The sequence below is a fragment of the Myripristis murdjan genome, chromosome 14, assembly GCF_902150065.1.
Source record: "Myripristis murdjan chromosome 14, fMyrMur1.1, whole genome shotgun sequence".
Lineage (NCBI taxonomy): Eukaryota > Metazoa > Chordata > Actinopteri > Holocentriformes > Holocentridae > Myripristis > Myripristis murdjan.
The window spans coordinates 9489205-9718840 of record NC_043993.1 but is presented as its reverse complement, the minus strand read 5'-3'; the positions used below and the strand labels follow the sequence as shown (position 1 = coordinate 9718840).

General features: G+C 40.9%; 6 protein-coding genes across 9 annotated transcripts; 4 read left to right on the top strand and 2 right to left on the bottom strand.

The window, feature by feature from the left end:
• Positions 1-6506: 6506 nt before the first annotated feature.
• zcchc10 (zinc finger, CCHC domain containing 10) lies at positions 6507-12189 on the top strand. Its single transcript, XM_030069634.1, has 4 exons — positions 6507-6602; positions 7150-7311; positions 9700-9741; positions 11389-12189. The coding sequence occupies exons 1-4, from the start codon at positions 6562-6564 to the stop codon at positions 11627-11629; spliced, it is 486 nt and encodes a 161-aa protein (XP_029925494.1). The 5' UTR covers positions 6507-6561; the 3' UTR covers positions 11630-12189.
• Positions 12190-17236: 5047 nt separating this feature from the next.
• Positions 17237-52946, top strand: aff4 (AF4/FMR2 family, member 4). 2 transcript variants are annotated; one of them, XM_030069611.1, is made up of 21 exons: positions 17237-17515; positions 32251-32380; positions 35123-35938; positions 36750-36788; positions 36947-37033; positions 37592-37625; positions 37738-37801; positions 37977-38069; positions 38697-38850; positions 39119-39875; positions 40079-40230; positions 41330-41415; positions 41850-42084; positions 43227-43324; positions 43773-43836; positions 44902-45038; positions 45243-45314; positions 45565-45658; positions 45826-45869; positions 46916-47133; positions 48849-52946. In XM_030069611.1, the coding sequence occupies exons 2-21, from the start codon at positions 32255-32257 to the stop codon at positions 48974-48976; spliced, it is 3498 nt and encodes a 1165-aa protein (XP_029925471.1). In that variant the 5' UTR covers positions 17237-17515; positions 32251-32254; the 3' UTR covers positions 48977-52946. The 2 variants fall into 2 exon arrangements, with proteins under 2 accessions (XP_029925471.1, XP_029925470.1); XM_030069610.1 differs by lacking the exon at positions 17237-17515 and adding an exon at positions 27272-27521.
• Positions 52947-55124: 2178 nt separating this feature from the next.
• shroom1 (shroom family member 1) lies at positions 55125-97685 on the top strand. Of its 3 annotated transcripts, none has more exons than XM_030069609.1 (10): positions 55125-55299; positions 65920-66003; positions 84395-87339; positions 87457-87643; positions 88112-88164; positions 88632-89327; positions 89586-90182; positions 90833-90938; positions 92095-92367; positions 94457-97685. In XM_030069609.1, the coding sequence occupies exons 3-10, from the start codon at positions 84629-84631 to the stop codon at positions 94709-94711; spliced, it is 4878 nt and encodes a 1625-aa protein (XP_029925469.1). In that variant the 5' UTR covers positions 55125-55299; positions 65920-66003; positions 84395-84628; the 3' UTR covers positions 94712-97685. The 3 variants fall into 3 exon arrangements, with proteins under 3 accessions (XP_029925469.1, XP_029925467.1, XP_029925468.1); XM_030069607.1 differs by having other exon boundaries at positions 89583-90182; XM_030069608.1 differs by lacking the exons at positions 55125-55299; positions 65920-66003 and adding an exon at positions 80591-80747 and having other exon boundaries at positions 89583-90182.
• Positions 97686-101901: 4216 nt separating this feature from the next.
• On the bottom strand, positions 101902-104427 carry sowahaa (sosondowah ankyrin repeat domain family member Aa). Its single transcript, XM_030069616.1, has one exon. The coding sequence runs from the start codon at positions 104313-104315 to the stop codon at positions 102879-102881; it is 1437 nt and encodes a 478-aa protein (XP_029925476.1). The 5' UTR covers positions 104316-104427; the 3' UTR covers positions 101902-102878.
• A 1655-nt stretch (positions 104428-106082) lies between these two features.
• septin8a (septin 8a) lies at positions 106083-144924 on the top strand. Its single transcript, XM_030069628.1, has 10 exons — positions 106083-106287; positions 117642-117756; positions 118123-118318; positions 124840-125026; positions 132048-132209; positions 133761-133857; positions 140210-140378; positions 140584-140716; positions 141939-142108; positions 143672-144924. The coding sequence occupies exons 1-10, from the start codon at positions 106258-106260 to the stop codon at positions 143673-143675; spliced, it is 1263 nt and encodes a 420-aa protein (XP_029925488.1). The 5' UTR covers positions 106083-106257; the 3' UTR covers positions 143676-144924.
• Positions 144925-147903: 2979 nt separating this feature from the next.
• ccni2 (cyclin I family, member 2) lies at positions 147904-161296 on the bottom strand. The gene is made up of 7 exons (XM_030069629.1): positions 161000-161296; positions 160084-160240; positions 159270-159404; positions 158020-158094; positions 157704-157844; positions 151804-152103; positions 147904-150469 (listed from the first exon to the last, which is right to left on the bottom strand). The coding sequence occupies exons 2-7, from the start codon at positions 160195-160197 to the stop codon at positions 150149-150151; spliced, it is 1086 nt and encodes a 361-aa protein (XP_029925489.1). The 5' UTR covers positions 160198-160240; positions 161000-161296; the 3' UTR covers positions 147904-150148.
• Between the last annotated feature and the right edge of the window lie 68340 nt (positions 161297-229636).

Genomic DNA, 229636 nt, shown 5'->3' with positions numbered 1-229636 from the left:
TATAAGTGCACAAAGGAGAGCTAAAAACAGAAACTAAACTATCTACGAAGCACTAAAATAGAAATGTAAAATAGAATGTAAAATATCAGATTTCTTAATGCACTGTAAACTGCTGCCAAAGTCAAAAGCACGTAGGCTGTCAGAGCTGAAAATATGGGGGAGAAGCATGGATTACTAGCATGTAAACCTACACATTCATTTTTAAATCCATGCCAATGAGAAATTAACACTGCAAACGGCCCAAATCATGTTTTGCCATCCTTGCTGTAAATGCACTGAGAACGTTAGTGACCTGTGCTTGGGGCCCATTGTTGTGAATGACACCAAAGTGCTGCAACTGATGCTTGCACCCAAAGTAATGCAAATAATAATAAAAAACCAATGGTAATTCATCTTTAGTATACTGGCAAACGATGATCCCATCACATTGCAGCAATATGGTGATGAATTCGGCCCAGGAAATCTGATTTTCCTGGACAGTCTTAAAATAAAGCCCATCCACTTTGTAGGTAGTTTGATAGTGGGTAACACTTTAATTATTGCGATCAGGTATCTGAATTGCTTTTGCAGCATCTGTCACTCTGTACCATTTGATTTAGAGGTCAGTATTGTGGCTGTTATACATAGGAGAATTTATTTATTTCTCTACACTCGTCTCTACACCAAAACACACCCAAAAGTAATTTGAAAAACATAATTAAGAACATAATTCCTATTCTGAGATAGTCATGAAATTCCTACTACTTCTGTTTGCGCCTCTTGTGAGCGTATTAAGATCGAAGTCATTTGTTTTCAAAACCAGAGGTTGAAGTTAGTATTAAAACCGTGTTATAGAGCACATGAGGCAGAAATCAGAGCTCAGTGATGACATGTGGCTCTGATGTGCAATGAATATAGGTGGGAGGTTTGACAGTCTGAATGGTGGGAGGGCACAGTGCGTTGGTGATTGTTAGTCAAGCGCTCAACCTCATGCAACTGATTACGCAGGATCTGAAATGAAAAGAAAACATACAGGTTTAGCGTAAATTTAGATGTTTTCTTCACCATACTGTACATAGGCCGAATGTGAATTACGGTAATCGTTTGATAGCATACCAATACTGTGCCATTCGAGATCACATCCACTTAGCAGGTCTTATTTGGAGAAAAATCACAAAAAAAGAATGGATAAGTTTAATAACTATAACAAGTACAACTAATAATTCTAATAAGTATAATAACTGTAGTTGCTGAGCATATCTCAGATTGTTAATGAGCTTTCTTTACACAGGCTTGATTAAATATCTTTATTCTGTGAACATTTACATTCTTGTAAGATGAGAGATTCTGCATTCTTCCTCAGTAGCTTCTGGTATTGAAATTGGTATGACATAATTTAACATCTTAAAGGAATGCACAGATTAATAAAAACTGACTCATATTCGGCCGAAGGTTGATTGTGGCATAATGTGGAAGAGTTTCAGTCTGTACATCGTGCAATCCCCATGTACACCGGCAGTCTGGAGGTATTTTCTTGAGGCAGTTAAACCCCCTTTTTTTGGTATGCACAGTATGAACCATCGTCTAATAGAGCAGATGGAGCCTCAGTTCACCAGGACCTGATCACCTGGGGCCCCTTTCTCAAAACTTATCCTCCAGGATAAAAGTGATCCAGGTGGATTAAATCTGAAAACTGGGTTTCTTACAACAGAGTACAACATCGCTGACCTGGAAGATCAGGACTTGGATTTAGTAATCCAACCCAGACTTTAATGGGGCTTAAAGGTTTTCTTTGGGTTTTTCAAAACTCAGTGTAAGGTAATCTGGATAAAATTACACTTTTAAAAAATCTGGATAATTTTGATTCCATTTCAAGGGCTAGATTTAGAGTGGATTGACGAAATAGTTTCATAAACCTTACAGAAATTACTTGGAACATCATAAAATACAGGGGTGATACACCTGTGATCACTTAAACTAAAGTATTTGAACTAAAAATATTTTTTTCTTTTTTCTTCATGTTTCTTGAAGCTAATAAACACTTTACCAGATCGCATAAGAGTAAGGCCCTGCCATACTGCAGCCTGACCTTTATTTCTAACCTTTATTTCTCAAATGACGACAGATGATGAAATGAAAAAGGTCTGTTGTCAAAAAAAATAAATAAATAAACATACCTGTTGTTATTATGTCCAAAATGAACTGTACTTCATATGTCCGCAGGTGGAGAAAAGGTAGATCATTGATGATTTCGCTGTTATTACCAGATCAGCTGTTCTTTGTCCAGCAGATGGCCACATGGGGTATTAAAACCACTCCAGATCCTGATCTGGAAATCCAGATCCTGTGTTATCTCAATCAGCATAATCAAATCTGACATTGTTTTTAAAAATCAATGAGATCGTTTTGATCCTGGATAGGAAAAAGCGGGATCTGGTCATCCAGACCATTCTGATCCAGATTACAAGTTTGGAGATAGATAGAATGATAAAAATGTTATTTACATGGAGAGGTGGAAGTTGTCATTCATGGCTTGAAAGCTGTAAAGCAAGGAGGTTCAATTCAGTTAAATTCCATCTGTTTTGATGAATTTGTTTTTTTTTATTTGATTATCTTTGACTAGTGTCAGTACTTTTATTTAAACTGATTTCTGATGATATTTGTCCACTCAGCACCTGTTGCACTCCTGGCCAGGGCTGGCTGGGGGATTTTTACATATATTTGTCACATATTGTTTTCTATTGACTAAAGACTCTACATGAATATGAACTTAAACTTGAACTTGAACTTGAATTCAGTTCAATTCAAAGAACTTTATTTTTCCATTATGAATGGCATGTGTGAATAAATTGTCAGTGCATACACATGCAGTAATATGACAGACATTAATAACAGTAAATAAAGGCTGCTGTATGGAGAAGAATCTGTGACACATTAAAACATAGTCATTACAGTGGCACAGTTCAAAGTGCAACACACATAACATTACTTTTCACTAGTGAGCATCAGAAAATGTGTAAAAATCAAAAGTAAAATTTTCACTGTTTTGCATGTCATTTCATCTCAAAAAAGAATGAGTATGAATTCGCTTTTAAACAATGAAACGCTGACATTTTATCAGAAATGGATGCAAACCAGCCTGAACTAAAGCACCAAGTATGTAACTGAAGTAAACAGTCAGTACATCATTGCATTTCTCCAAATACTGTGTAGTGTTTTCACCGCATTTCAATCGAAACAATGCAGCAGTCAAGCCAAAATGGAATACAACTAGCCCAGTCAAAGCCCTGGCGCAAATTAGGGGCATATTTGATGTTACAGGTCTTATAGCCAGACTCTTTACATCAAACATCAATAGCCACCCAAGCTTTAAAACCTGCGCAAATGGAATACATTTCTGGGTACAATCAATCCAAGTCAAGCTTATTAATAAAGAACATTTTAAAACAACCAAGGATGACCACAATGTTATAAAAGTCCTAATCCAAGGTCCATAATTCAAGGATAATAATGTATACATCCTCCATGCATACACACACACACACACACACACACACACACACACACACATTGAGAGACATGTCATGAAGAAACTGTTTTTACACAGATGGGATTTTGAGCTGATGCTGTTCCATAGTTTAATGGCTGCAACCTCAAACAGCTGATCTCCCTTACACTTTCACTGTAGACTATGTGGCTAAGAGGCCTCTGTCTGATGACCTAAGGGGCCCACGGGTCGAGGGGCGGTGTGGGAGGTTGGATATTTACGCAAGAATCAGTCCTTTCAAAGCCTTAAGGATAAAGAGAGGCTTAACGTCACATCTGAAGCATAGTGGGAGCCGGGGAAGAAAAGCAAGTACACGAGTGATGCGGTCTCTTTTCCCGGAGCCAGTCAAAAGCACAGCGGCAGTGTTTTGTGTTGGTAGTGGGCTGGACAAGGACGGCTGACTAATGACAGAGTACAAGGAGCTACAATGACTGATAACTGGCAACATGCTATTATCTGGCCAAAGTGATAATTATTAGGCACACTGTAGGTCATCATCCACAGGCACACACAGCTCAGTGAACATGAGCTGAGAGATGATCTTTATTTATTCTTGGAGGGAAATTAGATAGAGACAAAATGACACAGGATTCACCAGGGAAAATGAAATAGAATGTAATAAAGCAGAGAGAGCAAGAAAATTTAATTTAAACAATTGCAGACATGTATAAATGTATGCTGCTAATGACTTCATCACATTAGGTAGACTTAATAAAGAAAATAAGGGAAAATTATAGGTTACTAATATATATGCATTTACTCATCGTTTGCAAGGTGGTTGCTATTTTGTCTGGGGGTTTTGCCATTTGGTTGCAATGGTGTTCTGGAGGGTTGCTAGGGCATTGCTAGGCAGTTGCTATGGTGTTCTAGATGGTTGCTTGGGCATTGCTAGGCAGTTGCTATGGTGTTCCTTTTGGTTGCTAAGATGTTGGTGGGTGGTTGCTATACTGTCTTAAGGTGTTGCTGTACGGTTGCTATGGCGTTCTGGGTGGTTGCTAGGGCATTGCTAGGCAGTTGCTATGGTGTTTCTTTTGGTTGCTAAGATGTTGGTGGGCGGTTGCTATAGTGTCTTAAGATGTTGCTATGCGATTGCTATGGTGTTCTGGAGGGTTGCTAGGGCATTGCTAGGCAGTTGCTATGGTGTTCCTGATGGTTGCTAAGCTGTTGGTGGGCGGATGCTACAGTGTCTGGAGGTGTTGGTGTTCTGGGTGGTTGCTAGGGCATTGCTAGGCAGTTGCTATGGTGTTTCTTTTGGTTGCTAAGCTGTTGGTGGGCGGATGCTATGGTGTCTGGAGGTGTTGCTATGCAGTTGCTATGGTGTTCTGGGTGGTTGCTAGGGTGTTCTGGGTGGTTGCTAGGGTGTTCCTTTTGGTTGCTAAGATGTTGGTGGGCGGTTGCTATGGTGTCTTAAGGTGTTGCTATGCAGTTGCTATGGTGTTCTGGGTGGTTGCTAGGTTGTTGCTAGGCAGTTGCTATGGTGTTCCTGATGGTTGCTAAGGCATTGCTATTCATATTGACTGAATTGTTTCCTTCCATTATGTCCTTTATAATGAGAAGAAAGTACGACCTGTAATTTGAACTGATTTAACCTGAGGTGTGGCCAGAGCCATGCCTTGATGCATCCACTTGACAACCATGGCATTTGGCGTGGAGACCGCCCTGTTGACCAAGCTGAGTCTGAGCCAGCATGTGGATCCAGTCGAGTGGCTGGATCCCCCTGCATGTGAAGCCTGTTTGTGTAGCCGGCAGGATAGTGTTGCTGCTCCTCTCTGTGCTGTTCTGAGAGGGGGCGTGAACCTCCATCTCTGTCTGTCAATACTGTCTGTCTGTCTTTACTGCAGCCACTCCTAAGAAAGACATTTAAAAAAAAAAAAAAAAACTACAAACAGCCTACCTCATTATGGAGTTGTTGGAACTGAAACATGTAGCTGACAACATAACACTGACTGTATTTTCCAAGCACATGTTTTCATTATGTCAGTTCTTCAAGTTGAAGAACTGACATAATGAAATCCAATGCATGTATGCAAACATAAACGGATAGTGAAAATGCTGGCACTCACAAAGAAACAACGCTTAAATGGAAAACAAGGTGGACACAAGGTGAACAAGGTGGAAAACAAGTACTGGGTATACCAAGGTAAACCCAGATACAGCTATGTTATAGAAATTAGATACAATGCATTATAGTTGAATTAATATAATATATATATATATATATATATATATATAAATACAATATATATATATATTATTATGTTTTTGAACTCATAGCTATAGGCCTACCCACTCACTACCAAAACAAAGCTCATGTTAACAAACGACTGACAGATTTTATTTAGTTATTTAGATGTCTTCAAAAAAAAATAAATAAAATAGATATATATTCAAACAAAATCCCTATTCTGCAGTGATTTCAGTATGAACAGATTTCAGTGTTTTCAGTGTTAACCCAGATTACTGGATGTGATTTTTTTTTTTTTTTTTTTTTTTTTTTTTTTTTTTTTTTTCAATTTTGGTATGAACATTTGGATCTAGTTTCAGGTTTTTTTGTCTTTTCCAATTTTATTTTTTCAGTTTCAAGTTTTAATTTAAGATGCTCCACTTCACGATTCCTTTAGAGCGCTCTATATATTGTCCAAAGCTAAAAATAAATAAATAAATGTATATGTAACCCCCCACCCATGTGAGAAAAAGCAAAGTGCCCTCCACAATGTCACAAACCAACAGTACCTGCAGGAGGTGCCCTCTTTGTTTTTTTCCTGCCCTTCACACAGCCGCCACTGTCCACACGTGTAAATTTATTGCACAGTTATGGTGACCTTCGATACTGAATTTATGACTTCATTTCAAAATTATGCTAAACAATGAAAACATACGATTTTTCTTTTTTTTTTTTTCCAGTTTGAAGCGCCTGAATGATAACCTCCTTTTCAATAGGGGGCGCTGAAGGCTTAAATACTGCACAGTTCCGGCGGACTCCCGGAAATACACACTTATTCGACACCAGTGAAGAAGAAAAAGTAAATTGCAACATGGCGACTCCCATGCACAGAATAATAGCCCGGAGGCAGGCGTGAGTAAAAACGATTTTGCCTAAATGAAATGTCATCATTTCGGTGTTATATTGTGGCTGAGGTATTAGCTCATGAACACACCGCTCCGTGAACAGCTTTAATGTGAATAAACCCAGTTCACCGGGCCTCACATGATGTGCTGCTAATCACAACAACGGCTTCACATCTGCCTGTCGTTTTCTCTCATCCTTCACACAATGAACACCACAACGGACCAATTTGTCTCGTTAAACTTCACGAGTAATTTGTGGATTCGTGTTTCATGTGTTTAAAAATCCAAATAATTGATTATTTATCAGGAAGCGGCTTCATTTTGTTACAGCAATGAATGGTAATTTCAAATGCAAAGTGGTCGATACAAAACAATCCGGCTTGGTATCATTGTTACAGACAATACTGCAATGATTGTTCAATGCCAAGACCAGTTTAAGCCAACAAATTTAATCGATTATTGAAGCGGCTAATCGTGTAATGGTAACTAGTCGTCATGTTTGTCGACGTTCAAATTTGGTTTACCAGATTTCTTCTTTGCTGTGTTGAATTCAGGGAGGCCAACAAGCAAAATGTGCGCTGCCAGAAGTGTTTGGAGATGGGACACTGGACGTACGAGTGCACGGGGAAGAGGAAGTATCTGCACAGGCCTTCAAGAACAGTGGAGATGAAAAAGAAACTGAAGGAGAACGAGATGAAACAGAACAGCATCACCGGGTAAGATGTCTGAACACACCGCCTCTGAAAAAAAGACAATATCCAAGGCTTTAACAGGCTGTGACAGCAGAGATCGTCACTGTTATTGAGCCTGCTTTGGGGATCAGGGGTGTGATGTAGCATGAGCAGACTGGAGAGGCTGAGTGGTGCCTGTGACCCTGTTCCCACCTGGTTTTAACATCCATCCTGAGAAATCTGAACACAGGATGGCACCTATAAGTACAGGTGTAAACAGCAGCAGTGTGTCCTCAATGTCTCTTGAGTGATCGGACATCAGGACACAGTCGGAGGTGGCCTGGGACGCTTTTGTCCACGTGGAATTTGAAGTTTAACATACATTGAAGGGCCACTTACTAACTTGACATCCTCTGGACTCTCAGCTGATGGATCAAATGCAAACTGAGGTGCAGGTCGGCTATAAAGCAGCTGCTTAATGAATAAAAACACAAACTGTCTAGTTTGTGGAGTGGAGCCAGGAGGAGCTCAGCTCCCTTTAGTAAGACATGAGCTCCACTAAAAACATGATGCAATAAATTTTAAATAACTAAAATATCTAAAATATCTATTGACAACATGCAGGTTTTTTTTTCTTCAATATAAAATTTGGAAGCGGTGGCTGTTCTTCTAACCCTAGATGTAATAGTTACTATAGGAATACTACAGAAAAATTACAGGCAGCAGTATGAATCTGTGCATTGCAGTTATTTCAAGAATACCACAGAAATATTACAGGTCATTTTATCCACTTAATCAGAGAACCCTCTCAAACCCGCTGGAATAATTCAGTAATCTGAGCCTGAACGTGATTGGGTGGAGCTTATAACAGATGTGAAGTGCGTCTTCAGTGATTGACAGCACATCAGAACAAGGCTGGAGTTAGCGAGGATGTCTCTTTTTCTTAAATACCTGCTGAAATGCCATTTTATTTTTATTTTTTGCGTGGAACTCTCTCTCTCGATCACTCTTAAATGAACCTGCATCTGGCAGGTTAAGGCCAATAAGAAATACAAAAAAACTCAAAAATAGCAAAATATAAATCGTGATAGAATGAGTAAGGTATGAAAAATGAGAAATTAGCCTAAATGAATAAATGACTAAATTAAAAACTCAAAACAGTAGACTAAAAGTAAATAACTGGTTACAAGTGCAAGATAAAATAATAAAAGGAACTAAAAGAGAGGAGATGTATAGAAGTGAGTAACACCGGAAAATAAAAGGCAGGGTATTAAAAGGAAAACATTTCAGAACAGCATAGGAATGATATGAATAGTTAATGGAATATTTCACTCTAAATGAAAATGTATTCATTATCTGCTCACTCCCCTCTCCACTGAAGGAAACAAAATGTGCAGTATAATAATGTTTTTTTAGCCAGACAGTTGCAGTGCACGGTGGGTGCAAAAATCCACATTATTGCCTCATTATCGCCTACATTTTCCTCACGGACAAAGCTCTGGTTGCTGCACTCCTTAGTGGAAGAAACAGGAAAAAAACAGGAGCTGGCAAGGGGTTTTGTGCAGTTCTTCTGATAATTTGGGAGAAAGCTGAGATGAAACCAAGTGGGCTAACTCCCTCTCTGCATTTGCTTGAGCTCCGAGCTTTTGAATTTGAGTTTTGCTGATATGGGGCTGGTGAGTAGATAATGATAATGAATTTTCATTTTGGGACGAACCGTTCCTTCAAGTACTACGTGGCTCTCATCTGAACTTTGATGATAGATGCCGTGGGAGATAAGAATTTCTCTCTTTCATTTTAAAGCCCAGATTTTCTCGGTGGGTCTGACTGTATGGATCAACAGGCTTTGCAGTCACAAGCCTGAGGCCTCTGGTGAAGGAGGAGAGCTGCTCGACATGTGTGGGCTCTGCAGTTTTCTTCTCTGTTTGTCTAATTTGTGTTCTCTCAAAGATGCTCTGGATTGTAGGGCTGCTGCCAGGCTAAAATGATTAATGATCATCTCAACAAGTTTGATGGATTTGGCTGTTGAGTTGGACAAGGTGTTTGCCAAACTAAGCTGAGATGCCAGATTGCGAGAGGCTGTCGGCAGTGGAATGGTAAAAGGAAGCACAGCAGCTTCTGACTTTCATCAAAGACCCTGAGTCTACAGAGAAAATGGAGACAATGTTCTACCAGACACCAAAACCTTGAATATGAGCCTTCTCTGTGTTCTACATGATCTGTAAATTCATAGGAAAGTCTATGAAATTGCCATTGTAGAACATTGAGGCACTGGCAGTGGAAAATGTTATTGTGCATTATCGCCATCTAGTGGTGGACAGTATAGACGCAGCATATTGTGCTGTTGAACTTTTTTTTTTTTTTTTTTTTTTTTTTTTTAACCTCTAATGTCAAGTTATTGCTGTTAAAGCTGTTAATTTTTCCTGTTCGCAGGCCAGGAAGAGAAGGCTCCAATGAGAAGAAAGTAAAGAAGAAGTAAGTGACGCTTATTGTGATTTGACACTGTTTGATTGTTTGGATGAACATGAGTTATCATTTTTGATGTCGCACAAATCAGTGACCAGTTCAGTCAGCTGTTCAGTAATAATTAGTTACAATTCAGTTATTCTGTTCATAATTAGACATTTTAATTCATAGAAAAAAAAGTAATCTACACAGAATTTGTACATGTATGGGACAAATAAACATTTGACCCTTTTCTTTGTGTTACTTTGAGATTCCTCACAGCCTTATTCCTTCAAATTAAAACTCGCAGTTAGCACTTTGAATTAATAATCCACAATGCTTTCACAGACTCAAATGTGTGTTGTGCTTCACTCTGTTGACAGTTGATATAACACAATCGTGATTCAGCCTAAACCCACTTTCCAAAAGCTTTCAGTTTTGTTGTTCTAAACACTTTGCAGTGAGTAGCACTTCCCTGGGAAAAATCCTCTTGTGCACAGGAAGTGATACATTTTATGGCTGGGTTTGAAATAAACAGAAGAAGCCTGAGCAGTGAGGGCCACAATGACTGTCAAACAGTCAAAAAAAAAACCCTGAATAGGTATAGGTATATGCATTTTGTATAATGAATTTATGGGCTCTGCTGTTTACCATTAATATTCTTGAAATACTTCTAAATGCTACATTTATTTAAGGAAGAAAAGATGAAATAAGTGTGAAATTTGTGTAAATGTATGATCTCTGCTGTCTTACAACTTGAATGTTATGCATACATTTAAAATTTTACAACAGTGATGAGTCTACTTTCTATATATTCCCTCTGCAACCGGTGGCAACGGAGGGAAAAAATCAATTAAAAATTTGTTTGGAAAATGAAAGAGATCAGGCAGAGGGTAGACTCAGATGCAGCTTTTTTTTTTTGTTTTTTTCTCCACGCGAGGCGGTGGTGCTGTTACTCATTAGCTCAAGTCTACATTCAGTATTTTTATGTGATCAGGCCAGTGTAGAACTTGAGCTGCAGCTTGGTAGGTCTGTTGCAAAGTTCATATCTCAGTTGTCTTTTGTCAGGGTGTTATCACAGGTTGATGATTGACTTGAGGCTGTTGGCTAAAATCCAACTGCAGCTATTATGTAACTCCTTTATCACAGTTTGTAAAACATGTCCGATGTCGTGCAGACGTTACTGTCTTTGTAGACATTTTCGGGAGCCGGCGTAAAGCCCTGCTGATGTGTGTTTCATAGTTGTCGTATAGCTGCCCATGCATGTTTGTTTTTGAGGTGTGGCGTGTGCTGACGGGCAATGACGTCAAAGCGCTGGCGACTGGTGGGAAGTGAACTGCAAAACATCAAAGTGCAGGAGATGTCTCTAGGGGCCCCAAAAATGACAGGAACCTCACGGGTTATCACTTCCTAACCTCAAAGTCATTGTGTTATTTAATTTCCAAGGCAGTAGCTGTAGAGACCCTTCCTCCTTTTGTGAGAGGGAGAGTGTCAGACTGTCAGAACGGCATGAGGCAACTTAAAATCAGCGCAGACATCGTCCCTACTTGTCTAGCCTTCTTGGAAAGTTGCACCAGCTCCTGTTTTCCTGCCCACAGCCCACGCAGCGTTTCATTCACTGTACAAGACTTAAGTAACATGTGATGATGCTCTGTGTTTTCGGCCTCTTGCTCCCAGGTCTAAAGACTCCAGCGACAGCAGCAGTGATTCAGACAGCTCGTCCGCTGACTCATCGTCCGACAGCAGTGACTCCTCCAGCTCCTCGTCAGATGACAGCGACAGCAGCAGTGACAGTGACGATGACAGCTCTTCCTCCTCCTCCTCTTCCTCCTCCTCTTCATCTTCAGACAGCTCAGACTCAGGAAGTAGCAGTGATTCAGATCAAGGGCCACCAAAGAAGAAGAAAAAGAAGAAATGAGCAAGTTGTTGCAATAAATGTTTTTTTTTTTTTCTGTTTTATGCTTTTTTTTTTATTTGGCCAAGTTCAATTTTAGATGTACACTTGGTTATGATTTTTTTTTTTTTTTTTTTTTTGAGGTTACTGTACTTAAATCCATCACAGTGGGATGGATCTGAATTTCTGATTTCAGCTTGTGAGTCATTCAGGTGTTTACTACTCCTACCAATAGTGGATTATGGACTAGAATTGGTTTTGAGTCATGCAGATATTTTTGCTGTCTTGTTTTGTTATCAAAGCATCTTTTTTTTTCCTGTCACTTGTGTTAATGTGATATATCCTCAACTTCACTGTTCTGTCAAGATGTCTGTTTTAAATAGTTCGGATGGAATTTCATGTTGAATCTTGTGAATTTGTACTAAAGTATATTTTTAGTCAAAGCTTAAATCTGTACAGCTCACAGTCTTTTAAATCTTATCAAAAAAAAATCCTCATAAGCCAATACAATACCTAGAACTGAAAAGGCATTAAAGGGAAACCTTTTAATGGAAACTGAATAAAAATCGTCTTCGTGGTCTGTTTCAATGTGTTTCCAGTCAGGGTGAAGTGTTGCTGTCATTGTGCACTCACTTATTCAACAGCAAAACAAACTTGCTTCGTTATTTGCACTGACAAGTAAAGGTTTTCGCTGCAGTGGAACACATCAACTCAGTTTTTAATATTTAATGCGAGAATAAAATGGCAGCACATTTTGTTCTTCATAATGACAGTTCAAAAGGTCATCGCCGCACTGTGGCAGGAACAGCGGTTACTAACATACATTATTTTATTCAAAAGTTTCCCACTTGGCCTATCAAAGTCTGGATGATGACCAGGGATGGATTTTGAGTGAAAATTCAATAACAATTACAATTCACAGTTGGCAGATGCTGTTATCCAAAGTGATGTACATGTGAGATTTTTATCCACCACAAACACAAGATTGAAAGGGACTCTGTGGATTGAATGGAACTTGGTAGCTTGTGCCAGCGCTGAGGAAGAGAAGAAGGCTTTTTATTCTTTTATTTACTCTGGCCCATTACTGTCACAATCTGTTTATAGCTTGATCAAACCCATAAAGCAGGGGTTTTCAACTGGTTTTGTCCCAGGGACCACCATTGTAACCAAGAAGCAACTCGGGGACCACTGCTTTGGGGGACGTTTGTTTTATTTTGCACCATGCTTAAAATAAAAGAGTAGCTTATATAGGCCTATATATGTAAAGAAGGCTATTTATTTGCATCAGTCTATTTATTTGCATCTTGTTATAAAAAGAAGAAGAAGAAGTCAATTAATAATGAACAACAATAGGATGTGGGAAGCCAAGAGGGCTTGTGCTGAACAGTTAGCCTACTTTACGTTAGGCAGGGCTCGGATCGAAGTCATGCAAAGAGACAGTCCATTTTTTTCCGTTTTTTTTTTTTTTTTTTTTTTTTTTTGCTTCTGGGGTCCGTTTCACGAAGCGGGTTCAACAAACTCCGAGTCTTAACCCAAACTCTGAGTTGATTTACACGGAGTTTGGAAACTCTGAGTTTTCGGTTCCAGAACAGCTGATTTGAGTTAGTTTGATCAACTCGGTGTAGTTTCACCTGGAGTTAGGCGCGTGCACCACAGCTATAAAAAGACAGCCCCGATTTGACGAGTCACCATGGCAACGGGGAAGCGTCGGGCTGCGTTTTTCACCGCATTCATTTTTTTTTTTTTTTTTAAGTGCAACATCGCTGCAGCGGCAAAGGAGAGGGAGACAGCGTTGGAGAACACTGCTGCTCGGGTCAATGCGTAAGTTTAAATGTAGTCCGTTGTAATAATATTACAGGGGAAAACTGCTTGAATGGTAGCCTATTAATTTATTTCATTTAGGTGTAATCCCGCGGGGGAGAAGCGCACTTGGCAGCAGCTTAAGATGAAATATAAAAACATTGTTCAGACATCTATGCGCGGTCTTATAACCATCTCCCGACAAATATTTAATTCTCTGCGCAGTAACACTGCACCTTCATCCACGGCATCATTGTCGAAAGGACATGCCATGTTCGTTTGAGTTACATCCTTTTGTGAAACGGAAAACTCAGTTTCCCTCATTTCAGGGTTAACAAACTTAGAGTTTTCACTAAACCCGCTTTGTGAAACGGACATGAGGCTTGGGAGAGTCTCGATCAACTCCAGTTGACATAATCTGGATGGGTAAGTTATTCACAGAAATGAATTGTGAATGGAAAATAAATTAAGTCTAAATAATAAATCATTTTAAAAATTATTATTATTATTTTCCATTTACAATTTCACGGACCACCTGCAATACCGCCGCGGACCACCGGTTGACAATCCCTGCCATAAAGCATCTCCGTCTGATCAACAGTACAGCGAGGGCCTATGTGTACATTTTAAAAGTGGCCTCTCACAAAATCAGACATGGCAGTTCCCTGTTTTCTATGAGCCGTTTGGACTTTTGCATTTTCAAGGCTACCACTAGGGGCACCGCTGACAACGGCAGAAATTGATATCTCAGTGTTCTTGACCAAGCACTACTCTGATTTTCTCATAGTAATTGATCTGCTTAGGGAAATTCTTGTCTTGTTCCTGTCTTAAAGGAAAGAGTTGTCTGGTTTAAGGATGATCTGTAAAAAGAAAAACAAAAGCAACACTGATTTAAAACAGCTTTTGTGTGTGTTTGGTGCCATTTTGTTGTGTGGTGGCTTATTTTTTTCTCATTCCCACTGGATAACTTGTCAAACATGGACATTATGACATCATGGCTCAGTTCTTGGCATGCGGTGACAATATAATATGATATGGGAAAAATTTCAACCCTAAAATAGGCTATTATCAGCAAATGTCAGGTTTTGGTGTCTGTTCCCCAGAATCAAAACAGATGTCTTCTTTCTAGACTCAGCACAGCGCATCAGCGAGCAACCGAGCAACGATCACACAAGAAGAAATCCATTACAGAGCAAACAGCAGTTTCTACAATGACAGCAGTCACAGTGCACCAGCATATAATGCAGAATATGCTTTGCAACTCTAAGTTCTTGCCACAAAAATGCTGTCTCACTACTGCTGCTTCTCTCTCCACTTACACAAAAAAGTGGAACACAGCTAAATGGAGCAAGGCTTGCTCTGGGAGTTGTTGAGAGGCATTCTGGGAAATGTAGTTAAATAGTGACAAGTAGAAGTAGACAGCCTGCAAGTTAAGAGAGGAAGGGGTGCACCAAAAAAGTAAACTACAACTCCTCATCCCATTACAGGCATGCACTGGTCATCACTAACTGATGATGCTTAAATGCAAACTTCTGTTTTGTGTGGTAAAAATGGTTTTTCCTTACTTACAATTTACAGTGGGTCCACACAATCACTTTGAGCATTGAGCAGTCGAGACCTGCATTAACAAAAATAGTTATAAATTTTGAAAAACTGGCCGTTAGAGAGGGCACGTGGAAAGTGTGAATGGTCACACGGCGAGGGTTAAGACACGTATGGAAACGATGCAACGATGGGCGCATAGAGGTCAAACCTGATTCACTCTGATCAAACTCAGATGCCATCTCATACTGTGAGTGTGACCACACTGCTACGTTTCCATTCAGCCGCTGACCTTTGAGAGTGTCAAAACCTCCACAGCACTGCATCGGCTTGAACTGCAGCCAGCACTCCAGCAAGTGGCACTTTATTTCCTTCTCAGGTTGCAGTATAGTGATACTTTTTAGACATGACTGCAGATGCAAAGTTACCATTCCTCCCTGTTTTCTTCTTTGTACCTCACAGCCTCCCTCGAAATAGTAAAATTTCATCAACATTGAACATTTTTTTTTAACTGTGTCTGATGTCTTCATTTGAGCGCACTTCCTGTGTCTGTGAAAATGTGACCACGTGTGTGTAAAAACAACCCCACACTATACTGCAACTGCAGTGTCCTTTTCTTTTTTAAGCTCTGAGAGGCCACAGGAATAACACATGCAAATTCTTATTAACAGATGCAAACCCTAAATTTTACATGAAACCTTATTCCAACAAGCTCAAAATAATGTCTGGCATCATGCGCAGACAATCCTTGAAGGTCTCAGGGGTCATTTAAGGATTTGGAATATGAATGCAGGCAAGTTTTCAACTCCTGTTGTTTAAAGTTTTGTCCTCAGAGATAACCCAAATCACCTTATACTGAATCCAGTGTCCCATGTGAGGCAGAACCATAACCACAAATAGCCTATCTGAACTGAATCGCTTATCTAAAGATGACAACATTAAAGAAGGACTTCCTTTAAAAACTCTCAAACTACAAAAAAGTCCTTCTCACTAAATGCTGTGTATTTATTTAACAAAAAGGAAGAAAAAAAAAAACACATTGTGAACAAAATGTCTACCACCATGTGACATTTGTTCATAGCAGCTACAAAACGAGAGGCCCGTTACCTGCAGTCAGAGCAGACAGAAAAGCCTCACTGACGAGCTACCGGCGGTCACATGACGCTACATGCACCGCCGCCCGTGCTGCCTTCACGTACTCCTCGTGCTGCCTTCACGTCCTCCTCCAGTCGTTTGAAGTCCTAACTTGTTGCATGCCCTTGGTTAAACATAATAATTTCGTTTTAGTGGCAACCTACCTTGAATGAAGGGGGTGGGGGGGACTCAGTTTGGGAAATGCAATAGCCTACATTTATTTACCAAAAGGCGTGTGACAAGTGAAAAGCAAACAAAGAGCTTGAAAAAAATAATGGAGAATTTCATTAATTGTTTACATATAACGTCAAAAAAGAAAACAAAAGAACAGGCAAACCAAACAATGCTGCATGCAAGTCATATGTAAATAAGCGTCATGATTCCTTCATAGATGGAGGCAGGGATTTGGAAATACATTTTAAATTATCCGAAGTCTTGTATGTATTCTGTGGAATTGAACTGCTCCTGATCAAGTTTTCCCCATTTATTTATGCATTTATTTATTTATTGTTAGAGACAGACACATTATGCATTGATAAACTAAAAAACAGTTATCCAACATGGCAGTGTTTTTAGCTTAGTGTGCTAATTTACAACACATGCCATGTACCCATAAAGTGGGGAAAAATAACAGAAAAAAAAATGTATGTATGAGTTCAGATTTAGGTCTAGTTTAATTCACTAAAAAAGACATGATCACACGTTTGAAACCGCATACCGGCGTGTAAAGATCAATTTACTGAGTGGTACAGTGAAGTTGGTGTTACAGAGCAAACAAGACACTGCAGTGCCAACCACAGAATAAAATATCGTGTCCTGATATGGCATTCTGAGTTGCGATCGCAAAAATTGCTCGTTTATTTGAAATCCATAAATGGCTCCCCACATTTGACTGCAGCTCCTTATTGGTCCTTATCGAAATTTGACAAGCTGGAGAAACTGATGTACGTTTTCAAGAGTCCAGGTTGTATTTACCACCTGAAAACCGAGGTAAGCGGTGTTTTCAAGTAGGAAGTCAGTGTCGCTTGTTGTGGTTCGGTTTTAATAAACAACAAGAAACCTCATCCTCAGCAGTGGCTGGGTCGTTAATTGCGTATTTTCCGACAGCACCTGAACACAACACGCTTGCTGCCATCCATGCATCCAATACTGTTGTACCTGCTGGCTAGTTAACTTAGCTAGCAACCTTACCTAACAGTCACTACTGTTGAAGAATAATGAAATGAATGAGAGACAAAATGATATTACGTTGTCTTCCGCTAAATTTTCTGTTATATTTGAGAGGGAAGATGACGTCCGTCCGTTTGTTTTTGGTATTATAGCTGTTATAACGTTTCGCTGAGTCCATTTTGCGTGTATCTGGAAGTGGAAAAGACAAAGAGAAAAGAGCTTTCCAGTAGCTAGAATGGTTTGGGCCTAAATAGAAGATAAGAGGTAAGGATGTTCGCCGGTGTGTGAAACGTTACATGGCAGCCGACTCAAATAAGTGGTTTTCTGACATTTTGTATGAGTGTTCACTTTAATTTTCACTGTGTATTTCCCAGGCTCGGGGCCAGCTAACTGTTAGCCTAGCCGCATACTAGCAGAGCAGGCTAGCTAACGTTAACGTAATGCTAAAGCAAATTGGCAGAGTAGTGGATATCATGTTAGCTTTGTGCTAACTGGTCAAACTTGCTGGTTGGATTTTTTTTTTTTTTTTTTTTTTTTTTTAGTTAGTAATGTCGGCAAACACCGAATACAAGATTACCTCGCAATGTGCATCTGTGTTTGCTTTTCATTATGTTTTTTTTTTTTCTTTTTTTTTCTCCCAAACAAAGCACAATGTTTGTGTTAGTGGGTCGTATTTTGTCTGTGTAGCTACTAGTTCATGACGTCTTATGTTTTTGTACTATCGTTATGTGATATGCACACTCTGGTAGGTAAAAGTTAACTTGCATGTACAAACAATGTGATAAATTCAATTCAAGCAATTCTCCATCCAATAGAGACATTGCACAGAGATTTATTATATAATTGTGCTTGGTGAATTAAACTGTAGCGCACTCCACTCAGCTTAGAAAACGACAACAACCAAGCCGCCTGTCATTTTAGTTTTGCCTGCGCATATATTGACTTTTTTCCACAGTAAATGGAGAACCTAACCTGGAATAGGTCTATAGCAATAGTCAAATATTTGCAGTGACCAGTTAAAAAAAAAAAAACAACTCTTCTGGCTTCTTGAACTGGAGCATCATTATAACCTATACTTCATTTATTCTATCAGATTACTATCAAGGCTACATCCAGCCTGCTTAGAGCTAGATCTGCACTTACTGTAGCTAAAGGAAACTTCTATTTTAAAGGAAAGAAATGTGATAGCTTATGTGTCTAGCAAAAAGGACAGCTGATATGCTTTTCTAGGAAGCCATTTTACATGCCACTGTTGGGGGGAAGGGCTGGCAAATGTATCATAAGTCCAGTGTAAGTCATATAACTTAGGATGTACATGTCTCCTTAACAAAAAAAAAAAAAAAAAAAACCTTGTATATGGAAACTGAGTCAGATTATCAAACTTGTTTTTCTTGTCTGACAGATGGTGTGTGTGTGTGTGTATCTGTGTGTGTGTACATGTGTGGGGGTGCTCTGAGTGCTTAAGGTCATGAACTCGTTTATGGCATGTAGCTGTGAACTCACACAACAGTTGTAGTCAGGTGTGGGACGTTTGAGGTGATGATGGAGTTGTTGTTTTTTAAACAAGGTGAAGAACAGTTACATTAGTTTTAAGAAACATGGACATATTTATGCTATTGTTTGCATATGCTGTTAAAGAGACGGGACAAAAGAAGCTCCCTTTCCATGTAGAAAATGTTATGGCAGGTCAAGGTTTGTTCTGTGTAGTGCTTGTGACGCAGCTTACTGTGAAATCCTCCACACTTCCTGTTTAGATTTTGCTGGATGGTTCCGGTTTAACCATTTCCTTCATAGCTCAGTGCAGGTCACATACAAATATTCTCTTGAGGTGTTATGGTGACATGTGTGTCCTCCCTGGACTGTGCGTATTTTCTTTGGCTTTGGCAGCTCTATTGTAAGTTGAGGCAGTGCTACAGTTTGTTTTTGCAGGCTGGATGTTTGGGAAATGAACAACACCTATCTTGCTCTAGGCTATTCGAGAATACATGAGTATACAAAATTATAGGACCGCCCTCCTTAAATTTATTTGCAACCCTTTTTGGCACAGTCCATGTCTGAACTCTCCCAAGGCTTAACAATCCCTCTTTATCCTGCTTCATCCACTTCGTCATCATCTCCTTTTCATGATTGAAGAGGATTTAATAAGTCAAAAAGCAATCATAGCATTATCCTGGGTTGCCTTTTTTATGGAAGGCACAGGTGGCCTTAATAATTTTTACAGGGTTGTTTTACAGTTACCTAGGTTTTTAGCAATCACATTCTTCTTTTAAACCTCGCCTTAGAGCTAATGGTCTCTTCAGCTATGACCAATAAGCCAGGTTAAGTTCATAATCAAATCTTGCGACTCTTATAATAAAGGGGTTTGTTGAGAGCCAGTTGTCTGAGGACTCTTCCAGAGTCAGCCAGTTTAATTAGCTCAAATCTAATCAGACATCAGCGGCTTTTTTTTTTCTGTCAGTGCTGTTGCTCACACAGCAGAAAAATATGCTGCTCGCTGTGTCCTGACCTCACGCATCTGTTCTTCAGCTTTTGTTTCTCTAGGACCAGAGTTTAGCTTTCATGTGGGCATATAAGCTTGTGTGAGGTGAAGCTCTTTAGGCTTATTTTATTTCACAGCTGTAGCATAGATTGTATTGTTAGATGTTGCTCTATCATATTGTTTTTGAAATAGTTCAGTTATGACATCTAGCAACACCAGTACTAGCACATGAATAATAAGGAAAATAATAATGAGCCTCATTGGCAGATCACTTTTGGGAACAGTTTAAGTGCTTTGCAGGCAATAAAATTAAACCAAAAACACAAAATAATACAAATGACAAACAGGAAGTAAAAGGAGAGTCAAGCAGACAAATGCAGCAAAAATACAGTCTAAACTATTAACAATATTTTGATTAAAATAATTAGTGATTTAAAAGACTCTTATCATGGCAATACACAATTCTTAGGTTTTGGGTTGCAAAGTGAAAGAACCAGGATGTGAATCATGCTGTTGCATCTTTTCATCAGCTAGTGTTTTTATACAGGAATTACGAGTTTGTTCAAGGCTTGTGTGTGAGTGTCTTGTCTGGAGTGTGTGGAGCATGTTGACGACAAAATCAGTAACAGTAATTATCTCAATATATTTTTCCTCACTATCAGTACAAAAAATTTTCAATAATGTCTTGATAAATTGCAACCTCGTTATGGTCCATTATTGATGCACAGAATAACCAGTCATGTGGCAATTCACAATAATAGACAGTATGCACACAAATGACACAAACAGCCAATCATGTGGCAGGAATAGAGAAATTTCCAGTTGCACGCCCAATTATAAGTGAGGAGACACAAACCCTACACAGGAACTGCAGGCTGCGTGGTTAGATGGTCTAAAGGAGATTAGTATAATGAGCCAGAAGATTGTGGTTTCCTGATGTTCCTGTTGTTACTCAAGTAAAAAGTAGCCTTTAAATGTGACATAATAATTACTTAATGTATTTAAACAATGAGAAGGAGTGCCCTAATCAGCACGTGTATCAGCATGGCTGTGATTTGGCCGAAGATAACAACTACATGACCTTGAGTGTGATATTGCTTTCATACAACAGTTCTACAAGCAGTGCCATTTATCAAATAATGGTAATAAGCAACAACAGATCACGAGTTATTTAATCACTGTTTTGGCTCCACCAGCACAAATATTTCCATCAGTGTTCAAGCAACTCAACTGAACATGGCTGAAAACAGTTTCCTGACTAGGGATAGCAGGACAGCGGATTTTGGATCGTGATTAAAACAACAACAACAACAACAACAAAACACACACACACACACACAAACAGTTGATGGTGGTGAATTTCCAGTATCAGGATAAATTGGGATAATCGTGAATATCCTCATGAATGACTTGAAAAGACTGTCTAGTTTGCTATCGAACAGTCCTATATTAGTTGTGTTGGTGAGAGTGTGAATCTGTCCTTGTTTGTTTTTAAAAAGGACATTGAGTAAACAATGTGTTCCCCATCTCTGATACAATAAAAATATTTGTTTCTTAACATATCTTTATCTTATACACAAGTATAAGATAAAGGGATCCCAGTATGTTTTTGTGCCATTTGAAGCATATTTTGATGATTATTTGGGTAATATTGTGAATTGCAATTGTTTTCGCCAGGATAATTGTTATATAAAATCCAATTGCTATTCCTGACCACTGCAGGTTTCCACCCCTTTATTTTTGTTGCCCAGAAAGTTGGCTGTTAGGCAGCGCTTACTAACCCTCATCCCACCAACCGTAGCCCCAACCACAGCTAAAGCAATGGGAGGTAGACCTACCTTACAGTCAACAGGTGGGGCAACAAACGCAGAGAGCAGCCGCCCCTTTTGTCTTCTTTTAATGACCATTCATTATTTAATTCTGGTGTTACTTTTTAGGAATGTGTACATCTTTGTGCTGTCGTGATGCAAAATCACTTATGCAGATCATGGCCATGAGTACAATTTACTTTATATATAATCGTAAAATGTCAGTAGTGCTGTTATACTCTATATCAGCACTTGTGGAATGCCTGTTGTCCAATGTGATCGCTCCACCAGAACTAGGCTACCTGTTGGGTAAATTGAGATAATTATTGGTATTGACCAATGATAAATTTGATCTTCATAACAGTTTTGGCCATATCACCCAGCCCTAATTCAGATGTCCAGAGTAGTAAGCAATAATTTAGTATATTTCTGTTTCTGGTTTCTGTTAGCAGATATTCCAGTGTCAAATTTAGCTTCAACTGTTTGCTGAGTAATTAGCTTGTGACTGATAGATGGAAAAACACCACACAGCACCAATAGAGAACTTCTGTGACACCACAAACAGGGTGGGAATAATGTGCTTAACTTTATCTGTTGCCATCACGCATGTGATAAGTCCCAGGGTGTAGGCATTAATTCTCACGACGCATCCAATTAGAATGGCTAAGGTCATGTTTGAACATGACCAAAGTGTGTTGTCCTTTTTAGCAGGAAAAATTACCCTGATAGTGTTGTCCTTTTTAGCAGGAAAAATTACCCTGATTGAGGAACAGTTAATAAATGGTTTAGGTTAGTAATAGACTGTAAGTAAGCATTTTGGCTCAGGCTAAATGCAGGCCTGATGCACCATAAAACAAAGCCCGAGTTGGATCTGTACAGCAGTGCCAAGATGTGTTTCACATTACCTAGATTTTCATTGTTTTTCCACGTATGCTAGGCTTTTTGCCAGTGAAGAGATTCCTTTGGGTCAGCTACAGGACCAGTAATTATTTTTCTTTTGTTTCCACATTTCATGCTGTAAAAGGTGTGTTTATTCAATCAAGACAGAGTTTTGATGACTACAGAGTCACTAAAGATTGTTAAACCCCACTTATCCAGAGTGTACTGTACATGTAGAAACAATGGTGCTGCACAGGTTGAAATTTTAGTTGGGTCATAGACAAATACCATAGTGTTATACTGTCTGAAGGGGGGAAAAAACCTTTCGAGGTACCTTGTTGACTCAAGAACTAGAGAAAAGGTGCAAATTGCTGAACATTTTGCATTTTCAAGGTTCAGTACAATATTATCACAGTTCACTGTGACTGGCCAAAATTCCTTTTGACAGGCTTGGTTTGCACAATGAAGAGAAGAGCTTTAGTGTAGCAAAGCTTAAACATTTATTTGTTTGAAATACTGCCAAGATACCAGAGTGTTGTGTGCTATGTCCCACGAATAACTGAAAAACAAAAATGCCCCACACATTGTGCTATTGCTGTGTAAAAACTGTATGGGAGAAACACTCACCTCACAGTGTAATTATTACATTTAAACCCTAACCCAGATAAAGCTTGTCTGCCATTCCCTCTATTATTACTTAGACTGTTTGGCTCTTTTGTAAGGTGCAAAGCCAAAGCAGGCAGAATTTATTAATGGAAAGAGATGTATCTAAACGTGTAAAACTCAGGGGATCCACTAACTTTATCTCACTTCAAAGCAGGGCATAAGAAATAAATACTAGCCCATGATCTTGCGCAAATGATAAAAGTGTAGAGATGTTACTGCATTTATACATGTTTAGAGGAATATGTAGTCTAATCTGTGAATCTAAAAGCTTGTTTTTTTTTTTTTTTTGCAATCTTCAGAGCTCTAGAACTATACAAGGCCAGGGTAGTTTTAAAAGTACAAAAATGAAGGCCAGAGTAGTTTTAAAGGTACAAAAATGAATGCCAGAGTAGTTTTAAAGGTTCAAGGCCAGCATTTATTTTGTATTCATTCTGCATGAATTATGAGCCCTGCTGCTAAAATTTCACACAGCCATTAATATCAATGGGCTGCTTCTGATTTTCAGTCACACACTGTGCGAGTGTCTATGTTTTGCTGTGATGTACTGTCGCACTAGTTTTCCCTCCTCTGCTCTCTGTGTTTCACCGGGGGCGGGGCTTAGCCACACACACAGAGCAGAGCCGAGGAGATACAGGTGAAGTGAGGATAACGTTACCCAAGTTGACAATGACGACAACTCGTTACGTCACTGTAAGTGCAATAAAAGCTCCCCAACAAGATTAATTTATTAATGTAATTCGCCCTGAAACCACAGCTGTCGACACCAAACATCAGACATTCAGGCCAAAATATCTGCGTTTTTCTGGTCTCTCCTTAAAAAAGAACAGCAGGGAACTGATTGACAAGAAGGACGAGATCACACTGTGTTCTGTGAAAAACTGGCAGGCCACACACTGTCACACACACTATTTCTGTACATTCTGTACATTTGTTTTCACATGCAAGTTGTCTTGATGTACTTTTTTTAAAATAATGTTTCAATTACCAGTAGTTAATAAGTTAATGAAACTGACAAATTAGTTCTCAAATGCAGACCAGTCACAATACTAGGCCCTGATCATACACTGATTCAGATAATATACACCTGCTGAGTGGAGGCATTCCAGGCAGTGAGTTAGGATGTAAGCAGTTATTAGAGAAGAGGACCAAGTCCAATTTTGATAAGTTAATTCTTTCTGAGCTACAATGAAAATGCATAGAGGTTTTTTTTTTTCCGTCCAGTTACTACAAATCCTCTAAAATAATCACTTTTTGACATTTTTTCCATAAACATCCCACCATTACCTTAATTTTTTTTTTTTTTTACATGAATGAGATGTTATTTTTTACTGTAAACACAACTTTTAGATAAGGTCTATGTTTTATTCATGTTTACTGAACAAATTTTACATTGTTTTGAGAGGATGATATACAGTTTTAATGGCTGGACTACACCTATGGCACAGTTTAGTCTTGATTGGCAACAGCTGCTTGAATCAGGCAGGTTTGCAGCATTTGAATTGACGCACCGTCTGGAATGCCTCCAGTCAGCAGTTTTGAATCAAGTGAATCATGGGTGGTGGCACTGTCTGCCAATCAGTACCCAGCATTGTCACCATTCTGCGTGTGAGAACTTATTCTTCAAATACATTTTAAAAATATCCTGTTAGGTAAACTTCCTTCATGGGGGAAAAAAATCAAATGGCAGATTCTTGTTGTCCTGAGGCAGAGTATGTTTAATAAAAGAAAAAAAAGGTTGAAAAGTGTCTTCTGTGGTACCTGAGTAAATTAGATGATTCAGCCTATTACATTAGCTTGTGACGTAAAGGCGGAAATGAGGAATTTTTGATGTTGCCGATGTAAGTCATGTCCTCATTTTAACTGTGATCCGTGTAAGAGTTGTTCGCAGGACTTGACTTAAATTTGTGATGATTATAGTTAGAGCTTGGTATTGAAAAGCCATTTCTGTTTGTGCTGTAGATATTTGTGGAATTAATATCCATTTCAAAGGTATCAACTACTTTAAAAAAGCTTTTAAATATTAAGAAGTCATCATGCTAAATTTTAGAGATGTTGTTCAGTAAAAATTTAGTGTAGTATGCATGTACTTAAAAAATGGAGATGTCACGCACGTTGTATCATGTTGTGCTGAAAATAACTGACTATACAGGCTGTAGATGAATTTTATGTATGAATTTTACTTTGAAAGAGAAATTGGAAAAGGCAGTTTTTTCAGAGTGTTGAGTTTGAAGTTGGGGAACTGGTATTTCTAAAAACGCGCAGGCAGCTCTGATCACCTAACCGTTCATCCCTTCCAGGCTCTTGACAGAAGCAGAGCTGTTATGTGAGGACTTTGTTTTTTGACATCGTTTCCCCCATGTTCACTTTGTAACAGGCCTTAAATCACACCATAAAGCACAATGTAAAGATCAAAACACTTTGACACTTTGCACACTTAAGCAAATATTTTCTGTGAATTCCTCAAAATAAACACAAGCAGCGTATAAAAAAATCTTTTATTAGAAACTTTTTTTTTGCTACACCGTGCTTTAGCAATCAAATTGAAGCAAATACACTGATTCAAAGCACATATAACAGAGAACACATCACAAAATAAATTTAATGCATAATAAACGAATATAATGGCTAGAAAAAAGAAGATAAGACATGTCATGTAAAAGTGTGTACAAAGTTTTTAGACGTGGTTTATAAGATGTTGCTCAATAAACCAGCCCACGCTCCTCGGTCAAGTTGTTCCAAAGTCTAAAGGCCCTGATAGGAGAAGTCCAGTTACTTTAGTCATAAAACTGTTTCAGCACGGTCTTTTTGTGTAATATAGCTTGCAGACAGACCTGACTATGTTTTCAAAAAGTGTTTTAATCGTCAATCCCAAACCTGGCAGGTAACTAGTAGCAGAAAGATAAGACCATTGGAGTGACATGATTTTTTTTTTTTTTTTATCTGTGTGTGTCATCATCACATAGCTGATGAAAATGTCTCCCGTTTGTTACAACCCGCCTCCCTCATGTTCCTCCCTGCGCTGTCACAAACTGTGCGCTGTCTCTTTAACGGGCTGTGCTGATGCTTTGCCCTGTGCTCGGGGCATAGTGGGGGAGGGAAGTTGTTGACGGAAAGGCTCTCTGTGGTTGGCTGGGCCGTCCTGAGGGCAGTGACATCACACGGAGGAGAGGCTTCGTGGTATAAAATAACATCTCCTTTTATGGAACGAGGTGGATCGTTCCATTCCAGGAGAGAGGTGAGATTTGTTCCTCCCCTCTCTCCAGGTTCACTCATTGTTTTTTTTTCTTTCCTCCCTGTGGATATTCTCCCTAATTGGCCTATAAGGTTCTTGTGCAAATTAATTCGCTATAAGGCTGTCACATAGGGTAGAGTAATTTATTTGTGTAGTCTTTGTCTTTCTAAAGCTATTTCTACTCTAATTGCCTCTCTTTTAGTCCTTCGATTTTAAACTTAAAGGCTGTCACATATTTCAATTTTAAATTTTTCCCTTCACCCTGTATTAGGTCTCTCAAGTTTTTCTCTCCTTTCTCATCGCTTCTTCCTCACTCCTTTGATTTGGTTTTATTAAGGAATAATTAGGCAGATGGATTATTTTAGACTAAGAGATGCTTTGCCGTGTTAATGCAGTCTTTACAAATGACTCATCGTGATCAGTCTTCTCCAGCGTAGTGATGAGCATTGTGCTTAATTGTGCCCTGAAAAATACCTCTGCTTAGGTAATTCATATCCTTTTCATAGCCTTAATTAACCACAATGAAGAGATTTGTATGCTTCCCTCTGAGCCATTTTGCCTTACAGCTGAACATCTAATTTGGCCCAGACTGTAGTTACCATTAAAGATATCAAGCACCACCAGGACTGTCTAGTACTGAGTGTTCATGTGGACAGGAGACATGCCAAATCTCTCTCTCTCTCTCTCTCCCTCTCTCTCTCTCTCTCCCTTTTTCCATCCTCTATGTCCTGTCTCTTGCTCATTCACCCACAAACACTCATCCACACACTTGTTCACCACCGCTCTTTCTACCCATGTTGAACCCCACACATACTTACCCTCAAACACACACAAACAGAAACAAAAGCAGCGGCTCCCTTAGACTTCACCTATTGTCCCCTGCTTGCTGCCACCCCCGTTGTTTGCCGACATGGTATCTCCCGCGAACGAGCAGTCACCTCCCCTCCCTAAGTCAGATTTGTCTCTACTCCAAGGAAATACACTGTACCTTCGAATCGAGTAAAGAAAGTATAGTCACACTCTTCCAGCTGGACACCCACGTATAGAAAAAAAGGACCTGTTTGTCTTCACGGAAGGAGGTCTACGTGCTAATGCGGGCTGACAGACCATGACGAGAGTACTTCTGAATCCCAGGGAGCTTCTCTGAACCCCCCTCCCTCCTCCTTCCAATGTTTCAGTGGTTGGGGCCATGGCCTCTCAGTCAGGGTAAGAAACGCACAACTAGTTGGCTGCTTTAGCTCCTACTCTTGGTGTCCGGTAGTATTCAGTATCGTAATTGCTCACTATTTGTGGTTTTGTGCTAGTCGTACTAAAAAAATGATAGGCTAGTTATGGTTATGACGTGTTTGTAAATGTGTCACAGAGGCTCAGGCCTGTTTTCATGGTGCTCAGATAACCATCAGTACTTTCTCTCTTTTTTTTTTTTGCTTTTGTTGGAGACGTGGCTTTTCTGCTATTGTTTTGTAGAAAGAGACAGATGAGCTGATTAATTCAGATACAGAGTTTCTCTGTCTCTTCAACTCTGCAGACTTTGACCTTTTCAGTCTCTGATGGGCTGTAGTTAAAAAATCATTACTACAAACTTGGCTTGGCATCACACACATTGGAAATAATGGATGTCATGTAACATAGCGCTAGCAAAATCAGTGTAGGCTCATGCATAAAAGGATTTGCTTAGGCTAGCTAGCCTATTTTGAAACATTCATATCACCCACCTTTGTTTACCGTGTTGGCAATGTATCAGCTCTGATTTTGAAAGTGATGGGGCCTTGGATCAAGGCAAGGCCAAAAATCCAGATTGGGGCCTGTTTTACATTTGTGCCTGTACTGTTGGCACTGTAAATGAATAAAATTGGAATGTAGGCTTTCTGCTTATGCGTCCCTGGCCAGGTGTAGTTTTATTCTGTATTTGCCTGCTTGTTTTAGCAGTATGCAGACACTGTTATTGTCCTGATGCTACACTAATGTGCTTGCACATAGTTTTCATGAAGGCTACACACCCACAGTTGCTGAAATGGTGGTTGTTAACAATTGAGGCAAATTTCAGTTGAATTGGAGAGATTATTTGATTGGATTGTTGTGTAGTTGGCTTGATGCCAAAAATATATTCAATTTGGAGGACAAAAGCTTTCTGATGTTTATTAGCCACTATTTAAAAATAGTTGTTTACCTCCTTTAAAATGTCACTGGTTGGTAGTCGAAAGGCTAATGCTAGCTATTAATGTCAGTAAGGTTCAGTTGTGAGTTTTACTTTTATTCCCAACATTTCTGCACATTGCCTAATCAACTAACTTTTACTACCTACAGTAGTAATTGGTATTTACATGCCCTCAAAATCACATGCTCTCATCCATTTAATCAACAAAGCATGTTGTTAGAGCACCTTTGTTTTCTTGCCTCATTGTGGTTAGCCAGCAGGTAGACCCATCAGCTGTTAAGGTACATATGACACTATAATGGTAGTTTGTTTCTAAGGTAAAAAAGTGGTACAAGTTTTTTTTTTCTTTTTATTCAAAATGTCCTGTAGACATGGGGGTTGATGAGACACACAAGGTGCTATTTAAATGTTTTATTATTCGTATAAAAGCTAAGGTTGCCCACTGAAAGTTGAGTTGAATCATCAGTCATAGGCCTCCACAGTTGACTCAGAAGGTGGAGTTGAAGAGTTGTACTGAAAAGCCAGCTCTTTGTCAACTCTGGAAATTGTGAGTTGGGTACAGCCCTAATAAAGGCATTTTTAAAATTGGATTTTGGATTGCTTTGAATTTGTCTTTTTTCTCCCTGTGACCCAGTTTATGAGTTTCAAAGTTGGTGTAAGGCCAACTTAGAAACAAGCTTAGCTCAGAAGCCTGTTCCATATTCACGCACCCCCATGTGTTCAGCGTGAGTGTTTCCCATGCTCCCTTCCAGTTGGTTACTTGGTGCTTTTCCCTGTTGATTCAAAGCCATTTTATTTAGCAGATTGTTTATACCTAGAGTCTACAAATCAGTATGGGAGGGAACTGCAAGTTTAACCTCACATTCACACCAATTGAGTTTCACCAAGATATATTACTGAACATTTATTGCAGTTGGTGATAAGGAAGTAATTGTGTTTTTTGTAGAAAGCACAAACATTGAGTAAAACAATGGCTGTTCAGGGCCTATTTATTAACATTATATGCTCCAGTATCACTGAAACCAGTGATGCCCGATTTAACCTGTCTGTCTGACGATTGTCTTGGCACTTAACTACAGTATGACAAAGCAAACTCCCCTGTTCAACTAATAAAACACAACTGGTTAGGACAATTAAGTCAGCTTAATGGGCAGGAGCAGTGTTTACTAAGGAGTCTGTGCCCAGGGCATTTGATCATTCAACAAAGTGCTAACAGCAGCCCATTAACACATTCAGCCCCACTCCATGACTTCCATTACTGGGTTTGTTTGCATCAACAAATAGGCTAGTAGTGTTATAGTAGGCCACCCCTGGTTCATCATCATTTAGTTTCATTGTTGTCTCTAGAGGAAATGTAGAGATAGCCTTACTCTGTTAGCCCACTGACCAGAGTATAAAAAAACACTTCTTAAACCACATGGCATGTTTTTAGCATGAAACAGGCCTTCCAGATGATGGTCAGTGGTTGTCAAAGTAGGTGGTAGAATAGATAAAATTACTTACCACAAGCAGAATTTGCTGGCTAGTGCTGGATTAATCTTCTACACTGTAAGTTGGAGTAAATGCTTGTCCATATGAAATAGTAAGTGGTAAGTCCAGTTGTAGCAGACCTTCTTTTGCTCTTGACACATCTATTCCCTTGTTTATGTTTTATAACTATATAGCTTAAGCCTGGGGCTTTGCTCTACTGTAAGGTCAAATAAAGAAAGCCCAGAGATGATAAGAGGCAGGTGTGAATGGATATTTTGGTGATGGATTGCCTAAACAATGTGTTTTTCTTCCTTTCTTTACACCTCCCCTGATAAAATGGTGTTAATGGTGGGTCCCAGATGCCTTACAGCAGTCATAGCCTTGGTCACTTCCTGAGGTTTGGGTCTTAATGGAACCTAGCTATAGATTGCAGAATCATGCTGCCTGTAAGAGTAATGACTCATACCAGGGATTTGTTGCTAATGTAAAATGGGCAAAGGCCTGCTGAAGAGGTTGGTTTGGAAATTACTATTTGGACTTCCTGATAAGCTTGCAGGTAGTCAGCCAAAAATTGTAAAAAATAACTGTCTGTGCTTCAGTGCCAGCAATGTTTAGCCAAGAGTAACTGGTTTAACTTAAATTGAGTCTGATATTCTCATATTTTAGGTACCATTGGTCAGTTCACACATGAGTTCAGCGCAACGTCTGTGCAGATCTTTGTGCAGTATAATGTCATAGTTTGAAGGATGTTGTAAAATTGTCTGCTTTTCATATCTATAGGCTAGTTTTCCCCCACGCCCTTAGCCTCAAATTGTGAGCACAAACATGCAGTGTTATTTTTTAACTATAGGAGGAGGCTGGGTGGGTGCTGCATAATCTTACAATATCAACAGCTTTAAAATCATTGTTGTGTTACTGGCCATGCTTGAAGACTTCAGACTAAGCTGCGAGGTAGCACGCATGACTGATAATTTGCTTTGTGGTTTGTTTCTGTTACAATCAAGGTGCACAGAGGGGAAAAGTTAGTTTTGTGAGTCATTGTCGCTGTTCTTTGCATACTTGTCCAACTGCCTTTGATGGTGAACAGAATTTTTCTTTTGAATTTTGGCAACTGCTAAAATGACTAATAAACTTGCACATTTATCCCCTGGTAGCAGAGCCCATTTTATTAAATGCATCTGGCAGTTTGCTTTCTGGTGTGAATCCACATATCCATTTACATGTACTGAACTAAAATCAAGACGGCCTTAAATACCCTTTATTATTTTTTTTTGGCCACTCACATTGCACTCAAAAAGACATGAAGAGTTGAGAGGTTTGTTTATTAGGCCTCTTGCCATGCCAGGTTTTTTACTGCCTGTCACCATTTTGTGGTTATGCAATCAATGACTATAAAGAAACCTACAGCTAATTTGATAGCAGTATGTTATTAATTAGGCCTAATTACACCCTCTGTTTGCCTTCATCCTATTCTGAGTGAGTTCCATATCCATTCCTCCTCGTGTGGTGTTGGTGAATGTCCAGCACGCTTTTACGGTTTAACCCGTCTTGTAGCCAATTTTTTCAAAAAGATAGGCTTTTCTGTTGGATCAAGTAATAGCAGTAGTAACAGTCGTAGCTCATTAAACTATTCCATCTGTGAAAATACTAAAATGGTAGTCAGAGTTGGGGTACAAATTTGACCATCTGCACAAGGAGGTGATATGTGGTACAAGTAGGCTACTGTACAGTGTCTAGACTGGCCTAAGCCTATTAGAGGCGACTTTCTCCACCGGTCATCACCGTGATCCTTTCAGTTTATGATGTATGGAGTTTCACTAATGATGTTGATGTTTCTGTTGGTTGCTCACCTCGAGAAAAAGTGGGACACATTGGCGGCTGCACCTGAAAACTCTGACTGTTACATGTAGAAGCCGCAGCTGTTTCAGCAAGATGTTTGTGACTGATAAGATGAAACGAGAAGCTTACCTGACTGTATGATCTGTTTTAGGTAGTCGTAAACTTGTCGTAGAAGTTGGTATCCCTTTGAGAATTGGGACATCACAGCAGGAATTGAAACAAAATGATGAGTTATTGTTTTGTTTCGCTGTGTTACCCTACTTCTGATCAAGACTGAGTCTTAGATAAATACATAACTTACAGACTTGTCAAAGGTGTTTTTAAGACAGGAGGATAACTGCAGTTTGAAACATTGCTGTTTTTTAGTCTTCCTTGGTGATTTTTCAGGCAGTTGAGAAGTCGTTGCTCTCTATACTGTCATGTCTCATCTTTCCATGTTGTCTTGTTCTCATGTCTCTCTGTTGTTAGCAACATGAACCGTGAGGACCGGAATGTGCTCCGAATGAAAGAAAGAGAAAGGCGAAATCAAGAAATCCAACAGGGAGGAGGAGAGGCCTTTCCAGCAAATTCCCCTCTCTTTCCTGAGCCCTACAAAGTTGTAAGTTTGTTTTGCTGACATAAATTTGACGATTTTTTATTTATTGTTTCTTGTTATTTCTTTAACATTTTTTGTGGGCTTAAAGGAATGACAAGCTGTTAATTTAGACTAACAACAGAAGAAGTGATAGCAGTGATAGGAAGAGGTAAGTGTACACACAAGTGTTTGGAAAGACGCTTAGGACCTTTTCCTGATTTAAATTTCTGCCAAGGAGGAGTCTTTCACTTTAGATCATCCATAGCAAAGGTGGCATCCTCTACACTTTTAGTCTCGTTCTTTCTCTGCAGACTCAGCTTCTGCAGAATGAAATAACAATCCTTTGCTCTTGCTGCCACAGATATGTCTGTGGATGTGAGACCTTGAGATGCTTGATGTAACCAAGAAGATCAAAAAAGGTGGTCAGTATGTAAACAACAGAAAGTATTATGAAAGACATAAAAATAAAGAAAGCAGCAGATTTACTGGGAGACAAATCAATAGAAATCGCTACACTGTGTGTCTCCCAGAAGAACTCCACAGGTCTCAGCTCTGATTTTCTTTGCTGTTTACCATGTTATAGATTTCTCGATAAGCAGGCCAGACTTTGCACCACATTGTTTATGTAAAGCAAATCTTAGAGTTAAGGTGAGGGAGTTTGTGTTTGGATAGAGCATTTGTCCTGCCCTTGTCTCTCTGTAGCCATATCTCGCATCTCAACATGTGGAAAATAGGATTCATTATCGCTTTGGGTTTTTGTTTGTTTATCATTGACATGTGTGAAATAGGTTATTTTCACCTGTCTCTTTTCATTATTAACAGCACATAGCACAGATATAAAGAGCAGAGGTGCCTGTAGAGTGTCAGCTTGATCTTAACATACATCTGTACCCTTTTTTGTGATGTTTGGCTTCATCTTTATAGCCCCGCAGTGATAAAATCCCACTAGTTGTTTCGTATGCTTCCTCCACAACCCACTTAACAGTCTGTTGACTTGACACCACCTGACCTTGTTTACCTGTCTTGTAGTACAACTGTAGACAGTAAACATTGGAGCTTGCCAGCCTCCCTTCCTTCCCCCTTCTTCTTTGTAGTCCTCCATTCCTCCCTCACTTACAGACCCACATAGATGTGGGCCAGCCGGCTCCCGCCCGGCCAGTGTAATTGTAAAGAGGATTTGCGTCCTCTGTACTGGTCTAATCTTTGCCACTAACCAGATTTGAGCAGAGGTAAGTGGCTCCTCTCCTTTAGCTAGAGCCAGCCATCAAAGAGGCAGTGTGGAATGTGTCCTGACAGGTTGGGAATAGAAAGGGATCAGAGGTGAGTGTTGAGTGCTGGTCTGTGTGTTTTGGCCTACAACAAAGTGAAAGGTAAAAACTTTGAAGAGGAGAAGTTGAAAAGGCCACAAGTGTGTCTGTGTGTGTATGTGTGCTTGGGGGAAAAAAGGTTTTCACAACAAATAATCAGTGTTATGGTCTTTAATTCTTTCTCAAAATTCATTTTATTGCGTCTGAGCAGCTGTAGATTGAAAGAAACAAAGTCACACTGTGTTGCAATACAGAAAACGTAAGAAAAAAACATCCATGTGCTATCTCACATCTCCTGCTAGTTTCCAGAGTCTTACGTAAGCTTCAGGGCTTTTTTTTTTCTCTGTCATGCTCCAGTAAATGGAAGTTTACTGTGTTCTGCATTAAAGGCCATGTGTGCACACAGCTGCAGCTGTAGCTTCACAGATGTAGACCAGCAGAGCAGTAACATTTTTATAGAGCAGGATTACCACAGATGTACCTCAGCTGCACGGGATGAAGAACACAAATTTATCTGTTGCAAAGTATCTGAGTTCATTTGTTGTCCGTTTCCAGAAAATACAAATCCTGTAGCAATCACATATTCAATGCATATACTATGAAGTGAAATCAAGCCCTTCGCTGTCCCTAACCTAAACAGGTGAGACCACACTTCAGTACCCACTTTGCACATGTCGGCCAGACCAGCTAATACAAGCAGGAGGGAGGTGAGCATGTTATGGCCAAGCTAGTTACATTTCCTGCTACAGATAACGGCTTGTGTTTCCTCACCCTCTCACTGTGAATCTGTCAAACAGAATGGGGTCTGAGGCCCCATGTGAAACTGGATACTCTCCACAGATTGTGGTTTACCTCCTGTCATGGGCTAGTGGCTTGCAGGTCAGATGGAACCTGCAGCCTCAAAGTGATTGATTAACCTCTGTAGTGGAGCTATGGACAAACCCTTATCTCTTCTAACAGATGGGTGGGGAGCAGCCCATGCCGAGTCTGAATAAGCCAATCATCTCTATGATTAGGTCCCTTCCTATGCTCAGTAGATTGTTTTAGTAATGAACCTTGTGACACAAGGAGATAATTTTCCCTGGCAAATCTTTTGTTTAATGTAATGGGAATTTGAGTACTCATTTTGCTTGTTTTCATTGATTTCAGTGATTCCTCTGCAGAAGGAGGAATAAATTTGCTCTCCATCTTTCATGCATGTTTTTGATGGAAAGCAATTAACCTGAGTGTTGAACTTTTGCTCGCAGTGACCCTGTGTTTTCTCTCCCTCTCTTCTCTCCTCTCTGCTTTCTTTCTGTGAAACCTCCCCACCCCCTCTTTTCTTTTTCTTTCTCTTCCTCCACCAATTTGCCTCCTTCTCTCTCTTCCTTTCTCCTTTCTTTTTTCCTTCTTTTTTTTTTATCACCCCACTCTCATGTGCCCCACGTCTCCCTCTCCCGTTTTCTGCTTCTCTCTCCAGTCCAGCAAGGAAGATAAACTGTCCAGCCGTATTCAAAGCATGCTGGGCAATTACGACGAGATGAAAGAGCCAATTGGAGGTGACACCATCCCAAAACTTAGTTGTAAACCCTCCAGTAGTTCATCTTCTTCTGAGGACAAATCAGGCCAGTCCTTGTTCGGCGGGGACCAGCGTGGCGTAGGTAGCGGTGGCAGCAGCCAGAGCAGTAAGTGGACGCCTGTTGGCACCCCAGCAGGGACCTCTTCATCTCAGTCCCAGAAACGCTCAGGCCTCCAGGGCGGGCACGGCAGCCAGAGGGGCAACGGAGGCAGCAGTAGCGGCAGCAGCAGCAGTAGCCAAAGACACGGAGGAGAGGCGCGGGAAAAGAAGTCAAGCAAGCACAGCGTGGGGTCAGAGCACTCAAAGTCCCACACCTCCAGCCCAGCCAAAGGCTCGCTGAACTCCTCCAGCAGCAGTAGCCACTCTCGGGGCTCCTTGTCTGCCGAGCAGCATCACGGCAAGGAGCAGCGCTACCGCTCCAAGTCCCCCCGAGATAGAGAGGCCAATTGGGACTCGCCCTCGCGGGTTCACACCTCCTTCCCCAGTGGACAGCACTCCAGTCAGGCCTTCCCCCCGTCTCTCATGTCCAAGCCCGGCTCCATGCTGCAGAAGCCAACTGCCTACGTTCGGCCTATGGACGGCCAAGAAACGGCAGAGCCCAAGAGCTCGCAAGCAGAAAGTTATAGCGGACAGTCTCACAGCAGCACCATGGGAGAGATGAAGTCCAATGGCAAGGCTTCGCTCTCCAAGCTCAAGATACCCTCACAGCCAGTAGAGGTGAGGCTTTGTCTACACAGTGTCCTTTGGTGTCATTTCTCTCCATTTTCATTTTTTTTTTCTGAACTGGGCAGGACTAGTGGACTACATGATTAAATATTACTGTCCCTGGTACCTGTTTATGTATGTATGTATGTATGTATGTATGTATTAGGAAAAAGATTTATTGATTTTTCTCCCCTCTCATTTACACATAATAAAACATGGCCTTGATATAGCCAACTTCTTCCCCGACTGTCAGTGTGGGGCACCACAGTGACATTGTACTCATATCCACAAATGCAACACTTTCGCTGGCATTTCACATGAATTTGCTTATTGGCATATTTGACCAAATCTTTCAAATGGCTGTTCCTAAATTCCTAATTCTAGACTACTTGTATAGTAGTTCCCAGAAAGTTACAAAGCTTTTGTTTAAATTTCAGTAGAATTAGTTGAAATGAACATCCACTGTTCTGAACACATCTACTGTTCAGAGAAAAAGAAGTAAAACGCCATTTATGTGTTTTATTTACTGTGTTGAATATAAATGTTGGGTAGTGGGAGTCGCATGAAGGATTTTGTGATTTACAGTAGTGGAGAAGGGTTTATGGGTTGAGCATGTCTTGATAATGATGTCATTGTTGTTATATCATTGCCATGTTAAATGACCGCACAGCAGTGAGTTACACACAATGTTCTGAACTGGTAGTCCCATAAAGTACTTGTAGCATGACTCATGATACTCAAAATGGAACCCACCACTCACCTGCCACACTGGCATCATGTTGCTTATGAATGTATGTGTTAAGCATGATGTTTCTGTCTTTAGGGCTCCGGTGATGCCAACTGTGTAGATGAGATTTTAAAGGTATGTACATAATTTTGTTGCATAAACTCCCTCTCTCAGGCCAGCAGTTCCTCATGAATATTCAGGATGAAATCTATGGGCAGGAAAGCATTTCTCATTGCTCACTCCCAACTGCTCATTTTCATGGCTTTTTGCGGTGTGGTTTTGCCCTCTTGCAGGAAATGACTCAGTCATGGCCCCCTCCGTTGACAGCCATTCACACCCCCTGCAAGACAGAGCCCTCCAAGTTTCCATTCCCCACTAAGGTCAGCATTCCTCAGTCCTCAGTGGTTTTGTTTACAGTTTATTTCATAATTCATATTAATATGGCTTAATTACTTTTGTTTTGTGTGAGTAGACCTCACCTAGACTTGTAACCAAACCAGTAAAACCTTTTTGGTGGCACTCCTTTCACAGTGAAAGTTTGTATTGTCTGTGTTGTGTGTGATGTTGGCCAGGGATGTTGATGTTTTTATGTTGTTTTTAGACTGATTGAGCCTTTGACCAAAAAGCAATTTTCTATCACAGTGTGATAGACAATAAAGTTTTTCTTGAATTTTGAATGTTGAAAGTGATTTTGTTGCCTTTTAAATATTTAATCATCACAGACAGTTCAGGTACTTTTCTGTCAGTCTTGGTGCGTTTTTCAGTTAGTGCTTGCATGTAAACATAATCAGACACAAACTCAATAAAAAGAGGATCAGCTAAGGATGGAAACTAAATCGTCTCTTATCATTATAGGATTTGACTGGCAAATTATGTAGTAAAGTGTCATGAAAAGATGGAACGAGTATATGAAAATCATTGAATATTATTTCCCTCAGGATTCTCAGCACTCAGGTTTTCCAAGTGGTCACAGTAAGTACCACACACATTTCACACAGAGATATAAACGCAACACTACACAACAAGTTAATACATATAATAACAAGATAGCAAGATAACAGTAGTTTTATTCGGTTATTTTTAGAGAGATGCAGCTCATCCAAGAGCTCCAGCAGCCACCAGTCCAAGGCCTGTGATGACCAGCCCAAGTAAGTGCTCCATCCATCCCTCTACTCATTCTTAACAGTCCATTGATGTGATCCTTTTTGGATAGCATCACTGGGTTATATAGGCACAGCAAATGCTGCCAAACTGGAATAGTTACAATGTTGTGATAAAATGCAAAGTACTAAGATTTAATTATGTGTAATTACGGTATTTTAGTATGCTGGAGGATGACTTGAAACTAAGCAGCAGTGAAGACAGTGACGGAGAACAGGACCAAGCCAAGAACCCCTCCAGGAACGCATCAGCAAGGTACAAATGGACTTTATAATTACTGATTGCAGCATAAGGCATAGAGAATTCATCTGGCACCTCCAATATATATGAAATATGCAGTATCAGCTTATTTAGCCTAGTAGTGCTGGTATGGTATTTTTTTTAGTCCCTAAAAAATATTGAAAGCATAAAAGAAATGTCCTTCTTTTCTGCTTTCCACGTTTCACACTACTTCAGTCACTCCTGCCGCTCATTTAACTATACACTACTCTTATCAGGTATCCAGTGTATAGGCATCCTGCAATTTAATAATGTCTAATTTCTGTGAGCACTCATGGTCTGCAAAGTCTTGAAGTATGGAAAATAAAGTTAATAATGTCCACATTTTCACAAGTTTGCGAATTTCACTGATGTTAGATGAAAAATATATTGTTGTGAAGATTAATCCTCAGCTACAGAGTGGTATGGCCTAGTTAATAGTCATTGCCCGGAGATCAGCACACATCATATTAAACATTGACAAAAATCTTCACATGGAGTTGAGAAAAAAAAGTTTGGAGAAAGTGTGGAATTTGAGAACTAAGGTGAAAGAATCTTGAATGTAGACTAGTAGATTTGAAGGACTGTACTGACAAGCTATATGTTTTGCATCCATCTCTCCAGTAACAATAGTAATAACAGCGAGGGTGCTGACCATTCAAGAGATGACTCCAGCAGCCGCAGTGGCTCAGAGAGCAGCTCAGGCTCCGACAGTGAGAGCGAAAGCAGTTCGACAGACAGTGAGGCCAACGAGCACCCACGGCCTGCCTCTCCTGAAGTAAGGATTCAACCGTAACTTCATATATGGCTACACCTGCTAAAAATGTCTTTGTTGTAATGACACCCGTTGATGACACACTTTGAAGCCATGTATGTTATTGGTTGACACTCTTTGCCACCCTTGTCTGCAGTTGGAATGGTTCTAACAGTTTTTTAAATTTATCAATAATCTGTCTTTTCTTTTAATCTGTGTCTCGCCTCATAAAATCTTTATTTTTTCACAGGAAAACAAGTTCTTATCTCTGATGTATTCTCCTCCTCCACAGCCTGAGCAGCCCATGGCCAACAAGTGGCAGCTGGATAACTGGTTCAAGAAGGCCAAGCAGTTCTCTCCAGCGTCCCCAGTGGACAACAACAATGTTCCGCCCAAATACAAGAAGGAGGGCCGAGATAACAGCTCAGGACGGGGCTACAGTGGCCAGGGAGGGGGGCTGAAAGACTCTGGGGCACCTACACCAAGCAGAGACCTACGGGCAGCGCAAAAGGGTGCAGAGAGTGGCCGTGGTCGGCAGAAATCCCCAGCCCAGAGTGAGGGTGGCACAGGCCAGAGAAGGACTGTGGGCAAAAAACAGCCTAAAAAGTCTGAGAAGCCTCCAGTGGTGGAGGAGCCCAAAGGAGGTCTGAGAGTAGAGAGTGAACCAGCTCCAGAGATAACACCCCACCGGCCCAAAGCTGCTACAAAGGGTTCACGCAAACCAAGCATAAAAAAAGAGCCCAAGTCCTCTCCAAGGCCCACTGCTGCTGCCACCACTGCCGCTGCAGACAAGCGCAAGGCCAAGGCACCCACTAAGACTTCCCAGAAGTCTCGTGAGTTTGTTGAAACGGACTCCTCTTCATCAGAGTCTGAGGAGAATGACAGCATTCCTTCCTCGTCGCAGACACCTAAGTACACAGAGAGCATCAGGACTCCTGTATGTGTGTTCTCTCCAATGGAAGAGAAGGAGCTGCTGTCTCCGCTTAGTGACCCTGAAGAGCGCTACCCTGCCAGGCAGGCACAGCAGCAGGTTTTGCTGGTGAAGATAGGTTAGTTAAGATTTTACACAAGCCAAAGAAGTCCTCTTAAGGCTGAAAAAAAGTGCTATTTTTGTGTTCTGTGTATTTGTTGTACACTTGTCTGGCTTTATCACACAAACTAGTGAACATTGTCTTTTATTTACATCAAATTAATCTCCTTCTTAACCCTACCCTTCCCTTTTCTTCCCCTGCCATTTCCCTCTTTCCTGTAGACCTTAGTCTGCTGTCTAGGATCCCAGGACGGCCCTACAAGGACCCTGTAGAGATCAAAGTGGAGAGGGACGACTCCCTAGACAGGGACAGCAAAGACTTCAGCAAGCAGAGCTCCGAGAAGAGCTCTAGCAAGGGAAAGAGGAAACACAAGGTATAGAACCTAATACCACAGATTTCAGTCATTTTTTTGTGTTATGTTGCTAAAGAGATTCTCCTGTTGATTTCTTTTCATTGAAGTTTAGTCTTCTGTTCAAGACCAGTCTGACACAGTACATGGAAACACGTATTGCGTACTTGAGTGATATAACTTAAGGTTTTTTGGATTTGAATTTGAATTAATGTATCAGACTTCATATGGACAGACTGCATATTAGTTCTCTGAAGTTTGTGCCTTTTGAATAACTTTTCAGTTAGTGGTCATCCTGTGAAATACTCCTTTTCACTTGTAAATTAAACTTAAATCAGGAATTTGAACTTTGAAAGAACATTCTCCCTTTGCAGCATGCACACCTCCATGAAAGTCTAGGATCAGTCAACCACAGTCATCAAATTCCTCTAGAATCCACCATTTCAAGCCATCAAAATGACTTCTTTAAATAAAAACTTAACTTTTAACTAAGTTTTATCCAGTGCACTGAATGACATTTTACCTGGGTCTTTTACTTTGTTACCTTCACTAAGGGGATTATATTTCTGCGCCTGTTAGTCAGTTTGTCTGTCAACAGGATACATCAAAAAGTTATGTTTTTTGCATTTGGTGGACACAATGGTTTGGCCAAGAAATATTTGATTAATTAATTTTGTTTCAGTGATTGACTTTAGTGACCACTTGTATCTGGGATAATAGATCAGACAGTTCTATGTTTTTAGTCCTAACTATAAAACTATCAGAGATAGAGACTCTTCTAAATCCTAAGGGTGCATTTGCAGCGTCAAGAGACCAGTTGTCTAATTAATTGTCAAATTCAAGTGACAGTGATAGGAATGAATGGTGTAATGGCAAGGTTTGAGAATTGTTAAGCACTGATGGAGGTTTCTACTCACTGAATACCCCCTAATTTTTATTTGTGTTAGAAGTATAAGTTTTAAGCTAAAATTTAGACAATTCTGTTGACTGTAGGTCTTCAGATTGGACAGTTTTTGTGGTTGGTAATTCATGAATTGCTTTAGAGCTATGCGCACAAAGAAATCTACTGGAGTTTCACTTTAAATGACCGGCTTTCTCTTCTGTTTTATCCCTTTACTTTTAGAATGATGATGAGAGCACCAAGTCTGACAGTAAGCGGTCCAAGCTAGAGGATAAGTCCTTATCTCATCACAAAAACAGCAGTAAAGAGTGAGTATTCTTTATTTCCCATCTGCTTTACCACTCACAACAAACCTTCTGTGCACCTGGAAAGTTTTATGTGAGGTGCACAGGCAAAGCAAAGCTTGTCACATTATGGTCATGTTTTTTTTGAAAATTATTCTTCATTCCCTTCGAAATAACACCTTTAAAACTAGAGCGACAGAAAGTCAAAATGTTAAATAAACCTAGAAATGTGGCTTGCTTATTGCATTCCAACTTCCGCATACAATTAAAGCAGTTCGCCTTTCTCTAATAATATCTCTCTTGTGTACTTACACTCATGTTCACCCTGAATGTTAACATTCAGCCCTTGTATGTTAATATTTTGTGATGGGAGGTAATACTCCTACAAAACAGTCCCATTTACAATTACCCCAGCCTCTCCAAAAATTTGATTTTAATGGGGATTCATATCACAATAGGTCTAAGAGATCTTTGGAGAAGAAAGAGGAGCCAGTCCCTTCTCCTTCCATGTCAGGTCTTCAACGGACGCCCAAGGCAGAGCATCAGAGCCGAAAGCGGACAGTCAGCCAGTCGTCCACCTCTCTGTCCAGTGGGGCCGGCAGTGGTAAGGAGGGAGGCCACAGCACCAAGGGCAACTCCACCTCCAAACACAGGAAAGGAGAGGACAAGGGACGTAGCACCCGTGATGGCAAGGTGGGTCTTTGGGAGAATGACCTTGTTATGAAGCGTTTACCTGCTAGGTGTATGAAGACCTGGTAAGCTCTGTGGGTGCTGCAAACTGTTAGCGCAATTTTTCATCATGTTTGCCAATTTTGCATCGTGTTTCCCCGGGGGGCTTAAATAACAAAGCAAGCAAAACAACAGGGACAGGCAAGGGGAAAATTTGTTGCTTTGCAGCTATGCCCCAGACTTGTTATTGGTTGAAGCCATTAAAAAAGGCTCGTTTCGACCAGTGCATCGCTGTAAAAGCAACCACAGGCAGCAAGCCTAGCTGACACAGTATGGATGATTGTCTTTTCAGCTCCCATGTTAATGAACATGCTCGTTCAAACCTCCTGCAACCCGCAGAGGCTCATGGATGTGAAGTTTCAGGAGGAAACACAGAAACATGACAAAGCACCATACAATACACCATATATTGCATTTGAACAACAGTGTAGGTCATGTAGCCCTTTTAATAGTTTATCCTACTACATTTGTGGCTTTACTCCACATGTTCATTCAAAACCACATTTAAATAAATAAAAAATTAAAAACTCTTGGTACCTAAAATGAAATGTAAAATTATTACAAACGCCCTAAATTTTAATCAGTGCTGTCTGCAGTATACCCTCAGGCACTAAAACATAGCCCAACTAGTGATATTTCTGGGTAGCTCAAGATTGTTCAAAATGCTGCTTATATGAATATATGTGTTTCCGTGGCACAAGGGCGACGACTAACCTTCTGCTGCCCCTGTGTTCCTGACTAAATTATGGAAGCATGAGGGAGTTCAGTGGTGGAGAACTTGGCTTGATGCTTGCAGTTTTATTTATGTGTGCACACAGCAGTTGGATATGCAGATTTTGAATGTGAATGATTTTGGATGTGATGTGATGCCGTTTTTTATCAACAGTTACTCCACACTCTTGCTAACTAATCCTCCAGTGAATGATTTGCCTTTTTGTCCTGTACTTGTACCCAATAGCCACAGAACATAAGCCAGACAATTTCCCCCCAGTCTCCTTCACTCTCACCTTCTTCACGGTTTCCTCATCTCTATTTCATCCATCACTTCAAACGCCAGGGCTCCTTTTTCCTGAAACTTTATTCCCTTTCGCTTACTCTCACTGCAGGAGAAATCCTCAAAGGGCTGTGATAACCAGCTGGCCGTGCCTCCACTCTCCACAGACGGCTCCAAGTCTCAGAGATCCAAGCTGGTGTTTGAGGACAGGTAAGAGGAGCCTGTTTCACTGTGGATAACCCCTCAGCAGGGTACGCAGAGAGAGCTGCTGCGGGGATCTAGGGTTGCCTTTGATGCACAAAGCTCCAGGAGGTTTAGGAGGTCATGAATGGATGTGCTAGCGTGCAGGAGAGATGACTTAAATTTCCATTTTAAAAGCGCTTCTGTTGTCGAGTCCTTGGCCTTGTCATGCTACATCATAGCCTTTCTAGTTATGTGTCATTGTTTTAAAAGACAATTTAATGGAAGGATAGATAGGTGGAAGGGGAAGTATTTGCACACAGGAAATGTGTGTAGTAACTGTACCATGACATAGACATGTTGTAAAACTCTAAATGAAATGATGGGCCTGTTGGACCTATTTTACATTTAACTGTGGAAAACTGCAATTTGGTTAACCAATAATTGTTTTGTTTTGTTTTGTTTTGTTTTCTATCAGGGTCCATTCAGCAGATCATTACTTACAAGAGGCCAAGAAACTCAAACACAATGCTGATGCACTGGTAAGAGCCTGTGGCTTTGTACATGTCTAACTGAGGGTAGACTGCACCAGTTGTTGCATGCAAAGCAGAGGGAGACAACTGAAAGGATTGTTTCTTAAAATACCAATAAGTTGATCCCTTGATGTAAAACGATAGCCTGGTGAGGTTTTTCATGGATATTAAAGCTACGTGCCAGTCAGAGTTGTTTGAGCCTGGCTGTGTTTGATACCATCTGGTTTCAGAGTCTTTGTTATAAAATACTACTACTACTACTACTACTACTACTTTATTATCAGTAGTAGTAGTAGTAGTAGTACTAGTACTAGTAGTACTACTACTGATAATAGTAATGATAATAATAATGATAAATCATAAATAAATAGATAAATAAATAAAAAGGAATTAATTTGTTCAAGAATCTTTACGGCAGAGATTGTATTACACTGATGACCTATCTGGATAACACTCTGGGGCAGCTCAGATATGTACTCTTAAACTTATTAAAAGTGAAATGAAAACACCTTGTTGCCCACATTAGTTCTATAGTACATTTTTTCCTCCTCTTCCTGTTACCAGGACATTCCCCTGCTGTATTGACCAGAAAAGTTACTTGGCCTATCTTAAAGTTTTCAAAAGGCTCATTTTTCATTAAGCCCCACAGTGGCAGTTGTTGTATTTCAACATACTCTAAAAAAAAAAAAAAAAAGAAAATACCAAATTCCTTTTCAGCCTGTTCCTTAAGTTACTGTAAGGTAAGAAGGGGCTATATTTTTCTACGGGTCTGCTATCAATTATTTACCCGGGGATTATCAGGTACCAGCTCTACTGCCTCGTATTTCCACTCTTACAGGGAATGGAAATAATTAGCCTGTATGCCTTCAACATTAACCTTTTTAACCCTTTCTAATTTTGTATTATAGTTGTTATTGGGGAAAAAGAGGCTTTGTATAATCTACAACATGATGAGTACAAAATAATTTTGTTTTGCAACAGGGTGCTGTTGTAACAGTTGACGAAGGCATTGCATTATTTGATCAAAATTATTGTTGATAATCACTTTGTATTTGTTTGTTTCTTCCTCTACAGTTGGACCGTTTTGAGAAGGCGGTATACTACTTGGATGCTGTGTTGTCTTTTATTGAATGTGGTAATGCCCTGGAAAAGAGTGCCCAAGAGGCCAAGTCTCCTTTCCCTATGTACGCCGAGACTGTGGAGCTCATCAAGTAAGGATAACCACATACATCAGTGACATACACTCTGTTGACTTTGCAGTATTGTAATTTAAATGTAAAGTCCTTTTAAATATATAGGCAGTCTGTTAGCCTGCTTAAAGTATGATTGTAATAAGCGTTCCTAAAAAAAAAAAAAAAAAAAAGTAGAGACTGATCTTGTATGTAGCTAAATATTTATTTCACCTTTACTTTTAGATACACTATGAAGTTAAAAAGCTACATGGCCCCTGATGCTACTTCAGCAGACAAGAGGCTAGCTGTCCTGTGGTAAGTCTGCAGACGGATATCAGCCGATGGATTTTCATTTCATGTGCCAGAGGTGTCATTCTATCCTTAGCCTTCAACTTGCAGTACAGACATAGCCTGAAGGGAAGAAAATTATGGCTGTTTGTCTACATGGCTGCCGGTTCAGAGTGTTCTGTATTGAAACAGTTCACATCTTTGTGGCTGTTGCTGTCTGCACTTCAAAATGTAGTTAAGCATTTCTCCTTTTCCTGTAACTTATTTCTCCCTCCAGCCTGCGATGCCAGTCCCTCCTTTACCTACGATTGTTCAAGCTGAGGAAAGAGAGTGCCCTGAAGTACTCGAAAACACTCACTGAACATTTAAAGGTACTTTGAATCTTTGTTCCCTAGAAGTGCAAATTTGGTTGTCACTCCTTCAAAACATAAGAATCACTCCCTGAAATTTTCATTAATGTGGTTTTGTATGAGTGAATATACGGACACTTTGTGCTTTCCTGTGTTCGTGACGCTCTTCCCCCTTTCTGTTTTGGCAGAATTCTCTGAGTAACACCCAGGCTCCCTCTCCTGGAATGGGAAAGTAAGTCGCTTTTGTTTGTTTTTGTGTTTTATTTATTTATTTATTTTTATTTTTTATTTTTTTCATGCTTGGAGATTAAGTAAATTATTGTTAAATGTACACAGCTGGATTTCACAGGTCTGAAAAAGTCTAGAAAATGACTGAAAATGCTATTTTACTGCCAGTACCCTTGTGCAGTGGAGCATGCCTTCTGTCACGTTTTCTTTTCTTGTTTTTGGTTTTTGCTTTTTGTTTTTTTTTTTTCATTGATTTTTTTTTTTTATTTATTCATCCATTTAGTTATTTGGGGTTTTGTTTTCTTTTGTTCTTCAGTTTTTTTAATTTTTTCCCCATGTTTGTGTGGAACTATTTGGTGTCTGTTTTTGGCTAACTAGTTCACTGGTACGTTACTGCCTGTGGCCAGGAGAGTAGCTTTATTTATGTATTTATTTATTTAATTGTTCCCATCCTGCAGGCTCCTGTTGATTTTTTTTTTTTCCCCTCCCCTTCCCATCCGACTAATGGAATTGATTGTGAAATTGGCCGCTGTCCCACAGGAATCCTATGACCCATGGGAATCCCAACAAGATGTCAGACTCTTAAAATATCATTGCTGTAGTTGTCAACCCGCTGTCATTTCACCTAGTGTACTTGTCGCGAAGAGTTGTCTGATAGTCCGATGGATAGCTTATGGCTCTCAGGTCATATTGGCCTGCAGGTATCCTCATGTTATTAAATGGAAAATATGTCGTAAGCTTGTACAACCAGATGAGTAAACCTGAGCCGTAAGAGGTCATGGTTAAGACCCAGTGTGAGTCGGGATGTGAAGCTAAGCGACACGTTCATATTAGTATGAACAGTGATTTTCCAGTGTTGCAGCATATTTAAATGCACTGTCATATATTCAACATTGTGTTTCCATCTGTGGTATTACAGAAACTTTGAATTTGCCTCAGCCACTCAGTTAATTGAAGTTATCCTTTGTCCAAAAGTAGTAATTTTCTTCTTATTGCACATTTTATAAACAACTGCCAGTGTTAATAATTTGTTTCTGTTTCCTAACACAGCAAGGCAGCCGGTATGCCCTCTCCGGTGTCTCCCAAACTGTCGCCGGGCACGGCTGGTGGCTACTCATCAGGCAGCAGCAGCAGCAGCGGCAGTTCATCTGTGACCATACCTCAGCGTATCCACCAGATGGCGGCCAGCTACGTCCAGGTCACCTCCAACTTCCTGTACGCCAACGAGGTCTGGGACCAGGCTGAGCAACTATCCAAGGAACAGAAAGGTAAACAACTGAAAACAATGTTTCTTTATTGATTTAGCTTCAAACGTTTCCTCAAGCGCCTTCTGAGGACATAGCAAAATCAATCAGTTTGTTGCAAAATGCAAAATAAACAAACGCAAAAAAAAAAAAAAAAAAAAAAAAAAAAAAACAACAATCTACAGCTTTGTGGTGAGTTAATGAGAAAATTACCCACCAACCTCCTTTGCTTCAACATACTCCCTTCCTATAGACTTCTAAAAGTTTTTTATAATTTTTTTTTTTTTTTTAGTTTCAGACTAGGTACCACCTACTAGAAATGTAGAAATGTATCTCCCGTCACATGCAATAAATTAGCTGTATAGGGCTGCTGTAATTAAAGGTCATAGTTGAAAAGCAAATGTGTCTATGATTGCTTGACAAATATAGCTCTTGGACCCTCAGCATCTACCATTATGGCTTTACAGAAATGTTTTAACAACTGTGACAGCTGTAGCATTCCCACATGGGCTTGAACCCTGAAGTCATGGTGTGCAGTTATACATTAACCAGTAAATGGTAAAACAGCCAAGCCATATTTTGACAGAAATCAATACGTGTTTTAAATATGGCAGCAGGGTGATTTACATGGAGACCATCTGCTCTGACCATTCTGCGGGGGCAGGAGGAGTTTCTGTTCATATTTTAGTCCGTACACTGCACACATACCTTACATTATTGACTTTCATGACTTGTCTTTGAAACTGGCCTGCATTCACTGTTAGATGTGCATTATTGACAGGTTTCTGGCACAACTTTTGGTGACCTGTGACTGACAAAAATAATTAGTTCATATTCTCACGATAGAGACAAGTTAGCAAATGAATCGGAGCAAAGACGGACAGAAACATTGAATCAAGAGGAAATACATCACATAGTGAAATACTGTAATTGTGAGCTTTTTTAATTTTTTTTATTTTATTTTATTGCTTTACTGTCTTGTGCCCTCAACTGCACACTTATTCCTTCGTTGTTGTGCTGTTGAAAATAAGAGCAGTGGAGAGAGAAGATTGAATGTGTTTAAATTCACATGGGGTGATGTTTTTTTGTTTGTTTGTTTTTTGTTTGTTTGTTTGTTTGTTTCAAAACATACTATTGGGTGGAAAGTGACTTTTTGAAATCTCGGCACCCGGTGAAGTAAGCAGAGTCAGTAGTACACAGATCTGTTAACCCTCCATGGAGAAATTGTCATCATTTTGCGCTATGGGACAGTAGAAGGTCTTAGTTATTGTACCTTTAGGTTGACTCACAGTGGGTCTGGCTCATTTGCAAAGAAGCTTCTTAGTTCAGCAGCATTTTTAGAAAAATGGCATCTTAGGAATAGTCGTAATAGGGATCACATGAGATATCATAGTTAGGGTCCTTGATGTTGCAAAATTTTTAGGTAACATCAAGTGGTTCCATCACTGTGTTGAAAACTCAGCGTCAGCTAGCTAGTTGTAAGGTAGTTAATGTTACCTTTTCTCCATTCTTTTCATGGAAGGCTTGATTATCATGGAAATCAGCGATACTGCGCTGTGTGGATTTCCATGTTGGTCATGTGGCAGTTATGTTGTTTAAATTCTACACTTTTAGACAAAATAAGTTTCTAATAAGGAGCACTGCTAACGAGGCACCAAGGTGATATTAGTATTGAGACTGACCCAGTGACTTGTTTTTGCAGAGCTGATCCCTCTCTCTCTGTGTTTTTGTTTTCTCAGAGTTCTTTTTGGAGTTGGACAAGGTGATGGGTCCTCTGATCTTCAACACCAGCAGCATGACAGAACTGGTGCGCTACACACGGCAGGGCCTCCACTGGCTGCGCCTGGACGCAAAGCCTATTCCCTAGCGAGGGCTCGTTCCCTGCAGGCTGCTTCCACATACACTCACACCTCAGCCACTTGCATTCAGCAACATGTGCTCAGAGACACACGTGCATGCCAGGGTGCATGCACTCACATACAGACACGTGCGCTCAAACACACACACACACACACACACACACACACACACACACACACACACACACATACATACATATGTACTGTATGCACACACAGTTCACCTCTGGTCCTCCACGTACACACTTGTGATGAACTTCTCAGACATATCTCCAACACTGTGTCCATTTTTCTACACCAGCTTGCCAAAAACACTGAGCAATTTGGAACATCTTACACCTGCAGCAAGACCACACAGGGGAAGCATCCTATAACTGCAGCCCAGGATAATAATAATAATAAAAAAGCTTATTTCCATGCTACATATACTGGCATTCTTACACATATCTTTGGCTTGTGACAGAAGGCCATGTTTCTATCTATTTGGCATTGAAGCATTTTGCGAATTATTTTCGAATACACTAAAAATGTGGTTTGGTTTATAGGCTACTTTGGCTTCTAACTTTTGTTCTCATTTGTTTTACCAAAGTACCTCCCTTAAACACCAAAGGTGCTTTAAAATGAAGGTTTCTCTTTATCTTTTTTGTGCCTTGTATGTGAGCTACAGGAAAAATGAATGATCATCCATCATGTCTGAATGATTTTTGTCATCTTTCTTTTCCATCTCTCTCTTTTTTTTGTTAGGGCTACAATCATTGTTTTATGCATTTAAACACCATTTTGAATAGCTAAAGGAAGCTGGCAACAATTATGTTCATACAGCAGTCCTATTTCACACACGTTGGACATTTTGTGTATAATTGCAACAAAGATGGTGTTAGCGCAGTCTTGGCCTCCACTAAGCTGGCTCGCTCACACCATCTTGTTTTATCTTTCCTTCAAAGTCTCTAGGAACTGGAGTTTGATCATGGAACAGGCCAAGGATTGTAGGAAGGGCTAGTGTGCGCACCTGATAGATACTTCTGACACACACGTGTTTGTAAATGTTCATCTTGGCTGGTATATCAATCAAAATCTTAGTTGTAACAGTGTCTGTTTGTAGAAAACAGGCACTTTGAGAGATTTGCTTTTTCTCTGAGGCTCGAGACATTTGAGTTTCTTCCTTTGAGATGTTATTACTAGCTACATTGTTGTCCATTGAGAAATTTCCTTGAGGAAAGGTAACTTCCAAACACGGTGTTATTGTTCTGTTGATCTGTCCTTGATGTGTGCACAAGGGTTGCTCATAGTGTATTTTTCTAAGGAACAGCAGGGTGTGTCTAAGTATTGAAAATCGTACCCATGTATACAATGCAGTTATTTACAGTGCAGTTTATAACAACTGGGCCTGTGTGACAACAAAACGGGAAGGCTGGCCCCCAAAAACGCAAATCCAACCAAGCGGAAAGATGTAGGTAAATATGTTCTGTAGAGTAGCAAACTCATCAGTGATACAGATTAGCAGTGTTGCATTTATAGATCAAAGAACTTTAAATCTATGATTATATATTCCAAATAAGAATTAAAACGGCCAATATAGATTTTATTTATGTACCAAGCAGTTTTCTTTTTCTTCTGGCAAAAGTTATAACTTTTCAAATGCATAGGTTTAAAACAGGGTTGAACAGGGATAAGATGCAAAGTATTTGTATATGTATTTGTTCTTATTTAAATGTTAAAAAAAAAAAAAAGTAGCTCCTTGATTCTCTACCTAGTGTAGTCATACTTGTATTACAAGAAGTATATAACAAATACATCAACTAGTCGTCTATATTTATATGGCACAGCAGGCCGGGTAGAGACAACAGAGTAACTGTGTATGCCAGCTGTCCAGATGTGAACCGTTTCAATTGGTTGTTCTGAATTATTGTTTTGTCATCAAGACAAACGTGGACAGCAGTGCTTTTGAACCAAGAAGTTAACATTTCGCAAGGGAGTTAGAAGTTTAGGTGTTTGGCCGATGGTCAGCGATGTGAAGGACTGTCCTGTTTTTTTAGCCCAATTCCTATAAAATCATGCTGGAAACATATAAGCCAGGCCTGGGCCAAATATTAATTGACACTATTTTTATTTTATTTCGTTGGCAGATGCCTGTGGGTTCGGTTTGCCAAATATGACGAGAAAAAAGTGCCGGGAAGTTTAGACAATCACAGGGAAGTATTTTAAACTCAGTTTGGCGTACTTTTCTCGGTCGACACTTTACCCAGTACTTTTTTCACTGCAAGGTAAAAACAGCTTTTTTCGGAAATACTATTTGACCCAGGTTTGTTTATTATTTTTTTCCTCATCGGCTCCCTGGCCTTTTTGTAGGAGGGGATACTGTTATTTCCTCTTGCACTTGAAAGACTGACAGTCAGAAGAGGTATTATTTTAATCTATGCAGGATTTTTACAAAAAAAAAAAGGATCTGTTTCTGAAAAATCCATATTTAATTTTTACGCTCGGGATTTTTCCCCCACTTTTGTTTCCGTCTCAGAAAGAAACCTGTTCGACTCAAGTGTCCAATGCCTTTAGCTTTTGCAATTTTGTGTACTGGTTTAGTATATATGTATATATAGGTCTGTTTTTATAACTAAACACGGATGGCTTGAGCCATTTTGTACTTAAAAGCTGGAGGCCACTTTTCTCATAGGAATTCCTCTGGGTTTTGCCAGCCCACTCAATGTCTTCATACACTGGTACACTTTGTAAGTACAGGTCTGCGCCTCGTGTTCCCTACGCTATCTAAAAGTCAAATGTGCAAATTTAGCATTAGGGTAATTTGTAACAGTTTGCTACTCACATTTATTTATTTTTCTGCCCCTTTGCTTAATGTTTTTTTTTTTTTTCCTCTTCTGTTTTGCCTTTCTATGGAACACCATTTTCTGAAATAGGAAGATGTTAATGTATTGGGGTTGTTCACGATGAGATTTCATTGTAAGTAGTGATTAATATTAATTCTAACTTGAAAGAATCCAGGGTAAGATGATTTTTTTTTTTTTTTTTGGACATTCAGTAGAAAGATGTTAACACTTGCATGTTTCTATTTAAAAGCAAATGTATAAATTGTAAATAGAACATTTCTTTAAGGGTGAATTTCTACTACAGTTTGACATTTTTATTGAAATTTAAAAATGTTGTAAATACATTTGTGAGATACTTTATGCACATTTTTTTTTCTTTCTTTCTCTGTGAGCTTTTGCGTTCTCCTCTTCTCTTCCAGGCTGTTACGGATGACACCCTAGTCTCTTAACACTGTATATCAAATTGTTTCATCACTCATTTTGTTTCCGTGCTCGTATGCTTTTGTCTTCTGCTCCACTGTCTGTCAATATCATGGTCGCCACATAATCATGTCTCTTGATCCAAGTGCGAATATTTTGTCTTCTCTGTATTTAATATGGAGACGTGTAAATTCATGAAATGTATATTGTTGATCTCATGGGATGGATGGATGGATGGATGGATGGATGGATGGGTGGGTGGATGGATGGATGCGTGGGGCAAAGTGTGTACAGTCAGTTGTGTAAAATCCCATCTGTCTCTACCTGGCGAGAAAGACGTATTTACTATGTGTCCCTTTTGAACAATTGGTCCAACATGTCTTTTGAAACAGAGGTATTTCTCTAAGCGTCAAAACAGTTGTAGGAGTTTATACAGTATGTTGTACCACATCTTTTTCTAAAAAGTCGTCTCAAAAGCGAGACCAGCAGCATACACTAAGTACAATAGTCTAAATTGGGTTAGTTTTAAGAGAACCGATGATAGAGATACTATATATGATGGATGCAATATGATTAAGTAAAGGTACTCATTGAGTTTGGTCTTCAAACTTAGGTTATCATGTAATTTAAAAGCATTCTTGTGAAGTGAGTATTAATTGTTACTAATGGGAGTCTGTCCTGAATATTCTTTGTATTTTGCCGTATTGAGAATAAAATATATATGGTTATGTTTAAAGGAGTTGTGCTGTCTTCATTTTTCGCTTGATAATGAATACCATTTGAGGAGATTATCCGGTGCACTCAGAGGGCGAGGCGGGGGCATGGAGCAACAGAGACACGAGAATGACTGTCATTCTTTTCCTTATAAATATGCTTTTGGCTCTTGAATGCCTCAAACTGTCTCAAAAGCTTGGTTGTTATGATTTTATTTTCAGTTCTAAGGTGAGGAGGGGTAAAAGCCAAGATAAAATGATCCAGAGAGGTTAAAAGAAGACATGTAGGTCCCTGGATGGACCTGTTGATGATCTCTCTGATGTGCAAAAGAACAGGTGGAAAACCATATAATACAGCAGAGAACAACACAAATCACTCACTACCAACAGTGCAATAAGTAACAAGCACTTTGAAGCACACACAAAAGTAGCCACAGCAAACATTTCTTGTTTTTGCGCAATTTACAGTTTGCCACCCATTCTCTTTTGTGTCCTCTAATCACAGGGAATCAAGTGTACCACGGTCTGTGTGTGACCTCTGAGGTTCGTCTGAAGGTCTGACTGAGTGACGGTACAGTGAGGCTGCTGAAGGTCATAGCTCAGCATTATTGCACTTAACAGGCAGCCCTGCACACCAGTTGTTCCCCAGGCCTCAATTGCCACCATGTGGTCATGGGCTGTAATGTCACTGGTTGTCCTCCCATCCATCTGTCTTATTGCTTTGTCTCATAAGTGGCAATAATACTTAATAATAATAATGATAGCAATCGTATTATTACTAGCAGCAGCACCTCAGTATAAGTAATGCATATTGTTCTGGCCTTCACAATGCAACAACAATCATTTAAATAAGAAGAGTGACTTTGGAAGAGATTATTACTTCCATAGCGAATAGATGCTCACAAATGATCCAGCTTGTGCTTTGAGGGCTTTCCTGATTTGACCTGTTCAACATGAGCTTGATTTTCCATCTTAGAAAGCTGATTACGTCGATGATTATCATATTTTGTTGGACACGGCGGTACAATCAACTGCATCTTCAGCCGTCCTAACAAACGGAGCACCCTCAGCTGTTTGTCTCTGTTTCAACAAGGTGCTTATTCTCCATAAGCACCATCCTTGCTTAATCTTTCTGTGCATGAAACAAAAGTATTCAAAGTAGTTTATATAGCTCCGCATTGCAGAGCCTCTTAGAAATGATTAGCTCGTTTCAATCCACATTTCACTGCCCTGAGAACTTTAACTCTTCCTTACCAAAGCAGAGTGGACTGTGATGTTACCTGAGCAGCTTGTTTTTTTTTTTTTTTTTTTTTTTTTCCAGCAAGCAGTGTTTTCCCCCCTGACTGTTTATAAAGCCTGCCCACTTATATCAGCCTCATGGGCATTAATTCATCCACTCATCCATTCATTTAGCCCAGCATTCTGCTTGGTTATATGCAAGGTTAAGTTTGAGACCCAGGAGTTAAAACTTTTATTTCACCATCTGAGCAAAGGTCACTTTTCTTTTTCTTTCTTTCTATCTTTCTTTCTGTCTTTGATTTTATGGCAGTTCTCTTGCAATTTTTAAACAAACCTTTGGGCAAGTTTATGGTAATTTGCTTGTAATTTAATTTCAAATATGTATTTGTAATACTTATGTAGTTTACTTGTATTTTTTAAAGAACGGTTTGCTAATTTTCCAGTGATATTTTCTAATTTATGCCAACCTTTTTACAGTGTTCTGGTAAATTTGCACAGTTTTCAAAACATTAATTTCTTAAAGTTTTCTTTTGTTTAATTTATTATTATTATTATTATTATTATTATTATTATTGTTAATGGTAGTAGTGGTAGTAGTGGCAGTAGTAGGATTGTGATTTCGTTATTTCTTTATTTATCTATTATTTCTTTATTTAATTTTGTTGAATTTACTAAGTTGCAGTAGTTGTGTGTTCGGTTAGCGCAGGACAAACACTGTCACAGCTTGAGCGTCAACCCCTGCGGCTCTTGAATGAATTGAGGCGCATGAAAACGCTGGAAATCCTCTTGGGCTGGCAGCTGCTTATTGAAATTCCTGCTTCACTTCCGCCATTAAAGGCGACCGACCAATGATTTGACACGTCTTCCCAAAGACCCGCCTTCCGTCGCAGCTCATTGGTCGAGACCGCGTTCCATTAACTTTCATCCGCTTCTCCCGGAGCCAAGGTAGCTGCGAGGGAAGCGAAGGGAAAGCTCATTAGCAGAAGACTTTCTACTACAGGACAGCGCTGCCCGTTAAAGCGGTAAAAAGTGAGAGGTAGCAGCAGTTTTTTTCGTCGTGGTGTCCAGTCGAGAAGAGGAAACACACCTGAGAGACGGACAGAGTGAAACCACCGGGGAACCACCGGGGAACAGCAGGTATGTGACGGCAAGTTTGGCAGCGGCAGGTGCATTAGTATCGCTGTGACGGTACAGTTTCGGTCAGCAACGGTCCTAGTTTTTTTCCCAGGCAGGATGAACTCACCACAGGACAGGTGTAGCTTATTGATTTTTGTCATGTTGGATTTGTAATGAGTTTTAGTCAAAAACCCAGCCGTTCTCCAGCAGGCTCTGTTTGCCATTAGTTGACTCCTATCAATTAAGTACAGCAGGCCACCATATTTGTATCCCTTGAAACTATAACAATATTCTTACAGGTGTGTATTTGTGTGTGTCTGTGGGTGTGTGTAGCACATACTTTATAGAGCCCTTACAGTGCCTTATTTTTGTATCACCTATGTTATTACAGTGATTGTTTCGTTTCCTTTTGTGGCATAATATTCTGACCTATAATGGTTGTGTAACATATTTTATTTCTCTAATATCTATTTAGCATAGATTGCTCTTTGTTTTTTATCATGGAGTGTTCAGTTTCTCTTCATTTTTTAAAAAATGTTCTTACAGTGTCTAGTGTCTTAATATTTTAGGATTTGAGTTTGCCTTTCTCCTCTGTGTTGTTTTATTGCTTGTTTATCATTGAGAACTGATTGTGATGCATGGTGTTAAAGAATTTCTTGCCACTTGAAGTTTTTGCAAGTAAGCAACAGGTGGGCACTGAATGTCTCCTATCATGGATTTGGAAGAAGCTGTAAGAACAAAACAAAAAAAGCAGAAACACATTTGCTTTATATTTGTGCATCATGTTACCGATGCAGTTCCTGTTGTTTTGTCAGTGATGTGCAAACAAGCTAGTATTGTACATCCATAACCTTATCCTCTTGCCTCAAATGGATACCTATCCCTGAATAATGCAGAGGACGGCCTTTCTAGCTAATGACTTAACTATGTTTTATTTAAAGTGGGAACAAAAGGCGCCACCATTGCAGCGGGGTTGTTTTGGGGGAAACCAGACACTGGTGTTTTGTGCCGTGGCTCAGGCTGAAGCACTCATGCGGTGTGTTGGTCAGATGGTGGGAGCAGGAGGAGCACACTGGCCTCTCTTTGTGCTGCTGCCGGGTGACTGGCAGCTTCAACAGCACCCTGCACAGGCCGCTGACTCTGCTCCGCTGCACCCACACAGTCTGACCTGCAGGGACCCGTGCATAGAAGGGAGCGCAAACACACGCAAATGCATGCAGGCACCCACACACCCACACCCACAGACGAAGACGAGAACTGCACAAAGACACGCAACAGGATCTGACAGCCTTCCTGACCGAAGATGGAGAGACAGAAGTGGAGGCATGCAGACAGAGTAAACTGTGTGTGAAACATCCCCTACAGGTGCATACCGACTTGTTGATCCTCACCACATCTAAGGTTGTTCCAGCCCTTGGATTGTTATACAACATTAGCACTGGGTTGTTGGACTTGTCAGACAAAATACTTTAAATGACGCAGTGACACACAGGATGTTAATGGCTTGGTTTGAAGCTGAAACATGCAAGAAAGCAACAAGGGACAAGCAAAGAGACACCCAGTTCATCATCAGAATACCTTTGTGTGTGTGTGTGTGTGTGTGTGTGTGTGTGTGTGTGTGTGTGTGTGTGTGTGTGTGTGTTTTCTTTAATCTTCTCCCACAGACACAAAAGAGGATGGTAAATAGAAGGGCAGGGTTATAAAATAGACTGGAGCCAGTAAGGTCACAAAGCCCATGGGCCATACATGTAAACTTACCTGAGGTGATGAAACATGATCTCTGTCTCGCTCTATAAGTCTCTCTCTCTCTCTTGCATTTGTTTCTTCCTGTCGTATTGTCTCATTCCTTCTGCTTCCCTCTAAGGAAACAAGAATGTGTATGTGCTTTATGATAGTGGAATACCAACAGAGTAAAATGGAATAAATAGGAACAGCAGGGTATTTTTTTTATTTTTTTATTTTTTATCTTTTTGGATGAATTTGGATATTTGTCACGATGCTGGCTGTCACTATATCCAATGTGCACAACCTGCAAACATTGTGTCTGTACACGCACAGGAACACCACAAAGCTGGAGGTCTAGACTAAATGTTTTGTTGTTTGACTTGGTGGGGCAGGGCCTATTTTAAGCAGTGGAAAAACTTGTTTCATGGATGTGGTCATTACTTGGATGTTTGTAACTTTTTACTTCCAAAGTCCGCCTTTACCTGGATGGACTTAGTGGTTTTGGCTGCATGCTTAGATTGAATTCAGATTGTTTCTTTAGTAATATGTTACAGAGAACTTGATAGTGTCATCACCGAACATGCAGAGACACAAAGCCCAGTGTGTACAAAATGTTGTGGTGGCTAGTGGTGCAAATGAAATGGTAGGATTTTGGATGTTATTTAGGCAGATGTGCACCGATTTGGAGTGAAAATGTCAAACGACAAATTTTAAGATATGAAACTGTCAATACTCCAGGTGAATACTACTGTAAGGAAAGGGATATCCTCCTGAGTAATATTTCTCTGCTTGTGTTGAGAGAACAAAATAATGGTCAAGGAAGTAGTAAGCATGTGTCAAGATCATAAATCAATTAACAGTTATTCTTGACCACATTGTTTACGTTTCACCATAATGGAAGCACTAGGCTAATCTTGTTATCGTTCCGCCTGTTCTTTTGTACCTGCCTACTGGCTTTAGTTGGTTTCAGGAGGAAAAGAATTACCTCACACCTTCAAGGAAATGGCCGACTTAATGAATGACTTGCTCAGCAAATGGGGAATTCAGGAGGCTTTTTTTTTCCCGGAACGGTCAAAGGACGTGATTGACTGAGATTGGTTTTTGTAACAGGGCTACAAAGAAAAGGCTCGTGATTGTATATGTAAATCACAGGCATGTGAGTCAACTTCATTTGAAATGCTTCGATCAAGTTCGAGCAGGTTTCAGGATGCAGTGCTTTACAAAAAATGGCGGAGTTAAATGACTACTTGGCTGGTCAGAGTCCATCAGTCACAATATTATCAGTATTTAATAGGTCAAGAGTGAGATTATTCAGAATAGGTTATGTTGAATATCAGAGATAAGAGAGAAAGGGGAACATTGCATCGTGCAGAAGGAAATGGATGTTTCGGAGCTGTGGTGCTTTAGAGAAGTAGGCCAGTATGGAGATACGACATGCAGCAAATAGAATGAATACGAGGGGAATATAATCACTTGGGGTTAAATTATAAACCTAACACAAGCATTAAAGAGTGTACAGTATAGCAGTCTGGTTCCTGGACAATGTTCAGCATGATGTCACCTGTCCCATGCAGCAAGAATGACCTGGAATGGTTGATAAGGTGATGAATATGCGTTTAAGAGCACACACACACACACACGCACACGTACACATGTTAGTGTCAAGATGTTATTCATGTACTCTAAGTTGCATAACGTCATCGCAGGAATAACCGGGAAAGGCCACAAAAAATACCCATGAGATCTTCAGGTTGTTGGACAAAATGATCGATAAGAATAAGAAATAATTTTTAAAAGTATATATTTATGGCACCCAGATTATGCGTATCTATGACTGAAACACAAAGCAGAGAGGAAACACTGTACTATGCTGTATTCAGGTTCAGTAGCGTAGTAGGGAATTTTAATTGGGGCTTTGTGGTTAATAGTCATTATGTAAGAATCAGTAAATAAATATTACTTCCCACATGTGCTGCACGTTATCACGGTATGACCTGCAGCATGATACTGGGATGATGACAGTAGAATTTATGAGTGTACATTTTGCAGTGTCTTATTATAGTAATAACACCTGAGTGCGTGTCGAGTGCTATGATTATGGGCATGACAGTGATATATCTTGCTCAGAGGCCCAGCCGACAACCACGGAGCATCACCGTCACACCCATCATCACAGTAAAGAGCACACTGTTGGGTCTTACTGTTTTTAATGGAACAGTTACTGATCCATGTGCATTGTCTGAAACCTTTCCCTGAATTTGCATCCATGCTGAGTAAAAGAATTAAGAGAAAGGAGATATCGCTGGTTATCACAAGAATTGGCATAACAACCAGGAAGGAACAGCGAGCCAGACATAATAGTTTGGGGAATTTTTTGTGGAAATGGTTAGCATGGTGGGAATGGATTATTGACCAGGTTGCTTGGCTGAAAACTGCCTGTTGCGTAACGCTCTGTTCTCGTCAAGGTATCAGCTTCTGTTTGCATGAAACGATACACCATGTGTAATTTCTTTGCAACTTGGAGTAATTTGCTAGTAATGAAAGTTCTTGTAAGTGTCCAGAGGGAATGGTTTGAAAAGTTAATTTGAAATTGGGATTCAAGAATATTAGATGTTGAATTTTTGGAATAGCATGGTCCTATTTAAGATGCACATATATATATATAAGAGCATCCATGACTGTAAAAGCGGTCTCATTTACCAGTCAGTTTCTTACTGTAACTTACCCACTATACTTTAAGAGATCAATTAACTTGCGGTCATTTTTGCTGTCAGTTATTGATGCACGAGGATCGTTCATGGATGATTCAGTGTTATTGTTTATGGTCTTTTAGTAGAAGCATGCCATGATAATATGGTGTTTTTTTGGGTTTTTTGGGGGGATATTGTGTCACACAGCTCCACTGTCTAAAGTAATGGTACCAATAATTGCTTTATTTTAAAACTAACAAAATCAGGCATGTATCAATTTAAGTTATATGATTCCAAATATTAGTTGTATTTGATATCACACTTGACACAAGCATGATGTGTCATATTATGATATATACTGCATATCATATGTTCTTGTATTCATATATCACAAAAGCCCTAATGAGCATTGTGATGTTAACTTCAACCATACTGCCCTTCCCCACAATGGACCAAAATTGTCAATACTTATACTGTAACACGTGTACAACAAAACCCTCAGTGAAGTATTTTATTAGCTGCTTGTCCTTATCTTTTACTCGGCACCTGGATGAAACAGGTCGGACGTGCTCACTGTTCTTCCTCCTCGTACATGTCTGACATTCCAGACATGGCGGGGGTCCTCCGTGGAAGGAGAGTGAAGCCAGGAAACACACGGCTAGACGCCAAAAGGCTCTGTGTTTGAGGAACATATACATCGCAGTGTGCAGGACTATACACACACACACACACACACACACACATATATGCACATACACAGGCACAGGCAGTCATCCTCCTCACTGACATGCTCACAATCCCCTTTATCCCACACAGCCTCCACCATATAAACACACACACTCTCCACCTTTACTCCAGTTTCCTCCCTGGAGCAGCACTTTATGGGGCCCAAGGTCCTCATTTAGGTGGGTGGGGGGGTTAGAGGAGTGTGGGTGTGGACGGGGGTTAGGGTGGACTTTTTGTACCTGGGCTCCCCACTCGTCAGTGGTTGTGAGTTATTGTCAGATTTTGTCAGTTCCTCCTCCTTTGTGATAGCAACAGAAAGGCCTGTTCAGGTCCTATAGAGCAGATGGACATGGAGGAGATGAATAGCTGCCAGAGGTTATCGCTCGCTAATATGAGACCTGGGAGGGGAGGCTAGCAGTGTGTGTGTGTGTGTATGTGTGTGTCTGTCTGTCTGCCTGTTCTGGTTATCTGGCATGACCACACCTACGCTATTGTATGGCCCTATAGGACCGTCAATGTGATATGCCAGTGTCATGTGTCAGGGGTTTGTGGATGGTGATGGTGTGTGTGTGTGTCTAATGCCAGAATCAGATTACACAAAATCAGCCTGATTCTGACATGATGTTTTTGTGGCTGACAAATTTCCAGCATTGTGCCTAAATATAAAACTTGTAAACGCTGGTTGTGCAGCCTTAAACCACATAGTAGGTTTCATGTTCCATGAATTGAGATTGTGCCGTGCTGGACGGCCCAAAACATCCCAAGGTAAAGCCTGCACCAGTTGGAGTTGCAAAGTGATGGTGAGAGATGAGTTTTAAACAATTCTTCTTGCATTTCATGAGCGAAGGTGATGTTTGCCTCTCTGGGTCTTGTTGAAATAACCCAGTTCACCAAAGTATTCACATTTGCTGCTCTAAGCGCTCAGTGTCAGACAAGTTTTTCCCTCTCAAACACTAGAAGCCATGTATTTTAAACGGAAGGAGCTGGGTAATGACTGCTTCGCAACAAAAATGTCACAAATTTCTTGCAGATGACTTTTCTTTAAGGTTCAAAATTTTAATGTTCTTTCACAAGCATTATTTAAATGCTTGTGAAAGGCCGTTCAGATGCCTTTCACAAGCATTTAAACACAAGGAATCTGATGTCGATCCAGGTTTCAAAGGGTTATGGCAAAAAAAAGCACTATCATTCTACAGCTGTATGCCCCAGCAAGGACAACTAGGCCTTTGCTTGCATCAAAGTCTGAACAACAGGGCTCAAACTGTAGCACAGAGGCTCAGACAAAAGGGGAGGAGGGGGTGGAGGACCGGACGTGGCTGCTTGCTTGGACCACAGAGCACCTTTCAGCCTTTTGTGTGAGGGAGAGACAGAGAGAGACTTAGAGTGGGGTTGTGTGCACTGTACCTCCACAATACAGCTTGCCAACAGGTCTGCCAGAGGGCGGTCTAAGGTTTCATAGCCCCTGATGAAAAGGTGTGGGTGAGGGGCTGTCACCAGGACTTGAGCTGGCCAGAGTAGCAGTAATATGGCTGTGATATTGACTAATAAAAGAGGCATTTACAGCTGTCTGACATGGGAGGAGAGCTGGAAGTAGAGGCTTGATGTCTTTGTGTGTGTGTGTGTGTGTGTGTGTGTGTGTGTGTGTGTGTCTCTGACTGTGTTTGTCTTTGCAGCTATCTGGTAGGACCTGCAATTGCCACAACACCTGGGTCTCTGCTCACTTATTTTATGGTTCTTAATTTTTATTGGGATATAAGCTAGATAAATAGTAATTTACTGTTCTGTGCTTCCCTCTTTTATTTCTTTTTTGTAAGAAGAGAAATATCTAAAGGAGCTTAAAAAAATCAGTCAATTGCTAGCTAGATAGAGTGATAGATAGATGCACTTTATTGATCCCAAGTTGGGAAATTCTTGAATTGTGCTCAAACATAAAAAGAAATGAACCAGTTATAAGAGTAAATGTTTTGTGTGTGTGTGTGTGTTTTCATTTTGTCATCCATTTATAGCTGAGTCCAAGAATCTCTTCAAGGGATAAATAGCTCAGCATCAATAATGTAAAAAGCAAAATAGACCACAGAAACATTACTCTTACTGTTTTTTTTTTTTTTTTCATCTATAAATTTTCCAATAGGCAACTGTTCAAAATCAGTGCAAATAAAAACCTTTTTTTTTTTTTTTCATTTCCAATGTCAGGTAAATATTGATGGCTTGGGTCATGTATTAGATTGTAAGACAAGTATATCTTTAAGTGTAGCTGTTTTCCCTGAATAATAATGACAGCTTGTAATGCTTGACTCGTCTGGCATGTAGCTGCTCGGGTCACAACAACCACACTCTTCAGTAGCTGGTACACTCTCCATTTTCTCCCCCTTTCCCAAGTTACAAAGTCCAGAGAGTGTTGCACTGTGTTCTGGTGAAGTTTAATCTCTGCGTGATTTGTTTTACAGCTCTACCCCGTCCTCCCATACCCCCTTCCCCCACCCTGAGGTAGAAAACCCGCAAGCAGCAAAAGGTTCCCATTGTGATCTCCTCCCTAAAATTGCCCACACTAGCAGACTCAGTGCAAGCAAACACAATGGAGCTCACTTGACTCCTGAACATGATGATTAGTACTTTTAGGCGACTGTACAGGTTTCAGAAGCATGATAATTGAAAGTGCATTTCATCTCAGCTGTGTGACAGTGACTTGACAATGAAAGCGATGATACAATGGAAGATGATAATTACTCTGCAGTAATGCAGAATAATTGGGTGGCGTAGGTGGGACTCTGCAATTATAAATACATTATACATTCTGAGTTCATTCAGTAGAGCTGTAAAATGTGCTTTGTCAGCGTCGTCAACAGCATAGAGGTTAGATGAGTTCAAAAATGTGATCCAGTTAGCTAGTGCTGTCAGCTCATAAAGAACTGTGCCAGATACTTTTTTTTAAATCATTTCATCATTTTCATCATTTAGCCTTTGGAACCTCAAGCAAACTTCTCAAAGAAAAAAGCAATTATCTACTTGGTTTGAGAAAGTTATCAGCTCCTGAGGGGGGAGAAAAAAACTGGCCATGTTACAGAACTAACCTTAGATCTTAGCTCCTACTCAGAGACACTTGATAAACTCCAACTTTTATTCCCATGGAACAGTCTCACTTCTAGTCTACAGCTGCCAGTGCAGATTGCAGATGTTGGAAAAGCTATCAGTGGATATTTCAGAAGCTGAGATATGTAAAGTCTTGCATTCCCAACGACCGCCACTTGACAGAATCACAGAATCAAACCTGGGTTTGTACAGAAAAGTGTCCCAAGACATTAGACATGGATATTGAGAAGCAGGAAGTAGACTCTTGGCTTGAAAACAGCTTGCTTACTCAATCTGTTCCCTTGGCTTTATTGGGCTCCAATTAAGACCTTGTTCATAGTTATGAGGGGTAATACAATGGTTCTATGGTAATACAGAATCGCATAGTATTAATATCTGGTCAGGGGTCATCTAGACTAATTGGGGATTCTGTTTCTCTAAACCTGCTTTGCTTTCTTGCTAGCTTTTGGACAACATTTGCTAATATTTATTACTACACATAATCAGAAATCGGCTTTTCCAATGTTTTCAAAAATGCACTAAAGAATCAGATGTTCGTTTATGCCTGAGCATAATTTTCAACTTCTCTGACTAAAACTCAAGAAGTAATGTTGCTTTTTTCCAAAACCCAAACCAAATTTAGACTTGAAATGATGTGAGATATTAAATTGCTAATAATCATTTTGTTTTTAACTTGAGCTTGACTGAAACTCAAACAATTTAAGTGAGAAATTCAGCCTGACCCAAGGTGAGCCCAGATATTTCACTTTCTGTGTTTAGGCATGCATCGGCATACACTCTGTTCAGAGGTTAGAGATTTGTCAACCAGGTGTTTGGTGCACTCTTCATTTAAATGCTTAATCTACACTTTGATTTGGCGAGCATTAGAATTTCATGTCAAATTTTGTCTCAGAGGATTGGAAACAAAGTCTTTGCTCTAGCCAGTCAAAGCTGACTCTAAAATTTTGCACTATCATTGAGATTTTTCCTCTTGTTTTCTTTTTTTACCAGCTAAAATGTCTGTTTGAGTAGAGAAGATACTCCACAGACTTTTAAACCAGCTGCGAAGTCATTGATCTAACTTACAAACTTTATCAGCATCTGTCTGATGGCTGATATTTATTTTCCTCCCTGATGCTTTGACACCAAAAGGCCATATGAAGAACCACTAGTTTAGATCAGTAGAGATTCGGAGGTCAGACTTGAAATCTTGACATCTTCTGCCACAATTCGGGCCCGACTACTGATACTGTGAAACCAATCGGTTGATTGCCCTAGTTCTTTTCGTGTGTTTAACACTGATGTTTCTCAGATGGGTAAACAAGTTCCAACAAATGAAATGTTTCCACCATATATTTCATTTGAGTCTGTAAAGTAGGAAAGACCTGGCTGATGTTTCTCTAAAGGAAAGCAGACACTACTCCCCTCGCCTATTTTTAATATTTCGCCTGTCTAGTAGGAATGAGTGGGAGTCAGAAGTATAAATAGAGCAGAAAGAGGTTGAGTGGAGTTTGATCCAAGGCAAGGGCAAAAAAAAAAAAAAAATCTAACTCAACTTGGGTGAGGCGTCAAAGTAAGATATAAGACATCTGTTACCCACTAGACATCCTTATCTTCACATTGCTCACCTGGTGTCCTTAAATAAAACCCTGGGGCCACAAAAAATTACAGCATCTTATTGCTTATATTGAGATGTACCCATTATTATTGAATGAAAGTCACAGTTGCTTGAAGGCTTCAAATATAAGCTGTTTAATCTGTCATCTCCCTTCCATTATTGAGGTAGATTTAATCAGTAAAGTCAATTAGGCAACATATCTTGCACCACATTATCTGGTTGATCTGTTTTTGTGGTTATGGGAAGTGTGGGTGGTTGTAATAATTTGTACTCTGTGTGTTTCAATAATTTAGAAAAACAAAAATGCGCCGAATGTTAACTGTTTCATTTTGCTCAGTTTTACCTGGCATGTGGTACCTCTCTGAGTGCCTGAGATGGTAACGGTGGCAAGCTGTCCTCAAGTACAAAAACATGTTTTGGCTGCTCAGATCTATCGGTACTTTCAGTGGCCGCCATTTTGGGGTCAGGAGGGAAGTGAATGTGGACCGCTCTACCACACAGTGTCTCTGTCTACCTGGCGGGCTCTTTTGCAATTCAAATCTCTCTGGCGCAACACTAAGCAAATGTTTTCCTGTTGCCCTGCCACTGCTGCTGCTCACAGGGACAGTATTGGGTATCGGGACTGTTCTTTTCATGTTTTTTCAAAGCATCCTATCAGGTATAAAAGGAGAGATTACAGACATTCTGTGGATATCCTCTGGCCTCTGTCATCATAGCATATTAGGTAGTGGATAGTGACCCAGTTTCTTTCACTTTTTTGTCCTTTTTGTTCTCACATTTCTCTTTGTTTTTTGCTTTTTCTCCTCTGACCAGACATGATGTCATGGGCACAGCCATGTAACAGCAGGAGCTGCATGCGTGAATAACTCCTGCCGTCATTCATCCATTTCCTCTGAGGTCAGTGACTAAGTAGAATTTTGTGTGTCTGAGTGTGTGTGTGTAGTTATTCACAAGCAGGGCAAGCAGATCTGTTGGTCTGCAGGTGATCCATGATAATGACCACATTGATGCATGCATGGGCGCACACACCAGATTAGAAATATTTGCACTTATTAGTCTCATATTTTCAGCATCGGTGTGAAAAGCGATCACACAGTGCATTAAGTATTAAATTGTTTTTGCCAAGTGTACTTGGGTGTGTGCTGATTAGACGGTATGTTCTCATAAAACATGCCCTTGATATGACCACAAGTCCTGTGGTTTGCATAGGTGTACTTTCACCTTACCTGAGGCCTGAATCTCAGTTCATTGTTTCCTCTGCAGTTTTTGGTAGGTCTAGGAGAGTGGATCTAAATTTGAGGCTGGAATTGAGTTTTTCCTCCAGCTCCATTCCCAGTATAACCTAAATCAGCCTTGACAAAGCATTGGGCTTCCAGATTTACAGGGCAGAGAGAATTTGGGGGTTTTCTTCTCTGCGTCCCCTGCAGAGTACACTCATGATCAAAGTTTTAAGACCAGTTGAGAAATTGCAAGAATTTACATTTTGCACTGTTGGATCTTAAAAAGGTTCTAAGTAGAGCTTCAAAATGCAAAAAGAAGAAATGGGAGTGAGACAAAAAAAAAAAATTGAGTAAGCAATTTATTGCAAACAACCATTAAACTGAAATAGGCTGTTCATCAGCTGATCAAAAGTTGAAGACCACGGCCTTTAAAAGCCCAAATCTTGGCAAAAATGTGGATTCAGTGTCATTTTCTGTCAGGTATCCACACTGTCATGACCTCCTGATGGCAAAGGCAAAAAAGCTTTCTTGGTAATCACCTCAAAAATTCGTTTCGGCATGCTTGATGCTAGTGTTTCCAGGAGGCTAGTGGGAATGTTGCTCCAAGTGGTGAAGATGGCTTCACGGAGGGCATCCACTGTCTGGAACTGGTGTCCATTTTTGTAAACTTCCCTTGCAGTCACTTGTCAAAAAAGTAACACCAACTACCAAAATACACTTTACAAATAAATGAAAAAAAGAATAAATATGTATGCACATAAGGCCCACCCATATCATCACTAAATACATTTCCATCATGTATCACACGTCATTTTATTAAATAGAGATGCCACCCAGACAGTAAATATAGCACTGGGTATAGCAGGTGTATACTTTTGATACCAGCGGCACTATTTTACGATCTGCCATTAATTAACTTCCAGAGCATACGTATTATATCTGCTTAAGCTAAGCTATGTCTGACTGCTGAACTGTCATTGACCTTTTCAGGTGGCTTCAGGTGAGCTGTAAGATCAGATGAATGCTGATGCAGTGGAGCTCAGCACGTTGTTTAGGACTGACTTTGGCCCCTGTTTCCAGGAGGCAAAATGATTGCAAGACGTGTCAAGGGAAAGGGGAACACCCAGTCATAATTATGTTGATCTGAGTGTGTCAAAGAGAACGGGAGTGTGTGCTAATGTGCAGACTGAGGGTTTGTGTGGTGCAGAGGAATGATGGTAAGGTTTTATATGTTTTCTGTGATGGCGTTGTGGTGTGATGTCTGAGCAACCCTAAGCTGTTGCTGTAGTCAGATCAGAGTGAAGTCAGATCAAGAAGAGCTAAATCTGAGGTGTGTCATGCAGAGCTACTGTATGACTAAATGCCTTTAGCAATGCCCTCAGTTTCGGTGCTCAGGCGTATCTGCAAAATCACATATTGGCAGCTCATTAACTTGGCACTTCTTCTCTTGCATTTTCTTATTTACTGTGGGAATAAAAATCTAATGTTATTTTGTAATGGGGTTTTTAGACTGAAACCTTGTCCTTACAGTATGATATAACAAAACCTCATGGTATGAAATAAACAGGATATTGTTTTTTATTGGACATTATGCCCAAGCCAGCTCTTTTGTCTGTAAGTGTAAAGTGAGCATCTGAAAGAAAGCTGTATTGTACTGCTAAGCTTTGATCAGGTATAAAAGTCTCCAAAAGAATGATTGTGATTCATTTTCACACTCAATTGTTGATGCCTTGGTTAAATCTGAAATACAGTGCATACAGTGTATCCTGTTTGGCATAATATTCAATTAATATGGCAGTTTACCTTTTATAGATTAAGCCACGTTGGCATGGAATGGTATACGTCTCTTTATATCAATCTGTCTATACATCTATCATTTTTTGACCTATTATCAATTTGCAACATTCCAACACTATGCCACAGGTTGCATACTTCAGCTTATAGGCTATGACATTATTTGTATTCCTGTGGGTTTGCTGTATGACTCTAATTCACATATGATAAAATTATAAAATTATGATTTAAAAAAAAAAAAAAAAAAAAGAGATGACATTCTGTAGATGTAGTTTACAGTTACTGTAGAATGATGTCAGTGATTTTTATGACAAAATAGTAAATTCCTGTGAAAGAGCAGGCTGCCTTACATTTTACACAAAGCCTGGTATGAAATTAGCGAGACTGGCAAGCATCTGGCAGCAGGTATAGTCACCTCCTGTTCACACAGAGCTGTAATTACCTGCTTAGATGTAATAGATCATTGCATAACAGTTACATAACTGACATTTGAACACCTTATTGTTGTCACAAAATTTGAATAATAATACAGTATTTGAATACTGTGAATACGTGAGTGTTATTATATAAAATTTGTATTTACATAGCCATAGTATATTGTGCAGACATTGTCTTCCACTATTGGCACGAAAGGGCAGAAGTTGATCACAGATTACAGGTTTTAATAGTCACATGTTAAATTTGAATACATATATTTTTAATGAAGCAACACTGTGACATACCTGAAAAGTAGCTGATATTTGCATACTGTAGATGAAGACGTACAGCATGTACAGCTAGGTCCAAGCATTCGGACAGTGACGCAATACTTATAATTTTGCCCTTGTACACCACCACGGTGGATTTGAAATAGAGTAGAGATGTGATTTTAAATGCTGACTTTATTTCAGGGGATGAACAAAAAAAATGGCATTAACTCTTTAGGAATTACAGAAGAATTGTCTTCTGTGGTCTTCCAGGTCTTTTTATGTTGCTGAGCTTTCCAGTGCAGTCCCTCTTTTTCAGGATATACCAAACTGGCTACTCCTTAAGTTTTTGCTCTCTGTCTGATAGATGTTTTTTGCTTTTTGAGCCTAATGGTGACCTCCTTCACTTGCGTTGACACCTCTTTGGATCGCATGTTGAGGGTTCTGATAAACAGCTACCAAATGCAAATACAAACACTTGGAATGAACTCCAGGCCTTTTATTGTCTTAACTTGTCACGGAATAACGAGGGAAAAGGCCACACCTGGCCAAAAAACTGCTCTTTAGTCAAGTGTCTGATTAGTTCTGAGCCTCTGAAAATGGGGTGACAATGTTTAAAACTGGTTGTAATTCTTAATCAGTTAATGCCATATTTTTGTTCAACTCTTTTAATTAATGCTGAAGGTCTGCGCTTCAATCACATCTTTCTCCATTTCAAATCCACTGCGGTGGTGTACAAGGCCAAAAATATGAATATTGTGTCACCGTCCAAATACTTAAGGACCTATCTGTATGTACTGTGTATACCAGGACACATTTGCTTTACCTGCCCTAGCCGCTTATCAAGCACATTCCTCTCCCTGTCTCACTGCCAGCACCCAAACTATCTGTGATAAGGCACTGAGGGTCAGAGTGCCATGCTGGCATAAAGCGCCAGATGATACAGTGCTGGGTGTTTGTTTGCCCTGCTGAGAGAGATATGCTCACCATGCTTACCTTCTGGAGAGAAGGGATGGTTTTGTTTAATGGCTTTTATGTTATAACTAGGGGGAATATTTCTGGCAAGCAAACTCTTAAGTGTGCAATATTTATTTCCTTTTCATGTCTTTCTCTCTGTCTCACTCTCTCTTTCTTGGTCTCTCTGGAAGACCAGAAATTTTGTGAAGATAAAGTGAACTACTTTTGTGTGTTCTCCTCCACAATCCCAAAAGTATGTTGTTATACATTAGTGGTGCAACGATTAGTCGACATTATCAACAAAAATTGATGACAAAATTAGTTGCAGACGAATTTAATTGTTAATTAGCCGGTTACATCATCGCGTGTTTTTTTTTTTTTTTCATGCTGTACATTATGTTTATTATTGAGGTTGTAGTTTATAAAGGTCTTGTACTGGACTACATTATAATGACAGGTGTTTCTATTTTTTGTCCTCCCTATTTACATACATGAGGGGGACAGTTGGAAACACCTCAACAAAATGCCATCCAGTACAACAGCACCACTGTGAGCTCAATGCCAAACATAGAACTGAATGAACACCTTTATTACTGTGACAAAAAGAAAACCTGAGCATTATTGGCATTGTAAAAGTAAACTTTATGGCAGAACAGTTTTATTGTACTTTATTAGATTGTACAGGTGGACCCAATAAAGTGAACACTGAGTGTATATTGTCTTTATTGTTAGCTCACACATGCTTAACAGAACCTCCAAGTAAATGTAAAAGCTTGATAGCAAATAAGAGACATTTAATAATTGTGCATTTAAATATACGATTAGTTGACTAATTATTTCAAAACAGTCGTTAGTTGCAGCCCTATTATACATCACTTTTCTTTGCATCTGAAAAATCATTATCCCAAGTTGCATAGACATTATTATTAATATTATGCCCTTAATTCAAAAGGTGTCCCATCACCATACCAACTACATTCATGAATAGCAGAGCCCCCCCCCCCCCCCCCCCCCCCCCCCCCCCCCCCACCCCCCCCCCCCCCCCCACCCACAAAAAAAACAACAAAAAAACAAAAACCCAACCAAGCTGTAATCTGCTGTTCTTACTGCTGTAAGTTGTGAAACAATGCCTGTTGGAATTAGAGGAATGTATGGCTCTCTAAAATTAAGCAGAGAAGATACAGTGTTTATTAAAGGGCCTACCTCCTTAATAATTGTTCATTGTTTTAATGGAAAAATCCACTCTAAAGCACAAATTTGTTGGAAGACATCCTAATTAAATTTAGACATAGGAGTGCAGTAGAGCGACAGCAGTGATTTTTCATGATACACAAAAGGTTCCTCCAAAGGAGCACACGAGCATATATTTTTCACAAATTGTGAAACATATAACAAAAGAATCAGGTCATATTTAAAGGCTTGTTGCTATGCCACTCTGTATAAAGTGTGATAAGTCCTTTAATAGCCTTTACCAAGGATTTTACCAGCATTGCGTGTCTTAATACATTCCATGAATAGTCCAATTCACTAAATACTTGTATAGAGCAAATGTATATTGGCTTGCCATGGGACAAAGACTGCATTGTTCTCTGCTCTTATCAGTTTACAGTAGTACTTTTCTTAATGAGTCATTTTTCTTGTCAAACTCACATTTAATGAAACACACTAATATTCATGCTGTTATTTACATTTGAAATGAATTCTGTTGATTAATCCTCCTCTGAACCATTGTTGTGGTTGGATTAAGACCATTAGTTCAGACAGTACCTTACTTTGGCTTAGTTACTGAAGAACCTTGGTTATGAGATAGAGATTACTATATTAACTAAGTTTTATTTATTTATTTTATTTAACCAGGTGAATCTCAATAAGATTAACAGTCTCTTTTCCAAGAGAAACCCGGCCAGGACAGCATAAACATTTGGACAGTTAAAAACTACATGGACAATATTCAGAGGCTGACAAATACAAAACATCCGGGGCAAATTTGTACAAATGACCAAACAATGTACTGTAATGTGCATTGTTTTGTAGAGTTGTACTGTCAGTCTCTCTCAGGGAAGCACTTGTTCCATGTGAGGAAAAACCCCCCAGAAACCTCAGGGCTGCAGCTGAAGTCCGACTGAGTCATGGCCGGCAAAGTACCAGCCCTGGGGCCACCATGGGTGAACTGCTGTGTCTGTTGTGTGTCTGTGGTCAGATGGTCGGCTTATGTAACAAGACAAAGATGGTCACTGCAGCCTGGCAGCGCAGAAACAACTGCAGGCCACAGATGACGCAGGCGGCTGGGTGAGCTAACTGGTGCAGTCAATCAGCTGATGAAGTGGCCGAGTGTTATCTGGTGCAGAGGCGTGAGAGGTGCTGAAACAATTAGTCCATCAGTCAAACACCAGAAAATGAATTGATTATAATTTTGATAATATGTTCATTTATAAAGCTGAAATCCCAAACAGTTTCTCTTTAACTAACTTTGCTAACTTTTCTCCATTCATATCATTATAAAATTAAATGCTTTAGTTTTATTTGTTTTTTTTGTTTGTTTTTTTTTTTTTTGCCTTCTTTTTTGGCCACTGATTTGGCTAATGAAGAAATTAACGACATCACTTTGGGCTCTGGTAACTTCCCATGAGCATTTGCCATTACTTTTGACACTTTGAGACAAAATGATGAATCAGTAAAGTAAAAAAGAAAAAACAATAGATTATTTGACCGTTTAACATACATTGCAATATCCTTTCTTAAGGGTACACTAAAACATTTTCAGCCATGTTCAAAGCTCTGGCCCTCATCTCCATCTCCAAATTGCTGGTTTGTGTACCTGCACTTTTCCCGCTGGGTAACACATTTTAGTAAAAGTATTTGCCTTTGAGTTTTGACTGACTTGAGCTGCCTCCCCAAATACCAGCCAAACTGGCTATTTTGCATTCTTTCACTTGTTTCCATTTTTGAGGTTCTGGCACCAATCACACATGCTTCCAGTTCTAGATATGTACAGAACCATTTTCCCCCCCATAGTTTTTTAACTACCTTAACAAAACACAAAGACAGCAGGAGTCATAACTTCACAAACTTGTTTTGAAAAAACAAACAAAAAGAAAACATCAGGCTTACATGACATAATTTGATTCACATTACTGGGGTATGCTGTCTTCAGTTCCAGTATTGTTGAGTATTCTCAGCACCTCCTTTCACTTGTTGTCTACCATGCTAATGTGCTGGCTCAGTGGAGCTGCCATTGGCATCACATTTATGACAGCTGTTTTAGGTAAATGACCCAAGACTTTTTTTTTCTATTTATTTATTTATTTTGGTCTTCCTTTTGAGTGTTCAAATGATAGATAGATAGATACTTTATTCATCCCGCAGGAAATTCGTAAATGCATATCATGCAGGTCAGGTTTACCACAGAACCCAACTTTGTACTCCATATCCATGCAGTCCAAATATGGCTCACACCAAGTAGAAAACATCAGATCTGTCATGTGAGGGGAGAAAAAAAAAATCAGAATTGGGACGTGTGCAGCTGCAGTGTGAATGTAGTCAATAGGTTGTGTAGATGGTCATAATAAATTATTGCCATAATGATTTTACTGATTTCTATTTTGCTTTTGGCATAACTGTCTCCACCAACTGCATGCTATAAAAGGACAAAAAGTAGGATATTAGTTTTGTAATAAGGAACTGATTGTGGTAGAGCTGCACCCCACTGGCATCTTGATGATATGTGTCTGTTCCCCAAGGTTGTTGAAGAAATTGAGTGACAGAAGTTACCTAAGGAAAAAAAAAACAAGGGAAGACACTGTAGCTGTAGATCCAAGCTGAGCTCCACATCAACTGTCTCCCACACAATGCTGACACTCTGTTTTTTTAGGGAATGAGGAATAACAAGGGGTGCCAAGTTATAGGATACGTTGGGAGGCCAAGAACAATAGGAGCATTTTTTTTTTTAGAGAAATGTTTGCTCGATGACGGAGTTGCGGAGCCCCGAGATCAGATCTGCATCAACCAGTCTACCTTTGAACAGGAAGGGGAAGTGGGTCATTTGTTGTTGGCTTTTTTTTTTCTGTTGTTTGTCCTCAATATCCTGCCGGGCTGTCTCGTCTTTCTCACATTCCACGTCTTTTCTCCTTTTCTCTCCTTTCACACATTCCCCTGCCCTGGACCTCTTTTGTCACCGTGGCTCCCTTGTTGTCAGTTGTATCACACATTTGTTCTGAATACAGTAATCTCCCGCTTTGTGGTGATCTTGTAAGATGCTGTCAGATGAAAGATATGATCCTTTAAGCGCCGGGGTTCAGTGTGTCTCAGCCCGGGGTCAGTAGTTACTTTATGTATTCAGCTTTCACTTGCCTGGAGTGCAAGGTGTGCGTGCTTGTGTGGGGAAAAAAAAAAGATTGCGAAATTGCATTTAGTATTGCGTTCAGTTTAGTACAATCCAGTTCTTTCCATAATAAATTCATTACAGTCATTTGAAATGTGACTTTGACCCAGGTGAGGTATTTTCTCAGACTTGTTTATGTACAGACTGAAGACGATATGCTGAGGTATGGCTGGGTGATGGATCAATATTTTAATATAAGACTAGATATTGTAGGATGAGTCTGGTACTTTGGCTATTGTGATATTATGACATGGCATAAGAGTTGTTTTTTCTTGGTTTTAAAGGCTGAATTTCTGGAAAAGGCAACAAATAAACTCTCCTCTTGCAGCTCTCCCTTCTTCCCACAAGACGAGCACGAGCATATGCCAGGAAATGTCAAAGCAAGACTTGTAAACGTTTATAGTAATAATCTTGATATTCTATCTAATATTGTTAATGTGGAGCAGCCATTTTGAGTTGGTCTTGTTAATTTTTTTTTTTTTTTTTTTTTTTTTTAAACAAACAAACAAAAAAACACTCATGTGGGACAGCTCTGTGCAGCGTTACAACCAGGAAATGCCGAAGGGTCACTTCTGAAACTTGTCTCCCTTGCTGATCACGTACATGTGCATGTGTATTTGTAGAACAGCCAATAGGAACACCCTCTTTCTGAAATGACCCATGATTGGGTAGTCTCCTGTCACGGGCTGTATTTTCTAAGGCCTGAATACAGATCCAAGAGGAACTGCACAAGTCTAGTTTTGTCTCAGACCACTTGGATTACAATTTACTGAAAGGGTATTGCGTAATTTTTGCTCAGTAACCCCCAAAAACAAAACAAAACAAAAAAAAAACTTCCAATACCAGCTATTCTAGCTGTTCTATTAATTGTCTCTAATTACATGGTCATCACATCCACGTTATTTATTACACATTTGGAGTGTAAATATCGCAAGAAAACACCAATAGTAACCCCTTCAATAAATATTTTGAGATATTTGGTCGAAGATATTGTGATATTTGATTCTTTCGATATTGGCCAGCTCTTTGCAGTGGTTCTGATAAATTTGCAGCACTCATTTTTAGGCTAAATAAACACATGTCAACACAAAAAAACATCACACATGCACACACTCTCTCTCACACACACACACACACACACACACACACACACACACACACACACACACACACTAACACTGCCTTGAGCCTTGTACTATTCTTGTACAGAGGAATTCCAACAATATCTAGTTTAAGTCACCATGACTAGATCATATTGCAAGACCCCAGGGGTTTCTTAATACAAAAGTAATTGTCTTCTCAGAAGCAACTTGAAAGTAATAAGGAGTTCATCGTGTGCAGAGGCCTTTGTTCTCTGCCTAAGCCTTACGCTGCCAGGCATGATGCAGTTCCTGGTTAATAGTTGACCTGGGAGGATACAGAATGCCTAACTGGGATGTTTTTGTAATGGAGAACGTTCCAAATATTCTCTCATTGACCTGTGTGTACAGGTTATTTTATAAGGGTTAAATTTCAACTAAAAGCCTGACACCGGTGGTAGGTCTATTAGCAGGTTGTGTCCCGGCCAATGTAAAAGAACTAGTGCTGTACTTATGATCTCACATCCACACACACACACTCACACTCACACTCACAAAGACCAAAATCCATCTATTTAACCCATTGAAATTCTTCTCTTAGACTGAACTTCCCTGATATAATTCAGGTCCCAAATGCCTCAGATCGGAAAGCCTAAATACTAGTAAAGTTAGCTGTGGTTAGATGTGGTGGTGTCACTCACTTAGTCTTGAAAACATTTCAATTCCTTTGTGGTGTATACTCACAACTGTGTCACAATTAAAACATCACATCACAAGATCATCAAGTAGGCTACTGTCTTAAAGTATTGATAAGTATGTGTTGCACAAAATCACGCCAGGAATGCGGAGCTTGTTAGAGTGTGACAGCTTGTCTTGGTCACCTAGAGATTTTAGACACATGTTTGATCACTGCCCAGCAACACTGTCTCCTGCTCACTCTGTATCCCTGTCTACGTCTCACACTCACATTTAGGTTTTGCAGACATTGGTATTAACACTGCGTGGCAACACAGTTTTCCCCTTCTCGCTACTGGACGCTTTTCTCTGAAAGTGCAAACACTCAGCCCCTTCCACCTTTTCAAAAAGCACTTCCTCTCTGTTTTCTGTTTGATCAGGGACAATAGGGGATGATGGTTTCTGGTCTGTCGGAAGATATGATTCCAGAAGTGAAGTCATTGCCGAGCATTTGTGCATTTCACTTGGCATGACCTCACTTTCCCTCCTTTCGTACTTTTCTAGTCAGACCAGATTTCCTTGACAACACCAAGTCGGGACCAGAGATTAGTGTGTGATGGCATGCATGCTATCATAATAACTAAGGATGCATTGATACCAATGCTGGTACCAGTGTCTGTGCCTGTATTTGGCTAAAATGAATTGGAAATTTTACCCAAGACTAATATCCAATAACAAAAGCCCTGAGTAACATGTCAGAAATAACGGCCAACTGTCTTGATTTTGTTACATTTTTGGCATACAGAAGCCTGTATTCTCAAACTGTAGGGAAAAAAGAAGGATTTTATATCAGTTATTTTGTCCAGTGACCTAAAGCCTGCACTAAAAGTAATGGATCAGATCGGTACTCAGCATCGGTTGATACTTAAAGTGCATCCCTAACAACAAGTATCGTTAATATACTGGTCTTCTCATGAATATAACCATCATAAATATGCAGAGGAAAAGCATATATGTTGGCTGAGGAGTTTATGTAACAAAGGCTTGAAGAAGCACAGTCCTCCACAGGCGCTTGATTGTCATCAGCTCTCTCCTTTATGGATGGTGCCAAAGTGGTGCCCGCCCTGCCTGTGCTTTTTCTTTTTCTTTCTTTTTTTTCTTTTCCTGGGAATAGTTTGTGCTTTTCTGGAGATCCTGGGCTCTGTTTGTATTTTGAATCAGAATGATAGATAAATGTCACAATCATGTGCTCCTCATTCCTAAGGGCTTGAAAATTTTACATGGCTTACTTAAATTGGCAGCTGAAATATATATCTGAGTAATTGTCACAAGTAGTGAAAGTTAGACAGGCAGCATTAGTTGATTCATAGTTTGGGTGAGAATCTGTCATTCCTACATACATCATACTTTAAATAATAACCTGCAGTATTTTGTATGAATAAATAAGTAGGCCTTTTGCTGTTCTTCATAGTTGATTGATAGCACACATCAGTAACCTATACCCAGTTCATTAAATCATTTTCATTGTTGTTCTTAATATCTGATGCCTGATAGGAGTTTCCGTGGGGAAATCCTCTTGCGCACAGGAAGTGATGTGTTTTACATTTCAAGCAAGAGCAACAGCAATGTGTTAGAATAAATAAAAACTGGGTGGTTAGCATCAACAGTGATAACAAAGAAAATAACCCGCAGAAACTCAAATTTCACCAGCAGAAAACCCAAAGAAACAGTCGTAACAGACACACCCAAGTGATCTCTGAGAAATTAAGTGTAAAAACACCACAGCAATGGTCATTTGGCGCCAGAAATGTACACCGTTTCTGGGTACAAGAGTAGTTTATTTTTATAGGGAAAACAGACAATAAAAGCCAGTACAGATTATTATTGGCACCGCTGAGCAGATTTGAGGGCTTGTTCAGTCCTACTGGCCCTCTGGCCTCCTGCTCTTTGAGGACACCACCAATCCATTTAGCTCCTTGGTCAGAGGTCTGGACGTCCATCCACCTACCATCTTTTATCAGTCGATGTGGCCTGAGCCAGCAAAGCTAATAAGCTTATTGCTCTGTGCTGGCTTGTTGGCTGGTCATGATGACATCAGCCTCTGTGGATCCTGAAATGCCTGCTAGCCTCTCTTTTTCCCTTCCTGTCTTTTGGTCCCTTGCTCTTTTCTTCCTCTACCCTCTGCGTCGCTTCACCCCTCCTCACTCTTCCAATATTGTCACTGTCTTCTCTTTTTCTGCCTCTCCTACTTAGAGGTGCCGGTGGTCTGGTCTCGTGGCTACAGAATGAAGGTCACGCTGGAACACATAAGCACCAATGAAAGCCTGCAAAAATTCAGAAGGAATTCATCCCTCCCTCCCTGCTTCCCTCCCACCTCCCTCCATCCTTCATGTTCTCCCTCTCTCCCTTTGTCTCTCCCTGGGCTGCAGCCCGTCTTCCGGGACAGAGAGACAGAGCCCTCTCCTCTCTCTCTACCTCATTCTCTCACTCATTGCTTTTATAAATCCAATCTTCTTAAAGAGGTTTTCAATCCTTGCCTGGCATCTCCCTTGACTGTGCATGACTTTTTTTTTTTTTTTTTTTTTTTTTAAACATTCTTATGCCTCTTTAGTCTTTTTCTGTCCTCCTTCAACCGTGATGGGCTACTTGAGGTTGGTTGCCAGTCAAAGTGGTCATGAACCTTCTGTCTACTATCCCCGTTTGTGTGTTTTTACTTAAGCATTGACCCCTCTTATAGGGCACCATTATGATCGACTCACCATTGTAATTTGTTAAATAATTTAAATGTTGCTTCAGAGGTAGATTTGAATAAGCTTTTGCGCTCCCAAGCTCGACTACAGTCATCAGGTGTCAGCCGATCATGGCCATCAGCCATCGAGGGAATGCTGCCATAGAAATCATTGAAAGCCACATTGCGATCTCATTGCGGTGACATTCCATTCGTGTTACGTTGTGTTTGTGTTGCATCATGTCCAGTGGAAGTGTCCAAGCCAACAAATTCTTTAGAATTAATTGTCGATGGCCTCAGGAGCGTGACATTTAGTGATATTGAAATGGTGAGAGATAAAGTTGATGTTTTTTGGTGTGAATCCCTATGAATGATGTAGTGTCCTGTAAGAACTACATAGTGAATGGCAATGCCTTACACGTTTTGCAAAGTGACACACACTCCAAAAAGCAGATAATTGCAGTCATATCCTAATATACTAGAGTTTATGGCTGTATTTTAGTTATTTATTTATTTATGCTTCCTTTTTTAAAAAATTGCCCCTAGAAGAGAAAATACCCAAGCTACAGTTTACAGCATTTTTGATGAAAATTGTACAGATGCACATTTTCTCTCTGTCTCACACACTGGCACTCTGCATCCTCCCCCTTCTGCCTCTGTCTTTTCCCTTTTGGTCAGAAGATTTGTGCATCAGAAAGAGGCGGCTGCGTTGTCTGTCAGGTGGAGATGGCAGCCAGTCACAAAGGTGACAGCCACAGCGGTGATGACACGACGAACGGCAGGATGTGAATGCAACTCAACAACTAGCACTTTGTCTGACACAGTGCTGCTAGCAACAAAACTCCATATAACCGAGCACGAGCGCTGCCAGTCACAAAAGTAAACAATAGAAAAGGGAACAAGGGTCTTTGTCTGACGCCAGATTGTTCCACAGGACTTTAGAAAGCTGAGAGAATGGCTGAAAGTGAGTTTGACCCATGTAGCAGTCAGATCTGGGTCAAGCAGTATATTTGCTAATGCTTTTCATTGGTTTGTTTTAGCATGCTTTAATGGTACCAGGCACTGAAGTCAATTTACTGTCAGTGTTTCTGTGATGGATCATATACTTGAAGCCTGAATTTTCCCAATGCTTTATTCTCACCTGTTTGTTACTGCAAAAGTATTGAAAAACAGCATAATAATTATTTTCAAAATAATTTGACCCCAGCTGTGCATCAGTATGGACTATGGCTTTTCTTAATTATGTTTGTCAGTAAAATTGAAAAGAGGCCACTCAACACTGGTCTGGCAATTATGGTTTGATGAAAAACAGTCCTAAAAATAGATGACGGTAATAATGGCCTTATCAGTGGAATGACGTTTGTAGGAGTAATTACTGCAGGTTTGTGCAATCTCTGATTCAGGTAATGGCTAGCTAGGTAACTTCGCCATATAACTGTCCATCACTGAGAGGGCTTTTTGAAGTTTAGGAGCTGGAGGGGAGGCTATAGGTGTGAGGAATAGCAGAGAGAGGGAAAATGAAGGTGGTGGGGGTGGGGGGTAGTTTGTCTTTGTCAGTGTTTTTGGGTGGAGGGTGGGAGGTCACCCATCCACCCACCCACCCTACCACCACCACCCCCCCCCCCCCACCCTCCCTCCTGCCTTGGCCGGTCTCCATGTGCCGATCCCAGGGCCTTGGGAATGAATGGCGCCTGGGCTCTGCTCCGTCTTTGAAGCCAGCCAGGAATGCGAGGCCCTCTTTTTTTTTTTTTCCTTTTTTTTCTTTCTCTGTTGTTCAGGCGGCCGGCAGTGCTAGCAGCTATCTGCGGCAGTGAAATATTCCCTCCGCTGCGCTCATTGTGCATCGCAGAGCCGGACGTCACCAGCTGGCCAATCAGTGGCTCTCGCTAGGCAGTCTGGGGTCTCGGTGGGGGGAGAAGGGACTCACTAGAAGTCTTCCCTCTAATCTCTAGCTTCTCCTGGTTACTTGGTCCGGTCCCTCTTCAGAAAAGGGAAGATGTTCTGAATGAGAAACAAGGCCTTAAATCATGTGGTGTAGCCTTGTTTAAATTGGAACCTGGGACACATATTTCTTTCTCGGATGGAAAATTGGAAGGTTAGCAACTTATGCTGCAGGACTAGGTGAGTTTTCTTTTTTTTTTCTTGGTAATGATGCTCTTAAAAGTTTAGAGAATTTAATTCAAGCCCGTCCTCTATAATCTAAACACGGAGTAGTTCCCTTTCTCCTTTACTGAGTGTGACTGTTGGTCCATTTGTCCAACTTGTGTTCAGTTTTCCTGCTGTCATTGTTCACTTCTCTTGTCACTTGTTGTTGTGGTTTGCGTGTGAGGGTATTTGTCTGGGCTGCTCACCCTCTCTTCTCCCTGTCCCTCCCTCCCTCTCTCCTCTGTACATTTTGTCACTGCCTGTCCCCTCCATCACTTCCACTTGAGCGCTCCCCTGTTTGGGAGCCCCACTCTGTTCACACAGGCAAGAGGAGAGCTGGAAACCACACACACACACACACACACACACACACACACACACACACACACCACAGATCAGAAATCCCTTCATAAAATACATGGAGTCCCCCTCAATACTGTAGTCTGAAAGGCTCTTGGGAGGTGGGTTTTGTGTGTATTCAAAACGACCACCTGTGTGCACATAACACACAGTACTGAAATTTAGGTTCATCATCTGTTACATTTTTTTTTTCAGCCAGACCAGCTTGGCAATTCAGGGGAAATGTTTGTTTGTTGGATTTTGTTATTGGACTTTTCGACATTTTTTGAGTCACCTGACAATTACAGGCCTAAGTAGGCCTAAGTTTTATATTTTTGACGATTTAATTGCTCTCTTCATTCTGATGGTTATTGTAGCTTTTGGTTATTTAAAAACAAAGCAACAAACAAAAGGCAAAAATCCACAAATCCACTTTTATAACGTACAACGCCAACAAAAACCTGGTGATTTTTGAAGTCCTCATCAACAAAGAACTTTATTTGTTAAGAGCAATAGTAGATGAACTGTTTAACTCGCCTTTATGTTGTGGGCGACATTGACCTTTCTGGATGCATGACGGGTGTGTAGCTTCCACCTGATGGCAAAACCATGGACAGACTTGGTAATGAGAGACAGAGAGAGAGAGCGGCCACTGTTATTAGGATCCACTGTAACCTATCATTAACTCCCAGGAGTCAGTTTCTGTCGTGAAGTTCACTTGTGCTCGCACAGTTTGCAGGATATCTGATGAGAGAAATGTTTCTGTGTTGGAGAACCTTGAAAGAGTTTTATTCCTGTAAATGATGAGAAGTTTTGTAATTTCTTTTCTTTATCGTAAATATGGGAGAACTTGTAAAGGATGCCATACTGTAATTCATAGGACAATCTAATGAGTGCAATCCACAGTTAGTCTTTCATAACTGTGCATCTGATGATCTAAGCTGCAGTTGCTCCGAATAGAAGACAACAGATTTGATTCGCAGCCTGCAGGGTATCTGGTATTGTGCTAAGATAAATGCTTTCTGGGATGATGGTGTTTTTTTTAATCTTTTCATTATGCATGTCTCACATTTGGCTCTGGATTATTGCTCCAAACCAGCCTCCAGTGTTTCAAAAGATTGAAAATTGTCTGTCGCCACGTTTTGGTTGTCCTCTACTTTTCCTGTTTTAGTTCTATCACTAAAACTATTCTTTTTTTGAACATGATATTATGGGGGGAAATTCTGGCTTGTCTAAACATTGGGTGTGCTTATGCTTTTTATGGGAAATAGAGTAAAAACAAACGTTTCACACTTTTCTTGCAGTGATGGTAGTTTTCTTCTGTGGTGTTGCACTAATGCTGAATGAATGTAGATGAAACACTGCAGCTTCTGTCAGTAACATGATGCAAAGGTTTCCTGATGAGCTGTGCCTGGTCTCAGTCAGACATAGTGCTTGTCTAATCAAGTGGAAGTCTGATCTCACCCCAGTTGTTACACTTTACATGTTCATTATATTGCCACAACAGATGCAGCAATTATGCCAGCGACCAGGGAATTGTTATTTATAATAAAGGCATTTTAGGTAAAGAAATAAGAGCCAAGGAGGAAAAGGTAGAATAGCCTTAACTTGCCACAGTGCTGCATGACACGTTAAACATCTGTCACATGACTAATCCCCCAATATTTCTGCAGGTCGATATGAAATTCCTGGCATATTTTCATGTGTGTGCTGCAACGTGCACCGCCATCCTAAAGGCCCCTAATTAGAGGCCTTGTCCGTGCAAAGCGGCAGACAGACTCCTTCAACAGGTGGTTAACTTTACTGCCCTACAAAGCCAAGCCACATTAGCTGTATGAGCAGTGAAACAAGAAAATGTGTGATGTTGTACTTCTTGCACCAAGTATTGGCGGTATAGAAGTGGATAGTTTAATAGCATTTGACACTTTTATTTTTGTTTATATGAAGTCTGAACATTAGTAACACCTTCAAAACAACAGGTTACTGCTGTAGTATAATGCAAACCACAGACCTACATCGGTATAAAACACTGTATCTATTCTGATATATCCTTGTGATATTATCTTTACTTTGTGGAATTACATATAAATATATAGACTGCTGTAACTTGTGCCACTTCAAACTGACCTAAAACTATGAAATTATTGTTCCATTCATTAGGGAATTTGTAATTAAGTGAATAATTTTTTTATATTTGTTTGAAATTTTTTAAACTGAAGCTTTTTGGTAAAACCTCTTTTGCAAGTGACACCTTGTCAAGATACGGCCAAAGCAGTTAGGAACATTATAATAAAGACAACAGGAGCAAATGTTGAAAATGATTAGCAGTAAACAACAAAATTTACAATACAAAACAAGGTTTAAAACAAGAGCAGGTTGTACTTCATTGCTCCTGCTTTTCAAATCTGGTAATGGAAAAAAATCCAAAATAATAGTTTTGTAAAATAGGTATCTGTCAAATGACCCAGTGACCATGGGTTGAGCATCAAGGAGAAATCCTACATGAATGAAGAATGAGGGGTCAAATGAGATTGGAGTCTTAATAAGCAGAGTTAAAGGATTTCCCCTGGTGCTGCCGTGTACTAAGACCTCTGCTGTGCTGGCTAGGCAGAAACTCGTTTAAACCTGTGAAGGACTTTGGTGGACAAAGACAAAAGACAAAAGAGGCACCAGCTGTAGATGGACAGAAACAACTTTCAACAGAACATGGTGTTTACCATTTGTCTCTTAAAACTTAAAACCCAGGGAGCAACATTTTGTCTGAAAAGTAAGTCTTCCAATTACACCATAGGAAATTGACCTAGAAATGTGGGAAAAACCTTTTTTTGTTGGTGACGTGCTCTTTTCTGCAAGCCTTGCTAAAACCTTGCTAAAATCGCAACCTTATTTCCACAGACAAGCTTTTCCAAACATGTTGCCAAGACTTCCTTGGAGATTTTTATAAAATATAAACACTATAGATGAGCCTTGAAGGTGTTTTGCTTTGATGTGGCTGTGCAGCTGTGGTGCTTTTAACCCAGTGGACATGCCAGACAAACATTAGACAAACATTTGATTTGCATTTAAAATGATGACACAGTATAATGTTTGTGAGAACTACACACACACATACACACAAAAATAGAGTGTTGGTCATTTCCTTAGAGTTACAGAACCCACAGATTTTGAGAAACCCTTTCCCTGTTCTGCTGCCATTTGTTGCAGGTGTAACTGGAGCATGAGTCCTGGCTTATGATTTCCGCCCTGATAACCAGTCTGTGTTGTGTTTGTGTTTTGTCCCCTAGGAGCTACTGAGCAGACCATTTGTGGATGCTTTCAGTCCATGATCAGGAGACAAGAAAATGACCTGAATTGCACTGGAGAGTGACGGACAACCTGGTGCAAATGTGCTGTCGATAATTTCCAGATTTCACCTACATGGCATACACATATGCATCAACACAAACAGATATACACAGATAGAGTCAAGTTATTCACACTCCCTGCCCCTCCCTTCCTGCCATCCACCCCAGTCCTCCATGGATTCCTACAACTTCCACTTTGAGAGAATGAGCAACGTGGACCTGCATCCTTTGAGCCTGCCTGTCAGCCGGCTCTCCCCAGCCAAGTCCAACAGCAGCATCGTTGACCAGCTCACCCACCACCAACACGGCAAAGGAGACTCTGCCTACAGCTCCTTCTCTGGTGGATCCACTGCCCCGGACTACCCCTCTCCCTTCCTCCCGGACGATCTGCAGCCCAGCTCCTTCAACCACTATGCTGATCTCAAGTATGTGAAGGCCATTTACCACCCTAGCCAGGTTCTGCAGTCCAATTCAAAGACCATGGACCAGCTGTATCGCTCTATGGAGGTTATCTCACAACAGTATCGCCAAACTAACAATGCTGACCACAATAGCCACAATGGCAATGCTGGCCATACTAACAACAACACATTCTGTAACCAAGAGGCCACCTTAGTGGCTCCCTCCCAAAACCCTTATGCTGCTCTTCGTCCTCCTCCACCCCCAGCACGCCTTGATAGTTTCATAGCCACAAGGAACCTGGAGAACAGCTGGGCCCACCACCACGGTACTGACTCACAACCCCAGCAACCCCAGCAACAACAGCAGCCAAGGTCTCATTCTCAGCCCAATCCACAGTCTCAGCCTCTGAATGCCCCAAGACCTCAGATGGCTAAACCAGATTCAGGCAGCTCTGGTCTGAGAACTGACCCAGTCTACGGTAGTTGGTTGGGGTCCCAACAACAACAGCAACAGCCTCAGCAGTCACCTACCTACCACCCCCACCTCCAGCCTCATGATCAGACCAAGGAGCCGTTGAACCCAGAACACCTTTTTATCACGGATAACAAAGCTGCCTGTGAGCAGCAGAAGTCAACAAACATTTTAAGCCGATCACCTCCTCGAGGCATGAGCCAGACTGAGCACCCGAAATCCAGACAGCCTGCAAACAGCTGCGGGCATAGTGGAGACCACTATACCAACAACAGAGTCAGTGGCAATCATTTTGAGGGTCAGCGTAAAAGGGCACACTCTGCCCACAATTGTCTTGGTCCAGAGCCAATCCGGGCTGCTAGCACCTGGAATGTTGGTCAGAACTTTATCAACAGCAGCATCCAGCACAAGGGTCAGTTCTATTTTGTCACTGGTGTGTGTAAACGGTCCGAAACTGGAGTGAGGACACAATCTGCATCTCCATGTGTGTCTGAGGCTGAGAGTGAGAGCTCCACTGTGGTGGAGACACATCTGCCAAGGGAGAAAGAGAGAGGGAAAGCGAGATGTCACAGTACAATGGATAATCTTTTTAGGCCTCTCCAAGAAAGGCCTCACACCTACAGTGATATAATTCCAAATGATACCCAGTGCCAGGACCCTGTCTCTGGTTGCCAGGATGTGGAGAACCAGAGACCCTCTTCTATCTTGACACAGTCATCCCGCAGTTTCGATGCCTTAGAACAACTCCACATGACCCAGAATCGAGAGATAGGCCGCCACACTGCCAACAACCCTATATTTTACTGTGGACCAGAGAAAAACTGCCATCAATCATCAACCCCACAAGCTGAGGAGGTCATATCACTGATCAGCAACGAACAGCCCAATAATCACAAGAGAGAAGATCAGGTGAAGAGAGGGAGAAGGCAGCCCTTGGGGGATGTACCCAGCGAGAGGATAAATAAGGAAACAACCCCACTTCTGTACCACCTCACTGGAGCTAGCAGAGTGGCACTGAAGCCTAAAAAAGATGATTTCAGTATGAAAGGCAAAGAAGCAATCCTAAATAAAACTGGTTATGTAGCAGTCACTGTTAATGGAAATGAGAGATCTCCACAGGGTGAAATGGACAAAGAAGATAGAGGGGAGGTTATCTCACATGTTTGTAACACCATTGATGACTCATTCAAAAAGTACTACAAGGAGAGGCTGAAGGATGCTCAATCTAAAGTCTTAAGGGAGACGTCTTTTAAACGGCGGGATCTGCAGCTCTCATGGCCACACAGGGTCAGACAAAAACCTGAGCTGAGACCTATGGTGATTCATGCTTTCTCCTCATCGCAAGACTCTGAAACTTCAACAGATACACTCACCGCCTCTGTGACCTCTGAGGAAACAGAGAGAGAGAGTGTGAAGGAAGAAGTAAGAGATAAAGACAGGGAGAAAGAGAGCGAAAAGGTAAATGGGAGGCCAGTAAATGTAGCACAGCCCCAGGTGGCACGCATTGGAGGCAGAAGGCGCTTGACTCCAGAGCAGAAGAAGATGTGCTACTCTGAACCAGAGAAGCTCAACCAGCTTGGCGGTACCCCTAACCACTCATCTTGTCGTTCCCTTGGTAATGACACTGAGAACTTCTTTGCAGAACAGTATGAGGGGAAGGAACCCATGCAGGAAGGAGAACAGGGATTGGTTGCTGCAAGGAGGAAGATGTTTGAGACCAGAGGCCGGGCTCTCTCAGCTTCAAGCCTATCTAAGACAAACCTAAAACACCTACAACACAAGGCCCTGGTGGAGTACATGGAGCGGAAGACAGGCCAGAAAGTGGCTGAACCCCAGCAGCCAGGGTCTCAGCTACCACCACCGCCTAGACAGAGGCACTCCCTGGGGGAGAAGCCATTTGATTGGGTCCCTAGGCCTCTGTCGGGATGTCCTGAAAATAAAAGCCCCAAGAAGAAACTCCACAGGCCTCACTCTGCAGGCCGCATCCTTGACTCCTCTACCAGCTCCATCAGGTAGGAAGGCAAATGAAAGAGCGAGGGGGAGCATCTCATTTGATTTGATTTTTTTGTGTGTATTGGTGAAATATGATTGGTTGCTCTAAGTCTCCCATTTTAATTTTCACAAAACAGGTATGCCCAGTTCCTCTCAGCACACTCTGGTTCAGTCAAATCTGGTGACCAGTCCCATCAACCCAACTGGAGGGAGAACAAGCATCCATCTCAGGGGAAGTCTGCCTCAGTGGAGAGTCTGGTGGACCAGCCAGAACCACCTAGTTTCTTCAGGAACAGATCCACATCCACACCACATGCATTTCAGGTAAGGTTGAGCCCATTTTCAAATTTCTGTGGAAAAAAATGGGCAGTAAGGCTTTATCCAGTACTTAATCATGTCCCTCCTGTCCATGAGAAAATGTATTTACCCTCAGGCATCAAATATTTGTCCAAAGCCTGTAAAGTAAATTTTCTTGAATACCATATTTGTGATGTTGGCTGCATCAAGTCAGGTCAGATTCAGATAAGTTTACACAGAAGATTGCTAAATTTACTTTCAGATACTTTTCTGTGATCACTCAAACTTTCCAATATATCAAACTCCTGATACTCAATGGTAATTTGAAAAAAAAAACAAAACAAAAAACAAACAAACAAACAAACAAAAAAACAAGTAGTATAGGATTTTACACTACTTTTTCATACACGCCAATAAGATTCAACACCAAGATTTAGAGGCTGGTCCTGATAATCATATAATTAGCCTCTTTTTATTTCTTTTTTGCTTCTGCAGGCCCATGGCTGTGAGAAGGATCCATCACCAGTGAATACTATGGAAACATCCTGGTATGTACCAGTGCTGTAGACAAATTAGAATGTTTTATTAGTTGTAGGTCAGAAAGGTATTAGGTCAGCGATGTGTGCTGTGGCCCAGACAATAAATCTCAGCTTTATTCATTGTGGCATTGAAAGTCAACACCCACGTGCTCTAGCAGGCCCACATTCCTTTCACCAGATTTATGTACTGTAAAAGAAGAATCATTGACTGAAACCATTTTTTGAAGGAATTGGCACATTTTGGTTATAGTTTACAGCAGGGTCAAATTGTCAATCTTTAAATAGGTAATAACATTTCCAGAGCCCGTCCACAGTGCATCAGTCATCACCCAAATAAATTTCCTGTCCTCATGGGAAAAGTTGACTGTGTTTTTTTGTTTTTACATTAGAAGACCAAACCATTGAGCCCTTTAAATCAGTCATGGTTTAAATGAATTTCATAGCTTCAGCTATTAAATATTTCACATCAATTGCAGTCTCCAGAAAAACACTAATGAGGACACCTTGGTGAGGCCAGCGCCTGAGGGGCAGCAGCGTGTCCGTGTGGTTGCTCAGAGGGGCAAGTCCATGGAAGAACTTGGAACATCAAAGCACACAAGACCTTTGGCTCTGAGTAAGAGCACTGAGCAGTTGGACCAGCTGTCGAGTCGTTCAGCCCGGCCAGGAGGGATGCTTGGACTGGACAGAGAGAAAAGGAGCATGTCATTGTTTAGGGAGAGCTTAGGAGGGAAAGCTCAGGGGCAGGAAGGGGAGAGAGGAAAGCAGTTGTGGTCAGAGGCAGAGCGAGCAAGACAGGGACAAGAGAACATTGACCAGAATAACGCTCAGGGACAGACCCAAAACCAAACCCAGAACAACCTCCTATTGAAGCAGGATTCAACACCGCTGCATAGCAGTGAGGAGGATGCTGGGCCTCTCACAACTGCAGGAACCAAGAACTTGAGCAGGTCCTCCTCCCCAGTTTCCACCTCCGTTTCTCGAGCCAGAGTCCATTCTGGATCTCCTGGATCCCAAAGGGCTGCCACAGATGAGCTCAGGCTCAGCAGACCATGCAGCGAGGCCTCTAACCCACCGTCCCCCAGAAGTCAAGAGACCAGTGAGAGACGGGTTAAATCCACTTCTGCCAAGCCCAACCAAACAAAGCTTTCTCATGAAAACAGGACTAGCACCAGGTAAGATTAGATACCATGACAGTAGAGTGCTTTTGTAGTTATACAGTTGCTGGTTAAAAATGTTAGTCAGAAAAACATGCAGAATTGACTTTCACTGCTCTCCTGTGACTGACCAAACTTTTTGGCACTTATTACTGGTTTGACCTAGAGCCCACCCATCCAGCAGCAAAGCAGGCTAAAATAAACTAACACAAATATTTACTAATACTATTTATCTCAGGTCTCATTCTTACTTAAAATCTGTTTTTCTTTTAGCAGAGTGAGAACATCCCCCTCGGTGACTGCATCAGAGCGAGAGCAGTCAGTGGATGAACCCAGCATTGTCACCACACCCTGTGATTCAAATCAGGAAGTGTCTCTGAGCTGCGGCGTCACAACAGATCCCTCATTGTGGATACTTCCTCCTGAAGAAGGAATCAAAGAGGATATCCAGAACACACCATTAACAGATGATGTGTTTGCAGATGAGTCCACAAGTTCAGCCCCTCCAGCACCAAAAAGTGAAATCTCTGTGTCTCCCTCCACCTCAGTCTCTGATGCAGACACTTGTCAGCATGTGGAGGGAGAGAAAGATCCAGAAACAGAGGAGGAGAGAGCAGGAGAAAGCCAGGGGATAGAAGAGAGGGGGACTCCAGAGGGAGAGATGGAGAGCCCAGAAAAGCCTGCTGAGAAGCCTCAGTGGGAAGAGCTCGTAGAAGCAGTGGTCAAGGCCGACCAATCACTGACCAGAGTTCTCTACCCACTGGCCAATCGTAAGACAGCGTTAATGCTGATGGAGCAGCTGTTGTCAGAAGACACACTGCTGATGGAGGAGCATTACAAAAAGAAACAGGAGCAGAGAGGAGGTGTCGAAAGGTAAATTGTTCATGTATTGGGTTATTATTATGCTTCTTTTTCAAACCCAACTCTGGTAGTCACTAAACATATTCTACCAGATTCCATTTACACAGGAGAAAGTAAGGCATACTATATAGCCAAGGATGGAAACTTTACTGGCCTGTGGGGTCATTTTACTGTCTCGGCTAACAGACTCAGCCAACCTCTGAGGAAGACAGTTCTTCCCTTGTGTACTCTATACATTCAAAAAACTTGTCTTGCATAAAATTGCCGTCAAAAGCCTTCATTTTAGTTGTAGATACTGGAAAAAGGTACAGAAATGAAAGCCAACGAGACTTGCTGGCCAAAAGCCCCAAATCCATAACTTCCATCCCTTTATATAATGACACCATACTTGTACTCGTACTAGGCATCTTGCTCATGGTTTCCACGCCCTTTTGCATGCAGTGCATCTTAAGAATGGGTAATTGTATCTCGGTGTTTTATAATCTCTAATTAATAGTGACATTTTATTCTCAGATAATACTGCATTTGAAAAGAAATAGCACAACTGGATAAGGGAATGAAATTTGAGTGTTTATGTTGTATTGTGTTAACAGAAATTGTACTGGTCTAATGAAGGGCTCTAAGAAAAGCTGCATGACCCAAAGATGTCTCTCTGTTTCAAGTGCCGAGATGGTCGAAGATGCTGAACCATGTACCTGCCCTGCTCCTGACAGCCAGAAACCTCAGAGTCCAGAGCTGCAGAGCAAAGCTGATATCACAGAGAAGAAGGTGCGCAATTTCTGAAAATTAGTGGACACTTACTATTCACAGTGCCTTACAGTACCATGAATGCATACAGTTTAAACATGTCCAATCCCAGTGGGACTTGAATCCCTAACTCTCACAGTGGTTGTGCAGTGTTCATAGCAAGCGGTGTTACACTTCTGAGCAATTTTTAATTTTCTCGACCCCATAATGCTTCATGTTTGGGCCTTCAGTTTTGCATCATATGTATCTAAAACAGGAAAATGGAGGAATTGTTGTTTGCTGATGTTTTCAAAATGGAAATCCAAGTAAAACATTGTCTAGATGGTGTTAGAAAGTACCATGAGGCCAAGGCCCAGCCAGAAATAACATTTTTATTGCCAAAAAAGCTTCATATCAAACCACAGCTGCTTTGGTGCATGTGCAGATGGCAAGAAACAAGAGATGACAGAGCAAAAGAACCAAGTTGTCTTTTTAGCCTTACGCTGATCTCTTTTTTTTGTAATGGATATGGAAGAAGCAAACTGATTTTATATTGATACCATCTGGATGCTATTTGGCCTTAACTGGATTCATGTCAGAGTGAGATAGTTATGTCTCCCCTATCACAAGATATACTGCCTGCCGCTTATCTCTGTCTCCTGCTTGTCTGATGCTTGGCATGGTAAAAAGCCTCCCCTTCCTCTCGACTGCACTCCACATTTGCCTTAATACTGTCATAATTTCTCATTTAGAATTGCACCATGAGTTCATAAGTCTAGTATTCACTCATTTACTCACTCAATCCAGCTCAGTAGGCTAATGCTACACATACAATAATACACTGCATGTACACTGTATGTGGAAGTACAGTTGCACTTGTGGGGTGCAGCTAATTCACTAACATTGCTACCAGCATGCACTTATTCCTGTTAATATTGCAAAGATATCAGTTATTGATTTATTTATATTAGAGGATTACTCAATTCAACTCAAGAACACATTGAGACATCATGGTCAGCTTGGGCCATTATTGTATTCTTCTATACAAAATAAATACTTGTGTTTGGTTGAGTGTATCCCGTGCAAGTGTGTGTGTTTTTCCCACTATTAGTATTACTGTCTATATTCTCTACATTAAGTATTACTGCCTAACTTTCTCTTACATATTCTGTTGTCCTTTCTTGTCTTGAATCAACAGCATCTATTAGTATCCTGTATTGAGGAGCGCCTGCGTGCGCTAGAAGAGACCCGAGCTGCCCTCCAGGTAGAGATTCGGGAGAACATGGCCCGTGGTGAGGTGTTGGAGGTGCTGGTCAGGGAGCATTGCCTGCCTGTGGAGCTGGAGAGGTACAACCTGTTCATCGGAGACCTGGAGAGAGTGGTCAGCCTCCTGCTGTGCCTTTCTGCTCGCCTGGCCAGGGTACAGAATGCACTGAGCACCGTGGACCAGCACACAGACGCTGAGGAGAAGGTGAGGGAACACATCCAATAAATAACTTAACTGTTTTTTTCCTCCATAATTTTCCAATGGGGTTCAATGCATGATCAAGCATTGAGGAAGAAAACTTGGATGCCGACTTTTATGCTGACAATGCCAGTCTTTCTACCCAGCTGCCTGTATATTTGTCTCCATTTATCTTTTTCAATCAGTATTTAACTTAACTGATGTCCTCAGTCCATTTATCCAATATTGCTAAAAAATTTTCCAAGGTACTGACAGTATGCTTTGCAACCTCATAACTGTGGTGTCATCTCACATATAAAGGAATTAAGAGCATACAGCCAAAGTTTCAAACTACAAATCATCATCCAAACTAGTGTGTCTTTAATCATTTATTTTCTGTATCGTTTGGCCCCACTGTAATTTTTTCCTCTCAGTGTCGTGATACTGAGAAACTAAGGCACATCTTGGCTCTTGTATTTAAAGGGTTACAGGTCAAGTAAAAGTGTTAGATGAGATACGATAAGGATCTACTAATGTACTCTAATGCATTACCATGTGGTCAGTAGGTTTATGATCCCACACTCCTATGTTTTAGCCTGAAGTTGTTTACACACACACGCACACACACGCACACACGCACACAAAAAGTGCGTGTGTAAAAGCATCCCACAGGCACGTGTTCCTCAGGGAATTTTGTGTCATGTTAAGTTACAGATATCATGAGTCACCGCAGTTCATTCAGACCTCTCGGCGAAAAGAGGACCATCACTATTAGAAGTGCATGGCTGCTCCCAGGCCCTTAGCTATACTCTCATTCTGTTTACTCTAGAACAGCAAACACACCGCTTGGGAAAAGTTGAAGGGCAACTTTTAGTGGAGTCAAGGTTTCCCACTGTTTGGAATTCAAAAAATGCCAGTGGGTTTATCTGTGGGCAGTTGGCAATATATGGCTTATCTCTATTTTAGCCAAATGATTTAATGGATGTTTCAAGATTATTTTTTAACATATTACGAGTTGATAGCAGTCCAAGTGAAGATTGTTTCCAAACTGCTGCATGCATATATGCATCAAGAAGTTAATCATTCAGTATCTTTAAAATATACAACAGCTATCAGTAAAGGTGGTCGGCACCTAAGTTTTGTACTGTCTGTGTATTTCAGTTGTTTATACTCTCAATCATTTTGCAATAATGATTGACAGTATACACATAATAATGCATGATGCGATTTTGAAATAAAGTCATAAATTTGGTATTGTCTGCAGTAATCTCATAAATTCAGTATCAAAGGTCTCCATGAACAAACTCTGTGTCAGAGGCTCTCAGTGCCCGGGCTTTCCACCACTTTGTTTTCCATTTGGGCATTGTTTCTTTATGAGTCCAAGCATGTTCAGCATCAATTTATGTTTGCATGGATGCATTAGATTTTTTAGATTTTTCACTGAAAGGGCTTATTGTTAGTTTGTCCATCTATGAATGCCTGGTTGAACATGTTGCATACTGAGGGCTTGTTAGAGCCTCATTTGTTTTCTTGCTGTTATCAGCAACACTGGTATTTACACTGACTCACCGAAACTGCTGCCTGGTTTCGATGACATTTGTATCTACCCTGCCCTCTGTTGACATTATGAAATACTGCACCTTCTTTCCTGTGGGCATTAGACCTGTAATATGATCACACAACTTGGACTTGCTTTGCTCTCCATTACAGCTCACAACAAAATACTTGTAATTGAAACAACAGAATAATCAAACAAAAGCTATTACTTTTGAACACTTGTTAAAAATTTTCATCCATCATTAATGATTAATCTTGAGTGCTCTTACCAGGAAGCTCATTCTTATTCTTGTTTATTTCTATGAATAAATGTGTGCACATACAGCAGTATATTTAAATGCACATTATACCTTTTAGGAATTTGGCTAAAGCTCTATACTGAGCATCTTGCAATGACTAAGTAACACAAGAATGGGCTAAAACCCTGGTAACAGGTGGTACAAATATGCCTTTGTCCTGAACATGATTATATGTGGAGAGAAAACACAATCCATTATCTATATTAGGTGTCATACATCTTTTTCTCTCCTCTCCTTCTCTCTCTCTCTCCGCTGCTCAGCAATCTCTGGACAACCGCCACCGCCTGCTGTGCAAACAGAGGGAGGACGCCAAAGATCTGAAGGATAACCTGGACCGCAGAGAGAGCCTGGTTTCCACCTTCCTGTCACGTCAGCTCTCAGCCGAGCAGCTGCAGGACTACCGGCGCTTCGTCCAGACCAAGGCCTCGCTGCTCATCCGTCAGAAGGACCTGGAGGAGAAGCAGAGGCTGGGCGAGGAGCAGCTGGAGGCCCTCCACGGCAGCCCGAATCTATAAAGGAGACAGGAGAGGAGCAAAAAACAAACAAAACAAACAAAAAAAACTATTGACTTGTGGGACTCACAGCTTGTTCAAAAACTTCCCCTGCCTGTCCCTCTCTTTTTTTTTTGTCTTTTTCCACACTATAGTGCCAGGGTTTAAGCGTACTTTCCTGGCTCAGTTTGCCTCCTAGAGACACAGGACACGGTGGAGCGGATTGTAACTCGTCCAGCTATTTTCATACCAATATCTCAGACCCTTTTGCACACAATAGGGAAGAACCTTCTTAATGCCGTGCATGCTCAGGAGTCGACCCCCAGGAGGAAAACGCAACTCAGAGGGCAGTGAAGGCGGTGAATGCCTAAGTCTACATCCTGCTCTGTTTTAAGCCTAATCCCGCCATGAGATTCTTTGTTCTTAAACAGAGTTGCGTATGGTACTGTAGGTGCGCCTTCCCGTCATGCCGTTCTGCTCTGCTTTCATTATGACTATAAGTGGTACATGAGGTGAACTATCAAAACTGCTCTACTTCTGATTAATTAGGACCACCCTTCAGTTTATAAAGCTCGATGCCTCTCTGTGATCTACTCAGCAGTTCTTGTGTTGGACACTCGGCCTCCTTCCCTCCGCCCACGCCTGTTCTCAGTCAGTGCAGTCTCTGCAGAAATGTATTTGAAGAGGTGTACTCGTCTATATAAGTCTACATGTGTCCTTTTTACTTTGAAGAGAGGACTAAACTTTGTTTCTGTGTGCCTTGATATTGCTGTGGAATGTTGCAAGTTAGAGCTGCTGTGTGGAAATTTCGTGTCCCCTTGTGTAGCAACTCGGCAAACTGTCCTGTACTTTTCATGAAGATCGTAGCGCTACAGTCCCATGTCTGCAACTATGGAAACCTATCATAAGCTTTAAGATTGTATTTTGACCAGTAAGATGTTGGTGAATGAGGCTAGCCTGGAAGAGGGTGGTGTACTGTATAATCTCAGTAAAAATGTACAATAGATATAGAATTTTTAATGTTCTTGTTCTTAAATGTTTCAAATTAAGGCACTAAAAACCAAAAAAGGTGAATGAAAAAAAGCACTTTGTAATGATACATAAATGCACATTTCCTCAAATCAGATTTGTTTTCAAAAACACTTTTTTAATTTCAAAGTCAAAGCCTTAACTCCATCCAGTTACCCAAGGTTTTTCTTTTACTATGTTTTTGTTTGTTTTTTATTCATTGTGAATAGGAACGTTGTAATGATGGGTGTTAAATGGTACATAAGCACATTCAGCAACATTAAGGATTATGTACTTCTGGCTGTTTTCATGCTTCAAGTTATTAAGTCTTGATGATTTCATGCTGAAATAGTTTCACATACAGAGGTGCTAAACCTCTTAAAACCAGATTATAAGTAAGTATATCACAGAGTATTTTGTCCCATTGCCCCATTGTCACAAATACTTGAAACACTTTTTTCTTGTTGTTGAGAATTAAGAAAGTCCACAATCTTCATTTCAGGTGTCTTAAACTATTTTTTACTCTCTACCTCCACAATGTAGGCCCTTTTGAGTTTCTCTAAGTCCAATAATTTATTGGAATTGACACAGTAGCCTTTAGTTAAAAAAGCTCTTCTTGGTAACCCTGCATTGAATAACCCACGGTCTTGAATGAACAGACATTCCCCCAATATTTTTTTTAAGAATTTCACTCACGTGTGATAAATGCCTCTGTTTGTGCATTATTACTTTTGATTAGTTTTTCTAGTTGTATTAATGTCAAATTCCTTTTTCTTTTTATTCAATATTCAACCAGGCACAAAGGAGAGATCGTTTTAGGGTGATGTGTGTGTTTGCTCTACATCACAGTTTGTGCATATGTGTGTTTGAGATGATGAATGAATGTGTATTAATTATGTGTGTGCGGAAACCCGTTGTGGAACAAAGACAGGACTCTTGGTGTTTGCTGTGTTAGTTTTCAATAAAGAAAAATCCCATTAATTTACATAATGATCAAATTGTTATCGTCCCTCAGGAAACTGCAATTAGAGAGTTGCATCCAACTTGTGGGTTATCTGGTGTGTGTATAAATATATTTATGTGATAACGTGTCGACAGAGTGGCAGAGCGGCTTCTGCCCACCCTTACTGAAGTAAAGAATTCACTCACCAACAAAATGCTGAAATTAATCTCCCTGCAAAATGTCAAATAAGTGGACCGGCTCTAAAAATTGGTGTCCCCTGAGAACCTAAGAGCCTCCTACCCTGAAAATACATCGTCGTGTTTTCTGCTAAACAGTTTCACCACCACCACCACCAGCCCTAAACATTTCTCCGGAGAATTCAGACTCCGTCCATTTCAGTTTGCTAAACAAATGTGTGTTTGTTTTGGCCTTTGTACAGACGCAGGGCCGCAGGGTTCGAAATGGTGCGACTATCATGTTGTTCCCCGTAGCCGGCAGGAATTCCTTAGGCATGAAAAAGACCAACACTTTGGAGAGTGGGAGAGAGAGAGAGAGAACGCTTGGGGGCAGAAAAACAAGGAGAGAAAGTGAGAAAAACGCTCCCACAAAGGAGCAGCTCATTGTTACTTTCATAAATGCTCATTTTAGGTCTGTCATGTACGCATACAAAAACATAAAATCTGGCAACTTCTCATCATTTGGTTGAAACACTGTTTTGTTAAGGTCACAGGGACAGGGCCTCATGTTTATTTGGTTTGGTGTTTGGTTTCAAACAGTGGAGGAGAGCGACACTGATATGAATACAAACTGTCTTACAGCCAAGGAGGACAGATGTATTTTGAATTTCACTCAGTCAGTCCCAGCTGTTGAGATGGCAGCACAGACATTTATACATAAACTTCATGTGCTACACTTTTAAAATCCGTTTCTTTGTTTGGAGCTTTTTCTGTGGAGAGTTTGAGTTAAAATTGTTGTTTTTTGTGCCTGTTTGGAGTTGTGAATTCCACGATGTTTGTAATATTGTGAATAAATTAAGCTCTCTCCTCACTCCTGTGTATCACATTTTACCTTTTTTTTTCTCTCTCTGACCTTTTTGTTTAAAGAATGTTTGCCAAAACCAGAATAACTATTCAGTGGGCATAATTAATGCACAAATGTATCTGACAACTGTTGCAGGGACAGAAGGACCTCACATTAAGTCTAAATGTGAGGTCTGTCAGTGCAAGATAAACAACAGACACTAGACTAAACATATAACTGCTTACATTAAACATTTACAGTCAAAGTGATTTGTCTTTTCCTGCTACTGCTGTGATATTCAAGCTGCCACTACTAGGAGAAAGTTTGGATTTTAATCTTTCTGAATGGACGCACTCTCACCCAGTGCCATCATTATGCCCTCTCTTGCTAAAACTCTGAAGTTTCCTCTTACAGTAAACATGGTTTTATAGTTTGTCTTTGAGAGCTCTTCTCTGCCCTCTGCAGGAACACTGATGCTCCTTTTAGAACAGAGTAATTTACCACTGTCACTGAAGCACCCTTCAGCAGGAGCTACTGTAGGAATGTGAAAGAGCAGCAGCCATCACAGGAGAGGTTGTTGGTGTGTATGTCTGTTTACAGGGTGTCTGAAGGGCCTTAAAAAGTCTGAAAATATCTTAAATACAGTTTTACTAAATATCAGGTCTTATAAATTCATGAAATAATCTTAAATTTGAATTTTTGAGCTTCCATCTATACTTTTTTGTCAAAATTAGGCAACTTCTGCTACATCAGAGTTACCGTGACAAAATCCTAAAAGGTCTAACACTTCCCTTTGAACTTACCTGAGAGAAATCCAAGAGAATCCATGTACTTACCCGCCCCAGATTCTGTGGGGAAAATAGTTATGGTTTGATTTATTTACAGAAGCACCTTGCCATCTAACCTGGAAACTGCTATTAAAGGCATTTTAATGAATAATCTATGTAGAAATCAACCATATTCCTACTTAAAAGTGGCTTCTGCACTGGACCAAATGTATAATATAGTACTTACTTTAATACTTACCTGCTACACTTAGTTGACTAAGATGATCTGTCCAAAAATCACTCTTAACTTTAGTTCATATTTGTCTTAAAAGGTCTTAAAAAGCATTGAAAAGCATTTAACATCATTGGAAACTCGTAGACACCATGATAAAATGTAAAACTCCAACCATTCCGCACTGCCCTATTTTCTTTTTTAAAGAAGAAAACTGTTGCAATCATGTTCTTTACTCTTCATATTTGAAACCCCGTACAGAGTTTAAATCTGTGCTATACCAACTGGAGGAAGGGATTGTCCCCAGTGTATTAAGGAATGTGCTGCATGAAGAGAAGCTGGAGCATCTGTGATGAGTCACACTGTCACTCTGCACAAAAAAACAGCCCATCTGTCTGAATGGAGGAAGAGAGGAGAAGTTTTTGAGAACTTTCTGAGAAACATGTATTTGAAATGTGGCATAATTATGAATCTCCCAGATACTGGCTGTATTTTTCCTCCCCAAATTGTGTTGTTATTGTGGAAAACTGGCAACATGCAGTGATTAATTCCTGCACAGAAAAACATGTCGGTCTTAATCAGTCTCATATTCAGTTCTCAAACCTGAAAGAGGAGAAAAATACTGTCACCTGTGCTGAGATAAAGTTTGTTTACACTGGACACAAGTGAGATTGTTTTCTATCATTGACAGAATTATTCACTTGTTTTGAGAAAAATCAGACTCAGATCTGGATGAGTGAGTATTTGGAGGATGTTGCTCTGCAGCCAGCCTCTCTCCTCTCCTCTTCCTTCTCTTTCATGCCTCTCTGCTCTTGTTTGCTCAGCCTGGCGGTGGAATGCCGCCCAGTTTGTTTGTGAGCAACAACAAATGCCTATTATAAGGCACAGAAAGGGAGACTGAAAAAAAGCAGTGGATTCCATGTTGGCAAGTGGTGGAGGGAACCCCAGAAGGAAAGCGAGAGACACTAGAAAGCACTTTACGCTGCTTCACAAAGTAAAGCACTTTTAATCTGATTCCCATTGAACGCAGCGGGGACGTAAAACACAATGGCATTTCTGCCCAGGGAGTTCTGAACAAGTGAGATCTTTGTCAAACACAGTGCAGACTAATTGCATGGTAATTAGGTTTGGTGTTAATTCAAAGGAAATGTAACTGATGGGAGCCTGAGCTGCACACACACAAACAGGAGGGAACAGGACGGCCCGTTTCCCTGAAGAGGAGAACCAGCAGCAGTGGTTCTGTTAACACCGTTGGAAATGACAACCAGTGTTGTTATGATGACGTGGTGACGCATCAAATAGTGCCTGAACCACAAACTCCATGACAATAACACCTACACTCACAACTCAATGCACCGTGTAAGCGTTTCTGCCCCGGACCACAAAGTAACCACAGCAGCGTCCTGACCTGTTCGCAGCTGATAGGCTTGTTGATCAAAACTCATGACTCAGCACTGACTTGGAGGAACGCTGAGATGCCTGGCCTGCAAAACTCATCTTTTTCTTTTCTTTCTTTTTTTTTTTTTTTTTGGCTTTTATTCTCAGTTTTGGAGCAAAACTGTCTCTGCCCTTTGGAATTTCAAGACTCCAGGCTGCTCCCTCCACCTACGTGCACTGTCCATGGAGGACTGTGTGATGAGGGACTGGCATCACATCAGTGTTCAGCCAAAAACCTAAAGACCTCCATCTCGAACAGAAAAAAAACAAAAACAAAAAAACAAGAACAAAAACCATTGCGGTATTTTGAATTGTGACATTGAATTGTGGATCTCTGCTCTAAGCTTCAACCCCATTCACAGCTATGACTATATGTTTGAGCCTTATGTGATTAATTAATCACCCACCATCTTCTGTGATTCGGATGTGACAGTGACATTAGCTGTGCTGTACAAAGTCAATAATTTACAATGTCTCACTTAGCAAAGCTTGACGTGATTCAGAATCCTCCTCTCTAGTTTCCACCATTGCTGACATATTTCATGCCACGATGTAAACATTGTGCAAAAAGAGGAGGAAACCATGCACAAAAACAAGCATGATGTGCTATGAGCTGACATCATGCGACTCTCTATGTCCCTTACCTGGTTCAACAGTTTGGCCAACTAATAGGGGACAGTATTCAGTATGGCTGCCCCCAGTGATGACATCATTCAGTCCTCCTGCATCATTACGCTCACTGAAAGTTGGTCTGGTGAAGGTCATGAGGTCACCAAAATCAGCAGGGTTCTTCCTTTTTTGGCCCCCACAATGAAACCAACAAAACAATATTTTTAATGTTTCCACTGAACTCATCATTCTTTTTTTCCCTCAGAAACCCCTTTTAATTTATATCAATGTGATATTACCTGTTATCCTGTATGCTATGAATTTGCATCACATCACGTTTACATCACATCTTTGTGCTGCTGCCAAAGGAGCGTTTGCTTCATGAAGCCCTGAGGCCTGGAGATGAAACACTGTCTGATGTCAAGGCACTGTATGCTGCTGGGGGGATGACATCATGAGAAATGACTGAGACAGACAGACAGACAGACAGACAGACAGACAGACAGACAGAGAGAAAGCGAAAAAAAGACACATTACATTCCCAAAAAGCTACAGTGTTTCTTTTCCTTCTTATTGCCGTTATCTCCCAGAGCTTTTGCAACCAAACATGTCAGCCTGAAGCACTCCAAAGCTTCCTGTTTTTTCTGCACTTGTCAGCAGTTTGTTGATAATCCACACGGTCTGCTGTGTTAAGGAGAATGAACAAGGACACACAGGAAACAAGCGAGAGAGGGAGCTGATGGAGACGAATGAAGTCTTGCTCTATTCCACCCCTTCTTCCCTTCATGTGCTCGGCCTGCCGGGGCCGGTGATGACATTAGCACACGTTTCCAGCCAGAAACACACGCACACACATGCATTCCTAGTCGGCCTGTCAGCCAGTTATCTATGTGAATCACTGTCTTCCAGCTGCCTGAACGAGCCACTAAGTCAGAAGATGGATCGGAGCCACATTTCAGAGCTGTTTTGGCACGCACAGCGACGGTGACGATTTGTAGAGCACCTGCATATGTCTGGTGAACGGCTGGTGAATGACACACCGACTTTCTTTTAGAGATAATTTTATTGTTATTCAGTCACATGCAGCATTGCTTTTTCCAGGACTCTTGCTTATACAGTATGTTAACAGGATATCCTCGAGTGTGTGATCTTCCCCTTAACGCTCTATTGCATTTAATATTTAATCAGAGATAATGTGTGGCAATGAAGATGCAAGTCCTCTAAATCACCCTCAGAGGAAAAAACATTACAGTTTGTTCTTTTTTTTTTTTTTTTTTTTTTTTTTGCTGGGAGCTGTTTGATTCACCCATTAGTCAGTAAATCTTTGTTTCTTTTTGTAAACCTCTAGAAATGTGGGGCTATAACACTGTGCTCTCTGTACTTCATCTCAGCAGTTTAGTCCAGAAATGAAAACACAAAGGAAAATCATTTGCTGTTAAATCATTGTTGACCCAGATTTGCTAAAGTGGGAATATAACTTCATAGACACTATTGATTCACTCATTAGACAAATATGAAAATTTAACACAGAACGAGCATCTAAACTTACAGTGTAATTATGAATGGATGTAAACAGTGAAAATAAATAGTATGTGTACTTGTTTCTAAAGTGTTTCTAACAAATTATGGAGGACGATGCCATTTGAAATCACAATACACAATGAAAATGAATACATGGTACAGCAGTGGAAGATAGGTAATGAAATAATTTCATTTTTGCAGCTACATTTCCAGTTTAAGTGCTGAGTGCAGTTGATTTTGAACTGAAATGATACAACTAAAATGACAAAATAACTGACATGACAAATGACAATAATAAAAAAATAACTCATGAGAACATACATTATCTACCCCATTACCAACTTTAGCACATAATTTCCAGTATAAATGTTGTGCCACTTCAATATCAGCAAGTCACAACATGAAAACAAATAAGTAATTATTGATATTTAAATCACAAGCACAACCCTCCTGACACATGATAGAATTTGATTTCACATCTTCACTTTTGAAGTAACTTTCTGAGGCAGATCAGACCAACACTTGTTGAGAAATAAAACCAAAGTTCACTCCTCACTCAGTCAGCATGGAGTGTAAACGGAGTGTAAAAACTATTTGAGGCGTTGTTAAACTCAGAGCCTGTTCTCTCATGGGAATAAAACGAGTGAAAGGGCTCTACATAAAAACATCTGACAGGACTCTGTGCTTGGAGCCGCCGTTGCTGTCCTCTCTTCCTTCCCTGGGATCATCGCTCACTGAGTAAAAAGCTGGCCTCTGCTTGTGCTTCTTCTTGTGCCCGGTCACATGGGGCTGGAAGAGACGACTTATTGTATGCAGGCCTTTGGAGAGATCCGGGAACAGATCCAGCTCCTCCTTGTCATGCTGGGCACTCTCCTGCGCCGGCTGGACTTTGGGCTCGCCTAGCATCTCCCTCACCGTCTCTGAAACCCCTTTGTGCAGATAGTGATGGGCCCTCTTCCCACAGTTGTCCCTGATGCTGGCGTCAGCCCCGTACTCGCCCACCAGCATGGCCAAGATGAACTCCTGGTCGTGCAAGGCGGCAATGTGTAAGGGAGTGTACCCCCCGTATGCTTTTGCGTTGATGTCGATGTCCACGCCTCCTTGCTTGGACACGTCGATGATCTTCCCCAGCATCTCACTGTTTCCACACTTGGCTGCCCAGTGAAGGGCGGTGAACCCTGACATGAAATCCCTCTTCTCAGCGAGCTGGTTGTCCATCAGCAAAAGGCCGTAAGCTTGGCTCCAGTGGCCGGCGGCGCATTTCACCAGCCACTCATGCTCGGCCTGCTCCAGTGGGACCGTGGAGGGGAACCTGGGTTCCTCGGACGCCTTGGTGCTCTTCACCGCCCTCCTTGGCTGGGGCGAGCTGAGGCCGCCGCCACCATCCATCCAGGGCTTCCTCTTGTTTCTGAAGGCGTCTGCGTCCAGCGGGCTGTCGGGAGGATCATCCGAGTCACCTTTCAGCTTGTGGATCTCCACTCTGGTGGCGCTCGGTGGCATCCTCAGAGGCAGGGCGTAAGGTTTGCTGTGGACACTTTGGGGTTTGGTTTCATTTGCATGCACCACTGCCTCCTCTGAACTTTGTGCTATATCAAAATTCAAGGCTCTTTTCAGTCTAAAGTCTATTGATTTGCTCCTCTGTAGTGCCAGCTGTATGGGGGACAGTGATTCAGTCAGATTGTCATGGCAGTCACTGGGACCTTCCCTGTGGTCTTGATCAGGGGCCGAGCTCTGCCCCCCTCCTCCATCCTCACAGGTTTCCTCCTCCTCAGGTGGGCGCTCACCTGGCCGCAGATCTGCCTCTTCATGTTCACTCTTTGCAGCGCGATGCTCCTCGCCTCGGCCGCCCGGCAGTAAATGGAGATATTTTTTCTTGACCACGATGTACCTGACGCCGTCGATCTCCTTGACGAAGGCGACGCTGTTGACGCAGCTCTTGAAAAGCTCCCTGTTCTGCTTCTTCTCCGCGGGATCGGCGCAGTTTAAGGAACCTTTGAACCGAGCCAGCAAGTCGGCGTTCTTCATTTTGCCTCCGTCTGCGATCAGCAAGGACAGGATGGCTTCTTGTGTCACCTCCATTATAAGCGACATACACGAATAATAATAACAACAATAATAAATAGTTTCAGTCTGAGCAGCCCTGTTATTTGCGTGTGTCTCCGTGTGCGAGGCGCAGTCTTCACCTGGACACCTCTCTGTCCTACCTGTGGTTTCCGGGGAAAGTGCAGACGTGGTGTTGATTTGAATAATATATGCAGACGTCTCTCTAATGGACTAAATGACGCAGATCTGTGTTTACTACAGCCTGTGGGATAAACTCAAGTATTTGGAGTGAGGAAAAAAAACAAAACAAAACAAAACACAAGGAGTACCACTTACTCTTTTATCTCATTCCTATATTTTTAATGTCACGATGACCAGGGTCATTTGACAAACTTTGGTAAATCACAATTCAGTTTAACAGTAAACAATAAAATAAGCCCATGAGAAAAAAAAAAAACGAAAAAAAAAACAAAAAAACAAAAAACAAAAAACGATTAACTATATTCCCAGCAGCACATAAACCTATAAACAAGATGATTTAGAAATATTTAATACCCTGTAAATGCACAAAAATGCTTGACAATGCTGTAGATACTAATACTCCTGTAAATGCTTGTAATAGCCCTGCTCTAACAGAACATAATTAAGGTAATTACCACCACCACTACAACTACTACTATTAGCAGGCCTACTACTACTACTACTACTATTACTACTACTGCTGCTGCTGCTGCTGCCACATTTCTTTTGGTGTTTCCCCAGACACTCTTCATATGCACCATGAGTGACAATAATGCCAAAGTTACTATGTAAATTTTAGACATGTTTTCACTGGGATCAAATGTTTCAAAACTGAAAGTTCTGATTGGCTGAGTCATATGAGGTAGCTTATGATCTCATTAAGTTTATTTAAATAGAGGCCTAATGCACTGACCTCAAACAACCTTTATATAGGCCAAATGCTGTTAAGCTGCCAAAAGCTGGAGGAATGAACTTTGACTGTTAGACTAGTTGTCATTGTTCTGTTAATATTATTAAAATTAAAACATAAGTGATATGTTTATTCTCATGGTGTGTTGCTGCTGCTTTATAAAACAAACAAACCATGCGACGCAGTGCTTTGCAGTGATAGCCAATTTATTAGTCATCATCTGTCCGCGGAGGTGGTAATGACATGTCTTTTACAAAGGCGTCAGCTTTGACATATTTGACATATTTCTCCCCTCTCCCTGTCGCTCTTGTCCCAGCTTGCAGCATATGCAGCATGACATTCCTAAACTAAATGGGAGTTTCCAGGAAGTGGCCATATTGAAGAATATAGGGCTAGCCCAAAGATTGTTAAATGTCAAGATAAATCACACTCTATTTGTAAAGCGTAGGGGGAAAGCTTTGCCCGCTGGACCGGAACAACGCAGGGGCCGTGGTAGCCTACACCTGTCCGAAAATAAGACTATTGATTACTCAGCTAGCAGGTTAGCTAGTCAATACAGCTAGCAGCAAATTTACGCGAGAAACTTCATAAATATGATACGTGTCATATTCAACCGTCGAAGTACTGCGCGTGCGCGAGACGCAAACAAAACGAAACATGACAATTTAATTTGAAACCATAAAAACATTAATGTAAAACGTGTTGAGTCGTTTTTAATAATCTTACTTACTATTTGCGCTGTCATACTTTTGGAATAAACCAGCTTCGTGCATCCTCCAAGCCAGAGAAGAAAAGAAGATGACGGTTGACCTGCCCAACGGATTTTTTTTTTTATAGCGAAGACGGAAGTGCTCAGGAGTGAAGCCTCTTACTTTTCGCCTCGGTAGTTTCAGCCCTGCCTGCCCATCTCCTCTGTGCCTGTGTCTCTCCCCCCTCTCTCCCTCTCTCTTCCTATCTCTGTCAGTTCGGCTCAGTAGTAGGCTACGGAGAGAGTGAGACGAGGGCTGCTCCCTTTCGCCCCTACTCAGCTCGGCACACAAACACCATACATTCCGCACCATGGCTGCCACGGACGTTGACATATTTTCAGTAAGTGAACACGACGGCATGGCTTTGCTCGTTTTTTTTTTTTTTTTGGTGGGGCGGCGTACTGAGAAATTGCAACAGCGGACACGAAAGACTGGTTTTGCGGATTGGTAAAAGTGTGGGAAGCCTCCTCCGTTTGCTTTGGCCGAGCCGAGATGGTGGAAGTGATTCGTGCGATGGTGATGGTGATTGGGGTTCGTTGTCGTAGCAGACGCAGCTGTCGTCGATTGATTGTTTTGATGTATGCTAACGTTATTGCCTTTTTCTGCACGAATGCTGGTTCACCCATACGCTGTGGATGCGCTGGTGAGCATATGGGTGCAGCGTATGGCACCGTTAAACTGTTTACAGTTGACGCTGCCCTCACCAGAAAATAACCATATTAACCATACCATAAATATTAGTAGGGCTATCATCATCATATCACCGCTATAGGAGTATTACATGTGATAAAACTGTCTTAAGATAGGATGGGGTCATGCTAAACTCACTATGGACCAGCACAGGCACACTTTCTCTGTAGATATATAGGTTTGGGTCGTGTGCAGTTCTCTAATATTAAGCTACAATGTTGTGATGAATTAGCAGGTAGCAGCAACGTCATGGGCTGCACTAAACTGCGACGAGTTTCAATTCAAACAGTGATGATGACATGTGGTTTGGTGGTAACTTCCTGTTCAGAGGTGCAAATATAAGCTTAAAACTTCTGCTTCCTCGCTGATGATTTCCAGTCAAAACCATGACATATCTTTCAGAATAAATGAACTTTGCCACGCAGTTCCATAGCAACACTTGGCCACATTGCTGATAGACTGTAGTCTCTCTGCTTGCCGTTGTAGATCACAGTGTTAGGCCTGAGAGTGGGATGCGTGCAATGTTACTTTCATAGTAGAAAGACCTGCTATCAATAAAATGAAACCCTCAGGGTATGGTGATGCAACATGGAGCCAAGAAACGGCACAATTCTAATAATAATAATAATAATAATAATAATAATAATAATAATATAGAGTAGTCAGTCCTATATGTCAACATTTAATGCACAGAATTCACAGATTGCACCATGCGGCAGTGAGTACACAGTTAATATGGAGGAATAATACTATAGGGCTGATGCAAATCCACAGGAAGGGATTCAAATAGCAGGGTGATTAACTTATAAGCAGATCCTTGAGTTGTTGAATTGGACAGTGAGCAGCACTGAGTTGCAGGGATAAAGAGATTAAGAGCACACTCCTGGCCACTCCTACCACTTAGTGGTGCAACACATGTCTGTGGAGAAAGGACAGGATCCAGAAGGAGGGGTGCAGGAGATATTGCACACGGGGCATTAGTTAAATTAGGAAGGTATCCAAGAGAGGGGGGTGCAGATTGCAGAAGATATTGCAAAGTCGCGATTTCTGAAATGTCTCTTTTGGAATACAAAATTAGGGAATTAACTGGTCAGAAGAATGCTGAGAATGCACTGAAGCAAGCTAGTGGAAAGACAATATTAGCAGCAGCAGTAGTAGTCAGTGCCTGCCTGACTGACTGTCTAACTTTCAGAACTAAGTGAGACTTTATTGAACAAACTGATCTGTTCGCCTGGCAGTTTGCTCTAAGGGCACCCTGTTAATTATGTGTAGTTATCGATAGGGATGTGTGGTTGGTTGACTTGTTAGCCCACATCAAGTAGTTGGCCTAGCTCGGGGATGAGTTTTTGGGCCGCACAGAGTGCACTGCCACATGGGGTGATCAATACAGGCAGCTACCCAACAACTTTTATTGTTATCCCTCATTGATTGCACTGTAGTGTGTAGCCCAGAGAGAGCAGTGCTCTTTGTGTTAATGGTTATATAATGAAATAGCCCCGGCTGTGTCATATTTAGCATGAAGAATGCTTACTGACCCTTCAGATCATTGTCTTTCCCATGAGGCCATGCATGCAAGAAATGAAGTTAGCTTCATAAAATACTGGCAGGCAAGAGATGCTAAATGAGAGCCTATGGGATAATTTGTTTGCGCGTGGAAAGAGCTTTTTTGCATGCAGAATTTTACAATGACGTCTTTGTGAATAGCCTGTGTATGCATTTCCTCATGCTGCAGACAGAGCAAATTAATTCACATTTATTGATGTATTTAAAGGTGATTTTTTTTTTTTTAAACTCTGCTTTGGCTAGAACTATTTTAAGTGTCAGCCAGTGCTTTTCCATATTGTTCAGTTGTTTGTTGGTGAGGTCAGATTGCACATCAAGCACACTAGGCCTAAGTGTTGTGGCATCAGTCTTGTTAACTGTATCCAGAAACATGCAGGGCAGATCTGTCGAGAGAGGAGTTTGTCTAATCCAGTAGTGAGGAAGAATAAAGGCTGAGCTACAGTCTATATGTGGTGATGAGTCAATATCCATCTATAGAATAGGTCAGGGTTTTTTAAAAGCTGGTTGTCAATGCACTATTTTCAGTCTTTTGTTGTTGGTGCATTATATTGGATAGATCAGCTCCCACTCAACAGACATGGGCTATGAAGGATGTCAAGCCCAGTGTTTGTGTCCTGTTTTATAACAGCGTGATCCACACAGTCCATCAGCAGTTTTGTGTCTTGTTAAATACTACATTCACCCTGAGCTGAAAGTATTCAAATTCTTTTTTTTTTATTTTTTTTATAATTATTTTTATTGCTTTCATCGAGAGATAATACAAATACCAGCATACTATATACATTTGTACTCAGAACACAGTGAAATTCCTACCAGTAACAGTATTCCTCTACTTCACAGGATCAAATTCTGTTTTTATTTCCCTTCACATGTGACACAAATCTGGTGTTTGTTCTTTTTTCTCACCACAAAGAGCAAAATGTTGCATGGAGTTGCAATTTGCACTTCCTGTCTGGACTACATCATGGATGTGTGGTACAAGATCTGATCCTGTGGCATGCGATGTGCGCGTGACATTGGAATTTGTCATCGTTGACATGACAAGTACTTGTGTAGGAAACGATTCTTTATAATTATTACTTGGTGCCCTTGGTGTTTCAGCATCACTTTCAGTTCATATTGTCTATGGATGTAGATGACATTTTAAAATATAAATATGCAATAATCTAAAAACATCATATGTAAACTGATTCAGAAATGAGTACGTCATTGAGTATGTCTGCCCTGCACTTTGAACAAGGGATGTTGTGCACCATAAATATGGTAGTTGATACGGTGCCAATGAAATACCATGATCCTCAATACCTGATTGGACACCACAGCAAAAAAAAAAGAAAAAAAAAAAAAAAAGGGAAATCAGCATACAAACTTTTATTTCAAAACTTTATACACACATTAACAAGTAAGCAGAAACTTTATGTGTTGAGATTTTAAGCATAAATCCAACAGTAGAATAACAACATTGAGTTACAAGTGCAACACTGGACTAAAAATACTAGTTTAAACATTATTTTACAGTATTGTTACAGCAAGACATTTCATACAGTTCCTCCAATATTGGCTGTTGTAATTGGTTGTAATTGTTAGTGTTTTAAATATTAAGCATATAGGTTAGGGTATATTAGAGCACTGAGCTATAGAGAGAAGTATCAAGTTATGTACTAAAGGCATTAGTATTGGTCTTGTTTTCAAAATTTTGGCATTGATTTGTTACCTAATTATTGATTCTTGTGTGAATAAAGCCAAACTGTGTTTGAGTGAGACACTGAACCTCTTGTAAGCCACTCTTGATTTGGGCATTTAGCCGAAGGTTGAGGATGGACTGCTCGGCTGAATGCCTAAAATGCAACATCCATCTTGCACGAAAAGGAACAGTGATTTATCTGCCAGTCTGTTCCTGAAACAGTTTGGCCTCTTTCTCTCTCTCCTGTAGCTGCACATGGCAGTGTTGATGAGAAAGCCAGAGAAATGTAGGGATCCTGTTCTTTTTTTTTTTTTTCTCTCACAGGTATTCACTTGTGTGCATTCTGTTATTATGCTCTCAAAACACAAGTACCTCTGTGCATGCTGCAAGAAACCTGCCCAATTATTTTCTCTGACTCATCTATCTTATCACCATGTGCAATAATAAATCACCATGTAAGCAGTGTTGACTGCAATAAAATAAAAAACAATTAAAGGACACAATTTCTTTTAGTTGCCCACTGCAGTCTTAGGAATGTTTGTCACGAGGCAGCTTGTAATAATTACAGGCAAAATAATAAATTTCACTTCACTTCCAGGAGTCTGACGCAGATATCGAACAGTATCCATAGCTGTATCACATTCGATATTTGATACTCTGCATTAACACAAATAAGTGTATCACTTTTTATTAATTAATTTATCCACTGCATACTGGGATAGATTCATTTTTTTATGTGTGGAGTTTGTGATCGAGTTTTTTTTTTTTTTTTTTTTTTTTTTTTTTTTTTTTTTTAAATTTGATGCAGTCATCATTCATCACATCCGCTAACTTATGCAACATCATGATCTAGGACTCTCTACAGGTATAAAACACATAAGGGCGTATTAAAACAATTGTACATAGTCTTCCAGCTAAAGACATGAACTGACTGGCATAGAGAGATTTGTTGCATTATTGTGCATAGATGGGTAAGATAATAAACACACATACAGACCAGACCAGTTTTATCTCTCCAAGTCACAACACAGGTCCAGACTAGTTTCATTTCCAATCATAATTTAAGGTAACCCATAAAGACAACACAACAAGGTTGGGCCTTTGGCTGATAACATAATAGTTAGGGCTATGTTGTATGATATGACTCAGCTCAGTTATGGTAAGGAAATGGTGCATTTTTGATAGGTCTGTAAAGATCAGCATGCTGTACATCTGTCTCGTAAAATAGTTCCTGTCTCCTGTCTGTCTTTTTTTGTCTTTCCTGTTGGCTGTAGATGAGTGATGAGGCTGAGCAGCAATGCAACCATATCACATTTGTGCGTTTGTTTTTTACAAGTTGTTTGTCTGTGAGCGGAGAGTGAGTGCATTGGTAAGATAATAAACAGACAGACTAGTTTTTATCTCTCCTCCCACAAATGACTGATGACATACACATGACCAAATCTTAGCCATCTGCATATTTTTCTACCATGAAGTGTTGAACCACTACAATATCACCATCAGTAGGAGTAGCAGCAGCAGGAGCAGCCTAGGGAAAATCTGTAGGCCTTATTTTAGGGCTGGCAGTAATGCCAAAATATCATACTGCAGTGTTTTCATTGTTTGATTATATAAAATTTACAAATAAACAGGAAGAGAGGTAAAAATCTGTTGTGCAGTAATGCAGAGTAAGCACTTATGAGAAAGCCCAATTCAGATGTCAAAAGAGTGATGCACAAACCAACAAATGAGGGCTGCAGAGGACAAAGGCCAAGCTGTCATAAATCTACAGAGCCATCAGCCAGCCAGCACCCCAGGGTGTCGATGTCTGGTGTACTTTTTTAGATTATAAGTTAGCATTTCCACCATGCTGGAATATACAACTGTTTCATGAAATAACTTATATCATCTTTGTGAATATTTGTTCTTCAGTTAGTTTTTATAGTGATTGTTGCCAGTAAAATGTTTTGAGTTTAGGAAAGAGGACTACAGCAGACATAGCTACTATATGGTTTGCCATTGCTGGTGGTTGTATTTTAACCTCTGAAACAACATGCAGTGTATAGTTTTCCATAGGAATTTTGACATGTATACCAAATGCTAATCAATGGTACAAAAAAAAAAAAAAAAAAATCACAACCTCCACTTTGGTTCTTTTTTGAGCCACCACCTCAAGTAAATGTTGGTGCACATTTGAGTGCAGGTATGTCACTGAGGTTATCAGGTGGTCTCCTCCCATCACAAATGTTTTGGTCCAACAGTGGTTTCTGCTGTCCCAGAACCAGCCCCTTGACACCAAATACAGCTAATGTTTTCAGTACCTGCATCAGATTTATCCTGAGTTCCCAAGATTACACAATGATTTCAAAACTCAATATTGATTAATCCCAACAGGCTAATTGGTTGACTGAGCAGCCCACTCAGTAGTTCAGTTCCAAATCAACAGTGTATGGCTGTACATATGATAATAATGATATATGATAATATATATACATCCTAACATCTGCTGCCATATTTTCAAGAGATTTTCATACATTGGACCTCAGCTGATAACCCTTCTTTTTAGGCAGAAGAGCAATACTGCAACAGTTTAGTTTTTTTTTTTTTTTTTCCCAAAAATCCAGCATATTAGCATGCTGTCAAATTAGCAAACAGAGCAAAAGCTGGTGTCTTTTCAGTCAAAGCAATGACTAACTATATTTGACTCATGGAGTTTCCTGATACAAATCACACAATCGTCTGACATGTTTCTGATGAACTTTTATTGTGAAATTGACAAGATTTGGGTTTTATTCACAGGGGTGTATTCTCATTCAGTTTATAATGAATTTCAATCAATATATAATTCTCTGTTAGGAAGTGCCAGCAGTTAAGTAAAAAGATGTACCTTTGGGTGGATCCATACAGGAATACCCCCGGATTTTTGCTCAGCCTTTTGAAAATTGAATGTCAGTCGCAACATTTAAGGCAAACCAGTTCGAAACAAAGTGCTCCTCAAGTTTTAGTAAATATTTGAAGCCTTTTCCAAAGGGCCTCGGCATGTCTCCCACATGAGCATCAGCTCCGGCAGCGAGTCTTGGGCTGTCAGGTTGCTGCTCTCTGTCTGGTGGATGTCCTGTCTGCTCACTGAGGCAGACTCATGCTATTCAGGTGGGGAAGGAGGCAAGGAGGAGAGAGGGGAAGGTGAAGAGTGGATGTTAGGGGGAGGGGCACATCTGGAGGAGAGAGGAGAATGATGGATAGCAAAATTTCAGGTCATATTAGGGTTGGAGTGCTGGTGGTAGACCAAAAATGTCTGTCAGTGGAGAGGTGATGGGCAGGAGAGTGACAGTGCTTAACACAGATCTTGGTTTTTGCCTCCGGGTTGTGTCAGGTTGGGCTCACGTCACATATGTAGTCTTTTTGAAATTTGTTTGGACTTCGGTTAGCAGTTACAATTGATGGAAAAGGGCCTGTGGAACGGACCACGCTACTACCTGGGTCATTTTATTTTTGTAATACACCTCAGAAGTCGGACAAAATGTTGACTTCAAATCTTTGCTCAAATATGGAATTTCAGATCAAACGTTTTTTCTTGGTTGGGAAATTACACAGGGGTTTCACATAATAATCCCTGTCACAGTCTGTGATTTAAGTTAACATTTAAAACTGTTTTTATCTGCACATTTCTCTTAAAAGGGACTGCACCAAATAAAGTCTGCTTTCCAACCAAAACAATTATTTTGTCAAGAAAAGGCTAGCACTGAGATTATTATACATATTTAAATACCTAGCTGGCCGTTTTGTGGTTGGCTTTGATTGATAAATTTACAACCAGAATCAGCCTAACTCACGTCTAAACCAATAAAAATACCTGGTTCGAAGCTGCCGTGCCTGTTTCTTTTGCTGATCTGGTATCTTTGTTAAAGGACAACAAAAGTATTAAGAGGCGTGAGAACCACTGCAACTCTGGTTGTGTGGGATGGGTCATCATGGATGGCTGACCACTTCGCCTTTAGCACCTTTTAATAATTACACTGATTGTTTCCAGGTTATAAAAATGTGTTGAAATATGTCTTTTTTCATATGCAAACGTCCAGTGATGTCAAAATATTTTGAACACAGCCCATTCATTTCTGCTATGGAAGACTGATATTTTTTTTATCCCAAAATCTCAAAAATGCTAACACGTGACACACATGTCTTGTTAGGCTTATGTTTGAGATGCGTGTGTGAGGAATTGAGCGGTATTACAGCTTTAATGTAAAACATATTATTACAGTAATAATTTGTGTGATAACATTGTTAACATATATAATAGAGGTTCACGTGCGGCAGCTTCAAACAAATGACATTGTGCCTGTATGTTTTGTGGCTCAGTTCACTTTGGTCCGCCAGGGGCCCCTTCATGCAGCCTCTTCCTTTTGGTCTGGAGATATGCTGGCCTGGGAACTGTGTTGTTTCCTCACCGCGGGACGATTAACCAGAAGCATTTCATTCCTTTCATACTACACTCTGCTGCTCTGCTCTTCCCTAAACTTGCATGGTTGGGTGGACAGATGGACACATACCTCGCAGTTTTGCTACAGATGAAGCCCTCTTGATTATTTGCCATGTGGTAGCCCTCATGTGCCACTACAGCATTGCATACCATCATTGTCCGGTATTTCAAAAATGTCAACCTTTTTCCAAAATACCGGACACACACACACACACACACATGCATGCACACACATGCACACACACAGAGTCAGCCAGTTGAATGTGAGCTTGGGGAGTTTGTGTCCACGTCTGCAGTTCTGTCTGATCCTTTAAGATAACACAGTCAGGCAGGTTTTGGTCTGCATGCCCTTTTGTGGCCCACACTCACAGGCCTGACTGCTTGCTCCAGCTCTTAAATTCATCTCTCACACACACACAACACACATACATACACACACACGCACACGCAGAGGCTGTGTGGTTCTGACAACTTTAGTCCCATTCAGCCCAACTGGGTGGTTCTCACTTTAGTTTGACCTTGCTATGGAGGAGTATAGTTTAATCTCAAATCTGCTGTAATTTCTTCGGTCTGTTCAGCAGACTTCAGTTCAGCCACTCTAGCTCCGTGCAGTTAAGTTAGAGGAAGGTCAGTCCAAAATTATCTTATGACGTACGATCTATTGGTTGGTTTGGAGCAGTTTCTGCAGACAGGGTTTAAGAATCAAGCAACTCCTTTGACTCCTGTAAATGTGCTGATGACACAAGTCTGCCCTTTGACTTTGGCCAAGGTTCCTGTAAAGCCCCAGGCATCTATTGAATTGGCGCAGTGGGGGCCTAAAGCTTAGAGAAGCAGGTTTATGACTAGACAGTTGTTACCAGAAGGTTGAATTCCCAGACATGGGGGACAGAGGATGGAAAAATTCTCTTACTCTCACAAAAAATGCTGTCAAGGTGCCCTTAAGCAAGGCGCCTTACACCCAACTTCTCCAGCAGAGCTGCTCAACAGTAGGAAACTGCAGTTTTGCTGGGCAGCTGCCAGCAGTGAAACCATATGAATATGAAACAGGGCGTTGATGGAAAGAGCATGCATGCTCAGCAGACCTCCCCTGGATAAATAAAGGCTAATAAAAAATAGTTGACTTCTCTTCCAAAAACAGCTTGGAGGAATCGAATAGTCACTGCACCAGTTTGCTTCCACGCTCGATACCCGAGACCACACCCTCAGCCTCCAGCAGTGTGTCACTATTGAGTTTCTCTTCAAAGTTCATCCAGCAAGCTGGATACCACAGGGCAGCGTTATGTCATTCAGCAAGCTTTGATAATACTCTTCTGTTAACTGGAGTATTATGGCTGCCTCTTCCTCATATTTCTGCTGCTGTTATGTTAAAAAGTGTCACAGCAACTTTTATTTTATCATTTTTATGAATCTCAGGTGGCCATGCTTACATCTTGACATCTGATTGATACAGCTCTGATTTTTTCCATATTGTTCCATAAGGAGATGACAGCAGTTAAAGTGAGAGGTTCTACTTTGCCTTTGTGTTCGACTGAACAATTGATAGAATTTTTTATCGAAATTGTAATATGGCAAAATGCAATATCTGAGTCACAGGAGCTGCAGTTTTTTGATAAAGGCTAAATGTGTGGCCAAATGCTATTATAAATTAAGTACTGTGGAGATACACTGGCCTCAAAATCGTAATCTCCACATGTAGAAGAAAACTTGTTTGTTTGGCACATTTTTTATTTAACCTTATCGTTAAGCCCTGTTTGGTGTGACAAAACAAAGTCCCCTATGCTAGACAATTCTTCAGTTTTGCAGGACATGTGAGCTGATAACAGTTAAAACACATTTACTCCTTGCCTTATTTTTTTAATTAATTTATTTTTTTTCCTTGAACACAAGTGTTGATGTAATCATCTCACTGTCTGCCACTGTTCAGCCCAGTGTTGCTTTGCTCAGCTCAAGTCAGATCACTCCGGCAGTGTGGCTTGACATTAAGCCCTGCTTTGCACCGTTTGGCTCAGTTCCCTCTTTCTTTGCTGCTCTCTCTCTCTCTCTCTCTCTCTCTCTCTCTCTCTCACACACACTCACACACACACACACACACACACACACACACACCCCCACACAGAGAGAGATCTGTCATCACGACTCTCCTCATCTTGTACTGTGCAGCTCAGTTGTGTTTATAAGCGATCTAGTGTGCATGTCGTGCCTGCCTCCTCTCCTCAGTTCAGTATCGTCGGGTTCCATTCAGCTGAGCTCTGCTCTCAGGCTTTTCTGTGTCCAGTGACATCAGCCTCTAAATATGCAGTCCTTCTTGGCTCAGCCAGACATGCTAGGGTGGCCCCATTCATCTTAAGGTGCTGCCTGTTCCCCTCCCTCTCTATAGCTCTAACATGCCCTCTCTCTCTCTTTCTCTCTCATTCTCATTGACTGTCTCTCCCACAGGCGAGATGGGTTAGATAAGTGAGATCAAAGGTGAAAACTTTTACAGCCCATTAATCTGTCTGCCCATCGGTCTGTTGTGTAGCAGACCGATGGGCAGACAGTAGGAAAAGCAAATCTTTTTGCACCTTTGTTTCAGGATGCTTGCCCCTCAAAATGGGCTATTGTAAAAAATATACTTATTATATTAAAGGTGCATCATTCAAAACTGTCACAGGTTAATTTCAATGAGAACCTTCAGACTGAGCTGAAAAGAAAAGAAGAAACATGGAGGAAGCACACAATTTATCAGTGGGCTGACGATGAGAGCCATGTACACTCAGCCATCAAATGATGTGCTTTTCCTCATTTTTTGTCAGTTGTATCTAAAGGGTTCTTGCAGAGATCAACCCACAAAGGTGCACAGTGCACCTTTACATAGGATGTTCCCATGAGTAGTTGCTTACGGGAAAGAGCCAATAAATCACTTACCCTGAAGTCTTTAGAGTGTGGCGATGAATGCATGTTGTAGCAGCGGGAGCATTTTGATTTTGGTCTGCAGGTTGTAGCTTGAAAATCAGTGGAATTGGGATTGTGAATGCCATTGTGTTTGTTAAGGATTATTTTTAAAGCTTGTTTTCACTTCAGGCTCTGATTGTTGACGTTAATGTTATCATAAGTTTAAATATGCTTATACGTTTTACATCTGCAGAATGTTGTGAGGCCTTTGATATTCATTTGCATTGGGAGTGTGAAGGCTTTAGACTCTCATTTTCTCATTCTGTACATCTCTAAAACTTTATCTGTCTGCCATCTTCTCTGTGTTTTCTTCACATGAAACCAGACTTATAATATTTTGTCCTTTTTTTCTGTTTCTTTCCTTCAGAACGAAGAGAAGCGCAACCTGAGTTTGGGCGGCCATGTTGGATTTGACAGCCTGCCTGATCAGCTGGTCAGTAAATCGGTCACACAGGGTTTCTGCTTTAACATCCTCTGCGTCGGTGAGTACTAAACCACAGCGTTTGTATGTGTGTGCCAGTCTTTTCTCCAGTAATTGTGCAGCTTGTAGCGACTCATGAAAAAATCATGCTGTAATTACTGCACATTTCTGTACATTACTTTCCTCTCAATCTCTTGACGATTCTCTAGTCGAGTCCTCGTCACAACATACTTTACTGCTACAAAACAGCAATGTTGTCTTGTTTTTTCCTGACATGAAAGAAATGCACAGAACTCCCAGTTGTGTTGCTGCAATAAAAACCCTGCCTAACAGCTGATGAATTACTCCCCTGTGATGTTGAGGTAGTTACTCCTTTCTCCCTCTCTCCCTCTCTCCCTCTCTCTCTCTTCCCTCAACTGCCTCACAGGGGAGACGGGTATCGGCAAATCAACATTAATGAACACACTCTTCAACACCATGTTTGAGAATGAAGAGGCCAGTCACTACCAGAATGGCGTCTACTTGCGGCCGCGGACCTACGACCTGCAGGAGAGCAATGTCCATCTCAAACTGACCATTGTAGACACAGTGGGCTTTGGAGACCAGATCAACAAAGAGGATAGGTGAGCATGGTGAACTGATCAACAATAATATCATAATCATGTTGTGATGTTGACATGGTTCAACCAGTGGAGCAGGTCATAGATTAAGATGCTTGTTATAACCTATGTGAGAACTAAAAGGGTGATGATTTCTGTTTCAGGACAGTTGATTTCAATTCAGTTCAAATTGGGCAGATGCTTTTATCCAAAGCGACATACATAAGAGATTTATGAATTCACATACTGTCTGATAGAGTGGTGTGAATCTTTGGGTTAATTTAGATTGAGTTTGATTTATGATTCATCAGTTAGTTGGTGATTTGTAAAACAATTTGAGTCAACAGTCTGATTCGTTTGTAGATAAAATTTTATTTCCATTCAATAAATGTGTGCCATAATGCAATAGTGTCTTTTTTTCCCTCTGAAATGTGAAATGACCAGACATTAGAATTATTTAAACATGATTTATTCTTAAAAAATAATTATATTGAGAAAAAAGCCCAGGTGAATTATGAATAAATGATTTAAAGTGGGGGTGGAACAATATGTTTTTTTTTTTTTTTTAACACAGATATCAATATTAAATTTTTCTATCAACACAGATTTGAATTTTTGTAAGAATTGCAATACAAATCGAGGCGTAAAACCGCTCGGCTTTTCAGACAGGCCTGTCTGAAAATAACTGTTGTAAACAAAAGACCATGCTAGTTTAGGTCTGTTGCTAACTCGACAGTTGTATTAATGACACAGTCCTAGAATCCAAGAAACACCCCAAGTTTGATAAATTCTGCTTTATTGTCAAATTTTCGGAACTTTTTGACACACATTGTGTTATCTCATGGCAGATCTTGTTCATCTGGTACTTGGAGCAGATGGGCAGAAGAAAGAATAAAAGTTGTTTATTATGTGACTCATGTCTGGTATCACAACAGATGTTATAGGTTAGTCTTTCTGTTCACAAGACAACATGGCCATAATTTTGCCTAGATTAAGTCCATGTTGGCCAACAATACAGATGACAGAAACAGACACAAAATCAGTCCAGACTTCAATACTTTTCCCCTTCTCAGTGGGAGAGAAGGGGGATGAGGTGGGATAGTGATACAACGGAAATACTCAAATACTTTTTTTTTTTTTTAAGCATTCAGCTGTGGGACAGACTGTTCTTGTTGTGGTCTGGCTTGTGAGTAGCTCTCACACGCCCTCTGATAGTTGCTCCTCTGTGGGAGCCAGGCCAGCCAGACCATATAACCCATCATGTTGAAGGACGGACCCTGTTGCCTGGTGTAGATGCAGCCCGAACTGGCTTCAGAAGGTCAGAGGAGATGCATTCCACAGTGAAGATTGCAGATGGATGTTAAGGGAAAGGGCAGATAACTGTAAACATGGTGTTGGCCAAGAGGCTGCTCAATAGATTGTTTCATTTATGTCCCTCTCTGAGCTGTAAGACTGAATGAGTGTGGGGCTGCATGCACTGAAGATGTGATGAATACCTGTATGTATCAAAGTATATCCGATTCCAGACCCTGGAACTTTAACTAAACATGATAAAGTAGTCTGCACCCTGGTTCAAGTTTACCCTCTCTGGTGTCCGTACCAGTTGGAAACACAAAATGATAGGGCTGACTGTAATTCCTTCTTGGTATCTTGGATTTGCTTGTCACTGCAAAGGAACGAGTTAACTTGAAGTAGGACTGACACTTTAAGTCTATTTTGCCTGCAGGAACTTGCCCAGGGGACAGGGAACCTTTTGAGGAACTAGCTCTGTTTCAGCTGCAGTGACCAGGGTCAAAATGTAGTGTGGGGGACTTTTGAATCGCCCAGAAATTTTGGGGGATGGAGCTTGCAGCGCAACATTTCTGATTGGTCAAACACTCAGCGGCAGCTGCTTCAACTTTTGTACTGCATCATTCATAAAATAAGGAGGCACTCTAATATCGATTCAGGACCTGTTTAGGCCCATAGGAGGACATTTCTCATTGTTGAGAAAGATGGTTGATGAGAAAAATAAACATTACTTTGTGATTGTTAACAGCGATTACATTCTAAAGCTCAAATAAATAACCATCAAACACTCAATAGGTCATTTACTGTGGAGACAGGCACTCTTAGTTTCCTCCTCTGCATCTCTCTCAGGCACACACACCCAGCTGGAGGACTCCACTTTTCTCCCAAGGCAGGAGAAAGCAGTGCTGCTCACCAGAGAAAAACTCTGTAAAAAGTGTCAGTAATCGGTCAACAAGGGGGTTAAAATAGCATAAGCAGCCCGATGCTTCATGACTGTAAAAAAAAAACCAGCTTTATGTTTTCAATCTTCTCAGTGTGCAGATTTAGACCCGAAGTTGAATCATATTATTCTCACTTGACCAAATGAACCAAAGTGAAGTTGTAAATGCTCCAGAGTTAGGAAAAACTCCCCCTAACACACTTGCTGTGAACATGCCCTAAAACAAGTTGGAAACTTTGTCTTGTGATGACCAAGCAGAAGCAGGTCTGTGAATCTTGTTGCATCCAAAATGATGACACGCAATCAGAGCAAACTCCTCGCACAGCCACAGGTAGTCAGGTGCTGGAATGCAGCAGGAACTTGCGACAAACTAAGACAACGCATTGTTCCCTCAAAATAAAATGATTTAGTAAAAGTCTGCGTCAGTGTGCGGAGGATCTGTTTGTCTTAGTTCATGACACCAGAGTACGTGAGCGGTTCGGAGCGGAAGAAATAGTCGCACCAAACTAACGCAGTAACGGCAATTCGCTCGCACCGCCCCGCTCCAACCACCCCTGCGGCCCGCACCTCGCACCGAATCGCTCACCCCAGTTCCTCTAAATACCGCTCCACTCCGCTCCGCAATCGCTCCGCGCATATTACTATTAATGATGATTCTGGGTTACAGTACAATAGGTGAACCATAGATATAGAAACGTTTCTATATCTATGAGGTGAACAGGCAGTCAACAATAGGCTAACCCATAGCTAACTTAGCCCGCCCACACAAGCTGCACAACAACATAAAACAAGTGACGTTTCCGTTAACGTTAGCTAACGTTACCATGGTTACAATAAGGCTAACAGTTACCGGTATTCCAACAAGACCATCAGATAACGTTAGCATGACAACACATAACTTACCTGTTCCGCAGGCGAATCTGTGATGTGTCTGTGCTCTGTGCTCTGCGAGGTCCCCGCCTCGGTGCCAACAAACAAAAGTCTAACTAATAATCCGGGATTGCTGTGTCCAGTCCAGTCCACTACTAATAAAACAAACCTTGACTCAGTCATCGAGCTCCAGCGCTTATGAGAGAAGTCCTGAATCACCCAGTACAGCTGATGCCTGTATCATGAAGCAAGCTCAGTTTTCCCTGGATCTCTCAGACCTAACCGGCTACACTAATGGAGATCATGGTGATCGGGGATAACCGGTATCACGACGCTGGTTATCAACTCGCTATATTTATATATATATATATATATATATATATATATATATATACACTATATTACCAAAAGTATTCACTCACCCATTCAAATGATCAGAATCAGGTGTCCTAATCACTTGGCCTGGCCACAGGTGTATAAAATCAAGCACTCAGGCATGCAGACTGTGAAACAAGACATTTGTGAAAGAATGGGCCGCTCTCAGGAGCTCAGTGAATTCCAGCGTGGAACTGTCATAGGATGCCACCTGTGCAACAAATCCAGTCGTGAAATTTCCTCGCTCCTAAATATTCCCACAGTCAACTGTCAGCTCTATTATAACAAAATGGAAGCGTTTGGGAACAACAGCAACTCAGCCACGAAGTGGTAGGCCACGTAAAGTGACGGAGAGGGGTCAGCGGATGCTGAAGCGCATAGTGCAAAGAGGTCGCCGACTTTCTGCACAGTCAATTGCTACAGAGCTACAAACTTCATGTGACCTTCAGATTAGCCCAAGTACAGTACGCAGAGAGCTTCATGGAATGGGTTTCCATGGCCGAGCAGCTGCAGCCAAGCCACACATCACCAAGTGCAATGCAAAGCATCGGATGCAATGGTGTAAAGCACGCCGCCACTGGCCTCTAGAGCAGTGGAGACGCGTTCTCTGGAGTGATGAATCACGCTTTTCCATCTGGCAATCTGATGGATGAGTCTGGGTTTGGAGGTTGCCAGGAGAACGGTACATTTCAGACTGCATTGTGCCGACTGTGAAATTTGGTGGAGGAGGAATTATGGTGTGGGGTTGTTTTTCAGGAGCTGGGCTTGGCCCCTTAGTTCCAGTGAAAGGAACTTTGAATGCTTCAGGATACCAAAACATTTTGGACAATTCCATGCTCCCAACCTTGTGGGAACAGTTTGGAGCGGGCCCCTTCCTCTTCCAACATGACTGTGCACCAGTGCACAAAGCAAGGTCCATAAAGACATGGATGACAGAGTCTGGTGTGGATGAACTTGACTGGCCTGCACAGAGTCCTGACCTGAACCCGATAGAACACCTTTGGGATGAATTAGAGCGGAGACTGAGAGCCAGGCCTTCTCGACCAACATCAGTGTGTGACCTCACCAATGCGCTTTTGGAAGAATGGTCAAAAATTCCTATAAACACTCTCCTCAACCTTGTGGACAGTCTTCCCAGAAGAGTTGAAGCTGTAATAGCTGCAAAAGGTGGACCGACATCATATTGAACTCTATGGGTTAGGAATGGGATGGCACTTCAGTTCATAGTATGAGTAAAGGCAGGTGAGCGAATACTTTTGGTAATATAGTGTATATATATATATATATATATATATATAAAAGCAGGGAGCAGGGGTAATTCACCACTCGCTCCGCACAGGAGCGATGGAACGGCAATAAAGAAACCCGCACCACCGCACTGCGTTAAATAACGACGCACCCTCCTCGCTCGCTCCAGCTCCGCACCGCTCATGTACTCTGCATGACACGCAATGTTTGAGTTTCTTAATGCCATAAAAAGTTGGTTCAAGCCAGAATCTGTCTTCCCTTGGAATGCAGGTCGCAGACACAGTGTTGAGGAATGTCTTGACCCCTCTGGGTAACACACTTCAACACGACTAAGCGTCTGACCGCCTTGCTAGTGGTCTGTAAAAGAGACCAAAGTGGCTGCATGAACTGTCTGAGTAAATGAACGTGTTTGTGCGATTTTCATTTTTGGAGACCTGTGTTGTTGGTAATAGGGCTTAAAATCTTAGTTTGTAGGTGGGAAGATATTCACACCAGAGTAAATTCTTCCAAGAACAATGAAATCAGAAAAATGCCATGTGTGCCTTACTTTACAGTGAAGACCGAGAAAAACTGGGTTGGCTTTACAAGAGTGATACATAACTAACACTTTAGTAAAGCGATCTTGTTGTTAAAACCCTTCTTTGCTTTTTTTTCTCCTGCTGGGGCTTGTTGCTCCCACACAGTTCATACTTCTGCAGCTCTTCAGCAAGTTACATGTGTAATAAATATGTTCTGTAAACTAAATAAAGGCTCAGCAGATGAAAGCAAATGTCTCTATCCAAACTGCATAGAATACTATAGTAAATATATGTCTCTGGCCCCATGGCTATATGATAGTTTAATTATGGCAAAAAATCATAATCATGACTATTTTGGTCACCATTGAGATCATGATTATTTAAAATGTTTACTCACCAACTTTGGAAACATCATACATTTATTGAACTTTTTTTTTTTTTTTTTTTTTTAATTGCCTTTTTAACAGTGGATTTCCTTGAATTTTGAATATAAACATGCCACAGTGTTGCTGATTGTGAATTTGGACTGTTAGAAGGGAGCGAGAGCCTCACTGCGAAATGGAATGCGGCAGAGATTATCTTGTTTTCATAATCGTCGAAAGCCAGAATCGTAATCAAAAATAAAATTTGATTAATCACCCAGCACTACTATTTACTATTTTTTTTCCTTGCTGTTTGTCACTTTGATCATGAAGTTGTGTGTTGGCAGAAATAGGCTACATTTAATTTGATATATCTTATTATTTAATACCTTATCCTGTCTGATTGCCATCACCATCTACAGAGCCCTGTGTTACTGCTAGTAGGGCTGAAAATAACATGAGAGCATGTCTGGATAACTTTGAACACGAAGAGCGAGAGTTGGGGCCAAATTTCTACGTGTATACTTATCGCACTGGCTATGCATGCAAAGAGTTAAAGGAAAACTGTTATAAAAACTTTGATGTTTTCATACATTCCCAATTTTCTGAGATTTTTGCCGGTGACACTGTAGGCTATAAGGCCACCACAGTATAATACCAGAGGACAGGATGTTTGGCAGACACTGGGTTTTGTTTCAACCAAACCTCCAATAACTGAGCACAAATTTCACGCTCCTTTAAGCAGTACAGTTCAGACTTTGGCATGGAATCAAATCACACAGTTACTTAAAACATAACTCTATCTCAGTTAATTTCCCTAGTGACATATTTCCTTTTATTATCCTTTCCATTGCATGGATAAGAAGATAAATATATGTGCCTTTACCACAGACAGAAATCCTAACCATTACAATGTTTTTTTTTTTTTGGTTCTCTCCACAGCTACAAGCCCATCGTTGACTATATTGATACTCAGTTTGAAAACTATCTTCAGGAGGAGCTGAAGATCAAGCGCTCGCTGTTTAACTACCATGACACCAGGATCCACATCTGCCTTTATTTCATAGCCCCCACAGGACACTCGCTCAAATCCTTGGATCTGGTTACAATGAAAAAACTGGATAGTAAGGTACACGCATGCACACACACACACACACACACACACAGTCAACTCCCCCTTGGGAAGAAACCACACACTCTTAGTCCTTTCCCATTGTCTGTGAATGACCATTAATGTCTCTGAAATTCAACCTCCCTTTCACTGTGACTGGTGCACATTTCACCAGGACATGGAGATCCCTGATCTTTTGCCCTTTATTTTATTGTTATTTTTTTCCCGGGTGTGGACTCTGTCTCAATGCCCTTCAAGAATAAAGCTACAAGAAAAATGTCAGAGCCTGCCTGGTTCCATTTCATTGTATAGGTTTTCAAGAAAAGTTCACATAACTTTCTTTGCCCTGAATTTTACTGGCTTTTTTCCTGGAAAGGGATTAAGGTTCAGACATCAAAACTGAAAAGTTTTGGGACATTGGCACTGTATGAGCAGTTACATACCAAAAGTGTATTGGCATGTGAAACTTTTGATTTTCTCTCTGTAAGGATCCATCCACTTTTATAGACCTGTATCCAAACAAATGTAATACTGTCCTGGGACTTAGCTGAATAAAAACATACTAATATTCAGGTTTTTTCAGGGTGTCCCAGCAGCAATAAGCTGGGTCTTTGTCCATAATTTAAGAAGCACAAATGAGATTAAATGAAGTTAATTAAGCCCTGTGGGGTAAAACTGGGTGATTGCAACAACAAAGATTTGCGTACAGAGAGGGATGCAATAAAATGAAAATGGTTGATGATTAAAGATACAGCATCCTCTCAATGATGAGTTCCTGTTGGTTTCACTGGATATGGGACATTCATAAGCAGATTGATTTGTGGTTCATTCATTACTGTGTCTCGTAGTACTATACTGCCTGTTGGTCAGTGGATCCATATTTTGCCACGCATGTGATGATTGCAGCCTGCTGAGCACACAGTCACTGGCTTGGCCTCAATTAGACAACTGGTGGAAAAAAAAATCTCATCACAACAGCACTTGGAGCGTGAAAGAGGGGGAGGGGAAAAGCGAGTGTGAGAGTCGGAGGGGGAAGGAAAGTGAATCAGAAAGGGCAAGTCAGTGAATTACATGCATTTTGATTTTGGTGACATCTTTGGTGAGAAGGGGTCACAGCTGCACTTCCCAGAGACCACTTGGCAGTGAAACCCTGTCTTTTTTCTTGGATTTTCTGTTGATGACGTTCCTCATAGATTTATTCCAAATAGAAGCTGTTACTTATGAATTCCAGTACAGTTATGCTCAAGATTTAAAGGTTAAGGGTTTGGGTTTAGAGTTTTATGGCTGTCATGTCAGGGCTGTTTGAGCAAATGGGCAACAGGCAAAATGAAGTTTCTGACTAGTCACAGCATGTGTGGGTATATATTGCCCAGAGCTGTACTGCTGCATCATATCTGTTTTGTGATAGATGGAGAATAACAAAAGTTTGTGTATTACTACTGTAAGGGGCTAGCTTTGGATTTAAAACTTTTTGAAAAGGAGTGGAAAGTCTTTATGAAAATATAATATTCGATGTATTGTTAGCCTCCTGAGATCAACAAAAAAAAACCTTTGCTGGTTATTTGTTGTGATAGACAAGGGTTTTATCATGAGTTCCTCACTTGACAAGGTCCTGATTAATAAGTGAGGCTGCCATGTTACATCTGTTCCATAAACATGCCAGCTCTGAGTAAGTGAATATTACTAAACAAGACCTTGAGAGTCATTGAAAAATCCTTGAGGTTGAACAGCTGAGTGTGGGAACCGTGTGAATAAACTAAATCTGCTAGTTTATTTATTCTCTGCGCAAAAACAATTTTATCTAAACTTATCGCCCAGTGTGCACACCATACCTAAAACCTTTTTCTGGTTTTTGAATCTGGTCAGAGGAAACTGTTGCTACTCTGGCAAGTGAGAAATTTCTTCTGTCATACAATTTGAACTGAAGTGTTCTTCAAAACATTTTAAAGCATGCATGTTCAGAAAGTCTAAAGGCGAGGCAGCAACAGAGAAAGATGCTGCTAAAATACACAAGTGAGAGCTTGTGTGGCCCCAAGTGTTAGGGCAGAGGGAGAGAAAATGTCACTACGAGGTTGGTGTTTTACTGACCGTTGAATGTGGGGAAGGTGTGAAATGTGTTCATCACGTCACACCCTCTAGCCTGAGAAAACTGCATTTAGATTACAGTCAAAATAACAGCCTTCATTCAGTCTTATGCATGCACATACAGTATGTATGCTTGTGAAACATGAAAGTACTTTGCTAGTTAGAGTTATAGTTACATTAAGGTTCACTTTTTCAATTTTGCTGTGCCAACAGTTTTTTAATTGATTCACCGTACCCTGACTGCTATTATCTTGTTTACTTCCACTGCTGAGCATTTGTTTTTCCAGTACTGACTGAACTGCTGTAGGAGTGATAAAAGTGACAGCTTCAGGCCTGCTTGTGTCTGGTGATCCAGTGATGACACATCTAGAGCAAAGCAGATGGTCAGGTTGTGGCCAAAACCTGCTGGCTTACCTCAGCCAACAATCAACGCATGACTGCCAACTGTCTGCTGATACCATCCAAAGCGATCGTAGGACACCTCAGCCAACTGTCACTACTGTGGGACAAAAGTCGCACATCTCCTAAAAGTCAGTTTCATAGTATTGGAGGAAAAAAAAAAGAGTATTTATTGTCTCTTTTACACCCATAAAAATAAAATCTCACAACTGGTTTTAAACAGGTTTCATGTTTCCGAAGGGTGTTTAAAACTCAGTCAACACCCACATATCGATTTATCATAAGAAAATCTCAGCAATGCGTGTTAAGAGGTTTTTACCTGGTAACATTACGATCAAAACTTGGCACCTTACCTTTGCCAGCTGTCACCTGATAACATCCTAAATCATGGCAGCACACAGAGCTGGCTCTCTCTATCCCCTGCTTTGAGTCAAAACATGGTAGCTTACCTGAGCTAAATATCTTTATCTCTGAGTTTGAACCTCGGCAGAGCGGGTAACCTGAGCTCAGTGTCTCTTTCCCACAGTATAGCAGCTTACCTGAGCTAACACTCTATCCCGTAGTGTGAGCCAAAGCACAGCAGCTTACCTCAGCTAAATCTCTTCACCCCCCCACTCCTCCTGCCCCCCCATAAACCAAATCATCTCTCTCTCTCTGTCTCTCTCTCTCCCTCTCCCTCTCTCTCCATCACGGTGTCTGTCTCCATCTCTATCTCATGGACCCAAACTGTGGTATCTGGCAAAATGGGAACTTACATGAAAAGTATATATTGTATATATTATTAAATTTATTGACTGGTAATCTGCCGGCTGTAAAAACCATATAGTGCTCATAACTGTTGTTTTCACATTATTACTACTGAAAATGCAGCTACTGCAGTATATTTAGTTTCTTCTTATTTAAATGTAAATCTGAATACAGGGTGCCCATGGACCTTGAAAATCCTTGATTTTATTTGTGGATTTAGACCCATTTAAAAAAAAAAAAAAAAACACGCTGAAAGATTTTGAATACAAGAGGATGACATTGAAAGTATATATACAGCATGTATATTTTTTAAGATATTGCACCAATTGAAATGATTTGTTGATAAAACAATTACTTATAATTTATATAACTTTCATTGTTGTAATCATTTAGCAAGTAAAAATTCCATATATCTGCTGGTTCTAAGAAGCTAAGATTTTCTTACTTTTCTCCTTTCATGTCATTATAAAATTAACCTCTTTTACCCTGCCACGTCCATTGGTGGGTTTGTCATTGCTATGCAAACTTGGCGAGCTCTCAAACCCACGTCGTCTTTTTTTAAATACTACTGAAGATCCCAAGGTTTCCAAATACACCAACTATGTAATCCTGAATTACAGGGAGATGTATATGAAATCATTCACAAGACATCTAGATATTTTCTGTTTGATGCAGCCATTAAGGAATGATGAACTGTGTTTGAGTATTTCACTCAATATAAGTGAGATTTAGCTTCAATGAGGTATTGAAACCAGCAGATACAGAATACAAAAATGTTTACTTCTGGTAAGCATTTGACAAAATAGTCATTAGTTGTAGCTCTGTGTAGTCTCACAGTGCCACAGAGTGTTGCAGATGGAAATATTATCAACAGAGTTGACACGATGCTGTCCTTCTCTGCAGGCTTGAAAGCTGTAAACGACAGTTATGCTGACAAACGCTTTTATCCGAAATGATTTACAGCATTGTGAACACAATAATACATTTGGGTTTAGCTTGAGTGGGTGGCCGAAGTGAAAATCGAACTCCAGCCTAAACTCAGCGGTGCTATCGCAATGATCTGTCCTCTATGTGGAACATGAGCAGTGTTTTATCTGAAAGCAGGCCAATGTTGAGTGACCACAGTGTGGATGTGACACCGTTTTGTTTTACAGGCTTGACAGCCGTGTTGAGTCAATGCTCTGCTTTTAGATAGGATGTCTGTCTGGGAGGTATTATATGCAGCAGCTATTTGCAGCATAAAGATGATGTCCTTTATATACTTAGTAGTTTTATTGCCATAGTTTTCTGCACTGTTCTCTGCATGACTGCAGGCTGTATTGTGCGAGCAAAGAAGGCACTTTTCTTGTCCACAAACCCAAATCGACACACTGTTGTGCTTCTGTTGCTGTTAATACATTTCAGTGCTGCAAAGTGAAGTTTCAAGGGTGGCTCTTAATCCACAGAATCCATAGTCAATTCTCTTTTGGCACAGAATTAAACACATGGCAATGGCAGTGTAATGGTATGTGGATTTACTTTTATCTGGAAGCCAAAGATGTCTGAACACAGCCCCGACCTATCTGCCAGACGGTCTTGTCACAGGAAAAGCAGGGAAGTAGACCAGAAACATCATTTCCCTCTGTAGATTTTTGCTGTCAAGTCTAGACAATGGTGTTTTTCTTGTAAATGGAGTGTGGACCACTCCTCCCTACAAAGGATGGGAGGTTTTAGATAGCTGAAAAGTCCAACAGAGTGAGAGAAGTCAAAAAAACAAAAAACGAAAAAAAAAAAAAAAACAACAGTAATTAGAGTGTGGTTTGTGGCTGGAGGCAGGAAGAGAGATAAGAGTGTGAAGGAGGTGTCTTTTGTTATAAATGAGTGAATTCCTCTTGAAATGGGAGAAGGAAGTCATTGTAGACGATACAGTCTGTAAAAGTGTTATCATTTGGCAACCAAGGATTTATGTTAGCTACTAACCTGGTTTAGGTAGACTACCATAATTTGTTTTGTACAGTCATTTAACATTTTGGAGTAGGTGTACAAGGATGAAGACTGGGCCAAATAATATTTTCAGTTTTTGTATTTGCTTATTTGAGACACCAGATGAGTAGGGTTTGTTGCGTAGGACATTGCCGAGTGTGGAAACTTTAGACTATTTAAAAGTCAGTTAATTTGTATTCTCTCCTTAGATCTGGGGGAGGAGGTGTTTCACAAAGCAGCATTTAGCCAGATAAATGTGAAAAAAGATAACATTATATCCTGGTGGTAGTAATATGAATCTGTGAAACAAAACTATAATGTTAGATGATTCAGTCATGTATGTTGATGGTGGCCAAAAAAATTTCAGAAGGTATTTTATAACACTTTTTAAAGATATCTGGATAATTTGCTATTCCTGCTTTATGAAATACCCCTGTGCACCCTTACCCTCCCTAAAAAGCTTCCCTACACTGCAATGAGTTGCTCTCAAGATTAAAGAAAATGGCTTGTGAGTGTAAAATCGCTGGTTTGAGCCCCCAGGCTAACTGAGAAAATGCGGGTGTGGGATGTGAATGGGTAAGGCTCCTCCCTCCGCATCTCCAGACTGCCTTAGTGGCCATACAAGGCTGTTGTCAGCACTGGGTAACTCCCAGGTGTAAACAAGAATGTGCTATTAGTCCAGCTTCCTGGCTATATAAGGGTTAAAACTTTATCAGCTGCCCTGCTGTAAAATAATGGTCCGATAAAGTATGATGAGCCTGTAATTGGACCCCCGACATGCTCTGCGCTTCCTCAGAGGCACAGTATGGAATTGATGACTGAATCTGTGGGAATCCTCGCCCTACAAGTTGGTGATTTGCGTAATACAGTCATCCATAGGAATGCAGACAAACAGTGTGTTTATTTCTCCACATCTGCTGCTGATTGGAGACAGAACCTAGTTTGTTTTCATAATCATTGTTTGTTTTATGTATCCATCATGGCCCTGACTGAGCCAGTTCACCATATTCATTGCATATGGCCTTGTGTGCGACCTCAGCAGTATTTAGCAGTCTGCTTAGTTATGTTTATGAGTTTCATTTGGTCGTCAATATGCTTAATTTTACTTCATTTATGGTGTTTGTTTATGTCCGGAGAGAAGCCAGAGAGAAGTTGATTGCCTTAATCTCTAATTAATCGTCAGTGGTTGGTTGGCTCCATATGTATCTTCTCTAATCATATCAAACTCAGTGTTTCATTTAAATCCAGTCAGCGGTGATCATCAGCAGGCATGGAGATGCATGCCAGACCAGACCAAACCATTACATAACAGATGCCAGGTGGTGAGCACTTCTGTCCAACTCACCTTCCAGTAAATCAGGATTCATACGGTTGTGAAAACCTGGAGAAGTCAATAAATTTGAAAGTACAATTTCCAGGCCTTGGAAAGGCTATGGAACCATTTTGGAAAAGTCATAAAAATCTAACCAAAACAGCATCAGCTCTAACCAATGAAATAAAAAAAAAATTAATAAAAAAAAAAGAGAGAGAGAGAGAGGGTGGACGCGAATGTGGTGGTGCACATTAGGATTTTTATTCTGTGTGTTCATCAGGTTGTCTCAGACTTGGGGCAAGACAGCTGAAAATGGCAGCTCTAAAAAGTAGTTTCTTTCAGTCATGGAAATTTATCTAAAATTAATTGAGAAGTCATGGAAAAAACATGAAAACCATCAGTACACAAGTGTATAATCCCTCATGCGTATACATTTAATGTCTGTGTGGGCCAGATGGGAATCAGTATGCTCTGTATATTGGACGTAAGCTGTTCTTTCTACAACCTTCAATCCCTTTCTCTCTCCTTCCTCAGGTCAACATAATCCCTATCATCGCCAAAGCTGACACAATTTCTAAAAGTGAGCTCCATAAGTTCAAGATAAAGATTATGAGCGAGCTTGTGAGCAACGGCGTCCAGATATATCAGTTTCCAACTGACGATGAAGCCGTCACTGAGATCAATGCCTCCATGAACGTAAGTAATCCTGTTTACACACTCACTGAAAAGGTTTTGACAATTTTAAAGATGTGTTTATAGCAGCGCACATGTTGAAAAATGTTCCTTTTTCTACACGCGCTGAAGTGTTGACAAAGCTTTACTCAGACAATTTATACATACACTTGCAAAGGATGTGTTGAAGACATCTGTGTATCTACTGAGGGATAACATGCTATTTTTCAGCACCACATGTGCTAAACATCTGGTAATGGTAACACATGTTGATACTACCTCCACTGCTATTAATATACATGCATACTCTTTCTGGGATATAACCTTTGCTTAAAAAAAAAAAAAAGTTACAAATGCTATCTGACTGAGTGTATGGGTCCATGTATATAGACACGTAAAAATATAATTACCCATTCTCTCATTCTCTCCATACTGAAGGAATTTACAGGCTTGATGGCAGCACATATTTTCCTCCAGCTTGCCTTATAAATATCTCCATTTGTACATATTTTCCACCGTCAATATAAACCACTCATTGAGAGATACTGAAAATAGACTCCATGTGGCCATTTTCATGATAGAATAGAAACATCATTATTCAGAGTTTATAATGGAAATGATAGATAATCACAATCTTTCTCGCTGTGTGTATCTGTCTCTCTCTTTCTCTGACACACATAAAAATACACTCATGGTAAATTTTGTAATGGATGAGCCTGCATTAGATTGAGCCAGGCAGAGTCCTTGTACATTAGCCTGGTCTATTGATAGGTGGTTGCATCAGCGCCCACGCTTACCAGCCTGTTCCCTGCACTGTAACCAGCCAGCTGGTTTCAACTCGCCACCTAATTCTTGAGGTTTGCATGTCGGGCGTGTTTTCCTCATGACGCCTCGCTCTCTGGGCCAGCGACGCATAGTGACTCTGGGAGCAATAAGGAAGCTTGTGTTTAATCACGTCAACAAAACAGGCCTCTCTGCCCAACTGCGCCACATGTTAAACTTAAACAAAGTGCTCTGGTGCAGCTAATATGTCAGCATGGTTTAGCTTCACTGTGGTGTGGTCTGCTAGTGAAAGATAAGAGAGTCAAAAGCCCTGACAGTGAAACAGGTTTTATTTGAAATGAAACATGCAGTTTCCTTTTATCCCTTCTGTTGTCAGGTTATTTTTTTCCACTAACAAAGTGTTAAGCTAGTTAAACTGAAATTGTGAAATGGTTGCTATGCTGTAAAGACTGTTGCCTTGTGGGAAGCACAATGGAACTTGGATGCAGAAATCCAGGAATCAGCTCCTGGTTCTGGTTAAAGGTTTACAAGTTTATTTATTTACAAAGGGGATGAAGCACAGAAATAAATGTAACAAAATGTAAATGTGCCAGATTTTGCTGTTTGGGCTCATTTTTAATCTGTGGTCCACCGGGCTGATGGTATACATATCCCAGTTGGGTAAACAGAGACGTGGAACACAAATACAGGAAATGCCTTGGAGTTTGGGCGGGCTCATTTCTGACCTGGTGTCTCTGGTGACACCTGTAAGCTCTCGACCTTTTTGACACTTTGACCTTTGACTCTGTACAGGCCCATCTGCCGTTTGCTGTGGTGGGCAGCGTGGAGGAGGTCAAAGTGGGGAACAAAACAGTGCGGGCCAGGCAGTATCCCTGGGGCGTTGTGCAAGGTGAGTACCCTCCGTGAGCAGCTGGTGTGTGTGTCAGAGAGAGAAAGAGAGAGGGAAATTGTGGCATCTTCATGTACACACTGGCAAGGTGTGTTATAGTCAGCGTTGTTTTGGAAGAGCCGTGTGTGTGTGTGTGTGTGTGTGTGTGTTTCTCCCAACGGTGAGTGCCTGGGGGTCAATTGACGGTTAACCCCTCTCTCTGGACCATTACAGGAGCAACATATTGTTTATTATGCTGTTATGAGTTTGGCAAAGATTTATGTAGGCTGTATGAAAGGGGACTCTTCGGGGGTTATTGCATTGTGGGTATTTTTCTCAGGGTGCACGTGTGTCCCCTGTTTGGGAAAGTGTGTGTGTGTGTGTGTGTGGTTGTGCATGTGCTTCTGCCCATAGGGACACCCTACCGTATCAGCTTGAAACCTTTGCTTCCCATAGCTTATTCCTGAGTGCTTGTCAGCCAGGCTAAACAGTGTAATTTAATAATGTCACACAGAGAAGTGCTGTGAGAATATTAAAGCTCAGATGGGAGTAACACTCTCAGGCAAGGTCTCTCAATCTGGTCTCTCCCCTCCCTCCCGTTCTTTCTCTCTTTCTCTCCCTCCCTCCCAATCTCTCTCTCTCCCTCTCTCCCCCTCTCCTGTTTCCCTCACTGTCCCGCTCTCCTCTGTCCTCCCTCCCCTTCCTCTCTCCATTATCCACTGACCACTCTCATTCCCCAACTCTCAGAGGACACTCGACAGTTATTTATAAACGCTGATGTGTCTCCTAGGGGACGGTTTCAGTCAGACTCCATCAGTCGGCATGGATTTGTCGTCCGGTTACAGACAGATCATCGCAGACTCCAAAAAGTCCTCTTGGCTGCAAGCTTATGTCTTTCCAGTTTGCTCTAACAGAAAAATTTGATTCCCAATTTTACCATCAGAGGTTTCCCAGTACATAGTGAAGGATACCAGAAACATGTCAAAAATATATGGATGTCCAGTGGAAAATTCAGCAGAAATGCTTAAAAGTTCAAGAAAATTAATGGAGAAACACTTTCTTTGGAAGACACTTGGAAGTTTACATGAGCAGCTTAATAAATCAGTTTTATTGCTAAAAATAAATTGATGTCTTTGAGGTAAACAGCTCAAGGTCCAACATGGAATATGTGTTTATTCAACTCTGCTTTCCCAAAAAGAAATATGGTTCCTGGGTAGTGTGTGTTCACATTGTTTTCAAGGAATGTTTGCTGTTTTGTTGTTGTCTAGAGCTAATAATGTTATTTATGTTGTCTGGTTCACTCTGGCAGCCTTTGCCTCACAACAGCAATTTGGATTGATGGCATCTCTAAACAGGAAAAAAAATGTTGTCTTTGTGTTTTGGTTTACGAGCACACTGGTAGCTCTCCATTCACACAGGACACTTTGTCATACTGTCTGAAGAGAAAAAAGTCTGCATGTTAAACTACAGTCAGCCTATTGATAGCAGGGTCTGTCTTAATGGAAACGGTTTGTAGATTCCAGATGTCATATGGATGGGTTATGGTAACCCTTTAAAGAGCCATGGGAAATTTCCATCAACTCGGAAGAAGACAGAGGGAAGACTGTCTGCAGACAAAGAGTATTTGAAAGAGTGTGTGTGTGTGTGTGTGTGTGTGTGTGTGTGTGTGTGTGTGTGTGTGTGTGTGTGTGCGCGCGCGTGCATGCGTGTGTGTTAGAGGGGGGAGACAGCAAGTGAGTGAGTGTGTTTTATCTCCCTTTAGTATCATGACACTTTATCTCTGAACCCCAGACATCTGTGACAAATAGCAGACCTCTGGTTTTCTCTGATTTCCAAGGTACTGGTGTGTGCGCTTAACTGTGTGCACGACTGTGTGCTTATATGTGAACATGGCTATCACTCATTTCTGTTCATGTTTGATTCTCAAACAGGTAATTATTTTCTTTTGGACTCAAAACAATGCACCAAGTTTTTGGGGGATTGGTCAACTTAGCTGGAAAGTGATGACAGCATAACCTGAAATTATTGATTTGTCCCCCGCAGATTATTCAGAATAATGCTTCCTGATAACTTTTTAACATACTAACACACTGTGTCGAGATAATAGGTGACTGGCATTATCCAGTGTAAGAATGCTTACGTTAAAGTAATAAAAATTGTTAGATTAATACATTTTAAAAATTAAGTATGAGCACAATATACATAATGTAGCTATGCTTAACTTGGGTGCTATTTCAGGGGATCTGTGCTGCACTGATTTTTAGGTCTAACATTTTCAAGTGCCCACCACATTCACATTCAATTTAAACAGGCCCTTTGTGATTAAAAGTAATACAAGTAATGTTTAACTTATATATTTGATTCCATGCAGACTTAGCTGCATGTCATTCCATAGCCAAGGGACTTTTCAGGACCCGTGAAGTTCTGGGTTTTGTCTTTTGTTTCCGTGGCTGTGTTCACCTTATTTTTGAAGGAAATACAGACACAGCCACGTGTTTTTTGTGTGATACTTACAGTGAGGCATTTACGGTCATTGTCTAGCTAACTCACTTTTCACAGCAGCATCTAAGACAAACACTTTATTTTTGGAGGTGCTCCCACAACATCATCAAACAAGTTAGTCAAGCTAGTTAGCAGGGAAGCGATCAAATGGAAATTTGGCCAACTGTGTACTTCTGCATTCCAAAACAAGGCGGATAAAGGATTAAAATCCCCATTAACAGAGTATCTCAAAAAGTAACATCATCCTGCACTAGTGTTTGTAAATTCACATTTCAACCAGTCAAACCCTCTTAAATCTTAAAACATCCTCTCATCCATCTATCCCATCAAAGAAAACTGATATCCTATTGGTTTGCACTTATGAATGATCCTTCCTTCTCCTTGTCCCGCCCAAACTACATACAATACTACATACTACATACAATCAAGAAAGTAAGAGTCCCATGATGATAGCATATGTCGTGACGTAAATGCTCAAACAGTCAAGATCGGGGGTGACCTGGTAGCTCACTGGTTAAGAGCACGTACCACGTGTTAAGGCTGAGTCCTGATCACAGCGCCCCGGGTTCCAATCTGACCTCAGGCCATTTGCCGCATGTCATCCCCTCTCTCTCCCCTGCCTTTCCTGTGCCTCTCTACTGTCAAATAAATAATGCCAAAAAAAAAAAAAATGTAAAAACAGTCAAGATTGACAGCAATGCTAGTATCACCCTCTGACCAGGGCCCAAAATAGTTTCCGGGAACTTCATTCAGCAATAGTGTTGTAGCCAATGGAAACAACTCTGGAACCTGTGAAATAGCGTTCATGGCACGCCTCACTAAGTTTTTTTTTTTTTTTTTTATAGCTGAGAAGGCCTATTTTCAGCTGAAGACCTACTACATGTTTGCATTTCTCACTTTTGAGATAACGCCAGTCACCCACAATCATTCAAAATAGCTTATGCTAAAGTGTTAGCATGGAGCACCGGACCAAATGATCTGCTGGGGACACATGGATGCATTTAGTGTTTCTGTTCTCATGAGCTAATGGGTAAGTTGACCAGGGAGCCAATCTCTAATGCACATAGTGTTTGTCTCTATTTTATTTTGCACCTGTCTCTTTCATTAATACTTGATTAATTTGTTGCACTTGCACCAGTATCTGTCTGTTCTCATTTATTTGTATGTTTCTATTCTTACGATTGTGTGTGTGTGTGCATAACTGCCTGGCCATGTGCAAAGCTATCTTAGGGGCTCAGTACTGCAGTCAGTCAGTAGATTGGCCCTCAGTCAGCCCTCAGCGGGGGGCAGTGCCGGCATACTACTGGATGCCAAATGAGCTGTCCATTTCTATAGCCTGGATCCAAGCGCTGCAAATAGCTCATTTCCCTTTTTTACTCATATTCTCTCACTAATGATGTGGTTAACCAGCAAATTAGAGTAAAAATGAGTGATTCATGGAGCTGGATCCACACCACTATTTCTCATTTTTTTCAGGTCCACACACTTTAAAGGACCTAGGTTCAGTTAGTCTGTTCATGAGGAGCATTTCACAGCCTCTTGTGCTGTTTTTACTCACTTGTCCTGGTGTGTGTTTTTAGCATGTTGTGGGACCCTGTGGCTGCGTCGTCTTAAATTTTGTGATGCTGTATGTGGTGGGCTGTCATGCACCACAGGCTGTGCTCGTCATCACCTATCTGGAGAGCTAAATGCCACCTTAATTAGATTTTTTCTTTCGTTGGATTCATTATCATCATCTTCACATCCCTGGGGCTCACTGTTGGTGGTGGTATTTAAACAGAATATATATATCCCATACTCCACTGCTGTTCCCCTGGAGTCCTTGGCATACGATTCAGCCCATGAAGAACGCCACGTGCCATTATTCCGCACGTGCCCTCGGCCACAAGATAGAACAGAGAATGGCTCTTAATGTCGTCTTTAGTTGTAGTCTCATGTTGATTGCATCAGATCTCTGAAAGGGGAAATATATTTTTCCGCTTGCACCATTCAAATTTTCACAAGTGATTCTTTTTTGTGTTTCAAGATTAGCAGGGATGTATGAAGCTCCACATTGGACCACAGCTGCTCTAGTGCTCTCCAGGTTTTTTGGTACTTGGCAGAAATTTTGGCTCTCTGATCTGCCTTCATTTTAAGATTTGAGATGACTAAGGAAGAACCAGTCTTTTTCCAAGTTTCCACTCGGACAATTGAATCATTATCATATCTGTAAATGGGGAAACAATTAAGTGCAGGAAGGAACAACTTTGTTTTTAAAAGGAGAAGTAACTAGTGTTTTTTTTCCCCTTGATGAGAGATTTGCAGTGCAAGAGAGCCAGCAGAGAAAGTTCTGGGTGACAAGGAGTGGCAAATGTTTGAAAGTATAAAGTAGAATTAGACTGATTTATGGGTTTACCGATACGTCAGGCTGATATCTGTCATTTTCTGGTTATTGGATCTTGGCATATCCATGTCTTCCTTCTCCACTATGAAAGAGGTTATTCTCTAGCTCTTATCATGAGAGATTTTAAATACTGTTTGACGGTATCTGTCTCACCTTTTCATTTTGCATTTGCAACAGGCTATTGTCTTTGTTCATTTAGTTTATTCTGATTTCTCAAATGAAGAGATTTATTCCAGTAGCAGTTTTCTTGTTTATTTTTCGGACATAGTACAAAGTATATTATGTTTTTTTTTTTGGTTTATTTTTAATAATCTCAGTGTTGTTTTATTTTCTTTACACAGTGCATTACAGTATAAATGTCAGTCCATACCAGGGTCCAAAATTACCTTCTTGGCTCAGTTGCCAATGGCAGGTAAACTGAGCAAGTTTCAGGCCAAAAATAACAGCCAAAAAACAGCATCATGCATGATTTGACTAAAAATAATTACCTCCAGTAACTTAAGGTGCTTCACTAAGTTTAATGTGTTAGTCCTCTTTTTCTGCACCATTTTGTAGCGTTGTTTGCATGTTGCTGGGGTTGCATTTGCTCAGAAAAAAAAATGCTTGTGACCCCAAATTTATTTTTCTACCCAACCCCAAATTGACTCTCCTTAATGGCCTATGAGAAAGTTCACACATTTTTAAATTGGAGGACAGGCCATATCTTTGAAACAGAGTAAATGAGGTGACCTGTGAGTGAAAGCTTCAACAGCATGGAAATGACACCCGGGGTACGTTCTCCCCCTCTGCTGTCAGTCTGCGAGGCAGGAAGCGTTTGCTGCGCTTTCCCCATGATGAGCCCATTTAACTGTGAGAATCACTCGGACATAAAGCTAAAGCAAGGAAAAGAAAAGAACATAGAAATGCAGATTTTTCCCCATTTATCAGCGCCTGTGTGTTCCTAAGATGTAATAAATTGAATCTAATTTAATTCCACACAATGCCAAATGTGATTTATCTCAGTGCATTTTGTGCACATTAGCTCACGTTCCTCTGGGGATGTGTTATGATTTCCTGCTTGGGGGAGAAAGATGGGAAGGGAGGATAACAGGGAGACAGATGGGGTGTTAAAATGAGCTAGAAGCAGCGACAGAGACCACAAAGCAGAGAGAAGAGAGAGAAGACTCGGAGAGAGATTTTGGACTTAAAATAATATATTTGGTGCAACACAACCATGAATGTACAGCCATGGAAATTTAAAATAATACAAAAATGTGTCACAAGCAATGCAGACTTGTTGGGGTTAATCAAAGGCGGCTTGCACAGTGTATTCAGAATGAAAGCCGCCCGCGATGTGAGCAATCATCTGTGATGAGACAAAATCTGGTGTGACAGAGGCATTTTTATGATACATTTTTTTTTTTTTTAAACATTTCCTGTGATGTTTTTTTCATATGTCTGTAGTGCTGCTGTAGTACTAATGTGCCTGTGTGTCTGTGCTCCCTGTAGTTGAAAACGAAAGTCACTGCGACTTCGTAAAACTCCGAGAGATGCTGATCAGGGTGAACATGGAGGATCTGAGGGAGCAGACCCACGCCCGCCACTATGAGCTCTACCGACGCTGCAAACTTGAGGAGATGGGCTTCAAAGACACAGACCCTGACAGCCAGCCGTTCAGGTAGAGAGTCAGACAATGCATACTGACAAAATACACAGTGTGTGCACGTACAGTGAAGACACACACTCACACAAAACCCCAAACTGCAGAGATACTCAAGTGTCAAAGGCAGGGAGGCTCTCCATTGTTTAGACACAATGTGTAATCTCTTCCTAATCTTTTTCCTCGCTTTCTCCTCTTCCTCTCCTTCTCTTTCTCTCTCCAGTCTTCAGGAGACGTATGAGGCCAAAAGGAAAGAGTTCCTGGGCGATCTGCAGCGCAAAGAAGAGGAGATGAGGCAGATGTTCGTTAACAAAGTGAAGGAGACGGAAGCAGAACTGAAAGAGAAAGAGAGAGAGGTCAGTATTTGCGAGCAGAGGAGGATGTCTCGCAGGTGGAAGTTAAACAGTTTTTCCACTGCTCTTGGGATAAAAAAAAAAACATCCTCTGTCATGACCTGTTAATCTGTTAATAGAAAGCCTCCATTCTATTCGTTCAGTCATACCTGTGACTTAAAAAGCACAGCTGTCTACACCCTGATGAATAGTGTGGGAGCCAAACACTTAGGTGCAGTTTTTACACATTTACCACCAGCCAAATAAAAGAAAGGCTTTGGAAAAGGATTTGTAGTGCAACTGTCCTGAAATAGCACACTGGTGGGATTTGCCATGTCTGGGATGAGTATGTAGATACAGGGAAAACATTTAAATCAGTTCACATTGAATTTATGCAGCACATTCAATATAACAGGTTAACCTAGAGTACTTTACAAAAATCTGTTTTGAGTCAAATGCAATGGAAACAAAAGCAGATAACAAACAAGATAACCACCGTTCTAAAGGGACACAAAATTAAAATGCATAAAAACTATATCTAAAATATTTCTATAAAAATGGTATACAAAGGTGATAACTTGTAGATCTTTGAGTAAGGCGCTTGATGCCAGACTGAAAGGAAACAGCATTTCAGTGGCATCTTGCTGCTGTAGTTCGGTGTATTTTCAGTCAAAACTTGTTATTTGCGAATATTATGTGACATAATGCTTCGAGTATAAAATACCAAGACTCTTAAAAATGCAGTAATTCCAGCCAGTGCAATGCAACCATGTAAAACTAACAGAGGGAAACAGGATCTGGGGGGTGCACTGAAGTGCACCTTGTGCTACTTTGAAAACTGAAATTAAAGTTTTATATGAGTGGATAGCAGGATTGTTTAAAAAAAATGGTATAATGGTTGGAATTTACTGATACACCATGAAATAAACTCTTCAAACTGTTTTCCACATAGTAAAAAAAAAGTATTTTGTTGGGTTTACTTTGTGTAATATGATATGCAGAATTAGCTAACAAGGTCAAGAGGTAATGTTTCATGTCATGCTGATGAGAGCATGTCGCATTGCATTTGAATAGTCACAGACCCACCCACATGCCACTGCTTTTTAGCTTGGTTCATCTGATGACTGGAATTTAGAAAGATTAGTGCTGCTCCAACTTTTGGCTGTCTCATATCTTTACATCTCTGTCTCTTATCTTTTGTCTCTCTTCCCCTCGTCTTTGTCCCTCGTCCCCTCCTCCCTCTCAGCTGCACGACAAGTTTGAGCAGCTGAAACGAATGCACCAGGAGGAGAAGAGGAAGGTGGAGGAGAAGAGGAGAGACCTGGAGGAGGAGATGAACGCCTTCAACAGGAGGAAGGTGGCAGCCGAGACCCTCTCCTTATCCCAGCCGCTCAAGAAAGACAAGGACAAGAAAAAGTAAGCTTATCCCTCCTTATTTTTTTTTATTTTTTTATAATTTTTTCAAAGCAGGAAGCTACTTTCTCTGGCAGACTAGTCACAGCAGAACTGTGCCAGCATTTTGTCGGTGGCTGTTGTTTTTTCCCCACCTCCTATTATTTTACATTATTTGGTGTTTGCCTCTCCATCTCCTCTCTTTTTACTCTCTTTCCCTCCTCTGAGGTCTTAGGGCTAGAAGTTTTCTGGGTGCCTTTAAGTTCTCAAGTGGAATCTCACACTCATGTGCTCCTAATCAGATGTGCTGTTGTTAGGTTATCTCTAATAAACATGCATCTGATTGATTCTAAAGGCTTAGTGTGTGTTTAGGAAACCCCCTCTTCCGTCTTTTTTTCCCCTCTCTATCCAAGGTTGACATTTCCTGTCCGTTCACTTTTTCCTTTGCCTCGCTCTAATTATTCAGAGCACTCAGAAGGAGGAAGGAGGCAGGAACTCAGCAGCAGAGGTGATATAAAGCACAGCTTACAAGCAGACAATGCAGAATGCCTAGCTCATGTAGTATGAGCTGGTTTTAAATAACCATATGATGATCTATGATGCACACCATGTGCTTCAGACGGCATAAGGTTAAGTCTTGGCTCCTGTCAATTGCTATAAAAAGTGACATTTAAAATTGGAAAAACTGGACAACTTATTAGCAAATGTTCTCAATCTATAAAGAAACTGAGGGTGAAAGTCCCTGTCGTCACGATATGAAACAGAGTGAATTGAGTCCAACTCTGCATCTCATATAGCCTGCAAGTCAAGCTCTAATGCTTGGAAAGTAGTGAGAGTTTATTCGAGGCTCACTTGCTCCATCTTGTGGTTGTGCGTGCGCTCTGTCTGGCAGGGCCGCTCTGGGAAACTGATCATCCATTTTGTGGTTTTGTGAGGGAAACTCCACAGATTCCTAGAGTTCATGTTTTGTGTGAGTTTAACATACTCCAGACTGCACTGCTATTATAGTTGAAGCAAATGGACTGATATCAAAAAACATTCCAGTGTACAGGAGAGATTTTGAAATGTGATCTTTGATAAAGAACTAGAGTTCTGCTAACAGATTAAAGGAATACTTCACCCAAAAGCTATACATTTTGTCTGGTGTGCTCAACTCAAGTTGTCTTGAATGTTTGATGAAAACAGCTTTCATCGCATTCCTCACAGAGAATGAAGGTGACAGACAGAAAAGGTCTTTGTAACCTGCATTCTTTGAGACTCGCCATTAAAACCTGTTTTTTTTTGTGTGTGTGAAGTATACCTTTAAACTGCATCATTATCTTCATGTACTTTGTGTAATGATTCACCTTGTGACCCTCTGTTTCAAACCTCGCTGTATTTCTACTGCAGCACCACTTTGCTTCAGGCTACTATTGACTTATCAAAATGTCCATTTCCATAACTCCAGTACTGGAACTTGCATGTATATTGTCTTATTTGTTAGTTGTTCATGTTCATATTAGTTGTTGTTTTTTTTTTCATTTATTCATTCCACGTAGTTGTTTCTTTATTTGATTTATTTTGCTATTGTTTGTCATTGTTTTTCAGTTAATTTATGGGCGCTGTAAACCCCCCCACACACATGACCATGGATTTGTCGTCCATCACCATAGCAACAACAACGCCTGTTTTATTATTTTTGCTGACATTCCACCGTGACATTGTGCACATGGACCAAAGACACTGAGGATGATGAGGATGATGAAGCCACAGGAGAAACAAAACACAGTGAAAGAGGAGAAAGCGCTCGCTCGCCAACAGTGGCCATCTCATTTATTCAGGATCACTCATTCTATGATTTGGGACACTTTATATATGCATTTTGTTTTCTGTTTTTCTGTAGTTGTGACTTTGATTTTTCTGTTGTTTTTTTTTTTTGCGTTCACCATCAACTATTCCCAGTAGAGACAGAGGATTTAAACCCAGTGTTGGACATTGACAAGTCATGACCCGTCAGTTACTGCAGTGTATCACACCCGCGTACAACATTTCAAACAGTTCAGTATATGTTTCAAAAATGGAGGCGTGCTTGATTTTTCAGACCTGGCATTTAAATAACTTCAAAAGTTATTCAAGAAATCAAGGAAAATCATGCCCCTGCTTCATGTTTTTCAAACACTTGAACTGTTTGAAATGTATACTGTTGTGTGGTTTGTCTGTTAGCCATAGTTTTGTAATCAGACCATTTAGATAAATTAGCATCTCACCGTAGAATAGAGTCATTCATACCCACCATAAACCAGGGTCTGTACTGAATGAGCCCCCATAAGGCATTTATAGCAATACGACAAGCAGTAAAGCAGAGTACCTGTATACTGTATATAATTTTTTTTTTTTTTGCATATACATAGGTACTGATGAGCTAAAACATAGTTCTAAGTCTTAAAAAAATGAAACTTATGCAATAATATGCTGGTGCTGTTTCATATTAATTCAAAAAATAAACGCGTTATGTGAATATTTTTAGAGCTTACCTGGCTTTATTATGATGCCAATATGCAAAATGTACTAGTTTTGTGAGTATGATAATTATGCAAGAAGCACATATGATGCTGTATGTTTCCCATGAGTAATGTTAACTGTTGGTGCAAACCATGAATGATCGTGTTGATTGGATACAAGTGTTGTGTGACAGTTTACACACACACACACACACACACACAAGCCCGTTTATACATATGTGTAAGATTCAGGAAAACTAAAAAGCCTCAGGTGGCTGTAGATGTGTTTACATCCAGAGATTGAGAAGAGAGCAGCTGTATTTACTGTCGTTTGAAATAAATGCAAACCCCTCCATCGCCTTTGATGTGTTTCTATGCCATGATTTGTTTGATGATATTCAAAATGGAGATAGATGAAGACACTCACCACCCACTCATTCACACACATACACACACACACACAGTTTGCAGAGGCTCTGCCAGCCTTAGCTGTAACTCTTAACAGCTGTTGGCTCGGGAGGCAGTATTTCCTCCTGTCTGAGGAGATGAGCGATGTTTACTCAGTCTGCCAATCATCCTCCCTGCTTTCACCATGCAGCTGACCTCAGCTCTATTTGTGTGTGTGTGTGTGTGTGTGTGTGAGAGAGAGAGAGAGAGAGAAAGAGAGAGAGAAATACAGCAGGTTTACAGTGTGTACATTTGTCAAGGGTGGAGAGGAAGCATGCACGCAGAAAAGAGAAATACTGCATGTTTACTGTACAAATGTCTGTGCAAGGACAAAAAGGAAGCGTGCGAAAGAGAGATGAAGTTCGTTGCCCATATGCTTGTTTGTGGAAGGTGGAGCGGAAGTGTGTGTGTGTGTGTGTGTGCGTGTGAGCGCAACCCACACAGACAGCAGCTGGTTGACGTTGCTCTATTTAAGTATCAGCCACAGACAGAAGCTGACAAGGGTGCAACAGTTTCCTCACCTCATCTCTTAACACATGGACCCAGGTTTTACTTACCACACACAAGTTAAATAGTTTGCAGCAGACCGACGCATCATTCAGGTTTCCTGAAACTTCTTCAGCCAAGGATCCAAACAGAACAGAGAAGAAGAGGGGAAAAATAGAAAGAGAGAAATAGTTTCATCCGGTCACCCTGGTGCATTTCAACATTAGGACTCTAGTCAGCATCAAAAACAAGATGGGTTAAGAAACTAATTGCGCGTAATTTGTGCTTTTATGTGTTGTATACGTGAAACTGGGCAGGCGTAGCATTAATTCCCCCCTAAAAAAAAAAAAAAAGTACAAATTCAGTTTGGGTTAAAAAAAAAAAAAATACCTGAAGCCTATGTGTATTCTAAAGAAGCAATATGCAAAATAATCGAGGGTCAGTTTAAGAGAGGACCCTTTAGACTCAATTGACAAAACGTAGAATAAATGCCTAATTTGATGGTTGAGTTTCACTTAAATCAGCTCCTGGCAATGTTGCATGGCGCACCCTCAAAACATGAACGATTGGAGACTGTAAAATGTATTTTTCCATCCAGGACAATATGAGAAATGGTGAATATGTGTACATGTCTAACAAGATAGCTACTTTTAAGTTTTGGAAACTCTACCGTTGAGCAGAGAGGAAGTGGCTGCACAGTATTGAGATCATCCCTCAGTAATGGTTCTATATTTACTGTATGGGCCCTGCCAAGACTATTATTATTCTGTCCACCGCACGCAGCGGACTCTGGATCACATCCAGCGGTACAATCTGTTCAGCGCTGTGACTTCTCTCCAACATACTTCTTACACTAACACAACCTGCTGACAGGGCTGAGCAGGTTTGAGATTTGAGCGACATCGTCATAATGTGAGGGAACAGCTGGAAACAACACACCTGGGTCACGCAGAATTTGCAAGTTCTGATGTGTTATTTGTTCTAATTAAAACCAATGGTGCCCTCTGAGTAAAGCACACTACACTGATTAAATAAGAACATCCAATTATGTTGAATATTTTAGGTTTGATATCACACCCTCGTTAACATTTGGTTCAGTGGTATGCACATTACATTATTTAACATGATTTTACATGATTCATATTGTGACTGCATGATTATTATCATCCTGTTTTCAGCCATATCACCCAGCCCTATATTTGATACAGGTCTGCTGATCATTAATCATCCTTTGCTGCACTCATTTAATCTTTATATGAAGGGCTGAGCGATATATCAATTTTACATGGACTCTGATATGAGGCTATTTATGGTCTAGGATTTTGGATATGGTAATATGAAATGGCTGAAACGTTGTCTTTTCCTGGTTTTAAAGGCTGCATTACAGAAAAGGGGTGCAATTTTCTTAATTTATTACACTGATCTAGCTGTTCTATTATTTGCCTGCTTAGTCATCATATCCACATCACTAATGATAATTTATGAAAACTCAGGTGTGAATACCTGAAGAAAAAGCACCAACAGTCATCCCTACAGCATCATCACAGTATCAGTAGAGATATTCAGTTAAAGACACTGTGATATTTGATTTTGCCCCAGTTACATGCAGCACATCACAGAGTTTGGTTCACAGTGAAGACCAGAGGCCTGTAAGCAAGCTGTCTGGATTTAATTCTGCTGCTGTCATGAGTCTTAAACCTGTTTTCACCAGAGGAAACCTGCCAGGCACTTTGCTTCACTCTGTTACAAATTTACCAGAGAGCGCAAAGTCTTCCTCTGGAGTTGGACATGGAGCAGCTTTGCTGGAGCAGGGAGTGCTGCGAGTTGCTCAAGGGCACTTTGTCTAGTTGGTGAAGGACTGGAAACTCTTTGGCTCAACAGCTATTCAGTTGGAATCATGATTAAATTTAATTAGTTTGTAACCTGAGCAGTCAAGGATTTAGTTCTGTACTCTTAGCCAAGTTTTTATTTTCATTAATAAACACGTGCAACATTGAAAGACTGTCCTATAAAGACTTGGACCAAAAATAAATAAATAAATAAATAATCAATCAAAAAAGCAATTTATAATGTTAGATTTTTTTTTTTTTTTTTTTTAAAGAATCATGGATTAATTGATTGAATCTATAAAGCATTTCGTATTGATTCAGGTCAAAGTCAGAGTGATTAAAATTTTTTTGATTTATCTTAGCATTATTTATTTTATCAGATCAATTCAGTTGAACTGGCAGAATTTTTAATCAATGCAAAAAAAATAATCGTCACACCCCTATTTCTGGCCAACAGTGCCCCGCTTAAGATTGTCCCATCTGGTCCAGGACTCAAACCAGCAGCCTTCCAGTCTCAAGCTGACTTGTGATCTGCTGCTGCTGCGTGCAAGGGACAAACCACAAAATTCAACTTTTGACAATTGTCATAGCTTTATTTCTGTGATCAACAGAACAGTAAGATATAGCTGCCTTATCTTAAATAATCCATGGAAATAAAAAAAAAAAAGAAAAAAAAAAAAAAAAAAAACTTCTCTACATTGGCTGTTGTGGTGTAACATCCAGTATGAACATCTGAATATCAACAGGAGTTAAGAGTTGACAAGGAACCAGATATACAGTAACTAATTCACATTAAAGACAACATGACTGAAGTCGAGACTGCAGACTCAGATGCTCCCACAGTTTTTGTCTGTGCAATGTCTCTAAAAAAATTTTTTTTTAGCATGTCAGAGGGATTTTGCCTGCATTGCCAGGATCCATAAATGTACCAAGCCAACATTAGCTGATTGTTTTGGTTCCTTTTTCTCAGTAAAATGTGCTCTGAATGAAAACACAGAATATCAGTATCTCATATACTACCTATGAACCAGGGCTTCTACCGATAAAATATTCTGAAGACCATTGATGCTGGATCGCTGGTCAGGTAATCTCCCCTCCGAATAGCTTCACACATCACTGCCTCTATTCAGTCATACTGCACGTCGTTGCATGCTCAAGTGTTGTACTTGAACGCATCTTTTAAGTTGCACTTATGTAAGAGTGATAAAACAGAAATACACGCTTCCACCCCTCTGCTTCTGATATGTTACAACCGTTGCACAAAGTAATCGACACAGGCTGAAGTGTTAATGAAATAAAAACCTTTGCAGCATATAGTCATAGGAAATTAAAGCGTTTTTCTTATCAAAGTAGCTGCTGTAAATAACTAAATTTTAGGAATACACACAGCACAAAGATGTTTAGTAAAAGTAAGTAGGAGATTAAAATAATAATAAAACAAGTCTGGAAAAATATAATTAAAAATTATATGCATAAAAAAAGGAGCTTGTCTTAATATCAAAGTGCTGAGTGGCTCTGGTGGGAACCCGAGCACCGAGATAACTCATAGCAAACGAAACGAGGATCAAATCTCCACAAACAGGCATTCTCGGCCTGAACCGTACAGTCGAAACAACACGCATCACACAAACTCTAATCCACTACCTTGATCTCGCTAACAGAAACGTGTGGTTGATATAAAGGAAAGGTCAGTTACAACAAGAGGAAAATGTCATTGACAGGTCGAGAACTTACATGAACCAGTAATCTGCCACACGGCGACTCACTGGCTACGATCAGCATTGCCTCAGTCAGGCTTCAAGGAGCAGTACAATACAAAAGGCATTTCCCTACTTATTCCTGGTGTAGTCAGATTGTGTGATTTGGTGAAGTTTCCGGTCTCCCAGGTCAAACACAGGGACTGGTTGCGTGTTCTTTTGTGGAGCTGAAACTGCCAAAAAATTACACTCAACTGCAAGACCTTTACAAAAACAATTATAAACCAGAGTTTAGTTGGGAACGATTCCCTGTCCAGGAATGCTGGCAAACTGTATCAATCCGCCTCTTCTTCGTATTTGTTCAGAGGCAGATACATATATTTTGCTGGTGCTCTTTGCGAGGAAATAGTTCCCAACAAACTTGTTCACCCCTGAGGGCTGTGGATTATTCCAGGTGTTTGTCTTTGTTTTCAGAGAAATTATTGCCTTGGAGTTTTCCACAAAAAATACCCATCCAGCACCACCGTATTGGGGTGCTGGGAGACTGTGACGGACTAGAAACGTCACCAAATCACACAAACCATCCGGCTGGATAGACTGCACTCGGGGGTAAATGGGAAAGCATCTTAGATTTGTGTTTTGGGTGAAGTGTACCCTCAGCCTTCCTCGCCTGCCTGTGCCGCCAGCTCACCCACACAAAGTAAAAAATAATAGCTTCAGAGTTAGAGGTTAATTCTTACATTGATCCCTACACCTCCAGATTCACATTTAAGCAGGGTCAAGCACGCTGAAGTGACTAATAAAAATAATAACTCAACTTGACCTCAACCAAGCTATGGAGAAACCTTATCACTGAAGTGGACTCCTAAACATTAGGAATGAGGAACATTTGGATTAGAGGTTAATGGAGTCGGGCGATCCAATCGAACAAATGTTAATGTAAATAAATAATATTGGCTACAATTGCCCCTCCAGGCTGCTTCAGTGTCACTGAAATGGTACCACTGTGGCTATAAAATAAGTCTAATATGCCCTAAGCACACTGGACTCTGCAACACCTTTTTATCTAAAATGGGGGCGCTCACAAAACACCTCAAGAGATGGACGGTGTCAATAAACGCGCTGCTAGTTGACAGCGGGGTGGAGCGGCGGGCAGGGGGACACATCTTTCTGGGCGTCAAATGCACCCTCGCCGTCGCATTCGCCTGCCTCCGGGCTCATCTCCTCCTTGTACAAACACCTGAAGCCATCGTAATACTCATCCGAGTCCCCCTCCCCCTCGCGGCCTCTCTGCCTGAGGCGGCGTGCGGGACTCCACGCTCGCTCCTCCTCCTGGATCTGGGCGCCGTCGACGATGTAGACTGCGTTGGCCGGTAGGGAGAACTCCAGGCTCGTCAGGTATTTGTCCACCATCTCCTTGCAGTGGATGAACTCGGTGCTCTCAACCTAAGAGAGGGGAGGGGGGGAAAGAGTGGAAACAAGGACAACATCAAATTTAGGTATCTGTTCCATACCAAAATGCTCCGAGCTACAGCTTTGCTGCGACCAGAGTTTACTTCTCAGATGAAGCATTTCTTTGTGAGATGGTAAACATGTGGTGGTTCCAAACAGAGACACAGAAATTGGCCACAGACAAATGTGGCCAATTTCCTCTTTCTTTTTTTGTTTGGTTTACAGTTTCAGTATAGTGGCGTTAGGTGATGGATACAGGCAGACATGTCACATCTCCCCCATTTGTTTACTGCAGATTCCATACACTGAGGCCATTCTTCAACTGAAAACGCCATAGCAAAGGTTTATTAGAGCTTATTCTCTCGAGCCTTTGTTTATGAACATATTAACTGGGCCCAGCAGGGGCTAAATAAATATTTGATCTGGACAAAAATGATCTTATTGTATGTTCATAGGTCAAGAATGAACAATAAAAAAAAAATTGACCACCACAGACATACAGGCCAAGACAAAGCTGACCCTGTGTCCTCTCAATTACAATGAAGTCTATACAGGATTTTTGGATACTTACTGATAAATATTCTGGGGGGAAAAATACTTGGCAGCACAATTTTAGCAAGGAATAATCACACTGGGTAATAAAATAGCTGCAATAAAGATGTGTTCTTGATATTTTACAGTTAAACGTCTTAACCCAGTCTGTATCTTAGAGTATCTTAAAGAATGGAGTCTGCTGGACAAACTACATTTATGACAACACTTGCAAAAGTTGTCACTGCAACATGTCTTTTTTGCATACTAGCCTATATACACAGTGTTACTGGTAGGTCTGTGATAAATAAATGGCTCTGTGCATCCTTGTAAAATTGGAAACTTCTGCTGTATTATATCAAAAATGCTTGACTTTAGTCTTTAGTGATGGAATAATATGGTTAGGAATCATAATACAAATGCAGGTGGAAAACAGATTCAGTGGCTTTTAAGATATATATTTTTTTAAACAAATGACCATGTTAGTGTTGAACTGTTGCTAATTTCACAGTTATGATAATGCCATACTCAAACTCATATATGGGTCCAGCCCTTCTTAGTGTTCCTCAGTGTGCTTTGACCAAACTTTCTGATGCCCTGACTGTGCCAATACTGCCATTAGGTGAACACTTATCTAAGTTAAAGTGCCACAGTATCACAAAAATACACTTGGCCATGGGTGTAATCAGAGACCACGTCTGAGAGAGTTAGTGCTGTGCTCTACTACCTGAGCTCGGGCTGAGCAGCAGTGTTTTAGACGGGGCAGCATGATCAGTGGGCCTATGTGTTTCTCTCACCTGCGCCTTCTTCAGCAGGTCGGTGAAGACGGAGAACCAGTCGGGAGTGAGCGCCTCCAGCTCCAAGGTGATGATGGCCAAAGCCAACGTGGAGCCCTTGAACTGCCACAGCTGGTGGCAGGCCATACAGTGCTGCACCTGCCTGGTCCACAGCGCCACCTGGAGGCCCGGCGGCCTGTTCTGATGGCCCGGGCAGCCGGGGAGGAAACCCGGGCCCGCTGCCGAGCCCCAGCCGACACCGGAGCCGAGGCCGATGGATGGAATGAGATGGGGGTGGCCAGAGACGAGCAGGGCGTGGAACTAGGACGGGAGGGAGAGATGAACACAAACATACAGAGAACAGAGACCAAAACGTTAACGTAATGATGTCATGATGTCTCATTGTCCGTCTGTCGTCATCCGTCACTCACCCCTCACCTCTCCTACTTCATACTTCACCTCAACATCAAACACACCAGTGTATCTAGAATCATGCACATCCGACACAAAGTTAACCCCCAGCCTTCCCCTCTTACCCCTCCAGGACCTGAGCACTCACAAATCATTCATTTCTCCCATGTCGTAACGCGTTGCTCTCACTTTTCATTCTGTGATTCTCTACTCGTCTCTACTCATCAGCTCAGTGCAGATGGATGTTGTGAGCGACACATAGAGAACAGGTATCCCCCCCTCTCCTTATCATGGTAACCTCTTGTGCCAAACGTGCAGTGCTCTTCTGTATCTCCATTTGTACGCAGTTACTATCAAACCTAAGCCAAGGGAGGGGACGGCAAACAACACGAGGAAACACTGACATTTAGGATTTTAGCTGGTCGTTTTTCTTCAGACTCCTGTCACAAGACATTTTCTGTCGCTGAACACAGCTTGTTAGTGTTGTTTTTGAAACCAAGGGGAATGGCTAGGTCAAGTTAGGCACGGCTAGTGGCCGTCTTTTTGGTTCTGAAGAAAAAACCCCAACGCCGGGTTCACCTCATACGGGAAAGGAAGGTCGAGATCGGAAAGATTTCGACAGATATGATCTGCAAGTGTTTCATGTCAGCAGGAAAGTAAACGAGCAAACATGAAAGTAAAGTAAACTAACATTACATAAGTTTAAACTATGACACCGCCAGTCTAACACGTGTTCAGTGTTATGAGCGGAACTAGTTTGTTGGTTAAAAAATAACATATCATAAAAGTAGTATTCAGTTGGGGTTTACCTAAATTTAATGTTTAATGCCATTTTCCAGACACTGCCATGGTTTTTTGTTGGACATTTTGCAGCTTCCTTGTGATAATTACAACTTGGATGGCACACAAGATGGCACTAAATACCAGATGATGTGAACCCGGCACAACAATGATAAGGTTTGTTTGTGTTTTTTTTTTTTTTTTTTGCCAAAATACTGGTCAGCTAACTAACAAGTCAAGTGAAAATGTGACGGGTGGCTGGTGAAGAAAAACGACTTTCTTGTTTTATTGGACTCAAAATGTTCCCTGCATCTCTTATTTTTTTATCCATTTTGAAATTGCATTGAGCCCATTTTGGTCGAGCTAGTCTCTCACTCTGTAGCAAAGATAAGCCATGGTTTTTGAGCAAAGAGGACTGGAATTTACTGGAAGGTCGACTCAGACTTGTGGTGTAAGTGCCCCAAAAACGCTCCATGAACTTGATTTTCCCATCCGAGTTTTGTAAAAACCCCCTTCTTCTCTCTAGATAAACCCAAATCTACTCTCCCTCACTTCACTGACGTCACTGGAAAAATCGGGAGGTCAGTGAAACGTAGCAAACAAAAAGGCATGAGGGCATTTTCATTTGACAAAGCGGCACGTGGTACGAGCTTCTTACACCGCATGACTGATTCTGCCTTTCAGAAACTCCACTCTGAAGCATGAAGCATATTGAGTGGAAAAAGGATGACAAGGCATCTCTGTAAATCCACTTATTTATTCATATCAGTGTGTCATGGTGGAGAGTCTGTGACAAAATATTGCTAGATTTTATTGATTGCTGTTTTATAGACAATGGAGAGTAAGACTTTATTTAGGGAAGTTAATGCAAAGTTATTTCTTCAGGGGGAATGTAATTGTGAGATACAGTATAGCTGAAAAGTATTTATTTGAGAAGTATTAAGAGAAAAATTACCTTTATTTTGTTAGAATTTTTTAAATTAAGTTCCTTTATTTTAAGAGTCTTGGATTTTGTAATACCTAGAGTGAAGTGCTAGGAAAACATGGGATACTTCTGAATGGTTTCACAACAATAATGCCGCACGCTGGAAACCTTAGCCACATGTATCAGTTCAACCCACTAACCATAACACAACAGCAGGCCAAGGTGTCGATGGAATAACTGCAGGAGATACCGAGAGATGCCAAGTTCAGCATCTCAAACCTCCTCAGTGTCCAACTGTTGCTCTGGCTGTGCCGAGCTGCTGCTGGCCGGCTGGCTGATTATGGTTTGTGGTTTTTGCAAAAACGTCTCGGTTGTCTACCAGAACAACATTCACCAATCTCAATATCACACACAATCCTCTGCTGTTCTCTGTTGAGGGGAATGTACATTGTCTTTTGTTGGGGAAAGTCGGCTTTGATGAGATTACTGACTCACAGAATGCATGGTAAGATGTCACAAACTTAGTAGGTTTATTTTCTGGACAGACAGTAAGCCCGGTCTTCTAAAACCACCATCAGGTCTCTTGTACGTGACATGTGCACATGGAACGATGGTGATCGTTGATCTGAAGAGGTCTCTCAGTGCTGAATCTTTGCTGGAAAGTGGGGATCAATAAGACTGGCAGGCTTAATCTCTGTCCAGGAAATTGGAGGCTGTATTCATGTGTATACCTGTTAGCACGCTGGCCTAGATCCTGCTATGCATCCTCAATCAAAGTAAAATTTATGTCTTAAATGGTAATTCAAGGTTTTGATCCGCACAACAAAATGTTAGGATAGTAATTATTTAAACAGATACTGCTTTGCAATATGAGCTACTGCATTAATATTTCTCTGCTTTTAAAATCTGCTACCGTTTGTTGTGCTTTGAAATCTGCTACCGTTTGTCGTTGCACACTGTCATGTTGCCATAGCAATGTGATGCACTGTCCGGCCTCATGCTGCGTTTACATGTTGGCGATGAAGGGTTATTCAATGTGACAGCAATGAAAACATATCACATTGCTGTACAAAGAGGTAATTTTCCCAACGTTTGTCATCATGCTGTTGTGGAATGAAAAAACGATTCGACAACAAAGAGAAAAGACGAGAAAAGCGGAAAAATGGCTGGGCCTTGTGACTTGATATTGATTTATATAGTCAGACACAGGGATGTCAAGAGAACTGATACTTCAGTACCAAGTCGATGCCAATAGTCCAAAAATATGACAGTACCTGTTTTTCTGTGGCACCATAGGTACCGGATGTATTTATTTTGATTTAGCCTTGAGCCTTACATATTACTCCAGAACTGAAGGGGCCAGTATACATACGATTTATGCTTATTCAGGTGTGCACTCGAGAAGAAACAAACACACGTGAAAGACGGAGCCACCGCTCCGCCTTGGCTTATCCAAAAGAAACACAGCGAGAGTTGTGTATGGAAGGATTTTGCGTTTGAGGCAGATGCTCAGGGGATAATCCTAAATTTGCAAAATGCAAAGAGTGCCATCGAAGTTTCCTGTTAAATAGTTGCTTCCTTTTCTAGTTAAGTATAAGCTTACTTATTATTTCCATACTTTTCTCATATCACTGCTGGATGCTGCAATTGAAATTCTGTGCAATCTAAAAAGTTTCTATTTAAGCACAGTTGAAATATTGTTTGTTTTGAATACTTCTAGGCATAAACACTTGACTGTTCAACAGATTTTAATAAAGGAATGTATGTTGAGGTAAAGGGGATTTTTTCTTCTTTTTTTTTTTAAACCACGGTATTGAAAGGTTTATCAAGAATCATGGAAATTAACATATTGTTTTTGGTATCGACTTTTGACTTTCTGGCATTGAGACAACTCTAATTACAGATACAAAAGTCTCCATAAAGCACAGGTTAGTTTCAGGACTGTCAATCAGATTAAAATTACGTTATTATGCATGGTATAATGCTTTTTCTATGCCAACATGTAAACGCTCCATTACTCTGGATCACTACTCTCATTTGGAAAAACACTATGAATACAGCCTCGGGCCGAATAGCATTTAAGAATCTGAATGATGTTATAAGTGTTGTTGATTGTGAAGTCACTGTCTGGTGGTTAATTGCTTGGGCAATAACTTGTGAGGGTTTACCAAATTACCCGAATATGTATAGATCTACACTGTCAAAAACTACTGTGCCATAAACTGAATCAAATAACACAGCATGGGATTTTTAAAACAAAGTTATACTTGCTTTGACAATACAAATTGCTACAAGAAGCGACTTGACAACACAGCATGATATTAATATGCTGACAACCCAAATCATCGATGCTTTTTTTGTTGAGTCTCTTGAGGTTTGACACAGCCTAAATGATCTTTTTTCCCCTGACGGCAGCAGGGTTAGGGCTAGGATGAGAGTTAGTCAGAAGTGCCTTGGCCTGACATGCAATGCGCTTTTTTTGTTGTTGTAGTTTCATTTCATTTTGTTTTCTGGTGACAGCTTGCAAATGCAGTCTTATGTAGTCTCCTAAGGTTTTATTCAGATCTGGTACTGAAATGTGTCTCGTATGTGATTCACACACTCAAGATTCTGCTTGGCTTGTAATTATGGATTGTGGATTATAAAAGGATTAACCCGATATGAGTTTTCGAAGTCCTGACTCATACTTGGAGACTGGGGTTGCAGATAGCAGATATCTTTAAATTTGAGCTTTTTGCGTATCAAAATATAAGTCAGCATTTCTCTTTTATTCTTGTCAATTTGGAAAATCCCCTTGAACAACATTTACATCACAAGGTGACACCAAAACTGTTAAACCCAGACCTAATGAAATAATTTTGGGTGGGCTGCCAGACTCTGCCAACTTAACAGGAACCCTGGTATATGATCTTTAGATAAATTAGGAATTAATATACAATAAAGTCATGAAACACACAAGTAGATGAATCAATAAAATTAAGTCATGACTTCCCCTGCAGGTTTTATAGACTGTTTTTATGAAGCTGTGGTTAGGGAGGAACCTCCATTATATCTACTGCTGATGACACTGTCTGGCCAATATCCAATCGTTAATTAAATATCAGCCAAGCCTTTCTTATAAAATCAGTTTCTTTGTGCTGAATTATTTCAATCACTGGCACAGTTTTATTTTGACTCTTGGCTCGAGTGTGCACGTGGAGTTGAGAGCAAGACACGCTTCCAGACCAGGACAGAATGGTGTTTATAAGGGGCACAATGAGTCAAATCAATAAAATGCACAATCTCTACTAGGACCAATCCTGTGTTGTGGGCTGGGTGTAAGGGTTTGTAAAGGCCGTCTTGATGCAAACAAGTTGCAGGCATGATGTTTTAACGTGTGCTTTTGTACTGCTGTGTTTTTAGGCAAGATCGGGGCCTGTAGTCCCAAAGCACCTCATGGTTTTGTACTCAGGGGACAGACCTGGGTCAAACTCTGGACAAATAATTATTAACCTACCTGCAGGGTCATGGTAACACCACTATTTAATTTGCATAAGGTTAGGTTGTGGCATATGAGAGAACGGGGTAGGAAATCAACATTCAAAAACCTGACTTTGGTTATCTAAACTTCCTGGTATGAACTGGAGTAAACTGCCCATCTGGAACGACCAACACCAAAACAAACCTTGACAAAAGTTATTTGAAAATACGATTTGACCCTGGTCTGACCGAAGCCAGCAGGCTTACTATGAGGTGCTTTGGCACCTTGGGTCCGGTTCAAAAAAGAAACGTGTTTGCCTGTCGTTTCTGCTGAATCCCAACTTACTATGTGAATGAAGTCAACTGGTGTTGCGGTGTACAAGTCCCAGTGCAGCTTGTCTAGAATGATCCTCTCCATACGAAGAATCTCTGCTGTTGAAAAGTTGCATCCGCTCTGCACAACCAGGTCTTTAACAGAGCCTATCACCTGTTTAAACAGACACCAATAAAGGGAAGCAAATAAACATAATGTTTTGAAATAGCATCGAAGCTGGATTTTTTGTTGGTCTTATTTTATATCACATTTGTGTTATCTGACATTATGTTATACTGTGTCTCAATGCTCAGCTGTGTTTAGCATTAAAAGAGGAGTGAAATCCTACCTCATCTTCCTCATTGATCTTGGCAGCCAAGATGAGAGAGGTAAAAGCAATGCATTTAAGGTATTTTAGCTGGGCCTGAAAGAGACAGACTTCATTTAGTACCATCCTAAGATGTACACAGAGCTAGAGATGAGATGTGCAGATTCACAATGGCACACGTCAGAATAACAATGTGGGTGCTTTTTCGCCAGATTTACAGATATCAGCTAGAGCACCATTATTAAAAACGAGGGATGTGTGCGATGACAGTTAAATGGGAATTTTTGTACCCGACTACACAACTACTCTAAATTGAGACATCATTCAGAAAAAAAATGAGCATATTTCAGTCTGTAAGAACAAATGTGGTCGGGGAAAAAAAAACTGTAGACATGAAAGCCACCAGTCCTCACCCGAACATAACCCTGAATTGTAGCTAAAGTTTCTATCCAAAATATTTCCAAGTATAAATGAGAATGACCTTTACAACCAAATTTTGAATTCACACTGGGCAGATCTGCCTCTGTCCTCTCAGACAATCTTGTTAAAAACTTGAACTGACCAAATTCAGTTATTCAATTTAGCAAGTTCACTGCTTGTACTTGCTGCTCCCTGCAGTAAACAGTGCAGCGTGATTGTTTCCACTGCGCCTGTCCTTGCTCAAGTCACATGGCATATCAGACACGGGCAGAGACAAATAAGCTGTATGTTGTGCATTGCTGGCTGTGAATGATCAGTGTGCATCATAAAAAGCCATGGAACATTGATTTGATTGTACGCTCACTGGGTGTTCCAGGTGAAATGACGTTCAGATATGTTTAAATGTCATCAAATACGATTATTAATCAAGAAAATAAATCAACTAAGCTCCAGATATAATATGATACAGTCCTCATTATGTGCACCTATGCTGAGCACAAATTTAATGTATTTTCTGTTGAATGTCAAACAGACCTACTGATCAAATGTGTTACTTTTGCAGAATACAGACTTGGAGAATTAGATGTGAGATTAGATGTGGGCCATTACACACATGAGCACACACGCACGCAAAATGAGTAAAATCCAACATTTTTCTGTGTGAACAGAACAGAAAAATTTTTTTGAGCAGAGGAAATTCTCTAGCCCTCCTTATTTTGGCCTGGCGTAGCGTCCTGAAATTAGACCCGACCTTAAATGTGTCAACAGACAAACTCTGACACACATGTAGAGCTTTGGATGACAGGGCCAAAATGCACTTCTCACTACTGCCATGTCTTACAGCCCGATACCTTGACAGCTGACAGCAGTCTGTTGAGGATGCAGACTCCCAGCGCAAAAGTCTCCGGACAGAAGTGGAAGAGCCTGCTCATCTCTCCAAGCCACAGGATCACATCTTGGTGTTGGGACGGAGAGATGTCAGCGCCCTGAAGGGATTGAAGAGACAACCACTGGTTAATTTGTGAAAAGAAACTTATCGCTGTGTTTTGCTCAGAAAATGATCCTTCTCTGAGTTGGATATGAGGACTAGATGTTAGGCATCCCTGTGGTTCAAGCTACATTTGCCGCTCCAAGGCAGGCAGTTTATCATGTTTACACTTAGACTTTGTGGCATCTTTTCATAACGTTGATCTGAGGATTTAAAAAAGCTTGTTCTGATTGAGATTTGACAAAGGCTGCTTCATGTGGCATTTTCAAACATCAGTATATCACTGAAAAACCAACCTGAAGACCCTTGGCATCATTACCCTGAATAAATAAGACTTTGGCTGAGACAAATGACAGCACCAATTTCATGTCAGTGATTTCATTAGTGTTTCTCAAAATTAAGACCCAGCTTCTCAGAAATACTATTGCCTCTGATCAGATAGGGGAGCTTTGCTTCCTCTGAGTGTTTTTCCTCAACTTCACTGAGAGTTTATCATGTTGCAAATGTCCCCCCCCCCTCCACCCACACACTCATTTCCCCATATACCACTGCAAGAACACTCTTGAGAGCCTTCAGTCGTTTGCACTGCAAGAACTGCACTCTCTTTCTGATCTGTCATGTAAAGCAGAGCGATTTTTCCCCTCAAAGCCAACACGAACATGCACTGCTCATTTCACCTGGGTACACCCAGTCTTGAAGACAGGGACCTTCCAGAGGCGAGCCTCCCTGACCAGAGCGTCCTCCAACAGGCCGACCAGCCGGCGGCTCTCCGCTGCTCCTGGGTTCTTCATCGCCTCCAGAGCGCAGGCCAGGCTTCACCCAGGGCACACACACCTGAGGGAGGAGGAGGGGGACAGGGAGGTGGATGGACAGAGGAGGGAGGGGGAGGTAAGAGATAACACATCACAGTAGGTCACTGGGTTAGTGATATAACAATGAGCACAGTGTACACACACACACACACACACACACACACACACACACACACACACACAGGGTCAATGGCTTTCACAAAAAGAAAAAAAAAAAAACACAAAGGAAAATTAATTAAAATCTAATCTAATCTAATCTAATCTAATCTAATCTAATCAAATCACGGGCAAGACAACAAATTGGACTGTATGAATTCGGGACTCCGGGAGCTTTATGCAGCCTGTCTGTTGACCTGGATTTAGAGAAGTGCCATCAGAATAAAGCAGGGCTCTTTACAGTTTGACACAGTTCATTTCAGTCGCCAGCTATTAAACCTGGGTAAACACTTGGTGCTTGGAGGGCTCTGTCTGAAGGGCCAAAGTGTGCAGCAGGAAATACGCGTTCAGCTTGGTAAACAACTTCGCCATTTTCCACACTTTGCAAGCTGCGCAGAGTTCAGCAGACTTGCACGCCGAAAAGTTACAACTGGGAGTTATAATTAAAATAAACCACATTGTATTCATCTGCTGTGTGTGTCCTTTTTAGAGTGCCGTGCATGAGACAGTACACAGGCTCTGGGCGGGATAATGGGCTGCAGCTGCTGCAGCCTCCACAACAGTTGCTGCTGCAGACTGAAACGCAAACATTTCCGTCGCCTTTTCTTTGCTGAAGCACTCTTACCTCTTCGATTTCAGAAGCGGGATATTTCCTCGACGGAAGGCGCATTTATACAGCTTTTATTATTCGTCCATGTTCACAAAAAAAGGCAACAAACAGACACTAGTAGGATGCTGCCAGGGAGACAATGTAGACAAAAAATGCGTTTCGCGGAGAATGCATTGAGAGTCGCGGCATTACGCACAAAAAAAGCAAATTAAATCGAGTATAAAAACGCGAAATGTCGCGAAATAACGAGAGGTGCGACGAAAAACAGGCGCAAAACAAGGCAGGAAGCCAAATCTGAGTCAGTTGAAGGGGAAGACAGGATTCAGGCTGTGTTTTGAACGCCCCTGACTCCGCCCAGGCTCCTCGTCACTTTGCCTATTAGAGAGAAATGTGTTAGTGGGTCAAACATACGGGACCCATCATACAAAATGGTCGAGCTTACGCTGAAAATGGCAGGATAATTTGTTATGTGTGTGAACTGTGTCATTCTCCTCACAGTGAAATACAGGAGGACTGATTTAATCCAGCAGAGAGTGCAATGTTTCCAGGCCGCCCCAGTCTCCCCATCAGGAGCATTATCTGGCGCAGGCCTGGTGCAAGCTGATTATTTGTCCATCTGTCTCAAAATGGACACAAAAGCCCACCAAGCAGGGCAGGTTTCTGTGCTACCCCGATGAATGCGGAAGGCTTTTTCCTCCTGTTGTGTCCTTTAACTAGATTGCATATTTGGATAATGCCGATTTATATCATCACAGATCACAAACAGGACAGGAAAATGTATTTTTAACTCCTTGAACAGAAATGGCATGCTTGTCAACTCAAAAATGTGGTTGCCTGTTAGGCTTCGAACCTCCATTTGATATTCCTGATTATATTCTGTTTGACTGTCTTGCTCAGCCGCTAATAACCCAGTTTCACCATGGGGGTCATTCAAGTTTGATCTTTTTCTTATCTGTCTCATGTTGTGCCCTTGTAGCATACAGAAACCTTTTGACTGGTTTTATCGCTGGTTTGAAAAGACGGGGCACAACAGATCAAGGCACTCAGAGGCTTTTATTTCCTCCAAGTGTACAAAAGACCAGGCTCACTCTTGTTAGGGCAATTCACAAGATCCTGGGGCCTAATTTCTGCAGATCCGGATTCCCTTAGATGATCAAAGAGTGTGATTTAAAAAAGAAAGAAAGAAAAGAAAAAGAAAGACAGGCAGAAAATCAAGGTTACATATTGATTGCTTCATCACGGTACATTTTTATTAACAGTCACAGGGCTGTGGTTTGTTTGTCAGCTGATTATGGGCATTAAAATGTTTCACAAAACTTATTATTGGGCCCTCCGACAAGCAGTCTTTTGGAGCTGTTTTACTGCAGTTTCTCCTTTACTCTGGTGTGTTTGGGCATGTGAGAACAGCGCGATGCAAACTGGGCTGCACACCAAGCTGGCCAACCACACCGAGCCTGCATGAAAACACAGGTCCCGTCCCTCTTTCCAAGCGGTTTGACAGGAACGAGGACGCACTGTGATTTGAATCAAGTACAGGAAGCGACCCAAATAGACACTGTTTTATGCGTTATATAAGGAGATGGATATTGACACAAGATATCCATGCTTGGAAAGTGTAGCACAGAGCACAAAAGAGAAGTGAGGGCAAACTGCTGTCTGGCAAAGAGTGCACATAATGTAGTTAAAGTTGCAGGGAGTGGAATCGGATATGTTTTAGGATTTACAGTTTATCAAAGCTGCTTGTGTGTCTCTTATGTGACTTTTTGTACAAGTCCCAGTTCTCTTGTAGTTGTGCAGAATCAACTTGCAAGAATCAAACACAGTAAAGGAAGCTTTTCCACTCTGGTTCAGGCCAAAGAAAATGAATGCATGATTGGTGCAACTTGGTGCATTTTCATTTCTGCTCTTGGTGCTTTGGTTTTTCAGACTCCAGACAGTTCAGGTGAGGAGGGTTTGGATGTCACGGTGAGCGTATTCATTGGCACCAACCTGGAGAACGTCAGATCTGACTGCACTGAGGGTGAGCGTGACGCCCGTGGATCACACCAACTAAATGTGACAGCCATGCCAAGACTCACACCACTAAATGTGACGATGCATGTAAATGTCCCGCCATAATTACCATGACATATTAAACATAATCACTTATGTTAATGAGGCCATTCATTAAAGTGATTAATACATTAATTAGCAATTAATTCTATGCCAGCATACTTGTCTTCACATAATTCAGAGTGTTGATATGATCTCCCTATTTTAAAGCATTTAGCGGACAACTCCAGTGTGATTTTAGTTTTTGCTAATTTTTATTTCAGATTTTATTCTATAAATGTTAATTGTGCCAATTTTTTTTGCAGGTGCACTTTATGAATAAGGATATAATTACTATTTCAAAATAAGCTGGCAGTTTTCTGTGGTCATAGTAGGTGTGGTTAGGTTCAGCTGTCAAGTGTATTTCAGTAAAAACAACATGCAAACCAAAGCAACACGCCTCTGCCATCTTCTATCCATAAAATGAAAATGAAAATGAAAATAGAGCGTGACTTTACACCATTATGACATAAAATTTCAAAACATTTACTTCAAAGTAACCAAACTATTATGCAGGCAAAATAACAGTGACTTGCAAATTTATGTTGTAAGATACTGCAACATAAAATCTGTCTGATAGAGGGAACCTGTACTGCAAGTATGACGTTTGTTGTGTGTATGGTTTTTGAGTTGGCTGTGCTCACAAGAATGTGTTTATACATAGACGGGCAAATGCTACAATGACAAGCATGCAGTGTGGTGGAGAGACAGAGAAATAACTTTCAGTTCTGTCCTCGACTCTTGTTTGTCCTGCGTGATTTCAGTCAAGGTTTATTCTGCTGTGTCACTCGTTAAGTTATTCTGAGCAGGGGTGTCAGGAAAATGTTTAAAATCTAAATCAAATTACAGAGCATTTCACCTGACAATGACACCAAGCCTCAGATTTTCACAACCCTCACAATAACAACAAGGCTCAGATTGCCACAGCAGGAGATGTTGCAATCCCTGGTATCATTGCTCCACACCAGCTCTGGGAGTGTTTTTAAATAGCTGATTCCTTTTGTTATTTTTTTTCACCTAGTGGCACCAAACATGGGTAGTTGCATTGCAGTTGCATTGAAATACATCAATGGATTACATACTGCCCCAGTTGGAATAAGACACACGTTTTATAATCAATGAAATGGCAAAAAATTATCTATTTGTCAGGTTACCGGACAGATCTAGCCTCCTTGGATACTTTATGCTTATAAAAAGAGAAAGTCATCCCACATTCAAGAAACGAAAATAGAGCTTTAAACAGAGCTTCAAAGTCCTTGTCCTTTCTGTTGTGCTAATGAAAACTACATTCATCATTATCCTGTTGATTGAATGCATTGATGAAATGTAATCTGAGGACTTCACATGGATCCTGGTGGAGAGCGTTATTCCATGTCTGTTTGCGTTAGTGAATCTGTGGATCCCCACTGAGACCAGTCATTAATATCAGCCCTGGTACAAAGGTCTGTCAGGACAAGAGTCATCCTAGTTTTGTAGTTGGTCTTTCAGGATGTCTGCCCTTAAACTGGAGACACTAATTATCGGCCTGTTTGACTGACAAAGACTGTGAATCCTTATCAGTCCCAGGGATGTTGTTGAGCAGCGGACCCTGACCTCTGACCTCCCTGTGGAAGTGACCAAGAAAACATAAAGGTCCCCCTACTGGGATTAAAGAACTCTCTGTTAAAAAAAAAAAAAAAAAGCTTTTTATTGTTTTATAGAACGCATGGATCATAATCTGTGTGGGTTTGATAGAGCTGTTGCTCAGTACAAATAAGTGAGTGATTACTCCGCAAAGTGCTGAAATTTCAGGTCAAAGTGCTCCCATTCTTGCCTATGCACTTGTTTTCAAACAAAACTTTGTTTCCCCACCTACTTGCATTTTCAGTTGCTCAGTAGTGAAAGATAGTGTCACAAGCCAGTGGCCAGCACTACAACACACTATTTTTTTAAGTGATATACCTAGCTTCTATTGTAAAAATATGACGTTAATGTAATATATATATAACTATAATTTTTTTTTTTTTTTTTTTTTTTACATTTCTGCCACCTTCAGCTGTGCCAGCGGACCTGTCAGTGTTGTATTGATTTCTTGGTTGTAAATGGGTGTTGATGAAAGTAATGGATTACATCACTATCAAATGAAATTCTATATACTTTTCCTTTGTGGAACGCAGTCTGTCTATAATAGTGACCTCATGCTGCACCACAAGGCATAAATTAAAATTTGAACCAATATAGTCTTTACACAACTTATATCCTATTGGTTCACATTTTTGAATGATCCCACCCCAACATCCTGTAATACCAGGAGTTAATGCCCTGTTCATGTGGAGTCAGATTTGTGCAGGACGTGGACATAAACCCCCTACCTAGTCACACAATCAAATCTGGTAAATCAGGATTCTAGATGTGACATGAAAAGGCCTTGTTCTGATGTTTCAGAATGATTCAAAATGTCGTGTGAATAGCATACAGTTCCTGTGATTTGGTGTGACGTTCATGCACTGATGACGGTCCTACGACTGGGATGTTTGCACTGCACCTGAGCACTTTTTGAGCATTCCTCACTTTTTTATTGAACATGAAAAGCAAAATCTTACTTCAAGCTTGCCTCAATGCCTCTGTCAACAGTGTGCAGACTTTTGGTTACTGTATCAAAGTGGCCGACCACAGCTCAGTTCCCTGTGAATGATAACACAGGGTGTCCACAAAGTCAACAATTTAAAAAATCTGTGTTAATCAGATTTGTTCCATGTGCTCAGTGGTTATCAAAGTTTTTAATCACATTGGACATCAACGACCTGAAGCAAAAGATCACTGATGCCACTGCCACCATTGATGATATCTCAGTGGTCATAACTAAAGTTTTAAGATGTAAAATTATGTTTCTGACAGATGCTTTGCTTTCTGATATGGTTGCTTCCGAACCATCGCATGAGTCCGATGAGGACATGAACGTGGAATAAAGTCCAGTCCCACTGTCTGCAGCTCCAGACTCAAAGACATTGACACATTTTCCTCATAAGTCTGCGAGGCTTTAGGGTCTGTCTCACTGTGAAGTCAGCCAGGCTCTTTCACTGACTTTCTGAGCCCTTCGTGAACACTCTTGGTAAGTCCGCAATCCTGCAGACTTTGCTTCAGGGAATTTCCCACAACCCATTGCATTGTGATGTTAAAGACGGGGATGAGCGAGGACGGGAAGCCTCTGCACAGAAAAAAGCTCTTGCAACTCACACCTCACACATTCACGCTGATCCTGCATGTGATGTCCGATAAAGTCTGTGTGTGTTCAGCGTTCACGGCTTCGGGTGGACAGTGTGATTGTGTGGGTCTTCAATTCAATTTTTTTTTTGAGTTAATCATTTTTACTGCACTTTGCATTTAAAGTGGTTTATCCTAACCTTATTTCAAACCATTTGTAAAGTGTGTTCTGTCATTTTTAATTTTTGATGTAAAAACACAGATTTTGATTCAACTAAGTCAGATCCATAGATGAGGGCTCTTCAGTGTAGGTGTAGACCTTAAACTAAACATTTCCCCAGAAGCAAAAGTATACTTGCAGTTTAAATAATTCCCAGCAACCACAACAGCAGTTGCAATTTAAAAGGGAGTTGTCATTAATCAAAGGTCAAGTGTTCCTTTAGCTGGCCGGTGGGATGCTTGGGGAAAGGTAGCAGGAAAAGTCTTTGGGAAGCAGAGAGTTAGCAGCTGGGTGAATCCCCTTGTATATTAATGCATCGAAGTACATTAACGATATTCCAAATACCTTACAGACCACTTTATCAGCAACAGATCAAGCAGCGTAGTCACAAAAAAGCATCCTGCACAGTGTTTCACAGTTTTCTTCCTGTATGTGTGCCTGATAGGTTCCTGAAAGGAGACCTCTAAACAGCTGTTTTCAGAAGTGCAATGCTCTGTTCTTCTTACATACAACCAACAAACATTACCTAACTAACAAACTCCAAACTGCAGACAAGGGAGTGTACTTTCACCTCTGAGTTTCCTCATACAGGGCTACAGCTGACTGATAAAAAACAAAGCTGACCGCTCTGAGCTGAGGTCAAAACTGGAATGTTGATAACCGACAGTCACGGCGAGCAGCATATCTACATGTTGACAGAGTGTCGCACACAGTGGGAACAGAGTTTGTGTGGACTGTGCCAGGTCAGGCTGTGTTTGACTAGAATATCATGTTTGTTCTGCAGTCTTTGAGTGCTTGAGTTGAGAAGGATGAGTTTGTCCCTTCTAATAACAAAGGTTAGTCACACAGAGTCTGGGCCAACACGTGCTTCCTCTCTCTCTCTCTCTCTCTCTCTCTCTCTCTCTCTCTCTCTCTGTCTCTGTCTCTCTCTCTCCCCAAGTCATTTTCTATTTCTCACTTTTATCTCTGTCCTCCTCTTTATCTCTCTCCTCACTCGTCTGCATTCCCCATAATCTGCATCTCGTCCCATGCAGAATGTCATGCTTGCTTACTGGTTCTGCTGATCAGACACTTTGCGTGTTTGCACAGTAGTTTGTGTGTTTACATTCCATCAGTCTGAAATCCCTGGAGGGAGTAAGACTGTGCAGAAAACTACAGAGGATATTCAAGGTTTTGAGTGTTAAAAAAACAAAAAAAACAAAACCTATGTGCTGTAGCAACTCCCTCTGGGTGCACAGTTGCAGAATGAGCATCATTATCAGTGGAAGGTGTTTTATAGGTTGGTCCTGCATACTTCTTTGAGTCATGAATGGCATTAACATTGCTGATTCCCACTGGGGCCTCCCACACTAAAAAAACAAACACATTCATATGGAGGGCTCACTCACTCTGAGTGCTTTGGATAAAAGCATCAATAATGCCACGTGTTGTTAATTTTGCTGTAGACAAATTTTAAGCCTCCCACTCAGGTTGGTCATCAGAAGAAACACAAATAAGATTCACTAATCCTCAGATGTTTGTAATTAGATTTTTTTTTTCCCTAGGAGACTTTGCAGGAAGTCTGTAAGATTTGTAGAATTTAATTAAAACATAGCTGAATAACTGGTTGTCAGTCAAAGAACGAATGACGCTCACCCTACACAGCTGAACGGAGATGGGACTCGTCGGTGTGCAATGACCTTTCACCAAAAAGAGACCATTCTGTATGCTGCGCACATTTCCTTTTGCATGAATATAAATATTGCAAGAAAGTCCAATAAGAAATTCTATACATATTTAAATACCCATGAATTTTTCTGACCAGATGCCTACATGATCGTGTACAGTATATGTGCACAAGGGAAAAACAACACTGCCTTGACAAAAGAAATCAAAAACACTTACAGAGTTTCACAGGGACACTGGCTTGAACTTCAGGAATCCTAAGTATAAAAAAACAAGAGCCTACCTACTTAACATGTCTCAATAATGGTTCCAGCAGAATCTGCTCTCATCAGTTTAACAGGAATTTACAATGTGCCTGCAGACCCCCTATGTCTCCCCTCCACCCTGGTAGCCAAAGAATGCTCAGCACCACACCGTAAATCAATGTCAGCCGTGAACCAACTTGGTCCTGTCAGGAAAGCTTTGTGCACTTGGGTGAGCACATTATGTTTCTAAAGTCACATTTGATCTCTTACTTTGATCACTGCCTGTCGGGCTACACTGAGATGTTTTTCTTTTCATCTTTTTTTTTTCTTTTTCATCTTTTGAGGCCCCTAGCAAGCTTACTGTTCGGGCACTGGCTTGGCCAAACTTGCACATTTGTCCCTGCAATTCGACGACAGCTGTTCGGATTTTCAGAAAATCATTTTGTGCTCAAACAGAATGTACAGAACATACAACAGATGGTGTATTTGTTGTAAGCATACATAGAGATGTATAGGACTAAAAGGAGTAAAAAATGACAAGAAAACCAAGATACATATTAACTTTGTGTACATAGATCCCATTCAAACCACAGATTTTCAGATCAGTGATGAACCAAACCAAATTTAGTCTCTTTTTGTTTTTGTTTGCCTTTTAGCCATGTTGACTTTTGCTTGTCGGTCTCTGATGTCAATAGACTGAAACACTTTGGTAAATTACACTGGAAGCAACAGTCTCTCTTTGCCAAATGGTAATCAAAAATAAACAACTGCAAAAACCTCATTATTGATAATTAGATGAAAGCCATTTGTACAAACACCTTTTGAATCCCACTTAATAATAAACTGATAAAAGTACGACTGTTCAAGTTCAAGCTACAGAGCTACACTTGCATTTTATGATGTGTTATTCAGTGCTCATATAGCGAGATTAAAAAAAAAAAAAAAATCAAAAACAGGTGTCACTCAGTGTTTTGACAGCAAGAGGTGAGTTATGTAAGCACCACTTCAGTCAGTGCATAAACACAAAACCATATCATTTGCAACAGAATAGATTATGGTTTTAAAAACTAATTCGAGAGACTCTTCATCATCTACAAGACCTGCTGAGCATCATGTGGCCTCAATGCAACATTACACCACAAAATCTCATTTTATTACGAAAATGAGGGAATGCGAAGGAAAATAGAAATGCACTGAACACAACGTTTCAAACTGTTCAGGCTCGAGGGACACAGTGAGATATAAATGCAAGATCAGAGGATGATCTCACCCTATCACCCTTTAATCTGTGCTTGTGTATAAATGTTATAAATTATAAATTATAATGTGAACACTCTAGCGGAGTAATGATTTGAATATGTAGTTTCCCTGGTCAGCTGTAAGCATCTGGTGAATAGATTAAAAAAAACAACATTTGATCAGATTAGCAGATGTTTGCTGGCCAGCCGACTCGTCTGTGTATTCTTCATTTATCTGTCTGCATCTAGTGCAGAGGCAGGAAGAGTGACAGGAACCATGCCATTAAAATGCTGTGGGAATTATTAGAGGCAGATAGGCTTACTTCCTGCCAGCTGACGTGACTGAAATACAATGTGCAAGGGTGTTATGTCTGTTGCTCACCAGTGGAGGGCGACACAGGCCAGATTACTGTTCAGCAATATCCTTTAAACCCAGTCATGTTTTGTTCATTTTCATCATCACCCCTGTGATATGAAGATGAGATCAAACCATTTCCCTGTTCATTTTTTAAATTTTTATTATGTTCTGTTTCTCCCCCTCCTCCTCCCCTAAAGCACCCGCACACGGTTGGCCCTCAGATGTCAGATTTCACCCCCGCCTGCCCTGAAAAGCTTAAGAGGAAAATTTCCAAATGGAGGAGCTTCAGATCTTTTAAGGGTGAGACAAAAAAGGAGGCAGAGAAGAGGTGGGATCAGGGAAAATGCCTTTGAAGAGCAGCTCATGCCCTGACCATCATCAATAAGTGGGTTTGGGTAATACAAAAATACAGTCTTCCTTTCTGCTTGCCTTCAAGTCATTATAATGTGCACACTGACGGTGGAAAACACAGGGAGAATCTTAATAAAGCTGAGAAGCTCCCTCCTCTTTTGCACATTTTATGCCTCAACTCTCTCAAGACATATAAATCCCTCTTTCACCTAGCTCTTCATCATTGGGTGAGATGGATCTAGTAAGGAATCATGATTTACACCTCGATTTATGTGGTCAGTCTATTTCATAAAGAGGCAGCGCGTGGTCCTATTATTTTGTGTACTAAGTGTGTTTGACGTGACATGAATTATGAAAGTAAGACAGATGGACATGAAATACGTAGAAATATGAGTAGAAAACAGGGCCAGTCAAGTGAAAGTCCTTTTTGTGATCAAGATAAGAACTGATAAGTTTGCCAACTATTTTGATAATAGATTCATCGTTTTGAGTCATTTTTAACAGGAAAATTTCCAAATTCTGATTCCAGCTCCTGAAATGTGAATTTTTTTTTTCCCTTCATGACAGTAAACTAACTATCTTTGGGTTTTCGACTGTTGGTTTGGACAAGACAAGACATTTGATGACATCTCCTTGGGCTTTGGGAAATTCTGATCTACATATTTCACCGTTTTCTGACCAAACAATTAACCAATTAATTGAGGAAATAACTGACAGATTAACTGATAATGAATATAATGATAAGTTGCAGCTCTAATGATGATTTTTTTTAAATTGCCTTTCACATGAAAACCACATGAGCAATTTACAGACAGGAGAGAGAAGGAACAGAAGGTGATCATATTAGTGTTGCATGAAGGTTTTTTTTTTGTTTAATAAAGCCTATAATTTATCACTCACAGTGGTGTCTGGACCTGGTTTCTTGCACTCATTGCCATAGCAGTGCAGTTTTCCTTTGTGTTTTTTTTTTTTTTTTCTGAATATTTTTTCCCCTACCCATGAGCACCTGTGTAGCTTTACTGAAATCCTGACACACTCCCAATGCTGGTTTTTGCTTTGGATCACAGAAATCAGTGTTGACACAACACCCCAAAATAGGATATAACAAAACGTTCACAGAACATATGGGGGAGAGTGCCAGGTGTGTTGATATTATAGATATTTTAAAAACAAAACAAAACCAAAAACCAGTCTGGTTGTAATTTCATCTGATACACCATATGGACAAAAGGACCACCTACACGTTACACCTACAGGAGCTTTTATAATATCCCATTCTAAATCCATAGGCATTAATATGGAGTTTGTCCCTCCTTTGCAGCTAGAACAGCTTCTTCTGTGATGGCGTTCTACTAGATTTTGGAGTGTTTCTGTGGGAATTTTTGCCCGTTCATCCAGAAGAGCATTTGTGAGGTCAGACGCTGATGTTGGACCAGAGGGCCCGGCTCACAATCTCTGTTCTATTTCATCCCAAAGGTGTTGGATGGGGTTGAGGTCAGGGCTCTGTGTGGGCCAGTCAAGTTCTTCCACAGCAAACTCACCCAACATGCCTTTATGGAGCTGCTTTGTGCACTGGGGCTCAGTCACGCTGGGACAGAAAAGGACCTTTCCCCAAACTGTTGCCACAAAGTTGGAAGCAGAAAATTGTCCAAAATGTCTTGGTAAGCTGAAGCATTAAGATTTCCCTTCACTGGAACTGAGGGGTCAAGGCCGAGCCCAGAAAAACAAACCCATAGCGTTATCCCTCCTCCACCAAACTTTATAGTCGGCACAGTGCAGTCAGGCAGGGAAAGTTCTCCTGGCGTTCACCAAACCCAGATTCGTCCATCAGACCAGACCAGATAGAGAAGTGTGATTCATCACTCCACAGAACATCTTTCCACCGCTCCAGGGTCCAGTGGCAGTGTGATTTACACCACTCTATTTGACACTTGCCATTGTGCTTGGTAATGTAAGGCTTTCATGCGGTTGCTCCGCCATGGAAACCCATGCCATGAAGCTCCTGGCTCGGTTTTTGTGCTAATGTTGATGCCAGAGGAGGTTTGGAGCTCTGCAGTTACTGAGTCAGCAGAGCGTCGGCCACTTTTATGCACTATGAGCCTCAGCGCTCAGCGACCCCGCTCTGTAACTTTATGTGGTCTGCCCCCTGGTGGCTGAGTTGCTGTGGTTCCTAAAAGCTTCCACTTCACAATAATACAACTTACAGCTGATGGTGGAATATCTAGGAGGGAAGAAATTTCACAAACTGACCTGTAATGACGGTGGCATCCTATTAAGTTGCTATTACAGCAGCACATTGGAATTCAGTGAGCTCTTTAGAACAAGCTGTTCTTTCACAAATGTTTGTAAAGGCTGACTGCATGGCTGGCTGCTTGATTTTATACACATGTGACAATGGGACTGAATGAAACACCTGAAGTCCATGATTAAGAGCTGTGTCCCAATACTTTTGTCCCTATAGTGTATGTTCAATAGAGTGTAGTCTAAGCCCTATGCATGACCTTGAAGAACAGATTTTCAGCTCCATACTTTCCTGTAGCATTCTTCTCTCTAATCAGCTCTCATTCTCTCCTTTCATCAGGGCTGTACTGTAAAGTTTCACATTGTCTTTGTCGCTTACAGAAACAGATCCATAACAGGAAATGGAAGGAAAATGAATCACGAGGCTGAAGAGAAACAGCTGTATCAAACAGTGTTTCTGCAGGCACTTGTGCACAAAAGAAGCGAAGAAAAGAAGAAAGAAAAGACAGAAAAGAAAAGAAGCGCCTCTCTAATATAAAACTGCATGGATCAGGAGTTTTTTCATCCCCTGTCTACAATCAGTTCTTATGCCTGTGACAGCACCATAGCATTACGTTTAGACTGATACTGAGCTCTATATACTGACAGGTCTTTTGAGACTAGTTGTATCAAATCAGCTTATACTACAAAGTTCAGTTTTTAGCAGTGTTTTTTTTTTTTTTTTTTTTTTTTTTTTTTTGAGAGCATTAGGAAAGGAGCATCTTCACGAGTTAGTAGGCAATGGAAACAGCTTGTTCAGGCATTGTTGCTTGGTCATCTGTTGACAGCTGGCACCCGGCAAGATGCTGTGGCAGCTTTAATCAGTAGGTGGCAGTATGGTAACACAGGAGCAGCATGGCATTCGGTGTTCTCTGTAAAAAAAGACCTGTGAGTATAAAGAGAAGGAAAATATAAAATAAAATCATTTTGGAAGCAGAGGAGAAGACACCAAGGAATTTGTGTAAACTCAAACAATATCTTTAGTCGTCTGAATTGCTGTGTTTTTACTTCGCTGTCTTATTTCTTGCCTTTCATGTACAAGTTCATATTAAAACTGTCTTGGTGCCATGAAATAAAAAAAAACATTAAAGTTTTTGTTTTACAATAGATAGTTTATGCTTGCAATCTCTTGGCATTTGATGCTGAAATTGGAGAAACAGCCACTGGATACTGAGTTTTATGTTTTGAGTGACCTTATCAGGTACTCACAAAGTGCATTATGAAAAAAGCACTTCAGTCCAAACTCTGACTTTAACTTCTGCTTTTCTGTCAAATACGAACTTTAAACACTCAAGATTCAACACTTAATTCTTGACCGACTTGACTTGAATTTCGCCTCGGTTCATCTCAGGTCAAAAACACAACAAACAGAAAACATTTGCCCTGCATAAAACTCTAATCATTAGTCTTCACCACAGGATCTCACTTGAAAACATCATCAAAAACATTGTTAAATATTAAACATTAACCACTCATATCCATGCTTAAAGTAATGGCTTTGCAATAAATTTGAACTTCAAGCCATTGTTTGTTGCATGTTGTATAGCACATCATTAGACTTAATTATTATTGATTGTGGGCTAATATCTAGCATTACAGGAAATATATGGCCACTTTGTTTCTTTACTGTTCAAAAATGATATTTGTATAATTACTGTTAATGCTGTATGCTAATGATTTATTGAACATATTGCCAAACAGTGCCTCTTAGCTGTTGTAAAATAACTGTAAAGCCTGGCCTCTCCTAGCCTGAACCTTGCTTCATTTGATTTATCAGCACAATTGAATCACATCTTGAACCAATCAGATTGCTCGGCTGAACTACCTACAGTATTACAGTTATTACTGCATAGCTAATTGTCCACCATTATACATATCATTATGGTAGCAGTACCTGAGAGGGCATTCTTTACTGTTGTTATGGATTAAATGGTGATGAGGGAGGAATTTGTGTTCTTTATGGGAACTATCAGCTGGGTTGTAATATCTACTGGCCAGTTATTGCTTGGTCAAAACTACCCATCACTCTATAAAGTGCATTAATGCCCCCTTGAATCCAATTGCAGCATATTGGACTCTCCCAGTAGATAATAAAACACCAAAGTGCTTGTTCCTCCCAGTATCTCCTGATCTAACGTCAGCAAGGTTCAAGTGGCTGATAACCTCTGGATGGGCGCTGTTGCAGAGCAGATCTGCGCTTGATGCTCTGACGGCTCCTTGGCGACGGAAGAAGTTGGGAGTGCGTGGATGCTCTGCTGCCCGGGTGTATTCAGCTGTTACAGATGAAGGGATTCCAGCTGATAAATTTAGATGCTGCAGTTGTTTTCCATCGTGAGCGGCTGCTGGCTTTGCCACATTGTTTTGGCTGAAAGTGACCACGCTCTTGCTCATGGCCCTGTAAATGTGACCCATGGCCTCTCAGCTGAATTCACTTAATTTGGCTCTCTCAGGAACATAATGATCATGTTATTTATTTAATTTTTCAGTTTCAAGAGTTTTTCAGTTTTTACCTGGTGCTGCATGGTTCAGTGGGTGATGTTTTTTTTTCATAAAGTACTCTGATGAGGTGCATCCAGCCATTATCATTTACTGACTCCCCTTATTAAATCGTACTAAAAATGCCACTGGTAAAACGGTACTGGTAAATTGTTTTCACGAAGAACTCCCACCAAACAGCATATGTTATGTTATGCTGAGAAGCTTGAGAGAGTTCACTTGACACCCAGTAGCGAAAAAAAAAGAAGTATGAAACTTTATGTAATTTTCTACACTAAACTATGCAATTTATAAATATGGAAACATCCTCCCACATGCATTTTCTACAGAATAGATTGAACATCAACTCGGAGCTGCTTCGCTACAGTCCAATAACCATGACAACTGAGCTTTCCATTGGTGATGTCATCACTTCTTGGAGAAAAAAAAGAAAGTCACTGGAGGAGTAACAGCAGTGAAGAAGAGAGCAGCTCGTGTGTGGGAGGAGGAGGCACAATAGAAAGTAGCCGTCACCGTTCCTGGGAGCGCAAAACACATGAAATATCAATAAATAAATATATTACATGAAAATCCAGGCGCCTTTTTTTTTTTTTTTTTTTTTTTTTTTGCCAAAGAGGTATAAATCTGTGAGAGACATATGAACGCCTGGTTTGTTAGTCCCGCTTTATAATTAGACTTTGGGCTGCCACCATCATTTCTCATCTCCGAGGAAAGGAGAGCACTAGTCCTCATCACAGCAACCTGCCTGCAAGGTGCTCATTAATGAACTGATGGACACACAAACACACACCAACACACACACACACACACACACACACACACACACAAACTAACACTCACACCTACTCCTACTACCTAGGAGCCCTTTCTACTTTATTTACTCCAACAGCTCAAATAATTGTTTTTCATCCCATTTTAAATGAGGACAGGTTTTTAACAGCTGTGAGATACTGCTCGCCCCAGCAGCCTGAGTGTGACGGGACCCAGACACAAATGTGTGAGTTAACCGTACAGCCCGACGTCTTAATTACCGAGTGGGAACAACCACGTGACTTCCTGCACCTTTCACTCAGTCATTCTCAAAGTCCTCCAGAGGAAGAGCAGTCACTGCAAATGACGATATGCACTGCAAACAAATCCCCATCCTGAGAAGTCATTTAGTGTCATTTTCAGACTTAAAAAAATTGTTTTTCATAAGACGGATGAACCAATCTGCCAGTGTGATGAGATAGCCTAATAACTTGCTTCCAGTGCTAATCTTTTTTTTTCCCCTCCAGAATTTTCTTGAATGAAGTGTCATTTTTTGATAGCAGTGAGCTGATTTGCCTTATTCGTGCTTGTTTCAACATATTTATGCTTGCTGCTGGAAAAGAAATCCATGCAGAAGTAAAAGAAGTAAAACTGCACTGGAAACAAATTGTGATTACCTCTTCCCACTGGCAGATTTTTCCACTTTTTTTTTTTTTTTTAAGAAAAACTCACTATGAGACCAAATGACATGTTAAGATGGAGATTTTTTTTTTTTTTTTTTTTTTTTTTTTTTGCAGTGCGCAAATTATCTTCCAGTAATAATTTGATACACTGTCAGAATAAAGCTGTAAGGTGGACACACTTGCATGCTGAAGAGACAGCAGTGTACCATAGCTGTCAGGATATAACCTCCATAATGGAATACGCTGACGTTCTGAATTTTGGCCCGTTATATTTTTCACTGAGTAGCTGTCATGTCGCAGGGAAAAGTTTCACAATTTTCCCTCGATATTATTAGCTTTCCTCATGGAAAGCGAGGAGCACAACGAGCTTCAGCCTTGGCTGAAATAGCACCCTTGGGTTCAACAGGGAATAGTAACATGGACTTCCACATACATGCAAACACACACACATGCACAAGTATTCATGCACTTGGGTAAATAAACACACACATGCCGCGGTGTGATACAGTGCCGGCCTTGCAGTGTCCTGTGGCTGCATTCATCCATGCTAATGCGATTCACTCCTGTTTGTCTCAGCTGTGAGAGTGACAACCTCCTCTCTAGTGACTGCTTCAGGCTATGTATGTTAGAGAGAGAGAGAGAGAGAGAGAGAGAGAGTGAGGGCAGGCCTAACAAGGGTGTTATCATACGTGTGTTTGATGCGGTCACATGTGTTGGGGAGTTATATTTGCTAATGGGGGAAAAGGGAATAGAGAGGGCTTTTTTAAGACCCTTTAATCTGAAGGGCACACATACACACACAGCCACAAGACATGCCCAAGTCAGGCCACAGCAAACTAGACCTGCAAGTCAGGCGGTTTTATGTCAAATAATAAAACTGTGAAGGTTGATATGCCTGCTTCCATTCAAATTTGTCACATCTGTTCTATCAGAAGTGACGGCCAGATCACATGTGCAGGGGACACTGTTTTTTCATGAAGCGCTCTGCCAAAAATCAATGTAGCCATTATTACTTCATTCATTCATTCATTTTCCAAGCCGCTTATCCTGATTAGGGTCACAGGGGGTGCTGGAGCCTGTCCCAGTGCTCACTGGGCAGAAGACGGGGAAACACCATGAACAGGTCGCCAGTCCATTGCCAGTCCATTATCACCTCATGATTCCCCTATTAAATCTATACCAACCACAAAGTGAAGAGATGCAAATGAACAGGAGCAGACAAGAAGACAAAGAGGTTTTAAAGCTAAAAGCTGAGCGACAGTTTGTGCAAAAAGGGCTGCAAATCAGTATCAGCAACATGTCCTTTATAGTTATAGTACATTTGGTGCATTATTATGATGAGTACATTTGTAAACAATGCAGTGCCTTTGTGGAGAGGTTTGTAAGCTTGATGCACAAGGCTACCGCTTGCAGGTTGTTTGGGTTGGAGGGAGGTTGTGAGGATGGAGAGGAACCAACTCCATATGCAGCTTTGACTGGAGTCCAGACATTTTATAACACATTATACAACCGATGTTCCTGTTTAAGCAGTCTGACTGGTCAAGAGCTGTGCATTACTTACTATGTCATCACAGGAGCCGAGCCGCATCTCTGTCAACCTAACAGCTGACTGTCATTAACAGGTGCTTCTGCTGACAACAGCTAGTGTTTACTGAAACAACAGTCTCCATGTGGCCATTGGCTAACGACAGATGCGTGTCCAAATAGAACTTTTGGTTTGGATTATGAGTCTAAAGATAAAACAAAAAGTAAGACAAATGTTCATAAGATCATCGATTCAAGTCCTCGTCACGTAACAGGCGCAAAACATGAACAAACTGGAGAAGAAACGAGGCACTACAAGACAGACTGTGTGGATCCTCAACTGTGTTAACATTTGGCTAGAAAGTACCATTGTAACAGATGTAATACTGCATGTAAACAGTCTACCCTTTAGACTGATTTATATTGCAAGACAAGTTTTAGTTTGGAGAAGTATACTTTTTGGCAGATCATTAAAAACAGTGATCAAAACATTATTTCAGTGTTTTATTTGAGATGTAAACAATCAGTACAACACTCAAGGCCTGCATGTTATAGTGAACAGTGGTGATGTTACACGCGGCTGCACAGACTCCATAGGTTAAATTAATTTCTCCAAAACCATATTGGCTGCTGTAAGGATTTTGTATCACACTTACCCCCATTTGAAATACTTCACTCATTTAATAGTTTGCAGGTTTGGGCAGGGTGCAGATCGCTGTTTTGTGTGTGTCATTGGAGCTTTGGTGGACTGGATGCTTCTTGCAACAAAGCATGCAGACGACTTCAGGCGTTTTTTCCAGTGCTACCTGTCTATTGAATGCACCTTGTTAAAGAAGGAGGTTGTGCCATGATTGCACTGCAATTGTGGCTATAGAAATCAGTCTGGCAGGCATGTAACCCCTCCCCACACTCCCCGCCTCCCATACTCAACACACCCTCAGTTTGAAAGAGTAGAAGAAAGTGGGAAAAAGATGGATTTTGGGGAGAGAGAGAAAAATAATACTGACCCCGAGAGCAGGCCATGGTGGTGCATAGAGGACACAGGTCGCTCCCATACACACTGCGTTCAGGATGTGCCATAATGTATACACTGAAATTAAGGGACTCCACCATTACTGTTTAATGGCTCTGAACCAAATTAAACATTTAAAGGGCTCCACCACCAAAGTGATGTGAAATGACATTAATATTAATGAATGAGCCAATACTTGGTTCAAAGCTTGGGGAGCTGGGAAAATGAAAGGGAAGGGAACATGGGTCTCCATAAGGGGACATGCTCAGTGGGTAGAGCGGAGCACCGAAGGGGTTTGGGGATTTGATTCCCCTGAGGTCACATATATATATAAAAAAAAAATGATGAAGTCATTGCTCTGTGGGGCGAGTTGCTTAAACATACATCTGTTACATTCCTTCAAATGGAACACAGTGTAAATGTTCACTATGTGTTGACATCAGCGAGACCGAGCCGTGCACTCATCTTGTTTTACATATGTGGTAACCTTTCACAGTTGGCCTTTTCATTGCAAAAATGCTCAACAAATACAAATCATACCAGCATACTTGCTGCAGGCAAGTATACCCCTATTGATTTAGACTTATACAGTGACCTTCTTGCCTGTGAACTTGCAGTGAACTCCTACTACATTTGTTCTCTTGCTGATGCGGACATAGAAGCCAATTCAGTTTTATTATCTGTGACCAGCAGCTCTAAAGCTCACGCTGTCAGTCAGTCGCTTGGTTGGTGGGTTGGTTCCCCACCCTTTGGCGGCCACAATTTTCACCCTAAGAGGCTGAAATTTAGCATGGAGGTCAAATGTGTGTATGTGTGTGTGTGTGTGTGTAGGTGAAGGTGTGTGTGTTCATGCCAATTGGCTAAAAGGAGGTGTGGCAGCAGGAGTGGCCTATCGCAAAAAGGCACATAACTTCTAAATGGATTCATATAATAGAAGACACACACACACACACACACACACAGACACACACACACACACACACACACACACACACACACACAGTCCAGGCAGGGTTAAACTGACAATATGACGTTTCAGGGTTGATGGAGATATATTTTCAGTGTGGGTCTTGCTTAGCTGTGGCTGTGAACGGCCAGATGTTTTAAAAAGTTGCTTCCTGACTGTTACAGATTTTAGACTACGCTCACAGTGCTGTAGCTACACAATAACATCGCTACTGACAAAATATTTTTGTAAAATAATATAACAATTAAAATATTAAAATTGCTATTAAAATATTCAATTTAATTTAAGCTCACTGGGCCACTTGGAAATTGCTTCGGGGCCGGATGTGTCCCACGGGCTACTAGTTGAACAGGCCAGATGTAGACTATTTTTGGAGGCATCACTGGACTCAGCAGAGGTTCCTTGTTCAGTGATGTTGCTCTCTTGGCCCATCACTTCATTGCTCCACAAAAATGTGTCTGTTCATTGGTCAACAAAGCTGTGCCCCCCATATAACAACTGCAACTTTCTACCTGTAAGGCTGAAATATGCCATGGAGGTCAAGTGTTTGTGAGTTTGTGTGTGTGTGTGAGTGCACTCATTGGATGTATGTGTCTGGTCGCAGCTATTGTGAAGTTGTGCTTGTGTTATGTTGACATTTTTCCTTGCTTTGTGATACTCTTTGCCTGAATCCTTTGTTTTGTATGCATTAAAGTTGGATTGGGCAAAAAACCCTGGAAGCTGCAATAATAATAACATGATATTTTATTGATTGCTGTTAGAAAATTCTTTTTTCTCTTGCCTCCATCACACAGAAAGGTCACAGGTCTTGGGCAGCCACAGTGCAGCACCGGCTGATTGTCTTGCTCCAGGACACTTCAGCAGGGAAGATTCTTGTGGATACAGCTGCAACAGTAAGGAGGGCATAGCTGTGGGGGATGGTGGACCATGGACCTCTGGCTGAAGAGCAGTCTTTCCATTCACTGTGCGCCATGCATAACAATATCATCTTGATTCTTCTAAGACCAATCACCTGCCCAGCAAAGCAGAAAAATGTTGGAAATGTAATAACTACAGGTTTTACTAGTGCTGCAACAATAGCAAATCATTTTAGAGTTCACTTGATAAAAAATGTGCAGTTTGGAGGCTGATGCCATCACTATCTAAAGAGGGCTCAGCTTTGCTAACCCTCACCTCACCTCACCTCAGCTCTGATCTAACATTAAAATGGTAAAATAATCCTCACTAAAATCATGGATTTATATCCAGGAACAAATCGGCATGATGTGCTAATAACCTAACAGTTACTGTTAGTTTATTAGCTCGGGGTTGAGAGGAATAAAAACTGAAGTCATACTCTGACTGGATTGCCCCACGCTGTGCAAGTAATTTTTAATTCTCAGCAAAGCTACTCTTTTGACTCAGGAAAAATCAACCTCACAGTTTCATGATGTTTTTTTTTTTACACCCAGTGATGAAAGCAAGACATTTTAACAAGAAATTACATATTTTAGTTTCGTATCCCTTTAACAGAGACATGGATTTTTTTTTTTATTCCTCCCACAAAGCCTGCGTGTGTGGACTCTTTATGGCCACACTCATCACAAAGGTCCCGCTAAAAGCTGTTGTAAACCCTAACGTTCAATGCTTACCTTCAATATAAAGTCAGTGTTCTAACCATTTCCCTCTTAAAGCTGCAAAAGTCAATATTTTTCCACATGAAAAAACAAAAAGTAAATAGCACATACTTAACATTATTGGTCTGTTTGCCTGTGACCCTGTGTTTACAAGTGTAAATCTCCCTGTTTAATTGAAACTGGCTTTTCAGTGATATTCGGCACATTTTGGGTTGCTGTGTGTGTGTGTGTGCGTGTGTGTGTGGCCAACAGTGAGCTGGGCTCTGGCTATCAAGGTTGAGGGTAGTGACCACCATGCAGGACATATATAACAGCTGTAACAAGGACAAAAAAGAGAAAGAAAATAAAGTACACTCAGGTTAAACATGTCAGAAAAGGGCAGATCCAAAACATGGATGAACGATGACAGTGCTTTCTTGCTTTCATCTTCTTGTCCTCTTTCTCCTCTTCTTTTTTTTCTTAAATTGCAGATACCCTTGCTCAGTGCCCGTGGTTCTCTATAGATGCTGGTTACCTCAGACAAGGCAGACAGCTCATCAAGATACATGACCAGTGCTGGGTGTGAACTTGCCTGGCTTGAGGGGGAGGAGGTCAGGGCTGGTGATTCACTTATTGGCTGATTCACTTACTCATGGTGAAAAGTTGGATATTTTACCTTTAAGCCTTGCATGCATGTTTTCACCTAGAATGCTTCACACAGTCAAAAATAGCAGCACTTCGCCATAAGACATCCACTGAGTCAGGTAAGAGCTGAAGCATGGAGTTTGCACTGAGCATGATGCCAAGGTGTCAAACCAAACTGAACAAAAACTTGATGTCTATATCTGAAAAACACCAGTATATTCTAGTTTTCAGCAGTGTGGAGAGCCAGACCTCCATTATTTCACATCTGTCATGTCAGCCAGCTGTATTTTGCTCAAAACTTAAGCTTTATGAAGAAATCATCTAAATGCATATATGAGCAGCTTTTTCCAATCCTTATCTCAGCAGATTGACATTGCCCATTACTGTAACCAAATCCATGATTGCTGGTTCAAAGGAATGGACACTTCAGTCATTATAAGCTATCCCGCACATTAAAGTGGCCTCCCAGACTCCACTGATGTATGTCCCAGTTGTAGATAATTTATGCAATGTTATATGACTTTTCTGCATGGGGATACATTTCTATGCATTTAATCCGATTTACGCCTTCAAATCCATTTTACTATAGATAAATTCAGCACTTGCTTCAAAGTATCAGGCCCGCATGGTTTAAATATGTGCATATGAACCTAGGATGACCTCCCTGCCCATGAACTCAAAGTGCCTTGCTGCTGAATTTGTCCTCAGCCTGACCTCGTGTAAGGGGAAAGGGGCAATAAGCTTCTCACACTGTATCTTCCATGAACCTGCAGCATTACTGCCATCTTAGCTTGAGCTGAAGCAGCTCATGTCTCTCTGTGTTGGTAGAGCTATAGAGAAAGATATGTCTGACTCTTTAGGTATAGCTACACTATACCTGTGTGATAGTTTTTGTTTTGTACAGTCTATTATCTAAGCACACCGTATTTTATATTGAATGCAAATGCGTATCAGAATGCTAATTCTTGGGAGTTAAGAAGTAATTTTTTTTCAATCAGAGTTGTAGCTTGCCATAAAAAGATGACTCAGTGGCTCAGCAGAGTTTGTGCTTTCATTGATTATTTTGTGAACTGATGCAAAACATGTACCATTTATGCAAGATCCTGTCTTCCAGGTTTGAGTGCTGCAGTTCTTGTCACCCATCGTGTGCTGTGCAGTTTAGGCATACTGAAATTTATGTAATTTTTTGCGAGGTGAAAATTATGGGGAGTCTCACCATAAACAAACAAGGTCTGAGTCTTTTCTAGTGCTGAGAAAGATAAAGGATGTCGGTCAAAGTTCACTTGTTTGTGGCCACAAAACAGCCTGCAATGACGTCAAAAGCAGAGCTCGTAATGTTTCTGAGAAGGCCTGCAGTAGTGAAAATTCCCTGGTGAAAACTTGACCCGTGCACAGCATAGCAAATAGGGACTGTAACTTCACGAGGCAGAATGCATTATTCAGCGGCACTGGCTAAGCTGCATTTAATGTCAGTGTAAAACTCACTCGTCCTGTGTACGCTTGTTTGATGATTTATTCACTTGTAGGCCTGTCAGCTATGAATATTTTCAACAGCCTATGCATGAAATGCTGGAATAACTAGGCTATGTGGAGGCTGTAGGAACCAAGGACGATGGAGAACTGTGTAGGTTTCACTGTGACCTTTTGCACAGGCCACGCATTTGCTATTTGAGCCACAACGGCAGTAAATGGAACTCCAGGTTGAGGGCCATTTGATCCACAAAATGTAAATATTGCATGAGCCCTCGAACATAATGAAGGCCCCACTGAGTCTTTGCAGGCTCTCAGCGATCAAATCGATCTGTGGATTTGGTGAAAAGAGGCTTTTCTGTGTCGTTTGTCATTCCAAGAAAACTGTAAGGATTTTCTTTTACAGTGGAGAATTTGCATCTGAGAGTTTAGTCATAATTTCCAAATCCAAGATCTTGCTTGCCATAATAAAATGACTGGGAAGCTCAGCTGTCCTTTGAAACTTGAGATATGGGGCTTTAAAACAAGTTATTACATTGCACATTACCCATATCACATTTGGCATGATAAAATAAATTAAATTTCTTAATTACAAGCATACTCTGCATGTTTTTAGCTGGCTGGCATAATCATCATCAACATCAGTATGCATACACACTCGCTTTAACACACATACACAACACATTCATTCTCTTTTTTTATCCCCTCTCTCTCCCTCTGCGTCGCTCTCCAAACTAACAGTTGCATTGCTTAAGATTGAACAAATCTCTGCCAGCCATCCATCTAGTCAGCTTCCTATGTGCCTGTATTTTAAACAGAGATGGTTCACAGCATAAACTGCTGCTTCCTCTGTTTCTGTGCTCCCAAGAAGTAGCTCTAAAGATGCAAAGTTATTTTGAAAAGCAGCTGGGGAACATTTGTGTTGGAGGAATTCTCTACCAGCATTTAATAAAGTCCTTAACCACGATCCATACCGGTTTGTCTACAGAGCAAATAGGTCCACAGAGGATGCCTTCACTACTGCCCTTCACATTGCACTGACCCACCTTGAACACCAGGGGAGCTATGTGAGGATGCTTTTCATTGACTTCAGCTCTGCCTTTTACACCATCATCCCGAGCAGACTGGTAAACAAACTTAATGACTAAGGACTCTAACCCTAACCCTAACCCAGCCCACCTGCCAATGGATTAAGGACTGTCTGCAACCGCCCACAGACAGTTAGACCAGGCCCTCACCTCTACTCCACTCTTATACTCAGCACTGGCTCCCAACAGAGCTGTGTGTTGAACCCCCCTCTCTATGCCTCCTACACTCATGACTGTGTCCCCACCCATTCCACCAACACATCATCAAGTTTGGGGATGACACGACTGTGGTTGGACTTATCTCGGGAGGAGACAAGACAGCCTACAGGGGTGAAGTCTAAAGACTAGCAACGCGATGTTCAGAGAGCAATCACGTCCTGAACTCATCCAAAACAAAAGAACTCATGATAGACTTTTGGAAGAACAGAGTGGACCCTGATCCACTACACATCAACAGGGACTGTGTGGAAAGAGTTTCTGGGTACACACATCTCTGAAGATCTCTCTTGGACTAGCAACACCACAGCAGTAGCCAAGAAGGTTCCTGAGGACCCTGAGGAAAAACAACCTGCACATGAAGTTGCTGGTGTTCTTCTACTGCTGCTCCATCTGGAGTGTGCTGGTGTACAGCATCTCCACGTGGTGTGCCAGCTGCTCTGCAGAGGACAGGAGAGCCATTCAGAGGGTCATCAAAACTGCCCAGAAGTTCGCTGTCTGATCACTGCCCTCTTTGGACTGCAGTAGAGCAGCCAACATACGGAAAGACCCATCTGACCCTGGACATCATGTGTTTGACTTGCTGCCCTCTGGCTGACATTTCAGCTCCATCACATCACAGACAAACAGACATAAGACCAGCTTCTACCCCAGAGACGCACGAGAGCTGACCACAGCCCAACACCGACACTGATTGTTTGGGATCCTCATGAATATCTGCACTACATTAATACAGTAATATTTATACTGTTACAGGAATATCTATAAAACAGGAATATTTATAAAATTTATAAACTGAAAAAAAGTATTTTCTCTCATAACTGGCCATATCGTATTGTTAGCATTTGTATGATTATATTCCTAACTGCGCTATTGTTCATAGGACCTGTACTGCTGTACACAGGGCCATTGCACCTCCCCATTTGCTGCTAATAACTTGTGCCATTTTTTTGTTATATTGTTTATGTCTTGTTTATGTCTTATTTGTAATATTCTATATAACTGACTTATATATTTGGCACCTCAAATAGTTCCCTTGTTTAACACTTGGTTTTTAGTTTTTTACTCTATTCTGTTTTAGTTAGTTTGAACTCTTTCTAAATTTAATGGCAGTCATGTGTGAATGCACTGTCAGGAGGATTGCTAGTTTTGTTTGCCTTGTTCAATGACAACAAAGGAATCTTGAATCTTTACTACAGTCACAAAACAAACGTGTTTTTCTTGTTTTGTTGTGATCTTGTTTTCTTGCATAGAACGTCATGTAGGGGCTGTATTACTCATCACATGTATTTTTTTTAAATGATATTTTAATACAGAATGTTTTTTTTTTTTGTTTTTTTTTGCATTGTTTGTAGAAGCATTCTGTACCATTTATGCACTTTGAATTATGATCAGCATTTGACAGACATTTTTCGGTTTGTCAACAGTTGGAATAACATTCAATATTGTGTTCATGAATGTATGTCATAGCAACAGATTTTCCAATTATCTGATAGAACGGTTGAATACAGAGAAATATGGAAAATGACTTGCCTGAGATACATGCATGGATGCCAGATGAAAGAAAAAAAGTAATCATATTTTGTGTTGAAATCATTAGCTGCCAATATTAGTGCTATAAATAAAGACGAAGGAAGAAAGGAACCAGTAATTTAGTGCCATACTCAGTGCTGAAATCTTAATTTTCTCTAAAAAAAAAAAAAAAAAAAAAAAAAAGAATGAAAAAGAATCTGCCCGTGAGATGAGAATATCCCACTTGTTTTCTTTTCAGGAATTTTTCTGGGAAAAAAAAAGAACAGGATTTTTTAGGGCCTGCAATAGAGCTCAGCTGCAACCACAGCAGCACAAATAAATCTTGAAAAACTGCTGTTCAGTAGGAAGTAATGTAGGAAAAATCTTTCATATTTTTAACCTCAGCAGCCAAGTTTGTTTGCAGTGACCAAGGAGTAAGCATCTCTTTGGCACAAAGTGTGACCAGTCAACTTAGATGAAAACCAGGCATGTCCGGGGCCATGTGGGTGGCGAACATCATTTGAATCAACGCAGCCACGAGAGCTCCTTCATCATACTGTCATCTCCCAGCAAAAAAAAAAAAAAAAAAAAAAAAAAACATATTAGGCTGATGGGCCCAGTGTTTCCAGGATTAGCTATGGACAGACGGTTGTACACATGAATAGATACACAACACTGAGCCCATGATTCCCTCCAGACTGCTGCCTGGAGGAGATAATAAGGGACAGGGGAAAGTCTAGCTTTTTTCAGAATATGAAAGAAAGATGATGATGGCAAATATAAACAGACAAATGCCATGGGAAAAAGTTTATGCATATCTTAAATGTAAACAGAGCAGTTTGTGGAGTGGATGTATTAGAGTTGTTGCATTATTTCATTTGCTGTCGTATGATGGGCAATCTATTTTGCACACCTTAGAGTACAAAATCAATATGTTGAAAAGAAGAGTGGTTCTAGCCTTAAAGCTACAGACAATCCAGCGCACACCTGCTAACTTGAACCCCCCTGCCCACGAAGTGTGCGCTCTCCCCGTTCCCAGTAACTACTCCTGACAAGCCTTGAAAACTGCACTGAATATCTGTTCACAGAGGGAAAACTGCTCCAACGGGCTGCTTAATAGACGTAATAAATTTATTTATAAATGTAATGTTGCGTAGCCATACCTTCGGCTCAAACGACAGACGTCTGGAGAAATTTAAAAACAAGAGTTGGCTGGAGACTCAGCAAAGCTGTGGGCTGTTGTCATAATTCAAGCCAGTACCATTTTGCTTGGGGTAACATGGCACTCACATTGACTTGTTTAAAGTCATAGGAACAGCCAGGCAGGTGGTACACAGATAGCTAGCCCATGAAACACAGCTGACTGATACCAGGGAGGGCCCTGACTGTGCCTGTTTTGCATCTAAATGAAAACTATTGCCTTTATTAATCTCAGGTGTGCACTGTTAAACCTCTTTAGAGAGAAAGCCAAACCACAACCAGTGTGGTGAGATGGGAAAAAAGTGCAGTACAGTGTTATGGGCATCAGGGGGCAGTGCTGTGCATTTGCCAAACAGAGAAGAATATATGGCGCTTGGCGGGGTTAAATGATCATCACAGTTTATATCAAATGTTTACAAGCAACTTGCCTATTACTGTCATTGTTACTCAGCCCAGTGTTTATAGTGAAGATATAACTAAGCCAATAGCATTATTATTATTATTATTATTATTATTATTATTATTATTATTATTAATTAGCACATTTTCAAAAGATTTGTATGATGTTTTGGTTATAGGATGAAAATGGGTTATTTCATGATTTCCTCCCTCTAAGAAAAGAAAGCAGAAATGTATACACTACTCACAAAAAGTTAGGGATATTTGGCTTTTGGGTGAAATTTATGGAAAATATAAAAAGTTCACGCTACAGTGATATTATATCATGAAAGTAGGGCATTTAAGTAGAAGCATACACTGGTGATTTCCTCATCTCAAACAATTTCTTGAAACAAAAGCCAACAACAGTGGTGGATATACCACAACAAAAAATGTCAGTGTCAATAACTTGTCATGTGGCCTTGAGCATCAATTACAGCTTGACAACGACGTCTCATGCTGTTCACAAGTCGACTTATTGTCTGCTGAGGCATGGCATCCCACTCTTCTTGAAGGGTGGCCCTCAGGACATTGAGGTTCTGGGGTACAGAGCTCCGAGCCTCTACACGGCGACTCAGCTGATCCCATAGGTTTTCTATGGGATTCAGGTCTGGAGAAAGTGCAGGCCACTCCATTTGAGGTACCCCAGTCTCCAGCAGCCATTCCCTAATGATACGACCTCGATGAGCTGGAGCATCAAACACCTGATGTGAATTTTGCTGTTAAACTCCTTGTTAGAGAACAGCAACTTGTGCAAAAAGTACTGAAACATTGAACAGTTGGACATGTGCATTCAAAAGTTTACAGAAGGTCACATTAAGTTCACCTGTAAAGGTTATAATGCGTTTTAGGTTCATCCTGAAATTTCACCCGAAAGCTGAATATCCCTAACTTTTTGTGAGTAGTGTATGTTCTTAACCACTGTAAGAAAATTTTCAGCAATACACACACACACACGCACACACACACACAGACACACAGACACACACACACACACACACACACACACACACACACACACACATATTTAAAACAAACAAAAACCAAACAAACAAGTAAGCAAAAGAACTCATTTAGGGTTGATTTCCTGGTAAGGTGTGATGGCGTGTGCCTCGGCCCCTGTCTGACCTGTCTCTCTCTCGGTGTTTCTCGCTGTGTGTGTCTGAGTGTGTTCAGGTGCTGGAGTCAGGCCCCGGCGCTGCACAGCTGCTCTGCATCTAATCAGCGCTCCACACACGCCAAGCTCTCCCTGCACTCCCCGCTCGATCGTAGACTCTGCTACAGTGAGTAACCTCTGCCTAAAGCCATTCGCCTGCTTTCTGGTCTTGCTGTTTCTTGCGCTGCGTCCCCAGTGTCTAATCCTGCTCTGTTTTCCTTCGGCCCGCCAGCCTGACTGCAGCCCCCGGACCTCTCCTCGTGTCTCTCTGCGGCTCATCTCATGTGCTACACTCCTCAGCCATGAGCCTGCCTCGCTCGCAAGCCACGCTGCTCCCCGTGCTCTGCTGCCAGCCAGCCTGTCCATCTCCCACCACCTCCACCACCCTCAGTAAACAGCCTTCACCTTTAAACATTGCCTCCTTTGTTCTGTGCCTGCATTCGGGTTCACAACAAACAAACAGACAAAGTCCCACAAACCACTACACATTTTACTTTCCCACTTTTAGTGCTGAAAATCATCTCCTGGAGGTGACCCTAGGTATTCTTGTGGGTGGAATACCCTTTTTAGTCTGGTTACCTCTATAGCAGTTAAGTTGCTGCACTAATAATACAATAACTCAAATTTAGTCAGCAAAGTAGCTAGTGTTGCAGCTATGTGGAAACTTAGAAAAACAAAACTAACCAGATGTGCCATTTCTGGGGCTTCGTGTGGGTGGATCCTCCTCCAAACTGTGATCCAATAATTTCTGCTTTTCGCTCAGTGAGCTCTCTTTGATTGTAATGAGAGCTTCTTCAAACCTCTGTCATTGGAGCCACAGGTATGAGATTATGTTGGCTGAGGCAATGGTAGCTTAGTGCCACTGTTGGCATCACACGTATCAATTTACTTTTGCTGAAAAAACAAAAACAAAATGCTTTGCAAGTGCACTATGTATGCCAATGGGAAATTTTGTAACCTATGAGTTTTTTTTTTTTTTTTTTTTAATATTATTATTTCTGACTTCTCTCCATCCTAGGTGGTAAGTGGTCATTACTGTACTTGGCGATAAATCGGTGTCACCAGTCGCCTTTACTTTGCTGTGTACTAAGGAAAGCAGTTAGTGAGGTTCCCTACGAGGATCAAACAAGTTTCAATATTACCTTATTGTCTTTGTTCTTTTGTAGTGTGTGCTGTGTATGGAAAGACGGCAGAGACGGAGGCAGCAGCGAGACAAAGGTTGTTAACCAAACCCAAACCTTTGGGTATACATTTTTTGTTCTTTTCATGACATTTCCAGTTACAATGGAGCTTGACAGCATCCCCACAGACAATGATAGAACTCGTACATCGTGGCTCAGCAGCGCACATTTTAAGTGAGGATTTTGTTCCCCATATAGACCAGAATACAATTACCTCTCCTGTCCCCACTGCTCCCATATAAAGTCCTTTGTTTTTAGTTAGGCTTATGTGCATAGATTCGTATTTAGTTTAATCTGTTGTCCTCAAGAGGTAATACTTTTTTTTTTTTTTTTTTTTTTTTTTTTTAACAGCCAGTAATCTCAAAATACTAAAGTAAAAATAAAATAAAACTGTGGCACACTCACTAACAAAACAGTTACAGCAGCCATTCACACAAAAAACGGGAAGTTTGACAGTCATTACGGTAGAACAGCATCAACAGAAAAACAAGATCAACACAAGAACAAATCAATTCTGTCAACAATGGAACAAGCTCAAGAGGCGTAAACGTCGTTTCCTCTGTGATTGTAGGTAAAGGGTCTGCTGATCGGCAGTTTTAATTTCGGTTCCACATCCATCCCAGTTTTGGTCCAAATTATAGTGCTGCTGCAGGTTGTACTGCCAAAAACACTTTCTCTGGAACGCTTCATCAAAACAAACACATCATTTTCTATACAGCAGGACTACACCTCTGCATTTTGGAGGCATGTTTGCAAATTTGGGCTGCTGTCATTTTAACTTGACTTTTTATCTGAACTGCTGGTGGAGTTTTTAGTGAGCAAAAGTAATGACAACACACAACTTTTTTTTTTTTTTTTTTTTTTTGCAGTTAATTAATTTTCACGATTTCATTGTACGATTAGTATTATTAGAACACACACTGCAGAAATCTCATTTCTCATTTAATTTAAAATTGACAGCACAGACACGTACACACACACACACACACAAATGTACACAAGCACACACAGGAGTTATTCAGTGTTCCTTTAGCCACCTTCCCCGTCTCCATTGATCATATCCATACTGTGATAACAGGGAGAAGATTCAGCTGCAAACAGCATAAGTGGATCTCATGTGGTGTCTGGTGGAAAGGCTTGCAGCTGACTTCCCCTCAGAGGGCAAAAATGACAAGAAAAAAGAGAATTTCTTTGTAGGTGATCAATAGAGTATCACACAAAACTGACAAGGTTTAAATTATTGAAGAGTAGCTCAATGGAGGGGAGATGCTGAGGATTTTAAAGTACAAATCCAAAAAATAATAGGCAAGGTTTGACTCTTGACTCTTTGCTGGGGGTGGTAGAGACAGCAGTAGTAGTCGTGCTTTTTTTTTTTTTTTGTTTTGTTTTGTTTTGTTTTGTTTTGTTTTTTCTGTGTGTGTGTCTAGAAGTTGGAATGAGTGAGTCGACGCTGAAGAGAACAGGATTCCCAGCAAAAGTAATGTAATTAAAGGAAATAGTCCTGCCATTTCAATTATCTCACGCTCTGCGAGGGGAGGAAAACTGCCAGTTGTCTTCCTCCATTAATTTTATCAGACAGTTTTGTCTCTCATTAGTCTGTTCATTTGTTATTCACAGGGAATCTCACATAAAACAGCCATATAAAATATGTTTCCCATAACTTTTCTGTGCAGAGAATATTTCATACTCCTGGCACAATTTATCCTTAAGTCCTCCAAATGTCCCTGCATAATGTTAAACTGTGTTTTAAGGATTATTAATGCAGTGAAGTGCCATGCAGTAGAAACCTTTCAGTTAGACATGAATTCCAAAATTCCTATAACAATTCTATAACAAGAAACTGTATCCTTATCCTCAACTCTGAAACCTACCTTCAAAATACCAACCACCAAGGTATTTGGTCCAACCCTGTAGTATGGCCAGCAGGAGTGTTTCCTACATTAGTGGCACCTACAACTCACAGGAGCGTCTCTAATACGACCCCAAAGACTGTTTCCCCAGTGAACTAGTCAGCCAGTGTACTTAGCTGGCTAACTAAAATACTTGGTTTAGGTTAGAAAAAAGCTTATTGTCAAATTTAGGGAAAGGTTTGCTGTAATGGTTGAGGTTATATAACCAGGCTGGAGACGGCTCAGCTCAATTTTTGCATTATTCTAAAAGATAACAACGCCACCTTGGGACTCTGACCCAAAGAATACAGCTACTGAGCTAATAGAGATTCAGCCGATAACTTTAACTTATATTTAGAGGACTTTCCACCGTCACGGGTAAATCCACAAATAGATTCACAGACGTGTTTGTATCAAAGGGGAGGATTTATTTTCTAGCAAGAGACATTATAAAAAAAAAAAAAGTTCCACAAGAACAGAATACAATAAACAATTACAACCAAATCCACTTATGCCCGATGGTTATTAACAGCCAGAGCCAAATAAAACAATCCTTTACACTAAAAGTATTGTTTAACCTGAAAGGGGGTCAGTCGACACAGGAAGCGGGAGGCACGTGGGGACAATGGCAAGAATATACTCTCTACAAACCAATAATAATAATAATAAAAGGCTTAAACACCCCAAAACTTTAAGGCACACATCAAGGCATGCACGCCAAATGTGAAAGTCTGTTTAAAACCAAAAGATAGAAACAAATAAATAAACCATAATAAAATATGCCTGTAGTTTGCAATTTCTAAAAAGGCAAAGGTCTATTAAAACCAAGTGATAAGAACAAATAATAAACCACAATAAAATGTAAGGCAGTAGTTTTCTCAAGTTCTAAAAAGGAAGGTAGGCAAAGCAGCAGTGGCAGTCTCTTGGCTTGGCTGTAGCAACTCTCTTCAGATATTACAGCGGGTCATTCCACGTACAGAACGTCAGTCTCAACCAGTGAATCAGGACGCAGTGCAGCAGCGAGGCACACCAGAGAGCAGCGGAAGAGGAAGATTACACCATAGCTGCAGGTGTTTATTTCCTGGGGACTGATCTGACACCCCATTGGTGTAGCTGGCTGCACTGGGCGGGACAGCAGCCGGATTAACCCACTGGTTACAGTGAGGAAAAGGTCAGGGTCAGGGTTAAAGTTACAAAATGTGACCTTACGTTAGCTACCTAAAAACCTATATTGCTCCAGCTTGGATTTGAACTCATGTACAATGAACACATGCACGATGAACATGAACAGGTGCTGAAATGGCGTGTATCCCAAGCATTTTGTTTTTGTCTTTCAAATCACTTTGTACAGTACTTTTGTTCATCGCTTTAATTTAAAACTGTTAAAATATGTATTAGCTTCCTGGATAGGGTTGAATGGGCACTGATGACCAGCCTGGCTGAGCTGAAAATTTGGGATTTAGCTCTTGCTGTTTGCAGTGGGACAGAAATGATAAATTGCATTAAGTTACATATCTTGATAATCAACCACTGACTCTACGGTTGGTCCTTGCCATCACAAAAAAACTTCTTGACATAAAAGCCAATATAAGACAAATGACTATTGGTCGTATGTTTTAAACTGGTCCAAGTTTTCTGCAAAATCTAAAAATCTCTGTTTTCTAGACAATTAAACAAAAAGGTTTCCCTCTCCATGCGCACAGCCTATTTAACCAAATTAGAGAACAAATTACATTGGTAATGAAAAGTAATTGAGCATCCTGTGATTAAAACCAAGACAAACGGGCTTGTCAGCTTCACTATTATTCAGCATTTGGCCATATTTAGGTTTTAATTCCTCCATTTGTCAAATCTTTAAGTCTTGTGTTTTTTTTTTTTTTTTTTTACGCTCTGAATTTGTGGAGGCAATAAAACACACAGGCTTATTGGCACATTTTGTCGACAAAATGGCTGTCTGGATGGCTGACTTAAAGATGGGCTGATTGTCTGACTGACTGCATGACTAAATGATGGACCGAACAGCTGATTGGCACCCCAATGGCATGCTATTTGACTCCAGTGAGTGTTTTTCCCCCACTGTTTAGTATCTTTCTTTAGTGTTTGCCTCAGTGGTGCCTTCCTGTCTCGATCACTTGCTGGCAAAGTGCTTGGCTGACCTGATTCCTGAAGGGCTTAGCAGCTATTTATCTGTCTAAATGTCTGACTGACCGGCTGCCTGACTGATTGGCATGATAAAATCAAATTAAGTGCCTGCGTGTCAAATGTGACAGCAAGTGTTGGAAAAATACAGATTCACGTTGATGGCTTCAGTCAAATGTGCTAACGCTTTCCTCCGTGATCTGCATATCTTTGGGCAATTTAAGACTAATGGCTGGTAATGGCAGAGCTGGATTAAATTGATAGATTACACTAGGTCAGGCTTTGATATTTGGTAAACAAACAATACTTTTAACTGCCACATGAATATTATGCTCATTAGTTTAATTAGATATATGCCACAACCACAATAACAACCAGCCAGAACATCATAGCAACTGTCTAGGAACACCCAAGTAACGAACAGAACACCATAGCAACAGTCTAGCAACTCCCTAGCAACCACCCAGAAGACCATAGCCGTACACAATTTGTTAGTCATTTATTTATAGTAGAAAGTATAGCTCTCACATTCACTGGCCTGTTGTAAATCCTCCTTTTTGTCCTGTGGCGTAGATGCTGATGATGCTGTTGATGCGTTGTCTTCATCCGTTGTCCATCCTGATGCTTGTGGTGGTGTTTCTGTATTGTTGTGGAGGAATGATCCTCGGTATCTGTCAGAGTTGCCACCCACTGGAGCTCTGCTAATCCTAAACCTCTGCTGCTGTGTCATGTCATGTATATTTTTAAAATATATGCTACAAAAATTATTATTATATATAGGATGCCTGTGCTTAGATTGGGCCCAGGTCCAAGGCACCTTAAATGTAACTGATTGCCAGCTTTTGGAAGTATGGCAGTTGTGTAAAAATGATTGTGAGCATTTAATGGCCTAAAAAGCAACCATTTACCACTGTATCGCTTTCTCCATGGAGCTATTTAGTTGAGCTGAGCGGATTTTTGCCTCTTGAATAGTTGAAGGAGAAAACAAACAAAAGCAACAACTTTCTTGCCTTAAGACTGTAATGAATTCCCTATACTCTGATTAGGCAGCGCTGGTTTGACTGGCCATTGCTCTCTAAAGACAACAAGCCCTAATAGGCTTTGCTAAATGGCCAGAGCCCAGTCAGTGGGGGAGAAACAAGGAGGCTTCAGAGAACTCACAGTGGTGGAGAGTAACACAAAAAGACGAAGAGAGAGAAATATCCCATTTTTATACTGACCTACATTCCCACTTCCATCGGGGAACTGGGTTAGGTGGCATCCCGGTCCCGTGATCTGAATCCTGCAACAGTCCTGGGTAATTATTGGCGTCGGCTCTGATTGGCAGAGACGTAAACATGTCACCTGCTAATTTGTGACCAGCTTCAATGTGATGATACAGGACCTTGTCTGCATTTTAGGTAAGCAATCCTAATAATCCAAATAAATAATACAACAGTGTATCAACTATTTTGCAGATTCAAAATGAAGCAAATGGACTATAAGTGTGAAAATGAACTAAAAAACTGATACGCATGGTGTTCAGCCTGAACACCACCCAAAGCGAGCCAAGCTGTAAATTAACCAAACCAAACCCACTGGGTCCCGGCAGGTCCCAGTGGGTTTGAACGTAAATTCTCAAGCTCTGTTGTCAAAGTGAAAAAAGAGAAAAAGAGATAATAAGAAACACAGATTGGGATAATGACAGACAAAACGAGGAAGAGGGCGTGAGAGGTAGAGTCACAGAGAAAGTGTGAGGTGAATGGTGTGCCGTCCTGTACTAAGTGGATTTAAATGGCTGAGGAATTCAGTTAACAAGCCTGTGGCCTGGTGGTGAGCAAGAGGGTGGGCAGCTGTCAGGGGAGGCTGGCAGTGTGTGTGTGTGTGTGTGTGTGTGTTTGTGTGTGTGTGTGTTTATTTGTTTGTGTGTTGTGCTCCGTTGCTGACACCAGCGGTCCAAATAATGAAGAGGTCACCTGTCGATTGAGTCCCAAAACTGAAGCTTCACAGCCAGTCACCACTGGGCCACATTGTCCTAATCATTGCTGCAGGCAGCTCAGCAGATGGTAAAATGTGTGTGTGTGTGTGTGTGTGTGTGTGTGCACACATGGTGTATGTGTGTGTAAATGGAGGCAGGGCATACACCCACAAGTCTATTTTATTTACAATTTGACATTAATTGTGATGCTGATTTGGTCTGGCAGCAGCACACATGTACCCGCACACATCCTCCCAACCAGCCCCACACACACACACACACACACACACACACACATAACAGTTGCATATACATGCTATTACAAAGCTACAGTCTGCCCTGGATTGCAATTAACCTTCAGCCGCACAAACGGGATTTGGTTTTTATAGTTGGTTTTTTTTTATTTTTATTTTTTTTATATTTGCTACTGTTCTCTACCTTCAGTACATTCTGGGTTTTCATCACATTTCATCACATTCTTCTAGGGGAGTTTCAGGCTCCCTGATGAAATATATATCCCTATATGTATAATAACATAATATCTAGTGTACCCCCAAGCTCCAAAAACTTTTTCATTTCCTCTTGATAACATTATGCCAAAGGGCTACAAATCCACCCAGGAATATCAAGCTTTTTTATCTAATTTATAGCTGAAATAAACACTTTTTTCCACATGTAAGGCAGTTCGCTTTAATGGTTTTCATTATTAAGCACAATTTCCCTCTACCACATACACTTGCCCTGAGGCACTACGCTGCCCATGGACCTCTTGCACCCTGCTAATGTACAGCTTTTTTTTTTTTTTATTCCTGCGTTTTACTGTGTTTGTTAGCATATCCCTAGGCACTCTGATGACGCAAAGGTAGTGGAAAACCTTGATTAGGGAAAGGGAGCTGGTTGGATGGAGACACCGTTTCAGCAATGTCATTTGAACACAAGGGCAGATAGATTTCATATTTTTGCACTTAAATGGCTACTGTCAAAAATGCTACACCTCTATTTCGACCTAACAATCATGCATAAATATAATGATATATATATATATATATATAAAACATCCAGTCCGTAATAGTATGGTTATTCTGACCACCAAAAACTTAAGCTGATGACTATCTTTTTAAAAACTTGAGCCAATAGCATCTGTGTAACAGGCGGAGTCACTTTTTTGTGCACATGTTTTTTATATCTTGTTCCTGAGCAAAATCCAACATATTTTGAGAAAGTTTTATATGCGGCAGTGGGACGTTATTTGCAAGTGGACGTCAGATAAGCCGCTCTTCGCTTGGTGGGTTCAAATGGGATTCATTTAACAAGCCAGCGAACTGTTTGGTAGGTGAGAGGTTTAGGCGGCTGTCAGGTGAGGATTGGCTGTGTGTTTATGTGAATGGCGGATGGGAGCGTCAGCTGAATTTTTTTGTCCCCAACCTCTAAATTCTCATGACCCGTTCACACCATCCCAGTTACTGTCGTTGTTATGCGTATGATGTTTGTGCATATGTATATATTTTTTTCCTGTTTGTACGCACGTGTGTGTCTTGTGGTTGACTGATTGATTTGGACCGATTGTTTATTCATGTGAAAGCACAAGCGAGCATTCACTAAGAGTGTGTGTGTGCGTGCGTATCCGTCGAGCACGTGTGTGTGTGTCACTGTGTATATATTCACAGGAGAAGGGTAAACATACACATGCCTATTTTATTTACAATTTGACATTAATTGTGATGCTGATTCAGCCTGGCAGCAGCGGACACACGTGCGCACACACACGCGCTGCCACACACACAAACGTGCACCGAGCAGCTGCATGGACGTGCTACTTCCAATCCATTTGTGTCTGCCCACGAAAACAATTAACCTTGAGCAGAATGAATGGAATTTGGAAGCGGAGTAGTGCACGAGATGTGCGGGGTAAAGAATTCCTGCTGTTTCTCATTAGCTACACCATATACATGATGTCCAGATACGGAGCCGAGCCGCACGTTTGCTCAAACATTGGAGGCTTGCATTGTGCGACAAAATTGGCGGCGCTCCCATACGCGTCCGATGTTTATGTATGAGTTGTAAAATGATGGATAGCATCGATCAGCCTGTGTTGTAAAAGATGAACAATATATGACATCATCTGTATGTGTATTTATACATTTGACAGGTACACTGCACCTGGCGATATCTTAAAAGTGCAAAAATGAGGCCTTGTTGCAGTTCTCAAGCTAAATAATAGGTGTGATATTTTTAACCAATGTTGAAATAACAATATTCACAAATAATGTAAAACACAAGTCATTTTTATGTGTTATTAGTTGATTAGCTGAGAGACAAATCAGTCAATATTTTTAAAAAAATAGGTTGTTCTTCACAGCTTTGTGACAATGTAATTTTACTGCATTGCAAGATTTCATTACATCTTTAAATCCTTTACAAGGACATTTTATTACATTTTAAGTTACTATAAGCAGTTATGGAATTATTATCAGCTGCTACTGTGAATGGTTGTGTGTTGGATTTGAGCGTCTGTCCATTTGTGTTAAACCAGCAATGGTCTGACAACCTCTCCAGAGTGTTTCCCCACCTTCTGCCTAATGCATGCTGGGATTGGCTGTGGCCCCACATGACCCTGAAAAGGATTAAGGAGGTAAAGAAAATAAATGAGTGACTGTTGGTCTGTAATCCTTGGATTCCATATTCACACAATGAATGTCAAGCAAATTAATTCAGCAGGGACACCTTAGCATGTACAATCTGATTTTAATTACTTGTTCAGGAGCCACAACAAATTTTCAGATTTACGCATTAGTTGGAAATACAGATTGGAGGGAGTTATTGCAGTCTTGGCTCAGCCTCTCTAACAAGCTTACTCACTTTCAAAGAGCAGATGAATGTCAAGGAGCATGCAAGCATGCAGTTCACTGCCCACTCTGATTCTTTCCCTGCAAATAAACCAGAATTAGGCATAACTGAATGAGTGGGTGTAGTTAAGCATCTGGATTAGATCAACATGACTGTTAGCTGTGATAGTTGTTGATATCTCCAACCTTATTACCCATTTTACTATTCCTGTAAGCATTTCCTAATGAAAAGAACATTGCTCATGTTTCACATGCAGTGCCCCTCGCTAAGGGACAGCCAGCATCTGATTATTGTTGGCACCACATTATGGACAACAGCACCTTATGATTTTATTAAAAATATAAAACTTCAATTGACACCACACCCACTGTTGTCAACACTGTAATTTTTGTGGAAATGGATATTATTAACAGAGCCATGGTAGGTATTAAATAGGAAAAAAATATATGAAAAAATATTGACTCCTTGCATTTTTCATCAGTAACAACTGATCTTGTTTATAAGGGGCTATGCTGTTCCATATAAAGGTTGTCTGTAACCTTAGATTACTTTCATGCTTTTGAGCTGGTCAGTTTTTTTTAGCTCCATGTCTAAAACGCCTGTGGTCACAACAGTTATGGGCCAGCTGCGGCCACCATTTTTCAAAGCAGCTGCACTCCAAGACGGCTTTTTCACTGTAACATTTCTCCTCAAACCACTTCGCTTGAGGACAGGTTTTACTAGGTGGTGGAAGATTCATTTTAATTTACTTGATTTCCACAAAAAGGTACACAGAGAGAACTTTCACTTGAGTGATAATGATTTAAATCCTGTGCAAATCAACATTAATGACCTACTGATTTGCAGTGAAACCACACCCTCTGTAAAATCCAGAGTCTGGATTGAATGTAATTAATAAATTACAAATATTTGCAAGGCAGACATATACCAGTATCTGACAGAAATTATTTCATTTTCAAATCATTTATTGGAGTAGTATGCCATAAATGATTGCATTGAAATGACTGATGTGTGATGTACTAGATCAGACAACATTGTCCTGTAGCACTAATCCCATCCAGACAGTCAGACAGGTCTTATGTTTCCAGAGAGTCTGAGCTGGAGATACAAGGGAGCCACAGTCATAGCGCACCAATCCCATGTTTCTAATGGAGCTAATTTCCAAGCCACTTTTCATGTGGTAATACCCAACTAACCTTCCTAACCTGTCTGAATTCTACTGCAATTGACAAAGGATATGTCTCCCACTTCTCCCACTTCTGAGGCACTGGCAATTTATTTCACAGAAGAAAGCATTTTTGTTTCCCCTGGTGGCATCCCACCTGCGCCACACTAACCTCGCCAGCCTTCAGTATATAGCATATTATGTTGGAAAACATTACATTTCCTGCAACACCAGCTTGTAAAGTGATAGGACTATCCAATTTACACAGGATAAAGTTCCTGTGGAGGTAAACACACACACACACACACACACACACACACACACACACAACAAGACCTTCCCTGATAATACCGCCGCTGTTTGAAGAAGGGGGAGTCCGGGGACGTTTTCAGGCACAGCTCCAAGTTTCTGCATAGAGCTGTTCCTGTTGAGGTTTTCCACATGTAAACTTTTGAAGCTTTAAGTCCACAAAAAGAATACCCATTCAGCACCACTGTATTAGCAGCAGTCTGGAAACCTCGCCAAATCAGAAACTACACTATCTGGATGGATAGACTGCACTACAGGTAAGTGGGAAAAACCATAACAACACACTGAGACTGGCCAACAACATCATCTCTGACCCAAACCTTGTTCGGAATAGTGAATATGTCCAGTACAACAGCAGACTGGCTGTACTGGAAGCTCCCCAGTGTGAATCTATGCAACTGTACAAGTATGAAGCAAAGCATTGCTGAAAACGTACAGATTTTGTACCCTCCTATGAAGGGTTTGACTGGAAAGATGGGGAAGGCAGTACGAAAAATGACCAGGCCAGTGATATCAAGTGTGACTGTGAGAGTAGTCTGTATTGTCTTGTGTCTCCTCTTTTCTTCTCTTCTCTTCTCTTCTCTTCTCTTCTCTTCTCTTGTGCCTAGATGAGCCAGTGATTGATTTATATGACTGACATCATGTGAGGTGAGCGGATGTGATGTCTTGTTCTGCAGGCAAAATGTGTGTTGCACAACCAGCCGTCAAGGTTCTTGATAATTGACCCTTTCATTCATCTGACATCCAACAATATCCACGCACCACTCACACCCTGTTATTTTCTAATGAAACACTCTAAGGCCTTGGCCACATTGAACACATAACCTTCAATCCCCTCCATTCTGTTCCCTGGCTGCACCTGCAGGACACGTACGGCCTAGGGTTGTGTAATAAGGAGGTAAAATAAGATGGTGAGTGCTCGTTTTGGGATTGTGTGGGATTGTGCCTTCAGTTTCGGGACCCAGCACAGTACTGTGAAAAGGCTATGTAAGGGATAAAGGTACTAAGCGACCACCAGCTGGTACTGGCGAAACAAATGCCGACAGGGCGATCAAAACAAATGTTGACAAGGTGATCAGAGCTAAAGTCATGTCCTGCATATTGGTAACTCAACTAAAAAAATAATATATAGACACTTTATGACTCATTTCTGTGTAAAAGGGCTGCGCACATCATGTATAAACACACACACACACACACACACACACACAAAACCAGAAGACTGGTCTAATTTTGCATTTGAAGAGTGGAAGCCAAGGTAGCCAAGGTGTAAGGTTGAAGCAGACAATCTGGCTTCTACACTGCTGAAGTCACACTGAGTCCTAGGAGATGACTTGATACAGTTTTCACAGCATTTAAATGGGATCATGCAAGGTGCAGTGTTCATAAATTGAAGTCAGCATGAAGATGTGAGCTCTTGAGTGGAGAGAAGAAAATTAACTTTTGCTCTTGTCCTGTTTTGCCATAATTTGATTGAGCTGAACACCATTCCTTGTCTCCATACCTTGCATACTGAGAATATTTATTGCCTGGTTACCAGGTACTATACTTTAACTCTGCATGCAGTGGGGGTCTGGCTTCAGCAAAGCCATAATGTGCTCTGACAGAGTGTTAATGAAGTTACATTTTAAGGGAAAGTGAAGTCATGGAGTGCAATAAAAAGGGCACTTGAATCAAGTGTATGTGTGTGTGTGTGTGTCCCAATCAAAAGAAAGTGTACTAAGGAAGAAAGAAGAAAGTGTACTTTGACATACTAAGTGTATGTCAAATATTATCTGCTCAGGGGCAAAAAAACAGACAAATGGGAGATGGAGCCACCAGGCAAATGCAAGTAACAGAATAAATTATCTGGGTAATCAACAGACTTAGTGTTCCAAAAAATTGCAAAAGCACAAAAAAAATAACGATTCTCAATCGTTTTCCCCCATGCTTTTGCTATTTTTGAGACAAATGTCTGATCGCCCAAATAAATTATTCTTTTGCTTCCATTTACGATTCCATTTACTGGTGGCTCCATCTCTTGTTTCCCATATATCATAACACCATAAATTTAGACTTGTGCAAATGTTGGCAGTGTAGATTCAGCTGGAACATTCTCAAGACTACTTTTAATATGCACAAGAAAAAGCCATTTCTTCTCTTTCTTCTCTCTTCTCTTTGCTACATCATTGAGTCATCTCTTTATTACTATGTTTGGAAGCAGCTTTGATGGTTTGAAATTGGCCTAGTGTGTTGTAGCTCAACTAACTCAACTATTACATGATCAAGATATGTTAGAAATGACTGACCCTACATTTTAACATCTCTGGTACGTCTGAATAAACAAATTCCTTATTACACTCACATGTATATAGGGATGATACACTTTTGTCCTCCTTTCTCTATATCCCCGCCCTTGTTATCTCTCTTTGTCTCAACACAGTCTAACATAACTTTGTAAAATGTGCACAAACTTTTAAATACATTTATATTTTATAGATGCTAAGTTGTCAACATTATATTCCTCTATTGTTATGATAATGACACAAACTGCACATGCCATTTCACCCCTTTGTCACATGAAAACCAACTAACAACTGTGGCTGAGATTAAAGTTAGATTTAGGCCACCAAAACTTTGTTTAAAGCTGCCATAACTGACATTATAATAATGAGTACTGTTTAAACTCAACCGGCCAAAAAAAGTGTAACTCATTGATAATTTATCAGCTGATAGTTAGAATTAGAATAAAGCCTCAACCATGCTTATTCCACATTTTTCTGTAGGCTGAATCTAAACGATTCTCACTTCACAACCATCAGGAATTTTGATTATTGCAGTTTCAAAATTAAGCAACAAAAACAAGTTGGTTATGGTAAGGATAAAGTTTTGTTCATGGATGAGTGAAAGCAACTTTGACTCAAAATGAAAACTTTACCGACGGTGGAAAACTTTTGCATGAGTTGGGAATTGAACCCAGACTGTTACAGCTAAGGGCAAACAGATACACCCGTCCCAGTGGCATGGCGTAACCTTTCCACCAGCCGGGGCTACAGCTCTTGGTAGCTCTGTGTATTTTGGATGTCCGTGTGCACTGTACAGTGTAGTGGAGATCCAGCTACTACTGGCTAGCAGCTAGGCCAGTGGTTTCTAAAACTTTTAAGAATAATCTTTTGGTAGTGATGTAGCAACTGCTTTCACTTCACAATTATCACCACAGTATCACAACTTCAAAACAATGGACTCATCAACATCCAAAACAATAAATACAGGAAAAGACATAACACATTGGTATGACTGTATTTCCTATACTGCGTGTGGCAGAAAATCGCCCAATCTGGCAACATTGCTTGGGTGGAATATTTTCTGCCCCAGATCCAGTTATTTTCTGCATGCAGTGTCAACCAGCAGTGTCAATCAATCAGGAGCCACCAGGGAGAGCCGACCATATTACTCACATACTGCCATCGGGGGAGGAAAAGTTTGCCCTTCGGCACACAGGCAAAGATTGTTGGCAGCACTTTTTCATTAATTATCGCATGTTTCTGTAATAATAATTCATGAAAGAGTAACAACTGAAATTTATACACAACAACACAACAACAACAAAAATGATTTTTTATTAAAATATGTATCTCACAACTGGAATTGCACGAGGGGCAGCACCCTAATGCCCATAATGGACCACGTCCCCATCCAGCCTAGTGTCCACTTTAATGTCAAACTGCTGCCACTTTCGACTCTTCTCCCCTCCATTTAATCCCTTTGTGGCGGCGACCTGTATCTCCTCACTTTTTGGCACAGAGCACGTTATTTGCATTTTAAGACATTCTGCTCATTTTTACACAATTTCGTCAGACTTTCATCAGACTGCTTTATCTACATGTCTCTTATAAATGAACCTGAGTATCATACTCCTCTTTATCCCGCCTTTGTCTTCACTTCACTCCATAATTCCCTCATATCACCGCCTGAGAAGTGAGCTCTGCACGCTCTGTGCCTCATCCTTCTCTTCCCACCACTCTCCAGTACATCAGACGTGAGTCGTGCTCCCTGCGCCGTGCCTGTGGGGAGTCTCGTCAGTCACCCGGACCTAGGACACCTCCTGACAAGGTCACAGAGGTCTGCCACTCTGAGATTAAAACAACTCCATCCATCCAGAGAGTTCCCCCTCCAGGCAGCCATTATCATAGCAGATCGCTGTGCCAAAAAGCCCAAATGGATATGTAGTGCACAGGCTGTGACCTTCCAGCAGACTGCTGTCATTTTCAGGCCGCTCTGTCTTGTGTAAGAGGCTTTGTTGGTTAGTAGTGTTCCCCTCTTTTATTTTCACTGGAGTGATAATGTTTTTGAGTTGGAGGAAAGTGCAATGTACGTTCCATTCATGATTTTATGGATGCTTGCAATTTTAGATGTGTGTGTGTGTGTGTGTGTGTGTGTGTGTGTATTTGGTTGGTGGTAATGGTGGGGGTCACCTGAAAATTGTATTTGGACATTCTCACATTGTAGGTCTTGCTGTCCATTTGTGAGTGTCTTATTGTGTTTTTTGACTGGGTGTGTATGCATGTGCGTGTGTGTGTATGCATGTGCGTGTGTGTGTGTGTGTGTGTGTGTGTGTGTGTGTGTGTGTGTGTGTGTGTGTGCGTGTGCGTGTGCCCACACACATTCACTATTGGCCATAGTCAGGCCAACAGCAGGGATGTGCAGGCCAGTCTCTCTCAGGGCCCAGAGGTTCTTCACAAACACAGCTGTCAAGACTGGCACATGCTCCTGTTAGAGCTTACTGTGCACATGTTTGCTTGTGTGACTGTGTTTCGTTCAGAGACTCTCGTGCTGTGGGAGCGAGGGGGGCAGTCTGGCAAGGGGACCTCTGAGCACTCAAGCTTTTATCCGTCCATCCATTATTTCTATTTTGAGGTTAAAAATGAAGTCTGTGAACCATCAAATATATTCTCTCAGTAGACAAGACGGTGGAAAAATATCTGCCCAAACACCACCATTTCAAACTCTGTGTAGATTCAAGACTAAATCAAAAGCTGAAATAAGCATATGCATTTCTTGCATCACAATTGTTAAATCATTCATATCCACCGTTCTGTTTTATACAACTCAGTCATTGAGGAATTATTCGCATGCCCCTAATGCCCACTCCCACAATCAGGCATACATGGAGGTTGACACAGTGTTATTTCCATATAAACAGCTGTTGCAACTCGTTCATTTCTCTGAAACAATGGTTGGAGAGGTTGAGAAGAAGACAACCATTTTGTTTTGAGGTCTTAACATCAGCATTACCAACAAAATAAACTATGTAGGGTGGCAACGAGTGACTGAAGCCATAAAGTCAGTTTGTTGTGAGCAGTGTTGGGAGTGTGTATTTACAATACATTTGTCAGTAATGTGTCATGATTCCTAAATTCAGTAATCACATTACAGTCACTAATCAAACAATTATGTAGTTACTTGCATTACATAAGCTCCTCAATTGTCTGCATAATGGGCGGATAGAAAAAAAAAATCATCAAGTGTGCCTTTCATGCACCTTTGTGCAACAATCTCCTGACCTCCTGAACCTCCTGAAATGGTCGAGTGGTCTACAGCTTTTGAATGGTGAAAGAGATATGCACATTACTTCCAATTTACTGTGCAAAAGGACACGAACATAACGGTAAAGTGCAAACAGTCCTCAGGCCAGAAACAAGCTCCGCTGCTGTGAACACAACATCAAATCTCTGCGAGCATCTGCAAAGGCAGCTTGCTAACACAAGGCTTAGTGAAAGACCCAGGGACCCAGAGTGATGCCTAGGCTGAGTGTGTCCCAACCCTGACCAAGCAGCCACAGCTTGATTTTCAACAGGTAGCAAAAGCAGAGATGAACAGGTTTGTAGCATCCAACATAGTAGAGGACATGTTGACTATTTCCACAGTAGGATCACCAACTGTGACATTGTTAGCGGGCAATTACACAACAGTGCATCTCAGGCGATGTTGCAAAGTAATGCAAAGACAATGTGGTGTGAACAAATGATGTGACTACAAGAGTGAGGGAGAGAGGCACATCAGTGCGTACAATGCAAGTGTGTGAGCTACAGATCGCAGAGATGGGACAAAAACACATGAGTGGCAGGTTCTCTCTGTGGCTGTCGTTCTAATAGCGGGCCCAGCGCAGCACACAGCTCCAACAGATGAGCTCTCGGAAACCCGAGGCGGCACATAACCCACTCATCATCTTGGGCCAGAAAACCTGCTATTAGGCCATAAAGTAATCCAACAGATGTCCCACAAAATCTGACCTGGTGGCACACAATGAGATGAAGTAAAATGCAGGGCAGAGGAGCTGCCTTTTTCCCCCATAGTCTCATTTGTTTACTGGATTTATATGAATCTTTCAAAATGAATACAGACCCATGGCATCTTTTAAAGTGACACTTCTTTTTCCCCCAGATAAGTTTTTTTTTTTTTTTTTTTGTAGTACATGACCATGTTATGTATATATATTTAACATTTACTGTATCATCACATGTGACAGTGGTGGCTGGGACTCCAAAAACTGAGGAGGAAGCATGTATTCATAGTGCATGTTGGATGTACATGTCCATATATGATATTTAGGTTATAAATACTGTCCAAGAGAACAGGATAGTGTTTGTACCAGAGGAGTGAGCTGAACCAACTTCATACCAGCCCAATCCCATTACCTTATTTTAACCTGTGCCACACTGTGTATTAGAATTTTGAGTATTTCTATTGACTGCAGCAGTGGTTTTCAAAATGGCATCTGTGGACCCATGGGTGTCCCTGATGGGCTTCCAGTGGGTCTTCAGCAAAATGAAGAATAGTTTAATTTCACTGTAATTAAATCTACTAGAAACCGTCACAATTTAAAATAAACGTATGAGTGATCAATATGTTTTAATCTGACCACTTTTATGACCATCTTTTCATATCCCAGTAGGGCAAAATCCTCCCCTTTGATGATCCACGGCCTCATCAAAGAAGAACTGAGGGGTCCAGAGCAGCCTGACTACAGAGTTAAAGTGAAAGTGACATCAGTAAGAATACACAGGCAGTATTAGCGGTCGGCTGTTCAAGAACTTCACTCAGAACTGTACATGAAGGTGTATACATGGGACTTTGCCGGAAGCAACTGCCCTCAGCATATCTCAAACCGCCAACCCTCACCAGCTCCGTGTGACCACAAAAGCTGCAAGCCCACTTCATCCGTCTTATCTGATCCACCACTTGAAAAGGATCCATTTGCTAGACAGGAGTGATTTCTTCCACTGAGAGGCACAACACATCGTATCCACCACGTTGCATCACGGGCGGAAACGTTGCGCTGAAGAGAAACATTATTATGATGTCCACTTCAGCTGCTATCTTGTCCTCCATTTTCAACAACTTTACAGCTTTCCTTTTCCTGCCGTTCCTTCTCCTTTTCTTCCTCACCGCGGCGTGTTCCATATTTAGACAGCAGTTAGGTCTGAACTGATGACAGAGGGAGTAAGTGTGTGTTTGTCGACCCTAGAGCGGCTCGGGGGATACTGGGGGTGGGGACATGGGTGACAGTAGACTGTGGGATCTATTGTGTGTATGTGTGTGTGTGTGTGTGTGTATTTGTGAATGTGCATTGGGAAGACCACTGCCTAGGCTGAGGCGGCATGTGCCCAAGGGGTGAGGACAATGGAGACACATACACACACACAGACACACAGACACACACACACACACACACACACACACACAATGCTTCTAATTGGCAGAAGACAGCTGCTGCCAACCAGAAAAACCCATGTGAAAAAACTCGGTGTGCTTTCGCCTGCGGGCAGCCACGCCACACTTCACAATTTACCCTCATCATGTTGTGGGGTGAACTTCTTTCCCATCTTTCGTGTTTTATTTACAAGTCATACACTGGCACAAGGGCTAATTCTGTCACAGTCACAACCTCCCAGTCGTAGTTATGAATTATTATCATTGCTGTTACTAAAAGAGTCATTAGACTGTTACCAAGTTGACACACTAGCTACTTGGTCCCCTGAGCAGAGACAGCAAGAGAGTTTATATTTCACGGTTATGGGTTATATATATTGTTATGGGCTATAATTTAGTAAGTTGCCAAGTTAGTTTCTCAGGCATACACACCATAACAATGGATAGCATACATTACTGTTGAAGGTGACTTCCTTTATCCTCCAAAGGAACCTTCAAAGCCAGTTAATCTCATTTTAATCCCATTCTTGTCCTCTTCCAACAACCAAGTATGCAAGTATGCACCTCAGAGATAGACAGGCAATGTGTATGTGTGTGTGGGGCGTGCGTGTGTGTATGCATGTGTGGGGGTGTGCACTTGTGTATGCGCCTCTATGAAAATTTGTGAAGGTCTTTTGGTATAAGAAGCAATACACTCACCACTCATGCGTCACAAGAAATGTGTTAATTTTGTGCAAAACGATCCCCGAGCAGGGAGAAACTGAGAGTGAAAGGAATGACAGAAGTTCGTAACTCCTTTCAGTGATTCCTTTCGCTGATATGTAATGAACACTCATAGAAGCAATGCACATAAGCTGTCGCAGAGTCGCCCCCCCCCCCTCCTCGCCCCCCACAATTCCCACTCTGCCCAGTAGATGGAAGCAGAGCCATGCAGACAGACAGACAGACACATCCTTAGGTGTCAGTTTCTCCAAATGGTGAGTGGCAGGCAAGAGCTATTCTGCCCCCTTTTTCTCCAAGCAGGCAGACAGGGCCTTTCAACTCTCTTCAATCAAGTTTCCATAAAGCCAGAATGAGATCTACTGCTCCTTACAGGGAGCGCCTTGTGAGTACTTCATTCCAAAGTGACACATACGGCGGTTTCAGATCCAAACAACCTGGACCCCGGCAGGGAGAGCAAAAAAGAAGAGGAGAAAAAATAGCTATGGAGAGGGTAGAGCCAGAGAGCGGGGTGCCCGTAAAGTGAGGCGATAGGTTTGATCGTGCGGCACAGTTTACAAGCATTTCGAGAGACCTTGAGGTCTGGAAAAGAGAAATGAGATAAAAGCAGATGGTTGACTCTGGGATTGTGTAGATCTCCTTCTCCCTCTGTCTTTTTAAAAGTAAAGATTTTGCACCTTGATCCAACTTTGAACCTGCTGATATAAAGCCCCGAGTGCATCTACTGCTGCCTCTTGTTCTCTCTCCTGCTCCGTCTCACTCTCTAATTAATGCTCAGCTATGAGAACACAGGATTAGATCAGGCCAAAGGAATCAATGGCTGACAGAACAGAAAGAAGGGGAGAGCAATAAGCAAGCAGTCACATTTTAATCAGGGTGCGTGAGGATCTGAAGGAAGAGCAAAGGTACTCTTAGAGGTTGCGCGAGTGTGTGTCGCATACACTATGTGTGTATGTGCGAGGATGCATGTGTGAGTGTAATCCAGTGTCAAGGTTAGCGTATAATGGAAGACTGTGTGATGTCTGTGGGAGCGAGTGGACCCTGAAGTTCCCACAGAAGGAGTGCCACATCCTTAGAAGACTTGGAGGACTGCATGGCTATGCAAGTCCGCACCCTTAGAAGCTGCAGTCGTGGGAATGGGAGCTACCCTGGAGCCTTTTCCCAAACCGGCCTCAACCGAAAAACATTGCACTCAACTCCTACTTATATAATTTCACCAGGGTGCTGAATCCTCCAAATAGGAATCCGTGAATAGAGAATCCAGGACAGCACTTTCATTGAAGTTTCTTTTGAAAAAAATCCTGCTCTATTAAAACTTTAATGGGAAAAACACTGAAGCAGCTTGACAGTAATATTATTGCTCATCTCAGGGGCATAAGCTTGTGTTCGTGTGATCTCACCCATTCTGGGGTGCAGCATACAGCTAAACTGAATCAAGCTGAATTAGCGAAACTATATTAAAGTTGTCTGGTTATGTCTGCACAATAGCTGTAATAGACTGAACAGTGTTAGAAGGGCAGAGTAGCACCTCGATTACTTTTTACTATTGGCAATTATTGTGAGACACTCTTTAGATCTTTAATTTTATGGTGAGTGTGGCATTTAATGGTTATGCATATACTTCCTTAATGGATGCTTTCTACACTGAATGCTGGTACAGCTTAAAAGTTTTTACTTGGAAAATAATGCCAAAGGACATCCAACATGGGGGCAGCATCAAAGATTTCACAGCACATCCTATATTACATTGCCCAGCAGGGTTCAATGATCCATGAGATCGTTTTTTCTGTCACGAACCAACTGCTGCAGCTGCTGTCTGAACTTCAGCCAAGACACATGCTCTAAAACAAGTGGTAAAACGAAACTTTCGGAATGTCCTAATTAGTTTTTGAGTAGTGCTCTCTCCTGTTCAGCTCCACACTATGTGGCTGAATATCCACCTCTTTTTCTCTTTGCAGTGTAGTCACTTGCTGCCAAGTCTATTCCTATGGGGAGGGCCCTGAGAGCAGCCACTGCTTTTACAGTTAGCTTGCTAAGCTGTGTCCTTCCATTTACAATGTGGTTTAATGCAAACCAGAACACGTAGAGAGGTCCCTGAGTGTACATTCCCCTAAGGCAGAACAGTCTGCTGGAAAGACAATGGTGCTTTTATACATCAAAGATTTACATTGATTTTGTACGGGTTCGGAAAGCAAATGAAATTGTATTTAAGCAGCAGGTTATGCTCGAGTTGCTCAGACAGACAGGAAATCAAGGACCAGTTCTTCAAAGTGCAGTGAAAGCCATCACTGATGCCTCTCCATCGCGCAGCTATGCATTGGAGCATCACAAGCCTCTGGAACCTTTTTTTAAATTTCAAAAATTAAGCAGAGCTGAATGGGCAGATTAGAACACAAACCTCACATCTCTCAAATGAGCAGTTGCCAGATCATCCTTTATGCCTTCTGATGTTAAAAAGGCAACAAAATTAGAAATTTGAAAACAATTTCCCCAGGGGCGGAGAGTAACATTCTGCAGTGCTTGGTTGTGCGCAGTGCATTTACAGAAAAGAGGGACCCCTGGCTAATGTATTTGTGCTGAGTGTAAAGTGGGATATATGACTCATACTTAATATTACAGCAACACAACATGCACAGCCAGAGTTGACTCATTTTCGCAGGCATACTGGTACAGTAAAGTATGATGCAACTGCAAGCTTGCATTTACAGACTTTTCTAGCAGCACAACTGTAGGTAATTTATCCGCTGAGCCAGTGTGTGCTCTTGTTTGTGCTTGTGTGTGAGCCATAGTTTTGCGCAAACACTGGCGTAGTTGGCTGATCCAGAGTGTGGCTGTATTTGTACATCCATATCTGCACACTGGTATGCACTGCATGTGTATGTGTGTTTGTGCCATTTCCAGAGATTTCAATGTGCTACAGTGGCACCTGCTGCTCAGGAGGAGGGGTGGAGAGAGATGGACCAGGTGAGAAGAGAGAAGGAGAGAGGAAGAAATGAGTTCGCACAGGCTCAGGAGAAAGTAGGAAGAGAGAAAATGAATGATTTAGAGGGTAAAAGATGGCGAAGATGAAAACTGGAAAGAAAAAAAAAGAGGATAGGAGGGAATAAAGGTGATAATTTCTCAGTTCACAAGGATATTGCTCTTGATTATGCAGTCAACTAACTCTTCCATTCTAACTGCCTCACTAAACCACTGGTATCCAATCATATGACAAAATGAGTATGAAAAACTGTATATGCTCGTCTCTTACATGGGTAGACATCATCGCTGTAAATTGAACTGGTCTTGGAATAGAAGGATCTTAGTCTGCTGGAAAAAGTAAGACTGCGAATGGAGCACAGAGAGGGAGGGAATGGAAACAAAGAGGGAGAAATGTATGTAGGAAAAATAGATGAAAAGGAAATGGAGAGAGAAAATGCATGAGGACATGAAAAGAAATTGGGAGAGAGGATGAAATGGAATGCAATATCCAGGTTACGCTTGCATGCAAATGTTGTGGTTTGAGCAAGGCGGCATATGCTGAGGGACAGGAGCAGATGCACAGATAGCAGACACCACTCACATCGCCACAGATAAACATAGAGAGGTGAGGCTAAGCAAATAAATAAATAAATAAATAAATGAAATAACACAAACTAGCAACATACATAACACTTCTGCCATCCAAGCAATGCATTTTTAAACAAATGGTAAACAAAATGCAAACATTTCTTTGTATTTTTGGTATCCGGCTATGATAGTAGATATGACAGTCACCATGATTATTCTTGTTATTGTTGTTGTTGTTGTTGTTGCTACAAGACTGGTAGAAATTACAGCTTTGGCATTTGCACACACACACACACACACACACACACACACACACACACACACAGATTGATTAATTTATCCCACGGGGTAGTAAAAACCATATTTATCTCCCCCTTAAACATTTATGTCTGTGTCTGATGTCAACAGACTTTAGCTGATGTCAGTCGAATGGTAAGCGTCCTGGTCAGCAGTCGTGACTGTATCTGTCACAAATATCAGTTACGTAAGTGTGTACTGAATATGCTTTGGAAGCTTTGAAGTCAAGACTAACTTATCCCAGTTCACTCACAGGTATTTCCATTTTGTGAATGCTTGTCTTGCATGCACTTTTGTTACAGTGAATCCATTAGCATTTGCACAAATGAAAGGAACTATCCCCCCCCCCCCCAGGTGCATTCAAACTGTCCTCCATGGCTTTCTTCAACTTTATTGTGAGTGGCTGCGGCTGACAGCTTGGAGGGTAGAATCTGGAGCATATTTTGGTTTTAATGCGAGCATTTTAAGTGACTTTAAGAGAGTAAAACAGAAACTTTATTGGACGCACTTGTTGGCTAATTAGTGACAAGATGGGATTAATTATGCATAAGAACTTTCAAGTTTCTCTGAGCAGCATTTCACATTTTTTGAAGATGAAGGGAAGGAACATTCGCAAGTTAGCCTAAACTTTTGAGCTACCATCGCACATTCTACATTCAACACTTATACAGCCGATATTTGCGAAAGACAGATACAATCATGACTGTTGATTGAAAGTCAAAATATGACCGGTGTGGTCCTTTAAGAACAGTAAAACTAATAGGCATAAAACGAGAATGATCTCATTACATTTCTCCTCTGGAAGTACACAGATGGCTGATGTGTAGCTGCTGGATCATCCAGGCCTGGTTTGACAGAGGTTCAGCTTTGCAGTATGATCAGAATTCCTCATATTCTAGACACCAACCCAGCCAAAAACAAGGATATGAGCAATTTAAGGGAATTAAAGAAATTGGGAAGAAGAGTGAGAGAAATTAATTTGAATCCATGATTTAAATAAATACAGCCACAGGAGATGTAGAACCGACATTTTCAGGCCAAATGTGGATGAATAGCAATGAGGAGTTTTTTTTTTTTTTTTTTTTTCATTTTCGGCTCTTCAAAAATCACATTGGAATTATAAGTGCGACTAGGATTTAAGATATGAAGTTAGCACAAAAAAACAGGGGGGTTGTTTGAATCTAGAAATTAGTGTAGGAAGAAAAATGGTTGGAGTCAAGAGCAGCAGATAGAAGAAAAAGACTGGAGACGAGAGGAGAGGAAATGAAAAAGGGAAAGAGGAGATGTATGGCAGGATATAAAAGAGTAGTAGGACGACGGGGCACAGAGGAAAGGAGAGAGAGTGAGAGGAACATAATGAAGAGAGATGAAGAGTGAGAAAACTTGACTGAGGGACTGAGATTGAGAGGATAAGAGAATATAGAAGAGAGAAAAGTCTCCCTTACTCCTGTGCCAGAAAATGAGAGAAAGATAGAGCACAGCCCAAAGTTAGGGAAGTGGGCATGTAATTGGAAAGTCACTGGTTTGAATCCATGGGACAACTGGGAAAACCTGAACCAGGACAACGGATGATTTATGCTCTCCCCTCCCTCAGCACCAACTATTGAGGTGCGCTTGGGCAAGGCACTTGACCCAAATAGAGAGCAGGTAAGTCATAGCCGGCTCCAGAAACACACTCTCCCAGTCATTCTCTCACAGGAATTTACGATCAGTCAGTCCATATAAGAGTTTCAGGGCTTGAACCGATCCAGCCAGCTAAGAGATGAATCATGACTCGTGACCTTATAACAATTGATTGATAACAGAAAAAAGGTATTCAAAACAAGACAAAAACAAGACTGTGAAACTGCTGGGGTTGAACTACACATCCCATAAAGCATCGCAATGTTTGCAGCCTTGCAGTTTATAGTGATTTTTGATTTATTGTAAATAGATGCACTGTTATATATTATAGACTACTGTTCTGGTTGTCATTCCAGTCTGACAGTTTTATACCTCCTAACTTTTGATTATTTTTATGTGCGCCAGCAAGTTGGCAAATCAGGCTAGCAACACTCTCCTCGGCATTCGCCTTTCCCGTAGGTAATTGTCAGTCATCTTTGCATGCTTAATATGGGATTAACTCACTATGGAATCTGACTCTGTTGTAGCTGACAGTAGAAGTCTGTGGGTGCACTGGACACTTTCTAGGTGTGAATATTTGAATGTGAAGCAGGGGATTGGTGGCAAAATAGCATCATTCTCAGCAAAATTTCTATGGAGGTATAAAAATGAAAATAAGTAAAGACTTTAATTTGAGAATGACAGACGCCCTCTCCATAAAAGCCGTTTGTATTTCATTTTGCTTTGCAGTGGGGCCAGTGGGAAATTTTCGAATGCCTTTGCATATTTTCCACCTGACATATATTAATTTGGGGTGTCCTGTGGTACAAAAGTAAGTGAAGACTTTAATTTTGGAATGACATATTCTCCATAAAGATTGTGTCTATATTCAATTCTGTATTGTATCAGAGCCAAGTAGGTCTCTGGCTCCTCTCTATTCTGCTCCCAGCACTCCTCCCTGTTATCTCTTTCACAGGGCTCCTTTTCCTTTCTTTCCTCTCTCCACTGCCTTTCCCTGCCTCCCAATATCATGAGCTCACCTCCCTCACTTTGCCCTTCTCTCTGAGTTTTAGTCTTTTTTAAGTCTCTGCTCTCCCCATCTCGTTCGCCTTCTTACTGCACTCTTGCTTTAATTGTAGACTCATCAGATGCATTGTCGAAGCAGGAAAGGACAGGCGGAAGATACACAGACTTCACTGACTTTGGGAAAGTGTCACTGGCAGATCTCAATCTCTTACTCAGGCTAGATCAATAAGCTCTGCATCCAGAAACCAAGTTGAGCCAGCCCGGGAAACAGAACCAACTCAGTCTAGCCAACACACTCAGGCCCTTTTGTACACTCTTTAAGAAAACTGCAGTGGTCAGTATTAATCCCAATTCCAATGGGATAAAACAAATCCATGAATGCAAAGACAAATGCACCAGATGCAGCATGAATACCAAAATGACATAAAACCTGACATTGAATTGTGATGGCATTTGAATGCTGGAATATAAGACACCAGAATCCAACCAGTCATGGAGAGCCAGTAAACCAAATGTTGGCCAGAGGACTGCAAAAAGCCTAGCTGTCCAAGGCACAAACAACACTGGTCTTAACACGGATGTAAATACCGACCAAAACCCCACATGTAGTTCTCTATGAGTAGCCTACGGGTCCAAACCTCCTTGGTTTAACCCTCATAATTCTCATTTTTATGAGGAACTCAATGGAGAACTGGAATGGAAAATTCTGGTACCTGCTAATGACGAGCAAGGTGGTGTGTGAGTGTGGATGTAAGTCCTGGGCATACACATAATTAGCCCTACAATTCTACATAAAAAGATAGATAGATAGATAGATAGATAGATAGATAGATAGATAGATGTACTTTATTGATCCCAAACTGGGAAATTCTAATGTTACAGCAGCAATGGAAACATAAAATAAAATTAAATAGAATAAATGCAAAAATATATACAATAAAGACTATATACAGTAAAAAGTATAAACATCTAACAATATGGAATATACAGATGGTAAATATTAAATGGTAAATATGAAATATACAGATGGTATGAAATATACAGATGGTTGCAATATTAAAAACTAAAGATTTCTACAGCAAGAATTACATCAAAACCCTGTATGGGCCTTTGACGTAGAGCTCTATGTAATCCAAAGAAAGTTGTTGCTGACTTTATGGTATGAATTGATAACTGTTACCCTTGAAGATTCGTCTCCTGCAGCTGCTAATAGGTACAATTGTTAGAAATTCAAAACCCCAGTGTAATCCAGTTGAGAAAAGAAAATTAACCATGAAGAGAGATTTCTAAAAAATACATTTGTCCACAGTGTGGCTGCATGTGGGTGTAGGAAAACAAAACGGTGCATATGAGGTAAACTGATCCTGGCATGCCGTGCCTCTGAGCAAAACCCACTGAAATCCATAAACTGGGGTGCAATTCAAAGTGTCCATTAATTTTACGGTCTATGAAACCAAACCAATAAAACTCTCATTCAGAGTATTTGAAATGAGTCACCTTACCCTTCTACTGAATCAGCATTCCCTTCATCATCCAAAGTCACACCTCTTTTCACATCTCTTGCCAACCTGCAATCAATCATCTGGTCAAAGGAAGTACATAAGAAGAATTGACAGGAATCGTGAGCCTTGGGGACATTTGTACTTCTGTTTGTAGTGGTAAGTGCATAGCTTGTGTCTAATTCCATCTTGTGCAAAGTCATTAATGAATATGCATGATTTCCCGCATTACTAGAGGCGTACTCATCATTAGCATATTTTGGTTTAACAGTTGACTTGACAGAGCAGCCAAGTCATGTCACTTGATTTTGCCCCCAGTCTTATGAGGAATAGGAGTAGACCAGTGAGAATCATCGTTGCTTATTATTATGCAGACCGAGAAAACCTGTGTCATATCCCTACAAACTTGGTTTTCACACTGCAAGAAACTTTGTTGATGGACTGCTCAGTTGTTCTGTTCTGACTGGGTCTATGTTTTGGTCTCATTACAAAGTTTGAGCCAGGAAAAATACAGTGTGTACAAATGCACTGCTTTGGTGTTGACTTTAATAACATGTGATTGTCATGAATGTTGAGACTTGGACGCGATGACTGTAATCAACTTCTTGTCCAATTTACATTTGTCAGGCGAAACTCTTGTTCATGACACAAAATCATATAAGCTGAGAAAATACTGATACCTGATTTACAGGTGCTGGCTAATGACTGCAGAAAGTTCGCTGAGGGGGACAAGCTTGTTGACTGACAGTGATCAGCCCAGTTCCCCTGATAATTTTGGGAGGTGAACTGACTTCCAGTGTTGATCTTGTTGCTCACAGTGTTGAAATGTGGATAGACCTGAGTTTGGAGGTGGCCACACTAACGTCAGTTTTGAAGTTCAAAATCAGAATAAAGAAGGATATGAAAACCTTAATTTTTTCTAGGTCTTTCATTCTTTCATGTTCACATTGCAGTTTGTAATACAACATGAGAAAAGATATGAAATAATCTGATAAGGTCATGACAGATGTCTGTTAAAGGAAATACCCCACAACACTATAGAATTCTTAAAATGATTAACAATCCAAGTCACCCTTCCAGCCAATTCCTGAAGATTGTGACCTGACATGAAAAATAACCTAATACCAGAAGTGTATTTCATGACTGCACGTGACAGGACATTTGCTGTGCTATTGAATCGTATCTTGCATCAAAATGGCTCACACAGTTCAGGATGAGGCAATATCTGAGTTTGTACGTTCCAATAGTCTGTGAAATCTGGCTTATGTAAGACTCTGTAGTTCGTTGTCAAACAGGAGTTGAAGAGACATTGAAGTCATGTAGCTCTGGCCGTGCAGCCAGCTGAATGGGTCATTAGGCTAGGTGTAGGTGTATTAGCAACAACAACAACAACAACAACAACAATAATGGATCAAGAGCAGTCCCATTTTTGTGTGGAAAAAGAAGAAAAAATGACAAGGGTTTAGTACAAGGTTGGGACAACACGGCCAGCAAGGACTATCAGTTTTGCAAAGAAAGTTGGAGTTGAGGCAGTTTCCATAATAAATTTGCCCTCCTGTTTGCATGTGCAGTAAACAGAGTGATGACATACCTTGCAGCAATCCAGTTGGTAGTATGTGACAAATCGGCTCACTGCACCCTCCTAAACTGCACGAGCACAGACAAAAAATATCAAACATGTTTGAAAATGGTTGGGACGTGCCAGACTGCAGCATCAGATCCGTATGCGGCTTGTTAAACCTCTAACACTATGGGAACAATGACATGCTGGTTTCATCTCATTCATTGATCCCAACTAAGAAATTATCTTCTCACTTGATCCCCTCCACAGATCTAAAGTCAGGGTCAGCTATAGATTAGTGGCCTGAAACTGATTCAGTGTCTTGCTCAAGGACACTTCAGCAGGGTGGATATTTGCTGTCACAGGCATTTGGCTATTTACTACTCTATCCGCAACTGAAAATGATGTGGAGTTTGTCAAAAGTTTGTTTATGTTTGTACAAGAGTCATGGAACTGAATCAGGATGTAAAAAAATATGCTAGGGAACAATGGGTTTGGACCAAACAAATTCCAGACACGTGGTGATTTGTTAAAATGGCAAGGGACTACTTAGTGCCAAGTTGCTTGGGGAAAGCAAATGTCCCTGTGATATGGCCAAGAAAGTCACCTTACTCTCCTGCTGAGTCAACACTCCTCCACGGGGAGATGTCCTCACACCTTTGGCCAACCATCAGTCAACACATACTTCCATCACTGTTAAAACAGCAATAGAGTTTAATCACCCAGCTTAGATTTCTCTACAGATCCATCATTAATGATGCAGAGCTCAGCTCTTTTTGTCTCAGACATGCCTGATCCATTTCAAAAGCCAATATCAGCCTGACTGAGCTCATGAGGAAAGGACAACAAAGCAGAACAAAGAGTTTCATTCCAAAATGAAACATTTCCCTTTTGAAATCTTTTCTTATAAAGTGAGTGCTGGCATGAAAGTAAAAGTCAGTATAATGAATCTCATTGGCTATATTAAGACTGTCCTTGTAGCACTGTTGCATTGTAGAAAATGTTCTGCACAGTTGAAATACACCTCACATATATACATTTTTTAATACATGCTTTTGAATAAAAGTGTCATTAAATGTTGTGTTGACACACTCCATTAAAAGGCATCTTCGCATAATAGCAAAGTAACATTAATAGTGTATCAATATGTCATTATAAAACATTCATACTTTGCAAAGAACACACAGATGGTAAAATAATCAAGATTTTTTTTGGTAATTTCCCCTCTGCTTGCACTATCCATTTCCTCCTAGCAATCTAAAAATGCTACACAGCCAAAGTCAGATGGTCTCCCTCTTAATTAATTGGACTCCTAAAGACTGTAATTGGTTAGATGTCACTGCTATGTGAGGCCAGCAGACCCTAACGACGTTCCCAGTGGCGACAATGAAATCTCCATTAACGCTACATCAGTATTGCTCACTCTACAACCCTCAGTTACTGTGGATTCAAATTACCATTAGACTGCAGAGCAGGACTGGCCTGGACTTCTGCCTCTGTGTGTCTCTTTGCAACGTGATGGAGTGCGATCATGGTTATACGTGTCTGTTGTATGTCCATTAATGCTGCTGTATGTGTGAGATGCATGTTTGTGTGTGCATTTTCAGTGAAGGAATGAAATACTAAGGGCATCTTCCTGATACTGAGTGGCAACCCCATTTTGCACAAACACATTTCAGCTGCATTACAACCTACAAAATTCCTGTCTTGCTCGTCTGTCTCCTAGATTGAGATACACTGAGCGGCAGGTACAAAGAACCACCACAGTTTTAGACCATCATCATTAGACAAAGTTGAAAATGGCCCTGAAGCAGGCAAATTATTTACAACAGGCCCAGATCCTTATCATCACCTTAACCTGAGCAAACTCACGCCTAAAGGTAATGAGCTCTTACCAGTTTAAAAAGGGTATAAAACTGTGGCTGATCTAAAACTGCTGGTCTAAAACTGTAGCTGTGGCGGTCTCTGTGCCTGCAGCTCGATGATTTTGGAAAATTGCCTACATCTACTTCTCCCCCTGTGTTGGTAGATTTAATAAGGGAAATCGATAAGGGATAATGGCTTTTACCTGGATTCACCTCATCAGTGCACTTCAGGAAAAGAGCGAATACAAAAGAGTGACTATGCCTAACATTTTGTACGAGCGGTATATTTTATGTGTGGTTGAGAGTGTTTATAGCTCATGTTAGAGGTATGTGTGTGTAGGGAAGCATTTTACCATGTCTATAGAAGTAGCAGCCTGAGCGCTCAGATGACTGGGACAACATTCAGCAAAAAAAAAAAACAAAAAAAAAACATTGATTTATGTAAAACAAAACTTGCCTGCTCACCAGCTTTCAATAACCTTTTCAGGTTGATATTGCTGTTGTATAGCCATAGTGTAGATCAGTGGTTCCCAACCCAGTCCTCAAGTACCCCCTGTCCTGGAGGTTTTTGTTTCAGCTCGACTCTTTCACACCTGATCCATATAAGGGCTTCATACTGATTGGCTGAAACAGATCTACCTGAAGAGGGCGTGCATGAAGGTGCAAGGGCCTTAATTGGATCAGGTGCGAAAGAGTCGAGCTGAAACAAAAACCTCCAGGACAGGGGGTACTTGAGGACTGGGTTGGGAACCACTGGTGTAGATCATAGCAAGTTGTACCAAGCAGATGTTATTAGCGTAAAGACATGGTCCTTTAATGAAAAAATGCATAAGATAAATGATTTTTGTTCATATTGGTGGTTGTTTGTATGGATTATCATCAACTGCAGGTCATAGATTATTTACCTTTTCTATTTACCGCTGCAGTCCTCGCTGCATCTTCTAACTGATGAGGAGGATGGAAGAAGAGCATGAACTTTCTGATTACTCTTTAATTATGATTGAGAGAGAGAGAGAGAGAGAGAGAGAGTGAGAGAGAGAGAGAGAGAGAGAGAGAGAGAGAGAGAGAGAGAGAGAGAGAGAGAGAGAGAGAACTACTTACATAGTTTGTTAGGCATACCCAGCATACTGTAACTATAGGTAGAGTTTAGTTTAAAAAGTTCACTTTATTTTTCTTTATGTCTTCTTGTCACTGTGCCAACAACTAAGTTTGGCAACTGCTGAAGTTTTGTTTTTTGAGGTAGACTGGGGAGGGCAGTGTGTGTGTGTGTGTGTGTGTGTGTGTGTGTGTGTGTGTGCGTGTGCGTGCGTGTGCAACCATGTGTATTGAGTTAAGAATCACAAATTATCATTCACCAGGAGCTTTGACGTGTTGTGATATGGTTGATTTATTGGCTGTGGCTTTGATGAATGCTCAAAGGCACAGAGTCGTTAAGATGGTTCAAGTGTGATAGGGAGAGAGGATGGAAAACAGGGACAACAGGAAAGTTATAGATAGATAGCCTGTTTGTAACCTTCCTGTGACTTCCGATGACTTACTATAGACTTTGCACTATTTGGGATCACTGACAACATGAATTCAATTCAAAATGAGCCTCGAAATGCTCACACTACTGTGCCACATGGCAAATAAAAAAATAAAGCTGCATAATGAACAAAGTGACTCAATTGTCAACCAGTCAAAGGTGCATATATTTATAAACTGGCCATGTAATGGTGAAATTTACATTAGTTTATGAGGAGATGAGAAGTGATGTAATGCACTCTATATTGTACTTTTTGACATTTCGCTGCCGCTCGTGTTCCAAGAACCTAAAAATATTTGAGCACGCAGGGATTCAGTGTGTTTTTTGAAAGACTGTTTCACTGAGCCTATAGCTGTTGATCGCCTGTTGGGGATATTGAAGCTTTTGGCATCATTACAGTACACACATACTGAAAGAGTCTCTGTACCAAGAGGAGATGATGGTTATGCATACAGTATATTTGTAAATAATTTCTGGTTTTGTGTATGGTTATGGTTATGTTTTTTGCCCTTCTCTTCTGTTTTCTTTCTTCCATGCACATGTATTTTGTATTCTGCCAGCTCTATCCTATTTTGAGAGACTGGCTCAATTCCATTGTCTGCACTTACAGACTCACAAACTTTGATGCACATTCCTAGTTAAGTCTGCAGGGGTTCGGGGCTGTCCCTCTGTGAAACGGGTAACCATGTGAAGGCTCGCTTGTGGACTTTTTGAGCCCTTCATGAATACTTTCCATAAATCCGCAGTCCTGCAGACTTATCTTGAGGGAATTTTCCACAATCCACTGTGCTGTGATATTAAAACAGGGATTACCAGCCATGGATAAACAAAACAGAACACAATAAAACAAAACATGGAAGCAAAGAAACAACTAAGTATAAACAGTTCAATGGTGATAAGCGCACTGACGAGTTGCCTTCATTATCCCACATTATTTCTGTTTTGCTTAATGGAGTGAATAAAAAAACTACTATTTACCAAATCAGGTATAGAGAAGCAAAAAGTGTCATCATGGTCAAGGTAATGTAATGTCACACTGTGTCCCACATTGCTCATATTTCTATCTTTTCCAGCCCTCAAACTCACACATTCATGCATTCATACTGATCATACAGGTGACATCAATTAAAGTGTGATGAGTTGATGCAATGTGTTGCTCATGCCGCCGCCGTATGAAGCCACACCCATATGAGGTAATGCTCTTTAAAACCAGTGCAGCTGTTGGTTGGCAGATTTTTTTTCCTTTTTGAATCCTCTATCCAATACTTTGCATCATTTAGGCCGTGGCATGTGTGTATACAAACAGTTCTTTCATGATTTTCAACCTGTGACCTTGCAGCCATGGGACTGTCTTTCTAACCAGCCCTTCTGTCTGAGCCCCCTGCCCGACCTCTTTGATCTCATTCACGGATGCGTGTACATGTACCTTGAATGTCATATCCTGGAAATCTGATGCAATACAGCTTGGGTGAAGCAGCCTTTGTTGCCTTGATGTGTTTGACAGGTTCATGTTTCCTGACAAAAGAGAGGAAGCCTGGAGAGGGTATTTTAAATGCTGGTATAGCCACTGCCTGAGTAGATGTAGTTGAGTTCATGTATTTTTCCTTCTTTTGTTTGGATGCTGGAGCTCAGGCACTAATGCTGGTAATGTTTGTGATCTTAGAATTTCTATTTCCCTCCTTGTAAGTGTCCCAGAACAAGGGCGTCAGCTCACCTTAAATGTAAATGCAAACTAATCAAGTGTGTCACCACCCTTTCCAATGGAATGATATTGATTATTCACCCTTATAACCTTCATGGGGATCCAATCTCATTTTGCATTTTGCATTTGAGACAGGTTCAGAATTAGCTCCTTTTTGGTCTGTCGACATAGAATATGACTGAACTTTTCTCCTTCACATAAACTTTGCCTGCTGTATGAGAGAAAGTGTGGTTCAATACGTGTGATAGCAATCACTTCAGGGTGTCGGGTCAGGACACTATTTGGTGTTTAGGTGGAGTGCGGAAATGAGATGCAGAGCCCGAAGATAGAGTTTAGATGATTTATCTTGAAATAAGTAAGGGTGTGTGTGGTATGTTGTTGATGTGGGGCAGCAGGAGAGCCCGCTTTTCCTGCTTGTCTTTGGCACTCTGTTCCCTGGTGCGCTGTTTCTCCGGAAGGTACTTCCTCTTCATCTCTGCCAGCTCGTTGGCCAACTTTTAGTTTTCACTCTTATTCTCCCGTCTCTTTGAGTTGAGCATCCTCACCTCTTCTGCTTCTTGTCCATGTCTCTGACCATCCACTGGCTCTGCTGCAGCTGCTCGGCCACCTCCAGCACCGGCCTCCGAGCCAGAATATTCTTCAGCTCCATGTACAGCCTCTCCTTCTCCTGCAATCAGACGACGGCGATCAGACGTTTCTGTTAGATGTTAATTTTCTGGATGAGCTTACTGGGGTCACAGGCCTCTGGATTTCTCCAGCGGTGTATATGGGTGGGTTTTTCCAGCAGTTCTTTGAGGACGTAGCATGTTTTCCTCTCGCAGAGCAGCTCCCTCTGCGTGTGGAAGAGCTCTTGCATATTTATGGACGCACACTGAAGAAAAGTTCGTCAGGAATCACCAAACTCAGAGTTAATTAGAATCCTGCCATGCAGCCAGGGTAGGAAATCTGAACTCTGACTTCACATGTGCTGAGAATAATCAGTATAAGATATTAGGGGGCAAACAGGAGGATGGCTGTTTTTACACCTGCCCACCCAATTATTTAGTTTATTTTACAATATCAACCGTGTTAGAACCATACATGCATCTAAGCATCATCATGTATAACACAGAGGGGCAAAGGCCTTCAACTGAGATTCTTTGTGGTGGAGATAATCATGCAGCACAACACTTAAAGATGCAGCATATCTGCATTTTCAATTTGCCCACACCACCCCTCTCACTTCCTGGCACCTTTGCTCACTTCTGCCCTCTTTTTCCCTCCCCTCTACGACTTAACTTTGCCCTCTCCCTCAGGATAATGAGGTTAATGAACAGACTTCAGCTGAGAGACGGTGAGAGAAAGAGCGAGAGAGACAGAGAGGGGTGGCTGAGATAAGATGCCCGGTCAAATTCTCTGCCCTGCTGTCTATCTCTGCTGCTTTCTCATTTTGTCTCTTTCACACATATCTGGCTTTCACGTATCTTTCAGCTCTTCAAACTGATGAACTTCTCAAGCTCCTTTTTAGCTTGTAACTGCAAGATAGCAAGTTCAATCACAGCGACAGCTATGTCCATTGCTCCCAGTGTGTTCAAAAGAAAGACACTGAGCCCTCATGTGCTCCAGAAGCTCAGCAATTTGCACAATCTGCACTCTGACCCCTCTGGTAAAATATAATATGAATACAGTCTTGGCAGTTTTTCACTGTAGGATCTTCACAAGGCACACCTTGCTGTGAGGATGTTACAGAAATGTTTCCATTGCCAGTGACACCATTTCAGGTTAAGTTCAGAAACTTTTAGGAGGAGCTACTGGGAACTATACTGGGACCCATATAATTTGACACATCACAACTGTTTCATGGGATTGACTCGGCTTATAATTATTTACAGTATTCAGTGGGAGATCCAGTCGGCTTTTAAAAACAATGGATCTCATTCACCAACATCTTACTAAGATTTTTCTTAAATTTCCTCTTAAGAAAGATCCTAAGAAAAGTCCTAGTTATATTCATGACGTGCTCTTAAACTGTGTACTTGTTCACATCTATGTTCTTAAATTGATAAGTCCCACTGTCTTTGTAAATTGAAAGTGCTTTTACAGTTGACCCTAATTAGTACAGGTAAATGCCTAGCCAGTCCCCAAAAAATGGCATGAGACTGCAGGGCTGTGTGCACACACACACAATCTGATCCTGAACCTGATCAAGTTGAGAGAAGTCAACAATGCCCAAACACAAGTCTAAAGGGGATGGAGCACTGGACTGCAGATATTTAACAAAATAAAATAAAATAATAATAATAATAAAAAAAAACCCATAACAAAAACACTTAGCTCTGAAATGGATATACTACTGCAGACAGTGAGTGCCAAATGACCTGTCATATATATATATATTTCATAGTGCACGAAAGTTATTGCAAAACAAGTGAAGACAAGCGCAGGGACACAAACAGATAGTGCCGTCACACGCGCATGGACACAACAAGGGACAGGGTGACAGGGGACCCTGCAGACATCCTGGAGGCAGAACCCAGAGCTGTCATATTTAGCATCAATACTGGATACACAGAAACAGAAAATAAGATGCATGGGATGCCATACTGTAAATGCTGTATCTGGAAAAGGGTGCACGACTGAAGTAAAATAGTGAAAGTAGTTGTTAAAAATTAGAAATTATATAAATATTATTATAATTTAAATCCTATAATATTAGAAAAGAAAACACAAACCCAAGAGTCAATTATTTTGCACAAACATGTCAGTACTCAAATGTGTGAAAGAGTGCTCTTGAGTGTGTGTAGATTCTTTTCTTCCCTAAGAAAAATGTCAAATAAGAAAATGTCTGAGTGCCAGAATCTTTTTGGAAATTGAGCAAGTAGGTTTTAGAACAAATTTGTACTTCAGAACATTTGGTGAATGAGGCCCAAAGATCTATAATAAGAGTAGACAGACAGACAGGCAGGCAGATTGCTTTACTGATCACCAGAAGGACAAATTATTTTGTTGCAGTAGTTACAAGATCACAATTAGTAGAAGAACAAGGAGGAAGCAGTCCAGGGCAGAGTTGTACAGTCTGATGGTGGTGGGGAAGAAGCAGCTACAGCTCTGCTCAGCAGCACACCATGGCCCTCTGAGTGCCCTGCTGAATGTGTTCCTTTGTGCAGTGGATGAGAGGGACCTTCAGCGATGGCCAGAAGCCCAGACAGTGTCCTCTGTCCCAGTGGTCTCTCCCAAAGCCTGCAGAGTCAGAAAACCGTCAATGGTCATACTTTAGTCTGGGGTGTAGTTGTGCAGCCTCATCTTGGTGAAGCACATGATGCTGCATTCCCGAAATTCCCTCTGACTCCTCGTCATCACTGCTAGCTCATCCATCTTGCTGGCCATTGCTGTCACATTCCCCATATGATAGAAAGGATGGCAGGCTTATATTTCCTCTTCCTTTCATGCTGTTTTACACCTGCTGTACATCCTATCTCCATCTCTGAAGCCCTTCCATCACTTCCATCCTCTCCCTCGGATCACAGCTGACTCTGGTAGTCCTGTGAGCTGGTCCCAAGTTTAAACAGTGCTGCCTCTACTGCTTCACACATTGTCTTGAGCCGGTAGAAGCATGGCAACAACAAACAAAAACAACTGCAACCTCCAGCCCCCAACTTGTATCCACTGTAGTGACTTCCAAGGATGGTTATAAAGTATGAAAAAGTCTTTAAAAAAAAAATAAAACACCCGAACAAGTAGTAAAACAATTAAAAACAAACAAATGGTACTGGACTTGCCAACAAGCCTAACATATCAGAGTACTAGACCAGTGCCCTTTCAAAAATGTGTGTGTTTGGAACAGGGTGATTGCTTGGCCTCCAGTTTTGATGCATGCAGCTTTCTGGAGAACTGCTTATCCAAATATGTTCACAGTCAACACTGCGCGTCCTTGGGTCCTCAGCAATACACCCTTCTCGGGACTTTTATTTTGAAAGAAACAGCAGTTAGTTCCCAGTTTGTTCTTACTCTCACTGGCTGGCGTGACGCAGGTTAAAAAAAGCAGTTTGTAGACATTTTGGCTCAATTTTCGAATCTCTTATCCAAACAACTCCATACTGCACTTCGTTGGATCCTCAGCAATACACTCACCATGGTTGTATTTAAAAAATAAATAGTGTATTTAAAAAATTCATTGCATTTTGGGAGAGCTGGGCATCCAGTACACGCGCAGGAAAAAAGTGAAGTATGACTACATAAAGATTAAGACTAAACATATTTATGGGGACCTTCCTTCAATTCAGTTGAAAAGGAGGCTCCAGGTTCCCCTCTGACATTTGAAAAGGGGCACACGTGTGCCTCATAGCGGTATGTGAGAATTTGTTTTTTAATTGTAGCGGAACAAGATGAGTTAAAAAAAAAAAGCCAGGCATACCAGCTGCACTGGCTTGATTGGTGTTTTTGGTGCTTTTTCATGATCATCCTCTTTTAATGTTGTCATCAGTTTTTATGTGATATTTTTATTTACTTACTGTAGCTCCTGCCTTTCCTCTTTCATGAGCAATCTCTCTTAATTTTGTCACTTTTTTCAAAGGGGTGTATTTATTTATTTCTCCTCTATGATCAGTTTCAGTTAATTCCTCTTCTGTGGTTTGATAAAAAGTTGGTTTTATTTACTTCACTTCACTTGTTCCGCTTTTCCTTTTTATGATAGTTTTCAAGCAACTTTGACAAAGTTTTTTGTCAAGAAATTGTTTTTCTTTCTATTGATTGTAAATATGAGTTTGAGGACATAACAACTAAGGGCCTGTAAAGTGCAGCAGTAGTGTAAAAGTTTGGTGGCACTCTGAATGGGAAGTTTATATATCTTAAAGCAACAGTTCATCCACAATACAAAAAAAGTTATTTTCCCACTTAACCCGTCACAATCCACTCAGATAGTTTCTGCGTTGTTTGACTGGATGACACAGATACCCGACATAATCAATGACCCTCTACTGGAGGAGTTTTGCTTAGAACTGTTTCTTGCTGAGGGATACCAGCAAAATGTATCTATCCAGTATTTGGGAAGGTTGTGGCAGACTGGAATTCTTGCCAAATCACACAGAAAGAATCTGGATAAACAGATTACACTGTATGGGGTAACTGGGAAAATATCTAAATCTGTAATTTGGGTGAACTGTTCCTTTGACCTCTATTTTTTCCCAGGGAAAGTTGGCTGAGAATGTACGGTCTTTTCCATCACCCCTGCACGAAGGCACGTCAACAGAAGGTACCTAGTGATTGCAAAGGGTTTCTCCAGATTTTCCCAGCAAGTCCAAGGGAGCCAAACTTTGAACATGTAGACTAGTGTCACCCCCAGAGATAATTATGTGAAATCGCACATGATGCACCGATGTGCCCAACTGTGCTGATTTTCATATTTTCTGTGTGTTCTCTTCAGCCTTGAGGCTCTCTGCTGGAATCAACCCTTTTGACAAGATCCCCACGCTGCTTCTGCCTGCTGTAAGCTCCATGTCTAACAGCGTAATGATGTTTGGCTAAAGAGCTTCCCTTCTAGACGATATACAACACGTGTTACAATACAAATACACTCACACATGCGCCCGGCACTTCTGCAAGGGGGGAGAGATAAAAGCACAAACAGGCACGTGCACATCTGCACACATGCTCATGAGCAGGTACGTGTACTGTACGCGTCCATGTACTCAAACGTACACGCAAACACAGAGTCACACATGCTCACTTGCAGACAGGCAGACACACAGGCAGACACACACACACAC

Coding starts and splice junctions, on each gene's coding strand:
- zcchc10 (XM_030069634.1), top strand. CDS start 6,562: ATGGCGACTCCCATGCACAGAATAATAGCCCGGAGGCAGGC. Junction 6,603..7,149: donor ATAATAGCCCGGAGGCAGGC/GTGAGTAAAAAC, acceptor TGTTGAATTCAG/GGAGGCCAACAAGCAAAATG. Junction 7,312..9,699: donor AAACAGAACAGCATCACCGG/GTAAGATGTCTG, acceptor TCCTGTTCGCAG/GCCAGGAAGAGAAGGCTCCA.
- aff4 (XM_030069610.1), top strand. Junction 40,231..41,329: donor AGGGAAAGAGGAAACACAAG/GTATAGAACCTA, acceptor CTTTACTTTTAG/AATGATGATGAGAGCACCAA. Junction 41,416..41,849: donor CACAAAAACAGCAGTAAAGA/GTGAGTATTCTT, acceptor ATATCACAATAG/GTCTAAGAGATCTTTGGAGA.
- shroom1 (XM_030069607.1), top strand. CDS start 84,629: ATGGATTCCTACAACTTCCACTTTGAGAGAATGAGCAACGTGGACCTG. Junction 87,644..88,111: donor CCACACCACATGCATTTCAG/GTAAGGTTGAGC, acceptor TTGCTTCTGCAG/GCCCATGGCTGTGAGAAGGA. Junction 90,183..90,832: donor CAGAGAGGAGGTGTCGAAAG/GTAAATTGTTCA, acceptor CTCTGTTTCAAG/TGCCGAGATGGTCGAAGATG.
- sowahaa (XM_030069616.1), bottom strand. CDS start 104,315: ATGTCGCTTATAATGGAGGTGACACAAGAAGCCATCCTGTCCTTGCTG.
- septin8a (XM_030069628.1), top strand. CDS start 106,258: ATGGCTGCCACGGACGTTGACATATTTTCA. Junction 125,027..132,047: donor TGAAAAAACTGGATAGTAAG/GTACACGCATGC, acceptor CTCCTTCCTCAG/GTCAACATAATCCCTATCAT. Junction 133,858..140,209: donor TCCCTGGGGCGTTGTGCAAG/GTGAGTACCCTC, acceptor TGCTCCCTGTAG/TTGAAAACGAAAGTCACTGC.
- ccni2 (XM_030069629.1), bottom strand. CDS start 160,197: ATGAAGAACCCAGGAGCAGCGGAGAGCCGCCGGCTGGTCGGCCTGTTG. Junction 159,405..160,083: donor TCAAGACTGGGTGTACCCAG/GTGAAATGAGCA, acceptor CAATCCCTTCAG/GGCGCTGACATCTCTCCGTC. Junction 158,095..159,269: donor GACTGCTGTCAGCTGTCAAG/GTATCGGGCTGT, acceptor TGTCTCTTTCAG/GCCCAGCTAAAATACCTTAA.